The sequence below is a fragment of the Cordyceps javanica genome, chromosome 3, assembly GCF_051103115.1.
Source record: "Cordyceps javanica chromosome 3, complete sequence".
In the NCBI taxonomy this organism is placed as follows: Eukaryota; Fungi; Ascomycota; class Sordariomycetes; order Hypocreales; family Cordycipitaceae; genus Cordyceps; species Cordyceps javanica.
The window spans coordinates 2,811,041-3,082,320 of record NC_139297.1 but is presented as its reverse complement, the minus strand read 5'-3'; the positions used below and the strand labels follow the sequence as shown (position 1 = coordinate 3,082,320).

Below are 271,280 nucleotides of genomic sequence, written 5' to 3'. Positions count from 1 at the left end.
ATGGCTGCGCTACCCTTCAAGCGTCGCAGACTCCCGTCATGCTCGGAGTCGATCGCATTACAAACCACAGAGAGACCGCTCCGTCATCTTGCATTGGCTAGCCAAGTACTCTTAGTGGCCGTGGCCGTCGATATGAGGCTGGGCCACGGATGCACAAATACGAAGTCTGCGAGAACCAGACGTCATCTCGATTGCGCCCACTCCAGGTGCTTCATTAGTTACAGGCCAGCCCCGAGACCCAAACAGTAATAATGTATGTAGTATCCCGCTTTTCTGTGCCAGTCGTCGCCGTCCATCACACTTGGCATAAAATTGGAACCATCGGCAGATGCAGATATCCTTTCTCTCAAACAATGCACAAGTGCACATGTCAAAACCTGTGCCGACGTCGATCCCAATTGAGCACTGAGCCGGGGTGCAGTGCCTGTACTGTGATTACGCTAAAAAAAAGACCAAATACTGGGAAAACATCTACCAAGAAAAATACACTCCAGGCTAGCCGTTGCTGGCTTGGCTTGGCTTCTCACCATGGCACGCTTTTCTTGATGGGGTTCTCCATTCTGTATTCCTGCCGACGCCCAAAGCACGTACCCTCTCGCCTCTCTGCTCCAAGAATCTCGCACCCCCAAGAGCATGTTTCTCCTGTACTGGGCCAGGCAGTTTTACGCTCGCTACGCCGAAAAGCTGCCTTGCTGGTGACGGCACGGTGGGTCGGGGTAGCATCCCATCACGGGCTGCGCACACGTCGAGCAGCCATTCACAGCGCATCGCCCCGTTCTCTGCCCTACATCATTATGCTTCCTAGCCTGGCGATGCCACACTGCATGGAACTAACTGCCCCATTCGCCCAGCACCAGGAAAGAAACAACACAAATACTTTATCCTAATCCCGTAAGAGCAATAAGCAGGACCCAACTGCCCAGGAGAGAGAGGGAAAGAGAGAGAGAGAGAGCAGATAGACCGAGGCCAAAAAGAAAAAAGTCTCGGCGCAACTCCACGCCTGACCCATTGAATCCATCTTTGCTCGTCAACCTACGGATGCTCGACTTGCGCTTGTAAGTAGAATGATGGCCGAGTCAACAAGGTCAAGATGAGCAAAACTGGATACGCACCACGGCTCGCCACGTTCGCGGGTCTGCCGAGGAGGCAAAGTATCTGTCAGTCCTTCAGCGTCACAGACCCAGTTGGGCCGGTTTCACCATCTGAATCTGGGGCGCGAATCAGCGGCGCAAGCCCGGAGCAACGTCGTCCAAACCACGTCGAATGCCACTTTCTTCATCAGCCATGACCAAGTCAGATAGAGGAGGGGCAAAAGCACTGTCCATCGCCAGGTGCTCTCTGTCTGGCCACTATGATGTTCTTGCTTTCATCCTTTCGCTTTCAGTTTCCATTTTCGTTCCATTTTCAATATCACTTGGCTCAGCTTTTCGGGTGCTGACACACTGTTCGACCTTTTCTGTTCCCTCTCAAAAAATATTTCTTTCTTTTCTTTTTCGTTTTCCTTTTTTTTTTTTTTTTTTTTTTTGCTTTGTATGGCTACCTTGAAACGGTACCAATTATGGGGCAGTGGTGCATCTGTATCTGAAAGGTATCTCTCCACGTACTCCGTACATGTATATGTATGCAGGTCCAGGCCGCCGGTGCAGGCCTGTAACCGATAACACTGGCGCGCTGAGCACCAGGCGTGAGCAAAAGACCCTGGGTCAGGGCTATACTCAGTACTTCGTGGGACCAGCTGAATCTGCCATAACAGACAGGCCCGCTACTTATTGTGTTGCCACAATGTCACAGCCATGCCGCAACACAAAATGTTCCGGTCTGCATGGCAAAACCGGCATGCGAAATATTGTTCGCGAGTGGCTCCATCCTTGCACACTGGTGTGGTGCGCGGCGGCGGCTGAGGGAGCAACCATCAGCACCAAACTCACAACGGGCAACCTTCCCTTTTCGGACGCTGGCGTTCCGTTGCGCCACCGAGATTCTACTTGAGCTCTGGCTTGCTTCTCCCATACGAGAGGGAAGCTTCTGTGGCCGGGGTGGGGTAGTGTAGTGGCCGCGACCAGGCATCGCCGGGTGAATTCATCTCGTCCAGGAACAGGCTGGACTGCACGATGTAGACGGCGGGCCGTGCGACCCGACTCTCGAGCCATGTTCAGAGGGCCTGTCAATGAAAAGAGTATTCTTGACTATCATAATAGTCTCATCCTGTTATTTGTAGCCTATTTGCTTCCAAAACCACAAGCAGTTTGATAAAATACTCAGTATGCTCCTTTCTCAAGGTGACGTTGCGGCCTGAAGGATACCTAGTGACAATTGTCACCTACCCACCATGGAGAAATGACCCAAGTAGCGTCCCGGTATGCTGGATACCATGAGATACCTGCGGAACCGCAGGCTGCATGAAGCTTGCAGCTCACGCTGTGTGCCCTTGCAGCATACTTACCAGTACCAGTCCAGCGGGCTTCAGCCAGGTCCCAGAGAAAGAGGGTCCCATGGCTTGCACAGCGTAGCCTGTCAACCTGTTAGCATAGAAGATATGAAACACGAACGCTTAAATTTTGACCATGGCGTTGCCTTTTGTCATCAAATGCAGCTCGCTACGAGTAATGATAGTTGGGATGGCGTCTGTAGATCGGGGGCTTCGGCCGCCTGATCCGCATGAGTCGCTTCGCAATTTTTGAGTCGTGATATATGCACCCGCGGGCTTTGCCAACCGATGTGCGAGCTCTCAAGGCAACCCTCATGATATCCAGATAACCACTTGCAAATCGCGTGAGCCCCAAGGGCCGTTCCGTTGGTCGGGCTTGCCGGCGCTAGAATGGCCAGGAACAGGAACAGGGTCTAGGGACGAATCGGACAACCATTCTGCTAGTCAGCAATTGCCATTGGTAGCCAAGCAGCCTACAACTCGCCGACTCGACGCACAAGTGCCAATCGCGGGCCGTGGACGCGAAGGTGGTTGGTGAGCATGTATCCGTACCTACCACTCGGCCGATCAGGTTCCTGGATTCATTCACACCATCCTCACCACCACCGTCCGCCACCAAGTACAAACAAGTTCCTTGGTTCCTAAGCTCTTCTCCAGGTCCGTTAGTGCGAGTGGCAGGAGAAACAAAAAAGGTGGAAATATCAGCCCGGGATCAGTCCTATTGGTTGTAGCCACGAGGAATGAACCTGAAACCCTAGCGTGCATAAGTTGGTGGGTGCCTGTGAGGGTGATGTCTTGAAGTTGGGGTGACGTTTTTTTTTTCCACCGAGGCACTAATCTGTACACTTCGCTTCAACCTTGTCCGTCCAGGTCACTAGTGGTGATGGACCTCTGATACCCACAGAAGCTCTGGCCAGCGGCATTTTGAGTTGAGTGCTGCGTCCCAGCACAAGCCGAGCCCTTGGTCGGTTAGTCAGTCCCAGTGTACGGAGGAGTACTGGCAACGGACAGGGCACGGCCCTGAGAGCGATTGACAGGACGACTTCTATCATCGCCGATCTGCATTCTCAAAAGGTGTTTCCATAAGCTCTGTCATTGCAATTACGGCGTGCTCTATTCTCAGATTGCAGAGAAGCAAGCGATGCTTCAATGTGCTCGCTCGTAACCAAGTATTTTGCGACGGCGGACCTTCTTCGTCTGACCGAATTGTCGAGGATAGGCTACTGAGTAGTCTAGCCAGTCTCCAAAATACTTGGGTTACTGCCTATATCTTTCTCCATGCGGCAGCCCGGGCACTGGCTCGTGCGTAGTTCGAGGCGCAGGTAAACGTCGCCGCTTGTCTTAAAACCTAATACATGTTCGAGATGGAATTAAACGGCAGATGTTTCGTTGTGTCTACCGGCAATTCGTACAAAGTGCACAAAACTGCCACAGGCGGTCCCAATCACTCGGGAAAGCGCAAGAATGGAGCGCTGATTGTATCCGTATCTGGCCTTGGGCCTAGTCGTGCTAGACTGCTAGTGGTTACTAGCCTGATTGTGACGTCTATCGCAAACTCTGAGCCAGCAGGAAACGGTGGAGAGGAGAGTTTTGTTCAGGAAGCCGAGGGCGTGGAGCTACCAGTAGCTCACCATCTACTCAGTAACACCGGGTTCTTGCTCGACTACCCAGCGTTGCAATCGTGGCTACGTTGCCATTTGTGTCTGGATGGGGTTGAAAGCAATCTTGAAGATTTTCCGTGAGCTTCAAATAAACCATGCGGTGATTAACTCATGCAGGTTTCTTGGCTGCCCGCCTCTGAACCGGGGTAGAGTTTGTATGTAGTGATAGGCAAGCAGGGTATCCGTATCAGTACATGGCACAAAGTTTTGTAACTCGAGCCTCTTGCCTCTCAAAGCAGAGAAACACCTTGTCTTTTGCCGACAAGGTTTCGACGGACTCGAGGTAAACTGGACCGGTGAGGTTGCCATACCAGCAGGCAAAAAGCCACCGCTCGGCCCAGCCAACCTTGGGCAAAGGACCAAGCAGCGCCTCATTCGATATTAGCAGCAGCCACCACCACGGTGCGCAAGACAGCGAGGGAAAGGAAACAGGTTCCATGCATGTTGCGGGGTACCAAAGAAACACAACCTCAAGGCGTTAAATGGCTGATTCGGTTCGTCAGGCACTGCTGAGGGCGTGGAGAAGAAGGATGTGAGTGGCACAAAAGTGGCACAGCTAATCCGTAGTGGGACGAATGAAAAGGTGACGACCCTGCCTACATAGAATACTGTGCATTAATTAGTAGGCAGGCTTGCATGGGCTTGCATCGGCACAGTGCAAGTCGAGTGCGTTTTATGCTGTGCTCGCAGTGTTCCTGCATGGCCGGGTCGCACCGTGCCACAGTAACCCCAGCTGTCCTCGTGCTGTCCGCACTGTACTCGTATGCAGCAGCAATACTTGCGGACCGAGTTATTAGTTGTGCAATGCCAATCCCACGCCGAGTGGCCCCACTCATGCAGGTACCATGCGAATGAGTGTTGGAATATGCAGGTACCCAGGTACCGTCCAACCCAGGATGCCAGGGCAAGAACGCCGCCGCCACCACCAAAAATTCGCCTGCTTCTTGCCTGGGCTTGGCCAGCACGGAATCCGCGCATGCTCGTCACCAAACCGCTCACCAAAAGATCACCACCATACCACACCTCACCGCTAGCCGCATCCACACGGCACACGGGCGAACCCCGGAATGGTCCGCTGCTCCCCTTCCGATGACCGACTTGCCAGACGACCAGCTTGCCAGCCAGCCAGCCTGCGCACCACCCGCCGCCAACCTCAGTCGACCCCGTTCCGCTTGCTGCATCCTCATTACATTAAAGTACATATGGATTACGACCATCTATCCTCTCCTCAGGCCCACTATCACCCGTTGGGCCGCGTTACAACCAATGTTAATCTATTGTACAGATTATTTGTGCCATTTCTCCCCCAAAGGCCATTGTCGTTATTGGCAGCTTACCATTCCGCTCCTTCACCACAACCAAATCTCGACGTACTTATAACATCTCTGTACGGGGCAATCTCCCTAGCTCACGCCATGCGTCTGCCGGCACGTACGTCCGTCCTTAGCATGGGCAGGGTCTCTGTAAACCCGGCACTCTGGACGGGCAAGCCTGTCTGCTAGGCCGCTAGGCTATCAGTAGGGCCTCATGCGTTGCACCGGTCTGTGGTCGTATCAGTACTGTAGGCGACGTTGCTGGGGGAGGGGTGTGGTTGTGATTGCCTGCTGTCATCGACCTGTTAGCCGATGGCCATTATCCTTGATAGTTCATCTGGCACTATTGCGGCCCTACTGGAAACCAGGCTCCGGAGCTTTCTCTATGCATGTCTGGCTCGGCTGCAACCTCTGCCTTCGGGGTCTGGCCATCCCGGGCCTGGGTAGACCTGGCCAGACCCTGTCAATGGCTTCGCCAACATTGCCACCAATGCTACCATGCTCGAGAGTGGGATCACTCGAATGGGCGAATCCCTGCCCTACCACCTAAGTAGCGCCTGTTGGTCCTCGAGAAACTTCTCCCCTGTCAGCCACCGAACTGGCACAACGTCACAGTCACTTCTCAACGCGGCAAAGTCTTGAATTTGCCACTCCAGAATCTAAAAAAACGACAAGATTTACCTCTCCACGGTGCACTAAGAAAGAAACGATTTGCGGCCTGATACGCCACGTACACGGTCCAGTTCGCGGCAGCCATTCCCCCATTATCCGACAAACGGCGTTGCTATTAATCTGAATCATTCATTTTCAGAAAAAAGGGCCATGTGAAGAAAACGGTTCCAGGACCGCTATAATGAACTGTCTCGTCGTCACCGCCACAATTACCGTTCACATTGCCCTCTCTCAACATGTTCGCTCTGAACCTGGACAACTGGGAAGCAGATGAACGCCCCGCTGCCTAGGCTATTCGAGTCCACTCGGTATCCATGCACAGTTGATCCTGGCCTCCGTCCCCGGATTTTTTGCCTCTTTGCACATTGATACTGCGCCATGCTCGATTCGGAGATCTTCTACCAACACTGTGGTAGCGCTGGCAACACAGCAACAAACACAGTCTCGGTGCTTGCAGCGAGGCAATAGGTCAGAGGCACAAGGATGGCTCTGCAAAATGAGACCTTTGATAACGGACTATATGCTTGGCGCGACGGCTTCGCGGCTCCTTATGCAAATCCAGATTGCAGGACATTTGGCATTTGGGCATTTGGGCATTTGTAGGCTGACCAGGGCGACGAACGGGTATCCGACTCGCCTTGTCCCAACACCGCTTACTAGGCGAAATTATTCACGTTAGCAAAAGGGTCCTCAACCCCTGTTAGCTCTGTTCGAGCACCCTGGTTGAAGGTAATTACAGCCTTCTGGAAGGTTTCGCGGCCTTCACCACCCAACCCAGCGGGCCGGCAATTTGAGCCCATGTAACCGGCTGACAAGGGTGCGAGCACGCGGTTGATGCTACCCTGCTAGCACATTGGCACAGTCGACAAGGCCTCTTGGCAATGGTTCACTCTCATTCTGGCCATGCATGCCATGGTACACTACTGGGTCGCAGCAATTTGGGCCTGCTCCATCGTCTGCGAGGCACGAGCCATCTGTACTCTGTCTGGATCGCTTCACCAAAGGTAGGAAAAATTAGCAGGCCCCAATCTTGCCGCAATCGTCAGCCATTGAGTGCCAGTATCAACACGCACACCGCGGTGCTCCGTAAGTAGATTTGTTCCGGCACTGGGTATCGGACAAAAATATCGGGGTCACTCCCTGTACATTATAGTTCGTGGAAACGGATCACCGAGAAGCTCGTGCTCTCCGAGCTGATGTCGAGCTGTCGTCTCGCTTTGCACCAATGAAAGGCACACGGTAGCTTGTGTTTTGGAACGTCACTGCCCATCAATTTTTTACGTATTGTGAACCTGTACGGCGGAGCCCAGGTCCGTATCTTGGTCTCTCAAATTGATCTACTCCTAGGCCGATCGCAACTCCGAGCCTGGCACGGGAAATCCTGTGGGTATCGGGCACGCACAACGTGCACCATGATGTCCTCCAGTTATCCAACCGGAGATATCGTACGTATCAGTAGCAGGTTGGCAGGCAGGCATTCAGGGTCCAAGTAGCATGCATCCCCGATTCAACACAGCGCCGAAAAAGCAAAGTCTGCGTCGTTTTGTCACAGTGCCGCCACTGGTAATGTGGAGCCATATTTGCTTCTCTCAACCGAGTCAACTGCGTCAAGTATTTCTTTTTGCAGCTGCGTGTCTTATCCTTGACAAGAGACATACTGAGTACGTTGTTGTTTTTTTTCTTCTTCCTTAGCCGTACCGTTTCCTTGGTAAAGTGGTCCCGTCTTAGTTGAGCAGTCATGGGTGTCAACACTGGTATCCGTAGACTGGCATCGCTTTGACTTTTTGTCTAGTGTGCAGGGTCCTTCGTATCTGTGGCATGTCGAACTTACACGTCAAAAGTCGGCAGGTAGCTGGTCTGAGCGCTACCTGTCAGGCGAGTATCACGCGATGGCCAAGAGGTCATGGCAGAGTAGAACAGACTGAGATCTACGTGGTTTACCTGTCTGTCAAACTCACCGGAGATACCCAACCGCTTGAATGATAATGATACTGTATTGCATGTAACCAGCTGCTCTCAGCCGCGAATCCGGCATCCGCTTTGGATGCAGGTAAGTAGTTCTTTTGGGCTGCATTGACACCTGTTTTATTAGGCGGTGCTTGCTTTTGGCATCTCTTTCCACCACACTTCTTTTCCGCCTCCGACCAGATCGCGTTCATGCAAGCCACCCCTTCCTGTCACCCGTTTGGACCCTCTGCATCTTCCGGCATGGCGTTTACACACAGGACGCCGATTGAGATGGAGACGGCCTGTACAAAGCAGGAAATCTGTCCTCCCCTACAACATGATCAAATGGTGTGATGGATATGGTTGTGGAATAGTCCAAAGCGGGCTGGTTTTGTGTTTTCTTTGTTCCAATCGTTCTTTTTTCCCGCCTCTTTTTATTTGATTTTTAAAAAAAAATTTACTTTTGTACTTGGGCGAGACGCGATGTCTGTCGGGTTGGGCCTCTGAGACAAGGCCGATATATGCCCTTGCTGCTTTTTTATTTTTCTTTTTCTTTTTTTGTCCGTCTTCCTGCAAGCCTCTTTGCTCGCTTTTCAAAGCAAAAGAAAGGGTGGCGCAATGAAGGGGAGCGCTTTCCCGGCGCGACGCTCTCCATCGGGAGGTTGGCTGGAATGTGGATGGCCACCACTTCAGCTTCGCGGGCCGCAACTCGCGAAAAGCCTTCCATGTCTCGTTTTGCTCCGATTCTTGGCGAGTTCCCCGACTATGTGCCATTTTCACCCTCCGGCTGAATTCTCTTCTCGTCACTATTTCATGTTTCATGATGGCGTAGATGCTGGGCACTCAGGCATTTCGGCGACGCAATGGGGAGCCATTCTCAATTCCACGTCCAGTCGCATCTTGAAAGGAATGAATAATACACGATACTCAGCTCGGTTTCGTCATGTCTCCTTAAGACAAACAAAAAGCACAATACGCCTGAGCAGTGAGGGACGATAGAAAAAGAAAAGAGGCGGGGGATCTCAAGCAAAAATGACATCCACCTCAGCCACCCATCTCAGTGTCATGGTAAAAGGTGGCATCCGAATCATTGACTTATTTTCCGAAAGAAGAAAAACATTTACAAATTCATGCGATTTTTTCCTTTTCAGACTGGTCAGCGGTGGTCTGAATGCAGTGGATGGAGTGATCTTTTTTTCTTTTTCATTGCTGCCTTTTTCATCGCCTAGCCTCCACAGCTTTCTTTTGATGCACCATTTTCCTTTTGCGTTGCAGGTGAGCTATGACTTGTCCTTTGCCTATCGAACATGCGCTTGGTTGCGTATGCCTGCATCCTCCCTTGCGGTAAAAGCATGCGCATGGCCGCAAAGAAGGAAAAAGAAAGAAGAAGAAGAAGAAGAAAACAACCCAAAGCAGAAGATCTTGTATCTCGCGTTCGAAAATCATGCGTTTGTGCCTGGCTTTGCATCTGTCAGAGGGGAGGGTGCAGCTAGCAAGGTGCCATCTCAAGTTCGTGACAAGCAATCAGCTCATGTCCCGTGAATTAAGCTTCAGCATGTCGGCCCCGTTTCGCTTTGAGGTTTATACATCTCTTCGCGACCGGTGATGGACGTCTCACGATGCGCGTCAGCGAAGAAAAGGGCTTGAGCGTCGCCTTGCGCCGCTTCAGGTCGAACCACCACGCGAGAGTGGAATGCGTGATCCCGCCGATAGACAAGGGTTTTACCCCAGGCACTTGTGCTCGGGTGCAAACATCGCATCCTCTAGTGCGTACTGGCACATCTGTGGTCTACACTTTGGCACAATGTTTACCGTTCTGGCCTGGTGGTATTGCTCGTAAATTGGTCAGCCGGCTCCGAGTACGACACGTACGGCATCTAGCCTCTGGCTGGAGCTTGGATTCCCCGCCAAGACGAGAGAACGGGCGCGGTGGAGAGGTCGCTTGGGATTCCTATCGAAGGTGTTCGCAAGTGCAATACGAAGTTTAAAAACTGGCCCAATACGGGAGGGACGTCGACAAAGAGGCGAACTTATTAGAGTTTGGGGTGCTCGTCATGGCGCTTCAGGGTAGGGCCGGTTGTCGCAGCCGGGTTGAGGCCGCGGGGACCTCGGCCAGTCGCGGCACGCGGTAGCTATACGGTCATCAAAAGAGTACGTAGAAGCTATCAACCGGGTAGTGACGAATTGTTTCTGGTTCTGTGATGACCGCAAGGGTTATAACACGGCATCCTTCCGTGCGCCCTCTCGCGACGTCATGTGTCGGTGCCAATGATATTACCATGAAAGAATGAATAGGCTCTGGGTTGTCCTCCATACGAGTTTATTCGTGGGCGGAAAAGCCAAATAAGCAACCAATCGGATAGCAGCATACTTGAAAGTCAGAATAGAAAGTGATGACTCTACCAGTCAATGGTTTATTATGCTCAAATCAATGCTGGCCCACCGAACTTGACGTCGGCGCCCGATGACAGCAATGCCCAGCCCTTAATGCTATTCATTCACCTGCATCTTTTCCCACACCGTACTCATTCGCAGTCACGCATATATATTGTACGTATTGTAATATAACATGCCCCAGTCTCATTACCACATCAATTGTATCACTTCAGATTACATTGACGCCCTGGAAACGCAAGTAATCACGATGCCGGTTTGCCTGGCGCTCGCCTCTCGCACACAAGCAGGACAGTGCGTGGTGTCGACATGCAGTAGAGGTAGTTTACCATGGGCTACCATGAATTCGAAAAAACGGCAATGAGATCCTAACCAGTACAGAGCTACGTGTCGAGCCCAGCTTTACACCCTGTGCACATGGAAGCGTGATGGAAGAGTCATGCGTTTCCCACCGAAACCGAGTCTGGCTATTCAGGCATAAATCTCGCAACACGACAAAATAATAATAATCATACTCTCAGAGCGATCCAGTGGCTACTCATGCAGTTGTTCTACTGAGTATAGATGCCGGCATACCCCATTTCAGACTCGGAACCAGCGCAGCGAGGCTTCCGAGTCGGGAGTTCCCTGTAATGGAATACAAGGGCGGCGTGCGATCCCATCCGGTTCAAAGCCGCCCCTTCCTACCGTCCTCCGCAACCTTGAGCACGGGCCGCAGGTTGTTCACGCGCGTCCAGAGGTCCGGCAAGCCGAGCGCGGCGCTCCTGTCCTCCTCCTTCTGGAACCACTCGAGCGCCGACCGGACCCGGCCGGGGTGGATCTCGTCGAGCAGGGCCCAGTCGCGCCGGATGACGTGGCCGCCGCCCTCGCCGCCCTCGCCGCCCTCGCCGCCGCCGCCCGAGCGCCGCCACATGTTCCAGAAGCCGGTAAAGTTGTCGCGCATGGTCATGGTCGCGGCGTCGGCGGGGTCCGCGTTGTAGCCCGCGGCGGCGGTGCCCCGGCCGAGCGGACCGGCGCCGGCCCAGTAGTCGGCGAGGTCGGTGTCGACGTACCGCGCGGGGCGGCCCGTGACCTGCGTGAAGGCGCGCGCGAGCTCGTCGTAGCCGACCAGGTCGACGGCCACCTCGAGGTCCAGCCCGTCGGCGCGCGCCGGGTGGTCGAGCAGCCACCGGACGTAGTGCCCGCAGTCGTCGAGGTCGACGTGGGCGACGGCGCCCCGGCCGAGCGGCACGCGCCAGGTCACGACGCCGTCCTCCACGGTCGGCGACATAGGCGTGCCGGCTGCCACGGCCATGGACATGTACGGCCCTGTGGTGAAGAGCGCGGCGCCCATGCGGCGGCGCTTGTTCCCCGGCGGCGGTGGCGCCCGGGTCTGCTGCAGGATCCATTCCCCGACGCGGCCCTTGCCGTCGTAGTGGCCGCATCGCAGCGCGGGGTCGTAGCCGCTCTTCTTGTAGACAAAGTCGAGGTTTCCGTAGACGAAGAACTCGATGCCCTCTTCCAGGGCCAGCTCGTAGGAACGCATGGCCCAGAACGTCTCCGTCTTCTCGCCCGCGTTGAAGCCGTCAATGTTGATAAACGCATAGGTGGCGCCGCGCAGTCCTTGCCGCAGATCGTGCTCGCTCGCGAATGTGCCTTCGACGGCGGCCACGTTTGGGAGCTTGAGAAGCTCTTGGGAACGCCTGGATGTCGCATCGCGTGTCAGGAAGCGGACGGCGTATGCGCCATCCTCGACGAGACCGCGGATTACAGGCATGCCCTGTGCCCCGGTGCCACCAACGACGAATACAAGAGGAGGACTCGAGGATGTGTCCATGTCTTTCAAGTATGGCAGGCTCTTAGGCTGTTGCTGTTGCTGTTGCTTGTTGTGATGTAGTGGGAAGTTGACTTCAGAAGTCTGGAAGGGCGTCTTTATATAGACGACATTAAAATGCCTTCATTGCGTTGGCCTGAACAAACCTCGGCAATGTTGTGAAGAATGACGAATCCATGTATCACTAATCCGTGGCATCTATCGGGAGAGCAGCCAAGCTTTTGATTTGATAGCAGTGTATGGCCAGCTTTATTGATTGCTCTTCGTCCTAGCCCACCTCAGCTGAGAGCCGAGCCCATAGGTGTTGTCCCTGTTGCCTCATATTTGCCATTGTACTTGCAACCGTTAGAGTGGGGGATCAAGTGATAAGCAGGGCTGAATTGATCAGTAATGTTCAAAATATTGGCTGGGGCGGTGACATGGAAGAAGGGTTGCGGGAGTCTGGCCACGCGGAAGTGGACGTTGGCGGTACTAGTAAATGTCCGCATAACCCCGCACCAGTATGTAGTGTGGAGGCTGATCAAAGGCTGCGCTACTTTGCGGCCTTTGCACTCAATTTCGAGCTGACCTGCGTACGGAGGTTCGGGAAGGGATAGATGCACTATGCTCTGATATTCGATAAATGATCAAGAAAAATACGTTGGCGCCTCAGTTCCAGCCGGAACTCTTCATATGACAATGCGACGCTATGTAAATCGTTTCCGAAGCCAACATCTCTTCCTTTGGTCCCACGCTCTCGACAAATTCACATTCACTTTGGCAGAAATGCAGACTCTCGATTGTACATTGTTGTATTATTGAATTGTTCAAAAAGAAGAACTATCAGCTGCTAACTGCTCTAGTATTACATGCTGGTCCAAACACCAAATCCAATTCATTTCCGAAGCTTGACCGTTAATTCTCAGAGAACAGGAAGAATTTGGCCACCAGCTTAAGCAGCAGTCTCCTCCTTGGGGTCACGGCAACGGTCAGCAGCGCAGATCAAGCCCTCACAGCAGGGCTTGTCGGGCTGAGGACCGCCGGCGACGTAGCAGGTGGCATACTTGGCCAGGCAAGTTGGCTCAGGCGGTGCGAGCTTCTTGGGGTCACGGCAGCGGTCAGCGACGCAGATGAGGCCATCGCAGCAAGGCCGGGAAGGGTCGGGCTGGCCAGGGGCGTAGCAGACGCCGTACTCGGGCTCGCAGGTATCACGGGCCTCGATGGCGGCGGCAGAAGCAACGCCAGTGAAGGCGGCGACGGCGGCGAAGGCAGTGGTGAACTTCATTGTGACGACGTTTAAGACGGTGGCGACTTGGTGTGTAGTTGTAGAAAGGCTTTTGTTGGTAGAAGATTGTGATGGTTTGATGATGAGACGGCCTAGATAGACGAGGGGCTGCGGAGGCGTACTTATACCTCGAGATCCCAAGGAGAGAGAGAGAGGCGCGAGAACATGCCTACCTAGATGTCTACATAACTCTTCGTATTGGCGCAGTAAAGACAAAGGCACTACTGGCTGACATGCTTGAATTAGAACCAGGACTGTCGGCAACTCTCACCGGTAGCGATGACCCGCAACTTGTTCCACCGAGAGGACGTCATAAAGGAGATGTATGGGCCGGGAAATAAGACCATGCGGGCCTGGCTTTCCCACCTACCTCGATAACATAGCAGGGTCTTTTGCGAGGTTGACAGGTTTGGGTCAACAGGCCAAGACAGTACAACAAGAGTGATTGCTACAACAAAGTGTTTTGTATTCTCTACAAAAAGGAAGAGATGACTCTGGCCGCTCGCTGATAATCAGTCAACAGAGTATCGAGGAGGAGTGAAACGTTAGATCAACGATGTGTATCTGCCACGAAAAAGCAACAAGGCGATGTGGCAATGCCGTCCGGAACTGTGGTGGGCGGGTCTCGCTTTCAAACCCTGGATCGGGTTATCGCCCCCGGGGCAGCCGCAAGTCCCTCGAATTAAGCCAACCACTTTGGCACCACCACCGTAAATGACGTCTCGTACCGTCAGTCACTCCCCTGCAGCTCTGTGGCCGGCGGAGGAAGCTTGGTTTACAGCCCCGTGGGCGGTGATGCTGGAGCAAAGATTGGGTCACCGGTGGCTCCGTGCCGCTAATTTTAGGCATGTCGATCCAGAGGGCTGAAAAGAACTACGAAAAAATACGAGATGGAATCTCCATAGAGAGCCACAATAGACACCATGACGTCAAAGGCAGCTTGAGTTTTCCAGAGGGACAGAAACTCTCCTATACGGCTTTGCAACAGCATGACATCTGTCAAGTTGATATGAACCGCAACGAGCGGAATTTTTCCGTGTAAAAGCAAATCAATTGGCTCAAAATCAAATCGATTCCCGGGCATCACGAGTTGGGCAAGCGTGCAGTGTATCGCTGGCATCATATGAGAGACAGCCGGCGCTAGCCCCGAGATGCCGGCGCTAACGTTGATGGAGGCTCTAAGCTGAGAACAGACATCTATTGCGCGACGGATGCTTATGCGGGCAGAGAATACGAGCGAGACCGAGAGCGATAGCTCTGCGAGACCGGATATGTTTTCCTTGGTTCCGCAAGTTGCTACCAGAAGCTGTAGGACTTCAGTGGTGCTGCATATGTGGCGTTGTAGTCAGTGGCCGGACCGATGGCCCGTTTACTTCATACGCCGCCTCAGATAAGACTGCAGACCCTGGCCAGAGCTGCTGCAACCAGACACTTGCAGATGATATTCCCAAAAAGGCACCGACTCTTCAATTGAGAGACAATGGAGTGGCGCCCCGAGGGGGGGGGGGCATAAGCAACCTAGGTTCTCAGGCCCGGCCGCGTGCTTCTTGTCTTGACCTTGTCGGCTGAGTTTGACCCATGGTGGACGCTCGATGTAGTAATTGCCAGGCAACCTGCTTGCTGGCTGGGCACGCCCAACTCGTGTGGCCCCGACACCAGCCGCTCGTCCCCCCGGAGCCAAGCGAGAGCGCCTCTGCGGCTCGTGGCGGAGACGAGCTGGTGATGGTCAAACGACAACCTCGTGCGCCGCTCCTCGGACGCGGCGAGGAGAGCGTCGGGGAACGGGACGCCCTTCTTACATGGGCATCAGGCTTGATGAGCCTGATGAGAAGAGTCGAATACAGGGTCACTAACTCACTGCCACGTTATTTCCTTTGAAGGGCGTCTTTCTCTTGTAGCGCCTTGGTAGCGTAGTGGTTGTGCAGCGGAGCTCGACACATCTGCCACTGAGCCCATCCCACCTCCTGCTAGGAGACCAAAGGCTGTTACGCAGTATCCATTGGCATCCAGAGCTCTGGCATTATAAGTGGAATGAGGCATGGTCTCGTCGGTCATACACTAGGGATTGTAGCAAGCCTTCGTGCGTGTTCTGACCAACAGGATCTGATGTTTTTTCAGTCTCCCCAGCAAGCGACTAACTCCTTTGTGGTTCCAAGCTACTGTAAGGAAGCCAAGGGCATTGTTGGCGTCAAGCTGATTACCGAAGCCCTTGTGACGTACATGTCCTGGCTTCTTGTTGAATAGGGTAGCTAGTTCATTTACAAAAGTTGTACATTTAACGGCATCACATCTTGCTATTGTTGCATATTACAATCTGAGGGTTTCTAGCCGTCATCACATCTGTTCAAACATTTTGGCTCATTCTTCGTCGTAAAGAAGTATTATTTTGTGGCTTTATTTCTCGGTCTCGATATGTGGTAGACTGTATACAGTATTTGCAGGTCGCATCTGTCCAAAGTGCGCCCTTTTTACCAGGTATGCAAATTTCTCTTGCATTTTTTCTTTCAAAAAAACAACAACAAGAAAAAAAAAAAAAAGGGAAAACAGAAAACAAAGCTGAGGCGGAGAATTGGCAAAGATGCAAGGTTGTCACATAGAAAAGTGATCCTTCCGCCTCAAATATCAAAAAGTGGAGATTTGCCAGCGTGGGGGGGAATTTCCTGATGCGTGAGCTCCTTAACTTGGTCGTCACAAGCTCTGGTCAAAGGGGGCTTCACAAGGTCAGCCGATTTCCTTTTTTTTTTCTTCCTCTTTGAATCGTCATCCCCCCTCCGCCACCACACGCTTCCTTCTCCTCCGGGATCCTCGCAGCACAACAAGTCACAATGTCGATCCGCGTGCCTGTCGGTCGCTGGGCCGGCCGCCTGGCGCAGCAGCAGCCTCGTCCCGCTGCCGGTATTTCAACAGCTTCCCGCCCTGCTTCCCTCGCACGAAGCTTTCGCCAGCAGCAACGCCGCTCCTACTCGTCCGAACCCCCTCGCGCGAACAACCCGAACAAGGTCAAGTTCTGGCCCTTTTTCGCCATCATTGGTCTCGGCACGGCCGGCTACATTGCCCTAGCGAACCGCCGCAAGGGTGAGTCCTGAGAAGGCGCAAGTGGCTTGCGTTGATGAATTTTTATTTTGCCCGTGTCTTTTTTTATTTCGAAACGCCACACGTACAACGCGTAACCGATTCTTGCGGAAACGGAAAACCAATCCGGATGAAGCACCTTAGGTCGCTTCGTGGACGCTCTCAGCTTCTTAATTCGATCATGCTGAAGCTGTCAATTGGCCGTACAAAACAACCCGCAGCCCCCGCAGCTCCCATAACCCCGGGGCGCTTCAGCCGTTAATTCCCAAGCTTTCCCTGGCTAACAGGCTGCGTTGTCTGTAGGCACCGCTCCCGTTCCCGGCGGCTCGCAGCCGAACACGCCGGCGAGCGCCGAAGTGACCGGCCCCGTTTTCTCGCCCAAGGATGTGACCGTCGTCTTCGTGCTCGGCGGGCCCGGCGCGGGCAAGGGCACGCAGTGCGCCAAGCTCGTCGAGCAGCACGGCTTCACGCACCTATCAGCCGGCGACCTCCTCCGCGCGGAGCAGGACCGGCCCGGCTCGCAATTTGGTGACCTCATCCGGGACTACATCAAGAATGGACTGATTGTACCCATGGAGGTGACGGTCAAGCTGCTCGAGAACGCCATGACGGATGCGCTCCGCGCAAAGGGCACCGCGACGGGCCGCTTCCTCATCGACGGCTTCCCGCGTAAGCTGGACCAGGCCTACAAGTTCGAGGACACGGTATGCCCGGCCAAGCTGGTCCTTTTCTTCGACTGCCCCGAAAAGGTCATGGAGGAGCGCCTGCTCGAGCGCGGTAAGACGAGCGGCCGTGCCGACGACAATGCCGAGAGCATCCGCAAGCGCTTCCGAACCTTCATCGAGACGAGCATGCCTGTCGTCGACTACTACGAGAAGCAGGGCAAGGTGGTCAAGGTCGAGGCCATCACTACCCCCGACGTAGTCTTTGCGGAAACACAAACGCGCCTCCGTGAAAGGCTCGGCCCCGACTTTTAAAAAGAAGCGGTCGGACGTTTCTTCCTTTTCGCCGCAACATCATCGTTGCGATATGCGGCGGTGCAGCGATGGGTGCAAAATGCTGCTGTACAATGGGATGTCTCTTGTTGAGCGCTTTTGGGCTTGATAAAGTTGGGCATCTGTGTAAATCTACTTATCCACACATTCCTTAATTCTCTGTTTAGACCATTTTCTTTCTTGACTGTTTCCCGTCTCCATTTTACTCTGGGATTTCAAGCACGACTGGGCGTCTGAAATTCCGTAGAAGAGAGGAAGAAATTTGACGGGCTGTTGAAGACGGCGCCTTGTGCAGGCACGCATTTCTCATGTTGTTAGACACGCCGCGAGATAGAAAAAGCTACGCTGTACTTTGATAGCCGCCAGTTTCCTACGTAGGAGTGATTTGCCCCTTGTTGTTCAAAGGAGCCAAAGCTAGCACATCAACATGAAGGGATTACGGGGCAGTTGTTGTTTCTTGATCGGCTTCCTGGCGATCGAATGCGGGTTTAGGGACGGATAGGACGGCCCGCTGAGAGATGAAACGGCATGGGAAATGGAGAATGCACTTGTGAAGAGAATTGAAAGCGTGCGTCATCTATACCTACTTACGCGAGAAAACGCTGTTGAAGGATGAGGCTCAGCGGGTAGCAACGTCGAACCCCCAGCCACCGAGTTTATGTATTATTAGGCAAGCCCAGCCACCCGGGTCCGCTAAAAAAATCTAAAAAGACCTGTAGACAGCGAGTGCGTTGGCGCTGAGGGTCGCTAATAAAAGGCGCTGTAAAGACCCGCTAAACTGCGAAGTAAGGTAGAAACACCAGCCACTAGATTAGTGCTGCTACTACTCCGTACTACCGAGTAGTTGGATGACGATGCCGTTTAACCACATTGTCTTAGAGTATACTGTGTGATATCGGCAAATACCTAGACATGAAGAAACAAAATCAACACATCAACTCGTCTCTGACTCCGAGTTCAGTTTCTCGAATTTTTTATTTTCTTCTCGTATAGCAGTTTGCTTGTATAGGCCCCCTCTGCATAGGCCTTGCTGGTGACACTCTCTCGTACCACAACATTGAGTGGCTGGGAAGAGCATTCATAATCAAGGAACTAACAAGTCCGCAGGTTGGGCACCCTGGCTTCTGATCTTGGCGCGCCTGTGCCTGATATCGCAACGCCCAACGTTTCTTTTTTCTTCCTTTTTTTCTTTCCCTTTTCCTTTTCTGTCTTCCTTTCCTCCTCTTATTCTTGCATTCATCTCAACACTTCCTTGTCTTTGTCGCTCGTCCTTACCTCTCCTTCCATACACCCGCAGCAAACGAGAAAACAGAACTACATCCGACAGACGGCACTTGCAACCAGCAAACGACATCACCGGCCTGCACAAGGCAAACGACAACCCTGCAGTCGAATCCGCCGCCGGGTTGACAAACAGACCTAGACGCCTCACACAACAAACAAATTCACACATACCTAAACATGAGAATACCGTTCCGTATAGCAGCGGGAGCTTCGACCCTCGCCGTGACAGCTGCGCAAACCTGGAGCAAATGCAACCCACTACAGCAATGTACGATGCCCACATCCCTCCTCCCCTCCCGCCCAAAACACCTGCCTTGCTACACATACATAGAACTAACCACGCGCTACGCTTGCAGCTTCCTGCCCGCCCAACACAGCACTGGGCATGTCCATCGACGTCGACTTCACCAAGGGCTCCGTCAACTCGTTTGCGGCGCAGGGCGTCCCGACCTATGGCTCCGACGGCGCCTCCTTCACCGTGGCCGCCAGCGGCGACGCGCCGCAGCTCAACTCGCTCTTCTACATCATGTTCGGGCACGTCGAGATCACCATGAAAGCGGCGCCCGGGGCCGGCATCGTGTCGTCGGTCGTGCTCGAGTCCGACGACCTCGACGAGATCGACATGGAGTGGCTCGGCACCAACCCGGACGAGATGCAGTCCAACTACTTTGGCAAGGGCCGCACCACCGACTACAACCGCGGACAGTTTCACGCCGTCCAGGGCACGCAAGCCCGCTGGATCACCTACGCCGTCGACTGGACCCAGGACCGCATCGTCTGGACCGTTGACGGCAAGTCCGTCCGCGAGCTCAAGCAAGCCGACGCCGAGCGAGACCAGTACCCGCAGACCCCCATGCAGATCAAGGTCGGCGCGTGGGCCGGCGGCGACGCTTCCCGCAACCCGCCCGGCACCGTCGAGTGGGCGCGCGGGCCGACCGACTTCTCCAAGGGGCCCTTTGCCATGGCCGTCAAGTCGCTCCGCGTCACCGACTACTCCACCGGCAAGCAGTACCGCTACAAGGACACCTCGGGCTCCTGGCAGTCCATTGAGGCCGTTGGCGGCCAGGTCAACGGCAATGCTGGCGGCCACAAGAATGTGCCTGCCGTCACCGGCACCGCCCCGGCGCCGACCCGCGCAGCCGCCTCCGCCCCGGGCGTCCCCGTTGGCGGCATGGGCAAGGACGGCAGCCCCGCCACCAAAACGCAGACTGGCTGGCCCTGGGTCGGCACGAACCCGCCCACAGGCGGCAGCATCCCCAACGGCTGGTACATGACCTCCTCGGGCAAGATTATGCGCTCCGCCGCCGCCACCCTTGCCGGGCCCTCGCTGCTGCTGTCTGCTGCCTCGGCCGCTGTCGCCGTCGGCGCGGCCATCTTCATGGGCAGAGCCTTCTGAGACAAGATCGAGCGCCCCAACGTGATCGGGTGGACAGCCGACAAAAGATTGCATAATGATTGGCATTGATTTTTACGACCTACGTTCACGCATATATAGAAGTACATATTTTACAAGCATATATTATAGGGCTGGCTGAGCAATGAGCGATCCCTCAGACCGGGACGCCGGTTGCGCTTCGTCTTGATAACGCGCAAGGCATGGACGGACTGCATTTATAGATGGACATAGAATAGCCAAAACTCGCGACACAGCGCATAATTCACACAATGACTCGCTTTCAGACGAATAACAGTGGTTTATCAAGAGAGTTTTCAGTTTGGCAGCATTAGAACTAAAACTAAACGAAGCTATCGCAACCGAATTTTTACATGTTCCATATATAGCTTGCCTGTCCACCCTCTCCAGCAACAACGTAATGATTGCGCCAAGTAGAATACACCCATGCTTAGATAGCTGAATAGAAAGAGCTTGCAACCCCGCCTCCACTCATACGCTGTACTTGTATCGAAATGTTGTGAGCCATAGGTGGCCTTTTCTCGCCGTAAAACAAACGCCATTTTTGCTTCCCATTCCCCCGTGCAGCAAACTGTATCATCGTACAATCGCATTAGTCGCCGACTGGCGTCTAATATCCTTCTTCGTGCTCTTCCCGTGACTGTACTCCGCTCTGCACAAAGACGCCAAAACGAAAGAAAGAGAGATGAAACCCAAAAGACAACTCAGGGAAAAAAAAAATTGGGGGTAGGGAAAGGGGGATGAAAATAGACGAGAACAGAAATGCAAGAAAAATGAAAGAGGAATGAAAAATGCCAGTAGCAGTCCTGAGACTATACAGCTCAGTATTGTAGTGCAGATTCCTTCTTAAAATTCCCAGTCGTCAGTATCCTCAACAGACTTGATGGCCCACCGAAACTTGTCTCGTAGAGTCTTCGAGAAGAACTTCTCAATAGGAACGTCAAACTTCTTCGAAAAAACAACCGTGAGGCGAGGATCGATGTAGTTAATCTTGGAAGTACCCAAAGCGACTTCCTTGTTACCATCACGATCTTCAGCTTGCGTCTCCAACACCTTAACACGATCATCGAGTTTTTCCACGGCGGCGACCAATTTCTCAACAGTTGGGCCGCGTCCTTCAGCCTCAACCTTGTTCGTCTTGTTCTCTTTCTTGAACTTGGCCTCAAGGTCTTTGGCAGCCAGGAGACGCTCCTTGAGCTCCTTTTCTGGCAGTACCTTCTCCTTGTCCGCCTTACGCTTCTCGTTTTCCTTCTCGAACTTCTTCGTAATTTTAGTGCGCTGCTCTTCGACAAGGAATTGCTGGTGCTCCAGAATCCACTCCTTATCAATGTCCTCGTCAATTTGGAAGTAAGCAGCTCCCTTTTTCTTCTTCTGGCTCGGATCTATGTCGAGTATCATCATTTTCGTGCGCCACTGCTGATATCGCAGGCCCTTGATCCGGTCACCCAGCTTCTGCATCTGTTGCTCGTGGCCAGCACCAACTGAACGCTTGTGATTGCAAAGAATGGCAACCTCTCGGTTGCAATCGTTGTACAACTTGACCTTCTCCGCAATCGAGCCTTTGGAGCGAGGGTCTTTCTCCAGTTCTCGAAGAAGTCTGGACATGGTGAACGAAGCATTGTAGGTACGGAACACCTTGGCTGTGAGACCCTGCATGTAACTGTTCAAGTGCTTGTTCAGCTGAGAGGTGGTCAAGCGATCAAAAAGGTCATCTCCATCAGACTTTGGTGCCTTCTTGAACAGTTTCAGATTCTTGAAGACTTGGGCATCGACCTTGGCAGTCTCATTGTAGCGAATACTGTCCTTGCCCAGGAAATCAAAAGTCACGTTGTTTGGGGGCTCAAGCGTAATATGTTCGTACTTCAGCGAGCAGCAGCCTACGGTGTCGGCTTCATTCTCCGTATCCTTTTCGTTGCCTGCTCTCAGAGCTAGCTTGTCAATCAGGTACATGGCCGTGGCCCTTTGACGATCAGCCATGATTTCACTCTTGAGCTCCTTGGTGTAATCGCGGCGAATCTTGTCAATGTGCTTTTTCAATTCACGGGCCTTTTCGAACTTCTTGAAATCGCTCTGCCCCTTGACATCACTGGCGGCCCCCAGCATGACATACTTGTAGGCGCCATTGATGTTTTCTTGCCACATTGCAAGCCAGGTAGCCTTCTGGTCATGCTGGACTGCTTTCCACTTGTGGCCCTTGGGCGGTTCTGGAACTTTAGCCTGCTTGCCAATATTGATTGTAATCTGCTCGGGCCAGACTCGCGTCTTGACACGGCCAGTTTTGGGGTGCTCGCCTCGGCCACGGAACAAGCTCGGCGGTTCAACGCGAAAGTTGCCAACCTTCTGCTTTCTTCCGTCCCAAAGACAAGTTATGTATGGAGCCTCCAGCTTGTCCTTCTCAGCCTTGGCGGCTTCCTTCTCAGCCTTGGACAAGTTCTTGTTCTTTTTGGCCTCGGTCTTCGCTAGCCAGTGATCATAAAGTTTGGCAAAGTCGCATTTGTCCAAGCTCTTGATCGGTACCTTTTCACCAGCGGCGTTCTTCGCACCACCTGCCTTCTTGATGATTTCAGAGAAGTCATTGAAGAAGTTCTGTCGGAACGTAGGGTTCTCGAGATGGTGCGAGGACGCAGGCGTCATCATAGCAACCCAGAAGCTAGCCACCTCCTCGGCTTCAAGAGGCAGAGTGACCTCTTGACCATCATACTTAAGCTTGACGTGTTTCGGGAGAGGCTCATAGGGAGGAGCAAACAAAACACCGTTGTGCTCCAGTGTTTGCCACTTGATAGAGTCATCCTCAGGTTTGGGGGCATTCCACCACGCAAACTCCTCCTCGTCCTCCTCTTCTTCCTTAGCTGCCTTTTTCGTCTCTTTAGCGCCAGTAGATTTACGCTGCTTGGACGGCGCGGCAGCCTTGGCTTTCTTGGAAATTGGCACATCGGAATCAGACTCTTCCTTCTTTACCCCGTTCGACTTGCGCTTGGCGGCAACGCCATTCGATTGTCGCTTGTTCGCGGACGATCTTGCTAAAGGAGCATCATCGTCAGATTCGTCTTTGATGCTCTTCCTCGGCGTGGCCTTCTTCTTCGCATCTTTAGCACGAATAGCCTGAGCTTCCTTTGCCGCTGCATTCTCGATGGCTGCCTTCTTCTTAGCAAGGTTGCCAAGCGGAACATCATCATCGGAAGAGTCGATAACCGGCTTGCGGGGGGTGGACTTGTTGGGCTTTGATTTGCTAATAGGTGCGTCATCGGAATCAGACTGCACAACGTTCTTCGACTTCTGTCGCTTGGCCTGCGATACTCTTGTTAGAAAGGAAAATGGGGAGGAATCATCAGCTGGTAGGGTTCAACATACCAGTGGTGCACCGTCGCTATCTGAGTCATCCTTGTAGTCAATCTTTGTCATCGACGTGCGGGACTTGCGCTTGTTATTGAGCGGACCGTCGACCTCCATCGCGTCCGAGTTGTTACGACGGACGATGAGGCCTTCACCACCACGCGACGATTTGGGTACCGAGCGATCGAGTGCCTTATCCATCGACGCGGTGACCTTTGCGGCCGAAACTGTGCGAAAATTCTGATTAGTAGGCGCGTTCATAGCGACTGAGAAAGGGCAAGCGCAGGAGGGAGGCGAAAGAAGATTCTTCCGACGAGTCGCAAAGCGCAAAGGGCCCTAAAGAAAAGCACAAATTGCATCGAAATGAGGTTGAGAATTACACATACTGTTTCCATTTGGCCTAGAGAGAGGCATATCGTCGTCGGAGCTGCTGTACGCCATCTTTGTAGGAGCGCCTGGAGAGGAGGAAACTAGGGTGTGGTAATAGTTTGGCCTGGAGGACAGCTGCGAAACTGGTTGACAAGCGATTCTGTTGCAGGAAGCAAAAATTCCTTGAGTAAGACGGTGCAAGCCGACCCCTCCACGCCTAGTACAGGTGAAGAGGGAAGTATAATAAGCCACCTTTGACAGGAGTAGTGAAGAGTGTAAGGATTGAGTTTTGGTGAAGCCTGGAATCGAGTGAGATAGTGCTGCCAGGACCTGGCGCACCGGGCAGGCGCCGTTGGCAGAGTCAAGTCACGTGAGAAAGTAATCCCGCCAATTTGCCGGGAAAATAGCGACGTGAGCAAAACGAGCCCAGAGAATCCACCTCAACCACCCGAACCACGATTCTCCGTCCCCTTCGTCAATTGATCCGACAAGCGCGATCAATTGGGTCACCGCTCGTTTGAGATTTAATCCGACTTCTCGAACTTTGTCAAGATGCTGTCCAGAGCGGCCCGCCCTGCCGTCCGCGCCGCGGTCACCTCGACTCGGTAAGTTACGGAACTGCCTCAGTCAGGAAATTTGGGGGGATCAGAGCCCCGACGCAAGCTCCGACGAGCTCGGCCCAATGCAGCACTCGCGCCGCGAATAGCGCATGCCGCTCGAATACGAGCTCATTCAGAGCAGCTCGATCATACGAAAGCCCCGTCGACGAATGATTTTTATTTGCTGACGCGCTGCGAATAATGCAGAGTTGTCCCGGCCGGTCCCAGCAGCGCAGCTACCTATGCCACCCTCCGCGAAATCGAGGGCCGACTCAAGTCCATCAAGAACATCCAGAAGATCACCTCGACGATGAAGATTGTGGCTTCGACCAAGCTCACCCGCGCTACCCGCAGCATGAACGACTCCCGCACCTACGGTGAGACCTCCAACGAGGTCTTCAAGCAGGCCGAGACTGCTGCCCTTGAGGAGGGCGAGAAGAAGACTCTCGTCATCGTATGCTCCTCCGACAAGGGTCTTTGCGGTGGTATTCACTCCGGTATGAGCCGTTTCATCCGCCGACTTCAGGCCGAGGGTGAGAAGTTCGACCTGGCCATTGTTGGCGAGAAGTGCCGCGCACAGCTCTCCCGTACCAGCTCTGAGGATATCCAGCTGTCCTTTGCGGGTATCGGCAAGGATATTCCTACCTTTGCGGACGCGCAGGCCATCGCCGACCAGGTCATCATGCTGCCCAAGGAGTACACCGACGTCAAGATCCTGTACAACCGCTTTATCAACGCCACCAGCTACGAGCCTACCTTCATTGAGGCATTTTCCGAGGAGGCCATTCTCGCTTCCCGTATGTTTTTTTCTGTAGGACACGCTCATAATTGAATTTGAAAAGCTAATTTGATGGCAGCCAACATTTCTTCTTTCGAGGTGGACGAGGAGGTTCTCGAGAACCTTCGCGAGTACAGCCTTGCCAACTCCCTCTTCTGGGCTCTGGCTGAGGGTCACGCCTGCGAGCAGTCTGCCCGTCGCAATGCCATGGATGTAAGTTTGCTATCGACTCGCCATAAAAGGCATCACTCCATGTGCGCTATTTACTGACAATTGTACCCACAGAACGCTTCCAAGAACGCTGGTGAGATGATCGGCAAGTACCAGATTCTCTACAACCGCACCCGACAGGCCGTCATTACTGGCGAGCTTGTCGAAATTATTACTGGTGCTACTGCCTCGGAGGACATGTAAATGCTGGAGGTGCAATTATAACTTTGAAAAGATCCCCTTTGTACCAAACTTTAGAGGTCTCGCCCGCTATGGGGGTTCCCCGTGTATCAAAGCCTCAATAAATCCCTTAGTATATCACATTATCGCTTTTTCATCAGCTAGCAAAAAAATGCGACTTTTTCGATTGTAAAGACAGCAGGCGATTTGATGCTTGTTGACGATATAGACTATCATGGTGGAACGAGGAAGCTATCGCCTAACTAATTGTCGCCAATGTTAAAAAACAACGGGCACGCCAACCACGCTCTGAATGCGTAAAGAGATACAAGAACTTGAGCCTCTTCCGCTGACTCCAACTCCAAACAAACGCCGAGCCGTATATAGGTTATATGCACACTGCAATAGTGGGGGGAAAAGGGACGATAAAACATAGAAATACATGAATCAAACACAATGCATCCATAGCTGCCGCCTACAGCTCCGTGCTGCTGTCATTATCTTCCGCATAGCTCACGTTTCGAGCGCGACGACTCTTTGGCGTGAGCAGGTCGCGTCCCCCAGAACCGGTTGTGGCGTCGCCGATGTCCGGCGTAAAAGGGTTGCTCCTCTCGTACGCCGCCCGTATGTTAATAGCTTCCAGGTCCCATTTCTCGGCCGCGTGTGTGTATTTGGCCATGGCCTCGGCATATGCCTGCTTCTGCTCAGACGCCTGTGCCTCAAAGGGTGCACGAGTCTGCTCAGAGGCCTCCTTCCACATGCGCGAGGTCATGACACGAACTTCGTTGGGCATGGCCCGGGTCCGGCCTGATTTGCGGTTTTCTTCGCAGCGCCTACGTGCTTCGTCAAAGTACATCTTACTGAAGAGCAGGTACGCATTGCCAGCCACTTTGCCTGGCGGTACGGGCCGCTCCCCGATTCTTGACTGTACATAGCCCCAAGCGTCGATTTCATACGCATCTATGCGTGCTTGACGGGGATCTTTCGCGGCCTCTTTCCTTTTTTGTAGGAGTAAGGAGTCACGCGGCAGAATCAGCGGCGTGGGTACTTCGATCGGGCCCAGAATCTCTTGGAGGACCTCCGAGGCAGCTCGCAAGCCTGACAGGTAGGCGCCATGGACAGTTGCGGGGTGAGTTCCGATAGTATGCTCACCTGCGAAGAAGAGATTGCCTAGGGGTCTTGCCATGTTGTCGTAGTCCTCCGGCTGCATCTCCGGCGCTGCAGACGAATAGCTCCCTCTCGCAAAGGGGTCAGATCCCCAACGTGTCACTACGGCTTCCCGCGGATGCGGCACGTCCGGACCGAAGACGCTGCGTAAAGTTTCTGTGGCTTCACGGATCAAATCTTCGTTACTTGAGGATTCTGTGTCGAAGCCCGCATCCCCAGCCATCAAAGCAATAAGGCAAGGCATTCCCGTGGTGTTTGTAACGTTGAACCACTGAAAGAAACGTCCGCGGCTGCCGCGATATTCATGTTGCAACGTACTTTGCGGATCTGTGGCGTCTTTCAAAACTCCAAATATATGTCTATCCGAATCCCAAAACACCTGATCGTACACCATAACCACCTTGTTGAGTATGCCAAAGCCCAGCCTCTCTACCGCTTGAGACTTCCATTCAGGCAAAGGTGGATCAAATTCGATGTTGCCGTACTTCAAGACCCCAAGCGGAACGGTACATACAACGGAGTCGGCCTCTATCACTTTCCCGTCCTCACATTCAATATTCGCAGTTCCACAGAACGTGTCTGCTTGGTACCTAATGCGCCTCACGGGTGACTTGATTGTGATGTCCAAAGGGGTTGGACATCGGAGCAAGCCCCGCGCCACACTCTGATAGCCTCCAACAACCATTGTGTGGCTGCCTTCCCATTCATTCCCTGCGTCGATGTCCCATAGGCTAAGACTCAGATTATGCAGGTTTGTAGCATTGCTATATTCAAGATTGGCAATATGCCAATTGATAAGTCTGTGATCCAGTGCATTCAAATCGACAAACGACTTGTATTGAGAGATCGCGTCATCAAGCACGGATCCCAGAGTGGACTCAGGGTCACCCACTGCAGGACCTAGATCCAAGTCTTTTTCCATGTCAATACCTTGTTTTAGTGTCCATCCCATCGATGCCGCCTTTGCAGGGGCTTTAGAGGTGGAGGGCACGCCGGGTTCGGTATAGATCCGTCCTGTCAATTTGTCTGATGACAGTGGTACCATTGGGACAGCATCGCCCGCATTTCGTTGCAGTGACATTTTATCACTGCCTTGATTCGCAACCAACTCTTCGATTTGAGCGATGCTTTTAGACCCATCTATTGGGCTATCTTTGCCTTCATTCAGTAGATCACGATTGCCTTGTATCAACCCAGCCGCCACCATTTTGTATTTGTGCTCGCTGACACGGTCGAGGCAATCGTTGTACAGTTTTTCGATGAGCTGATCACGTTCAGCGTCGACCGGTCTTCCATCACTATCATAGATTGTGGTTTCTGCTTTGAGGGCATGATAAGGCAAACATAGCTGGCCACGTACTAGAACGTTGATGGGATTGCCGCGGTCGAACCCAGTGATGATCATTCCACCCATTTCCGCCGTGCATCGTTTGTTGTGAAACCCATCCATGGGCGGCTTGGGTTGACTCTTGAATTGCCGGGAATATACTCGACCTCCAACCCGGCCTCTCCCCTCGATGAGCAGGACTTTTGGTACGTCTTCACCGAGGTCGTGAAATCGATTCGCATATTGCTTGAACAATCCTTCTAATTGTCTAGCGCATGACAAGCCCGAGATTCCGGCCCCTACTACCGCAATTGTTCTCCTTTTCCAGGTCTGTCTTTGATGTTTCGCCTTTGCAGCAACCCGTCCCAGGTCGAGACATCCAAAGTTGATGTATCCGCGCCGGACAAGCCAATCATAGCAGACATTGGCTGCATCAAACCAACGCGCATTGGCGCATCCTACCGCTTCTTCCCTCGTGATCCCTTGCCAGGGCTTTTCCAGCCAGAGGCGTAGTATACTATTTCGCACATTCAGATACGTTGTTACCTGAGCTGGGGATATGTGATATCGCAGTAGAAGATATTCCTCTGGGTGGAGAGCATATGGGTTCAGCCGCGAATTTTCTGCCGCAATGATGCACTCAGTTGCATACTGCGACGAGGGCATATTTTTAGGAATGGATGATTTAGGCTGAACGATAAAGTCAAGCCGGTCGCCATCGTGTGAGTAGCTGCGCTGCAGTGTCGAGGGGATCGAAAGATCGGAGAACCGTTTTCTTGGGGTATCATTATCAGCCGGCGTCGTCGCTTTACTAGAGAAGGATGATTGGCGAGATGAGAGATCAGACATCTCAGAGGCGAAGGATTCCGTCGCGCCAATATTAAGGGACGCCATGGGTGTTTCGCAGTCCGGCTTTTCAAGTTTTATTTTACTATAGAACTGTCAGATCATCGACAGCCAATGCGAAACACCGTACGTCGAAAATGGCTTACCTGGACGCTTGGCTGTCTGAGGGTGGGCTGAAGGCATCTAGCTCCATTTTTCTATTTTCTATCCCCGTCGTAGTCTCAGCTAAAGAAACGGATCCATATGATATATTCTGAGTAGTTGTCGTTGGCTCTTGAATCTGCGAGCTGACAGCCGGCATGCTGTCTTGGGTCTGAGTTGATGTGGCAGCGTTGCTGAGCACTGGTAGTGAACTGAACGGTGAAGTTGCGCCGGCTCGCTGAAGAGAATCGAGTTCATTTCTCGCATTATACTGGGTATGAACATCTGCTTCCATTTTGGCGCCAGTAAGACATGATATCGGGCGAGCCAAGTAGGTGCAGATGCGGCTGATATATCAGCACACGCTTGTGGGCCAGCGATCCTGAGTGTTCGGATGTGAGAGTCGCCGAGCAGGGATACGATAGGGCGCTTGGTATGAACATGTAGCGAAAGACCTGGAGAACTTGATACTGATATTTTGCACACAGGTCAGCCACTATGCAGTCTCACTCTGGCTCATATGTAAGCCGATCTAATGTCACTCACTCGGTACGACCTTGCCAGATATAGTCGGATTCGAACACTAGCCTCTCGGGACAAGCGATTGTGCCATCGATCTAGAGCCCGCGGCCCGCTTGTGGGAAAATCTCATGTAAACGCCTCAAATCTCTTCTTTCAAGGACACATAGAGATGGGCTCCCGGAATTACAGCGTCCATGAAGCCCCTCAGGTCGCCGAAACTACTGTCAAGCGCCGAGTCACGTGCAGGGGTATCGTCAAATCATACCTGCCATGACTGTGGGGCGGCTCACCAATCTTGCCGTTTCGAGCTTTGTAGCATGAACGCAGCCTGGGTTAGAGCAACCATTAACAACTTTCTATCGAATTATTCCAGCGTCAGGTGGTATCAGTGAGCGTCAAGCAACGAGTCTACGGAGCCCAGAAGGCGATATTCTGCTGCGATATGTGACCAGCCCAGTGATGGCGATTCCAAGGCAGTCAGTCGGCGGGAACCCGTCTAAATCTCAACAATGTCAATGATGATTGGTATTTGATTGCTATGCTTACTATACATATTAATGGGCTTCAAGGCGAGGAAGCAGGTTGGTCTTCCTCCTTGGCGTATGATGCCTTCTCAATCGCGGCGTCCATCATCCGGTTGCCGCTAATTATTGAGGTCGTGCAAATGACAATATTTCGTCGCTCTGCCCACCCTTGTTAACATTGTTTCTCTTGTAGGAGTGTCATCATGGGGTTCTCACCTTCTTCTTGCTTGGCTATGAATCGCAGCGCAGCAATCTCAGTAAAAGTTATGCCTCCAATGAAAACCACAAACGTCGTCTGCTTATTTCCGCCCCCAGAGAGGAGAGCCCGTGCTTTCACAGCTTTATCTTCCCCTTTCTGAATCTCGTAAAAAGTCTCGCCTCGAGCGTGCTTTACAGCCTCATCGAAGCCGTGCCAGCCCTGAGAACCACCGGCTGGCAGCGCGTTACCAGCGTTGGGCGCGCTATTGCCTCTTGTAATGGATTGCAGATACGGCTTCTGCAGAATGCACTGCACGAGCCGTATAGATAGCGGGGCGTATCCGCTATACACATATGCAATATCGTTGGGGTCATCTTCCTTGACTTCATCAACTATTAAGCGGAGCTGCTTCCGCAGATAAGTGTAATTTGTTTTCGTGCCAGTAGTACCGGTGTTTGCTGTCATGGGTATCATTCCCGCTAAAGGAGATGAACGAGAAAGAAAGAGCTGCAGCTTTTCCAGGTTGTTGAGGGTGAGCATGTGTTGGTAGCCGTAACCTTGCAAGATAAGGCGCTTGAATTGATCAAAGTCTTTCGGTTTGATGCCACCTGATATGCAAGAGTATACGCAAAGCAGTCGCAACGTTTCACGAATGGGCGCCTCCCTGGCTATGAGCTCCTCAATACCATCGAGCTGAGAGGACGGGTCAGCTCCAGCAGCAAGATTTTGCTGTACCTCTAGTAAGCCGACGAACTGGTCGCTCTTGGTGTGTTTTATAATTTCCTCCGCAAGACCCGTGTGGAGCCGAACACTTTGATGCTCTTGCTGGTATCCAGGCAATTGAGTTACAAAATCCTTGAGCTCGGCAAGGGTCTTGGTCTTGTGCTTTGCTTCATAATCGCTCTGCACCTGCTGCAGCCGCCGAGCAACTTTATTTAGTTGATTTCCGACAACCGCAAAATTAGAATCGCGAAGCTCTCCATACAGCTTGTCGCTGCCGTCCAGCACGATGTTGCGCTTTCTGTTTTGAGAAGCATTGGATGACTGCGCTCCCGGTCCCACGATTGTGGTGTCTGCCTTGGTCTGATTATGTCGGATCTCGAACAGCTCATCGATCAAGCCTTCGTATGTTAACTGGGTCAGAAGCGGCGTGACGAAATCAACTTCGCGATCGATAAGAATGACACTATCGTTGGTCATGCTCGGTGTTAATCTGGCGCGTCTGGTATCATCGCCAACTTGACCCGCCAATGCTTCTTGGCGCATACGAATCAATAGATCAGCCACCTTCCTCGCGTTATCACCCTTGCCAGTGATTCTGGGGAAAAGACCGTGGACATGCTGAATGTCCATGAGCGCTTTGGCTAGCAGGTAATTTGGTGTGACGTCTTTGTGGAGGTAGAGGTCTCGGAAAGCATCTTCGAGCTCGAGGGACAAGATATCTTTGTCTAAGGGAAAGAATGAGAGGGGGATTTCGGAAACATTGACGTCGCCGAGGACGCCAGCTTCTTCAAATATTTGATCGGAAACCAAAGTGCGACGCGGAACCCAGCAGACGTGAAATTCATGAGTGCTTTGGCTTTCTCGTTGGACTCGTTTGATTTGCTCTGTTGAAATGATAGTCAGTTCAGACTTTCTAATAGAATATGCTCAATGGTCGGTCATACTAGCGATGGCATCAGCTTGCCGAGCGCATTCGCCTCGAGCGATGAAGACAACATTGTGCTGGCTGGCGTCGACGTTGTTGTTTTCCAAGATGAAGAATTTGTCGACCCCGTACTCCTGAAGCGTAGCGACCTTCACAATGAGACCGACAGGACCTACCAAGCTGCGATCGAAGACCAGATTTTTCTTGCCACGGACCTGCAACGCCGACGGTTAGCTATTCCAGTGACGGACTCAACATTGGCCAGAACAGTGCAGGGTCGGATCAGCCATACGCCTTCGAGAAGGTAGAGCAAATCCTTGCGAGCTTTGCCGCGAACTTGCTCAGTATTGAACTCGGGTCGGGGCGCCATGACAGCTCACCGCGATCGTTGGCGGCACTTTGAATGAGCTAGGCGGCAGTCTGGCTTGGTTGAAAGAAGGTCGGAGAGCCGCCCAGCTTCGCGATTAGCGGGCGGTGAGGCTTGGAGCTACGCGGGCTGGCGGGGTGGCTACCCCAGTAGGCACCTAGTAGAGAGTGAGAGGTCACCCCACCAGACGTCATTCTGAGTGGAAGAGGCATCTACATATTTGTCCAAGAATTACTTCGTATTTTCTCAGATTGAAATGAGATATGTACATTCAAAATTTTTGTGGATTTCTCATTAGTTTTCTAATGTATGATGTAATATACAGGCTGCGCTAATAGATCGCTGCCTGGTGGTGTTGGCCTGCCTCATCGGTGCGCGAACCATAGATGGCAAACGTTGTTCATCTAGGCGAAGCTACGGGCACCCGACGTTTGTATGCAAAATAATGGACCAAGATGCGATATTTGAATAGATAAAATGCTTCAAGTGCCTTTGGTAGTCATAAATCGTGGAAGGGGAATCAAACGGGAAATTTAGACGCGATAGCTTGCGGCGCTCCGGCTCAAACGCTGTTATCGTGGTAGACAAAATCAATGTCCCGAGGGCGTCGACGGTTGCCTATGACGAAATGATCGTTGTCTGGGGGTCTCTCGTCTTTCGAATTACTTGTCAACATGCTCTGGATGCTCATGCAGACACTCTCTGCGCTTTGAACCGGGCTCCAACCCTGGTTGCCCAGCAAGTCGAGGCAAATGATGCCGTTCGAGTATATGTGTGGGTGCATCGGGATGTTGCGGTCTGGTCCTAATTCAAAGGTGGCCTCGGGAGGCTCTGTGAAGAAACCATCAATTACTGTCGTAAATTTTCTTGGACTGCGCGTGCAAGTAGAGACCTACCGATGGGGTACGAGTCACTAAAGACAATCTTGAGTCTGAATGTCTGGTCACGATAGAGAGGGTTGCCGTCAAGCACACGGATATCAAATTGCCACTCTCGCATATCCTCGCCCGATATCAGATCGATGCCTGGCGGCAGTCCCTGCTTTGCGATCTTTCGTAGCGTGGTTAGCTGGAGCGCACGGGTCTAACGATGAAAATGTAGATATCAGGACGGATACCTTTTGGCGCTCCTTGGCCACTCGGTTTGCTCGCAGCGATGCCATGGCGATGAGCTATGAGAAGAGACCGATCCGGTATGTATGAAATGAGGTTGCTATGAGCGAGCGAAGAAAGGTGGGCGATGGCTGTGCAGTATGAGAGACCAACAGGCGGCAGCAGTGTGAAGTGGCCAAGAACGGCGGGTGGGCGGGTTTTATCATTCGCATGTCGCAGCGCGGTGGGTCACCACGGCCATACCGCAAATGGGTGCTACAGAAGGACTACAACAGGTAAGTAGAGTAGTTCAATGCGCAAAAGGTGCAAGATACAGAGTTGTATTCTTTCGGCCGTACACATCATCGTATTTCAAACGCAGAAGACGGGTAAGAAGCTTGGAGAGCGGCGGGGGCGGGGGCTCTGGGAGACGAAGTTGGGTGGTGCCGGTGACGGGAGATTACACCATTGAAAGACCGTTTTTAATCCCCTGCCTGCCTTGTTAAATCATGAGCGGGTAAGGTATCGTGATAGACGGATGCGTAAAACGCGGCATTGGGTCAGGTTATAGCGCCGCAGGACAGGACAACGATGCCTTGCTGTTCAGCCTCACTTTTGGCAATAGTTTGGCGCCGAGGCTGTGGCTGGGCAAACTCGTCCGCACCATGCTCTTCAGCTACTGACAACTAGCAAAACGGCATGGCGTAGGCGGAACAGAGATACATGGAGCAGGCACAACCACGGACAGTAAATTCCAACGATTAAAACTCTGTAGCTATCTAGGTACCTACTAATGGTGAGGCCGACTGTTGCTCAGCCACAGGCAAGGTCCGCGAGGCCGCCCTGTCCCGCTCCACACGAATAACCCAGCCGCCATACGGAGGCCCAGAGTTCAAGGGCCCTCTCGGAGGAATGACATTTGTTGGTTTGCTGAGCCACCACGGCTATGCCGGAGTAGTGGGATTAAAGTTGCAAGGTAAGTAGTTCTCGGGATGGCTGAGCCAAGTGGATGCTCAATCGCACGAGATGAATCAATGCCCAGCCGCAGAAGGTCCCTGTATTGGTTGCCGATGTTGAACATTTCTTGCGCATGTACCTGGCCACACATTTCTATGTACCACTCATCTATGTATTTGAGCCTCTAGAGACTGTGACGACCGCTCTCGAGCTTTCTATAATTTTCTTCGAGTAAAAACTAACAGAAGCTTGCCGACTTGGAGAGCTGGGCAACTGGGTACTTGACGCCTGTACCAACTCACTGAACCCGTCGAGCTGCAGCACATGTTTGCCCAAGAGGGGCTGGGCGGCTGAGCAGGCCAGTCCAAGGAGGGGCAATTCCCTGTGACACTCACCAGGAACCTTGTACTTACTTATCCTCTGACCCTCCCAACCCTTTTCAACTCTATCCTGGAAAGCTCTTTTTTTTGTTTCTTTGTACTTTGGCCTGTCTGTACACGAGAGAATCAGTCTGAAACACTGTCGCCCCCTCTTCGCTTCTACTGGTACACTCTACGAAAAAACCTCTTGCCAGCCGTACAACACCTACTAGTCAGCCTCCAGGCTGGACCTCGCAGTCGCAACCCCTCCTCAGCCGATTTCTTGATACCCCGCCACAACACCAAGTCAAACAACCACGAGAAAATGAGTTGTACGTTGCCCTCTATGCTGCTCACGCTGAAGATGCTATATCGCGCTTCCAAACAGGCCAAGGGCGCACTATGCGCTTGAATGCGCGCGCCGCCTACGTGCCCTGGCTTACCCTGAAACCGTCTGCTGACCAGACTGCAATGAATAGTCGCCGGCATGCTACACAAGCTGGGCGGCCAGCCCGAAAGCTACGAGAAAAAGTACATCCCTCGAAGCCCTCTCGAAATCTGGCAGCCAGTACTCTAACACGCATTCTTCAAGATCGAAATACAAGTTTGGCAAGACTCTCGGCGCCGGAACTTATGGCGTCGTCCGCGAGGCTACTGGCCCCAATGGCAAGGTCGCCATCAAGATTATTCTCAAGAAGAATGTCAAGGGCCACGAATTGATGGTCTATGATGAGCTGCACATGCTCAAGCTACTTAATCACCCCCACATTGTCAAGTTTATCGATTGGTTCGAGTCCAAGGTACGCCACCTCATCGACTTCGATCGAAAATGTACAATCTAACCCCGCCACAGGACAAGTTCTACATTGTCACCCAGCTTGCGATCGGCGGCGAGTTGTTCGACCGTATCTGCGACCATGGCAGATTCACAGAGAAGGATGCGTCCCAGACCATCAAACAAGTCCTTTCAGCGGTCGACTACATGCATAGTAACCAAGTCGTCCATCGAGGTATGTTGCAGGACGAGTCAAAACATGGCATGGCACTCCTCTTTGACGTACGGGCTAACAACTCCCTCCAGATCTGAAACCCGAGAACCTGTTGTATGTGACTAAAGATCCAGATTCCGACCTGGTGCTCGCCGATTTTGGTATCGCAAAGGAGCTCGACAACAAGCAGGAGAATCTTCAGACTATGGCTGGCTCGTTTGGCTATGCCGCCCCCGAGGTCATGAACAGAGAGGGACACGGCAAGCCCGTTGATATGTGGTCCCTGGGTGTCATCACATATACGCTTCTCTGCGGCTATTCGCCATTCCGCAGCGAGAACCTTACAGATTTGCTCGAGGAGTGCACCCAGAACCCTGTCATCTTCCATGACAGATACTGGAAGGATGTGAGCGAGGATGCCAAGGATTTTATTCGATGCCTCATTGTCCCCAACCCCGACGATCGGGCCACAAGCCAAGTAAGCTCTCTCTTTCCTCTTCGGCCGACTACGTCTCGTCGCTCGCCAGTTCTCTGCTCATCATTTACTGACCCGCCTTTTTCAGGAAGCCTTGAAGCACATTTGGCTGAGCGGCCAAAACGCTACCGAGCACGATTTGCTTCCCGAGCTGCGCCGCGCCAAGGAGGCGCGCGCCAAGCTCAGGAAGGCCATCCTCGCCATCCAGCTCCAGAAGCGCATCGCCCGCCTCCGCCACGAGGCCGACGAAGACGACGACAATGACCTGCAGGATGCCGCCCAGAATGTCGAGACAAGCGGCCTCGCCAAGGCCTTCTCGGGCGTCAGTGTGTCGAGCGGCAGCAGCAGTGGCGAGACCAAGAAGCCTTCCCTCAAGGACACCGTCAGGAGCGGGGCCGTCTTCCGCGAGGTCGTCCTCGCCAAGGTCCGCGAGGAAAAGGCAAAGAAGGAGGCTGCCCTGCAGACGGACGAGGATCTTGTCCAAGAGGCCCGCCGTCGCAGCTTCAACACGCAAAACTCCTGATCTGGCAGGTGGAGAGAGCGCGAGGGGTGAGCATCCAAACGCAAATGTTTGGGTCATTTACGTAACAAGGCAGAGTTTTATGAGATAGATCTTGTGAGCACTTGTCGATAACGTGTTTTGCATGGGCCGTTTTCAATTCTTCTTTGCTGTAGCTGTACATGGTGTCGAGACGAGTAGTGGCTCGTCCGTCGGGAATTTTTTCTACGTCTCGTCTCGCTTGCCTCCTTCTTTTTCGCCCAGCTTTATTCATTTTCACTACTGCATCCGTTGTTTGTGCAAATTGCAAATTTCAGATTCAGAGTCTTGGCTGCAGTATATATTTTGATAACAGCAGACAGAGCCTCAAGTCTCCATGTCTTGTTCTGTTTACCTAGGCCACCACGCTAGCTATCTGACAAATTACCCAAGTTGGCCCCTTGTATCGTCACAATTATTTCCAATTGACTCCGCTGCAAGTCATCCTGTTGTTTAAAGTATAAAACACGCTTTACATAAGTCATTACATCGTCGACGTGACACATTATCAGTACACGTTAGTCTTTTTCCCAAACAAAAACTATCATCGCCCGCGACGAGACCTGTTAAATGTTAAAAGACCAAGTCCGCCATTACTTGCTCGCAGAATTCCTCGTAGCGCTTGGCATCAAAACGCTTGCGTTTCCAGCCATTTGCGCGTAGCCTCTCGATCCGCGACCGAAGTTCAAGAGCCCGCATCTCCTCGTCGGCTGGCACAGATGGCTTAGCACTCAACGACGCAGTGATTTCCCTATCGATAGCAACAATGTGCGATGTAATTTGACGTTGGATACTGGACAAGATAGTACAGTATCTTTCTACCGATTCTCGCGATTCTGAGGTTGGCAACTCTTCATGAGACATATCCTGCGGGAACTCGTCTCCATCAACACTTGGTGTTGGTGAAAAGGCTGGGCAAGCGTCAGGTATGGTCTGCACGCAAGGAGGGAGGGGATCGAGCGGGATGTCTGGATATGGTGATGTGCATCCATTGCCCGGGTCTGAAAAGCCGAGGGTTGGTGAGTCGGGCCGAACTGGGGGATTGTATTCAATCTCATCCGCAAAAGCAACCCTCTTCTTCGTCTTTATGCGTGTGCCGTGGTTGGAGGTTGTAGAGGGCGTAGGAGACGACATTCTTGTAGAAGTGGATTCGTGCGAGAGACAAGATTCGATGGGCGAGGGCAGACTGGAAGAAGGTGAAGTCGGTCGCAGTGCGATTTGAAAGGAGTTTTTATCGGCTTCCTCGGACGTCTGAGAAGCCATAGCATAGTGCTCGCGGGCCTCCTCGAGAAGCTTGAGACGATAAGAAGAGCCGGCATGTAGGCTCCTGGCCTGCATCTCCAGGGATGTTGCCGCATAAAAATGCAGATATATCAAGTATGCAGGCTGGGTGTTGTCCTGATCTTATATTAGAATCATTGCTAGTTAAGGTTATTTTTGTGCCGGAGTTATAACTTACTGAAGTTTGGGCACTCTTGAGAAGTTCAATGCAGCGAGAGGAACAAGGACGGTATCTCCTATTGCTATAGTCTCGCTTCAACTCGGCCAGCGCCCTCTTCCAATCCAAAGCAGTGTACGGAGTATCTCTTAGTGGCGGCAGTGCTTTGGCGGCGAGGCGTCTGTTTGTTGATGAAGCGTGTTGTGCAGCAATCCAGCTTTGGAGAGGTGCCTGGTTTGCCTCCATGTAGTCACTGTAGCGCGGCACCATCGTTCTCTCAGTGGGAGCAAGTCTTGCTACCATGACCATTGGGAACAAAAGAGCAGAAGTAAAAAGAGGAGTGCTGGTAGTGTAGGAAGAAGGCGGAGAGGCGGGAGATGGCAGTGGGAGGCGGTCCTGTAAGTATGGACAGCTGGCAACGGTCAGGTATGAACGCGGCCGGCACGTTCTGCTTAAAGCTCCTTCTTGGAGCAAACAACAAAATGAGCGCGATATCAGCCGTAAACTTTCGAAAGCCAGAATCGATGAAGAGTTTAATTTTCGTCCGTCACGAGAACCAACTGATTCGAGTCGTCTCCAATGATACGCAAGGCGGCAGGGCACAAAGAATACAGTAAGATCTAGAGCCGCGATGTGTTAGACTCGGACCCTAGGAGCATGGGCAGCACAGTGCTTTGCTTTTACGAGAAGCACAGAGGCAAACAAGGTGCTTTCGTGTATCGAGATGTAATTGCGTGGCTAACCGCAACGCAGGGCACCGGAAGGACGCGGCACCTTTTAATAAGGAACGTGTTGATGAAACACGTCTTCCTGGTGCCGGGGGGCGAAGGACCAAGCAAGGTCCGGGGACGAAACCAGTTTGCCAGCCCCAATATACAATATGGAACACGCCCGATTTTGCTGGAGAAAGTGTGCCCACCTGGCGACTGGTGGTGTCACGCACGGCAACGACGAGGGCCTTGCCTAGAGCCGATCGGTCCTTGGCCGCGACCTGTTCTCCATCCTGGACGACGGCGCCGCCAAGTCGCTAATAACGCAGCCGGGGCCGCGACAAAAGCAAGCACTACCAAAGAATTTTCAAGGGCCACGGAATCAACTAAAGGGTACCGGTGCCATTTCCTCATTCAATCTACTACGGCTCAAAAAAGCGACCGAAAGCAGCAGAGAAAAAGCAAACAAGCATAGGGCGCACAGTACGGAATAGACTCATCTTATTAAGTGCCCCATCGCCACTTGAGCCATGACGGCCTGAGCAGTCAGCGTTCAGGCCTTGCGGCCAAAGTAGAGATTACAAGTGCCGAATTCTGGTATGATACGGGCCAACCGTACTGGATGCCATGGTTAAGAGTTCGAGCGTGCCAGAATGGTTTTCCATGCTATCTATCGCGTGCATATCTAGTCCATCACCTGGCTAAATCGATGCTCCTACAGGCTTTACTAGCATCCTTGCTATCAAAGCGCGCCCACGCTATTCTGCGCTGCATGTGGCTTGTTGAGTCTGCCAGCGAAAGCAAGCAGGGGGTTTACACAAGTACATGTCGTGGCTGCGAGGTCATATCCACAGATTGATGATTATCAGTTCTTCGTATTTTGGCTAACGATTGAGCAGGCATTTGCAACGGGGCATCAACCTCGAGCCTCGCCCTGTCCTGTCCTGTCCTGTGCAATACGAGCAACGATCTTTTACCTCGTGGTTATGTCATTGTCCCCAAATTCATGCGCGTACGCATGGATGCGGAAAGGAAATTTAGGGTAAAAACGTGGGAGAACACGGGCCGCTCACTCAGTGTGCTGAGTAGTTCATTGCATGAACACCCTCCCGCACTGTGAAGCCTAATATGGAACGTACTAGGCGCAGAGCAGCTACCGCGTTAGCTCTCTTTGACTAGGCCATGGCGCTCCCTGGCAACCTGGTAACAATGGTGGCCCTAGGACAACGTCATGGGATGAAATATGACACCCACGAACCGTTTGTCAACTAAACAAGGCCAAAGCCCGTTGCCACTTCCGTACATACATGATGGAATCGGCGTTTTAGTACCAGTACTCCGTACTGCAGAAAGGGCCGTCTCGACGCGCACAGATCCCTCCCCCCTTGCCCAATTGCACCGACCCTTGTCGCAATGCGACGCCAGGGTCCGTGTCCCCCTAGGCTCTGTCTGTCCTTTGTGGCCGGCCGTCCTTTGTAAGTAGTCGGCCTCTTCCATTTGAGAGGTTGGCAATGTGGCCGTCTGTTTCCTACTAATGTGAAATAAACACGTGCAGAGTGCCAAAACTGGGAGTTGTCCGCTTCTGGCGACTGACACTTTGACCTGGGCTAGTCGCATCGTTTGCTTGGCTTTCGCGTATCTCCCCAGATGCGCCAACGTATGTCTAGACGATCAAGGTGAAGAGGATGCTCATCAAACCGCGCTACGCTGATGGTCTAACACGAACGCCTGCAGTCGGTTTTAGCGCAGCCCTGCAACATGACTGTACCTACTTGTAGCAGCATGGCAGGCTTACGAGGAAGTACTCAGTAGAGGGTTCAAGCACGCGACTGTACATACCAGTAGTCGAAACATGCTGCACGACAGTGGCGCATGCAGAGCGATAATGATGCGCAGTCGAAGTGAAAAACAAAGCATTGTTTTAACCTGCACCTTTGTGGTTCTCCCAGTACTGGGTATGCTAGCCAGCTACTCGGGAATCCACACAGATGCAGGGATGACTTCTGGGGAATGAGTTCACTTTTCCGGGGCCTGATTATCTCTTGCCCAAACAGCAACCTGTTAGGCTGTTACTCATCCAAAAATATATACACAATGTGGGCTCGTTTTTGCTTTTGCTTATTGAATTACCCAACAAGATCAGACCAGTTCATGTTGGGCCAGAAAAGAAGAAAAAAACCAGCCTTGATTCAATACCGTTTCTGCATGGTTGCCAAATTCGAGTAATTGGGCAAGAGGGAGGGAAGGAAACCCATGACCCAGATTTCCATACTACTTAGTGATTTGCGATGTAATGGCACCGGCTACAACATCACGAAGAAGCAATCATGGACGCGTTTTGACTGCTGCCAAGCAATGTGGGCGGGATCTGGTCGTTGTTGTTGGTGTTGTTGTTTTTCCGCCGAGGCTAGTCAGATCGTTGACAACCTTTGAAAAGTACAAAGGCCTTGAGGGGAAGGTTATGCGGCCGGGACCTTGGCGTCCATCTCTTCGTTTGGTTTAGCGGCGTCGCATTGTTTGAGCGAGTAAAATCCCGATGCTGTCGATTCTCGCTCTTTGACTCGAGCGGCTGAACGAAGCAGACTCGAGATATGACGGATTGGGAGGGCCGGAAGCATGTCAAGCAGGGAACATGCCGGTTACGAATATGGAGGTCCGGGGGGGGAGGGGGGGCTGGCTCTGTGGAAACTGACAGAGCAAAACGCGGCCGTGGCGGTGTCCGATCGTCGACGAGGAGGTGACAGTTGTCCGGACCACTCAACACGGCGTGCAGCTTCCCCATGAGTGCTGAATAGAACATGATGTGCCGAGTCCGCTTGCGGGCCCCGATATTGGGCTTCTTCTGTACTGTAAAAGGTTCATGAATCATTGTACATATGCAGCATCACGAATCATTGCAAAGTGGGAATTGTTGCGAGAATTGTCGGCTAATGATAGCCATCCCCGCGTGTATCAGGTGTATATTGCCGGGAATGCTGAAAATTTTTCCTCCATGATCCCCCAATGCTTCTCCCTCTGTGTTGCGGCATTTCTAGTCTAATCACAGATGATTTTTGTCCTTACGCTTCTCTCTTTTTTTTTTTTTTCTCATTATTCGTTCTCCCCTGACATCTATTGTGTAGTGCTGGAAGGCGGATCGGCAGCGGCAGCAGCCTCTGTGGCAGTTGAGGCATCCTTCTTAATGCCGTCGACAACCCTGAGCCCCTCGGCCTGTTGTACGACGCTCTCGAGCTCCTTCTTCCTCTCCAGACGGACCTTGACCTCGTCGACCATCTTATCGAGGCTGACAAGGATACCCTCTTTCTCGGGGTGGCCATCGCGAAGTCCCATCTCCTTGATCTTGACGTTACCCTGGGCGACTTCGTCGTCGCCTAGAAAAATGGCAAAAGGTACGCCGTTAGCCTCAGCGGCCTTGAACTGCTGGGGCACCTTGGGCTTGACCTTGTACAAGAATTCAGCCTGGTAATGTCTGTTAGCGAGGTTGCTATGGTAGGGAGCAACAGCTTCAGTCCGTAGGTGAAATGGAGTGAAAGTAATGACTGGAGGGAGGTGGGAACCGCACTCACCTTAATGCCGCCCTCCCACAGCTTGGCGCAGACCGACAGGCGCTCATTGACAAAACCTTTGCCGCCGAATGCCATGACGTAAACGTCGACCTCATTGTTGCGCACCTGAGTAGCGGACTTGTCGGCCGCCATTCTGGCCTTTGTGATGGAAAAGATGCGATCGACACCAAACGAGATGCCGACGCATGGGATCTGGCTCTTGCCGGAAAACATGCCGACCAGGTTGTCGTAGCGGCCGCCAGCGGCAACACTGCCGACGCCAACAGTCGGGTCGTTGGAGCGGTCATCGTCCTCGCCACCTTTACCCTTTCTTTTAGGCGCCGGGGCAGCAGCCGCAGCGCCGGGCGTAGACTCGGGAGCCGAGCCTTCGGTTACAACCTCGTAGATCAGGCCAGTGTAGTAATCCAGGCCGCGGGCGAGGCCGAGGTCAAAGGAAACACGGTCGAGAACGTCGAATGACTCGAGGTATTCAAACAATAGCGACAAGTCGGCGATGCCAGCCTGCATCGAGGCGTTGGCGGAGAGTTTGGGGTCGTTGCGGAGCTTGTCAAGAAGCTCGTGCTTGCCTTTGTGCACCACCCACTCGCCAATGCGGTCGGCGACATCGGCATCTAGGCCCTTCTCCTCGGTCATCTCCTTGCGCACGTCAGCCCAGGGGAGCTTGTCCAGCTTGTCGACGGCCGAAGAGATGGTGCGGATCTTGTCCTCCGGAACGCCGCAGACCTGGAAGATGCCGTCGAGGATCTTGCGGTGGTTGAGCTTGATGGTATAGGCCCTATTCCAGCCGAGGCCTTCAAAGACCTCGCAGATGATGCGCAGGACCTCGGCGTCGGGTAGCATGGGATCGTAGACGCCGGCGATATCGAAATCGCACTGGTAAAACTCGCGCATACGGCCTTTGGTCATGGCGGGCTGGTCGCGGCGGTAGACCTTGGCAATGTGGTAGCGCTTAATGTTGGTGATGTCTTTGTTCATGGCAAGGAATCGGGCAAACGGCACCGTCAGGTCGTATCGCAAGGAGCAGATCTCGCCGCCCTGGTCGGCCAGGTCGTAGATGAGCTTGCTGTCCTCGCCATACTTGCCGGCGAGAATCTCTTTGAGCTCGAAGACGGGGGTATCGATGGTGACGCCGCCGTGACGCTTGAAGACTTGCGTGATGGTGCTGAAGATTTTGTCGCGGATAACCATGTCCTTTCCATCCCCTAAAGAAAAGATTTGATTATTAATGACGAGATCACTCGAAGAAAACCGAAACGCGGGGCGTGATTAGACGGAGGGGCAGCCTGTCGAGGCCGTTGGCCGTCGTCGTCGTCGTCGCAAAACAACATTGGTGATAGCGGGGGAGGGGTAGTCAAAAAGCGGCCTTACAATCCTTGGTGCCCTTTGGGGTCTTGAGCTCAAACTTGGATTTGCCGCCCATGTCGATGGTGTTTTCGTCGTCAGGGATCGGCGTCGAGTAGAAGCGGGCAGCAAAGGAATAGACTGCGATTGGGGGTCGGGTCCGCAGGGAGTGGGATAGCAGCCGTGCTGGTCGAGTAGACCGAAAAGTTGCCAAAACGGTCTTCATCCGCAGATGACGCCTCCGTTAAAAAACCTAAGCCCTGTGGTGGTTTTCTACCTCCTGCGAGGCCTGGTGTTGTGGAGCTTTGGGACGACGTGCAGAATTCATGGCCCGTCGGCCACACCCCGCTGACTTGGCGGGACGAACGCTGACTCACCCGCGCTGTCTCTGGCGATGACTTCCTGCCAACACTGTTTTGGCTTACCCTATACACTAAACAGAGAAGGAAAGTTTGATTTTCAAAGTCGCTCAAGGGTCTGAAGCTATAACGATACAGGGAGTGTAAGAAACAGTAGTGTCTCATCATCCGGCAGAGCTCTTGGAAATACATGTAACAATGACCTAGCCATATGATTGGGTCATTGTTACTTGATTGCAACCCGATGCACCAATTTAGGTAGTTTTCGAGATCGGTTTCGCCACTTGCTCGATATAGATCTATTTTGTTACAACTATGCTCTAATACACTAGACTCGCTCATTAGATTGCTTTCTACCAGCCCATATATATCCGTCTCTAAGAGAATTAAGTCAAGCAGTGCCAAACCCCGGCGAAGGCCCATCCCTGACACCGTGTAAATTATTTACCTGGAGACCCTAAACCCCAAAGATCCTCGATTTCTTTTGTGATAAGATCAGGTTGCGTCATGACAAAATCGTGAGTGCCTGGCAGCACCTTCCAATAAACATTTTCACGGCCCCCAAGCAAGGGAAGGCCGTCAATCTCATAATCCTCCAAGTTGATAATCTCGTCCTTCTCTGCGAGCAATACGGCGGTCGTTCCGGGCTTGCGTTGTGCGAGAACTTTCCAGCTTTCTTGCTGGTGCGTAAGCGGCGCATGGCGGACGCATGACATGAAAGCAGGGACGAATCCCAGGTGGTGTCTGACCATCCAGCGGACATAATGGGTGACGCGTTGCTCAATGGGGAGATCCGGGGAGTCCTCGGTGCCGAAAACGGTGCCCGGAACCTCAGCGGACGCAACCTTGGCAGCGGCCTCGACCTTGCCACTGACTGCGGGGTTGGGCTGTTTGGGAACTTTAGCGGATGAGGCGATGGGCTGTTGCAGACGACGGCTGGTAAGGCCGTGTAGGATACGCTCCGGAATGACCCCCGAAGAGAAGATGAACTTTGTAATGTGGCCGAAGCGCTCAGCGCGAATGAGGCCAGCTGGTGCGAGGAGCACCAACGACTTGACCATATGTGGGAAGGTGCCAGCGAAGTGAGCAGCGATGCCGCCGCCGAGGGAGTACCCGATAATATTGAGAGAATCGTTGCCAGTCCAGGGGAGGGGGCTGGATGCGAGTGCCAGGAGCATTTGCGTGACATAGAGACGAGCATCGTGGGGGATGTCACCAACGCCGTCAGAGTAACCGCGGCCAAACAGATCCTAGTTGACGTGTTAGTCGTGTTCGCGCCCAGAGAGGCGAGGAAAATACTAACAAAGAGCATCACTCGGCAGCCACGCCTGGCAAGATTATTTGCAATATAGGTCAGGGTGATACACGACGTGGTGATGCCGTGAACAAAAATGACCTTTTGGCCATCTTCGGGGCCGAACTCATAGACGCGAATGGAGCCATACTGCGAAAATGTTAGCTGTGATGTCGATCTGATGATTTGAAAGCATTTTCTTGCAAGAATGACACGTGACAACATACCGGCGTCTCGACGTCTCGTGCACCTGGGAACTGATCTGGCTGGTAGGCCAAGTCGCGCGTCTCTTCCCGGCTCAGGCGCGGAAGTGTCGTCTTGAGCGGGCTGCGGAGAACCTTGGCCCATCGTGGCCATAGGACCTCACGCGATAGGATGAGTATCGATGCCGTGACCACGGCGGCTGTGGTGGCAATGGCGGCTGTAGAAGTGGCCGTCTCGGAGGCTGACATGCTGACGTATGTGAGCTAGAGGGTACTATATGTCTATATGTCTATATCGATGCAGTTGCACGGAAAACCCGCCAATTTTGGGGTATTCTATGAAATGAATGCGTTTTGAGCAGAATCCCTCATCGTCGAGTGATAGGTGCCAAGGAAACCGAGCGGACAGTAACCGGCTCGAGAGTTATTGATCATGAAATGAGTGCCAACTGTCCTCTTCCGCGCAAGGGGCACGTATAGGCGAGATGTAGCTGCTGAAAGTGGAACAAAGCAAAGCGTATGGCAGAAAGAGGCAATTTACCGTATGCCTGCCACGATGCCAGTATGCAAAAAAAAAAAAAAGAGACGGATCCGCAGCGAGGAAAGAAGAGGACGACGTCAGTGAGGCGATTTTGAAAACGGGTTACTATTAGAGCCAGTTCTGCCGAAGGGGGAGGGGGAGACTTCTTAGCGGCAGCCAGGTGCCAACAGACTGGCACTGATGAGAGGCTGTGAGAGCCAGCTAGCCACAGCTACGCCATCGGGTACGAACGGGCCCAGCCAGGCTTGATAACTGGCTGACTGGTCAGCTTGTGGCTCTCACTAGTGGGGCCCATCTTGTAGCTGGCTGCGTGCACGTCTGTTGTTGACAGTAGCCACCGGACAACAAATGACGACAAGGACAAGGGTTGCTTCATTATCATTATAAACTATGAATGTTTACAAATCCTATTTAGAGCCTCACAACCCATGCCAGTAGCAGCTTGTGCTAGGCGGGAAGAGGTACAGAGTCTCGCGCCTGCGTATATATACCCTGCGTCGTAGTACAAGCGACTCGTTAACCCAAGCCGACAGCCCACGCTGCATCCCCAAGCTGTTGAATCAGATGACACAGGTTTTCGACGATCGGCGGCGTGGCCTCCTTTCCGTGAGCTACATTGGCACGCAGAATTTCCTGCGAAATCTCCATGCAAGCCTTTGTGTCCTGCAGAGATGCTTCCCGTCCTGCCCCGTGCAGTAATGGACCACGAATTAGTGGCCGGCCTTGGTCAAATCCGATGAATCTCTGCACGGACAACGAGTCCTGATCATCAAGGTATACGTTTCCGTACGCATATTGCGACGTCATTGTTTGTTGCCGGTTCGCCTTGTTGACCACACCGTACGTCCACAAAGCGAGAGCCGCATGATGCACAGCGACTGCGTAGAACCCGTTTAGATGGTCTGGCGGGAACATCTTGGCGCATCGCAGAATCTGGCCTGCGCCGAATACTGCAGTTCGCGCTGCGGTGCTGGCTGCCCACTGCTGCAGGACCGGGTAGATTCGGCGTGCCTGGTCCTCGCCTTCCTTGCCAGAGAATAGCTGCAAGTCATCGAGTGATACGTGAAGGTTCATCTGCAGGAGATGCAACACGACCTGCTCCTGCACCGACATATCTGGCCAATCTCCGGCAACTAGTTGAAAATTTTGCAGCTCCCTAACCAGTTCCTGATGGCGCGAGTTGAGGAGCACACTGGCTGCCGAGTTTGTGTTGGTCGTATATGATCGGGTTCGGTGTACCACGCACATCTGGCGATACTCCAAAATCAAGCTCCAGAACCCGTGAAGGTATATCGAAATCGAGAGCTGGAGATCTAAGCGGGATGCATTAGCCGGAAGCTTGTGCACTTCGCCAAACAGGTCTCCTAGTGATGGAGGCCGCTTCGTCTGCCCAGAATGACGCTCCATATATTTAGTTTTCCATTCCACCGCCGTCTGAGCAAACCACAATTCTCTAGACTCGGGTAATGGCAGCGTCAATTCTCCATATAACATGCAGGGGTTTGTGAAGGTTGTCATTGATGCCTGTGCTTCACGAAGGTAGCAGTGGAAAACCAGCCGTTTCCACTGTTCTCGCGATATCCACGCCTTCCATTTCTCTTCGAGTTCTTCCCCTTCATCCGACGCATCGACTTCAATTAAGGGATAGTTGGCGCGCTGAAACTTGCCACGATACCGCATCATGGTCACCGGAATGGCAAGGTGGCATTCTGCAATCTCCATTTTGCGTCGATTTCCACTCCAAAGGGCAATGTCTTCCCACAGAATCAGAGATTGGACAAGGCCAAGGTTTTGAATTGCAGTATTATTGGCCTCGAATCGTGAAGGGATCGTGATTCGAATAGCCTCCTGCACGGCGAAACCAAACTTTCGGAGCGTCGGTACCGGTGTTGACACCGCACCGGCAGCTGCGGCGGTCCCAATCCACTCAGGCCACTGCTCGTTCAGTTTGAAGGTCGGAAAATGAATCCAGCCCGAGACTTGGCACGCATGCGCTGCCAGGAAAATATGAATCATGCTGTCCATCAGCTCGACCGTCGGAAAAGATGCTGCAACCTGGTTCCTGCTGCTGTCGGTCTTGCAAGTGCTAAGCACCGCAGAGAGCAGCCTATCTCGACCAGACTGTTCCAGCTTCTCTCGCGAAACTCGAAAGGCTTGATTGTCGCCCCTCTTCAGGTGAATCTTGGCAGCTTGACTGCTGCTAACCGGCATGTAGCCTAGTTCTGTGTAACCTGTGTCGTGCTCCTTGGGCTGCCAGCGCCAAGGGGATTCCGTCCAGCCTCTGACAAGTGCATTGCGCATCTGCGCGACTTCACCCGCGGTTTCGGGGCGACTGATGCTACCCTCTCGCCTGGACTGCGGCACATTTCCTACGAGATCCAGATTCCAATGATCCAAGAGCCCAAAGTCCATTTCAGTCATTTCCAGGCTAGTATTGTCGCAAAAATCCAATACGGCGAGGCCATGGGGATCTGCAGTTCGCGACGGATTGAAAGGCTGATCGTAAAGTACGTCGCGTAAGAAGTCGAAAAAAGGAATTGTCGTAGGATCCATCAAATTTGAGGCAGGTTGCGTCAGCATATGCGGACCATTCATGTGTTCTGTGGTGCCCTGCGCATAGCTGTACACCATCTGGTTCGCATGGAAGCCATTGTGTTCTTGCGCACTTTCGGGTGTTGGTAGCTGGCTATCATCGAGAATGAGTTGAGTGGTTTGCGATCCGGGTGTTGTGCTTGTGTGTGCAGCTGGGACAGAGCCGGCAGTGTCGGGAAAGGAGGTTTGTGGTAGATGCGATGTTGGAGACGGCTCGCTAGATTCTGCAGATGTAGCCTGGAGGGCTGCTTCAGTTGGAAAGTTTGCGATGTTCTTTGAGTGCACGTGGCCGATCTCGGAAGATGCACACTCAAGCTTCCTGGAGATACAGCGCTTGCACGGCTTTGTTTCTTCACATTTTACCCTGGCAGTCGCGCAAGGGCGGCAAGCTTGAGAAACACGACCCGGTCCTGGTGAGGCTTGCTTACGACGACGCTTTGCAGGAGAATCGTTCGCGTGGTTCGCGACGTGCCGACGTAGTAGGTCCTTCCTGGCAAAAGACTTTTGACAGATGTCACAAATAAAGCGTCGGCCCAATGTATGTGTTTGGACGTGGCGGACAAGGTGTTCGGGCCGCGAGTACGAGCGGCCACAGTCTCGGCAGGCATATAGGTTGCTCCCTACATGGCCCTTGCGAGGCGTCGTTCCGGACGACTGATCCGGTTGAGAAGACTCTGTTGAGGCTGCGGCTGCCGGGCTGGCAGTGCCGGGTCCGGATGAGGGCTCATTGTATTGCGTGCCGCCGCCGGAGTAAGAAGCAGCCGCTGGAAGTTGATTATAAACCGGCTGCTCGGCGTGCTGCTGATTCAGATAAGGGAGTGGGGGGTCCAGGATTTTGGACAGAGAGGACGATCCGTTCATGATGGCCGTCTTGGCGGCGTCGAGAAGCCAAGCTGAACCTGTGTTACCGATTGGCGGTTACATGAGTACGGTCGCGTGCAAGATTGATGGAGTAGTGCAGACACAATGCTGTAGCCCCAGGATTTTGACCACAACCCGTTGCGCCAAGGAGCAAAAAAGGAGAGAGTCTAGGCGAACGCGGCCAGTGACGCGGCTGAAGTTCGAAAACGATCGCGGAGCTGTTTCCGTGGAGCAGGTGGGTGAGCTGGTGCTGACTATCTGTGCTATGCCACCAAGCCTGGGGCCCATTGGTTGGATAACGCCATCCTGGTGAGACAACACCGAGAGAGTAGACTACTCATGTACGCATAGGCTGTTCTTGGTAAGTAGAGTCTAGGTGCTCGCTGGTCGATCCTCTCTCCACACTCAGTGCGCAGTATTCATCGGCGACGTCTCGGCACTACTTTAGCGGCAATGTTAGCTTGGCAGCGACCTAGTTGCTGCCCAGGTGGCGAGGCTTGAGAACTCATGATGGGGACTCGGACGTAGTCAGTCCCTACCCAGACGCCAGAGTTTCGGCCAGGGTGAATGGACCTAAGTAGATGACGGGCCGCGCGAGACAACATGGCTGCATGGTACAATTGGGGCAGGATGGCGGGCGAAACAGCTGGGGTAAGTATGTGATGCACTAGAGGTACCGATGGATAATGACCAGGCCTATCTTGCGCTTTGATGGAGAGTACTTCTCGATGAATGTGCTATTTTTGCACGGACGTGAGTAGTTGAGTAAGTAGCTAGGTACTTGTGGCCCTGGCCATTAGCCGGACATAACTTGGAGCAAACGGGCTCCTACGGACGCGGGTAGATTCTGACTGCAACTTCATCATCTGTTGGTTATTGACATCGAACACTGGCCATTGCAGAGATTCAACTGCCCATTGTGCGCACCTATTGAGGAGTTCAATCATGCGACTACGACTCAAAGCTTCTGCGCATTGCACTGCCAAGAACATGTTTTAGAAAAGATCCGACACGCACCCTCCACCAAACTAGCACTAACTCAACACATTAGGTAAACGGCTAACGACTTGGACAACCCTGTCACCTTGCACCTCGAAAAGTGGCTTTGCCTTGCTTACGAAGGTCTGAGACTGGACGGATACTCCGTGCTATTATTACATTTTTGACAAGTCACCATGCCCAGGCGTCAGATCAGCGACAATAGACATCATACTGATGCAGTCAGTGAGCCGCCAAAAAAAACCCCCCCCGGCTCTCAAAATCCGAGACAAGACAGCAGCTCGGTTGCTTCGGTAGTCGCAGCACGGGACTGCAAAGGGCTGCAACTTGACTCTCCCCAGGGTCTAGGCCACGGAGCACTCCGTCAGGTCCGGCTAGATCCCCCCAACCAGCGAAACAACTCCAGTTTTCGGCAGCTGACCGAGAGCCTCAATAAATATCGTTTCCGTCGCGCCAATCTCGAAATTCGATCCCCGCTCGATTCGACCCTGGAGTATGCCTCTTTCATAATTAGTTGACCCTCACTGCTTCCACAGCCATAATTGCTGTCGCGCGTTACTCTCGCCCGCCATGGGTGCTACCGATGGCGTTGAAGTGATTACGCGCCGGCTGGAGAGAGGCCGCGACTCAGCCCCTCGCAAAGCGACCCTGGGCAACGTCCGCCTCAGAAATCAAGAAAATGATCAAATCATTTTGATTCCCACGCCGTCCTCGGATCCCAACGATCCATTGAACTGGTTTGTCTGCTCTGGTCTTCCGGTCCCTCTCTCACGTCTGACTTGCCGAGAAAAGGTCGCAATGGCGCAAAAAGTACACCGCGATTGTGCTGTGCGTGGCCATGGCCATGTGCAACTTTTTGGCCGCCGGCCCGTCAATTGCCATTGTTCGCACCGCTATAGACTTCTTTCCACAGACTGCGCAGAGTGAAAGTCTCATGGGTTATGCCATCCCCAGAGTCGCTTACTTCTTTACCTCAACATCGCTGCTCCAGGGCATGGGCAACCTCTTTTGGATCCCTGCAGCTAACAAATGGGGCCGCAGACCGGTGTATATCGCCAGCTACACAGTATACTTTGTGACCGCTGTTTGGCTCATATTTGAGAAGTCATACTCTGGTTTCCTAGTCGGCCGCATCCTGATGGGCTTTGGTGCCGGCGCGGCGGAAACTCTTGCACCAGTCACGATCACCGACATCTTCTTTCTGCATGAGCGGGGAGCTATCATGTCCATGTATACTTGCTTCCTCTCCATTGGAGTTGCCTTTGGTATGATTATCTCAGGAGGCATCACTGCCAACAGACACTGGCGAACAATCTATGAAGTGAGCGCTGCCTTGATCGGCTTTGTCCTCCTCCTCCTGTTCTTTACGCTGCCTGAGACGGCATACAAGCGAGTCGAACCCGGCAAGGATATTTCCTCAGGGTTCTCTGAAGCTCTGGGCAGTGACACAAGCCAACATAGCGATGTCGAGACTGGCCAGTCCACCGTTGCCATGAAGACTTACTTGCAATCGCTCAAAGTCTTTCGCCGTCAGCCGTTGACCGACGAGAGCGTACTGAAAATGGTTCTCCGACCCTTTGCTCTGATTCTATTGCCGTCGGTACTCTGGGCAGCTCTGGTCCAGTCTGTGACTATTGGCTTCCTTGTAGCTGTCACGTCAAACGTTGACCCTGCTTTTGAGGAAGCCTACCGCTTCCAACCATGGCAAGTTGGGTTATGCTTCTTTGCAGCCATTATAGGCTCACTGTTGGGCCTTCCAGCGGGAGGCAAGCTCGGGGACTTGTGTGCAGACCATTTGACCAGGAAAAATGGAGGCATTCGAGAGCCGGAGATGCGACTTCCCACCATAATGATTTCTGCGATTACAGCACCTCTGGCCCTTGTACTGTATGGGGTCGGGATTCAGAATCATTTGAACTTCATCTGTCCGACTATTGGCCTAGCGCTGTGTATGTGGAAGGAGCAATTCTATCTTGTGATGTTGAGTGTGCTAACACGGACTACAGTGAACTTTTCCATTACGCAAGCTACTACTGTATGCCTCGTCTATGTGATTGACTCGTATAGACCCATCGCGGGCGAGATTACTCTTGCCGTCATGGGATTCAAATGTGAGCCTGCCTATCGCTGTATATCAAAACGTATCCTGCTCACACACAACCCTCTGCAGCACTTTTTGGATTTTTCCTCTCTTTCGAGACAAATCCTTGGATCAACAAGTCTGGTTATCAAAACGCATATGGTGCCATGGCTGGCATCTCGGCGGGTGTCATTATTCTATGGATTCCATTATATTTTTGGGGCAAGACGCTTCGAACGAAGACGTGGCAATGGCGGATTATGTCACTGGTGCACTGGGCAAACGATCGTGAGGTTGGCGAATGATTTTCGGTTATTTGCGTTTGATTAAAGTGTGCACATAGCTGTCATTTGTTCTTTGTTGTACTTTTTAGTTGTTGTTTTGTTGGGCGAAATCATTGAGAGAACCCAGTAATTGAATACGTAGTGGACACGTTTGCGCGCTGGCCGATGAATACAAGCCATCTATGTATTATCTATCATATTCTGTGAGTGAGATATAAGGAGCGGAAAACTCAAGATACGGCACAATGAAGATATTTTATTAGTGATTCAGATTTCAAGTTTATATCCTCTGGGATATATGCTTGTCGGTCCTGGTCTTCCTGTAGAGTGGGGATGGCGCCGGCATCTGTCGCCACAGCAGGCCCCGATAGGCACAGGATGGCGTGTGACATGTCTCTTTAGTGGCGATGGCTGCTTTGCTAACAGCGCCCACTTCCTGACGCAAGGGTTGCTCGCGTGTCTGGACTCGCTCTCCAGACCCTAGGCCATCGAAACGCTCTTTGATTTGACGTGCTTGCATGGCCTTTGGCTCGATTTGATCCTTTGCTCTTCAGTTTCTTCCTTCTCTCCGTGCTCGTCGGACTAGCGCTCGGGTAACAGGTACTGAGAGCTGGCGTCTAGGTAGAAAGCAAGTGGCTGAGCGCCTGAACGAAACCTAGGCGGCGACATCTCGAGCCCGCAGCGGTTACAAATCAGAAGCCGTCCATCAAGATCCTACTCTTTTTTTCCGACTCTCCTTCTCGCTCCTCCTCGATACTATTCTACCTTGATACGTGATCTGGCTTTGGATAGACGCTACAATTTTTCGAAGGCTTTACGCTTCTTGCACTGATGTTATAGAGCATGGCGACCCCGCGAGACCGTACCGCGCCAACGACGCCGAGCGAGACGACAAATGATCTGACAGAGCCCAGCCCATCAACGAGTGCTGAGCGCCCCCGTTCTGCAGAAGGGGGTGCCAGTATGTCTGCAGACTGTGCCGTAACACCCAATATTCACCATGAGGAGGATCCTACGCAGGCTGGCGATGCCTTCTCGGGTCCAACAAGTGGTCCAACGGGGCAAACATCGGTGGCAACCAACGACGCGCCTTCAACTGCCGTGACTACAGAGAGAGAGCCGCAGAATACGCAAGGCGGGAATGGAGATGCAGAAATTGATGATATAAACTCGAACCAACCCCACCGAGAGATACACAGCGCCAGCGATGCTCAAAGCGCCAGCGCCACAAACACCACACTTCCTGTCCGGACCTCATCCAGGCGGGCTGTGTCGCGGACCACAACGGCCCAGACAGCGGCTAGCTCATCAACAAGGCCCTGGATCGAATCTCCGTCCAGCACCCGGTTTGTCGGTCCAGATGGACGAGTGGTGGACTTGTCATCCATCATGTACCCGCAGCGGTCTGGCAGCATGGCCGAGGGTGTGCCACGTCTATCTACAGGTCGCCGAAGCATCCTGCATCAGCAAGTTGGCTCTCCTGCAGAGCGCCCACACAGATATCGGCGAGAAACACCGGAGTTCTCCCTCCCTAGGTGGCAGCCAGATGCCGAGGTGACGCTCTGTCCAATCTGCAACACCCAGTTCAGCATCTGGGTGCGAAAGCACCACTGCAGGTGTGTGACCACCCGGCACAGCTGCATGGCATATGCGGGCTACTAACAAGGGCGACAGGAAATGCGGCAGAGTAGTCTGCAACTCATGCTCCCCGCATCGAATCACGATCCCGAATCAATACATTGTCCGGCCCCCCGACTCGGAAGTGTCGTTTGCCTCCAGCCTGTTTGCAGACCCGATGGGAGCCGGCTTCCTGGAGCATGACGGAATGCCAGGCGGCGAACGGGTCAGGCTCTGCAACCCATGCGTCCCCGACCCGAATATAGCGCCGCCGCAGAGCCCTACGCCACTTTCTCCGCGCTCACCGCACCACCGGTCTCGGAGCAGCTTGAGCAGCACATATGGTGGGATGCAATCAAGTGGCGGTTATGGAGGACTCGCAAGCGCGTTGCAAGCGATCAACGATCCAGCTCAATATAGTGGCTCTCGCACAAGGAGCATCACTCTCGTACGTTGTAGCCGTCTTCCGGTTTTCTTGCTTTCTTGCTTTCTTCCTTTCCCCATTCTCTTTTTTCTTGTTGCGTTTTGGCAAGGGTTAACTGACTGGATCATTAGAACCCTCCTGGAAGAAGCCATGATCCCGTACCGACATCAAGCCGCAGCGCCTCATATCAGACCTCTTTTGAACAATATTTGTCGATGCACTCTGGGCGTGCAGGCCCGTCGCAGTTCACTACCCGGCCAGGGCTGTTTGAGGACATGGCAACGTCGTCGCGGCACCGCGCGCTGCCTCCGACACCACAACTTGCAGAAGAAGACGAATGTCCTGTTTGCCACAGGGAGTTGCCAGCAGCAACGCTCCCAGACTTTGAAGTATTGCGAGAGCAACACATCACGGCATGCATTCAGTCGCACAGCACATACGGCAGTCCTGCTCCCGCCGGCGGGCCCACGGCCGCGCCGCCAGTCCCTCGGCGCAGCGGCATGTACACGTATGCAGCTACGGAGAAGGACTGCGTGGACGATGCCGAGTGCACAATCTGCCTCGAGGAGTTTGCAGTCGGTGTGCCCATGGCGCGGCTGGAGTGCCTCTGCCGCTTTCACCGGGCCTGCATTGCGGCTTGGTTTGTGAACCACCCTGGACGCTGCCCCGTACACCAGCACGACGGGTTCGGATTTTAGGAGTGATATTGACGATGACGTGCGCGTGAATGGGCACAATTAGAATTGGACGATTCAAACCGATGGTTGGAGTTATCGAAGGGTTTGCATTTTTTTTATGGGAGCAAGCGATCTGATTTTGTACATTTACATACCACTCATCCTCTCACCTGTTTCTATTTATATTCATTATAGCATCCTATCTATACTGTAACAAATTAGATTGATAGTCGACTGACCGAGGCATCTTGATGTGTCCATGTTATGATTTTGGGGGCTTTTGTTCCTCTTTAATATTTGTGGGCAAGCACGATGCATATGTGCTGGTTGAGAGATGGAGCGGCTTGTTAATTTTTCACACAGCATGGTCGAAAAATAATAATCACCCCATATACTCCGTACATGCACATGTGTATGCAGTTTTGCATCGCCCACCGTTTACGTCGTACGTCTGGATAACTAGCGGGGCAGGGCTACGCAGCCAACTGGCCGTTTCCAAAAAGCCCACTGGGAATTCGACTTGCAGTAGAGCAGCAAGCATGCATGCAGGCAAGCCTGACAAGACCCGGTTGGACTGACAAGGTACCTAGGCAGGACAACATTTGGAAATTGGCCATTGCGCAAAGCGATTAACGGACAAGCAAAAGGAAAACGGGGGTTTAAAAAAAAGGCGGCAAGTAGGCGGGATTGGCGAGACGAGAGTTTTGGCTATCGGCTGAAAGGCTGAGGGCAGCTGGAAGCTAACTAATTAGAGCCGGCGGCGGCCATACTCCGTACAAGTGTATTCAACCCTTGCAAGGTTTGGCTTCAAAGACCATGCCGAGCTGGAGAGCTGGCAACTGGGCAGCATACCAGGAACTTGGAATGACCTGGCCAGCTGGGGTAGCCGGATCACGGCTATTACTCAAGCCGATACCTTGGAAGGCGGTTGAGATATCAGTACGCAATACTGGCCGCTGGCCACGGATTACTTGCTGGTGGAAAGTAGAGCGCCACCGATACTCAGTACATTCGCAGAAATGCAGCTTCAGCTGGACCAGTGAACGGAGAGGGCGATGCCGATGCTAGCAGATGGGTGGGCACTATCAGCATGGCAATGTGCAGCGGGAGGGAGGGGGGGGGGGGGTGGTTCCACTTGGGCGAGGTCAGCGAGCATGTGGTGGTGTGTGGTAACCGCAACCGATCTGGGGTCGCTGTGCTCCGTAATCTGTACTTGCTCCCCAATCCGTACTTGGCAGGGTAGGGGATCCCGAGAGAGGCTCTATCAGTACGACGTGCATTGTGGATTTGAGCAAGAGGTGGGCGTGAGAAGCATTGTGGCATCGAGGAGAGATCGAGTAACAAGGATAAAATGAGGATGATGATGTAGTGCCGCAGTGTAGCGATGCGATGAGGAGAGGCATGACCGGCTGCCAGTCATGGCTTGGGGAATGTGTAAGTTTAGCCGTCCGGCCATGGAGAACCAGCCAAGCAGGCTGCAGAAGAATGCCATCGTCGTACAGAGTACTTACGGAGGGCTACCGATGAAATTAATAATGACGGGGGGAGGGGGTGTAGTTGTACTGGAAGCTGCGTGTCTTGGTCCAAAGAGGCCTCGCTCGTACAATAGAGTTGCAACGTGATCTGTATACCCAGTAGTTAGTTGCTTGTGTTATGAATCGCTCCAAGTACTCATTGGTAAGTACTTACTTAAGTACTGAAAGAGACGTTCTTGGACAAGTACTTGCAAGTCGCTGTCGCCCCCCAATCCACGTCTAACCACATCAAATCACACGCACATGCTTGTCTGGCTTATTCCGCTCCAACATTGGCCTACCATTTTTTTTTTTCAAAAAAAAAATCTCCTTTAGCCTCGTTTTTTTTATTCGCTTCTTTCCCCTGCCCTGCTCCAACCGGACGAGAAAAAAAAAAAAGGTTCCAGAGCAAGGCTCCTGCCGTGATTAGCGCTCTAGCGCAGCCCCCCATCAGGCCAGTTACGTAGCCGGAGAGACTGTAAAGCCCACCGAAAAGCTGGCCCCTCCTTCAGCAGAACCAGGATCAGACCAGAGAGCTGGGACTCGGCAGCTTTGGGCGGGGCGGAGACATGGCTGGGTCTGCGTAATTTGTACCTGTACTTGATCAGCGTGGAGACGTGGCCAAGTACTCAGTAGGGAACAGAAGAGACGAGCTGTGCGAGAACCTACAGAAGTACTGCTAAGCACCTAAGGGAGGAATCCGGATAGCATGGGAGGGAGACAGATAGACAGCAAGGATGAGACAGAGCGCGCCGCGTGTCCAGCTTGGCTGGCGAGGTGTGGCCGAGCTGCGATAAGTAAGTACCAGTAAGTAAATGAATAAGTAAGTAGATGCCTACTGGGTACCTAGGTCAGGCCAGAGCTGGCTCTGCAGTTTGGCTACTTGGCTACCTGCCACCTGCCTACTTACTGTGAGTCAATTGTGGTGGCTGCTGCTAAGTATTACTGCTGCAGCTGCAAGACATGGGAAAGCTGCTAAAGATGAACGGAATTACTTACTCTTTGTGCTAACAAGTACCTACTTACTGAGCAGGATGCCTCTCGTCATACCGTCATACGTTTGTCGTACCTTGAATAAAGAGCAGCCTACCTATCCAAGTATCTGTACATCCCAGCACCCAAACTATCAGGTACCCCAGGTCTGCCTTTCTATCCTTAGTAGGCACCTACGTCTCCACTGTAGCTACCTCTAGCCTCTACCAGTAGGTAGCCTTTCAATTGCTTGCTGGCTATCCGTACGTTGGTAGCTTATAGCTGTTGCGTGGTACCAGTAGCTGCGCAAAACCAGAGCTTATTAGCTTTGGCTGCACTTATGGCTTGCTGCTGCTGCTGCTCTCGCTCCTCTTCCTCTTCCTCTTTTTCGTCATCGTTGTCATCGTCAACTTGTTCAAGCCTGCTTTCCGACGAGCTAGCCAGCAAGCCACGCCCCTCATACTTCTTCAATCCATCCATCCTCTTTCTATAGCCGTTTTTACCCATCATTCCCCCCTCCCTTTGTCGTCTTGGCCACTTGTCCAACATACAGCTCCGCCATAGCTTTCTTTCTGCTTTCCGCCTTGCCCTACCTCTAGCTACCCTTGCACCTACACCTATCGTTGTCGGTGCTAGCATCACCCCATTATCATCTTGTTTTTCTCTCTCTCGTGTTTCTTTTTTTACATCTTTTACTCAGTATTTGCCTGCACTCGACTAATCCCAAGATACCCCCGCCGCCCTCTTCCCACCCCTGCAAGATCAGCGTCATTTTATGGTCTGGCCCCGGTGGGTTGTCGCAAAGAACCAGACAATCATCGAGTGGGCGCAGCTCCAGTCGTCGTCGCCCCATTGAGACATACATAGCTAGCAGCTAGCAGCTCCTCCTCACTCCTCCAAGCCCGTGCTGCTTGCGACAGCTCTCGCCAACCCTCTCTCCTGCAAACAACAACTGCTGCTGCTGCTGACCTGTTTCTGCATGTCGCCTCGCCGACTGGCGCGCGCCAATTGAGTTTCCTGTCCCTCGATATATCCCTCTAATCCAAGCCGCCCTGACCTGCCTCGCGCCACCCACATCGCGCATCGCGCATCACACCCGCCAACTCACTCACCATGGCTGCCAACGAGGCCCGCGATGCCAAGGTCAACGATGCCATTGCCGCTTCCCAGGATCCTGAAAGTACCGTCACCCCCGAAGATGCCCAGCGCCAGATGGTTGCCGAGTCTCGTAATGCTGGTGTCCCTGCCTTCACCTTTGATCCCGATGCCACCCCGGAGCAGAAGCGAGCCCAGGCCAGAGCTGTACGTCTGCCCCCAAATACACCTTCCTCTCATGCCTTGCTTGCTACCCTCTTCCGCTTCCCGTCTCCCCTTTGCTGACCTTGTTCTTCCAGGCCATCCCCCAAGAGCTCCGCCAAGGACGCCCCGAAAGATCCGTCGCCGTCGTCACTGACATGGACGACGGAACCCCCGTCGAAGATTTGCCTGAAGCGTCCAAAGCAGGCGTCCTCGACGTTGCCAGAGACGCCAGCGGCAAGCCAATCGGCGATGGTGCCGACCCAGGCGCCAAGGAGCCTCCCTATCTCCGCACCGGATGGGCTCCCAAGATGGGCTGGCCTTCGCAACAGACGTTCGAGTCTGAAAGCTTGCTAGACCACTCTACCTGGCTCGAAGCCAGACTCCCCGACTCGCTCTACGGAGGTAAGATCTCGCGCCACCCCAAAATTTGCCCTCCTACCACGTCCCTGCTGACCTTGAATCTCCTCAAGATTGGTACCACAACACCGCCATCGTCATTGTCGCCTGCATCACTTCCTGGCTTATCGCTGTGCTCGGTGGCGGCCTCGGATGGGTCCTCATCGTCATGGCTGCTTGCGCCACCTATTACAGGACCTCTCTGCGCCGCGTTCGCCGCAACTTCCGCGACGACATTAGCCGCGAAATGGCCCTCAAGAAGCTTGAGACCGACAACGAGTCCCTCGAGTGGATCAATTCCTTCATGGTCAAATTCTGGCCCATCTACCAGCCTGTCCTTGCCCAGACCATCATAAACTCCGTCGACCAGGTTCTGAGCTCCTCTACCCCGGCTTTCCTCGACAGCCTCAAGCTCAAGACCTTCACTCTCGGTTCCAAGCCCCCGCGCATGGAGCACGTCAAGACCTACCCCAAGACTGAGGACGACATCGTCCTCATGGACTGGAAATTCAGCTTCACCCCCAACGACACCGCCGATCTTACCGCCCGCCAGGTCAAGAATAAGATCAACCCCAAGGTTGTCCTCGAAATCCGCATCGGCAAGGCCATGATTAGCAAAGGCCTAGACGTCATTGTCGAGGACATGGCCTTTTCAGGCATCATGCGCCTCAAGATGAAGCTGCAGATTCCCTTTCCCCATATTGACCGCGTTGAGATGTGTTTCCTCGGGCGTCCCGAGATCGACTACGTTTGCAAGCCGCTTGGCGGTGAGACATTTGGTTTCGACATCAACTTCATTCCTGGTCTGGAAAGTTTCATCCTCGAACAGATTCACGGCACTCTCGGTCCCATGATGTACGAGCCCAAGGTCTTTCCCATCGAGATCGCCAAGATGCTCGCTGGTACTCCCGTCGACCAGGCTGTTGGTGTGTTGGCTGTCACTCTTCACGGCGCACAGGGCCTCAAGAACACGGACAAGCTCGGTGGCACCGTCGACCCCTACGCCGTCATCACCTTCAATCGTCGCCAGGAACTCGCCAGGACCAAACACATTCAGGACAACGCCAACCCACGCTGGAACGAAACGCATTACCTCATTGTAACATCCTTCTCTGACTCTCTCGACATCCAAGTCTTTGACAAGAATGAGTTCCGCAAATCCAAGGAACTCGGCGTCGCTACTTTTGCCATGGAGAATCTCGAGGAGCTCAACGTCCATGAGAACGAGCGCATCGAGGTCCTCGCCGACGGCAAAGCCCGCGGTGTCGTCAATTGTGACCTGCGATTCTTCCCTGTTCTCGCCGACAAGAAGCTCGAAGACGGGACCGTTGAGCCCGCTCCCGAGTCAAACCAGGGCATTCTCCGCTTCACCGTCGAACAGGCCAAAGATCTCGACGGCACCAAGAGTCTTGTCGGCAGCCTCAACCCGTACGCCGATCTCCTGCTCAACGGCAAGCCTGTCCACCAGACCAAGAAGCTCAAGCGCACCAACAACCCCATCTGGGACAATGGCTCTAAGGAAATTCTCATCACCGATCGCAAGTCCGCCAAGCTTGGTGTCATCGTCAAGGATGATCGCGATCTTGCCGGCGACCAAGTTGTCGGCAAGTACCAGATTAAGCTCGACGAAATGCTCGACTGCATGGAGCAGGGAAAGGAATGGTACAGCCTGGCTGGTGTTCCCACTGGTCGCGTCAAGATGATGGCCCAGTGGCGACCCGTCGCCATTTCTGGCGTTGCTGGAACCGGCGGCTACCAGACTCCCGTCGGTGTCATGCGCCTGCACTTCAAGCGCGCCACTGACCTGCGCAACTTTGAAGCTTTTGGCAAATCTGACCCATACGTGCGTGTTCTGCTCTCCGGAATCGACAAGGGTAAAACCGTCACCTTCCGCAACGATCTCAATCCTGAATGGGACGAGGTTCTGTACGTGCCTGTTCACTCTGAGCGTGAGAGACTTACTCTGGAAGTCATGGATATGGAAAAGGTTGGAAAGGATAGAAGCCTGGGTCTGACTGAACTGGCTGTCGGCGATTTCATGCAGCTGAACGAACTCGGCGAGCATCTCGTGCACGACAAGAAGGAAGACCGCCAGGGTGCCCTCCGTCTCCATGGCAAGGGCGTTCCCAAAGGAACGCTTCACTACACGGCCGCCTTCTACCCCTGCCTCAACATCGCGGACCCGGAAGAGGAAGAGGAAGAAAAGGAGGCTGCTGGAAAGACTAACGGCGATGCCACCAAGGAAACCGCCCACGACGTGGCCAAGGATACCACCAACAAAGCTACAGCAGCGCCTGGGCACACCAAAGCCAAGCCCAGTGTTGACACGACCAAATCAATCAAGTCGATCAAGTCGACCAAGGACCGCAACAGTCTGGAAGAAGGTGCCGACAAGGAGATCGGCCCGCCCAAGGTTCACATGAGCCCCGAACAGCTGCTCAAGGAAGAAAGCGGCCTGCTCATCTTCCGCCTTCTCGATGCGGAAATGCCTGATGCTCCTAGTCACCTAGAGGTCTGGGTTGATGACTACATGTATCCTTCGTACACTACAAACAGCACCTCGACCAAGAGCTACACCTTCGATGAGATTGGGGACTGCGTCATTCGCGAGCTGGACTTTTCTCGGCTTACTCTCAAGGCCAGGAAGAAGGGCGACGACAGCGACCACGTTCTGGCATCCTTGGCTGGCAACACGCTGGACACGCTGAAGCAGTGCCTCAACAACCCCACTATTCTCAAGCTCAAGTCGGACGATGGTAGGACCGGCTCTGTCAAGGTCAGCCTCAAGTACATCCCCATTAAGATGAAACTTGACCCCAGCGAGAGTATCAACAACATGGGTAACCTTCGCGTTGATATTTTGGATGGTGCCGACCTGCCTTCCGCTGACCGCAACGGCAAGAGTGATCCTTACTGTCGATTTGACCTAAATGGCCAGGATATCTTCAAGACCAAGATCATCAAGAAGACCCTCAACCCTACTTGGAACGAGTACTTTGAGGTCCCTGTTCCTTCACGAACCGCTGCCAAGTTCAAGTGCACTGTCTGGGATTATGACTTTGCCGACAAGCCTGATCTTCTCGGCGCCACGGACATTAGCCTAGCCCAGCTCGAGCCTTTCAAAGCCTACGAGTCTCAGTACCGTCTCGACGGCAAGTCTGGTACTGTGCGAATCCGCATGCTCTTCCGCCCGGACTATGTAACTCGTCAGCGACATGGTACTTCGACGTTTGCCGGTACCTTCGGTGCCCCCACCCGTATCGTTACTGGCGTTGCCGGAGCTCCCATCAAAGGCGGTGTCGCGGTTGCTGGGGCTGTTGGCCATGGTGTTGGCAAGGGGGCCTCCTTTGTGCGCCGTGGTCTATTTGGAAAGAAGGATAGCAACGGCACCGTCGTCGAGGTTGCCGAGCCTGTTGACGGCACCGACGCTACACCCGGGGCGCCTGGAGGCGGTCTCAGGAAGGCACCCACGCTCGATACGGCTGCCCGCAGGGACGTGACGCCTACTCCTGGCGGTAACCCGTCTATGGCTATCCCTTCGATTGAGACTCCTAGCCCTGCACACAGGCGCGCTCCTAGCATTGGTGCTTCCTCGATACAGAGCGGCCTCCCCGGTGCGCCAAGCGGCAGCGCCGTCTTCACAATCGTCAGCGCTTCTGGCTTTCCTAGCTCTACCGACCTTTACATCGCCATCTCACAGGTTTCGCCCAAGGAGAAGACTGTCGGCAAGACGAAGCACCACAAGTCCTCCACCGGCGAGTGGTCATTCGACGAAGATTTCAAGTTCAACTGTGCCGCCGATTCTCAGTTCAAAGTCGAAGTCAAAGGTAACCACACCTTTGGTAGCGATGATGCTCTGGGAGATCACCCCTACTTTGTGGATGAGACTGGAACTGGTTCCAAAGAGCTTACAATTGGTGGCGGCACCGTTGTGATCAAGAGCACTTTCCAGGCCGCCGACACTGCTAGCATCAGAGACAGCCCGCGTTCCTCCAGTATACGCAGAAGCATGCTGCTGAAGCGAGGCGAGTCGTCGCGCATTAGTCGGGAAACTACACCGAACCCGTGAACGGTTTGAGATGAAGACCTGTGAGAGCGGGGGTTGGCGCGAGCGTATTTCTTTCTGTCAGGATAAACATTACAAGGGAAAAGGGAAGGTCTTGGCGAGTGTGTTACTTTTTTAGTGTCAGCATATTGTTACTTTACATAATTTGCAAGAATTCTTTGGTCTATTCCTGAGCGCCGACAATGGGCATGTTGTAATAACTGGCTGGTATCAAGATGGGAGTTGCGGATAGCTCATCAATAGGGGTGGTGATGAGTCAAATTGAACCTGACTATTGGCGCGCCAAACTTGCGGCGCTCTGGAAACAGTCTACAGCTTCAAAGGTTTTCTTTCAGCAACAAAGGGTGAATGTGACATTGTTCTGTTCTGTCATCAGAATCACTGATGGGCTTACGGTGCGTCTATGATTGACCCACTTGACACTGCATCGAGATTCAGGCAGCAAGGCACCAACTTTGGCTCAAGCAGGCGCCCACAGTACGTACCACAGATTTGGTAAGCCGTTTTGCAGTAGAGCTCCCGGCCAGCCAGGTTGCAGCTTGGTGACGCGCGAGCCGAGAGCTGCCTGAGCCTTTCGACCCTCTCTCTCTTTCCCGTCATCCCCCACGCTGCAAGCTACCATCAATCGGAAGCAGCACCACATCTCTCGACGCTTTTCCTTGCGCTGCATTCAAGTACAGCTTCCATAGCGCAATTCTCGACTCTTGAGCCGTTCCTGGAGCGTTAGTATCCGTCAACGAGCCAGCACACGGGCACAGAGACTACGTGCTTTTGAACAAGCCTAGGACTGTTTGGGCATTATATTGCATGAAAATAAGAAAAGGCGACACAGACAAGATTCAGTAACTATGGATGCCCTCGTATCGAGATACAGCCGGCCTGCCCACGCGCAGAACGAGTCCTTTGAGGATGAGACGCAGGATCTCATGGCCATGGACCCTGCGGCCAACCTGTCGCTAAACTTTGCGATGCCGCCGGTGGCTCAGGTACGACCGCAATCGACTCCGCGGGAGACGATATGCTCCTCGCACTTGAACTGCTATGACTGACTTTTTTTTTCCCTCCCTAGCCCTCTGCCTGGCTCCGCGCTGCCACAGACGACCGATCAAACCCCAACTGCCCAATCAAGATTGCTCACGGTACCACAACGCTGGCGTTCCGCTTCCAGGGCGGCATCATCGTGGCGACGGATTCGCGCGCAACGGCCGGCAACTGGATCGCCTCGCAGACAGTCAAGAAGGTGATTGAGATCAACAACGTGCTGCTGGGCACCATGGCCGGCGGTGCGGCCGACTGCCAGTACTGGCTGGCGTGGCTGGGTATGCAGTGTCGCTTGCACGAACTCCGTCATAAGCGTCGCATCAGCGTCGCCGCCGCCAGCAAGATTCTCGCCAACCTCGTCTACAGCTACAAGGGCATGGGCCTCAGCATGGGCACCATGTGCGCGGGCGTCACCCCCGAGGAGGGCCCCGCGTTGTACTACGTTGACAACGACGGCACACGCCTCGCCGGCAATCTCTTCTGCGTCGGCTCCGGCCAGACATTTGCCTATGGCGTTCTCGACGCCGAGTACAACTACGACCTCAGCGACGAGGAAGCCCTCGAGCTCGGTCGCCGCAGCATCCTCGCCGCCACCCACCGCGACGCCTACTCGGGCGGCTCCATCAACCTCTACCACGTCAAGCAGGACGGATGGGTCAAGCACGGTTTCAACGACACGAACCCGATCTTCTGGAAGACCAAGCTGGAGAAGGGCGAGTTCTCCAACGTCACAAGCGAGCTGGAGTAGGAAGGGCATTGATCCAACGACAATTACAGTAAATGTACGATGCGAGGTGGTGGAGGGGAGGGAGAGATAGAATCAAGCACATTCTAACCAGGGAACCAAAGAGAAGCCGCGTACCCTCTGGGGTCCCGCTAGGAAGAAGCCTCTGGGGTCTCACTAGGAAGAGGCCGAAGCCAGCTTTCTCCTCCCTGTAACTTGTACAGTACAAGAAGAGACTTTTTTTTTGTTCGTGAACCGCGTGTGATCAAAGAAATATGTAGCGCAGCTGTGTATTATTGATGATGAAAAATTCATCTGAAAAATTGCCCACGTTTTTCCGATTCCAAGTTCCAAGTTGCGCCATTCTATGCTAATGCTACAGTGAAACATTCATACAAGATTATAATCGCTCGCCTCAAGGTGCCATACTATACATATCGTTACAAACCCCCACTCCAAGGGGCCATATCCAACTCCATTTGGTGACAACCGTGTGTTGATCCTCGCCGCTCACAGAACCTTGATCGGGGGCCTCAGCTGCGCCTCAACCACCCGCCAATCTCCATCAGACCACCGCCGTCGGCTTCCTTCTGCCCCGGCAGCCGCACGGCGGCATCGAGCGGCCACTTGGCCACGGGCGCGACGTCGAGGTCCGAGTGCCACCCGGCGGCGTACATTTCCATGCCGGCCCACGCGATCATGGCGGCGTTGTCGGTGCACAGCGCCACGGGCGGCGCGATGATCTCTCGGATCCCGCCAGCCGGAGCACCACCACCAGCGTGACTGTCACCAGCAGACGACGATGACGATAGCAGGCCCCGCGCTTCGAGCGTCGTCCGCAGCACGTGCATCAGGAACTTGTTGCACGCCACCCCGCCGGCCACGACCAGCGTGCGGGCGCGCCGCGCCAGCGCCGCCCCCTCGTAGTCGGCGCGGGGGTCGAGCGCGAGGCACAGCCGGCTCGCGAGGTGCTGGAAGGCGGCGCGCTGGGCGTGCCGCGCGAGCGCGCGCCGCTCGGCCGGGCCCATGAGGCCCGCGCGGTCCGCGGCGACGGCGTGCACGGCGCTGTGCACGGCGGAGAAGGAGTAGGCGAGGCGGCGCGTGGCGCGCATGGGCAGCGGCACGCGCCACGGGTACCCCGTGTCCACGTCGGCGAGTTCGTCGGCGCGGCCACGCGGCGGGTCGTAAAAGGCGTACGGGGAGGAGGGAAGGGACGACGACGACGACGACGACGACGACAACGACGATGATGATGATGATGATGGGTGGTGGTGGTGGTGATGATCGTCGTCGTCAAAGGCATAAGACTCGAGGAGTCGCCCGTACATGACGTCCGGGCTGGCGGCGAGCACCTCCTCCGGGAGGATGACGCGCGCCACCTGGTCGAGAACGTTGCCGACGGCGGCGTCGGCCGTGGTGGCGAGCACGCGGTGGTCGGTGAGGCCGGCGGAGAGGACGAGCTGCGAGTGCCCGCCGGAGACGAGGAGCGTGAGGAACGGAAACTCGGGGGTGTTGCCGGCGGACCCGGGCGCCGCGTCGCCGCCGGAGGACCGGGTGAGGGGATCGTCCTCGCTGGCCATGGGCATGCCCAGCGCGCGCACCAGCCGCGGCGTCAGCGCGTGCGCCTGCATGTGGTGCACGCCGACCAGCGGCACGCCCCACGCCAGCGCGAGGCCCTTGGCCGTGAAGAGCCCCGTCGAGAGGTTGCCGTGGATGCCGGGCCCGCGGGTCGCCGACACAAAGTCCGGGCGGGGTCCGCCGCCGCCGCCACCGCCACCACCGCCGTCACCGGGGACGGGAGAGTGAGGGAGATGCGCAATGGCCCGCTGCACGAGGCCCGCGAGCGTGCGCTGGTGACCCTCGAGGGCCGCGGCCGGGCGGATGCCGCGGTAGGCGCGCAGATCCGCGCTGATGCGCTCGTTGAAGAGCAGTCTCGTCCGGGGCAGGTCGTTACGAGGAGTTTCGCCGGTGGTGGTGGTGGTGGTGGTGGAGGTGGTCGTATTGTGCTCGAGGACCGCGACGGCCGTGTCGTCGCAGGATGTCTCGATGGCGAGGGTCACGAGCGGCCGGCGCTGCGTGAGCCGTACTCTGGGGCGCAGGCGCAGGCACGGCGCGGAAAGGAGCGCCGAGGGCACCCCCGGGTTGCGCATCGCACGAAGGGGGGAGGGGAGGGCGAAAAAAAAAAACAGAGTGATTGCTGGAAGATGGACAAGGAGAGAGAGACGTGAGGTTGCAACTTTTTAGTGGAGACATTGTTCGGGGAGGGGCGAGAGGCGGACCAACCAACTTACACGAGCAGCATCGACAGCAAAAAGAGTCAAGGAAGGAGTGCAGCATGGAACGGATCTTTTGTTCATATTTGTAGGTATTTCCCTGTCCATGCTGGGTACAAATATTATTCGAGAACGACCTTGTAAATGCGAAAAAAAAATCTGTCAGGCTAACTTGTAGGTGCCTGCAAGCAATAGTCATCCCAAGCTAATTACTTTCAACCCCCTTATCATCCAGTTACTCTACTTTTTACCCAATCCGCATGTCTATATATACATATATCTCAAACCTAGGTCCAGTTCACCCACTCGCACTTGCAGCCGCCCGTGCCGCCGTCGAAGCCGCCGTACTTGGCGTCGCCCGTGCCTCGTGGGTTGATCCAGGTGCCGGCGGCGTCCATCTTGTTGACCAGCAGCTTGGACTGACCCGTGACGAGACGGAGGCGGTCGTCGACGGGCGTCTCCCAGACCAGCTTCCTCTTGGGGTCGCCGCCGTGCGTGTCGAGCGTAATCGTCACCGGCCACGGCATGGTGCCGGGGCGGCGCAGCGCCAACTCGGCGCCCGCGCCCCCCGCGGAGGAACGGCCGTCCGGACGGACGAGGCTGGACGTGTTGGTCGCGAGGCGGCGGGTCCAGATACGCACCAGCATCCTGGTCTCGCCCCACGTTGCCAGGAACTTGGCCTCGGACTTGCGGCACCCGCCGTCCTCGTCCAGCGGCACGTTGGTGTCGTCGCTGCTGTTCGGTGTCGTGACCGACTTGAGGAAGATGGTGCGCTTAAAGTGCGTGTAGAAGCCGTAGTGCTCCGTGTCGAGGCCTCGGTCGTAGAGCCGCACCGGCTGCTGCACCGGGTTCGGGAGCATGACGGCGGCGGCGGGCGTGCCGTCGGGCGCCAAGTCGGGTCGGGGTAGCAGGTCGTCGAGGCTGACGTTTCCGACAGTAGTGGGGGGGCCGCCGCCGCCGTCACGTCTTTGAAGTGTCGGGCTTTCCACCGTCTCATTCATGGATTTCAGTATGCTAATGTAAAAGGGCGCAGGCTCTCCGGCCTTTTCATCCGAGACGATGCCGTCCGTCGTCTCCCCCATAAACCACATGTCCTTGAAGTTGGGTGCTGGCGGGTCCGGCTTGAAATCAGAACCGGCTCTGGCAAGAATAAGCGCGCGAGCTCTGGCGGCAAGGCCGGGGGTTCTTCTTCTCGAAACAGACGCGGGTGCGTCTCCATTGGGGACTTTCCATGACTTTCTTGTGCTGTTGTCCCACTGGATCTGCATAATCACGGTGGGCTGGTTAGGTTTGTACGGCGCGACCGAATTCTGGTCGTCCTTGGGCAGTGAGCAGCTCCACAGGGTCGTCGGCTCCGTGCAGACGCTCCTAGCTACAGTGTTGTCCCCTCCGGCCACGGTGAGAACGCCAGTCGGCATGGGTGGGAAGTCGGTCAGGTTGACCCAGATGGAGGGCATCTCGTGCTTGGTGCGGGGTCTTGTGAGCACCACCGCCAGCACGATGACGAGGATGAGCAGAGCGATGACTGCGGACCAGACGCACAGGCAGATGCGGCGCTTCTTTCGGCCCTCTCTTCCCGTGCGGCCGTAGCAGCCACCGGCTGGGATGCAGCCCCGGCCGCGCCAGAAGCCGCCAGCGCGGCGAGCAACCATGTCCTCCTTCTCGTGTCGGCGTCTGGTTCTCTCGACACGGTTCTGCGGTCCCGGCGCGTCAAACAGATGGGCGGGCGGCAGGTATGTTCCCACAGGGCGAGCAGGAAGTTGGGCGTGAGACGCCACGGGAGGGGGAGGTGTGCTTCTGAGCGCGTGCGTGGACCTCAACTCGTTCATCTGGGTGGCACCTTGCGAGGTCATCGTCGCTGCCAGACCTGGTGAGATGGGATTTGGGGACGGAGGGAACTGGGCGTGTAGCGGATGGCCCGGGGGGAACACGGCTCTATAACGGATCGGGCCCTGCTCTGACCGTTTCGGGGGCGAATATGGCGGGGGGTGGTCCGTTGTGGACTCTTGGTCATCCGTGATGGTGATTCTTGGCTTCTCATGACGCCGTGATTCAGACAAGTACTGTGCGACCCGAGACTCTGAAGTTTGTGACGGGCCGGCCGATGAGCTTGGCGACGGTGTTCGCCGCGGAGTGGGAATGCGAACGATGGGTGCCTTGGCTATGCTCGAAGGGCGGACAGGCTCTGCCTTGGGGAAGATGACGGGCGAGACCTGGACAGGAGACGATACGAATGGCACGTCTTTGGGAGATTCCACCTTGTGCTTGCGACTACTAAAAGTCATTCGCTTATCGACGAACGGCGAGAGATGATCCCACCAGCCGCGCGAGGGCGAGACGGCACTCTCCGGGGAGAGCGTCTTTTTCTTGCCCGCCACCAGGTTCCTCGGGCTGGTGCCGTCTTCCTCGAACAGCGTGCACGGCGTTTCGGCGCCGTCGTCATCTGCGCCGCCACCCTGAAGCTCCAGACTGATGAGTCTGCCATGCTTCTGGTATTGCTTGGGAAGAGACGGCACCGGAGGCATATCGGTCAACACGGGCGCACCAGACGGCGGCGCCTGGGAGTACACACTCGATGCGGGCCGGCCATGAGTAAATGAATGCATGGTGTCCGGCGTATCGGGCGACCAGAAAGACTGTGGTTCGGGGTCGTTATGGCGCACAATGCCGAGACCACCACTATCACTACCCTTGGCCATGCCGGCGGATGGCTGATTACGCTTATCCGGATGTGCCGTGCAAGGGGTCTGGTCATAGGAAGAAGCATCGCTCGGCGGCACTGCGATCCCAATCATGATGGGGCGGTCATCCGGGGAGAGGCCTTGGTTCGGCGATTGATCGTTTTGGGGAGAGGCAGAAGGGCCCTGCCCTCCCTTGTTTCTCTTCAGCCAGTTCCAGTTGCCGACGGAGGCCGAGTTGGGCGAGCCTTCAAGCGCACGAAGAGCAGCCGAGTCAGCAAACTTGGCGCCTGTTTGGCTGGGCGGTTTGACGTCGCGACCAAAAGTGGCCATGTCGGTGATGACGCTGATGCCAGCCTTGGCATTTTGGGCTTTTTGTCTCTGTCGCGATCTGAGACGCTTAATCCTGACGGTAGAGTGGCGAGAGACGCGCACCGTCGCATTCGCATTCTTCGAGGGCTTCAGATACTGCGAGGGCGGCTTGGGAGGCGGCTGGGCGTGCACAAGGGTCTGTTCGTCGTCTTCGCTGGGCGTGACGCTGGCATCCTCCCACTCTTCCCAGTCGTGGACGCTGGGCTGAGGGGATGGGTGAAGATGCCCGTCTCTTCGATATGGTACGGGGATCATTTGGAGCTGTATTGGATGATGGCGTCGAGCTTATAGGTTGGTCGTGATTGCTGGTCGTGATCGCTGGCCGTTGCCGATGTGTAAGTGAATGGCATGCACTCGTCGTGCGGAATGATGGTTCAGCTGCAATAAGGACGTTTTCTTCTGGTATAATTTTACCAGAAACGCAATGAGAATACAAAAGAAGGTAGAGCCGTCGGGAAACTTTGCGGCAGCTTTGGAGCAGTCGAATGTGTAGAGTGATCGAGGTCAAATGAGTGTGGCTTTGGAGCACAACGGCAGGTCAGAGACAGAGAGAGGGAGCGAGATCGATACGAGACCAGAAGGAAACGAGCAGCAAAACACAACAGTTGCACACAACGAGCGTACGCGTCTCAGCCACGGGCGTTGGAGAAGCTAGAAACCGATGAAACACCTCTGGTGATTAAAAAAGAGGAAGAAAAGTACGAACATCACACGACAAACGGGGTGAGCATCAAGTGGCAGCAAGCCCTCGGGGAGGCGTGGGGCAGCACCACCCATTTGAGCGGCGGCCCGGTTTCCACGACCGAACATGCAATCATTTGCTAAATAAAGGCACGGGAAGAGGCGGGGGAAAGGGGGGGGAGGACGTCTCTCCTGTGCCACCAGAAAGCATAGGAACGAACGATGAATGGGTGGCGAGGCGGCCGTGGGTGGGAAAATACGGAGAGATGGAGGGGAGTTTAAGCGCCGAGCTTTGTGGTGTAAGATGAAGCCCTCTGGGTGGTGTCGATGCGATTTCATTGGTCTCTGCTAGCCGCCCGGTTTTTCATATCACACCACGATTGGCTGTCGACGACCCGCTTGGCATGACAGCTACCCTGCAGGGAATTTTGGCATTCTGCACTCGACACTCTGCGGCCCACGGGATTTTTTTTTTTTTTTTGGTGGTGTGCTAATATTGTAGCCCGAAGAGGTGAATTACGCAAAGTTCTTTTCTCGATTAGAAGATATGAGCACGTGTAGTGCTGCTTAGCAAGTGTGGTGAAGCAGACCTCTGATTGCTCCAGATGTGTCCATCATGGTTTGGAGCTCATACTGAGACTGGCTTCCAAAAGTTGCGGTACCGCGAGTTACAATTAGGTTACACATAGCAGCGCCATCATGTGACGCAGCTCAAGTATTGCGAAACGAGACCCCAGGTATTCGGAGCAAATCTGTTGACAGTTTTGTGTGCTGTCATCCGACGACAGCTGTACACAGCAAAAATCAAGCCCGCGACAAGTTACTTACAGCCACGGCCAAACTAGGCACGTCTCTGCATCAAAGTACGGATACATAGCAGAGAAATACACACGCAGGAGACAACAGGGTCAGCGAGCCCATGTATTCCGGGTCCATGCGCCCGTGTTGACTCTTAATCGTCAATGCAACATCAGATTGACGGAAAGAACACCAGTATGTAGCTAGCCAGTCAGTCAACCAGTCAGTCTGCCAAGCCCCCCCCTCTTCCCAGATTTATTCGATCTGCGTCGAAAAAAAGGACAAGGATACAGCAACCATCAGTATGTCCGCAAGATTGGGGAAGCCAGCCAGAGAACAATTGGAGTCGTTGCCAAGGCGCGCCGAGGAATGCAGATAAAAATGAATTGGATTTTTTTCCTTTTTCGTTTTTCGCTATTTGTGGTAGTGTCATAACGAAAGCAGATATGGACGAGGGAGGAATGGGGGGCACAATTGTATAGAAACAGTAGGCATAATCGAGCACCACTAGGAAGGGTGTGCAGCAACTGAAACAAACAACAAGGGAGTGAGTCAATATCATACATAGAACGAGTGATATCGAGCCGTGGCGTGTGATAATTTTTTCAGCATGTACGGATATTCGGATAATGAACACTGGTAAGCTGTGACAGGGCCAGCCGTTGCGTAATGAGCTATAATGTAGTTAAGCCTTTGTTGAAATTCCAGAGCACAGGGCGCGTCGAGCGAACGTGCTACTTATCAGCCTGTCTGCAAGCAGACAAAAACCGGTCCAGGAACAAATTAAGCTTTTTGGATGGTGCCAGGTACTGCCCGGACCACGCCATCAGGTACCCGGTCGCCGATGTAGCGGAGGAGGAGCCCCTGAGGAGGCCTGGCACGCGATGGCAATGTCTGTGATGGAGGGAGGGCTGGATTTACAGAGAGAGAGAGCCTGTGGAATGAAGAAGCGTGGAGCACGAGCCTGCTTAACCAGCGGAAGCGAGTGCACATCCTCATACGCTGGAGATGAGACGATGTGTGCGGTTGTTATGGCTGATTCCGGGTCCTGCCAGAAAGGGGAATTGGGCATTTTAGCATTTGGCGGCCAGGTCGCCCGCAATGAGCACGTCTTGCGATGAGGCTAGTTGGCAAGATGGGCAAGCTCTTCTTTTTCAGGGTGAGATATTGCCTACTGGGTAGACACTTGTGTCTGGATATTTGCTTCTTTGGTTGACGCGAAACGCCACTACGAGAAACAGGCGCAGGCCTGGTGCCTGGCAATTTCTCATGTGTGCCAACGACGAGAGAGAGGAGGGGGCTTAGAAACAATGGCACCTTTGTATGCAGCGAACTGTCACGACTTGGCTGGCCAGAGTAAGGGGAGGTGTACTTACTGGTAAGCAAGCGAAGGGGTAACGGCACGTTTTTGTAAGTTGTCAAGACGCCATGCGCGCTATTTTCCAAGGGTTGACCTCGGACAGGCGTGGCCAGACCAATTGGGTGGGTTCGCCCAAGTACTCAGTACGATTTGTACTGAGTATGTGCAGGACAAGTATCCGTACTCGGTAGATAAGGGGGGGTCAATAAATCGAAATGAAGTAAGTAATCCATCCGTACGGATACTTGAAAGCCGTCCTCCATCTCGACGGACGGCAGGCTCGCAGTGCAGCGCAGATGGAGCCAAGGCGCGACCGAGGGTAATATCAATGCGGTTCGCTCACTGGCTGGCCTCGCGGCTGGGGTTCGTGCTAGCTGGGGCTGGTCGACGCAAGACTCAAGAGGCGGCACAACTCAGCGCCAGACGGGCCTTGCTTGAGGCACGTTGCGAAGCCTTGCTGGAGCGGATATCAGCAGCGAGACCATCTGCTGACAAGGAACAGGGGACATGCGACAAGGAAGGAACAAGGGAGCGAGCGCGGCCGTTTTTGCTGGCAAGGAAGCTGGCAAACATGTCCTCTCAACTCTGAACAATGCCAGCCCCCCGAGGGGAGACTGGCCGACTGGGGTCCCCGCCCCCTTGGCATTCATGCTCTGTGATGAGTTGCGGTTGCATCAGCTAGCTGGAGTCGGTGGGCCAGACAAGCAAGTAAGTACTCAGTCATTCAGTATTACGCCCGCTGTCGCCATGCTGAGCACGCATTGCAAAGATGCCGTGGCCCGTTACAGACACTGTCGCTCCCTCCTGTTGGTCTCCTTTGGGGGCCACGATACTTAAGTGCTCTGTACTATTGAAAGCGGGGTGGGTATCTGCGGCTCTCCTCTGCGGATAGCTATAGGGGAAGGGAGGCAAGTTGAAAGCGCATGCTGGTACGGAGTAGTTGATCGATGAGGAATAAAGGTGGGTGTAAGTATTGAGTACTGATAAGTTGGCTGTACAAGTGCAGATAACAAATTGCAGATTAGACGTGACAAGGACCATAAGCGAGCCCTCGCTTGGACCAACTTGCGATGCAATTGGCACAAGGGAGAAGGCGCCGCCCGTACTCGATTGTACTGAGTATCTGATGTTTGCCCCCTGAATCTACTTGTGCTGATATTTTTGACTTGGTGTGCCCGCCCAACCAAGTACCAGTAAGTAAGTATTCATTTAGTTTGGGTTGGTGGCGGGCTTGTGTTGCAAGTGGTGGCTTGAGAACGGTCGCAAGCCAAGAGATGGCTTTTTCTCTCTTTCTATTAGCTGACGGGTTTCTCGACTTGGCGCAACCGGTCAGGTCGGTGGCTCATTTCTTGATCATTGCTTTTTTTTTTTCGATTTATTTTCGCCTCTTTACTTTTGAATTTTTTCTCTTTGCCTTGTATTTTTACTCTTTACCTTGTAAGTATTTTTCATTCTCTTTTACCAGCAAAACTCCATTCCTGGTCGCCATCTTTTTCACTTTGTACCGCGCATTAGCGCAACTCTTGCAAGCCCATGCATTGTGTGGATTGATGAATGAACCCAGTCTAAAAAAAGAAAAAGCCACCAGCCAGGTGCGCAAACTCCCACTGCACTCAGTAACCATCGCCCGGCCCTTGGAGAAAAGGCGTCATTGCCCGCCACGTTGCACGTCGCATCTCGGCCCGCCTCTCATGCAGCATTCAGAGGATCGGCCATGGCTGACGAACGAACGGGTGTGGGCGGCCGGCCAGATATGGCAGCGCCAGGATAAGTAACTAGTCGGGCAAAGGCAAAAGAGTGCCATCGTGAGCATCGTCTGACCTCGTCTTGTATGGTAAGTAGTTCGGTGCACTAACAATCAAGTGGCTGCTTTGCCTGGGGCGCAATCGGCACCGGTTGGCGCAGTTGGCGCAGTTGGCGGCATTTATTACGAGGTTTTTGGCCGCCACCTACCTACCTCCAAAGGGAACACGAGCTTTTGACAGCGGGAGCGAGGCTGCTCGGTGGAGAGGGGCATTTTCCGGATGGGAGCGAGGTGAGTGCCAAAGGGATCTATAGTCTGGAGGCAAGTAGTATAACACTGTACGGATATGTATTCAAGATGGAGATAAGTAAGTACCTGGAGCATACTGATGGAGATGGAGATGGATGACCATGGTCATGGGGATTGTGGTGTGTACTTGCTACTTACCCAGATGCCAGTAAGATGCCAAAGTACTTTGAGTACCTTAGTAGGTAGGAGTTAGGTAGCTTTTTAAATGCCAAGTGTCGTCTTTTCCAAGCATCTTGCGTTGCAGATGCAGGGTACTCTGGCAGCTTTAGGTACCTGTGCTGCTTATCTGGGTACACGGGGGCATGGAGACAGGGACCCCTGGGGAGGTGAGTATTGCAGCTGACCTGGGTATAGATAGGTAACTGAATACTACCTATTATCAATAAGGGTGCTACCCAGGCAGGTACTTATCCGAGATGACCAGGTACATTCGTCCCTCCCTGGGCCATTTTGCTGCAGCCCACCCCTGTAGCCTCGGAGTAGCAGCAGCCGCATTTTGCAGATTTAGGGGATCCGCCCAGGGAACCACAAAAAAAAAAAAAAGCCGACCTACTGCCAAGTGCAGATTATTCCGCAAGCATTTGCCTGCCCCTATGCAAGTATCAAAGAAATCTCGTCTTGCTTCCTCTTCTGATCAGCACTGCTTTTACATAAATATATATTAATCAATTAATTTGCTACCGGCAAGTTATAGTAGGCAAGTAGGCAGGTGTAGATTTTACTGACGATGCTGTTCATTCTTGACCTACTATCCGTACTTCAAGTCACTCTCTCCCCTGCTCCCTTTCTCTTGACATGCCTTGGCGTCTCCAGCCATGTCTGGCCTCAGTGTCTCTCTGTGTATCTGGCTGGTCATGTCAGGATGGTCATGTCAAGATGGTCATGGCCAGTTGCATAATATATTGTTATTACCAACTCATCCATCTTCTCTGCAAAAATTGACCAGATTGTCATTTTCCCATAATTTCTTTTTCACGTCTTCTTTTTCAGAAATTAGTCCTTCACCACCACCCATCTTGTAGAAGAGCCGGCGGCTCCCCTAACTAGCCTGTTCCCACTGCCAACCACGCTACTCACTTACCGCACCCTTTTTTTTTCTCCCCTTTGCTCGACAGCTGCCAGCCTCTTTTCCTGTTCGCTTGTTCTTTATCTGGTCTTTTTTTTTTCTTTCTTTTTCTTTTTCCTCTTCTTCCTTCGCCTTGGCCCGCCGCCGCACCTTTCTCTCCAGATTTGCTTTCAACGACTACTGTTCCTTTTTCTTCTTCTTGCTTCTCATCAAGCCGTCAATCTGGCTCCTTCAAAGCTTTCCGCCGGCTCTTCGAGCTCCTACAGCGACCGGCCGGTTCACTCTCACCATCGGCGTCGCTCCTCCGCCGGCCCTTCTCCTGTAAACGACAATCGCTCCGCCAATCTGCTCGAGATACACCCGCGACAGGCAAACGAGGCTTCACTGCCCACCATAATCGGTATGTTGTTATCGTTGCTATACCACTTCCCCGCCCCTCTCCTGTCCAACTGCGACTGCATACCAGCCTGTCTTGCGTCCTGCGACAAGATGCATCACTGCGCATAGCTGGCCACCCCCCTCCCTCCCCCCGACCATCTCTAAATATTGCCTACCTACCTACCTGGGTACCTGCCTGCATACAGGTACCTATTACCTGCCTACAGACACCCACCTACCTACCGTCTACCTAGGTACCTTACCTACAAGGTAGTACCTGGTAGGTAGTTGCCATATCCGTGCCACTACCTGCGCCGCCCGCCGCGTTGCGCGCACCCTCTCCCCCGTCTTCCGCCTCGTTCAACCTCCTCTGCTTGTTCTTGTTTGTGATTGTCGCTGCGCTTGCTCTCGTGTCTTGTCTCGTTGCGTCGTGCTCTCCAGACATACAAAACAGCAAAGACAATTACCGCGACGCCCACCCTTGGCACTGTCCGACCACCTCTGTCCACCTGCCCGCCTGTCCACCCTTCCACCCGTCCACAGCGCCATGGCATGCCATGCATTTTCCTCATAAGAGTCTTGTTCGCTAATCTCGTCTCTCCTTCTCACAATGTAGGAACACCCTCCATTGCTACTCCAATGTCGCTCTCTCGCAGTCCCTCTCCTGTCCCCGGCGGTGGCTGGTCCAGCCCTGGGCTCAACATGAACAGTGGTCGCTCCAGTCCTGCCAGCAGCCACAGCGTCCGTCCCGTCGCATGGGAATCCTCCAAGTTGCGAAACGGCCACCCGTCCTTCTCAACACATAACCAAGGCTTCTTTAGCCGTCATATGCGCCGTATATCGAGCAGTCTACCCCGATTTGTACCCGACGAAAAGGAAAAGTTCGCGCGACCCAACTCGTACCTCGACAAGGTGCCCCTTGTCGGACGGATAAAGCTTATTTTCGGCCGCATGGGCCGTAAGCTAAAGTTGCGCCTGCTCATCGCTCTCTTTCTTCTATTTTGCGTCTTTGTCTTCTACCACTCGCGTACGTCCTTCATTCGTTGGGGTACACACTCCGAACAAGAAGAAATCCTCTCGCTAACTTGCTTGAAACCCTTGCAGCTCTCGTCTATTGGTACCGCAGAGCCACGTGGGGTGGCGGTGGCTCCAAGTTTGTCGTTGTCCTCGCCGCCAATGTTGGCGGCGGTGTCATGGAGTGGAAGGGAGCTCGCGAATGGGCCATTGAACGAGACAGCATAAGAAACAAGCGCAACTATGTCGCCCGCTGGGGCTATGACCTCGAGATTGTGGATATGAGCACTAAGAAGCGATATGCACACGAATGGAGAGAAAGCTGGGAAAAGGTTGATTTTTTGCGCAACGCCATGCGTAAATACCCTGATGCCGAGTGGTATGTCGAGAGTCGAGAGCCACGACTTGAACCTGGTCAATTGTAGCTGCTAACCCTTTGCTCGATAGGTTCTGGTGGCTCGACCTTAACACGATTGTCATGGAGCCTTCGTACTCGCTGCAAGACCACCTTTTCAACAGTCTCGGCAAGAATACCTACCGCGACATCAACGAGTACAACCCCCTCAACATTACACACCCTTTCAATGACCCGTATCTCGACGAAGAATCTCGCAGCCCCGCCGGTGACGGAAATCCGAACTCTGTCAACCTCGTCCTCTCGCAAGATTGCTCTGGCTTTAATTTGGGCTCCTTTTTTGTTCGCCGCAGCGCTTGGACTGAGCGTCTGTTGGATATTTGGTGGGATCCCGTCGCCTATGAGCAGAAGCACATGGCCTGGGAGCACAAGGAGCAGGACGCCCTCGAGTCCCTGTACGAAAGTCACCCGTGGGTTCGTCAGCACACTGGCTTCGTGCCCCAGCGCATGATCAACAGCTTTCCTCCCGCCGCCTGTGGCGATGGTACTGGTGCCAATCTCACGCGCTTCCACTACCACGAGAAAGACCGTGACTTCATGGTCAACATGGCTGGCTGCGAATGGGGCCGTGACTGCTGGGGTGAGATGTACCATTATCGCCAGTTTAGCTACTGGCTCAACCGCAACCCGTGGGAGCGTTTCAAGGAGGACTTTGTTGCTGTCATCTGGTATCATCTTACCGGACAACATGTTCGCCTGTAAAAGCGCGCCCTGGTCTTGCAAACATTGATGAGTCGATACCACGAGCAAAAAAAAGGAGCAGACTGCCTACGTGCAGCCCTGTATTGCGGTATTTGGACTGATTTCATTTCGATTCCACTGCACATATATATTACATTTACGTTTGCTTGGACTGCGAGGCATCTGGTTCCATGATGCGGGCCAGAACCAGATGCGACGTGCAGTGCTTTTAGGAGAGAGGGGCAAGGAGTCGGCGTTCTTTTTGGCGAATCGTCCGGGCCGAGTACGCTGGCGAACGGATGGGCGGTTTCGTGGCATGACAAACTTATTGGACAAGTTGCAATGAGATGGTATGGTCTGCCTCGGCTTGCTACAGAATCTGCTATTTTGAACACGAAGAGGCCCCGAAGCGACGGCTCCGAAGACTTGATTTACAAATGAAACTAGGCGACGACGCTGCGTGGAAGGTAGTGTACCAATACACAGCAAGGCGTTTTATTGCTACCAAGACAAAAAAGGTAGCCATTTCTTTAAGATGCGAAGGGAGGATCTTTACTTTTGCAAGAGGCTAAAATCATGATGCATGGAGGACGGCAACTGCTGTCTGTTTTTGACTTTTTTTTTCTTTCCCATGGTCGGGCGGGGGCAGAATTGGCCCCCTTCATACCGGCGTTGCGCATTTATCACCATTTGCCTCGTCTTATTTTATTTTATTTTTGCTTTCTTTTCTTCTTCTCATCTTCCCGACTTATCTTCTTTGCTTTCTGCTTTCTACTCTATACGCTTTTCTTCGTCTACGGATGGGTCCTGCGCCGTTTTACAGCCATGGAGGTAGGAAGCGCCAGGCCGGGGTTTTAAACCAACTCTTTATTTTCTTCTTCTCAGAGGTTTGGAGTCTTTTAGTTTCTTTCTGTTTTTTTTCTCCTGGTATGATTGGGTATATTTTATAGATGTGATGAAATGGGATCAGATGTATAAAAAAAAATTCAAGCAGAGATTACTCGCATATAATGACAAAGTATCATTTCCCCAATGACGGACGCTACTTGATAGTACCTCTGAAGATGAGAGAGATGCCAAGGAGAATGCGGCACTCTTCAAGTACTGCCAACGTAGGCATATGACAAAGTAAAAGGAGAGACGGTATCTTCTTTCTTTCTTGCACGAGGCCGATTATTCGGCGCTCAACCACCAAAGTGTTTACACGCCACCGAGGCTGGTATGCACGACCTTGGGCCTGTTTGGTGATGGAGAAGCCCATGGTCGGCTCGAGATGACGACAGAGCTTACAACTTATACTTAATACAGAAGACTGTTGGTTTTTTCTTGTCCGAGGCGCGTATGTTCATGTATGCGCGAACGTGTATGTATGCGTATGTATGTGGGTACATGTATGCGCAAGTCATTTGCCCAGATTGGGATGCACAGAGAGATATTCCTGTCAAGGATAAGCCGGCGTGGAGGGGGGCCCCGGCTTGGATTCGCCAGGGCGCCGGGCAGTCTTTGAAAGAATCTTGTCCAACTAATATATGAATATGAAATGACACCTTCATTGACATCCCTCGCCTCTCTCTTTGTTCTTGCTCTCATTCCCCGCCGTAGTGTGGGCAGTGTAACGGGCCGAGGCGTGGTCATGCTGGCGGGGGGATTAGAATGTGTCCTCGGGCTTTCATAGAACCCTGTAAGTACATGGAGATGCAGAATGCGGTCCACTACCTCATCTTATTTTCTATCTAGTCTTTGATGAGTCGGAGCGGGAGAGTGAGAGGGAGAGAGGGAGAGAGTGAGAGAAAGAGAAAGAGATGACGGGCATTGCAGTAAATGGGGCTGTGACAGCAGGCTTGGCATGTGGTGTACTTGGACCGAGTGGCGTGTCAAGGTGGAAGGACATGGTGCGAGGTAGCGTTTCTGACAACTGTCGGCGTTCTAATGGGAGACATGTTGGACGTTTCGAGGGATTTGATATCTTCTTGTTTGGTTTCGCATACAGGACGGATCAACTGCTTGGGGGTTAAACAATATGCGGGTAATGGGCCAGTGGGTTAGGAAGGGTAAAAGAAAGGCGAGATGGCACCACGAGACCCAGGCTCCTTGCTTGAGTTGGTAAGTAACTACTTGGCGTGTAGCAGAGGGGGAGGGGGAAAAAACGAAAAGTCGACAAAGAAGGAAAAGGAAGAGAAAAAAAAAAAAAAGGGCTCCGATGCGAAGACGCGCTTCGACCAGGGGGGCGAGCCGGTGCTGGGGTTGGCCGTGGTTGAAGCACATCGAGGGGGTTTGTAACGGTGCCGAAACAGGCAGAGGTTATTCGTTTTTGGTGATTTGCCCATTGACTTGCCCATCTACATAGAAGGCTCGTGCCGACCCAAGCCAAAGTTGTGGGTAGGTAGGTATGGGAGAAGGCCTCGTTTCTTTGTAGATGGAAGATTTGCTCTTACCGGTTGGTAGTACCTACAGTGACGCATCAGCAAGTACCTACCTTGGTACTAATCTACTACCAACGGATTCATCAGTACTGGTACACCAAGTAAAGAAAGATGCTCGGCACAGATCACCAGCTCCTTTGGCGCCGCCTCGGCCAGCGCCCCCCGTCTCCGCCGCCCGCCGCCCGCCCCGTCCCCTGCAGCATGTCGACAGATCTGCCAGCTGATGCGGCGCCCTCACTGGCCCGTGCCCAATGGCCCCGTCCCTTTTTGCAAACGCCCGACCAGCTGGCAGCTGCCGAGCAGACGGCGACGTCCAAGCAAACGGGAACCTGGATGATGGATCCATCACCACCGCATCTCAAATCTTCTTCTTCCTCTCCTCCTCTCCCCCTCTCCTCACCCTCCTTGACCCTTCTCACTGATCACATTTCGACTCCTCCCAACTCAAGCAACAGCCACCGCCTACACGGGCTCCCTCTCCCCCGCTCTTTTGTCCCCTTCCCGATACGACCTCGGACGACCCTGCAGCCTTCTCGGAAACAACCATGGTCCTAACTCTTGCTGGCTCTAGCTGGGCTGTTGCTATGTATGAGTTCGTGACACACGCGAGAATCAATCAATCGATGGCCCTCTCATCCTAGCAGCACCTAGCCAGCCAGTACCCATACCCTCCACCACCACAACACACACACATGTGCTCTTGTGCGCACGCGCCGGGATGCGCGCCGGTGTCGAGGGGAGCAAAGGAAAAAGAGAAAGAGAAGAGGTATTAGAATTTTTTTTTTTAAAACAATGGGCAGAAGAAACTAAACCGAAACAGAAGAAAAACTCTCTCTCTCTCTCTCTCTCTTCTCCTCCCGATTAGACAATGCGCGTTCCCGTCAACGGCCAGACTCTTTTGTCTCACCCCGAACCTTAGACTTCCTCCCGCCTCCCGCTGCATTGGTCCGAAGCACACGACAAGCCCGTCGTCTGTCTTTGGCCTGTCCCTCTCGCTTCTACCATCCTTCCTTTGGTGTTCTCTTCTTGTCCGTTGAAGCTGGTCTTCAACCCTCTCTTTCTTTCTTTCATACCTCCACGTCATTGCTATTCTTATATATAACACTCCTTTCCACCTCTCTCGGATTCCTTCTCTCCTGCCGCTGCACCGCCATTCCCTCGAGTCTCTTGAGTTGCTTCTCACCACTCACCACTCACTCCTCCCCGTTCCCAGAAGATCCGGTCCTTCCTCGCCAACAGCTCTTTGTCTTGTCAGCCACCTCGTTTCGTGCTCAACTTGACACTTGTGTGCTCGTCCCAACGCTTTCTGGCCATTCATTCATCCATTCTCTTATACGCATCAAGCAACCATTCTCTTTCTTTGCTTCGCGACAAACTCAACACTTTGCAAACATTCTTTTCTCGACAAACAGACTCAAGGCCAGCCAGTCTTTATAAGTGCTGGAAACGCTGCGCCTCCCAGATTTCTAGCCTTTCACAGCATCTGCATCGCCCCAAAGCATCCGCCCACTCATTTCCACCATCGTCATGCTTCGCTCAACGCTTCTCACGGCCATGGCCACCGCACTTCTCGCCCACGTCGCCCAAGCCACATACGGCCTCGACACGGTGTACGACGCCTCCAACTTTTTCCAGGAATTTGTCCACTTCAGCGAGCCCGACCCGACCCAGGGTTTCGTCGAGTATGTTGATCAGCCCACTGCACAGGCTTCCGGCCTGAGCGGCATTCGCAACGGCACCATCTACATGGGCGTCGACTCTACCACCTTTGGCACTCCCAAAGGTCGACGTTCCATTCGCGTCGAATCCCAAAAGACCTTCACCAAGGGCCTCTTTATCGCTGATATTGCCCACATGCCCTCCAACACCTGCGGTGTCTGGCCGGCTTTTTGGACGTTTGGCCCTAACTGGCCGACCTCGGGTGAAATTGACATCATCGAGGGTATCCACAAGCAATCCACGAACTCCATCTTTGTTCACACCTCCCAAAACCGTTGCGAAATGTCTGACTATGTCGCCGAAGACAGCACACCTGTCGTCAGCAAGCAATGCAACGCCCCGACTGGCTGTAGTCAGCAGACGGACAACCAAAATTACGGTGACGGTTTCAATGCCAATGGCGGCGGCGTCTATGCCATGGAGTGGACCGACTTGCGCATTTCCGTCTGGTTCTTCCCCCGTTGCAGGATTCCCAAGGACATTACCAGCGGCAGCCCCCAGCCCTCGAGTTGGGGCCAGCCCATCGGTAATTTCGCCTCTGGCCCGTCTTGCGACTTTGCCTCGGCCTTCAAGGATCACAAGATTGTTTTTGACACCACCTTTTGCGGCAACTGGGCCGGCGCGACCTGGCATTCAACCGATGAATGCTCCCCCCGCGCGCCTACGTGCGAGGACTATGTCTCTTCCTACCCGCGAGTCTTTGCCGATGCCTTTTGGAGCATCAACAGCGTCAAAGTCTACCAGGCCCAAATTCTCTAGGGGACTACTAGCTTGATACCTTTGATGCGGGAGCGCCTACTTGACGGACTACTGGTGATGTCATGATGTTTGGCAATTCTCGTTTTCATATTTTTCTTTATTCACTTTCTTGTATTTACTCAACACTAGACTATTTGAGTTGTAAACAGCCGATATCAATGCATATACAAACCCTTGTAAGACAGATGGCTTGTCGTTGTCTCCTGCTGTTGTAGACTCTTGAGTGTCTCTTTATGGTTCATGTGACGCTCAAGATAATATTCATTAACGTGGTATTTACATGGCTCATTTGATATGCTACCATTATACGTTGTCGTCCTTGGCCTCAACTTGGATTCCATGTCTCATTATGCACACATACCATTGGCTCTCAACTCTCCATCGCCATGTCGAGAAAAGACGAAAAAAAAAAACAAAAATAGAAATACTTGCCCGCAGTCCATGCTTATATGACAGCAACAAAACCAGCCAACCCGGCCAGCGCCGCCGCCGCCCACACCACGGCCAGGTTCTGCGCGGCACTGCCCCCCGGCGCGGCGGCGGCGGTGGCGGCGGCGCCCTTCTTGTCGTCGCCGGGCTTGGCGTCCTGGCCGCCGACGAACTTGCCGTACTGGGCGCTCCAGGCGCTGATGAACTCGGCGACGCGCTTCTTGTCGTCCCTGGGCATGTTGCCGTCGTACCAGGCGGCCGAGGTGAGGGCCTGCCACTCCCAGGTGGAGAGGGCGAGGGAGGGGACGACGCGCTCCGAGTCGGAGGCGCGGGCGGCGGCGGACCAGACGTGCGAGGCCACCGTCGCGTACCGGTCGTCGTTGTAGAAGCCGCGCTCGACCGAGTAGAGGGCGGACGCGAGCGACGTGTACCGCGCGCCCGTCACCGACGGCGGGAGGCCCGTCACGGTCCCGAGCACGGCCGACGCCGGCGTCGACGACGGGAGCTGCTGCTGGTCGGCGTCGCGGTTCAGGCCGGCGCAGGCCGCGGGGGGCGGCGCCAGCAGGAGCGCGGCGAAGGGGACGAGGACGGGGGAGATGGTCTTCATGGTGGGTTGAGTGGAGGCGGGGGGCGATTGTATTTGTGTGTGCCTTTGTGTGTGGTTGTGTGTGGTTGTAGATGATGGGATGGGGGTGTGTGGTTGGCTGAGCGTGTAAGTGGCCTGTGGCTGAACTCTTTTCGAATCAGAAATGGTGACGACGGACGTTTTATCCTGCGAGACGGAGAGAGACAGTGGAAGACAGAGACGGAAAATACAGAAAGAATAAAAAGAAGACTCAAGTCTCAAGGCAGGCTCCGAGGAAAAGGGGGAGGAGCTTCATCTAATTTATAGATGAGAAGGGAAAAGGGAACTACTGCCTTCATCTTCTTCAACACCTGTCCGGGTCCGACGGTCCATTGCCCACACAGCGAGCCTGCCAAGCCGTACAAGACGACTTTCAACCCAGGCAGACATATGCAACATGACGCTCCACCGCAAGGCTCGAGGCCAGGACAAGAAATCCGTGCCGCCCTCCTACCACAAGGAAAGCAGCCAGCCCTATTGACAAACCCGATTAGGCAGAAGAGGGACAAGGGCCCTGGCATCAAATTGAGCGCTGTGGTTGGCTGGCCCTGTCTTTGTGGGGATAGGAATAGGGAATAAACTGGGGAGGGGAAAGGCAAAAGAAGAAGAAGAAGAAAAAAAAGGCAAACCAAAAGCGGTTCGCAGTCCGCAGCATTGTCTCGACGGCACGGGAGATCGGCAAAGAGACCGGTTCGGGTAATATGAACCCCGTGGGGAGCCAACCCATGTTTGTCTTGTCTTCTATGTTGCTGGTTGTTTTTTTTTCCTTCTTTTTTTTCTAGAAAAAGGAATAAAAAACAACAGGCCGAAAAGAAGATGTCAAGGCAAACAAGACGGCCAAAAAGAAAGAAAAAAGAACAAAATGAGACCATCACTCATGCCCGGGATTCGCAAGGCAACTAAACTTCAACCCCCCCCCTCCCCCTCCCCTCCCCTCCTCCACTCCGGTAAGGCTGGGAGCAAACGCCCCCAATCAGAAGAGAACAAAACTTGACAATGTGCAAGAAGGAGAAGGAGGAGAGGGTCCAACGCAGCAGAGCCAAGATCCTAGGGCTACATCCTCGATGGGCCTCGGCGACTTTTTGGGGGGGGGAATCATCTGCGAAATCATAAGCAAACTTGCCATTCTCCATGCCTATCTTCCCTAGATGGAGCGAATCATCGTTTCAAATGCTTCCATATGTTCTACTTTTCCATGAAAATTTTTGCTCCCTTGTACATACATGTCAAAATCATGATCCTTTATACGCCGCTTTTCCCATCATGCGAAAAAGAAGAAAGAAAAAGAAAAACTAAACTTAAAACATCATGGTATCACATCACCTTAGGCGTGCTTCCGCCGCCTCTTCGTCTCCGCCGCCCACGCATCCTCAAACAGCGTGTCCCTCTGCCCCACGTCCGCCGCCGCGATGCCCAGCCGGCGGACCACCTGGAACGCGCCGGTGCCGACCGCCATGCCCTGGCCCATGATGATGCCCTCGCTGACGCCCTCAATCTTGTCCGTCTTCATGCCGGCCGCTGCCTCGAACAGGTGGTCCGGCGTCTTCTCAAACGACGCCAGGTGCAGCACGCTGTCCCGCATCTTGGACAACCCGAAGCGCGTGATGCCCAGGATCTCGCCCTTGAACGTCATGGCGTCGGCCAGCAGCTGCATGTGCCGGTGGTCAATCTCCATAAACTTCATCACCTGCTCAATCTCGTACGCAATCGTCGTCCGCGCCGCCTCAATCCCCAGCACGTCGTTGCACTCCATCACGCTGTTGGTCCGCACCTCCGTCCCGATGACGCCCTCCGTCGTCATGCACGCCTGGAACCCGTACCCTTCCACCAGCACCCGGTGCGTGCCGTCCTCGCACGTCTCAATCAGCGCTCGCGACGCGTCCGGGTATCCCGAGATGGGGAGCGCCGGAAGCATGCGCCGCAGCGCGTTGGCGCGCAGCAGCATGTCGCTCGTGTCCTCTGCGCTCTTGCCCCGCGTCGTGCGCTTCGCCACCACACTCGTGTTGTCGCGCACGCGGATGGAGATGCGGTCCCCGATGATGGCAATGTCGGTAGCCTGGATCTTCATCTTGCGGTCCTTGCAGATGGCCTGCGCAATGTCGTGGATGTCAACGCCCAGATGCATGTCTGCCAACGCCTGTCTGTCCACTTGCACCACCACGTTGCCCTCGTCAGGCCGCCACTCGTCCTCGACGTAGTGCAGCACATCCTGCAAAAAGATCTTTTCGATTCGCGCCTTGACCACCTTGGCAGCCTCAATCTGCTGGTTGTTCATCAGAGGACAACTAATGACGGGGGTACTGATGGTCTTGGATGCGTTGATGATTTCCTTGATACGCGGCACACCCTGCGTGATACTCATACCAGCAACACCAGCAAAATGGAAAGTCTTCAGAGTCATCTGGGTACCTGGTTCACCGATAGACTGCGCACCGACAGCACCGACCGCGTGGCCGGGTTCCACCTGGGCCTTTTTGTACTTGTGCAGACAAAGTTTGATGAAAAGTCGCAATGTTGTCGCCGTAATCTTGGCTGTCCGGTCAGCATGGTCCTGTGCTGCCCTTCGTGTCTTGTCGTTGCTGCCGAGGCCCGCCAAGGCACGGACTCTCTCCAGCTTGTTGGCCAAGCCTCCGACAAAGTCTTCCACCTCTGTGATAAACTTTCTGGCTCCTTCGTGCTCGTCAACGGCATAGTCGCTAACGTCCTCATAGTCGAGCGCCTCGCCGTGCAAAAGGCCTTTGCGAGGGAACCTTTTCCGCTCGCTGGCCAGCATGTTGCCGCAGAGCTCGCGTGCTTCGTTCGGAGTGAGCGCTGCCTCCTCATTATCCCAGGTCGTATTTTCGGCGTGGCGCCATGTACGAACAAACTGCACCGGTGCGCCAGAGCCTTCCATGTCCACAGGGTCAAGCCGGTCACCACCAAACTGGAACTGGACCACTGTGCCCCCAGAGGTACGAACTGTATCATCATACTGTGTGGAAAGATCTTCCAGCGACTTCATCAATCGACGCGACATGTAACCAGTTTCTGCAGTCTTGACGGCCGTATCGACCAGACCTTCACGTCCAGAAATGGCGTGAAACAGAAACTCTGTAGGGTAAAGCCCGGTGTAGAAACTGTTCTTGACGAAACCCTTGGACGGTGGCTGTCGGGCATTTTTGAAGAAGTGTGGCAAACTACGGTCCTGGAAACCATCAGGGACTCGCTGACCACCGATAATCTGCTGGCCGACCAGGGCCACCATCTGAGCGACGTTGATATCTGAGCCCTTGGAGCCAGATTTGGCCATGATGAGCGGAGCATTGTTGCGACTCAGCGTATCGATGCAGTAGTCACCAGCCTGCTGTCTGACCTTGGAAAGGATACCGGAAATGGAGTTTTCAAGCGTCTGCTCCAAGTTACAACCGGGTGACTTCTCCAACTTTCCTGCTTTGAAACTTTCAATGAGATCGTCACACTGTTGATAGGCAATCGACACGAGACGCTCCGTCTCTGCAGTGAGACTTCCCGTGGGGCAGACATCACCGACGCCGATAGAGAAGCCACGGTTCGTAAGTGTTCTGGCACAGAGTCGAGCCAGACGATTCATGGCAGTTGCAGCATGGTCCGCTCCAAAATCACGCAGCATAACGTAAAAGACGGAATCCTTCTTGCCTGTTCCTACTGTCGCCTTGTCCATGACACCGCACATGACCTCGGAATTGCGGACGACGAGCCATCCGTCGTTGGGGTCCATGTCCGGTATATTCTTGGACTTGCCAGAAAACGTCTTGCACTTGGACTCGAAATTGATTCTAATGTTAGATTCCTTGTTTGGCCGCATCATGACATTAAAAAGCTGCTTGCCCGTCCACAGCGCAACGGGAGCAATAATGGTCGGGGGAGGGAGGTCAAGACGTGTCTGGCTGTCAAGCATGTGCATGCACATGTACGTAAAGGTCTTGCGATCAAAGAACCTGTCTTTGCTGCTGAGCAAAAAGGCGGCTGTGATGAAATCCTGTGTGGCACCAATGATGGGAGCGCCGTCCTTGGGAGTCGTAAGGTTGTGTCTAACACCCATCAGGGTGATGGCCTCGGTACGAGCTTCTTCGGTTTGCGGAACGTGAAGGTTCATTTCGTCACCGTCGAAATCAGCATTGTAAGGATTGCAGACACATTCGTTGAGTCGAAAAGTTCTCCAAGGGCGCACCTTGACGAGATGGCTCATAATACTGAGCTTGTGCAGTGAGGGCTGACGGTTGAAGAGAACAATATCGCCGTCTTCAATGTGACGCTCAATCACATCACCAATTCGTAAATCTCGAGCCACCATATTCCTATTACCGAACTTGAGATTGATTTTGTAGCCACCTTCGTCCATCTTGATAACGCTCTGAGCTCCAGGCCAGACGTCTGGGCCGTTCTTGACACATTGCCGGAGCTTGGCCATATTTTGGCGTTGGACTCTTTCGGGATATGTGAGGTTCTTGGCAACAAGCTGGGGAATGGCAACTTCATCAATGCCCAGGTTGGGATCGGGGGAAATGACGGTTCGGCCGGAGAAATCGACACGTTTACCAGAAAGGTTACCACGAAATCGACCCTGCTTACCCTTGAGGCGCTGGCAGAATCCTCGCATCGCTTTGCCGAAGCCAGGCTGCTGCAAGCCAGGGACGTCACTGTTGACGTACATGGCAATCTGGGTCTGCAGATACTCCCATTGTTCCATAATGGTCTGGATGGCGGACCCTTTTTGCAATGCCGACCGAATCATGCCACTGACCCAAACGATATCGGCGAGCTTTGTCGTGATGTCGTCCTCGTTACTGGCATTGTCCTGCGCAACCGACGGCCGAATACAGACAGGTGGCGCGGGCAGAAACTGCCAGATGAACATTTCGGGTCGGCCCTCGGAGGCGTTGAGACCGAGCAGCTCGCAGTCGGTAGCAGTAATCAACTTGAAGAGGTTCAGGACCCGCAGAGGGTTGAGATCCTCCATGGCCTTGCGAAGATGCTTTTCGAGTTCGGGGTTCTCGCGCTTTGCTTCGGTAAAGGACGAGTCAAAAAGGACCTTGCTTTCGGGTGGAACCTTTTTGATGGCTGTGGACTTGTTGTAAGAGGAGAACTTGTCGTGGACCAGCTTCAAGACGCCGAACTTGCGGATCTGGCCGTTGACGGAGCCGCAGTAGGGGCAGTTCTTGGTCTTTCGGCATTGCTCGTTGATCCTCTTGCAAATCTGCGTGCGCCGCAGGTTATCTATGAAGGGCCGCCGGAGCTCGGAGAGGAATTGGCGGCGCAGCGGCTCCTCGAGCAGGACTCGGCCGCAGTCTTTGCAGATCTCTTGCAGGATGGAGATGATGAAGCGCAGATAGCCCACGTGGAAGACAGGCAGTGGAAGCCTTACGTAGCCAAAGTGCCCGTTGCAGTTTTGCAGGGATTCGTTGCAGGTGGCACATTTGCCTGTCTTGCTCGAGGTGCCGAGCTGGTAATCGAGGGGTCCATTCTGGTATGGAGCGCGGTTGTTTTCGATGTCATAGAGTAGTCGGTTGGAAATTTCGGTCACGGCCTGGTTGGAGATGTCCTGGTTGGATCTGAAGAGCGTTTGGTTAATACGGGTCGGTCATCAAAGCGGACGATGTACTCGTTGGAGGCCATACTGTATGCCAAACTTGATGCCGCGAAAGCGTTTGGGCACCTTGTCAACAAGCTGCTGCTTGACACCAACATCGTGAACGTGCGCCATGCCGCCAAGAGGAGCGAGCAGCAGTTTCCGGCTCTATCCCATGCGACGGCTAATTGGCACAATATTCGCAAGGGTGCAATACACAAACTGACTGCTGGTAGCTGGAAAATTATCGTCGCAAAGTTGGAGATCCAGAAAATTTGCGAGTTTGCGGCCAACGTCAGTGGAGTCATAGGTCGTACCCCACCATTCTAGGTGGTTTGGATCCTCCCCGCCCGCTGCCGTGTCAGGAAACGGTATGTCGGGAGACATGAGTAAGTGTAAGGTGACGACAAACGGTACTTACTAAATGGAAGTCGGGGGAATGTAATTTGACGGTGAATCTCCTGTTGTAACCTGGCCTTGCCCGCGAGATATTACCCCACTGCCGATTCTACACTGGCCTCTGACGTAGCCGGTACCTACGCATGTATCAAAATCCCACGCATGGAATTGAATACGCAGCACCCTCTAAAAATCAAAATCTGGAAAGATGACGAATAATCCAGCCAAAAATCTAGTGTGATTGTTTCAGAAACGACGGCCCATTTTTGCAATGACAGTATCCAAAGCAGCTCTCAAGCGTAAAAGTGCGGCGGTTCTGGGCAAAACGACCACTATCACGATATTTAAATTTCCCACTCACTGCGAAACACTAGAATTTAAGGATTTATGATGCTTCTCATTCCCAGTGTTCATAGCGACAAGCAAGGGGGGGCACTGTTTCCTCCATGGTCTCCTCGCAGTGTACGTGATCTATGTTACCCTGCATCACTCAGAAGTAAACAGACTGGCCATCAGCACAAATGACCAGTTTCGGGAGCTGATCATTTCCGCTATTTTTCCATAGCTACAATCAACCCGTTACGGTACGAAGAAGAGCCAGCGGTTGTCACGGCCGACGTCAGAGATTGCCGCCGCGGGACGATTTCCCCCCGATCACATCGCCTCGGCAAAGCACAACAATGTCGGCCAGCCAGAGCAGCTTTCACCACAAACAGATTCAGACACCCACTCTCCACTAGTACTGTTTACACTCAGTTTCCATGCTCTAGCAGCCTTGATCATGAAAAGACTTGCAGAGCGGCTTCGCAGCTAAACCTGCCGCATCCTCATCTGTCTCATCTCTCATGCCTCAAATCAGCAAAAACTCTCAACAAGGCCATGCATCGATTGCCCATGCCTGAGAGTTGCCTTTCCCCCTCCGCGTGTTTAAAAAAAAAACAACAACCATAGCCAGGGGACGACGGAGCCAGGCACCAGCCCAGTGACGGGGACAGCAGAACGGCCAGCCTTGCAGCCCGTCCCCGTCCAATGGCCAGCCGCCCCATCCCCCAGGTGCGCCGCGCTCATTGCCGGGTTGGCCGGGGACGGAGGACCGGAACGCTAATTTGGAATTAAAAAAAAAAAGTCCACTGAGCTAAAAACCATTGGGACGATTTGCCAGGCTTTTACTTTTCGCCGTCGCTGACCAACCCTGCCTTTTGGCCTGAGCTTGCGGCCTTGGAATGTTCAAGTACATAAGAGCTAGTCGCGGCGCTGTTGCTGGTTGCACTCTCTTACCTCGTGATCTTGTCTAGTTCGAAGCTGCTCAACCGTCTCGATTGGAAAAAATCATACTCTTTCTCGTTATCCTCTAAATATCAACATTATCGACAATCCCGCACACCGTTACAATGGCTTCCTTCATAGGCATCGACATCACCAAGAACCTCTCCTATTACACGGTAGGCTCATTCCCCAGAGCTCCGGAGCACAGGCTGGCAGCCTCGTTGGGGCGAATTGCCTTGTCCCTTCTCTAACCCTCCACAATGGGATCGATCCCTGGTGCTTTATTATTTTGCCGCCAGCTAATACAGCTGATGCTCAGGTTCCCGCTGCCTTGTTCGCCTGCCTGGTCCCCAACGTCCTCGCCACCGCCTCCGCAGGGGCCAATTATGACACCGCGAACCCCCGCACCCTAAAGGACAATCTCGAGAAGAGCGACTCTCTCGATAAGGAGGTGCGCCTCACCATCAATCCTCGGGGGCGATTGAGCCCGCCAACCAATGGCTCACCCTTTCTCCCCCGAGGACGAGCTTGTTTCCATTCTAACAGTGTCTTGTCCAGGCTAAACAGCGCATCGGCCGCGCCAAGGCTGCTTCTGACAACGGCTTCGAGACCATTGGCCTGTACGCCGCCGCCGTTGTCGCTGCCAACGTCGCCGGTGTCGACACTGTTCTCCTGAACCGTCTGACCATTGGATACATCGTCAGCCGTTTCGCTTACATTTTTACCTACGTTCAGCTCGGCGGCAACCGCAAGACCGCCCCTCTCCGCAGCCTTACTTGGGCCGCCGGCATCGGTGCCATCATCACCCTCTTCATCAAGGCCGGTAACAAGGTCGCCGCTTGAATTGTTCACAACCAAAAATGTACACTACGCTATGCAGGCCACGTAAAGACAATGAGAAGAGAAAATCCACGAGCGGTCGAGCTCAATGGCGATGGGAGGGAATAAGTTACTGGCCAATTTCCGTACCATCTTATACAACTCTTTCATAATATAAATGACGCGACTATACGAAAACATACAATAGGAATGAGATCACCCAATGAAATGCAAAGACGCCCTTGGGACGCTAGGCAATGTCAAGAGTATCCGGATCGAGCATCAAATGTGTCACTACAAGTTCATGCCCGGTCACTCGCTGGGAAGCACTGCATGCTCTTCATCCTCTCCAATGCTCCTTGGAGATGGGCTGTTCTCGTCCAGTCCCCGCACATAAAAGGCCGATGCCAAAACAAATAATCCACCGATGGCCAGCACAAATGCGATGCTCTTGTCACCTGGCGTGCCGCGCGGCTTCTGCCAAATCTTGAAAATAATGCTGGATCCCACATTGGCAAGGATTTGAGGTGCCGCAATCGCCATGTTGTGGATACCCATTATGACACCTGCTTCGTCCTGCTCTTCGTCTTCCACAATGGGGGCTGTTTCCCTGCTCGACAGTCTCTCTAGAGGCGCAAGTTCGGCCGGCTCCCGCGTCGACTGGTATTTCTGGGCGCGCTGCATCACATCGCGGCGGCTAATCTCGGCACTGATGATGGCGAACGGGGCCCATAGTGTCATGGCCCATGTGACTCCAGCAATACCGATCAGCGCAGTGGCAGCCTCAACGGAGCGTACAACTAGAGTGCATAGCATGGCTCCAGCAAAGAGGACCAGCGATCCGAACCAAGCTTTGTTCAGGGTGAATCCCGGAATGCGCAGACGATCGAGCGCAGTGCGTTTCTGATTTGATCGCTCGTGATAGGAAGAAGAAGGCTGGCTCAGAGCTGCTTGGCTGTCATAGGTTGGCGCAATGAAGAATGGCAGCAGCACATTCGTGAGCAGGCTAACTATAGAATTCACGAGCAGTGCAAAAGAACCGATGCGAGTCGCCTGCTCATAGAGCTCGTCAAGCTGTTCTGGCGTCATGTGAGGATTCTTTTCAAGATGCGGCTGAACGTATATCTCGCCAATGTACGACGACGAGTAGAAGAGTAGAGGGAAGAAACCGACCCAGCCACAGAACTGTACCTGACAAACACGCTTGATCTGGGGGGGCAGCCGCTTAATAGACTTGAATAGCTTGACAAAGAAGACGAAGACACCTGGGTTCTTGGGAGCTGCTTCACCGTGCTGGCGCGGGTCCCTTTCGTGGACAAAGACGCAGCTGATGGCGACGGTGATGGTCAAGGAGATACATGCGATGGCACAGAGGATCTGAAACTGAGTGTGGCCAAAGAACCAAAGCGGCTTGGTCAGGTTGACGTAACCGGCGATGAAGCCGAGGATGTTGCCGACACCGATGAGTCGGCTTGCCATTGCGTTGGCAGCTTCTTGCTGATGGGCTGGACCGCAGTCTACGATGAAGGCGCGGATGGCGGCCTGGAGGGCATTAATGGCAAAATCAAGGACATAGATGCCAATGACAGCAGCGACGATGATTGTTGTCTTGGCAAAGTGCGAGTCCTCTTGGATGCCGAACAGCGACACGAGGCCGCCGATAAGCTCCTTGACCCAAGACAGGAACAAGAGCGAGAGTATAGTGCCAATTGTGCCGCCGACCATGAAAGGCTTGCGCTTACCCCATGAAATGCGGCAGTTGTCGCTCAGGATGCCAATGTAGGGTTGCACGAGGGTGCCCGTCAGCGGACCTGCAATCCAGACGAGGGCCATAAGCGACTTGCTCAAGCCGAGCGAGAGTAGGTAGGGTGAGCCATTCGAGAGCTCGACCGACCAAGCGATTTGCAAACCGCCGATGCCGAGAGTCAAAAGTGTGAGATACCAGACACTCTTGGTGGCCTGGCTGGGGTCGTCGGCCGCTGGCCGACCGTCAGATGCGCCACCGTTTCCTTCAGCGTCGCTGGCCGCTAGCAGAGGAGAGTCTTCGCGTATCGTTTCCAGCTCCTGCTCAGGCTCCGGCTCTAGAATATGGAGACCACTCTCTTGGGCTGCCTCGCTCAAGGGCTCATCCGGCGAGGCGGCGCCGTGTGGCCTCGAGTTTCCGGAGCTCATTGCTGCTTGCCGGAGGCTGCCGTCCTTTTAACGTCTGGCCGCCTTGGTGCCGCGATGGGGGGCAGCGCAACGCGGTCTTGTGGGCCGTCGCAACGATGACGATACCTGCCCGGAGCTACTTTGGGTGTTGGGCGTCGCCGAGCTTAGTTGGCCCGCATTCGCAGAAGTGTGCGTCACTGGTCGGAGCGGAGGAGTAGAGACTAGGCGAACAAAACGAAACACAGCCAAGGCAAGGTTCAGAGTGACGACGACTACGAACGCGCGATGTCCAGAGGCGGGACCATCGATGCTTTGTTGTGACGGCACTATGCCTTTGCCAGGCGTGTCGGGTGCACAAACAAGTACGGATAAGTCAGCCGGGCTGATATGTGTAGTCATCACCTGGTCCTGACCAGTCACGAGTTGAGCTCCTACACAGGCCTAGGCCAGGGTGACCAGCCGAACCGTAGCCATGAGACCTTGCTTGGCTCAATACGGCAGCAGCCGGGGAACAAAAAGAGAAGGGAAATGGAACAAGCCTCTGCCATTACTAGCCAAGAATGCGTCACTGGCAAAATGGGCATAATTGTAGATCATCGAAGTGAGCATCCTGTAATGCCAAAAGCGACAAGCATTGGGGAGTACTGCCAGCTGCCAGCTGCCAGCTGCCAACTGCCAACTGCCAGCCAGCGGTCGCAAGTTGGCCGAGTGGAGCGCACTGCCACATGTGCCACCTGTGGCGACTGCCAGCGCTCTTCAGCTCCACTGTCTGTCTGCCACAGACTGCCAGAATCTCAGCCTCAGTCTTGAAACAGGCCCCAATTGCGTTTCAGTACACTGGCTAATACGCACGAATTAATGCCGCTGTCAGCATGGATCATTTGTGCCATGTATACTCGCGCGTCTTGTCTTGATGCCAGAAGCACTTACTTAGCTGTCTCTCGCTTCGAATCAGTGGGTGGGAGGTGGGCTCGTGGCGGACGATTTGTTTCGTAATGACATTCATAAATTCCCGCCAGATGGGTGGCGGTGGGAAAAAAAAAAGGGAGAAAGAAGAAACAAAAAGAAAAAAAAGAAGAAAGGGAAAAATGCAAGTAGAAGTCATCCGACGGCCTTATGCACGGAAACGTGTGAGCCGCTTTGTTCCCCTCGACCAGTCGACGACATGAGTACCTGCGCCGACGCAAGACACCCTCCTGCGGAGACAAGAATGGAATGTACAATTCAGGCGACGTCTTCCAATATTGGGAGGGGTTGCGCTGGTGATTGTCCCCCCCCCTGCCTCAGCTCTTCCAGGCACAATTTTTGCTTTTTCCCTTTTTCGTGGCAACATGCGTCTTCAAGCTGGCTGGTGCTAGAGGGAAAGCAAGTCATGCTGTGCTTGAGTGAGTGGGTGGCTGGATACATAGCAAGTTCAGATTCGAGGGCAACTCAAGGATAATCCGAAGAACATCTTATGAGACGCTTAGCGGAGACGCCGGCCGGCGGCGCCAAATCTTGACCTCAGAGATAAAAAGAAAGATGCAATGCCCCGTAGAGAAAAGCCATACATACTGAGTAAGCAGAGTGAGGTGAGTAGCCACCAGCCTTTGCCGGTTTCTCAAAGCACGATGATGGCTGACCGAGGGTCGGCATTTGCATCAATCCAGTGGTGGGGGCCAAAGGCCTGCCAAGTGGTGGCAATGGATCCTGGATGCATTGCTTTGCTATGTACTGGCCATGTACGGATTGCACACACGAATGTGTATTCGTATGGAATCAATACATAGGACGACAGAATCGCTATCATGGCACCAGACCCGTTTGCCTGCCACATTCGTGCCTAGCACGGCTCGAGCTGATTCGAGCCCTCCCCCTCACCATAAGTAATTGCCTCTAGTCAGCGCTGTGCACCACAATAGCAAGTCTGGACCGTGGTTTGTATGCAGAGGCATTACAACCCCAGGCGAAATGCCTTTCCTATTTCGTCAAGTAGACGACCGTTCGTCAGTCCACGGCCCACGCCACGATGCACGATACCCGCAGACATGGAGAGATGGAAGGCGGTTAATACGCCACTGAATAAGCTCGTGACTATACTTATATGTACCGACAGCCCGAAGATGGAGTCGCCGACCCGAGCTGCTTCATTTTCAACTTCAGCTCGAAAGCCTCAACCCAGTATACTGCATAAAACCTCCATTGCCATGCATGGAAATAAAGTAGCGCCAGTTCGTTTCTGCAGTGGCGTACCCACGAGGCGCCGACAAAAAGAACGGCTGACTTTTACTGTAGAAAAAGAGAGGGAGATAGAGTGAGGGTAGGAGATGATGGTCCGGGTTTGCTCAGTATAAATAGTCTTGATGATTCCGAGTATATTTCAATTTTTGGTGCATCAATCCAGACAACCACCTGAGTCTTTCTCCTTTCTCTCGACCGATAGCAATATACACTCAGCTCTCTCCTCAAGCATGAAGTTCACCACCGTCCTTGTCGCCACCTTTGCCGGCCTTGCCGCGGCCAGCCCCGTGGCCAGCGAGGAGAGCCTTGACAAGCGATACACCGACTGGCCCGGGTGTATGACGACGTGCAACACGCCTAGTTGCGCTATAAAAGATTGCTATAATTGGTGCAAGAAAATCTGCTGCAGGACATACCCTTCGTACCCGTCTTGTTAAAAAATCCTCGGAGAGCTCCTTTTGCACTCATCATGCTGTTGTATTTGATGGGTAAGTTTAGCATCCATAGCGTGTCTCTGGCTCCTGCTAATTCTAACAAGCTAGGCCCTTTGCAGGCGGACGCTGCCAAATACGGACTAGCTCTAGAAAATGACAGCTTGTGTCGAACGAATGGGTGCAAAATTTGGTCTCGCACGCGGTACGAATGAAGGACAAAACCGAACTGGACGTCTTTGTTACTCATGGCAGCCTCTGGCCGAGTTTCAACCTTGCCAACCAGACGTGGAATATACCAAGGCTTATGACTACGAAGTGTACATTATTATCAGGTCAAGGGGCCGCATAAAGAGAATGCAAATCATCCTTCCAAGTCATGTGTGTTTTGCGCGGTATATCGTATGTGTTATTACTGAGTATTGTATGCGAGTGGCTCCGGCACTGCCCCATAAGTATATCGTCCTCGGCAGGCAGGGTCCTGGATGACCGGTGTGCAAGGTAACGGTCTGATATACCCCTTGCCGTCATCTGCATTCCGGTGCTTCCAAGCCTGGCGGGGGGCCTTGGCCACTGCGTGCATGCTGGAGAGGGGAATGTGGCGAGCAAGAGGAGGCTTTGTTGCTGACGAAGGCGGGATGCCGCGATGGCTGCTGCCGAAGCCTGTTGCCGAAGCCTGTGGCCAAGTCGGGGCCTTGTTGCCGTGTTTACAAAAGAATGTTGGCCATTGTTGCCCAGCCCATTCTGGGTCCTTTTGATGGGTACAATGATGACGAATAGTAGCACGAGTGGTGATTGGTACAGGTATGAGGTATGAGTACGCAAATATCAGGACCAGAAACTCAGGCATTGTACTGAGTACAGCGAGTAATCCGTACTGAGTAAGTAAGTAGCAGCAGTACGACCAATTGGGGAGCAGTTACTCGGTGACATGATGTTGCATACTTACAAATAGGCACCAAGTACGGACGGGCTTTGGAGATCTCTCCTCCTCAACTCGTCTAGGCTACTTAAGTAAGTAGCTCTCTGCCCAAACGAGTGTTAAAGAGAGGAGTGGATGGCCCGAATTCGACACGCGACGTGGTGGCGGGCGCTCAAAGAGCAACAGAAGCGGCCCGCTCTTGCCCCACGGGAGAATGGCCCCACTCTGCCGTCCTGTTTAGGATCTAGGCCGTCTCGGCCATGTCGTCGCTCGCTTTTCTGGCGGCCCGGGCATGCCGGGTAATGGGCGCCGCTCAAGGTGCAAAGAGACAAGCTCCCTACTTACGCGGCAAATCGAGGTGAGAAAAGAGAAAGAAACAAAAATAGGAGTCGCATACTTAGGGGTTTTTGTCGCAGAAAGGAACCCAGAGCGTACTGGTACAGAGTTTCTAGTTGTTACTCAGTAAATAAATGGTCAAGGCTAAAAAGAACCCGCCCGCCCACGCTAAAAGCTCATGGCGCGCCAACCATCCAGCTCTCAGGATTGTTGTTTATTTCCTTATTGCGCGCGAGACAAGCCAAAAAGAAGGAAAAAGAAAAAGCAAAGAAGAGAACTCTAGAAATAGACAAGAAAAAAAAACAACGCAGAAAATACGTGGCTGGGCTGAAAACAAAGCACGATTTCTCGCCCCTCCCCCTCCATGGGAGCTGGGGCTGGCTGGCTGGCTGGCTGGCTGGCTGGCTGGCCGCCTGGCTCAGGGCACCAAGCTCCTGGTACAGTGGGTGTACCTACCTACCTCTCTACTTACTAATCTACCTGGGTAGGCACGTAAAAAAGTACTTACTTAAGTATCCGTACTTAACTTACTGGTAAGTTCTCGGGTACCCGCTTCTGGCACAGGCACGCCCTGGCATGCATCGCTACTAGTCACTGGTACCTGGCGGCCCAACTCTGCGGCGACGGGTGGCTTCCGCGGCTCGCAGCGAGCCCCGTTGAGTACCCAAGCCACTGCTGCGGTGACTGCCTGAAACCAAAGTACCTCCCTGCACCAGCCAGACTGGCCAAGAGGGGCCCGCCATCAGGCACGCTGTAGTGGTACCTGAAGACTGCCTGGGCTGCCCCTGACTGAACCCACAGAACTGGTCGCTACCTACTTACCAGTACTTACTTAAGTACTTACTTACTTACGGTAAGTCAGTTGGTTAAGTAGGTAAGTAGGTACTTACTTTTGGTCAGCTACTCACGGAGTGAGTAAAAGTAAGTACTTAGGTCATCCGTACTTACGTAGGACCGTCGTAAGTAAGTACTTAGGGAGGTGTCCTTCACAGAGTACAAGTCTCGTGTGTCCTGGCACCTCGCTCCGTCGTACGACCAAGCCCTGCGTGTCATGTACCTTTTTACCCCGACACACGTCTTCTTTGGTACTTAGGTGCTTTCGCGGTTGCTTTCTGACGCCTCTGTGACAAGAAGAATTCTCCCGCTTATTATTACAGATTACTCAGTACCAAAGTCCTGCTCTCGACGCCCACCTCCCCCCTACCCCTCCCCTATTTGCCCCAGGTACTACCCCGTGTACAGATGTTGGCTCCTGTACCAACTCATCACACTGGTTCGCTGTGAAAACCTATGTAATCCGTTGGTAATTGCTACTCAGCTCTTGCCTTGTCGATACTTACTTTGGGCTACCAGGAACCAGGCCCTGTGAACGTTCGAGGCCTGGTCGGTTTAAGTACAGAGTGAGAGACGACTGTACTTACTTAAAACAAGGAAAAAAAGAAAAAGAAGAGGCAAAAAAAAAAAAAAAGACCCTGAGAGCTCGGGCCGGCACGCGTCCCTCCAATAAACTGGTCACCGCTCAGGTTGCACATTCCAGTACTTAGCTGGCCGTAAGTCGGGAGTATGCCGCAGTACTGAGTAATAAGGTCTGGCTACTCAGTACCTACCTGCAAATAGGTATCGCAGGGACTGCTAAGTTCTTAAGTAGTAGGTCGCTTGTATTGGTAAACTCCGTGCTGGCCCTCGCTCTCGGCAAGACGCCTCGATCAACTCTCCCCATCTGTTCGTACTTTTAGGTTGCTCTTCTCGCTGCCTCATCTCTTTGTTGGTGGTTGTTCCCTCGTCCCCCTTGTAAATTCCCCACGCCTGTCGACCCTCGTCGTTCATTCTTGATTCGCCCAACAACAGCCCACAACCCCGTGCTTGTCTCTGAATTCCCGGCGCTCCCCTCAGTGACTGCAACCACTACGATTCAGCATATCCCCCTAAACCCATAGTGGGCCAAAAGTACTTGGTAGCAAACCACCGCCCAATTGTCCATACATTGCTTGCGCCGAGTTACCTGCAAGCACTCAACGGTGCCTACCAACAAGTCCTCTACTGGGTACCAACCTACGCCCGCTCCCTCCCTCTCCGTCCTTCCCACCCCCCCCTTTCTTCTTCGTCTCACTTGGGCCATTCTCACTGTTGCCTCTTACTCGCTTGCAAACACACACACACACGCGCACATCATCATCACCGTCATCTGTCACCATTTCTCATACCCAAGAGGCCCTGCTTTACGCGCTCCTTTATCGACGCCAGGTAAAGGCTTCCTTGGCTCGGCCCCTGCGCATCGGTCAAGGAATCCTCGCGCACTAATATCAGCTGCTTTCCCGGAGCTTCCAAGTATTATTACTGGGTATCCGAGGGCGGCACGCACACTCACACCACACACCCTGGCCGCGACGCCAACGATCTCCTTTTCTCCCCTAATATCAACCCTATCCACTCTGCAATTACACTCACTCCAGTCGCTCCTTTCTTCGCCTGAGCCGTGCTCTGCGTCCAATTTCCATCTCGCATTGTGTGTCCTGCATACAGATTCTGCCTTTTGTCCTTCTGCAACGTCCCGTCCCAGACACGCTGCTTCGAAGTGACACCGCCCGCCACGCCTCATCTTCAACTCGACTCGACGCGACTCTCTTCTATCTGGCCTCGCCCGCAGCTTCACCGCGCTTCTTTTTGCATGCAATTCCAGTAGATCACAGGCTCTTCCGCTGAGCCCACTCACGGCCCTCCTTCAGGCTCACCCGTTCGCCTCGCTCGAATTGGTCTGACCTGATAGGACCCCTATCCCTAGCCATCTCAGCTGCAGATACATTCTGCAGAGCAACGACGACACCCGACACAACGCCGCAAACATGACTGTATCAGGCGAACTCACTCACCGTGGCCAGCCCCACGACTCGTTGGCTCTCGAAGATCGCTTCGAGATCCTCAAGGAGATCGGCGACGGCTCCTTTGGCAGTGTCGTCCTCGCCCGAGTACGCACTGCTGGTGCCAATGTTGCCCGCCGCGGCTCAGTTGTATGTTTACCCGTGTTGGCCCTCCCGCGGCGACCTGCATCATGACGCTAACTGTTGCTCACCAGGTCGCTATCAAGTCTATGAAGAAGACATTTGACTCGCTGCAGCCCTGCCTTGAGCTCCGTGAAGTCGTCTTCCTTCGGACTATTCCTCCCCATCCTCACCTGGTACCAGCCTTGGACATTTTCCTCGACCCGTACAGCAAGAAGCTGCACATTTGCATGGAATACATGGAGGGCAACTTGTATCAGCTCATGAAGGCTCGCGACCACAAATGTCTTGACAACGCCAGCGTCAAGAGCATACTGCTGCAGATCATGCACGGTCTCGAGCACATCCATGCCCATCAGTTCTTCCACCGAGACATTAAGCCAGAAAACATCCTCGTCTCTACCTCGTCACATCAAGAATCCTCAAACTCCTTCAGACGCTACTCTGCTCTCGTCACGCCGCCCTCAACGCCGCCTGCATATACCGTCAAACTTGCAGATTTTGGTCTTGCTCGCGAGACCCACTCCAAATTGCCGTACACGACCTACGTCTCCACGAGATGGTACCGCGCTCCCGAAGTTCTCCTCCGCGCTGGCGAGTACTCTGCACCCGTCGATATATGGGCCGTTGGAGCCATGGCTGTCGAGATTGCCACCCTCAAGCCGCTCTTTCCTGGAGGCAATGAAGTGGACCAGGTCTGGCGAGTCTGTGAGATTATGGGCAGCCCTGGCAACTGGCACAACAAGTCTGGTCAGCGCGTTGGTGGCGGTGAGTGGAGAGAAGGTAACAGACTAGCCAGTAAGCTTGGCTTCTCATTCCCCAAGATGGCACCTCATGCTATCGACACAATTTTGCAAGCTCCTCAATGGCCTGCCTCGCTAGCCCACTTCGTTACCTGGTGTCTAATGTGGGATCCCAAGGCTCGTCCTACATCTACACAAGCTCTGGCACATGAGTACTTTGCTGACGGCGTTGACCCTCTTCGTCCGAGGTCGGCCGCTTCCAAGATTCTTGGTCGCAAGCAGTCTGACCTTGCACGCCCAGCCAAAGAGGCATCATCAGGAATCACCTCGTCAAGGTCATCCTGGTTCCGCAAGTCACTTATTGGCAGAAGTGAGGCCCCCGAACCGGTCGTCGTCAAGGACCCTGCCCCACGACCCGTTGTGCACGCTGCATCTTCCAACGACCTCAAGTCGTCGCGCACAAGCAAGCGTAGCACCTGGACTAATGGTCTATCCAATGTGGCTCCGATGCCAATCCTTCCCAGTATCCGGCCTATCTCTCCCCTATCTGATGCTGTCACGGCTCGGGGCAACAATGGACCAGCCGATGCACCACCACCCGTTGGCATTACTCAAGAGAAGAAGAAGCTTGGCAGACAACTGTCTGTAGCCTCTAGCACAAACAACTACAACACTGAAATGCACCGCCAGCAGGCTGAGCGTGCGCTCAATGGCCAGACTGGCCTTGCCTCGCCTCCGAGTGGCCAAAAGGAAAGCTTCTTCTCGCACCTCCGCAAACGCGCACGTCGATTCTCTGGGCGCCACCAGACTCCTGTCTCACCTGCCTTTGAAGAGATTGAGCCGCCGGTCGGCTGCGGTCCCTGGAACAGCAACAGGTCATCTTTGGTGGTGGATCAATCCGGAGTTCCCAAACCGGAAGTGTATGAGTCTTTGGATCGTGCTCTCCAGAATCCACAGAACGGTGTTGCCCCGGCTCCTCCAATGCACAATGCTTCATCGGCAAGCAAGCTTAAGCGACACCACTCCCTCCCTCAACAGCAGCCCCGCTCCGTCGATAACCTCATTGGCGCCGCACGTGGTGGCCCAATCTCAAGCCGCACGCGTCGCTCACAGGCAACTTACGGCGTGCATCAGTATGAGGCACCCGCAGAAGAGGACGAGCTACTGGACGAGGTGCTTAATTCTACTCAGCATGCCATGAACCGCCTAGATGGGACCAGCCGCAAGCCCCTCCGCCAGTCAATAAGCAACATCGGCCTCACATCTCAGCCGTACCCTAGCCCGTCACCATCCGCTAGCGGTAGTCAGATTCTCTTTGCTGACGGGAGCGAGACAATGACCCCGCGACCTCTGGACCTTGGCAGGAAGAACAACAGCCAGTACAAGTGGCCCACACCCCCATACGAGGGCGGTGAATGGAACTCATCTAGTTCAAACAACCTTTGGGCTACCAGCAACCGAATCTAAGCCCGCGGATCACTCTTTGTGCATTCAGAGCTCAAGCTCTTTTGCAGGGGCAAGGCACCTTGAAGCTACCTCATCTCTATCTACACGGCGTTCACACAGAACCAACTGAACTCTTGTTGTACCACCTTGACATTTATCATTCTCGGCCATTTCTGGATCTCCAACCAACGGCTGCACACTCATTAAATATCGTTACTTCCTAATATTTCCCATTTCTGCGACACAGTCTGTTATTATTCAACACGCGAGCTCTGGATTTACTTCGTCACATTGGCAGCGACCTGCATACAACATCGTTTTTTTTTTCAGAATACCCCCCTTATAGATTATACCGGTCGAGACTCTGGGATGACCTGTACAACACTTGGCTCCAAAACAGAAGCTCTCACCACTGCTGTTTCCTTTGTTAGATTCTTGACCAACCACTCCCTGATTCAAGGGCTTTTTTTTCTCGGGGGTGTCATGGCGTTTTATTTTCTGGGTCGCGGCGAGTAGCGAAAGACGGCTACACATGCCAACAAAAAAAGAAGATGGGATTTCGGAGTTTGAGTCTTGCCGTACTTGCCCCAATGTGGCGGCAAAGTTATCTATTTGATACATGTGGCCATTTTCCTGACTATCAGTTCTTAAGGTTGTTTCTGTCATTTCTTTTTTTTTCAACCTGTATGAAGGACTATTTGGATCGCAGATGCAAGCTGGACAAAGGATTGGCATGCCTGTACCGGGAAGAAACTGTATACACTTATATTATACCTGTATTTAATACGCGCTGTTTGAAAGAGGAGGGGATATGCAGACGGGTTTTGCATAGCAAGCAAAAAGATGAATCGATGGTGTTGAAGGCGATTTCCGCTCCAATACATTAGTGATTCCAAAGGCCACCCTTGCTCGTCATGCATGTTGCATGTCGCATTGCAAATTGCATTTAATCGCGAAGTTGATGTTGATAGGTGATTGTACGTCACGTGCAACCGCGAAGAGGCAACCAGGCTACGAGCGCAGCACAAGCTTGGCGGAGCTGAAGTGCCTCCATGTTCCATGGTGGGGTTGCACCTTGCGGCCACCAAGGCCTGCCTGGTTTGCTGCTTCGTCCTGGTTAGCAACAGGCAGCAGAATAACATGCCCGGATCGACAAGCGCTGAAGCGGCCAGGTATCCTCGAAGCGATTTTCTGTCTGCCTGGACAGTTTAAAAGGGGACCTGTACTTTCTCTGAGCTTCGCTGCGCTCCTCCGACTCTTCTTCTTATGGTCTCGGTCAGCCTTACGATTCCCTCAGTGTGCGCGACTCGTCATCACCCCGCCGTCTGAGCCGACGGGCACGACAGGTCGGACTCGACAATTGCATGCTGCGCTCGCGTAAACCCCGCGTAACAATCAATTCCGACAGAGACCTTACTTCTATCTGACTTTCCGCACGAGTTGGTCTGACGCCTTTTGGGTGACCCAACGGCGGACAAGGCGACTCAGGGTGGTCACACTCTCGGAGCGTAAACTGGAGTAAGCTCCAACGAATTGCTCACCGGCCCGGCCTAGACAAGTCTACACTACAACTGGCAAGCGGACAGAAATTAATCGGCGCCAAGCCGTCTTCTTGAAAGAAAGGCACTCTGCCTCGAGCATGGCATTGTGCTTGTTCATTATCCCCTTCAAGTGACGTCGACGCAAATTGCCAAGTTACGTCACATGCCTACAATTGATAGCCAGCACGTCGCATTTCTCTCAAAAGACTCGGAATCCTTTCACACAAGATGCAGAACCATAGCCCCTCAAGCAGAAGTATTGGTGCCAACATTGCACTGCCGCTGCGACCCAATGTCAGCCAGCGCAACCAGGACAGCCGCAACTTCTTTACTAACACCACCACGGCCAGCTCGACTGAGGCCATCAATGGTCCTGTCCGCGAGCCAACGCGAGAGCAACCGCCGATAAGCGACCGCTTGATTGTTGGGGTTGATTTTGGCACCACATTTTCTGGGTGAGCCTCACATGTATCCTTCCCTGTCCAGATCGCAAGCTAACCGCCTGCAAAGCGTGGCGGCCGTATATACATCAAATCCCGACGATATCGACATCATCAAAACATGGCCTGGAAGCAACGGCATTACGTCGGACAAGGTGCCGACTGAGATCTCGTACGATTTTCCAGCCAACGCCACGTCCGATACTGACCCCAATGTGAAATGGGGATTCCAATTCAAGCCAGAGGAGTCCCGACTGCGCTGCATCAAGCTGTTCCTCGACCGCTCGCAGAAGCTGCCGTTTTATGTTAGCCCGCTCGACACAGCCGCACAGCTCAAGCGCTTTAACAAAAACGTTGTTGATGCGGTTAGCGACTTCCTCACGCAAATATATAAGCACACCATGGACACGCTGACGCGGCGCTACGGCGAGTCGTTCATGGCGTCGACAAAGGTTGAGTTTGTGCTGACTTGCCCGGCGGTGTGGAGCGACGCCGCGAAAAACACGACGCTGCAGGCCGCCGAGCGCGCAGGCATGGGCAGCCGGTCTGAGATTCAAATGATAAGCGAGCCTGAAGCCGCAGCTGTATACACACTCAAGGCCATTCAGCCAAATCATCTGAATGTGGGTGATAATTTCATCGTTTGCGATGCTGGCGGTGGTACTGTCGAGTAAGTTCAGTCTCTGGTCGTTGATAGCAAAAGTGTTGCTGACGATGCCGAAGTCTTATTGCATACGAAATCAAATCATTGAAACCCCTGCGAGTCGAAGAATCAGCCGTGGGAACAGGTGGCCTATGTGGTAGCGCCTTTCTCAACTACAGGTTCGAGGAGCATGTGCGCGGCAGGCTGGGCCAGGCGCGGTTTGACGAGATGAAGACGAAAAAGGGAAGGACGTGGCAGATGGGCCTCAAGTATTTTGAAGAGTTTGTGAAGCGGAATTTCAACGAGGAAGAGCACCAAGAGTTCAACGTTCCGTGAGTATCCCGGCCTTAAGAAACTGCTGTTGCCCGATCCCTAACATGGTTAGTTTCCCTGGCCTGGCCGACGACGAAGAGGCTGGCCTTGACTCTGGATTTCTGGTCATGACAGCCGAGCAAGTGAAAGACATCTTTGAGCCTGTCGTCAAGGAGGTATGCGATCTTGTGCAAGGCCAGGTTGACAATCTCCGCGCCAAAGGCGCCATCGTGTCCGGTATCGTTCTGGTCGGCGGCTTCGGTCAGAGCGACTACTTGTACCGCCGTCTAAAGAACCACTTCTCCAGCGCCGCGCCACCACCCTACAGCGAGCGGCCCACGCACGCGACGGCCACCGCGCCGCAGGAGAACAGTTCGATCGAGGTGATGCAGCCAGTGTACGCGTGGACGGCCGTAGTACGGGGCGCAGTGCTCCGGGGCCTCGAGGGCAACATGGTCATCTCGCGCAAATCGCGGATGCACTATGGCACGTCGTACGCCACCGTCTACGATGAGGATCGGCACTCAGTCAGCGAGCGATACTGGTCGCCGCTGTGGGAGCGTTGGATGGTCTCGGACCGCATGCAGTGGCACATTGCCAAGAGCGAGTCCCTTTCCCCGCTTGCGCCCATCGCCTTTCACTACACGCGCAACTTCCGCCCGGGCCAGTCTCTCATTGTCACCGATGACCTGATTGCCTGCGATGCCGACGAGCCCCCCGCCGCCTTTACCCGCGACCTCATCAACGTCTGCACCTTGACCACGGACCTCAACGCGGTCCCGCGCAGTCTGTTCACGAGGCTGACAACGACACGCGGGGTCGAGTTCGACAACTTGGACTTTACACTCGAGATGATTGTCGACAGCGCCGGCCTGGGTTTTGAGCTCAAGGTGGATGGTGTGCGCTATGGTCGTGTCGAAGCCGAATTCCACTAAAAAATATACGAGATAGATGAGCATGTTGGCCGAGGCATTAGGTAAATATGAGTGGCAAAGTGTAGTTTTCGCAACCAAATCAAGCATATACATCAAAAACTATGTTTAAGAACTGCGTTTGTAAGCTAGGTTTGGTGGCCGTGTAAAAAATGTTGTGGCGGCGATGAGTAACTGCTGACTGGTGTTGTTAAAGTAGCCACTGGTGTTGTTAAAGTAGCCAGGTTCACGCAACTACAGCGTTATTATGATCAATCTTCCTCATTCATCGCTTCCATAGCGGCGGCCAGCGTCTGGTCGCTATTGATGCTTTCCAGGGTTCTCTCCAGCACCTCCCGACAGCGATCCCTGTAGTCCAGCGCGAGCGCCTGGCATGGCGTCAGCCGCGCCCGGTCCGCCTCGCTCACCTCGACGTCGGTCTCCTGGAGGCGTTCAAGCTCCTGCAGCGCTTTATTCTGGATGACGGCCGCCGTCTGCGCAAAATACCGGAGGCATGCGCCCGAGACGAGACCCTTTAGGAACAGCAACCGACGCAGCTGGTCGTCAGCGTTCTCGTCGCCATCGCCTTCGCCTTCGACGGGAATCAGTCGCCTGAAGGTGGTGCCCGCCGCGATGGCCCTGAAAATGTCCCATGCCATGTCGGGCGGCACGTGCTGGAAGGCGGGGGTGATGGCCTGGACGAGCGCATCGTCGAACTGTCCCGCGACCGTGGGCAGCTTGTCGCGGGCGAGGACGGAGCTGGCATCGTGCAAGGGCCGCGCCGAGATGAGATACTCTTCCGACGTCGGGGCATCAACGCCGCCGCCGCCGCCGCGCTTACGCACGTGGACATAGTCATTGTGCAGGGTCTCCGTGGCAGGGATCATGAAGCCGTAGCCGAGAAGAAGCTCCGCGTTGGTCTTGAGGCTGTAGTTGTTGAAGACCTGCTCGCCAGGCTGATACGCCCGCCCGGTGTGCAGCGCGCAGCCACCGCCGCTGCCGCTTTCATCGGCGTAGCGCTCCCAGCGCACCGGCGCCGTCATGTCGTGGTTGCCAATGTCAAAGAGCGGAAGCAGCACGGAGAAGTCGTCGGTGCTGACGCCGGGCGGGAGCGACCGGCGCTGCGCGTCGGACAGCACGAGGCTGGGGCGAAAGCTCCGGCTGGAGAAGATGGCGTAGGCCCAGTGGTAGAGCACGGGGCGGAACTGGTCCGCGAGGCGCTGGTTTGTCTCCGACGGCGCCTCCTCGTTCTCCTCGCCCCGTTGCGTGTCGAGGCCAGCGCTGAGGGCGGCCTGGACGGCGGTCACCTCGCCGCGCAGGTCGGCGCGGATCCGGGCCAGGCCGACCTCGAGGTTGGTGCCGTCGAGCAGCTCGGCGTCGTCGTCGTCCCAGAAGGGCGGCAGCAGCCACGCGGCGGCGTCGCCGGGCTGCGGGAGCGCCTGGATGTACGGGTGCCAAAAGGACGACGCGCCGGCGAGGTACTCCCGGACGAGGAGCAGGCGGCCGAGGACGTGCGGCGGCAGGCCCGCGCGGAGGAGGGCCCCGGCCAGCGGCGGGGGCGGGGGCGGCGCGCCAGGGTCGCGGCCGGAGTCGGTGTGGTGGACGGCATTGAGATAGGAGAGGGACAGGCTGGCTGGGGTGCGTACAATGGCCGCCGAGGTGTACTGGCCGGCAAGCGGCGCGGCGGCCGTGGGCTTGACCCGGAAGGAGAGGCCGGTGGTGGCGTCTTGGTAGATCTGGACGTCGGGGTGGAGGGTGGCACCGTGGGACTCGGCCCAACTGACAAGCGCATCTATTTGAGCGGAGGAGGCCATGGGGACGGTATCATACTGTAGATATTCGTCAAGAGGGGAACTTATGACAGTCACGCCAGTCTGTTCCTTCTTTTATAGCCGTGTTTGTGATATCATCGCCGTGGTTTTTCACTTGGCGGGGTGTTTTTTTTTTTGGGGCGGAGCCCCCTCCGACTGGGTGCGCATAAATGCATACCTTTGAATGAACAATCTAGGAGGAAGAGAACTTCCTAAAGTGTATATATGAAATTTGAAATCTTTTCGAATACGGGAGGAGATGGTGAAATGTATTATGAGCGTGTTTTTTACTGGTCGAGAAGCAGTAGGTCAATCTGGACTGTAGCGGCGCTGTACTGATTTGTACAACTGAGAAGACCTGTGCCAATGCTGGCAAACGTGCAAGTAAGTGTCTTTGCAGAGGCTTAATGAAGCTTAGTTGAGTGAGCTTTACGATAGGCTGGGAGATAAACAGCTAGATTCACTTTTTGATAGAGTCTGCGGGATATAAGCCAAGGAGTTTATCTCGGGGTTTTGGTCGGGAGGTTCGGGGCGTAGCCAGACGGGCGGATAGTCTTGGCGAAGCCATTCGCGAGGGTCTGATGGAGCAGGGGAAAGAAAGCATTAGCGGGGTGAAAGACACGAGAGAAAAGCATATGGGAATAAGTAGTTATCCAAGCAACTTTACGTGAATTGACATGGTAAATGACCCAATCGTCAAAATTGTGACTGCATGCTTCTTATTGGTGCTAAAACACCGTAAACAGCACTGGTTAGGGAGCAAAGACCCCGTCAGCATCAGCACGCCAAGCAGCAGATGGGGTTAGTCTGGAGCCTCTAGAGAAGAAAAAAGGACAAGCCCCCTGGCATTGATTGGGCCAAAGGCAGATAATTTCCCAAAACTCCGGTCCTAAAATATATAATTTTTTTAATACGGGTGATCCCGGGCGACTTGGATCGGGTTTCCCGTCTGCAGCGCTCAGAACGCCCTCTGCTACAGAAATAAAAAGAAGGACCCTGGTAAAGTGGCGCCAGTGGGATCTCGGCAGCTCCGCTCCACATCAGCGACCCAAACGCTGGTAAATCTTGGGATCGTTCGATAAAAAAAAGCATACAGTTGCAAGATTCAACTACTTACTTCTCGCATTGGCTTTATCGGCTGTAACCGTTTGACCGTTGCCCGCTTCGCCAATTGAGTCCTTCTTGGCCCTGTCCATTCTCTGCTGCCGCCGCACTGGCAAACGACTTGGGTAGCGTTCGCTCCCTGATGCATCCGCTCGTTTGAGTAAACAAAAAAACCCCAATAAAAACAAAGCCACTACACCTTCCGACGAAGGCATCGCGCACATCGCATCGACTCGCTACTTAGGTTACCCGGCCATTCTTTACGGTGCCGAACCTCTGACACACACGCAAGTGTGCACCACGCTCCAAGTGGCAGCAAACTCGCCATGGAGAAGGACGCGCCGCCGCGCTCCTCCGGCGAAAGCCCCGACGCCAAGGGAGGAAGCAAGATGGAGGATGAACAGCCTCAACGACAGACCAAGAATGCGCCGGAGGCATCGCAGGACGCGGCGTCCGCTCCCACTCCTGCGCCTGCGCCTCCTCTGCCTCAGACCCGGAGCCTCCCGCAATGGCTCGACCACTTCAACCGCCGGGACCTGACCACGACGCTCCGCTGCACCATTGCCGTCTGGGTCGCCTCGCTCCTCATGATCATCAACCCCAGCCTCGCGCGCTTCGGCCAGTCCACTTTTCTTGCATCCATTGTCATCTACATCATCCCGCCCGCCGGCAACCTCATCGTCGCCGTCGTCGGATACCTGTCCCTGCTCCTGGGCATGTGCCTGGCCTGGGCCTGGGGGCTCGCCACCATGAGGGCCGCCCAGGCCGTCCGCTCCCCGGCCGAGCTCAACGCCCGCCTCCAGGCTTTCCAGCAGCAGGTCGGCGCTACGGCTCAGGCCACCGGTAACAACAACACGGCCGCCATCGCCACGGTCCTCGTCCACGACGGCTTCATGCTCGACACCCGCGTCACCGTCGTCTACTTCGTCATGGGCTGCGTCTTCGTCTACTTTGTCAGCCGCCTCCGCTATGCCTTCAACCTGACCGTGCTCACCCAGCTCTTTGGCATCATCGCCACCGACATCTTCCTCGTCATCGGCCCTACCCTCACCCGCTGGACCCCTCGCCTGCCCGAGGTCGTCGTCCTGCCTGCGGCTTGTGGCTGCGCCATCGGCATTGCCTGCGCTCTCTTCATCTTTCCTCAATCGACCAGTCAGGTCGCCGTCGGCCAGATCGAAGATTTGCTCATCATGCTTAACCACCCTATCCAGACTGGTCGGCAATTTGTAGCTGGCTCTCTCGACTTTGACATCAATATGCTGCAAAGGACAAGGCGGCGCGCCATCACTCTCTACGCCCAGCTCCAGCCCAACATGGCTTTTCTCCCTATGGATGTGTCGCGTGGACAGTGGAGCGCCGACGATGTAAAGTCAGTCTACACAAAGTTTCAAGATGTCTTGGCCACCACTTTTGCCTTGCTTGACTTTCAAGTCGCCCGGGTCACCAGCCGAGACAAAATCGACAAGCTTCGCGAGATGCTCAACCCACCCCAGACTGCCCCATCCGACGACCAAGAGACAAAACCGCGCGATCCTCGTCGGGGCAAGATTCTCCAAAACCCCGACTTGATCAACGCTCTCATCGCCCCCGGAACTGTTGTCGGCTCTGACGATATGCGTGATGCCTTGCACGTCAGCTCCGAGGCCGTCTTGGATGCCACTGCCGACGCCATCAGCCACGTTGTTGAAGCCCTTAACCTGGTCAATATGAACCGTTGGTTCGTTTCCAAGACTGCTCGTGCTAGACTTCCCCAAGCTGCCATCGCTATCAGGCAGATTGGTGCCAGGCTCGCACAAGCCCGCGAAGCTTGCATTGCCGACACTACCAAGGCTGCTATTGACATTCACGGCAACTTGTTTGACGACGATGGGCTCCTCAAGACCGAAATGAAAGACGAATCTAATAGGATTGCTGGTCTCGTTATTGCTTTTGTCATCGAAGAGCACATTATTGCCACAGCCGCCGCCTATGAAAAACTGACTGCGGAGGTAGCCCATCTGCTCGAAACACGCACCACGAATCAGTTTTGGGGCCCCTTAAGACGTCGTTTGACGTCTAATGCCAGCGAAGAAGCCGACGCCCCGGCTCTGTCTGGCCAGACCGTCACCGACCCGGACAGGATCCAAAGGCAGACCAGGGAAGCCGAGCGACGCATCAAAGTCGTGTCCAAGGGGCAAGGCATCCCAAAGAAACGCGGGAACCCGATTGCGAGGACCATTGCCGCCATCTCTAGTTGGTTGACTGCCCCTGGCAGCCTCTATGCCCTGCGTGTTGTTGCCGTCACTGTTGCTACTGGCATTCCGGCTGTCATTCCCCACACAGCGGGCTTCTACTACCGCGAGAAGGGCATATGGACTCTTGTCACTGCGCAAACCTGCATTCTCATGTACATGTCTGACTTCACCTTTTCCATCATCACTCGCGCTGTCGCAACAATTTTCGGTGGGCTTACAGGCCTAGTCATTTGGTACATCTCTGCGGGTACCGGTGCTGGCAACCCATACGGCCTAGCCGCAGCGTTGCCCTTTGGCATTGTTCTCTTTGTTTGGGCGAGGCTATGGCTTCCACAAGCCTATCTGCAGGGAACAGGACTGGGCGCGTCCACATTTGCTATGATTATTGGCTATAGCTGGGATATGCATCACCTTGGAATTTACGGCTTGCCTGGTCTTGGTTACCAGACGTTCTGGAGACGCTTGGTTACAGTTCTCATCGGCTTTGCGGCTGCTTTGATTGTGCAGATGCTGCCCAAGCCTCCTTCGGGGACGCACCACGTCGCAAAGACGCTCGCCAACACTCTACACAAGCTGAGCGACCACTATGCGCTGCTCATCTCCCACTGGGGGAGCGGTTCTGCTGTGGGTGATGATTTTAGCGGCGTCAGAAATGTCATCACCTCGACCGCACTTGGCGTTGGGCAGTCACTCTCTGCGCTCAATGACCCTATTGCTATGCTCAAATTTGAGACAACCATGTCGCCTTTTGACAAGACTAGCCTTCGCAGAGCCCAGGAAATTCTGATGCATATGAACCAGTCCCTCACAAAGGTGATGCTGGCTGCGACCACCCTCCCAATCGAGTACCAGCAGCGCCTCATCAAGACTTCTGGCATTGCTGATGAAACATCCATCAGCAACATCATGTCCGTCCTTGTGCTCGCGAAACAGTCGCTGCGCAGTGGAGGCCCCCTCCCGGAACGCCTTCCCACGCCGCTCATCGCCACGTGCTACGGCGACTTTTGCGCCAAACACAGCTTCGTGGAGCTGCGGCGCGAGTACATGGAGAGCGAGGATTTCCGCGCGTACTGTGTCGCGCTATCTGCTTACCTAACATTCCTCCACTGCGCAGATGAACTCGTCATTTTGCTCAAAGAGACTGTTGGTGAAAGCCACATTGTGCATGACTGGAGCGAGCTTTCAGCGACAGTCTGAAGCGACTGCAGCACTTAATACCAGCATAGAAAATACCCTTCATAAAACACCCAGCCATATATACCTTTTATTTTTGTTTTGAATACACAGATAATACATCTTTTTTCCTTTTTCTCACCTTTTCAAAATGTTGCAGAAGTAATATAGCCTTGACAGACGTTGTGCCAAGGACAGCCTCCCGATGACAGTGGCACAAGACGCGATCCAGTTTGCTTGGTCTCGGCAGTTGACTCGCCACGCACCGCCACGCAGCATGGATATTCAATCAAGACACTCCGGCTCAAAAAAATTGGCGTTGGGAGCTCGTCACATCGGAAAGCGACGAATCAACTCGCTCCCTGCGCCAGAGCCGCCAGAGGCCCTGTTTTCCAGCTGAAGCCCCCCCCACTCCGCATTCTCGTGAGGAAGCGAAACGAGGACGGACCACCGAAGGGCAAAAGGCAAAAAGGCAAAAAAAAGACAGATACCAGGGCAGGGGTTCAGAGAAACGATAGGCGAGCATGAACAGTGGACGCCACAACCAGCGAGGCGGTGTCATGCGCGATTCAGCCCTGCCTGAGCTGAACGGTCCAGGCCCGGGTGACGCCCACATCCCAGGAGTCGGCTGCGCAGTTCGGAAAGTCCCCGGGAAGGGGTCGCATGCCGCCTCGATGAAACCAAAGCACGGCAAGGCCCGTACCATGGGGTTAGCCTCGGCGGTGGCTGAGTGGAGAGGGCGAAGATGACCAAATATTGAAATGTTGGTTTTCCCTTGTTTCCTACTTTGGCTGCTTGGAGGTGGGTGAGCTGAAACCGCCTCGTCGTTCGGCGTAGCTGAGGCCAGAGCTGAGAGGAAAGAGGAACAGAAGAAATAGAAGCGTCTCCCCAGATTTTGTACACGCAGTTTTGTCGCACTTGCACGAATTCTAATATCAGAAAGCAAAGAATAACAGGCCCTTACTACAACAATTGATCTATTCACTTTGACTCTGAACCTGGCTGTACAAGTCAATTTCTGGTACAAGCAGCTCACACAAACTAGCAAGACACTGTCGAGCAGAACAAAGGCGAAAATCGAGACCACGTGAATAAGACGAACCGAGAAAAAGATACAATGGCCGAAGTCGTCCACATTGTCGACGGCTTCAGCCTGACTAACCGCTGGCTGTTGTACACGTCCTTTATGCTCGCCCCGGCGCAATTCATCGGCGGCATCGCCAACAACTGCCCCTCCAACCTCGGCTTCCTCGCGTACAACTGGTACACGCAGATCCAGTGGTACCAGGCCTGCCGGGCGCGGGAGCTGCACGCGCTGTCGCTGCTCCCGGTGCACTTCAACTTCATCTACGCCTTCAGCTACCTCGGGGGCATCACGTCGGGCAACATCTTCATGGGCCTCCTCCTGGGCCTCGGGACCGCGGGCGTCATGATCCTCAACACCGTCTCGGCGTGGGTGGCCTGGTCGACCAACATGACCGAGGGCTTCGGCGTGTACGAGTTCTTCTTCTTCGGGTGGCGCAAGCTGAGCCCCGGCTGGCACAAGTTCCTCATGGTGTGGATGATTGGCGACTCGCTGACGGCGCTGCTGTGCGTCATCCTCGCCGTCGCCGTGTCCGTCTACGTGTCCCAGCTCGACGAGGAGGAGGACCTGCCCGAGGTGCTCGACGACCTCGGCTACATGTCCCCGGCCGCGCAGGTGCAGGCCCTGCGCTACCCGGCCATCATCCTCGGCGCCGCGCTGATGCTGCTCTTTGGCTGGCCCGTCGTCATGTGGACGGAGCTGATTGTCGCGCGCAACCACATCCACTCGGACACGGACTGGGTCGCCGTGTGGCTGTTTGTCGCGCAGGTGGTCACCATGGTGGTGCCTAGCTGCGGCACGACCCTGGGCTGCTTCCGGGCGGTGGCGCGGGCGGCGTAAAGGCGGATGGATATAGGTCCTTGAGGACGGATGGTGTGTTCTTCTTCTTTTTTGTTTTCTTGTTAATTATAAGCGGAGCGCATAATGTAGACAGTCATATGTTCAAAATAGCGTGACGGGTAACATTCGGTTGACGCAAAGTGCCCGTCGGCTTCAATATCATTCTTTTGCACAAACTGTCCACACCGAAAGCTCCCACAGAGACGCCAAAGTCTCATGCTAACGAAACGTTTGAAAGCTGCGTCCTTATGGAATTCTTCTTGGCAAGATCACCATGTGCGATTGTGGCTGCGAAATCGGCTGCATGATTTGGTTGACAAGCGTCAGTTGCAAGATGGCGGGCTGCATGGGAAGTGACAGGGTCAGGATCGATATACTCCTTGAGAAAAATGTAATAGTGCTCTTCTCGCTTCGTTGTCGCGCCCCTTCTGCCCATGCCTTTTTCATCCTCCAGGAGAGGCGGAGTCTCCAGGTACCTCGGCATGTTACCGTGATCGGGCTGTCGTCCTTGGATATCTCGTAGCGAAAGACCACCTGAGCTGTCACGAAGCAAGCCAACACCGTCGACGAGGGGTACCAGGACGTTCAGGCACATATCAAGCGTACGTTTTGGGGATAGAATTGCGGTAGTGAACTTTGTGGTTCAATGTTGAAGCGCAGCTATATAGGCTGAAAAAATGGCACATGATGGTTATTATTCATAGTGTACATAAATGGCGAAGAGAGAGGTGTTGCTCGCGCTGAAATCATCACGATAGACTCATGCAGCCTTTGATGATGCAGTATTGAAGGCAACCGCGGCATCCAGGAACTGCTTCCAAACTTGGAATTCGCCTTCGTCACGAGGGGCATAAACTAATACATAGTTGAAGGGGAGCATAATGCCGCTGAGCATGTGTCTTTCAGCCCACCCTCTAGCTGTTGCTATCTCAGCGTCGGCAAGACTTAGGATGAGGTGAGAACTCCCATCAGGGTGAACATGGGCAAATTCGCCCTTTGTAGATTTAGCAAGATATGCGGGCTTCTCGGCAGCCTCGCCAATCCAGAGAGCTTGATGTTTGGGGCCCTCAAGTTGCGAAGGTGCGATGGCCAAGAGCTCCACATGCTGAGCGACACGGCTAGCAAGTTCAAGCTTCATCTCGTCCAGCCGCGACGCGTCAGCATGATCGGTCATTTGTCTCTGCGGTGCCACGTATGTGGGCACATGCGGACGCTCGCCGTGGCGGGCAGGCACTTCACCTAGGAAGCTGGTGCGGCCATGAGGTGCGTAGTGACCAAAGATACGAGGGTCGGAAAAGGGCTTGGACTCTCTAACATCGTGTCGCGCAAACGGCTGTGCGATGGCTTGGAGAGACCAGCCGAGAAAGTTGTAGGAAAGGCCGCCGGGACCGAGGGCGAGGAAACCACGGTATGAGCGGATGATGTGGGAAATGACCGGGATGGCTGCGAGGCCGAGGCCGAGGGCAGAGCTAGCGACCAGAGGCCGCTGCTGAAAGAACTGAGCGATGATTCGCTGAAGACTGGCAAGCAGCCGCGAGGAAGAAAGGTCCGCCATCGTGTGTTTGGGGGCGTGAGCCGTGAAACAGAAGAACGAGTTTGCAAAGCTGGTGGCCAGGCGGTTGCGCCGGAACAGCCCAGTATATATATTGCTACGAAAAAAACATGCCAGTGGCGCGATCGTCGTACGTCAGCAAGCGCACAGTTGAACGCATACTACCATACATTACGTGTCGGACAATATAGTCACTTGCAGCTACAATTTATGAGATCGGCGCAGCAAAGATGCAGTTGACAGAAATATCCGACAAGTGATCGGATATACGGTCGTGGTTGAGCTAATGCGTTTCTGGAGTCTTGTCGCGCGCCGCTCGAGCTGTGTGACGCGATAGGGTGCAGAGCGAGTGACAGGAAGTAGACCTCAAGTAGATTGACATAATGGAAAATGCTAAGAAACAAAAGTCTGGCTTTTACCTTTTTGTACTTTGGCTGCGTATTTATTATCTTTCCAGAGTGGCTTGATTTGGCGGATGCCGACGTCAACTGGTTCCGGCGGGCATGAGAATGCACGTGACTTGGTGGCAGAAGCTATGACCAGTACATTGAACGGCGGGCATCGGGCGATCGGTGAGGAGCTTTGGTGGTTAAAAAAAGAAGGGGGAAAATAAGGAAGAAGCTCGAGGATTCAAGGCGAGTTAAAAAGAACCGCCGAGTGAACAATTAATTTAAAAAAACTCGATTCGCTCTCAAATGCAGAGCTACAGAAAGTGAAGCCGACACGGGGTAATTGGACATGGGGTACTGGTATTAGTAGTTCCCTGTGGACACTGAGCACTACTAGGTAGGTAGGTGCTGGAACCTTTATCACATGCAGAAGCGTCAAGGAGAGCAGTGGCTGTATGAAAAGGTGATGGAAATATGAAAAACCGAAAAAAAAATGAGAATAAAAAATGTAGTAGTAGATAATATGATTCTATTCTATACTTGGCGATTGAATTCAATGCCAACTCAACTTAGACGGTCGGGCTGGCGGAAAAGAGGCCGAGCGAGAGAGAATTGCACCAGCTACATGATCCGGATTCGTTATTGCGCGCTCTGAATTTCATGTATACCTTGTAAAATACCCGAATATTGCTGTCAAAGAATTGAATTCTCCTGCAGGTATAAGCATGCCTTGACCGAGCTACAGACTGCTGCAGGGGAGTGTTGCAGTAGATGCAGCTCTGCTCTCGGGGCCAGTATAGTGATGACAGCTGCCAACCGCCATATTGATATTGAATGCACTCACGGCCTGCCTCGTCTATCTGAATTGACAGTCTTGAATAAGAAATGTGAAGTCTCCTCCGTACGTATCAGTATGTTCTTCTGTTATTCGGCTTCTTGGCACAGCCCGGGAATGGTCGGCCACTCAAGCTCCCAGGTGTCCACTGCTTACCATCAACTTGTTCTGATTGGCCGAGACGGCCGGGAGCGCTCGGTACGTCCCCCAGTCAGCGCCGGCCGCGGTTTTTCTCACCAAATTACTCCATAATTCTTCCCATCACGAACTGGCTTCCTGAACCCGACCACACGTGCAACCCTCATCGCCTGCCGACACATCTCCCCTCTACCGTCTACATCCTCATCCTCCGGTAGCGTATGCAGTCGGGCCATTGATTCTTGCGACAACAAATGGCTTCTTTACTGAGGAGATTGGCCTCGCGGCCCTCTGCGGTGCGTTTTGCTCTCTTGCCTCCCTCACCATAACCTCGGCTAGGTGGCCTCGCCACCGCCGCGAGCGCAGCGCTGTCTCGAGCCATTGCGGTTCGTAGCGCTGCGCATCCGATTCGTTTCCATGATTGTTGTGTTTTCCCGACCGGCCAATGCCTTTGTACTGATTTGCTTTCCGCTTCTAGTTCTCGCAGGCGCAAGCCAGAGCCTTTTCCACCACACGCCCGGCCGGTGAGTAGCTGTCCTGACAGCGGCCCCGACAATCACAAAGGAGAAATCCCTGCTGACGACTCAATGCTGCAGCTCGCGTCATTGCCAACGGCCCTCTGCGCGCCAAGGAGGCTTCTCCTTTCGTTAGCAACAAGTACCCCGTCATCGTGCGTATACCCGACACCAAACCAATAAGGTTTCGCGCCCGGATGGATGATTAACTTGCCCAATTAGGACCACGAGTACGATGCCATCGTTGTCGGCGCTGGCGGCGCCGGTCTCCGTGCTGCCTTTGGCCTTGCCGAGGCTGGTTTCAACACTGCTTGCATCTCCAAGCTGTTCCCTACTCGTTCCCACACCGTCGCTGCTCAGGGTGGTATCAACGCCGCTCTTGGCAACATGCACGAGGACGACTGGAGATGGCACATGTACGACACTGTCAAGGGCTCCGACTGGCTCGGCGACCAGGACGCCATTCACTACATGACCCGTGAGGCTCCGGCCTCCATCATCGAGCTTGAGCACTACGGCTGCCCCTTCTCCCGTACCGAGGAGGGCAAGATGTGAGTTCTTCTGGCACCCGATCGCGCTCCTGCTCAAGCTCTCAAACTAACAAAACTCTCACTACAGCTACCAGCGTGCTTTCGGTGGTCAGTCTCAGAAGTTTGGCAAGGGTGGTCAGGCCTACCGATGCTGCGCTGCTGCTGACCGTACCGGCCACGCTCTTCTCCACACTCTCTACGGCCAGTCCCTCGCCCACAACACCAACTACTTCATCGAATACTTTGCTCTCGACCTGATCATGCAGGATGGCGAATGCCGCGGTATTCTTGCCTACAACCAAGAGGATGGTACTCTCCACCGATTCCTTGCCAACAACACTGTTCTTGCCACCGGCGGTTACGGACGTGCCTACTTCAGCTGCACTTCTGCCCACACTTGCACTGGTGACGGTATGGCTATGGCTGCTCGCGCTGGTCTTCCCAACCAGGATCTCGAATTCGTCCAGTTCCATCCTACCGGTATCTACGGTGCCGGCTGCCTGATCACCGAGGGTGCTCGTGGTGAAGGTGGCTACCTCCTCAACTCTGAGGGTGAGCGTTTCATGGAGCGTTATGCCCCTACTGCCAAGGATCTTGCCTCTCGTGACGTCGTCTCTCGCTCCATGACCATGGAAATCCGTGATGGCCGTGGTGTCGGCGCTGAGAAGGACCACATCTACCTCCAGCTCAGCCACCTGCCCGCCGAGATTCTTGCTGAGCGTCTGCCCGGTATCTCTGAGACTGCTGGTATCTTTGCTGGTGTCGATGTTACCAAGCAGCCCATCCCCGTTCTTCCTACCGTTCACTACAACATGGGCGGCATTCCCACTCGCTACACTGGTGAGGTTCTCACCGTCGACGAGAAGGGCCAGGACAAGGTTGTTCCTGGTCTGTTCGCCTGCGGTGAAGCCGCTTCCGTCTCTGTCCACGGTGCTAACCGTCTTGGTGCCAACTCTCTTCTCGATCTTGTCGTCTTTGGCCGTGCTGTCTCGCACACCATCCGTGACAACTTCAAGCCTGGCGAGAAGCTCAAGCCCCTGGCTGCTGATGCTGGTGCTGAGCACATTGAGGTCCTCGATCAGGTCCGCAATGCTGACGGCCCCAAGTCTACCGCCGAGATTCGTCTTGCTATGCAAAAGGCTATGCAGACTGAGGTCTCTGTCTTCCGTACCCAGGAGTCCCTGGATGAGGGTGTGCGCAAGATGAATGAGATTGACGCCACCTACAAGGATGTCGGTATCAAGGACCGCAGCATGATCTGGAACTCGGATCTGGTTGAGACTCTTGAGCTCCGCAACCTGCTTACTTGCGCGTATGTTGCCCTCTTCCGTCCCTAAAACGTTTTATTTGATCTTTGTGACATGGCTAACACTATCATCATATAGTATCCAAACCGCCACCGCCGCCGCCGCCCGCAAGGAGTCCCGTGGTGCCCACGCCCGCGAGGACTACCCCGACCGTGACGACAAGGAATGGATGAAGCACACCCTGTCCTTCCAGAAGACCCCCCACGGCAAGGTCGACCTGAGTTACCGTGGCGTCATCTCGACGACGCTGGACGAGGCCGAGTGCAAGCCCGTCCCTCCCTTCAAGCGTGTATACTAAAGAAGAAGAAAAAAAAAGTACATCTGGCAGCGCTGGGTTGGGAGCTTTGGTTTGGAACCGTGAGGCTGTGGCGGGCGGCCACGCTTTGCTTCCCGTATTTTCGCTTGTTGTAGTTATAGGTTGATTAGACGGAGTTACTACTCTTATTATGCGTTTTTATGCTCCAAATGGATATTTACTTTGTTCTTAGACAGTTTACTGTCCCTTCATTGTACTCAACTATCCATCTGACCTTGTAGGCAATGTACAGAGCACCACTACACGCCCCCTTTTTAAGACCATACCTTGTAGAGGTAGGGTCTGCCTGTACTACATGCGGCAGCGGATTGTGGCGCCACCAGCCAGCCGACCCCGATTTGGGAATGCAGCCCATCCCCCGCAATCCCCCCGCACATGCATGGCGCTTTTAGTGTTGCAGCAGCGACTCAAGTTGTGTAAGTTGTTTGCAAAGCTGTACATGGTGGATGGTGAAAAGAGCGAGAGAGTCCATGACGGTGGAGATGCCGTGCTTCTCGAAGATGTGCTCGCCGGCAGCAAGACGGATGAGTTTCGGCGCGCCGCTTACATGCGCAATGGGGGAAGTGCCGTCCCGGTCGGACGTCGGGGCCAACAAGTCAATGCAATCCGGACGGGCCGTTATGGTTCTAGAGCTGAGAAAGTATACTTCGTATTCTGTAGACCCTCTTTGATGGTCATGTTTAGTACCGGATATTGCAGACAAGTTCTAAGAAATTTGAGACTGATGAGACATCTATGTACATGTAAACTCTATGACAATGGTATATACTGAAAATAAATGATCGAGGTAAGAAAAAAACGATAAAGAAAGACACGTTTACTAGTCTTACTTTTTATAACAGATCTTTATGGGCACTGAGTCGCTGGTGTCCCAGTCATTGCCGTTGGCGACATCTCCATATATCCGCAGAGCCTTGATACGCACCTTGTACGTACCCTCACCGGCGTAGGTGCCGTTGCTTAGTTTGCCATACCAATAGATTCCAAACCCAGAGTTTCGAGTAATCTTGCGATACGGCACATCTGCCATATCGGCTAGTACAGTGCCAGTACCGGCGTCGATAATCTGGGCCGTGAGTGTAGTCGTGCCAAGAGTGAGATTGGCGGAGATGAGAGGGACGACATCATCGGATGAAGAAGTTCCGGGCTTTGGAAGCATGAACTCGGTGTTTGCAGAGACGGGCGTGCGTTTCTCATCGTTGGAGCGCGCCACAGACGTGCCGTCTGGTGGCAGTGTCGTCGCGTTGCGGAGTGCTCCCGCGAGCCCCTGATATGGGATTGACGCAACAGAGGAATCGTTGCCGTGAATGGATAGGAATCCTGACCAAAGCGCAAGTCGTTTGGTATCAACTGCAGCGGGAGGGCTGGCAGAGACATGCAGGATCTGGGTTTGACCAGCAGTCAGAGTAAACTTGATCACAGTCGCGTTCAGACTGCCCGAGCCGGGGGTTTGGTCGTTGGGGAAAGCGGAAGGAGCAGGGCTGCCATTGGCAAGAATATATACCGTTACCGCAGGGCGCACGAGGAGCTGGTATTCAACGGTTTGATTCCCGGAGTTCTTGACAGAAACCTCCATGTTGGAGTTCATGTGCTCAGTGTCGTTGAAAGACAGGCTGGTGGGGGAGACGAGCGTCTTGGTGTGGAGGGCATTCAGCGCCTGCACAAGGCCAGCTCCCTGCTGGGCGGCGGGCGCCAACACGCCGTACGTCTTGGAACCGTCGCTGAAGTTGAGAGGTTTGGAGCTGACGGTCAGGAGCTGGTGCATGCGTTCCGGGGTGACTGGTCCCATGGCCTGGTTCAGGAGAGCAATGACGCCGGCGACCATGGGCGTCGACATGGACGTCCCGGAGGCCTTGCCGTACTTGTTGTCCGGCAGCGTAGACAGGATGTCGCCGCCGGGGCCGGTAAACTGGGGCTTCAGGTCCATCTCCATGGTCGGGCCCCAGGAGGAGAAGGCGCTGGGCGTGCCGCCGGTGCCGTTCTTCTCGGGGAGGTCGGCTGAGGCGATGGAGTTGACGGCGGCGCTGTTGGCCGAGCCGGACGAGTACAAGGCGCCGCGGCTCCCGTCGTTGCCGGCGGCGACCACGGGGGTGATGCCCTTTTCCCGGGCGAGCTTGCTCAGGAGGTGGGAGAAGCCGTCGTCGGACCAGCCGTACGCGCCGCCCACGGAGCAGCTGATGATTTGCGCGCCGTCCTCGGCGGCCCGGGCGGCGGCGGCCATGAGGACGTCGGTGCCGGTGCCGCCGCTGCAGCCAAAGACCCTGTACATGCCAAACGTGACGCCGGGGGCGACGCCTGTGAAACCGGCCGCGTTGGGCTCGGCGGTAACGATGCCGGACACGTGGGTCCCGTGCGATCCGCAGTCCATGGGGTCGCTGTCCGGCTGGGGCTTGTTGCCGCCGTTGTAGTCGTCCCCGACGAGGTCGTAACCGAAAGAGACTCTGCAGCCGGGACCGAAGCAGCCGCCAAGGGCAGGGTGCTTGTAGTCGACCTGGAAAGGAAAAAGTTAGCGAGCAACGCAGGCAGGCAGGCAGGGCAGGCCGTCTTTGGGGGGGGCATGACTTACACCAGAGTCGATGACGGCCAGCTTGACGCCCTTGCCGTCGAAACCCTGGGCGCGTAGCTGGTCAACCTGCATCATGACGTGAGGGCTGTATGTGTCGTCGCGAGCGTTGAGGCCGGACGGTGTGACTTCAGTGGCGTCAAGGATCGGTCTGTCATAGACGTACACGGGCCAGACGTTCTTGGCGGCTGGGGACCGGCTCCTGTACAAGGCGTACGTCGCATTCGTCGCTACCTGGCTGTCATTGACCTGGATCGAGGCGCCCTTGAAGTGCTCAAAGTCAAAGTGTACGCGGACATGGTCCAGATGATGGCCCATGGCCGAGGCGACACTCTTGGCATCCTATGACCAACTGGTAAGCAACGATTCTTGTTGAACGGACAAGGGGAGAGGGCTCGGAGTACTTGCATGACCATCTTCGTATTCGATAATGTAGGCACCCGGGATCGCTCTCCGGACGGGCTGAGACGGTGCAAGAGAGGTCGCAACAACGCATACGCTGGCGAGAAGCGACAGGACTGACCTGCCTGCCATACCGGCTCACTAGTAGTAGCTCAAGCACAAGATCCAGTAAGAGAGTACATGGAAGCCAGCAGAAAAGAAGAAGCAGAAAGAAGAAAAGAAGGGATTCAAAAGAACAAAAAAACAGAAAAAAGAGCAATTGCTTTTATCGTATCATGTTATATATGTTCAAAAAGACTGAGTACCGACTTGACCATCCACACACACTTTCATTGAGCATTCTGGTGAGACTGGGCGCCTACCGCATGTCACGCTTTATATATCGGCGGCCCGTCCATTTGCTGAAACAAAGGGACCATGTGCCCCAAAGAAAAAAGAAGACGGGCACAAACGCAGAAATGCCATATTGTAGAACCACCGAGCCGGTTGGGACCGACCGAGTATGCATGGCCTCAAGGATGTCTGGCGGGGGCTGGGTGACGTGCACATGGTACTGACTCCTGAGTATTGGCCTGTCGTAGTGGCATCGCTGGTTAGCGCTCGCTCACACGAGCACATGCCACAAAACCTGCAACCAACTGACAATGAAAGAAAAGAATGGCCCTTTTATTTTTTTTATTTTTTCTTCTTCTTCTTCTTTTTTTTCTCTTTTCCAAAATATCATGTTTGTATCACGCCATGATTGATTGCACTGCGGTTTGTCCCCGGACAAAAAAAAATGAGCCAGATGTGGTAGCATCAAAGAGCTAGTTGAAGCCATGCACATTCCTTCAGCCTGAGCTGCTGCTTTGTCTCAGACACGGATCTTCATCAGCCTCCTTGACGCCAATTGTCACATTTTTACCAACCCATAGTTCCTGCGGACAAAAAAAAAGACTGCGGTTCTTGGCCGCAGATGACGGAGGCTCAAAACTGCCCTAGCTTCGATCATCACTTCGATCCCAACCTCGTCTGCAGAGAGCATAGGTGCTCAGTACGGAGTAGGTAGTGTATTCGTAATTACCGAGACTTGCCACCTAGTGCTCAAGGGAAAAGCTGCTCTTTGAGTACATCATTCAAGACGCCACATTCTTGTCGCCGTCGATGCCATGCGCTGCCTCATCGAGATCGACGAGACCGCGCTTGAATAGCATGCATGGGCGTGAGCCGAGTATACCACCAGCGGGCGCTGCCCAGTGAGCAATCAGTTGCCGTTGAACTGGATGGCCGTGTTGGGCCCTGCCAAGCCAGTCTTTTCTTTTGGCCGGGGCTTCTACTCTGTAGTTTCGTTCGCAATATTTTACGCGCTCAAAAACCGAACAAAGACTGTTTGTCGGCTGCGTCTCCGTCCGGGTTAGGGCGTGATGCGCAGCCTGCTGGATACCCCTTCCAGCTTGTGCCTGCAAAAGATCATCGGTACTTGGCATTCAACAAGCGTGACATTGCTGATCAGTCATGGATCACGGCGCTCCTTGTTGCAGGCCAAGCGGCCTTTTCTTTTCTCTTCTCTGCTCCCAAGTCATCTGCTTATAGGGTAGGCATGTTGAGTGAGGTTTCGACCAAAAGAAAGCAAAGAAAGTCACCATTCTAAACCTGGAAAAATGTGTGTCGATATTTTTTTTTTAAAAAAAAAAAAAACCGTCGCTATTATCGCCATTGTCTCAATTATCGCTGTTTGTACTTTTTTGAGGATTTTATGCGGCGTTGGTTGATGATGAGTGAGGTGGAACCCCTCCAAAACCACCAGACATTGCTCATAAACGTCCACATCTACTCCAACCACATCCCCCACCATTGGATCGTGACATTTTCCCATATTCTACTCATTTGCATTTCTATTGACTATACGTCTACTCATTTATACACATCACATACCATGGCGGCATCTGCAGAGCGGCAGTCTCTGCCGTCACTCCTCGATCTCATCACACAAGTTGACAAGTGAGTTGTGAGCCTGACCATTTCTTTCTCTCCCTGCTCCTCTCCAGCTTCCACCCCCCCCGCAAATCGTCACAAGAGCTGACAGCAGCAGCCTCCCCCTCGACTTTGCCACCAACAGCAGCCCCTACTACAAGTTCCTCCTGTCGTCGGACCCCCGCCCGCACGGCTTCATCCACCCCAGCACCGTCGAGCGGCTGCCCTGGCCGGCCCTCTTCGCCGTCGACCGCGCCGCCGCCACCGTGACGCTCGCCGCGCCGACGGCCGAGCGGGCCAACGCCGCGCTGCAGGACGCCGTCGACGCCGCCATCGCCTGCGGCCGCTTCCCGACGCTCAACGGCCTGCACAGCGAGCCCTTTGTCGTGCCCGGCGTCGCGCCCGACACCTGGCCGGACCTGCCCGCCGCGGGGCCCATCCGCGTCGAGCGCTTCGCGGCGACGCTGTTTGGCATCAACACGCGCGGCGCGCACCTGACGGCCTATGTGCGCGACGACCCCTCCTCGGGCGGTGACGGTGACGGTGACGGTGGTGGTGGCATCGCCGGCATCTGGGTCGCCCGTCGCAGCGCCTCGCTCTACACGTACCCGGGGATGCTGGACAGCGCCGTCGCCGGCGGCGTCAAGGCCGGCGACTCCCCGCTCCAGTGCATCCTCGCCGAGTCGGACGAGGAGGCCCGCCTGGCGCCCGAGGTGGTGCGCCCGCGGCTCCGGCCGGCCGGCGTCGTCACGCTCGCCAACCGCAACCCCCGCACCGAGCTGGTTCACGGCGAGATCCTGTACGTCTACGACCTGGACCTCTCGCCGCCGCCGCCACCGCCGGGTCGCGCGGGCGTCGACCACCCCCGCGACCTGGGCCTGGTCCCGCTGCCCGGCGACGACGGCGAAGTCGACGAGTTCATCCTCATGGGCTGGCACGAGGTGGCCCGGCGGATGCGCGCGGGCGAGTTCAAGCCCAACGTCTGCGCCGTCATGATTGACTTTTTCATCCGTCACGGCTTGGTGACGCCCGAAAACGAAGACCAGTATGTAGAGATATGCAACAGGCTCCGCAGAAAGCTGCCCATGCCCACCAATGGCTTCGAGACTTGACCATGGATATATGGCTACGACTTCTAAATGTTGTCCGAGTTAAGAAAAAAAAAAAAAGTCACCGGGCGAAAGCAATGTCGTCTGCATCATGTGGCTGCCATCTTCAAAGCGTAGAATTTTTATCCGCGCAACCCAACGGGGGGGTTGACGGCAAACATTGCTATCAGCAACGCATTAGAATCGTGCTACTGGAGAAATCACACTCGCTCCACTCCTCGTTTCAATCCAAACGAAAATCAAACGTGTCAAGATGCCAAAAAAAACTCCAATGCGCCCATGAGAGGCAAGCATGCCTTTCCCTGGCTCCTTTGAAGCAAAAGATCCCTCGCGGGAATCCAGTGACGCCCAGCGACCGTCATTCTAGAGGCCTCACCAACTTTCCACGTCTAACCTTGAACCGGATTGCTGCCCGTCCCGTCTTTGCGTGCCGCAAACCGGCGAAAGGGGGGAAAACATAAGATAAGCAGAAAAAAAAAAAAGAAAAAGAAAAAGAAAAAGAAAAAAGAATAAAAAACAAAAACAAATGTGCATTTCGTTGTCTGTACAGCCGCAAAAAATACGAGGCAAAAAAGAAAAAAAGATGGCCCAAACTTTTCTTCTTCACCACTGAAACTCGTATGCAAATCACATCCCTCATAAAGTAGTCTTCTTACTCATACAATGTGAAAACGCTTGAGCGCTCACTCAATTGTCACTGCATCATTCTTCTTCCGAGTCTGAGTCGTCGCTTGAGTCTGCAGGTGGCGGCGACTGCGCAGATCCAGCGGGAGCAGCAGGATCAGATCCCTCGCCACCATCCTTGTACATCTGCCGCAGAGCTGTGAGCTGAGCAATCCTTGCTTCTTGCTCTTGTGCGCTCATGGGCTTGTTCTTTTTGGGTTTCCCAGCAGTCGTCTTGGGCTTTGACGGACGGACGGGCTCAGCCACAGGCGCCGAATTTCCAGAGTCCTTGGCGAAACCCGGCAGAACCTTTTTGCAGAGCTCCCAAAGCTTTAGAAGGGCATCGTTGCTGAGCTGGTCGATATCCAGCTCAAGCTCGCCATCAGTGTTCTCGTTCTGGCCAGTGTCCTTCTTAATGATATCAATCGCACGTTCTAGGTGGGGGTATTCCAGGTCGTTGATAGCGTTGGCAATGTGATCCTTATCCGCGGCCGTTAGGCTCTTCTTGGCCGCGCCCTTTTTACCGCCGCCCGCCTTCTTGCCTGGTGCCGGGCCCGTAGACTTTCGTCCACCAGCACCCTTGGCTTTAGTTCCTTTGGCCTTCTTAGCACCTTTGTCATTCTTGGGCTGCGTTTCGCCAGCGCTAGCGACGGCCTTGATAAGAGCCTGCTGCACCATGTCGACAATACCCTTCTGAATGTCAATCAGGGACTGATTTGCACCAGGAACAAACATGGCATGTAGCTTCTTGGTTTCCTCATCCAATTTAGCCTGCAGTTCCTGGATCTCTTTGGAATTGTCCTCAGCAGAGGCACCATCATCAGCATCATCGTCCTCTTCTTCTTCGTCGCTTACGTCGGCTGAGGTAGGCGCATTCGCCTTAGCGAACTTGGCCAGCCAAGCGTCTTTGGTCTTCATCTGCGAAGCGTATATCCTTTCCAGCTCGGCCGCCGTCTCTGAGACAGGGTTTTGGCTGGGAGGGCCATTGAAGTTGTAGCAATTCTCGAACACGAGTCGTACATGCTTGTCAAAGTCCTTCAAGTTGGTAAAGTCACCTGCAGAAAGCATTGTTGAAACTTTGCCTAGGTCCATGGGCTTCTTGATGATGGAGTAGTATTGGGGGATGTTCAAGCCCTCGGCGTCTACCGGTTCGAGGAACCACTTGTTGAGCTGCTGATACTTGGGGTGCATCACTTCGTTAAGTACCTCCACGGCGAACTGAAGCTCAGGCTTGAGCTTCTTGCGCGAAGGCTTTGTCGTGTAATCAATGTCCTTCGGCTTCGGCGCCCGAACTGTGCGCTTTGGACGATCGCCTTCGGTAGCAGTGGAACCGCGTCGGTCACCAATGACCGACTTGGCGTCCGCGTCAGTCGAAGGACTACCACGAGGTCCGGTGGACGTGCGACGAGAGACGGGAGCTTCGGCAATCGCAACGGTGCGAGATTCACGGACAGGCTTGGTCTTGGGAATAGCCTTGGGCTTGGGGGGTTCTTCGGCGGGTGCAGCGAGCAGTTCTTCCCACAGAGCCTTGACAACATTGAAAGCCGCAAATGTGACATCGTGCGTCGGGCCATTGAAGTTGAGTGCATTGAGATAGATGAGGGATGCATTATCTTTGAACTCGCCAAAAGTGGCGTAGGCGGCCTCTCCCTCGCGTACGTTGCGATCGACTTCGGAGAGATCCATAGGCTTATCAATCTTGGCCAGGTAGGCTTCGCGCAGCTGCGGCCAAAGCTTGATGACCGCGTCGCGGAAGTGGGCCCCTCCCTTAGTCTTCTTTAGTCTGCCGATCGTTTTGCGAACCTCGCGGCGCTGATAGGTGCTGAACGGCCTACCGTTGGCTTCAGAATCGTTCCAGTTCGGCAGCGTTTCCAGGCTGGGGACATGCTCAGCAGAAGCAGCCTCATCAGGAGCAGTAGCAGGCTCGGCTGTTGAGGTATCTTGGTTGGAGAGGTCAGCCATGGGCTTGTCCTCCTCGGGCTCAGTTCTGGCACGCTTGGCAGCAGGCTCATCGGCTGTACTGTCTTCTTCACGCTCACGAGCAACCTTTGCGACGGGTGCATCAGTCATAGAAACCTCGACCGACTCAACGACAGGAGAGGTGTCAGGTTGGGTTTCAATGTTGAGCTGCGACATACTGGCAGGTTGAAGATCAACCTCAGATGTGGGCAAAGCAGCGCTGTCCTGTGTTTGAAGAGATGGAGGTTGCTCAGGAGCCTGGGTAGCAACGGTAGAGTCCTGCGATACATCTTCCATCTTGGTATCGTCTGGCTCTGTTGTCCGGGTAGGCTCGGCGGCAGGGGGCTCTTTTGGGGCGGTAGAAGAGGAGACCGGCTCAGCCGATGGCTTTTCAGCTTGAGTAGTAGACTCCCCAGTAATGTTATCTTTGGGCTCGGGCTTTGAATCCAACTCGGACGCCGGCTCTGGTTCCTCCTGGTCTTTCCCCTTGACCTCTCCCTCTCCCTCCTTGGCTTTTCCCTCCTTAGCCTCTTCCTTAGGGGTCTCCTTGGTAGCTTCCAAGGCGGCTTCTGGCACGCTCTCCTCAGCAGTAGGCTTAGAGGATGCTGTCCCGGCGGGCTGATCGATTGGCTCCCGTGCGGGGGCTGACGATGTTGCTATTGACGACGAGACGACAGGTTTATCTTCGGCCTGTTGCGCGGGCAGCGCGGCAGGAGTGGCCTCCTTCGAGACAGATTTCCCAGGCGACGACTCGGGGGCATGAGAAATGCCGTTGGTGCCGTTGTGTTCGGAAGAAGAACCACTTCCGTTAACAACGGGTGCGGGTGTAGAGGACGCAGGCTCGACTGGAGCGGTGGTGGTTGTTGTGACGGAAGGCTCAGAGGGTGTGGGCTCGGGAGGCTTTACCGCGGCAGCGAGGCTGTGCGCGTGGTATCGTATGAGTAAAATAAACAACGGAGAGCTTGGCGCATCACGAGCGCAATCTATATTCAGAACAGGTGCACTTACCCATTGGTATCGGGCTTTTGCTCAGCCTGCGACGTAGACGGCGGCGGCTTGGTCTCTGAAACAGACACGCTAGCTGGCGCGGGCGCGTCAGACTTGGGCCACTCCATGACGAGTATGTGCGACGAGTGCGCCTTGCGATTGATGCGCTATGTGTAGATGCAGCTTAAAATTGTGAGCGCAGCATTAAATATGTGCGCGCGGCGAAGGTGACGAAGTGCAGCTTCGTATGAGGTGTTCTGAACACTGATGCGCGCCGCGCACAAGGCGGTGTTGATGGGAGGCGGTGGCGCAAACGGAGTGCGAAAGTGAGGGAGCTGCAGGCAGCAACGCAACCTCAGGCAGCCTAGTGAACCGAAGAACCGAATCCCGACTCACAGAGGCGATGAAGTGTAAAAGGCGTAGTTCAACTGCGAAGCGGCGCGCAAAGCAGCGATGATATGATGCGACTTGTCGAATGCGACCGCGAGGAGGAGAGACGCTTGGGCGCCAATGGACGAAAACCGGGTCGTGTGAGTCGTGTGGTTGGTTTCGAGGAACGAGCTCGGAGCGTAGAGGAGAAATAAGAAATAAAAAAAAGCGATCCGACGGGAGAGATGGATGCTATACAGGTTCAGGGAGCAGAATGCGCCGGGTCGCAAAGGCGAAGAGGTACCTGGAGGGAGGGGCGCTGAGGGCCGAGTCGGGGGAGGGTCTGGAAGGAAAAGCGCGTGCACGTCGGTCTTTTTTTGCCAGCCGGAGGCGCGGTGGTATTTATGAGAGAACCAGACCTTTGGTGGGACGGGCAGGTTATGCCTATACCGGGGGTCTGTGGAAGCGGCTGGTAAATGCTGGGGGAGTGCGCGAGACGTGAAGGCGTGAAGGCGTGGAGGAAGCAAAAAAATTTACTTGTCCGAGTAGCCCGAAGGGGTTAGGTGTGGCTAGATGTGGCTATGTATGTGTGGCTAGGTGTGGCCCAGGCCTGGATGAGAAGTTGAGAACAGCCGGGGTCCCAGCCGCGCCACCAACCTGCTGTGGCTGGGAGGGGGGGGAGCTCCAAGATGGACTGATGGGGCTCCAGGGGCGGTCCCGGGGCTCAAGCTCTCGAAATTAGCTAAATGATGCAACCAACTGCTCCTGCTCCGCGGGCCATCTGGGAACTGTGACGATTATCAGTACTCCAGTTAGGTCAGACATAATAACTACTTATTTATCTAGCCCTTCCATCCATCTTCTTCCCGTCGACACCATCTTTGCCCGCGACAAACTTCTTCAACGCAAGCTATCGCGGCTTCGCCAGGCAATGACGCTGCCGGTGCCCCCCTTGGTTGCCTGCGTCTGCAGCCATCCCGACTGGCAGCAGCTCACCCTCTCTTCTCCTGTCGCCCGCAGCTACCGGCAATTGCGCCCTGGCCGTGCCACCACATCCGCCACCTGCTGCTGGCGTTTGCCGATTGCCTACCAGTACCACCATCTCATTCTCAACCCGCCTGCTCTACTCCGTTCTCCGTTCTCTGTGCAGAAAGCGCGGGTCGCGTAGTCAGGTCCGACGCGTCGTGCGGGTAGGCGACCGACACAGAGATGGGCCTACGACGTGAGACCTCAATCCTTCGAGAATCACTTCGTCATTGTGCGACATTGCCACAATCGCCGGTCTTGATACTCACAACCTTTGCCCCGTTCGACATCCACCAAATGCGCCGGCCCTCATACCGCCTCCACCCGCTGCCGCCTCGCACCACGATCCCGTCCCCAAACATGGTGTGCATGGCAATCCGCCGGCCGAGTGCACGAGCGTCAACCAGACAGATACCAATGATACCCTCTCATAAAGACAAGGAAGACCTGGAACGGGGTCGCAGACGGATGCCGGCCAGGGTGGTGGACCGTGGACCGCGTCGTATTGTGGACCGCGTCTCGTTCCCTTGTACCAGTAGCTTGTTGCTTGTATGCTTGTGCTTGGTCGTCCTGAGTCCTGACCATTTTTAAGTGGCCATATCGCTCAAACGGGGTCCAGGCTAGGGGTGTCATGAAATTACCGCACGCCACCCTTGTAAACCAGCAGCTGTGGCGCAAACAGCCAGACGCCGTATCAGGTGACTCAGATGAAAACGGACAGCTGCCAGACTGCAAGCAGTACGTACAACACGGTGACGTGTATCCATCTGGGTGGTAAGAATCGTCCTAATCAAGGATCTTTCAAGAGAACAACTGTAATTTCGAGGTCAATTTATAGGTCGTGCCCTGGAATTGGCTTTCGCGGCCGGTCTTTCTGGTCAATGCTGTATCATCACGTGACTCTCTGACTGCCAACTCCCAAGCCCGGACCACCCGATAAGATAAGATAAACTGCCAGCTTAGGTAAGCCAATTTTTTTTGGCCTCTGCAGGCTTCGGCGGCATCTTTGGCCGGGCCGCCAAAAAAAAAAAGTTCACCAGACGGCAAGGAAAATTTCCCAACTCCGAGCGACTCGACATCGCGGCCCGGAAATCACCTGTCTCACGATATACCTAATCATAATTCGATATTTTGACCACCGCAAGCCCTTTATACTGGTCCATTGCGGTGGACGTATTATTGCCCTCTTGATATTCTTAAAGGCGCTCAGCTTTTCCCATCGCCGCGTGCCTCATGCCCATGTCGAGCAAACGCAAAGCTCCAGCGAAGCTGGCAGCGCCTGTCGCCAAAAAGAGCGCCACTATACCTTCCAAGAACACAATTGACGAGTCACACACTTCCGTCGCTAATACAGATGCCCTGCACGGCTCAAATCCTGAGACAATAGAGATCTCTTCCGACGCCGAGAGCGAATACAACTCAGGCCAGGAAGATGTCACAGAGCCAGTCAACGGCACCAGAGAGGTCGCCCAACCTCGCAGCGACAACAAAAGCAAGACCATCTCTACGACCGCTGCCGATGACAGCAACGACGCCGGGTCAGATGCTGAAGGGGGTTCTCCGACTTTTGGCGAGCTGCTGCGCGGCAACGAGACCATTGACGTGTCCAGCCTGCTTCAACAAGCCGTGACCAGCACTACCGTGCAGCCTTCGCGCACCGCTATTGCGCCGCCCTCCCTCCAGTCCCTCACTACCGTCCTGACACAAGCGCTCAAGACCGATGACACGGAGCTTCTCGAATCGTGCCTGCATACGACCGACCTGACCACCATCCGAAACACGATAGAACGCATTGATAGCAGCCTTGCCGGTATACTACTAAACAAGCTGGCCGCGCGCCTGTACCGGCGACCCGGCCGTGCGGGCAACTTGATGATATGGGTAAAGTGGACAATCATCGCCCACGGCGGCGCTCTGTCATCACAACCCAAGGTCATTCAGAGCCTGAACGGTCTGCAAAAGGTGCTTGCCGAGCGCGCCAAGGGTCTGAACAGTCTGCTCGCTCTCAAGGGCAAGCTCGATTTGCTCGAGGGGCAGATGGAGCTCCGTCGCAAGATGAAACGCGGCGCCTCGTCAGGAAAGAATGGCAACGAGAGTGACGACGAGGACGAAGTGGACGACAACGTCATCTGGGTTGAGGGTGAGACGCAGGACAGCAGGCTGGCCAATGGTCTGGCCGATGATGAAGACGCGCACATGGCCAACGGCCTCATTCCCGACTCCGATGGTGAGGATGACGATTCCGATGCTGAAGAGGACGAGGACGAGGACGGCGCGGAGGAGTCGGTGGACGAGGACGAGGTGGAGCACGATGATGTCGACGAGTCCATGGGCGAGGATGAGGAGAGCGATGCGGAGCCCGCGCCACCTTCCAAGCTACAAAAAGTCGCCGGCTTCTTCTCAAAGCGCAAGTAAAAAAGTTTTTGAAAAAAGAATGAAACAGGAAAAAAGAAACTGCAACTCAACAAAGAGAGAAGAAAGCGGCCGTTAAAAAAAGGCTTCAGACCTCATTGGAAGAGCAGAGTAAAAACGGCTATCATGAACTCAGACGAAAGTACGCGGGAAGGGCGAATCATTGGCCAAGACGGCTGGCTTCAGGAAGACGGCAAGGAGAAGAAAGCAAAAGGGTCCTTTTTTTGGTGTATGTATCGGCAAAGCATCCGTCTTATTGTATCATGTCGGGGCGGAAGTGTGAGATTTATATACTGCCACCAGAATTTTTCCCACACATTTAACTGGCGTTGGGTAGAAAAAGAAATACATTTTGATTGCATGGTGACTCGAGGTGGTTAATCATTATAATCATTTGGGCTTTTGACCGAGCGCGCGTGCAAGAAACCGATCAAAATGAATTGAGCATCGAGCATCTAAATGATGGGTGCCAAGTAAATATCAACAAAGGAAAAGAAAAAACAGACAACGCCATTTGTATAAAAAGAGATTATATAGATGTATATAATACGCGCTCTAGAAAACGAAAAGAAGAAGAAAAGAAAATTGACAAAAGAACGACTCCGGATCCGGAAACAGAAGGGTCTTTCCAAGCGCCTGAAACCTGGCACGTCTCTGCGCCAATCCCATGCAATGAAATGATAATAGATAATGTGCGCTGATGAAGCTGATTGATGAAGCTGATGAAGCCAATGAAGACTGTAGAAATATATATACGTATATATTTGTGGGGGAACAAAGTTGCAGAACAGTCAATGGCAAAAGATGTAAGAGAATGAAGAGAGGAATATCGTCCCATGTCCTTTGCTCTGCAGAATTTGTAGGTGAGCACATCGTGTTAGATGGCCCAGCTGCCTCGTCGTTCGTGCACGCCCCATGCTAGAGGATTCAAGTTGTCGAGGTCCGGGTGCTGTCGCGCCCACTCGACAATGTACACGCGCAGCGCCTTCCAGCGCGGGCAGCGCTCCTCCTCGGGGGTGTCATCGAGGCTCATCTCGAGCATGTGGCCCTTGGCGAGCTGCTTGTCGTCGTCGCGGCACAGCTCCTCGACGCTAATGCGGCTAATCTTGGCGAGCTCCTCGTCAAAGGAGCGCGCCATGGCTGGGTAGCCGAGCGAGAGGTAGTTGTAGACTTGGGTAACGAAGTCATCACCAAACTCGAGCGCAATCCTGTCGTCGCGCTCGGCGCGGACCTTTTCCTGCTGCAGGCGCTCGTCGAGGCCGTGGAGCATGTGTAGGCCCTTGGGCGCGCCACTGCGGAGCCGGTGCTCGGCCGTCCCCGGGCAGGATCCGGGCAGGGCGCCGGGCGACTCCGGGGCGGCCGCGTCCCACAGCGACGCGGGCTCGTCGCTGACCGCCAGGACGCAGTCGACCTCGTGCGCGAACAATTCTTTGGGGGTGCCTGGTGTTCGGGGCGTCGCCATCATGGCTGGCGGGTGCAGCTCCGCGGGGACCAGGTAGCCGCCGGTGGATTCCGACCTGCAGCAGTAGCCCCTCCACAGGCCACCTTTGCCCGACAAGTCCCGATTCTGTTTCGCATTTTGAGAGAGCACAAATGAATGGTCCGTCTCGAGCTTAGTTTGCTTGGGCGAAGGGCACTTGCGAAAGTTGAGCTCCTTTCCCAGCATTGGAGGCGACACAAACTTGCGGATGCGCTGTAGCTGCGCGGCGTCGGGCCGGATGCCAAGAGCAGCAAAAGGGCGGCCGAAGGGATCGTGCTGGTTTCGGATGCCAGACTCATTGGCCGGTTGCTGCTGCTGCGGCGGCTGTTTTTGTAGTGGTTGATGTTGCAAGTGTTGTTGTGCAGGAGGTTGAGATCTGTCGGGGGTTATCGATTCCGGGGCGGGGCCCCGTAATACGTGTAGGGCTTCACTCTGTTTAGCGGCCGCCCATTTCCTTGCCTCGGCCTGCTCACTTGCAGAATCTCGTCTGTCCCCCAACGACGCACGCCGACTTGTGGTCCACATTGCGTCGGGTGGTACCGTTAGGTCCATCTTGTCCAGTTCCGAATCGGATGTCATGTCCAGATCATGGAACCTCCTGCTTGCCTCCTCAGCATCCTCCTTCTCATGAGCCAACTTTTCTGCATGCTCTTGCATGTGCCTCTGCCACCAAGTAAGATCAAGACTCGACGTCTTCCTTCGCAACCGTCGCCTGCCACGGCCGTCCTCAGCGGGGCTTTCGCCCGGGGACTCCTCGCTGCTCGAACCGTCGCGAAAATAAAAATGGGCGACGCCGCCCTCACGAGCGTGACTGTTGGGAAAGGCAGCCAGGGCATCTTCCTGGATCTGCCTCTCGGCTTCTTTTGCTGCAAGTTCGAGCAAGTATTCTTTGACCTCTTCCTCCTCGGTTTCTCTCCGAGTCGGCTGCTTCCGGTGCAGAGTGGCAGTCTCGTCCTCAGCTATGACACCGTCATGCCGCTTTTTTGACTTGGCCTTTGCGGTATAAATGTGATTTGTGTAGGGCGTGATGTCAGTCTTGTCGGTAGGGCGTGTTGCCGGCCCGGGATCTCCCACGCGGCGACTTCTTCGTGATGTTTCGATCAGCTGGGGGGCGAAGCGCCGCCTGATGCGGGGATATGTTGACTCTGGGGAAAGAGAACGCGGCGAAGGCTCCGGGGTCAACTCTGGGTTGGGTCCGACGTGAACACCGAGGGGCGGCAAAGGTGCTGTGCGGTGAGATTTGTATGTCGTCTCGATCGGCTCGGGCGCAAATCGCCGCCGTGGCATGTCAGGATTCATTGCTACTGGCATCTGCGTGGTACAAATGAGGGATCAAGGTCAAACAGGTATCGGGCTATTCTCGAGCGAGGGTCCGGTGATAGAAGTGTCAGGTCCGTCGAGTCACTTTGGCAGCATTGCCTGCGCTGCCGTCCGCAGGGTTCGAATCGCAGAAGGAAGGAGACGACCACACCAGGCCAATGGTCGTGCGCTGCCAGTTGCCACCAGCTGCAGCGTGCGGGGAGCGAGATAAGGACCGCAAGGCAGTGGCACAAAGGCTGGTAGATGGCGGTGACGCTGGTGCGAGACACGTCCGATGTGAGTATGCAGGCAGCGATGGGATCGCCTGCAAAAACGGCCTGCCCGTCCTTGATTTTGGCTAGACCTGCCAGTGAGTGAGAGATGGTGGGGCGCGCAAATGTGCTTCGAGGTAGGTAGGTAGGAGGTGGGGGTTGCTAATAGGTACCGGTACAGTGTCGGAAACCATCGTGAAGCAGACGCCAACTCTGGGCCATGTTCCACCTTGTGAGTCAACGTACAGTCCTGATAAATTGACCACACTGTGTAGATACCTGACTGCCAGTCGCCGGCTTCGGTCGCAAATTGCTGCTTAGCGTCATCTTCAGCACGAACCGCCAAGGGACTTGATGAGAGCGGCACAAGGCGAGAGCTAGAGCCGAAGCGAACAAGTTGTCTCTACGCGTCTTGTCTCTGTGCTGCTGGCTTCTACGCCCGCCAGAATGTGCCAGAATCACCACCGCCGCAAAACAACCTGTAATGCTTTCCACCATCTCTTCATTCTGCTTCCAGTAAATTATAACGTCGGGCCGACGACGCTGCCGGTTGTATCCGGACAAGAAGCCATGCCCTTACCCAGGACCTGCATTCAACGACTAGCCCGGTTGACGGTAGCCAGGCCCGGCTAGCTGTAGTACGACGCTGCTTCGTTCGCTTCTTATATTCTCAGCTTCTTTATTAAGCACCTTTGGTATTCCCCCAGAAATGGCACAGGGTGTTTTCTACGTAACGTAATGTCCATCAAATCGTGAGGTGAGCTAGTGCGGACCAGGGGCCCGGGTTTGGCCAGTCGGAAAGAATGTAATTTGGGGAAATAAGGGGTTGCAAGGCACTAAAACGATTTGAAGATGATTCGAAGGTGAAATGAACCCTCTCTATCCCGGCATTCACGTGCTACGTAGGCTCGCGGCGGCAGGGTCTTGCGAAAATAGCACCGGTCCCCAGCCCGCGCCCTCGTATCGCAGGGTCACTGAGGCTCGTTTCTTTACCCAAAAGAATAAATGAATAAAGGCAAATGGTCTGCCTTGGTTGACCGGCTACTTACTGGTAGTTTACGAGAACCCCTCTCTAATACAACAAAAAAAGTACAAGGGGATGCTGCAAGAACTAGAGCAATACTCTACTTCTGGCCATTACAGTTTTCCAACAGCATAGAAATCATGGGACACGTCTTGTTCGGCTTTTGGACGTGTCAAGCATGAGATCTTCATACCGGCAATGTACCGAAGCCATTTATTTAGCATCATCAGGTGCAGATTAGACCATCGCGGCAATGACCCATGGTCAATGTTGCCGTAATCTGTATTGTATAAGACAAAGGGCAGCCTGTAACCACTGTGGGTTCGCTCTGCGGTCTACCAGACTAGCCACAGAGCTTGCAAACAAATACTGCCTTGTTGATGCACTTGCATTCACGCGAATGCGTAGTGAGAATGGAGCTGGATATCCATGTACAAGTGTTGAGCTCCCCGAGGAAAAGTACCCTGGCGATGCGATGTGAGCCTATCAGTTAATATTTACCGTGTTGATATGTAATAAATACTTATTGTTTTGATAGCGTTTTGACACAGTTTTGATATGAACGGGGAGGGATCGTTCGTAAAATAGCGGTATCCATAGACGGCATTGATGGCCGTTTCAAGCCACCGCAATTTAAAGCGGCGCCGGGAAGGCCTGAGGCCGTAAGTAGTAGGGTCGTCTTTCTGCAAGGTACCAACGGCGCAACAATTACGGGCAAAAGTCTCGGGCTCCTGCGGTGTTTTACTACTTACAAATTAACAAGGCAGTGGCACGTAGGACGATGATGCTGTTCCTAAAGTAGAGCTGATTCTGGCCTCCAGCTGGTGTATTTTTGATAGTGTTACCCAGTTGGCAATGCTTTTCTCTGGCTATGCCATAGTTAGCGGCAGGCAAGGACGGCAATCGCGCGGGTTGCCGGCAGTTTTTGATACAAGGAGCGGCAAAAAGGTACGTATGTGCCTTGATTGCGTCTGGAACTGGCGTCTGCAGAGTCAACTGCATGAAGCAAGCTTGCAAGCTTGGCAAGAAAGAGGACGATCAGTGTGGTGGAGTGCGGTGCGGCCAGGGCCCGTGGGAACGATTGGCTGCTCGTCGGAGGCCCAGAGGGTTCGTACATTAATTTGTACGGATTATCCGTAGACTTGATGGTATTAGCAGAGGGCGAGAAAGCAATGAAAGAGCCACCGTCTCTGTAGGGAGCAATGGCGGCCCATTATTGGGTATCGAGGTAATAATAACAACTGAGTAATACCAGTAAGTACCCAGTAGAGGCCGCGGCGAGGGAGAGACAGACGGCCCAATACGCAGTGTGGGCCGCGGATACGGGACAGACTTTTCCAGGACAGGCCGACAGGCTACTTATGGTATTATTAGTAGGCTCTAGACTCACCAATGAGGTGTGGCGACTGGCCCCCGCCTCGTACTGGTAGCCTGTACGGAGTAGGGAACTTTGAGATATCATGCAGAGAGCCACATGTGGAAGCATGGTTGGTGTTGCGCTAGTGGCTACTAAGGACGGCTCGGGCGTTTTGGTGCATATCGATGACGGGGACATGGATGGATGAGTGAGGGAGGAGATAAAGGAGGCGGGTGGTGTTGTGTTAACAGTACTGGCGGTGGCGAGTAATGGCGGTTTGAATACTGGCGGTAGTGGTAAGTACCTGTGTTGATGACGAGGCGTATTTTGCTGATACAATAGTGGTTGCTAAAGAGGCCATCTCAAATGCTGCTGTTGGGCCAGAAGGGAGGGAGGGACAGAGGCAAAGAGGCAAAGAGGCAAACGATCAAACGGGGTGGCAAACAGACAATGGGCCAGCGAGTGTGGTGCTCGCAGAATGGCAGAATGAATTATGAATGAATCAATGAATGGAAGTGGCTGCTTGGGTAACTATTTTGGGCACGTAATGGCACTGGCAAGTTATCCGTACTTATTGCGTTGTGTGGTGCTCTCGGGTGTTCCTGGCGGCCTGCGAGTGGACGAGGCCTCGTAATCTGCAGCCCACTCACTCACAGGCTGCACAACCACCAAGCAGGTACTTAGGCAATTAGGCAGGTAGGCCGGCACGTAGTATCGACCAAGGTCGGCTTGGTGGGCCTTTGGGGCATCCCGTGCCCTGGCAGTCTGTGCAGTTTCCAGGGGAAAAAAGGCCACATTCGAGACACGTCTAGAGCCTGAAGGCCTGAATAGTGCCGGCCCACTGTGCTACAGGATCGCAAGATGAGACTTTTTCTTTTTATCAAGAAAAAATAGAGTAAGAGAGGGGGAGAAATAGAGTAGTAGAATAATACAGACAATGTCAGGTAACACAACAAAAGCGAGAAAAACAGCAAATCTTCATTCAGAGGATAAGATGTCTGCCTACCTAGCTGCCTAGCTACCTTGGTAGGCACTACCTACCTAGGTACTTAGGTGGCTAGGTACTTCAGGTAACTAATAAATTCCAAGGAGACACAGCCGAGAACCACCTTGGTTTGTCCCAACCAGGTAAATCCTCCTCCCCCCCCTCCCATTCATTCTTCCCTGCCCCAGGCCACTCAACGGCCGGTCCTCTTTGTTTGGGAAAAAAAAAAGGACCGCCCAAGCGAATCACAAGCTGTTGCTCTTGCTACTTAGTACTACATTGTGTTGCCAGCCGCCACAGATATTCTGCCAGCCTCCGTCCCCCCCCCCAGCCAACCTGGCACAGCCCATTTGGTAGTCCATCCTGGCACCTGGCACACCTGGCACCTGGCACTTGGCACCTGGCAACTTTTCTTCGAGGTCCTTGTTTTCTGTTACCCAACTCCCATCGTCACCGCTCAACACCACCTTTTCTTCCTTGCTCTCCCAATGAGATAGAGCCAGCTACGGCCTGCTCAGTTTTGCCATTGCCGGGCTTTGCCGTTGTCTGTCTTTATTCACCTTTTCCGACTCAAGTATCCCTCAGCAATCGCCCATTCATCCATCGCCGTTTCCCGGAAAAGTTTAGCGTCTTCCACACCCAGCAACACTCTCGTCACACGGCCCCAACACACGAGCATCTTGTCAGACTCTGCCTATTGCGCTTCTTCGTCGCTATTTTCTACCTTGCTTCTCCTTTCGCCGACTTGGTCCCTTCCTCTCTTGTCATCCTTGTGCCATTTCGCCCTTGCTACTCTCCGATCTTTGCGACCTCTTGGACCTCTTCCATCTCGCCACCTTTCCCGTCTCTGCTTATACGCAGCATCGTCTTTCGTTTTGCTTTTTGCTCGCCGCTATCAGAACTCGCGACCAACGCAGCCTCGTTTACCGAATCGCCCAACGCAGGGTCCCGTCCGGTCCTTCCTTTTGAGACATACTAGGCACTCGCCCCCTCGCGCCATTCACTTTGAATCGTGAATGTCTCGGCGCTTCTGTCATTTTTTCGAAACCCACGTCCTAGCCTTCGCTCCCGCTCTGCGTCACAACAACAATAATTATACTATTTTTGTTTCCCATTGTTGCTATAGCCGCGTGCCCCTCCCCAGCGCCTCGACAGCTTCCCGACTCGAAGCAATCCTATAGCTGAGTGCCCCGTTCCACTTGCGGCTTCGTGGTGACCGCCGACGGTCATCCTCTGCCAGCCATGGCCGAGATGCCGCAAAGTCGCCGCCCGAGCGATCCCGGCGACACGACTACCGACGCTGATATGTCTGCTATCTCACCCACCCAACGCTGTCAGTCTCCGGACCTGCAGTCCAAAACTATTAGCCCTATTGCCAACAGAGCATGCACTCCTCTCGGGCTTTTTGTCCACCCTGCCGAAAGGCGCGCCCCGATCAACATGCCTCATACTCTGACTCCCGAGTCTACACCGACCTCTCCCACACGACTTGCGAGGGGCGCGACGTCGACATCGCCAATCCGACAAACCGGAGCCAGTCCGACTCGATCGCAAATGGCCGTCTCTGACTGTATGCGAAAGCGAACCGACTCAATCAGCGATGCCATCCGGGCTGCCGCTGCTAATACTCGGCCCAGGCCGGATGATGCTCCTTCGCCGCTAGTACCCGTGGGAGAATTACAGCCCCTCCACACTGGCACGGTCCTTGCCAACACCAAAATGGTCCATCCCAAACCCATCAATAGAGTGGCTCCTGCCGACGTGACCAGCCGGCCTGGCACCGCAAGCAGTGTTGCTCAACTCGAGATAACTGCTCAGCAACTGTCAATGACTAGCTCCATTGACGACGCGATCCGAGATCTACACGGTGAATTGAAACGCAGTGACTCTAGACGATCTTCAATCCTGGCTGCCAGTATCAAGACTGGCGACGACAGCGGACTCGCAGCTCCGAGCCAGCTAAAAAGACATCTCTCGACCTCGTCCTCTATTGTATCGACAAATATTGCTGCACGGCAGGGGGGCTACTCGCCTGCTGCATTTGTCAAGTCGCCCAGTGCCTCTGGAAGTGCTCGCTTGATGCCCGGTTCGCTGACGGCTGCCTCGCTTCCCGAAGCCGAGGCTGCCACTATTCTCTCTAGGCATGGCCCTGGCAAGAGCTCTGTTCGCAGTGTGCGCTCAGCAAAAATGTCGTTGGCTGACATTTCCGAGTCGGAGCCCATTTCGCTCACACAAACTGTTCTTGATGAGGCCGACAAAGCGCCGCCACTCGAGCTAGAGCCCGTCATCCACGAAGCAGCAGCCGCCCACCAAGAGGAGAACGATCACAACTCTGCCGCCGAGACTCTGCCCGCAATGATTCAGAGTGCCTCGATGCCACAGCAGCCTGCTTTTAGCTACCCTACCGAGCACAACGGAGATGCTGTTACTGTACTGGACCACGACAATCGTCCTGCCTCCTCTCATTCGCAAGATACTTTTCATCAAGCTCAAAATGCTTTCTTCGATTTTGATGGAGTTCACTGTCCTGACAACGGAACCAATATCGAGGATCATGACCATCACGATGGACCCGTATCTGCTGAAAGGGGTTATATTGCCGTTGATTCGCACCTGCCGGAGCTGGATAATGATGGTTTTGACCTTCCCCCGTTGCAACTTCCACAGGTTTCCCCTCAGCGTCCGGCTTTCTCGTACGGGGACAATTCCCTTCCTCCACCTCCGCCGCCTGTTGGTCTTATTCGTCCCCAGTCATTTTTTGATCCGTCCTCGGGCGTTCAGATGAACTATTATCCGGCACGTGTTCCTGCCACCTTGAACATCCCCCAGAAGCTGTCGAATAAGCCCAAAGCCCACCAAAGAAATTCTAGGCAATCCAAAGTACTTAGTGTCATGATGACTGGCTCGCATCAGCCTGACAGCGGCGACGCCACTCGCCGAGCCTCCGCCCTACCGGTGTTGGGTAGCACGGTTGAGCTCGCAGAAGAACCCCGCCTTACAGAGGAGCACCACCGCGACCGTCACCACGAACGTCGACCATCCTTCCTCCCATTGTCGACCGAGGACATGCAAAGAATCAACGAACCTCTTCATGACCCCGTTGCGCCTGCCGCACCTGCCGCTGCCGCCCAAGAGAGCTGCGATAATCTTGCTTCAACACTTCGAATCCCGAAGCGCATTTCTGAGTCCAAGACTGCTGAAAAGCGCAAGAGTCGAATGTCCATGATAAATCTCCCTGCCCAACTTCGCGCAAGCGCATTCTTTGATGCGCCAGCTATTACCGCTGACATAGAAGTCAAAGATGGTTCTGCAATGAATGCTCTTGATGATATACTGGATGCCGGGGCTAGCGCTCCGGTCGGAGCGTTTACTGATCATCTTTTTGCTGGAAAGCTTGGTTCTGAAGTATACGGGGCGGCTAAGAAACCGTCTCACTCTTCATCACCATCTTTTCCGCCGCCTCCATCCAGCGAGAATGGTGGCAAAAAGCGTTCCTCGTGGATGGCCCTTGGCAGGCGCAGCCACAGTCACAACAGCCAAGACAGCCCCAAACTGCACAACTATGCAAACTCCCCCCATCTGACGGGCGACGGCGACAGTGACCATGTCATACATGTGCCCACTAGCGCGGCAGAGCATAATGGGCCAGAGCATATTGACGAGGAAGAGCCAACAGAAGATATGATGGAAGACTATGTCGGAGCGCCGAGCACCTTGCTTGCGGAACTGCAATTGCGTAAACGACAGCAGAAGGATCGCATCCAGAACAAAGTCTTGGATGCACATGGCACGCAAGCTACACTTTTGGAACTTGATGCCGTCGCCGAGACACAGAGACTCGATCGCAAGAGTAAGCGTGTCAATTTGCTTTGGGAGGATCCCGAAGCACACCTCGACCAGAATGGCTCCGATGACGAAGATGTTCCTCTTGCCATCATTGCGGCTAGACAACAAGGCGCGAAGAATATGGCAGATCTCGAGCGTCCGATCGGCCTCATTGAAAAGAGAGAGATTGAGGAAAATGAGCCGCTGAGCAAACGTCGCGCGCGTCTGCAAGGCTTGGACAAATCGTTCGCCACACCTCGACCTCAAACAATGCTGATGGCGCCAGCTCGATTAGGTGATACCCGACCGCGACAATCGATGATCTCTCTGAATTTGCTCGCCCCGGAAGATGTTGAAGGCGAGACCTTGGCCGACAGAAGAAAGCGCCTGGCATCAGACACCGAGAAAGAAAAGGGTCCCTCTCTGCCTTCGGCGAGACCTGTCAGCGCAGCGTTCTCCGCTGAGCTTTTGAGCCAATTTGACCCCACGGAAGCGGAAAGACTAGATGGCGCATCCGATGGACAAGGCGCCAAAGGGGTTAACGGCGCTCCAGAGGAGGAAGAGACACTTGGCCAGCGCCGTCGCCGCTTGCAAGCCGAGAAGGCGGCTCGCCAAGAGGAAATGGCACACGGCATCGCGCCTGCCTCCACGGGACACAGCAAGGACCGTCGCATGAGCCTCGCCAGTGTGCTTTCAGTGCACCCGAGGAAGAGCCAAGACTTGCGAGCCCAGGAGCAAATGCAGCGGCGGAGCGAGGACGAGCGCATCACGCGCGAGAATGAGGCGAAGATGGCAGCAATGCGTCTTCAAATGCCTTCTACCTTGTCTGTGCCGGGAGCTGCACAGAAGCGAGGATTCCTCAACGGAGCATACAACAATGGGCATGGAGGTCATGCGGGTACTCAGCGTCCTGTGTCTGCCCAATTTCTCGGGAATGGAAATCAGTTCAATCAAGCCAACTCCATGACGTTCAACAACGGGCACCAACAAGGCGGCTACACGAATCGCTACACGGGAGGTGGCGCACACACATTCAACGCTATGAACATGTACAACAACGGCGTAAAGGGCGTTTATGGTGGCATGCAACCCGGGAACCCGATGCAGATGCCACACAGCGGTGCGTCGATGGATCGAGTAGAGGTTTGGCGACAGGGTGTCTTTCCTTAATGGACTGGGCCGCTGAATAGTCACTCGTAAAGACTGGGTTGCTCTGCGACAACCTACTCGACGCACCACGAGGCACTGCTTCTCTTTTTTTGTCTGTTTTGTATCCATACTTGTTTTGAGCGCTCGGTGGAAGCAACAACAAAAAAAGCTAGCATCCACCAGCCTAGCATTGCGAGGCGTTTTGATTTCAGAGTCCTTTCTTTGGCTTCTTGGCCATTTATCCACATTCGCATCTCATGCAATACTCTCATATTAATTGAATTAATACATTAGCGAAAGCGACGGCACATTTTGGGCCACGATAGATAGATGGCTTTTTTTAAATAGCATAGTTGGATAACTACAATTATCATGACCAAACAAAATGTTATAACTTGTGACAGTGCAGTTGTAGATGCTCCGCGATGAAGTAAAGTTCATGTCATGCTACCTCTAGCACTGGCCGAACTACATGGCCGGGTATACAAAGAAATCAAATGCAAACGCTTTATGCAAAATGCAAATACGCTTTGCTCCTTTGAACCTCGAAACGAGATTCACGCGTCCATGATCATGCGTCTTCCTCGTCATGTACGTCCTTTTGCTCCGCCTGCTCGAGCGCGGCGCGGAGCGGTATCTCGGAGAGCTTCACCATCTTGGTCTTTTTAACCAGCTTCCAGATGAGAAACGCGGCCGCGACGAGAGGGATGTCGAGGTACGAGGAGACAAAGGCCTCGGGGCTCCAGTTGCCGGCGGTGAAGACGCGGAAGCCGGCGGTGAGGAGGATGACGACGCACATGCCGAGCGCCCAGACGGAGGCGTAGGGCGTCCAGGCGTTGTGCCAGGGCAGGCGCTGGGCGGGGATACCCTGGGCGCGCAGGGCCATGCGCAGGCGGATATGGTTGATGAGGATGGCGATCCACGAGACGAGGACGCCGGCGGCGGTGAGGCTGACGAGCCAGTAGAAGGCCGTCAGCGCGCCGCTGGACAGGCTCATGAAGCTGAGGAGCATGAAGACGGCGAAGAGGGCGACGCAGGCGTAGGGCACGCCCCAGGAGGTGGTGCGGAGGAAGACGGCGGGCGCCTGGCCCTTGAGGGCGAGCGCGTAGAGCACGCGCGTGCCGGACAGCAGCGCCTGGTTGGAGGACGACCAGGCCGAGGTGATGAGCACGGCGTTGACGACGGACGGGATGGCGGGCAGGTGGGCGGCCTGGGCGGCAATGACAAAGGGGCTCTGCGTGACGGCGTCGCCGCCGCTGCCCTCGAGGCGCTCGTCGTCGCTGGCGACGAGCATGCCGACGATGAGGATGGCGAGCATGTAGAAGAGCACGATGCGGATGAAGACGTTCTTGCAGGCGGCGGGGATGGCCTTGCGCGGGTTGCGCGTCTCGGCGCCGGCCATGGCGATGGACTCGACGCCGGCAAAGGAGAAGACGGCCGACGTCATGACGCTCCAGTAGCCGAGGAAGCGGCCCCAGCGGCCGGTGGCGATGTACTCGACAAAGGGGCCCGGCTTGCTCCAGTACTTGAAGTAGAGGGCGGGCGTGCCGGGGACGTCGCCGAGGTCGATGACGAGCCCCAGGATGACGAGGAAGACGACGAGGGCAATCTTGAGCAGGGCGAAGAAGAACTCGACCTCGCCAAAGACGCGCACAAAGGACATGCCGACGGCGACGGTGAGCAGGATGAAGGTGACGATCCACACGGACGGGTTGACGCGGGTCCAGAACTCAAAGAGCACGCAGATGGCCGTGATCTCGGACGGGATGGACAGCAGGTTCCCGTAGACGAGGTTCCAGCCGACGGCGAAGCCCCAGGCCGGGTCGACGAGGAACTCGGCGTGCCGCACAAAGGAGCCCGTGACGGGCAGCAGCGCGCAGACCTCGCCGAGCGCGAACTGCACCGCGCACACGACCAGGCCGACGGTCGCGTACCCGAGGAGCGCCCCGAGCGGGCCGCCCGTCTGCACCGCCGAGCCCAGCCCCAGGAACAGGCCCGTTCCGATGGCGCCCGCGATGCCAATCATGGACAGGTGCCGCTCCGCGAGCCCGCGCTTGAGGTCGCGCTGTTCCGTCGCCGTCACGAGGTCCGACGCCGCGGCACCGCCACCGCCGCCGCTAGCCGAGGGGATGCTGCCGTACATCATGCTGTTACCGACGCCGTCGCCGCCGCCGTCGGTGGCGTGCGCTGAGAGTAACAAGGGCCGCCCGTGACTGCTGGCCGGGGCGGGGTCGGCGGCATCGCCGCTGCGCGCCGACTTGGTGTCGGCCATGACGTCGACGACGGCGGCGGCCTTTGGGGGGGAGGAGGAGGAGGAGGTAGAAGACGAGAACGTCTCCTCGTCGACCGGCGATTTCTTCGGCATGCGATGCGAGGGTTTCTCTCGTCCCGAAAAAAAAAAAAAAAAAAAAAAAAGGTCAGTCCCGGAGCGTTTCCAGAGGCGGAGGGGAGAATAAATGCGACGGGAGCGCAGTTGGGTGCGAGCGCGCTCGCGCACGGGAACAGAACGTCGCTTCGATTCGCTTCCTCCGGGTGTTGTGTTTTCTTAGTACTGCATGGCTGCTGAGACCGAAGAGAGAGGGGGGCAGGGCAGGGCAGATGCTGGTCGAATTTGTCAATGTCGTCTGGTGCATCAAATGTCTTATTTTCTTTCTCACTGTGACGCTGTCGCAATTCAGTGGCTGTCTTTGAGAAAAAAAAAATCAAGACAGAAAGAATGAGAGAGACGGGGGAGGGGCGTGCAAAAAATCCAGGGTCCCTTGCCCACCTCAAAAAAAAAAAAATACAGAAATTTAGTTAAAAGACGAGATGAGATAAGAGAAAGAAAAAAAAATCACCATGCCGAGTTCGGATGGCGCAATTACAGGGTGTAGGCCACCGCCGCCGCCGCCGACCCCACGTTGCAAATACTGGGTAGGTCCCCGAGAGTCTTGCCCTTGTTGGCCCCAATTGGGCTCATTTTGTGCGCAATTTCGTCCATTTGTAGGGGCATGTACGGAGTATGGAGTATGGACTACCTACTCACTCTACATGATAGCAATAACAGAACTCGGTAGACGACAATCTTTCGGGCCAAAACCCATCTAAATGGCCCTGGTCCACGACGTACTGGGAACCGCAAGTCCTGGCAAGTGAGCAGAGTCGCTCGCCGCTTGAGGCCAAGACGTGTGGACAAGCCTACAGTTGCGCTGGTAGGGAGGAAAATTCATGCGATGCAGCTCTATTAAGTCTGTTCTAAATGATGCAGGTAAATATAAACTTCTAAACTCAAAAGGTGTAAATAAAGACAATGAGAATCATGAAATGTGCGCCCCGTAATACATACATGACCAAGGACGTGTGAAATGGGCCAAAAGAAAACGCCAATCCGTAAACAATCATGCAATTTGTTCATTTTTTTTTTCTTCACTTCTTTTCTTCGTTTGTCAATTCTTCATGCGCACCACATTCTATGCGGTTTTCTCCTCGCTCCAGACACCTTGGATTCTGCTCTTGCGCAGAATCTGCGAAGCAAGATCAGCCATAGTTCCGCTGGTCAGTAGCTCCAACACCTGCAAATGTGCCTGTAGCTCCTTTCCTATCCAGTTTCGTAGCTCAATGGCGTTGAGCGAGTCTAAGCCAAAGGCGGTGATAGTCGTGGTGGCCTGTCTGGCGGCCATGACATCGGGGTGTAGCATCAGAATGGCACCCAGCTTCTCGCGCAGCCCATCCGTCACAAGCTCGACCGCTTCATCCACTGCACTAAGCTTCGCAAGCTTCTTGCCAATGGGAATGTTGGCCGCACCATCTGCGCCTCCAGCAGCGGCGCTTGCGGCGAGCGCAGCGTCACGCAACGGCTTGAACTTGGCATCCGCAGCATAGTAGGGAAAGTTGCTGGCATCGCTGAGGTCAAGGCCGGTGATTGCCTGATCGTTGCTAAAGGTGCTGACCTTGCCTTCTATGGATGCCTCGACCAGGGCAAGCACTTCGCTCTCTCCCATGGTGCTGCCTGACAGGTTCTTGAGCACCTCGGACTGTTTAGCCGAGTTTTCAGCCAAGTACCCAACACCCTCAACCGCAGTCAGGTTGAGAGATGTAGAAGCAAGACCAAGCTGGCGCCGGTGAACGGTCAGGGCGTCAAGGAATGTGTTGGCGGCGGCATACGCGGCCTGACCACGGTTGCCGACAATGCCCGCAACCGACGAGAGAACAATGAAGAAGTCAACAGGGGCACCGATAAGAGCATTGTGGAAGTTCCAGCCTCCCGAGACCTTGGATCGGATGACGGCGTCGTAATCCTCAAAAGACATGTTCTCAAATAGCGTGTCACGCAGCACCATCGCAGCATGGATAACACCAAGGATGGGAGGCAGCGAGCTGTGCAGTTGAGTAATCAGTTCATTGACCTTGACCTGGTCTGCGACATCGCATGCCATGACATGGATCTTTGCGCCAAAAGGTTCGCAGTCTGCACTCAATTTTTCCAGCTCTGGCGTCATGCTGCCACTGCGAGAAAGCAGAACGATGTTTCTCGCGCCTCGATGCACCATCCTCTTGGACATAGATCGGCCAAGACCGCCGGTACCACCGATAATAACGTATGTGGCATCAGCCTTGAGCAGACCAGTATTCGGCTCCGGATGGGTAGCATTGACCTTTCCGTCAAGCTCATGGTTGACCACAACCTTGCCAGTCGTCTTGCCGCTCTGAAGTTTGCGTAGAGCAGACTCGACCTCGCTGATACTGACAGTTGTAATGGGACCAATAGGCTTGATGGTCTTCTTGCCCAAAAGCTCCATGACGCTGCGGAAGACGCGTCCCATTATCTTGGGTCTGAAGTCACCGACCTTGGTCAAGTCAACAGAGCTGAATGTGCAGTTCCACTCAAACTTGGCCATCTCCAGTCTCGTGTTGGAGTTAATGTCTCGTTTCCCGATCTCGATGAAGCGACCAAAGGGTGCAATGCAAGACCAAGTCTCTCGCAGAAGATCGCCAGCAAGAGAGTTGATGACAACGTCCACTCCTTTGCCGCCAGTGGCATCTCGCAGAGCCGGGGCGAAAGAAGTATCCCTGCTATAGAAGATGTGGTCCTCAGCAATGCCGTATTCCTCGATAAGATGTTGCTTCTTGTCAAGGCTGCCGACTGTTGCAAAGATTTCTGCGCCAATCATTTGTGCAAACTGAATGGCAGCCTGTCCAACGCCGCCAGATGCGGCATGGATGAGAATCTTCTCGCCGGGCTCCAGGCGAGCCAAATCAACAAGACCGTAGTAAGCAGTGCAGTAGACTACGGGAATAGAAGCAGAGGTCACGAAGTCGATGCCTTCAGGAATGAGACCTGCGCTGGTTGCAGGACAGCGAGCGTAGGTTCCGTATGCACCATGGGTCATGGCACAAACACGGTCACCAATCTTGAGCGAGGTAACGTTGGAGCCAATGCGCGAGATGGTACCCGCACACTCAACTCCAAGGTAAGGGCTCGCCAGCTGGCCCATGGCAATGACAACATCCTTGAAGTTCATACCAGTGGCTGCCACCTTGATCTCGATTTCATCCTCGCCGAGCACGTACTCTTCCTCATCTTTCCAGTACAAAGAATCAAGTGCACCGTAAGTGCCAACAGCGAGCTTGAGACGGCGTCCAGGTTGAGAAAAATCCTGAGCATAAGGACGGGATGGCTGAGTGGCACGGAAGAGCTCGAGGTCAACTTCATTCTGGTTATAGACACGAGGCACAAAGAGTTTGCCATCCTTCTCCGCAAACTCAAAGTCGATGGGGGCGTCATCTTCTGGCGTCTCCAGCGTTGTTTTCATGGCAGTGATGATCAGCTGAGCTTGATCAACTGGCTGAAGGGTTGATCTCGGGTGAAGATCCAAAGTTCCGGCAATCTTGCTAGATTCAGAGCGAATAGTACGCATCATTCCTTGCGCCAGATTGTTCAGCGGAGTCGTGGCAGTGTGGTACGCACCACGGCCAACCCAGAGCATGGAAGAGCAGTTCAGCAGCAGTTTTTGAACATGAGCGAACGTAGCACCATCCATGTTGTGGAGAACAGGCTGCTGAACTTCGTTCAGGCAGATATATCTCGTGGAAGAGGATATCTCTACATCAGCAAGAGTGGTGATATTGGGCATCTGACCGCCAGTCTGGACATCGATGAGGTCAGCCAGTGCCGAAGCTAGTGGCGTCGCTCCAGCATCGCAGATAATTGTAATAGGGGTTTCGCTCAAGTCAACTCTGTTGGGAAATGCGTGGCCATTTACATGTCCATTTGTGTGCCCATTGACGTAACCGTTAGTGTGCCCATTCGCATGTCCGTTGGTGTGACCATTGGTGTGACCATTGGTGTGTCCATTGGTGTGTCCATTGGTGTGTCCATCGGTGTGTCCATTGGTGTGTCCATTGGTGTGTCCATTGGCGTATCCATTGGCGTGTCCATTGGTGTGCCCGTTGGCATAACCGTCACCTTGGCCATTAGTATGACCACTAGTATGACCATTGGTATAACCATTAGCATCACCGTTCGCGTGGCCATTGGCGTGGCCGTTCGAAGTGCCGTTGGTATGACCCTTAGTAATACCATTGTCATGACCGTTGGTGTGGGTATTGGTCTCGGCCTTTACTTGGCCGTTCGTAATCCCGTTGGCATGACCATTGGTCTCATTAGCGGCGTGACCGTTGGTGTGGCCATTGGCATGGCCGTTGGTGTGCCCGTTGACATGACCGTTAGCTTGGCCATTAGTATGGCCATTAGTATGGCCATTAGCATCACCCTTCGCGTAGCCATTGGCGTGGCCGTTTGTGTGTACCTCGGCATGGCCATTCGAAGTGCCGTTGGCATGTCCCTTAGCAACACCATTGCCATTACCGTTGATATGGGCGTTGGCCTTAACCTCAGAGTGGCCGTTCGTATGCCCATTTGCATGACCATTGGTGTGAACATCAGTGTGGCCATTCGCATGGCCGTTTGCAACCGTCGCTGGCGCCTTACTCTTTGCCTTCAGCTCAGTAAGCGATTCCCACTTCACATCATAGCATAGTGAACGAGGCTCTTGACCCTCAAACACGTCGCCATATAGAGGATTCATCATGAATCCACGAACCGAAATGACGGGAGCAGTGGGGCTCTTCTGCCAGACGTCAATGTCAAAGTCCACAGCACCTGCTGGCATAGTTTCGGGGCATCGGGTAACCACTTGGACGACCTCTCCAACTGCGCTGGGAGACTCGGGGGTGATCTCAAGCTCATTAACTGCAGCAGGCATGAACAAATGAGGCATATCTCCCTGTCCAGCACCGAGATTAAGGAAGACAGATTGGAACACTGTATCCAAAAAGGCGCTTGGCACAATGGTTTTGGTTTCGTATTGGTAGGGCATGCATTGCGCTGTGTCTTTGATAGCAAGAGAGCAGCTTGACATGTTCTTGAAGACGCGGAGGCTTCCATTCTCCTTGCTGTCAAAGCTGCCAGTATAACCAGCACCCTTGACTTCCAATTCGGTGTAGAAACGATCAACGTCTATATTGGTAGCATCACTGCCATCTATCAACGCGCGGCGGCTGACAGCAGAATCGTAGGTAACAGGTCGGATGAGGTTAGCGGAGCTCTTCTTCCTGATGCCAACAAGGCCGCGGCAGTGCTCGAGCCATCCACGCGACTGGGTCCACGAAGAGATGTGGAATGAATCCCACTCATCGGAATACGATCCCAGACCCTCGGCATACGCTTTCAAGCTGAAGCGTAAATCGTAGCTGCTATTCTCATCCAGGATCAATGCCTTGGTAACTTTGATGTCGCGCATACGGAACGCAGCGACATCCTCTACTGGAAGGCCGCGGAGCTGAGCGCGCTGCGAAGCTGCCTCAGTTGCCATTGTGATGTAACCGGAGAGTGGGAATGTGGGCAGTCCCTGCATCTTGTGGTCTTTTGTCCAAGGAATGTCATCCGTAGTAATAACACTCTTCCATGTGGGCTCGTCTTCATTGCAGAAGTCATCCAAGATGCCGAGCAAATCGTGACGTGGGAACGGCTTGAGTCGACGGCTCTTTCCAGCCCGTGACTCTGCCCAGTATTGATGTTGCGACCACGAATAAGGGGCCATATCTGAGATCAGGGACGGCTTCTCCTGACCAGGCAGGGTCAAGTTGACTCCCGAAAAGTCAATGGGATAGCCTCGGCTCCAAAGGTTTCCTGCCAGCTTGACAGCGGTGGTTGTAGCTTCTTGGTTGCGCATCAAAGCAGAGAAGTATTTGGCGCTGGCGGCCGCCTGTGGGCTGATTCCTTTTAGAATCTGTTTGATCGGTCCCTCCAAAGCCGCATGTGGACCGAGCTCGACGATGATGTCTGGTTTTCCGCTTTGGTAAAGCTCGGCAAAGGCGGATGAAAAACGGACAGGGTTTGTCAAGTTGTCAACCCAGTACTGGCCACCAAGTGCGGCAGTATTGTCAAGCTTTGCACCTAAAAGCGAAGAGTAAAACTCGACGCCTTCGGTGGGAATCGGCGCCATGGTGCGGATGGCAGACATATAGTCATCAGCGACAAGTTTCATGTGCGGCGAATGGTATGCCATCTCGACGCGAAGCTTGCGATTGAACATGCTGCGCTTTTCAAGCTCGGCAGCGAGCTGATCAACATCAGCCTCGTCTCCAGACGCAGTAATGGAATTTGGGGAGTTTTCGCAGGCGACGGTGACTCCGACAAGCCCCATTGACTTGATAATACCCTTGACTTCTGCCGGACCAGCGCCTACAGCGAGCATTGCACCGCGCAGGTCTGGATTGCGCTGCTTCATCTGTGCGGCATAATGGCCGCGGTAGTACGCAGCCGCCATGGCTTCCTGCAGTGTGATGGCACCGGCTGCGTAGGCAGCGCCCATTTCACCAGATGAGTGGCCGATCACCATGGAAGGTTTCACGTTCCAAGTCTTCAGCAGTTCGACAAGGCCAAGCTGGACAGCAGTGCAAATTGGTTGCGAAATATGGGCGAGCCCAACGATGGATTCACCTTTGTCTCGCACCAACTCTTCTAGGAGAGAGAATTCCGCACCAATACTTTCCAAGTAGTCCGAAGCAGTCTTGACAGTCTCGGCGAAGATTGGGTGAGTATTTAGAAGCTGCTTGCCCATCTGTGGCCACTGAGCACCCTGTCCGGTGAAAACAAACGCCAACTTCAAGGGATCGGTAGTGGCGACCGTGGGGATCATCGCTTCAGAATTGAGAGTGGACACAAGTTCATCAAAGCTGCCGCAGGTGAATGCCAGTCTATAGCTATGGTGTGTTCTGCGTTCGCCCAATGTGTACGCCATATCGCGAATAATACGCTTCTGGAAGACCTCAGGGTGCTGCTCTGTGTAGATACCAATGGCTGTAGCGTTGCGCTTGGCCGCCCCCTCGTCATTGCCCGACATGACAAATAGTCTGGGCACGATTTGGTTATCGTTTGCTTCAATAGCAAGATCTTTGGCGACCTGTGAGAGGGGTGCCTTCTCAAGAACGACATGGGCATTGGAGCCACCGAAGCCAAAGTTGTTGATGCTGATGAAGCGCTTGCCTTTGGGCCAAGGACGAATAGTAGTAGGGACCTTGATGTTCCACTCGTCCAGGGGGATGGCAGGGTTTGCTTTTTCGAAGTTGGTGTTGGGTAGGATGAAGTTGCGTTCCAACATCAGAGTGGACTTGATGACGGAGAGCAGGCCACTGGCATTTTCCAAATGTCCGATATTGGTCTTCACTGAACCGAGATATAAGGGGGAGCGTTTGGTTCGGCCTTCTCCGAAAAAGTTGTGAATTGCGGTGGCCTCGAGAGGATCGCCAACTTTTGTACCCGTGCCGTGAGCTTCGACGAATCCAACGTCATTTGGGCTGATATTTGCGCGAGCGTAAACTTCACGCATGAGATTCTCCTGCTGTTTAGCGCTCGGCGAAGTCAAACCGACGGTCTTGCCATCCTGGTTAATTCCCGAGTTGACGATTATAGAGCGAATTTTATCATTGTCGCGGATAGCCTGTTCGAGAGGCTTGATGACGACACAACCGACACCTTCACCACACGCAAATCCAGATTTGCCTCTGTGATCGAAGGCGTAGGTTTTGCCCGTCGGTGTGAAGAGACCCAGCATGGACATCTGGATCAGATCGTCCGGGTTCATGTATAAATTGCTAGCAGCAACAATGGCAGAGCTACAGTCACCACTCCGGATGCTTTGCACAGCGGCATGCATAGCGTGCAAGCTCGAGGAGCAGGCCGTATCCACGGAAAAGGATGGGCCATTGAGATTGAAGTAGTATGAGATGCGACCAGCCTGGATGGAGCTATGGCCACTCGTCGCCTCGAACATTTCGACTTGGTTGAGATCTTGCAAACTTCCGGTACGATAATCGGCTCGTTTAGTTCCGATAAAGACACCCATCTTCTCTCCGGATATCTTGCCTTTGGGTAGGCCGGCATTCTCTAGGGCTTCGTATGTGCATTCAAGAAGTTGTCTCTGGTTGATGTCTGCGGATTCGTGGTCAGCAGGGGCAATGATGATCCGGAGAGGCGGTACGACTTACCCATAGAACTGGCTTCTTGCTTGGTGATGTTGAAGAAGGGAGCATCAAAAACAGAGAAATCCCTGTCGATAAAATATCCTCCAACCTGGTTGAAGGTGCCCCTCTTCTGAGGATTTGGGTGATAATAGGCGTCAGCGTTGTATCTGTTCTTGGGAATAGGGCCTGAGCCTTGTCGGGAGCGGGACAACATTGTCCAAAACTCATCGACAGTTTTCACATCGCCTGATGTGCGGCATGCCATGCCGACAATGGCAAGGGGTGTGGGCGTGTCCATAATGTTCAGTAGATGGCAAGTTGGCGTGTATAATGAGGTTAATGATAATGATGTGTGTATGTGCAATAGAATTGAGTCGCAATAAATGTACTTGTTCGACTCTTGGGTATAATGAATTAGGGATATGATGACAATGCAAGCAACATGAATAGAGAGCTGTTGCCGCTCATGGGAGAATGCGGACGAAGAATAAAGTAGAACAAGAGAGGATGGAATGAGCGAGTGAATCAGGAAGGGCAGCTATATATGAAGAGACAGCGGAAAGACAGAGACCGGGATGGGTCAGCGAGAATCGAAAAAGCACGTCGAGCAAGGGACGTGTAGGAACAGCTTTGGGTGTACGGCAAGTATCTGGCCTTGCCTGGGTCGAGGGGGTGTGGGACGAGTATGAAAACGACGAGCATACTGGTACTGTCGAAGGGCATGGTGTGTGGGAAACATTCAGAGACTGCCTAAGTCAAAAAGCTGATCACAGGCCAAAAATTCCCCATGAACCTGCCGAAGGAGTAGACGAGAGGCTTACTTACAGGCGAGACCAGGAATTGCCAACAGCTTGGGCGAAGCGCGCCAAGGAGGGGGGTGTACTTTGAATATCTCAGCCATGGCATCTCTTGGTGGAGGTAACGCGGGGCGCGGTGGAGGGGGGGTGAGCCGATCAGTCGAGAGGGCAAAAGATGTGGCGCCATACGAACACTGGAGAAGAAAGTTAAGAGGCTTTCGGATCTTTTTGCCGGCGTCGCATTGTTTCGCCAAGGGGGACGGCCTCGACCTGAAGGAACCGGAAGAACTCAAAGGTTTTTGCTTGTTTGCCTTGTCCCGTAGTCATCTCGGGTAATTATTAAAGTTGCATAATGCAGAGGTTGTAAGGCTGATGATTCCCAAGAAAACGCAGGACAAGCGGCCGCTCAAATGATAAGGGCAAACTGGGGGGGGGGGGGACAACCAGAGGCAGGGAGCCACCTAGCCATGTGCAGCACGGAACAATGTATCAGGTACTGTACTTATCGAAGGGTGCCAACGAGAGTAACATGCTATGCATACTTAGTAAGGGAAATAATAGCCAGGGACAGGCAAAGAGAAAAATGACACATGAGACACTGTGGCCAAGGGACCATTCCAGGATGAACTAAAGTGAGACGGCGCGCGCTCCTTGTTTTTTCAAGCTGCACTATTTTCAACACTATGCAGAGTGGCATTCGCTGGCAAGAGGAGACTGTTGACTAGGTAGGTATATGTCAAGTGCGGACATATGTATGCAATCGTGAGGCTTGGCACTCAAATAAGGCACATATTTTAGCAACGGATATACCGAGTCAAGCCGCAAGCTGGAAGAGGCCAGAGAGCACTTCTAGCTTGGGCCGAGCGTGTGCGTGTGGGGGTGGATGGCGGCAGTAGTAGCAGCTGGGGGCACGACGCTGTGTCAAGCATCTGCTGAAGTGGCATGGCCTGTTCCGTTCGTTGACGGGACAGAATGACTGCTGAACTTGTCAACGGTAGGCCAATTGTGCGGGGAGATGGGATGGAGGTGGGTAGCATAAGTAGTCGAGCCGTCCGTCTGTGGGCCGCAGCACGTACGGACCGTGCTTCAGGAGCGCGGACGAAAGCAGGTACGCAATGTTGGCGGTCGGACATGTATTGTATGGACTAGTACGCTGCTGATTGGTACTTGGCTGAGCTGGAGACGCCAACAGGCGGGTGGTGGCTTCTGCACGCACATTGCAGAGCGCCTGATGCGAAACAGGCCTAGCAGACCGGCGAGCGCGATGCGCTGGTAGTAAAGAGGCGCGAGGCGATGCCAGGAACGTATGTAGGCAGATAGGTAGGTTTGGTAGGCAGATAGGCAGACACTACCTAACTACCTAGTGGTCGGCCAAGTTTCGGATTGGGCCAATGGCTGGCGCCGGGCCACTGCAGGCACAAGTTATTAGTGGAAGGACTACACTAGGCAGGGCGGAGAAAAAGGGAACAGACAAAAAGAAATTAGACCAGGCACTCAGCTGTGCAGAGTCCGGCCTCAGAAAGTGCCTGTTTGTCAGTCGCTTTCTTGCTTTCCTTCTTTTTTGGGGGGGGATTTTTCTTCTTCTTGACCTTCCTTGCCTGGTTGCTACCCGTTCGTTTTGGTATCAACGCCAGGGTCTCGGCCCCTCCCCCAGGCCATTTGCATGATGGTATCAGGAACCGCTTTTTGGGCCTCGGCCGCGGGTCTAGTCCCAGGCATCTGACTCGGCTGATGTGAAGAAATTGGGTGGAGGGTCGGTAGAGCAGAAGTTTGTATTGACGGGATCGACAGTACGGAGTACATATGTGCAGTAATGGTAGTGGTCGTTTGTCGCGATGCGCACTGGGTAGATGGGAGGAGGGAGTGGAGGAGTGGCAGGCAAGTGGGAAGTGGTTTGATAGGGTTGGGTCAGACTAGTCCGGAAGAAGTAGACTGGACCAGGTTGTGGAGCACGGGCCATGAGCTGCCAGGGGGATCGCTCTCCAGGATTCTTAGCTACTGACAGATGGCAGACAGTGGCAGACAGTGGCAGACGGCGAGGTGGCTGATGCGCCGACACTGTCCCGTAGTTACGGAGCAATTGGCACTGACCCGGACGTACTGGTAGGCGAGTTTCGAGTTCCGGTAATGCTGGTAATCGGATGTCATGTTGCCACGATCCCATAATTCCTAGCACTGATACTTGCGCGTCCTGTGCGCCGCACCGAACCGTACCTTCATCGTGCCGCCATCGTACCGCCATCGTACCGCGCAACAAACCGCCCAACGCAGAGAGAATCTGGAATCTGGAATCCGTGCCGAGTACACGTGGGCCGTTTGCTTGTTTGCTCCTTGGCCGGCCGGCACCAGTAGCTGCCTTGTGCATGGCGGGCGGCGGCCGTTGGCTAGGTTAGATGGTTAGATGGTTAGATGGTTGGGTGGTTAGATGGTTAGATGGTTAGGTAGGTAGTTAGGTATGGTAGGTAGAGTAAGTAGTTTAGGTACGTACTGACTTGGTCTGTCTGCGCCTGCTTGCCTGCCTGCCAGCTCCCTGCCGCTGCCAGCTGCCCGTTTGGTGGCGCCCATGCAACTTGTTTGGTGGCGCCATCTGGCGCTGCCAGAAGCCAGGGACTCCCTAACTACAGGCCGCCCGTTAATCAGGTACCCAGGCAAGTAAGTATCTGTCCATCAACTTTCTTATCATCTGTATCCAGTATCCGGACTTACTTCTTGTTCCCTTCTACCTACTTTGGGCAGGTATCATCGATTTTTTTTGTGTGATTTTCAATACCTACCGATTGCTACCCTACGGATATTGGCGCACCCGGTTGGGCAGACTTCCTTGATGCGGACAACGCACCGAGGCCATCACAGATACCATCTGTTGAATCGTCCTTTGGGGAAATAGCACGAGAATCAGAATCACCCGCCCCTCCTCTCTTACTCACTACCTGCAGGACTGTGACCCGATACCCTAGCGCAAAGCTAACCTGCCCATCAGGTCGGTTCTCTTGAATAAGGTCGGTTAGCGCTACTACTTACGCGAGGACTAAGGCCTATTGTGCCTACCACCCTATGTAGTTCATGTATTGGTCACCACAGTCTATTGCCGATTCAGTGAGAAGTTGCTCAGATTTACATGAGACCCACTGCCACCAGGTACTAGAGCACTCTTTGAATGCCAGCTAAAGTACACACGGTCCTCCCTCTGTTGGCTCTCGACAATTAAGTTAGTACTGATAGCCATACCCTACATACACAGCATTTTATCTTAATTAGGCTCATGAGTAATGCCAACTCCCCAAGCGACCTTCTGGCTCCAGACCTTTTTAAGTTTCCATCAGATACACTAATGCCCCATCCAAGCCCTCGGGATCGATGAGTAAACGACACCGCAAATGTCACGATCACTCTCTCAAAACCCCATCCCATCCACTCAACATTTCCCGAATACTACCCCCAGTCGGAACGTGTAAGCCGTTCCAGCTTGGCACAGAAATCAGACCAGCCATCACTTCGATTCCAAATATCACAACAGGCCCATTCATCTATGTAGCCATCCACGAATCCTGTCATATTCTACTGCTCCATTCCTCCAACCCTCAATGGTTCTCACGGCGTTGACCGTTCACCCCCCCCCTCGCCTCGATTCTCTTCCCTCGGGTTACCTCCGAACCATTGCATCCTTGCACCTCATGCTTGCAATACCATTGCAACCTCGGCGGGTGTAGAGTCCTTCTATGGAGTACCGTTACAGTTTCTCATGGATGCTAAACCAGCCTCATAATGGTCGTATTATGAGCAGGGTATCTTCGGTAGCCGTACTGGGAGTTGCGACGCTCTGCTTACGACCACACTCACCAGATACTGAATTGTTCCTATCAAGGCCACTGGAAATGCTTGACTGGGTAACCAATGTATGACCGGCAAACTAACAGTTCCTCTGCACGTGTTCAGGGATGCATGCGCTGGCAGGCTGTACTAATATTGACCAACTGTCACTGTGAGACATCCGGAAACGAGACCGAGCCCATATTTGCACTGCACAGCAAAACATGCCGTGCAACTTGTATGAATCGTGGCTGGTTCCGCTGGAACTTCCAACAAGAGAATAAAGAGAGAACAAGAACGTGTCACAAGTAGTTGTCGCAGCCACGAGCCCAAACAGGTAGGTCCGAACAAAATAATGCATGCGCTGCAACATGTTGATGAAACAACCGAGGCTTGGTGACTGTCTTCATCACTCTCAACACCTATACTTTGACCAAATATTGTTCAATGGCAGTATACTATATTGTGACCCGCCCCCCACGCCACATGTGCTCCGGATGTGTGTTGAACATGTCGGCAATATGTCCGATGTTTGATCGCTGAAGAAAACTGCCGTTCAACGCTAGTGATAATGCAGTGGAGCGAGGCTTTACCCTGATTGTAGCTCCTGCTGCCATCTCGCCAACGCGAAGTCGTTATCAGTTTCCGATCAACCCTGGCACTCGAGGACTGCTCGTCTATAGACTCGTAGCATCACCGTCACCGCTACCGTTGCCATCGTCGCCGTCACCCGGTGCTTACACTATTCGAGAAGCGACCTTACCATGCAGGCTGTTGCTGGGTCTTGAGAGAATTTTCACTGACCGAACTGCTGTCGAGGTTCGAAACTACAGGGATGATGGCCAATCGAGCATCGCGTGGTAGCTTTGTCCAGTCTTATGCGCTGGGTATTTGATCTTGACCCGTATCTATATTACTCATTGTTCTCAATTCCTGTATACCCTCATCAGAAACGTGGATGGTGCTGGCTTAGAAGAACTCAGAGCTCCCCATTCATCGTAACCCAAGAGCGCAACCAACGCTGCCTCCCATTAGTTAACTAGTGGCTGGCCCACCTCTGATACGCCCGTGTCTCAACCACGCCCACCCACCACCCCTCCCCCGTCGTTTTTGCGAGTTGACTTGTTATCACAGAGAAAGTTGCTCCAGCAGCTAGTCTGGATAGAAGCTAGGCAGATCAGCGGCTGCCGCGCTGGGAACGTGCTTGTGCCTCTCCTGGGCCACATCACTGGCATGCTTGCCCTTCACACGCCCACAGAAGAACCGATCACAGCGGGGCACCCCGAGACACTGCAGCCACCCCGACCGACGCTTGCCATTGAAGGGGTTAGTTAATTATTGATTCTCGCCAAGATGTTTGCTCTCCCTCTGTTGTTACGGGATTTCCAGTCCAGCCGCTAATAGTCCTGGCACGTGCCCAGACACCTGGGAGCGATGACGGCTATTTCCCTGACGTTGGGCTCTTTCCATGCATCACGATGTATAGGTTCGAATCGCAACAATAAACGAAAGGAAAAAAAAGAAGAAAAAGCGAGAAAATCACAGAGTGCAAAATTGTTAAGCCAAGCACACAGCTTCGAGAAAATGAGGATTCTCTGCCTCCATGGCGCCTACGGCAGCGCAAAAGTAGGGTCAACGAATACTCGTCCAGCACAATAGACCAGTTGTCGCAATTCTAACAGTTCCCGCTTCTCACAGGCATTCCGCACGCAACTTGACCCTTTTGTCTCCAAGCTCGAAAAGGCGGGGGACGTGAGCTTCAAATTTGTCGATGGCCAATTCCCAGTCAACCCTCCCGAGGGGTTTGGGGATTATTTTGGCCCTCCGCCATACTATCGCAACATTGACTTTGACGGCGTTGACGGGCTCGCCAAGCTAGTCAACAACCTGCGCGCAAATACAGAGGGAGAGTCATACGAGGACACGCTCAGGTCTCTTCTCAAAGGCGACGGTGCCATACCTGGCAAGGAGACGATTGGCAAGACTTTTGACCGGATCAAGCAGTACCTCGATGAAGACCCAGAGATTGACGTAAGTGTCGGCAATGACTGGAGGCGCATGTTCCGCCCAGAAAAATGACCAACCTTTTTTCTCTCCGTACAGGGCATTCTCGGCTACTCCGAGGGAGCGACAGCCGCGGCCTCATACATCTTTCACGAGACGCAACAAGAGGAAGAACATGGCGCGCCGCGCAGAATAAAGGTGAGTCCCAGCTGCTGGGCTGCGTCTTGGCAAATCATCACCAGGCCCGGCCCCCGCCTTGGGGTTGCACCACCTGGACAAGAGGCTGACTGGATGCGATGATTCAAGTACGGCATCTTCTTCGCCGGTTGGCCGCCTAGCAAAGTTGAGGAGGACAAGGTCAAGGCCGTCTTGGCTGACGAATGCGAAGACATGATTGAGGTGCCGACATGCCACATTGTTGGCAGTCAGGATCCCTACCTGTACGGCGCAATGTCTCTCTACGGGGTCTGCAATGAGGACAATGCGACGCTGTTTGATCACGGCAAGGGTCATACCGTTCCCCGCGATAACACAACCATTGACGAACTGGTTGCGTCCATTCGCAAGACAATAGCTGACGCAGGTCTGTGAATTTCTTCTTGCTGAACAGCCATACTTGGAGCTTGAAGGAGAATCATGACGGGCGCCTCGTGGCTTGTGCTCGTGGCTTGCTATGCAGCAGATGTGCAGGGAAGAGGTTGCGTGAGTTTCGCACCCCTGACCCTGTCCCGTACCTACGACGCCGTTACCAGTAGTGATCCCGGCACAGAATAAGTACCCTAGTACTTGTTATGAAAGGAAGATGATGACTTGTATATAGAGAGCTATAAATTCATATCTTAGGAGAAAAAACCCGAAAATATGAATTAGATTACAAAGAATAGCATGGTTTATTTTATCATTGACTGGCTAGCATTGAAGCCGTGGAGGGGTCTATTTTACGGTAGTTGTGTTACTTGCCCACCTTGGTTCTATCCTGGCCGAGACATGTTATGTCGTGGGGACAGAAAAACTTCCGCATCTACAAACCAGTTAACGTTTTGCTGCACCTTGCAACTCTCAGCGCGGGACAGCGGAAGAAAGCCGCTGGGCTAGGGCTGGGAGAAAGCCATCGCGTCATATCCGATGAAAGCGCTCATCTTGCCCTGCCAGAGCTGAATGTTTTTGCCACAAATCTCATCCTTTGAATGAAAAGAGCAAGCGTAGGAGTATTGACTCACTTCTCAGCAAACGGCCAACAAAGCAAAGACAAGCTGATGGCTGCTTGCACTTTGAAAAAGGGTGTCGTGCGCATCCTCATCTGCCCAGCAGTCATCTGTTTCTGGTGACTGGCGCGTGGCGCAACGAGCCCCTTGTTAGCACCATGACCTAGTGGGTAGCCAGGGCCGTCGATCGTAAAGATGGGAAGATGGGAAAAATAAACAAGAGATTAAATGAAAGAAGAGGATGGTTAGGGCAAAAAAAAAAGAAGCTTTCTTAGCGTCCCAAGTTGCCCATTGGGGTCTAGTAGAAGAGTGATAGCAACACCAAGTGCTCTCATGACTTGTAAGCAGGCAAGTTGGTGCCACCATGTATGTACCAATAGAAAAAGACACATGGGAAGCTTGCCGCGTGTGCCTTGCCTAGCCTCGGTTCGTTGCAATACACAACTGCGCGCGACTCAGCGAGACCTTTTGTGAAGGCGCACGCGCTGGAATGAACCACACGGAACTAGGACCCAGCACAGCAGATCAGAGGCGGACGGTTTGTTACGACGGGACTATGCTTACACCTACTAGGTACTAGTAGTACCTAGATACTAAATTACCATGGTACTTATATATGTGGTTATATCTTATAGCCCATATAGTACGGATAGAGTAATTACCCATATACTCACCTACTTTGTATCCGCTTGAAGCTTAACCTCTAATAGCTTACTTTTTACTACTTTTATTAAAGGAATATCTCGATAGCTTCTTTTTCTATTTACTAGCGAGCTCCTAGCGACCTGGCTGGCTGGTTGGCTGGTTGGCTGGTAGGCTGGCTGGCTGGTTGGCGACCTAGCTGGCTTCCAGCGACCTGGCTGGCTGGCTAGCTGGCTGGCTGGGATGACTAATCGTTTTGGCACAATGACATATGACCTACTACATAGTAACAACGCATCGCGTCTTGGGGCAGCCGCAAAAGGACCAAACTTGGGACGGAAATGACCTGCAAAGATTTGCTCTTTTTTTTTTTTTCCCTTGTTCTCATTTCACAGATGAGAAGAGTACCAGGGGGCGATGAGGCAACGACTGTGCACAATAGTCGCCCTAATGACGACATTTGAAAGAAATGAACAAGAAAGAAGAAAAAAAAAAGCAAAAGAAAGTAACAAGTCTCCTACTACCACTGACCAGTACGTATCAGTAGAGTTAGTCAAGATTAACGGGCACATAGCGCGAAATGGCTTTAGTCGTAAATCAATTCCTGGGGCTGTTTCGGAAACATGAGCAGGGAGTTGATCAAAAGAGGCACCAGGAACCTGATACACATTTTCATAACCGCACCCCTCCTCCCCCCCCTTCAGCTCAACCCTCCTCCTCCCTTTCGCTGCTCCCTCGGGTGGCGTCGTCGCTGGGGCACCTAATCTACATTCGGGGAGCATGGGAGATACTTTGACGTGTGGGCGCATGAATATGGCTTGTTCCAGGTGCCTCTGCTAGGCGCACGGCGCCCGGTGATGCTTGTGCGTTGAGAGAGGAGGAGGGGGGGGGGGGGGGGACGTCCCTCCGACTTGCGGCTCTGGAGAGCTTATTTACAGTCGTTCAACAAGTCAATATTCAGCCGTCCAAGCCCACGTTGACCATTTAAATCCCATCCAGAGTTACGCTACGCTCATTGAGGATGCGCCATTATTGATAAAGGGACTAAAAACTTTTCCCTCAGAGGCCTGTAAAGTCGTGGTGGACTTGTAATAAAAAACTCTGAATGGATGTAACCCATATGCCTGAGACTAGCAGATCCCGAGCTTCGGTGGCTCGAATTGCCAGCCCAGTCTCGCTGATTTTTTCTTTTTCCTCCGAGTCTAGTGCTCAGTTGGGAAACAATACCCCTCCCCGACGTAATGTCCGTCATCTTGACTGATATCCTTGGGACCTGCGACCGCCGTTTCTCTGTATCATCAGTACCCAGTAGGCACCCGTTTCCTTCTTGGCAGTTTTGCAAAATCATCTTTTCTCCTCCGCTCAATGTCCCCTTAGCCTTTGCCTTTTTTTCTTTTTTCTTTTCTCTTTTCTTTCTTTGTGGCCCCTGGGGTATCTGAACTATTCCCGTTCTCAGTCAGAACTGCTAAAAATAAAAACTTGGCCGCAGAAAACAAACCATGCCAGCAGCACCGGCCACCGGCCCTCGAATCTTGTTTGCTACCAACGTCGAGCGCGGGCAGTGTGGAGTGTTCCTCGCCGCCGCCGACGCTCTGCTGCGCTCCGAGCCCCGGGTCGAGCTGCACTTTGCCTCCTTCCCGGCTCTCGAGAAGGAGGTGCGAGACATATCAGATGAGGCTATCCGGCTCGACCCGGCCACCAGGCCCATCACGTTCCACGCCCTGCAGGGTCAGACACACGCAGAGGCCGTCCTCGCCAGGAACGCTGAAAAGTATGGCGAGGGCAGTTCCGTTCCCCCGCCTGCATTCTCCCGGCCTCTGGACGCTGCCACCACCATGGCGACGATTCGAGATTTGTGCGCGTATCTGCTGGGTTGGGATGGGTCCGGTTTCATGGACGTGTACCGCTCCTTCACCGACATCATCAAGGCGGTCGCGCCAGATCTCATCACCGTAGACGTATTGCTGTCCCCTGGAATCACCGCTGCCTGGAACTCTGGAGTCAAGTTTTCCTACCTTAGCCCCAACTCCATCAAGGAATTTGCGGCCAGTTATCAACCACTCACCATGTTCTGGAAATGGCCAGCGTGAGTCAAACTGCGCCTTCTTCTTCAGTCTTTCTCAGTCTCGACTATACTAACGACATGCAGCCTCATGAGCGGATATACTTACCCTGTGCCTTGGCACCTGAAGCCGCTCAATGTCTTTCATTACTTCTACATGATCTATCAGATCCTCAAGGAGCCCGGTCTGGCAGAGACGAAACGTTATGTAGAAGAAAAGACTGGAAAGCCCATGAGGTCCTTGATGAACACGGGCAAGAGTCTGCCAGACAATGTCAAGATTTTTGTCGGCACCCTTCCCGAGCTAGATTTTCCTCTCACAAGCCACCCTCGCATCGTAACCTGCGGCCCGATTATCAGCGAGGCGTCGCCAATTTCCGTGTCGGATCCCAAACTCGCGGCCTGGCTCGCCAACGGGCCTACAATTTACGTCAATCTGGGTTCCCTGTTTAAACTCAAGGAGGATCGCGCCGTAGAGCTCGCAAAGGGTCTCAACATGGCCATGGACAAGCTCGAAAGCAAATCCGCCTACGGCCCGCACGTGCAGGTTCTCTGGAAGCTGAAAAAGGACGGCGAGTATGACGCGGTAGGTCCCGACGCCGCTATCCGCGCCGCTTTCTGCGGAAAGATGGACAGCGATCGGGTCCGCATTGTAGACTGGCTCGTGTCGCCCCCCCTTGCGGTCCTGCAGAGCGGCAGCATTGCCTGCTCGATCCATCACGGCGGCGCCAGCTCGTACAACGAAGCTATCCTGTGAGTCGTTTGCTCTACTGCTGTCAAATATAGCTTGATCGCTGACATGTTCCTGCTTTTGCAGGGCCGGGGTGCCGCACGTGGTTCTTCCGTTTTGGACAGACTGCTACGAGTACGCCAACAGGGTCGAGTTCCTGGGCATCGGCCGCAAGGGAGCTCGGAAGCAGCAGCCAGTCTTTGAAGCCACGGAGATCTCAGAGACTGTTTGGGAAGTGATCAAGGGCAGACACTCCGAGAGCATGAAAACGAGAGCACTGGAGCTCGCGGTAATCTGCAAGCGAAACGGAAGTGGTCCCAAGATTGCAGCACAAGGTATTCTGAAGCTCGCTACCGAGGCAGCTGCCACGGCGAGCAAAGAAACATTCGAGTGATGTCTTTGTCGCGACTTTTCTTTCTGAAGTATTTTTTTCTTACTATATTGTATATGTTTCCTTTGACTATATTGAACAGACTGTATTTATTGGCCAAATTCAAAGCATGAACATATTACACCCGCGCATAGAAAAGACCTACACAGCATCGGATATCGCTAGGACTAAAAGAACGGCTGTCCAATTGCGTACGGTTCATCCTTTTCGAAGATGATGCCCGGCTTGCGCTCGGCCAAGTCTAGTAGCATTTCTGCAAAGTAGCTGTTGGCCCAGGCGAACCACGGGCGAGTGTAGTCGCTCGCGTTGTAAATGCTGATGCTCTCGTGAATGAGACCCAGGCCGGACGTGCTCTCTAGAATCAGTGCCAAGCGCTCCGCGATTTCGTCGTCGTCATCGGTACCAAAAATGGCCGACACTTGCGACATGGGCCATGGGTAGGTTGCGCTGATGTGAGGTCCTCTGCAGTACAATCCAAAAATCAGCCGAGACGTGACCACTGATGGATGCTGTCCGTAATCACAACAACTGCTTACTCACCCGACGCCTTTAAACTTTTGCCCTTCGGCATAGTATGGATTCCTCCGCGACAGCATGGCATCCTTGGTCTTGATGTACGTCGAGTCATTGCGCGACAAGAAACCGAGATAGGGGAGCGACAACAGGCTGGGCACGTTTGCGTCGTCCATGACGTACATTCCGCCGTACCCGTTCGTCTCGTAGGCAAAGATGCCGTTGCCGGTCCGGGTATTGGCCCAGACGGCCTTTTCAATGATGCCGGAGAAGCGCCGCGCGTTGGACGCCATCTTCTTCTCGGTGCCGATCCTGTCCAGCACGTCCGCCACGCGGGCGAGCTCGACCGAGATCATGGCGTTGTCCGACGTGATGAAGTTGAAGACGCAGAGGTCGTCCGACGGGCGGTGGCTCGAGGCGACCAGGCCGTTGGCGAGCTTCGGCTCGCCGTTGCCCCCGTTGGGCACGGGCGGCGACAGCGACCCGGACGTGCCGGTCCAGTTGTAGTAGCTGACAAACTCCCAGCCGTCCGACCAGGAACTTTGGGACTGGTCACGGAGCAGCTCCAGGATCGTCTGCATTGCCTTCTTCCCTGCGGCGCACGTGTTAGCAGTTGACTGTTCCCGGTGTGGTCTTCAGCTGACTTGCAGTTCTCATTCACAAACGAGGCGTCCCGTGTATTCTCGTAGTAGGAGCGGCTGATCTTCAGGAAGCCTGCGAGCGAATCCAATTCGTACTATATCTAGGTTAGGGCTTGGCACGTCTGGTATCAACTTATTGACCTACTTTACACTCGAATACGGTTTGGTTGTCAACCGGGCTGCAATCACGCTTAGTAATGGAAGGTCAAGCAAAGTTGTGCCAACATACGGGTTGACCCGAACATTGTCGGCATAGTCCTACTCATGTATATTAGCGGCGTCTGCGGTAATGTAGCGCTGTAGAACTTGATAATTGCGCACATTATGACTCGGCGGCAGGCCGCTCTCAGGTGGAGGTTGAAAGGCGCCTGTTGGAAAACTGTTATCGACTGCGTTGCAGTTGACAGTAGGACCATTCCTGCGTACCGCAATAGGGAAATTGGTAAATGTACCGTGCTTCCGTGTTGATTACGGCCTTGACAAGGTTCTTCAGGTTTTCATCATGCGGCAGTAGTCTGTACAGATGAGCAAACTGGTTGCCAGTGTCTCGCAGCCATTGTGCCCTGTGACAAGGTTAGTCCATCGTTGCAACAATTCATGTGTATGGTGCGTACGTGATGTCCTATTTTTTTGGTGGACCTGTTAGCTTTCACTCATACCGACATGTCAGAGACTGTATATGTTTCACGTACACCAGTGATGATGAAGGCCAAGTTCACGCTTGGGTCAAAGTATTTGACCGTGGTGTCAAGGGTTGAAGGGAATGCATTCTCAAAAAGGCGCGCCAGATCTGGGTTCTTGATACGCGACTTCATATCCTCAATCACTTTCTAGAATCGGCGTCAAAGTCAAGTCCGAAGATGGCGAAATAAAAGTACCCCAATTAGAAAAAAAACATGCTTACCTCGACAGCTGGGCTCTTGAAAGTGCGGCACTCTTCACTCGGTCTCATGTAAGGGAGCTTCAAGGAGCCATTCGAGTATGGCGCGTGCGGCTGCTGCGCATACTTGTTGTAGTCGGGGCATTCCGCTGCGGTACGACCGCGCGGTTGAACGTCCTGCGAGGCCGGTGAGGCGCTCACGGTGGCGTCGGCGAGGCTTGCGATGAGGCCTAGCGCGAGGCACACGACGCGTCGCGGAGATGGGACGGCCATGGCTAGGGAGCGAGCGAAACCGTAATGGCCAAATCGCTTCGAATATTCGCCAGAAAGCTCAGCAGACAAGGTCGCGAATGCGTTTCCTCGTGAGCAAGGCAGAGTATTTGCGAGAGCAAACCGCGTCGGGCTGACGATGAGTCGCCCCTCGTGTTTTCATCTCGTCATTTATTTAATTTCCCCGCAAGCCAGTCGGAGATGCGACGACTAATTGGGCGCGGGGAAGCGGGGAAGCTGCCGTTATGCATAATGACGACAAGGATCACCAAGATTAAATGAACTCGGCAGATAACAGCATGCATGAAATAACCCGACCGCCTCTACGAATTACGAATCCTGTGCTGAAGCAGAACGCAACTGGTGATGCCGCTGAGCCAGCGATGCTCCACTGAACCTCTGTCCCTGGTTTCTCCTCGAAGCGGCTTTGTCCCTGGGGAGACAGACCGAGGGCAATCAGCTATGCGCTGGTTGGTCAATGGAAATACCACCACTTAAAAACCCCATTCAACAAAACTCTCTGGGTAGTATTTAGATTGAAATCTGTCATCTGCCGACTGCCGCCGCCATTCAGCAGTAGGGGGTGTCCCTATCTCAACTACCCTAGATACACATAAACTTTCAAACAAGGACCGGGCTCGATGAAACGTCAAGTAGCATTCAAGGGATAAATACAAGGAACTTGATCTTCTCATTGTCATCCAACCTTATTATTTGTTCCGCACGTCAAAAATTTTGACTTCCGTGTCTGCATCTGGCATAATGCTCAGGCCGTGCGCCCCGCGAGGACAGAGCGTATGCCATCGACTACAGGCCCAAAGTTTATCCAAAAGTCTGCAAGTCTTGTTGCTTCAATGCAACAGTCTTTTACGGTTCTCAACACCTATCGCGCGGAGTCTCGTTCCATACTTGTAGATCTAGTAGCAACCATGAGAACCTGTGCGGTGCGGCAGCGGAGGGTGTTTAGTATAACCGGCATGACATACTAGAGGAAGAAACGGACCACCGAGGCCCAGAGTTAGAAAAGCCAACATGCCGATACCCCAATCCGTCCCCAAAGCTTCAAACAATCTTGCGCCAAACAGGGGAAAGACTGTCTGCGAGTCATTTATTGTGTCATGCCGAGTGCTTTTACCAGGGGGCACGTACCTCCAGCAAAAAGACAGCGAAGTATGGATACTATCATGTGTGAGCATTTCATACCAGTGTTGGAGGATCCTCAAACATACTGCTAGCCAGGGCCGACGCTGGGTAATCGAAGCTATCAATTACATAGAGCTGAATTGCCATCTGTCCTTGTCAATGCCCCGTCCTCGTTGATGTTCTTCAACGACGTACGTATGTGTTCGTTGACCCAAGGCTGAAGAGAGCAACTCCGATAATAGGCTGTCATTCATTAGCAATATTTCCAATACGTGCATAGTGGACTTGGCCGCAACTTGCCACGAGAAAATGAGTTTCGCCCGCGGAAAATCCGTACAGGAAGAGCCCAGCCGTGACACAAAATGCGCCAGGGAAGGCGCAAATCAACCTGAGATGAGGTAGAGATAGTTAGAATGATCCAAATATCCAGTTTTCCGGCAGCTTCTCACCTGGTCTCGGACTTGTAGGAGTCTTGACTCCTCGCCGTGTGCCGCTTATATACCAGCTCCAATAGCCATGTAGAAAGCGCCATGCCAATGAGAGCACCGATGCCTTCAGATAAAAAGTCAATCCCAACTATGCCAGGTGAGTGGCCATATAGACCCCCAAATACACCTTGAAACTGAGTGTGTGTCAACAATCAGTAATGAACATACACCGGTTCTGGATCAGCTTACTGTGACAATAACGAGGTACAAGACACCAAACACGAATGCGTAGTAGATTGCGAGCAGGGCTGCGGCTGGGTCAAGGAAGAGGTATGCTACTGTCAAATAATTAGCCACTCATGTTTTTTTTAAAAACTTTTACTGAACCTGACGAGACCGGGGAAATGTAGAAAGGGGTCATGAAACAACAGGCTTGTGTCTGTCGTCCCAGTTGCGACCTGTATTCGGCACATGGTCGGTTCCAAAGGAGACTCACACGGTCGGCCAATGGTCTCGAGCGTTTTGGTAACGGGCTTGGAATTTCTTGTGCCATTGGACATGAATTCCAGAACAGTATAGTAGCTTGCTTCTGGGGCTTTGCACATCAGGCGACGTCTTTTCTGTCGCAAGAGGGTCGGAACATGGGACTCTGAGTAGGTAAAAGAGGCAATTACCTCAAAGACTGTTGCCGCAATAGCCTTTTCAAGTCAGTCTCATAGTACAGCGTTCTATGCTTTGGCACATACAGGCACCCAGCAAGTCCAGCGCCATGAAACAAGTTCGGAGATCCAACCACCACAAACTGGCCCGAGAACTGGCCCCAAGAGACTTGATTCTGTTAGGAACATTTGCAGCAAAGTTCTATCACCGTTGCGAGACAACATACAGTGTGCCACCAACAGCAGCTGATGCCCTTGGGCGATCTTTGAGGCCCCAGAGATCTGCCAGCACGCCTCCGTACGCGGACAGGGACGAAGATCCTCCTACCCCAGAGAAGAAACGACAGACTGCAAGCTGGCCCGTCTTTTTGGCCCTCACAAATCAGCCACGGTATCATGTGTCAACTTACACAAGTAAAACCTACCGATCTTGCAAACCCGCCACCGAGACAAAAGACAATAAAGATGATGTTGCCGCAAGTTATCACCACTCGCCGTCCGTATCGCTCAGTCAAGGGCGCCAGGAAGATGGGGGCTAGCGCAAACGCAATGAGAAAGATGCCAATCTGCAAGGCACCTCGTACAGGGCTAGTCTCGCCCAGGTCTTCCATGACTGATTCAAGGGAGGGTGCAAAGATGGTACCTTAGCAAGCTGGTCAGTCGCACAGAGTTCAGCAACTCTCCATTATGATGATAGGGAAGGCCCTGACTGGCAAATGGCGCAAAGAAAGCATAGGCTCCTAGAACAACAGTGACCCTCCACTTCTTGGCTTTGGTCCAGTGCTGCAGCATTTAGGTTAGTGTCTTTCGTGACAGTACGGATAGAGTAACTGCGCACGCGTGGGTTTTCTTTATCGACTGTGGACAGAGTAACAAGCACTTTTGGCTGTGAGCGTCGACCTCCTTTGACTTCGTGTATGAGCTTACTTGGATCCAGGCCTTGCAAATCCTCACCGTCGTAGAAGACACGATCTGGGTTAGAGTGTTGTTCTTCGAGACTCTTTGCATACTGGCGGGCCACTATGAGCCGTACAGATGCATTGGCCGTGGCCGGTGTTTTGTCGGACGTGGCAGCAAGGCCATTGGCGGACGATCTTGAATCCATTTTCAACAGAGTATGTTGCGTTTAGAAGAAGATTTAACTTTTTGTGTGTCAACGAGGCACATTCCTGGTTGACAGCAATGATGCAGCTGCTTTATATGTGTAACCAAGGAGATCGACCGAGGAGAGCCTTTCGCATCATGGCCACATATCCGATAATCCGAGAGAATTTCCCTTGGACGCTGGAAATTACACCGTATTACTTTCGACCCTCATACACACGATGCGCCCATAACGCTTCGATGAATACCCTTTTGAGCACCGGAGTCGGACTTAAGCCCCAGTATACAGTCGGCCGATGATGGGAGGGGCTACCATTGGTGTAGGCGAGCCGGCAACTCATACACAGAGAACAGGGCTAAATGATCCGTGGCAGATGCGAAGCTCCATATGCGGAAGGGGATCTACGAGCTGAGAAACATAGAATTAGGTTATCTAATCAGATCATCTATTTATGGCACTCTGTTTGCCGTGTACTTCTGCCCATCTCAGCATAGCCGGAGGTACTTTGGATCGGAGACTGGTCCCACAGTGGCAGGTTCGTTATGTATGTATGAGATTGCTTGCGCCAGGCCGCCAGCCTGGAAAGAGCATTTCGATATTTGTTTCTCACTTTGTACGCAGAAGATGCTCCTTTGATTCTTATGAAAAGAACTCTGCTTAGATGTCGTGGTGATCGGCCACCCTGGACGGCCGACATTGCAATCATCTTTGCTCCAACACGGCAGTGACTGTCATGGGTGCGGATATTGAAAATCGGGCGGCTGTGTATACCAGTGTACTGGTTCACTCCATCCCTGCACCAGACATATCCGGCCTTGTCGAAATCAAGTTGCGCATGCAGAGCGCCGCAGGCCTGGGGCACGGAATAAGGCCGCCCCGAAACAGTCGGCCGATCCGATCAGCCACAACATTCCTCCAACCCCATTCCACCTCAGGGAACCGTGGGTTTTGCGACCGAGAAATCCTGCAAGACGAAAGTCTTTAGAATAAAGGTCGGGGCATAAAGCGATTCCTTGCACCCTTGGCGGGCTATTTTAACCCACCTATTATGCCGGCGAGCGCTTCTACGACAGCACGGCCGATTCAGGCCTGCCAACGTTGTCGCAAGTACAAGGTTGGCTGTGACCGGGGACGTCCAACCTGTCGCCGGTGCGTTAAAAGCCGATCCGAATGCATGTATGCCTCCTCCGATGTCGCCAATCCGCCCCAATCTACTGGGAGGACGCGGGGACTGCCTCTCCAGCAATCGCCCAGCGCGCTGACGCCCCCGGTCACGGAGCCGTCGCACAAGGATCTATCCTCGCGATCAGCATCACCACCTGAAAAGTCGTCAACAACAACAGCAGCAGCACCGGAGCGGACATTTCCCTGTAGCTCTGCCGACTTCAGGAGCGCGCAGCTCATTCCGGCAAAGGCCCACTCTCGCCAATCCGCCAAGCGAGATAGGGCCATTCTGTCCTGCATCCGGTGTAGGAAGCAAAAGGTTCGCTGCGATAGGCGGACACCGTGTGGAAGATGCATGAAGAATAACAAGGAGTCAGAGTGTGTATACACAGAGGTTCCTGTACTAGATGCATCTGCGCCGTCCGAGAAGCCCTATAAAAGCTTGCACGGTATCGCGACGACGTTCATCGACCACCGGTGGGACAACAGGTTTCGAAATGTAACGCATTGGACAGCTTTACTGCGGGAGGTGCGCACTTATGCTACAAGTATAGAAAGAATATGCATGTAACAGGTTCGGCTAACGATGGTGGCAGATCCGCTTGCATCTTCCCCAACACATCAAGCCAGTCGAGATGGAGGACGAATGCGCAACCCCCATCAATGCCATGTCACTTTCCATCAACTTTCCACTTGGAAATGTAAATGACCCCACAATTACGGTTGAGGAGCTACTATCCCAATTGCCCCGACGCTCAGTGCAGAGACTCTTCATCTCGTGCTTCATGGAGACCATTGAAAAGACCTTCTACATTGTGGACGAAACAGCTTACGAGGAGGAGCTGCGAGCGTTCTGGGCACCAGGATCACTCGTCCAGGAGGATTGGCTTGGCGTACATTTTCTCGTCCTGTCGCTCGGTTGCCAAGCGTACAATCATCACGCCTATAAGAAGGGTCAGGACGTCTATCGGTCGCTGCCGGTGCGGCTCCTCAGCGGCGCGGAGATGTGCCTCAAAAGAACGCCGTTCTTGTTTCGGCCAAGCCTCAACGTCATCAAGATGCTCGGCCTGATGGTCATTGCAAAGCAGGTGTACGCCATGTCGTGCCACCAAGCCGACACGTGCTGGCACTTGACGGGCATGCTTGTGCGGCTGGCGGCCAGCATGGGGCTGCACACAGACCTGGCTGTTAGCGACGAGCCCACAGTGTACGAGGAGAAGATGAAGCGCCGGATATGGACCCTGGCCGTGTACATGGAGATGAAGCAGTCGTTGGTGTGCGGGATGCCACTCCTCCTCCGGTCTTCCGACATTGCCGCGCTGCTCAGGAAGGAAGCGTTTGTCGATGACAGCGCAGGCACTTTAGGCAGCGAGTTTGCCGGAAAAGCCCGCGCTAGCCTGCTGGAAGAGACGTTTGCCAGCTCTGGTAAGCTGATCGCCAAGGCCATGGAGCTGGCGACATGCGTGCAAGACACCGTCACCTACGACGAGGTGGTGGAGCTGGACGCCTCGTTGCGCGAGCAGCTGAAGCGTCCCAAGACGGGCCTTGCACGCCTCCAGTTCTCGACGGGGAGCATCATCAGCGTCCCTGATCTGGAAACGTGCATGGTGGACATTTTCTGCCGGCAGACCATCATGGCGCTGCACGCCCGGTTCGCGCTGCAGGATCAGTCGTCGGCGCGGTACCCCATCTCGTACCTGTCGTCGCTGGAGAGCGCCCTCTCCATCCTGTCGCAGCAGCGGAAGCTGTGCGAGGGACAGCCCGCAGCCCCGAGCGCGTGGCTTGCCGGCCTCTTCCGGCACGAGTTCTTCACGGCGGCCATGACGGTCTGCTTCCACCTCGTGCGCGGCAACGACATGATGAGCATGCCCGACGGCTCCGGCCAACCGCAGGAGATCATGCTCGACGCGCTGCAGTCGTGCCGGGATGTGTGGAGTCTGGAGAGGAACCATTCGGTCTGCAACGCGAATGCGTACAACATTGTCAATAGACTGGTGAATTCGTTGCGAGAGGCGCACGAGACCTAGAAGGACAGCAATTCGGCCTCTGCGAACAAACCCGCCTCTTCGGTCCTGGGACATGTACAGACTGTGAACAGATGAGCCATAATTATGGCGCTATACTGGATGTAACTGTCACTCAAGAGAACTGACATATCATCCATACTCCCCCTTCTGTCACCTGTTCATCTCTGGCGGGACTATCAATGTGGACTATCCCTCAAGTATCGATTTCTTCTACAGAAATCCGGCACTTTGACAGTTCATGACTGGGATACCGGCCAATGAGTACATGGTTTCTGTTGAATTAGGCTATAAGAATAGGATGATTACATGTGTCAATGCTGTTGTCAATGCTGTTGTCAATGCTGTTGTTCTGCTCGGTTGATTATTGTTTGCTGAGCAGAGCCCTGCCTCCATCGCTGGCTAGGCTCAATACAGCTTCCTTTATTGTGTCAGCTCAATTTGGCCGAAGAATCCACAGAAAGCAATTTCGATAGTTTCGTGCTGCCCCGCCTCCCGCAATACACGGCATATAAATTTGTCTGGAGACGACGGACGCCACCTCCAACTCGGTCGAACTTGGCAGCGAAATGAGTTGTAGCTGCGGTGGTGGTACCTCGATTAAAAGCCACTGCCGAACTTTTGAGACGGCAACGTCGATTCGTACCATGCACAGCACCGGCCGCCAGGACCTGCGACGGCAACCAGAACGCCGCACACTTGTTCGAAACTCGAGGACCCTCTTGTTTGAATCCCAGGTATGAATGCGCTGGGATCTTGATAGCGCCGCCCAAATTCGTCTTGGCCCATAGTTCAGTGGCCAGCTGATAGCTCATAGTAAGATGGTCCATTAGTGAGAGTGGAGGCTACACGGCTCATGGTTCCGCAGCTGAGTCGGATCCCGACTTATCTTCGACGTTATTATTCATTTTCTCCGGACATCGTTATGAGTTGCAAAGCTTTGTGGCTTGATAGTTGCCGAGAATTGAGCCATTTTCGCTATTTGACAAGTGATGCCTGCTTGCTTGCTGGCGTCACTGCCGAGCACCATGAACCACTCCATGACCTGCCGCACAACTATAAAATAGAACTGAGAACCGCGTGTTTTATTCTGAAAGACTCCAAAAGAACCATTTGATACAAAAGCCATGATACCCATCAACATCTATGCTCTTTCTGCGACTGCCGCATATATCGCGACTGCCATCGCGAAAGGCCATGGCTACATCACCATTGACAGCTCAAATGGCCCAATCACCGGGCACATAGCCCCTGGGACGGACAGTGTAGTTGAGTATCTCGGCATCCCATTCGCAAAGCCTCCAACGGGTGCCCTTCGGTTCGCTCCACCTCTGCGTCTCTCAGGGAAAAGGCCGTATACGGCCGCGAAATACGGATATGATTGCCCCTTTACGCTGCCACCTCCGATACACTATCCCAACATGACATCGCAAGCACAGAAGATTCTCGATGCATTCGCTGGTGGTGACAACATGCAAAATGAGGATTGCTTAACATTGAATATATGGGCGAAGCCAACTGAGCGTTCGATAAAAATGGACAAACCCACCATCGTGTTCTTCCACGGGGGCGGTGAGTGGTACAGACTGCCAGCCCTGAATGAACGCTTGCTGAAATCGATTTAGAATTCACTACGGGAAGTACACACACCAACTTCTACAACGGGAGGTTCTTTGCGGATGAGGAGGATGTCATCATTGTCACGGTCAACTACAGGATCAACATTTTCGGCTTTCCAGGCGCGCCAGGACAAGCTCAAAATCTCGGACTGAGGGATCAGAGAGCCGCAGTTGAGTGGCTGAAGGAGAATATCGAGCAATTTGGCGGCAGCCCCAGTAAAATCACAATCGCAGGACAATCTGCCGGTGGCGCGTCTGTCGACTATTGGGCCTTCGCCTACGAAAAAGACCCCCTCGTGGGCGGTATGATTGCACTCTCAGGCAACGTGCTAACCTTCCCGACCACCACCCACGCAGCCGCGGGGAGCAACTGGGACAAAGCAGCATCACTGGTCGGATGCGCCGATGCGGACGACACCATGGCATGCATGCGGCGGGTGGACTGGAGGGACCTCAAGAAAGCCGCCGCATCGATTGCGCCAGCGCACACTTCAAGTGTGCTTCGAGATATCCAGCCATTCTACCCGGTGCCTGATGGCAAAGTTGTATTCGAAGACTACGCTCGCTTGACAGCGAAAGGGCGGTTCGCCAAAGTCCCGGTTCTGTTGAGCAACGGCAACAATGAAGCTGGATTTTACCGCGTCGCAGCCTACGGCCGCGGAATCATGCCAACGGACGAACAGATAGCCTCTTTCAACCTCGGATTCTTCACATGCCCCGTGGCCATCCAGGCCAGGGCGCGTCACAGCTACGGGGTGCCTTCTTGGGCTTACCGGTACATGGCCGACTGGGACAACACGCGTCTGCATCCGAGCAGCGGCGGGTATCATGGCTCAGACCTGCACATGATTTTTGGAGAGTCGGGAGCAATCACCGGAATCCCTGCCACGGACGATCAGAGAAGACTCACCCGGCTGATGCGGCGTGCTTGGTTCCTGTTCAGTGACGACCCCGCGGATGGTCTGAGTCAGCTGGGATGGCCAAAGTTTGCTACCGAGGAGAGGTCATTGATCCTCATTGGGGATGGCAACACCCCGACTGCCAAATTTGTCGATTCCAAACCATTCGAGGCACCATGCTCGACCGCCATCATTGGGGGGCTAGGAACAACAATGCCCACGTCTTCCCAGTAGCTGGGTGGCTGAACAGCGATTGCGGGCGAGAAATTTGTGCGCTTCCATCCGGATGGAGTACGAGCAATAAATGCGAAAGAGTGCATAAAAGAAATGAAGTTGGTGGATGGGCATCCTCAAATGCTAGATGCATATGCACATGCCTAAGCCACAAGCCGCCTCACTCCTTGGCAGTTTTCCGGAACCAACAGATTGTTGGTTGTCCGGGTGAAAGGGTATTTCAAAGGCTGTTGAAAGGTGACAGAGATCCAAAAAGTGCCACATTTTGTAAGCTAGGGCTGTAATCAGGCAGCGGATCAGTGGACATTGCGGATACAAGTTGTCGCCTTCTGTTGTGACACACACACCCGGACACGGGTAGAAGTTTACCGAGTAGAGTCCGAGAGTAGGGGGCATTGGTAGTGTCACCAACATCATTGTCAATATTACTGCTGGGTTTTTTTTTCAATTGTCTACCCAGCACGACTTAAACCATCGCCGGCGCGGCTGGCGTTGGCGGTGTTGTCCGGCTCTCCTAGACACAATTTGTAGTCAATCTCTCATGAACAGGCTCCCGGCGTCGTCGCCCAGTGAGCCCGTTTTCAAACCCAAACTCTTGTCTGGCGGTCGAGACGAGACCACTAGCCGAGACTGGGAATAAATGAGTCTTCAAGTGCCCAGACCAGATTCCAGTCCGACACCTCATTTTGGCAGGGCCGACGGGCAACCCATTCAGGTAACCTCCCCCGCATTATTGGAACGCCTCCCAGAGTCGAGGCGTCTTGGCTCTCTCCTCAACGGATTCCCCTCCCCAGGGTAGAGGTCAAAACCGGCCAAGCGTCTGCTAAAGAAACAAACGAGGCTCCGATACAACCTTCTTACTCAGTGGGCCGCTTCATACCAATAAAGTAATGTAAAACGGGGTTTCTCATTGTGGCGCCCAATCGCGGGATCAATAAAGTTGTCGATAAGCTTTCACCCGCTAAAAGTCGGCGGGCAGGCAACCCCCCCCCCCCCCCCCCCCCTTCCCCCCACCTTCCCCGGACCCCCAGAGTCTCTTCGCGGTACGTTTTCTTGGATGCCTGTCGTGATTTCAATATCCACGTATTGGAGAACAGGGTTCGAATTACGCCACAGCGCGCGGCGAGACGGCCCCAGCAGCTGCAGTCCATCTCAAGTTCTTGCGCGGCGCGGCGCGGCGCAGCCCACAGGCCCGGCCAAACGGAAGCAAGCCACATTTTTTGGCTCCGCTGGTACGTAAAGTTAGGTTTCGGTTTGGAATGCTGTTCGAGGAGTAAAACGATTGCGCAATCTGCCGGTTCCCTCTGCCGTAGGTTCAGACCCGTACCTGGAGCTTGCGGCTGAAGTGGTGCGGGATGATGGGCGTAGAACTCGTCACTTCACTTGACAAAAGTTCTCCTCTTGCTCTTCCTTGTTACCTTGAGGCTGACCTTGACCTACACAAATGACTACCGCTTCCGGATGATGCAATGTAACGGTACTACATAGGAGACAAACCCGCTTCCCCATGTGAAGCATGCGGCCAAGCTTGCAAGGCTCTCGCGGACCGGCATCAAGTTCAGCCTTCAGCCTCAGCGGCTTGCACGAACTTACAATATTCCGCCAATTGTTCGCTTCTGCTGACCTTCAAGAAAATCAAAAGCGCATTTGACCGTGATCAATGATCGTAGAAGCACAGCGAGGTGGCGGGATGTCCTCTGGTGTTTGGTGGCTGGTCTAGCATGGACCTTGAGATCTTGGCGCCTCGCCACGCCACGCCACACGGCAATCAGCCAAGTCTAGGCTTTTCACTGCAGTGTCTTAGCTGCAACAAGAATTCACAGGGGATACTCCGTGTACCGAAGGATCTGATTCCGCGGGGAGCGCTGCCCGTGCTATGAGACAATTGGGCAGCCGCACTCCCCTGCATCGTCTTTATTAGCAGGTATAAGTATTCATGCCTCACCACTTTCTCAGTTGTCGCCTTCTTTGTTGTTTGGGCTCTCTTCTGGCGTCTTTGAGTCGAACACGTTAACCCAAACAATTCTTACGACAAAGAACTTGGTAAACAGCCATGGCAAAGGCGGAAGCTACCCAGATAGAGGTTGCCTCTTCGTTAGATGATAGCAACGTGGTCAAGGACTTTAGCGATGAAGACAATGAAGTCGGCTTCTCCAAGCCAGAAACCAGCAGGCTACTGCGCAAGCTGGATCGCACGCTTTTGCCGTTTCTCTCCTTACTGTATCTCTTGTCCTTCCTTGACAGGTCAAACATAGGAAACGCCAAGCTTGCCGGCCTCGAAAAGGATCTCAAAATGGAGGGGTACGACTACAGCGTAAGTCTGACAACCACTCGAACCTCCCCTTCGGCTCTTCATTATCTTCGTCAACTCACCTTTTGGACTGTCTAGATTGCTGTTGCCATCTTCTTCCCTTTTTACGTCATCGCCGAGATCCCCTCCAACATGGCTATGAAGCGCTTCCGGCCGTCCATCTGGATCCCCAGTATCATGGTTGTCTGGGGCTTCATGACCATCATGCTCGGTGTCGTCAAGTCCTTTGGAGGGCTCCTCGCCGTCCGCAGTCTGCTGGGCCTGGCCGAGGGCGGCCTCTTTCCCGGCATCACGTACTACATCACCATGTGGTACCGCCGCCACGAATGCGGCCTGCGCATGGCCATCTTCTTCTCGGCAGCCACGGCGGCGGGCGCGTTCGGTGGGCTCTTGGCGCGCGGCATCATGGAGATGCGCGGCGTTGGCGGCCTCAACGGCTGGAATTGGATCTTCATCCTCGAAGGTCTGGCGACGTTCATTGTTGGTATGGATGTTTCTCCCCTTCTGACAGAGACTTGACGCCTTTGTTTCTTGTTTCCTCTTGTAAGCTGACTCGAACGCAAGCACTCATTGCCTACCGCGCCATGCACGATTACCCCGAATCCGTCAAGTTTCTCAACCCAGAGGAAAGAAAAGAAGTTGTCCGGCGCCTCAAGCAAGATCGATCGGCCCTGTCCAACGAATTTAAGCTTTCTTTTGCCAAGGATGCCCTCAGAGATTGGAAAATTTGGGTGCACATGTTCATCACCATTGGCATTTATATCCCACTTTACTCCATCTCTGTGTTCCTCCCCACCATTGTCAAAGGTCTGGGCTACACAAACGAGGTTGCCCAGCTGATGTCCGTGCCTCCGTATGCCGTTGCATGTCTCTTCACCGTTGGTGGCGGGTTTCTCGCGGATCGTCATGGCCAGCGAGGCATCTACATGATTGGTTTTAATGCTGTTGCGTATGTCAAAGGGCCACTTCACGAGCAACGGATCAAGGTTTGCTAACACGGTTGATTGATGTAGGATTCTAGGCTTTGCGCTGCTTGCTGGCGTCCAGCACAATGGCGTCAAGTACTTTGCGTGCTTCCTTGTGACGGTGGGCGTGTACCCGAATGTGCCGCAAGGCGTCGCCTGGAACGGCAACAATATTGGCGGATCTCTCAAGCGAGCGGTAGGAATTGCTATGCATGTGGGCTTTGTAAGAATCCTGAACCTAGGCGACTTCCTCCTATTGGCCTAGACACGTGCTAATCATTTACCGCAATAGGGCAATCTGGGAGGTGCGGTGTCGGGTTTCGTGTTTCGGCAGGCTGACGCCCCACGATACCTATCAGGCCATTTGGCGTTAGTCGGGACATTGTCTATGAGTCTAGTGCTCTCGGTCGGGATGACGATCTATCTCCGGCGGGAGAACGCGCGGAGGGACGCCATGCACAAGCCACTGGCGGAGTACACATATGAGGAGAAGACGAGGGAGAGCGAGATGGGCGATAACGCCACATTCTTCCGCTACACAGTATAAATTGCAACTTACTCAATACAATACAGTGATTATTAGGAGCATGATTGGCGTTCTACCAGAACGGTGCTCATGTTTAACAGATAACGGGCCTTTTCGACTTGCACGCGGGCTGCAAGCAATACGTGATTACGGGTATACTCGTAAGGGCATGAGGTCGTAGTGAAATCGAAAATCTTCTTAAATCGCAAACGCACGGGCTTCTTGAATGGCAGGACGGTCATCATTCTCTGTTCTTTTCGATCGATTCTTAAAGTAGGTAGAGCAAAACGGCAACGCCCGCGCCGGACACAGCTCCAAGTGCGTTGTACTTGGCTGCGACGGCACCGGATTTTTTCGAGTCGTTGCCCGATTTGCTGTCATTACCCGACTTTTTGTCATCTCCCGACTTTGTCGTGTTTTTTCCTGCAAAAATGTTTATCAAGTCTTAGTTTTTCGTTCCACGCAATTTGGTCTCTTCCTGTTATGTTCTTGTTTGTGCATGTACATGTATGCGAATATATATACTCGGGAAACCCGCCCCGTTCGCATGAAAAGAAAAAATGTAACAAACGAAGAAGATGAATTTCATGACATGCCGAAAAGAGCATTGGTAGCTTGTTTAAGACGTGCCTTCGCAACCGACAAAGTTGTTACCACTGGCGCCGCGGTGGGTGATGACACCAGCCTCATCGCACTGGCGGTTGATGATGACACGGTCGGCACCGGGGGAGCCTGTAGACATGTAAGAGATTGGTTGAGGAACATCGCTGGCGCACAAGGAAGGGGTTTAACAAACCGCCAGTGTAGACACCGCCAGACTTGATGGGGAACTCGTAGTAAGGACCATCGACTGGGAAGTTGAAGCCCTCGTAGTTGTTGTACTTGTGAGGGTACGTGGAGCCGCCAGCAGTACCGCCGTTCTGGACGTACTTGCAAGCAGCCTGGGAAGCAGAGTCAACCTGGCCGGCAGAGTAGTGGACGTTGCCGCAGGTGGTGGCGTCACGGCTGACGAGCTCAGCAGGCGCAGCGCTGGCGACGGCGACGAGGGAGAGGAAGAGGGCGGTGAATTGCATCTTGAAGGGAGCGGTCTAACAAAGAAGTGACGATGGGCAGACTCAATCGAGCATGAACAAGAACGAAAGGGGGGATGCGGACGTCGAGTAGGAGGGCAGGTATCTCCTCTTAAGCTCGGCCATGTTGGGCAGCGTGGTTTGGCTTTAGCTCGAACTTAGTCAGACAGACCGACAGGCTTTCCACACAGCTTGCACGGGCGGCCGCTCTGAATGGGGAGGCCTTAAGCACTAGCAAACTTGGCAGTGTACCAGAGTCCAGCCGCTGTCCGGTCTGATTGATCGAACAACAAGAGAAGAGTTGCACCAATGACGACGCTGCATTCTGAACCCATCACTTGTGTAATAACCAATCCAAGCGGGCAAGCCCAGCTGCCTCCGTGCGCAGGCGAGACTCCGGGTCAGCCTATAACGACACCGAGTCGAAAATCAAACGAAGCAAAAGGGTCGATCCCTAAGTAATGACCACCGAAAAAGTGTCAGTCGACGGGCGTCTCCGATACCTCTCGTGTAGCCCATGTGGTGTGCAACCCCGTCCCAACGAGGAATCTGAGAAACATCTCGGCTCAATGCATCGATTTGGGCAGGTCGTGGTGCAGGATCGACACCTAAGTGGTGGGATGCAGGCTCAGCGCCAACCCCGTGCTTGTTCGGATCGGCGCTGATAACCAAGCGGCTTCCTCGCCATTAGACTCTCTCAAGCCCACAAAGTAGCTTCTCAGCTGCGGCATATCGGCATGCACGGCGCGCCAGGACCCAGAATACTAATACAATGCGGAGTCGTACTTTTGCATGTTTCGCGTGCACCAAGCATTACCTTGCCCTGACCGTGTCTCCAGCTACTCATCGACTGCGCCCGTGAGGGCAGGCAGTTACATCAAGTACGGGGGCCTCGTCGCCTCGTTGCCTCGATTCGCGACCGAACCAGGGCAAGCCTCCACCAGGAATCGGACGGTGCTGACAACAACTGCGGAAACCCTCAAACTCTCTGATCTGCTTTTCAATGAGTCCGGTTCCAAACTGGCTGCTGAATGCCGGACGCCCCCCCTTTTCTCGTGGTTGTTTTGTTAATGTGGCCTTGTTTTGATGGCCGATCGGTCTGTTTGACCAACATCGCCGACGGATAATCAGCAAATACTGAGTAGATAAACTAATTTGGCAAGCACCAATTACTTACCTAGGCAAGGTCAGGAAGGTACATGAGGTACGCACTCGCCCCATTGCCCCAGAGCATCACCCGCGCCGTCTGTAAAAAGAGGTGCTATATTGTAGGTATTATATCACATGCTGCATAAAGTCTCCATACTCTCCATACCGGCATAATATGCATCTTATTTCGGTGTCTCCCACTCCATTTCTGGCCCGTGGTACTTGGCAGTAGAGCACTACAGGCAACCCCACACGATTGACCGTGATGGCCAACAGCCCCAACCCGAGCCCACGGTTTTGTCTTCGGGGTGCGCCCAAGCGTCCTGCACTATACAAGATAAAAACGAGAACAACTATTTCACAAGATGCTACAGAAGCGTAATTCCCAGATGGCTTACATACCAAATCATCAGGCCTCTTCGTCTGGGACATCCAAAGGTCTACAAAAATATATAAATAGGTAACGAGGCATTGCGTTAATTTACATTCGCCATCTGCCTTTCGTGGCGGTAATGGGCTGCAAAGCCATTCCGCTCTTCTGTCATCGTGTAATGAGGCAGCAAGCGCCGGCATGGCTGCTTTAGTTCGGAAAGCTCGACGTAGTCAATTGGTGGCAGGCCCCGGCAAAAGATCGAAATAGGCTTTGGATCCTTGCCGTATTCTTCCTCTTCAGTCATGTCTCGTAGCCATTTTTCGGCGCTCAAAGCTGAAATTCCACACCTCGGCGAGTCGAGTGCCTTCTGAGGACTGTTTCAGGCCTACATGCTGCATGACGCTGGGTTCCAGGGCCCATTTGGCCAGTTTGTTTTGGTCGGCGTGGCCCTCCAGCATCATATCGCCGGGAAAATCGAAAGGAGGGTCACGAAGTAGCGAGTGGAAAGTGGGCAGGTGCCGCTTGGGAATTACTAGCCCTTGCGAGCAGCAGCCGTAGCGTGGCATCTCGCGAATCCCAGACTGCGGCACGGGACTTAATCGCTTCATGGATATGCGTCCGCTGAGAAAGACGAGGGCAATGACCGCCGGCAGCCAAAGCCCAATGATCAACGCAGACAACTGGTTGAACTTTTGAAGGTGTCGTTGTGACTGAACCGGCTTCGCCGCACGCTCCTCCTTGCTCATGAGTGGCGAGTATCCAGACGGTGAGGCATAGCGCCGCCGCTGTCGCCGTCGAAGAACAAGGAAGCCCAAGATAAAGGCAGCGTAGATTAAGAATATGACCTCGGCGTAGGTGGCCCATTCCTCAGAGTTCCATCCCATGAAGATCTCAGAGTAGAATAAACGAAGGTATACCCAGTCCTTGTTAGAATGCTTAGTCTTGAGCTCGAGCCGTGCAATGCCTTCGAGGAACTTGCGGTACCAGTCGGGCGAAGTTACAATGTCATCTTCGATAAATGCAAAATACGGCGCGCCGCGATTCCAGCATGTATCGACCAAGACGGAGTGATCAAGGCGCATGTTCTCGACGCGTCCATCGCCACGGGGCTGTCCATCTGGGCGGATGTTGAAGGGTATGGTGCGGTATCCCGGTAGTTCCGAGTGGTTCTTGCCGGCCTGCTCGTAGACGAGGACCTCGTCCACGATTCCAGTTAACCACGATTGGCTATAGGCAAAGTGAGAGGAGGGCGTCTTGTCGGCAAGCAGGACGACGATGTGGATCGAGGAGCGCTCGGCGGGTGTGAGGCTGTCGACGAGGCCACCGACGGTGCGGGCGAGGAACCCTTCGGAGGTGCGATTAATGCTTGGGATGCCGATGCAGAGGATCTCATCGTCGTGGTCGGGCGGGCGGGCGGCGGCGACGCGGGTATTGTTGGCGAGAAAGGCGTCGATCTCGAGGCCGCGCTGCGCCGAGTAGCGCTGCGAGTAGGCGGCAGCCTGATTGTAAAAGATGGAGGACGGGTCGTCGAACGAGTTTTGGCTGCACCAAAGGAGTGCGGCGAGCCAGAGCAGCCAGAAGGCGCCATTGGCCCGGGTAACGAAGGCCATTGTCGCGAGGCACGCGGGGTACTATACGTAGGTAAGGAGGCAGCCAGTACCTACAGCAGTGGCGAGACTGGGAGTCGAGGCGGGATGCCGCTCATAGCGAGGATGGATGGAGGGAGGGGGCACGAGGCAGAGGAGAGATTGAGAGCGCGGCGCGTTGGTCAACTTTTTTTAGGCTCCTGCTAAGCGGATGGCATAAGTAAAGCCTACGACCAAAGGGGTCTGGCGGGTACTGGCGCCTGGAGTAGTATGTAGAGTGCTGCTCAGCGGTATTGTAGCCGCGAGTCATCCGTAGTTAGACAGGCAGCAGACGCGTGTACGGAGTAATTGGCAGTGATGAGAAGAAGATTTTCGGAATTGCCATTTTTCGAGCAGGCTATCGCTTTATTATTTGACTTCAAGTGGTTCTTTGCAATACCACATGCCACCATCCGCTCGGTGGCGTAATGGATTGGATAAGCTCGCTCTCACCTGCCACTCTGCAGCGTTCTCGTTTGTACTCTTTCCTGCTTCGCTCTCTTGGGCTCTCCATCGACATTCAACTTTGCCGCCATCCCACAACCCGACGGCTACGATTCTCACAGCTTCATACAATTGCCGCAGTTTTTTTTTTCTCTTTTTGCCTTCTTATCTATCCCACTCTCATCTATAAAGCAAACAGCCCACGCCAAGTAAGCGCCCAGCCATTGACAGTTCTGTACGTACCGAACTGAGGGACTGACACAGCAAAGAGCTCAAGATCCTAGCTTTCACGAAATCATCTATCAAGCAACTCTTCCTGATGAAGGGCCACCTTTCCAGCTCACCATAAAATAAGACGGTATCATGCTCGGACAATGCTTGAGTACCTGTTGTCCCTCCACAAAGTGTCTGATTAGTTAGATTTCCCCCAAGCACACGCCTCGCCTCGCCTCGCCAAGACCCTTGGCGACTGGATCGCTGATGAACGGCAGCCACAATTGCTCCGAACTGCTATCCAGAAACATATAGACCAGACCTTACCACGCAGACGAGTGCGAAGACGACAAGGCCGTTGTTCCTCCTGCTGACGCCCCCTTTTCTCTTTGAACTCTGGTTCTTATTAGCCCTGGCCATTTTGCGACCACGAATGTACCGCGGCCAACCCCAATCCAAACGAGGATTGTATTGTCTCGGGTACAGAAGTTTTTTGTAGCTACAGCTCTCGACGTGTCCTGAGCGGGGCATATATTTCGGCCTCCGCGTCGGGCTGTCGTCAGAAGTGTCTACAATATTTTGTCCAACCAACCTCGCAAAATTATCATCGGCCCAAAAATACATCCGTTTCGCCCGCTCTTTGGCCGACCATATTGGGGTTAGAAAGCGTACCGAGAATGGTATTATCTGTATGATGTACTATCATACTTCGGCTGGGCCGGCCACGGAAACGAACGAACTCGGTCCCCCGGTAACAAAGGTGGTTCCATTGTCCCTGGTTCTTCTTGAAGGATTCACATGGCGTGAAATTTTACCGACCGTTATGCATTCTCTTTCAACTTCTCTGCCTAAACTAGTTGCCTCCGAGGCTTGATTCGGTCCGCTGTCAGCACAATTTAGGCAGTGGCTTGCATACTCTGATCAACGTCAAAAGTATCAAAATCAGAGTTTCCGAGGCCATAGTCGTCCAGGAGCGGCTTCAATTGGACTACTCTGAGAATTGTAGCATATTTTTGTCTCTCATTTAGTCAATTGTTGGGCTGTTGGCCCATTCGTAGACAGGCTTCCGGAATCACACCCGACAGCCTGGTTGGCCATTTTTTTTCCGCAAAGCGCCGGCCAATCCTTCGCCCACTGCGGCCTTTTTTATCAGTTCCAGACAGCGCAATCGGATTTAGGATTGAGCGATCCTTACAGGTAAGGACACTTGAAGTCGTAGGTTCGAGACCCATCTCTTGCGCTCCTACGGGCCAGAGCTAGGCCAGCCTGGTAAAGGGCCTTCCTTCTTGGTGAACGAACGGCGGGCCAATTTTGAGACTTCTTTGCTGACAACGCCCACATATTAGCTTCGGTTGAGTATGAATCGAGCAACATCATTTCCCGTGCAGAACTCCATCGTCGTTGTTCTGGCACCGTTATTGGTCTGTACTTGTGGAAGGAGCAGGATGCTGCGAGTCAGCCTGCACGGATGAATGCATCCAACATGTCACAAAAATGAGCTCATCAGGTGGCACCTCAATAACCGGTTGGGTAGAATCAGTCTGAAGAATGATGCGCAAAAGGTTGCGCTCAAAGGATTGCTCTCATTTCCGACGACAAGTATATAAACCAGCCGCTTCATCTCGTCAATCAGAGTTTCTCGACACACTCAACAAGTCATTGAAGCCTCTTTCCGACACGAACGTTCTCAACTTACAAAGAACCATGTTCTCCGTTACCAAGACAGTCGCCGCCACCCTGGCCCTGGCCCTCTCCGTCGCCGCCAACTCGGGCGACATCACCTACTTCAACCCTGGGCTCGGCGCATGTGGCCACAATAATGGCAACGGTGACTTCATCGTCGCCGTCGGCCACGGTCTCTACGACCGCCAGCACCCTTGCGGTCGCCGCATCCGCGCCCACTACGGTGGCCGCCACGTCGATGTGACCGTCGTCGACCGCTGCGCCGGCTGCGGTGACGGCGACCTCGACCTCTCCCCGTCTGCTTTTACCGCCCTCGTCGGCAGCCTCGGACCCGGCCGTGTCCATGGCACCTGGGAGTGGATCTAAACAGGAGAGCAGATTGCGCTTCTACTACTTGGATTGAAACCTGGCCTGGCTGCTGCTGCCCTTCTGGCTCCCCAAGCGAGGTTGAAGACGGGTCCGTCTCAATCGCGTTCATGGGTTCGAATGTACATTTCGCATATTACGTATATAGTGAACAGTGGCGTGAATAAACACATGTATCTATCACAGATATGAATCGATACTTTCTCTTCGCTCAATATGGCATAGTAGACGATCTCGTGGCGACGGAAGATGATTCCGAGAAGCTTTTGGAATTTCGGCAATAAGATGGTACAAACTGGGAAACGAAATACGACAAGACTATTGAAAAATTAATGTGTCCTGTTCCTTGGATAAGAGTGGCGCGAAAATAATAAATAAATGAAGAACCTGCTCAATAAAAACTGTTCCGATCCGAATTGTCTCGCTAGTGATGATGCGGCGAAAAAACAGCCCTTTCACGGTACTGTTGCAGCTAAATGCTAAATGCTGAAAATAAAAGAGGACGCTAATGATATTCTTGCTTGCCGAATGCTCGGATAAAGAGGTATGGATAACAAAACTGATGCTTGTGAAAGCGCTATACGTGTAATTGGATTGTATGATTGCTTGCTTCTTCTTTTTAGATTTACGTCTTGTTGCGCGAGAAGCCGGGGAGCCATTTCCGCCGCGTTCCTGTCGTTGATTGCGAGTGGGGGATGCTGTGTTGGGACATGGCATCTGCCGCCGGGAGTGACTGGGCATCCGGCGCGGTGGCAGCCGCGCCATCGTGCGACGCGGCTGCGACGGAACTGCGCCGAGCCGCTTGTCGCGGGTTATTGAGCATGATGGGCGGAGGCGTGGCGCCAGTGCGGTCGCAGTCTTGCACGGCAGCACTGCTACGCGAGGCCCATCCCGATGCCGCTGTCTCCGTCTCATGCGCGCTGGTGCCCCCGTCGGGTTTGACGGGCGACGATGCAGCCGGTAGCCCCCCGCTGCCGGGCAGAGAGCGTCGGAAGAGTCCCTTAAGGCCGGCGCGGGGGCCTTGCTGCCATGAATTGGGCGGGTGCTGGCTGTTGGCGGTAGTAGTGCTATTACCACGTCTGTGCTCGCTTTGAACAGGTGTCCGCGTGTCGGAGCGGAGGTCGGCCGCATCGCTTTTGCGGCGATTCTGTGCCGCGCCAGGCTCCGCAGTTGGTGGTTGCCATGTGCCCTCGGCTGCCAGGGGTTTCTCAGCCGTGGGCATGGCTGAGACGGATCGCCCCTGGCCGTGCAGGCTGGAGCGCCTGTCGGGCGGCGGCGGTGGTGGCAGGTTAGGCGACAACAGGGCCTCTCGCAATGACAGCAGGTCGTGCATATAGTCCGTGCTAGGCATTGCACCGAGCCTCTGCTTAGGGTCAAATAGAGAGCTGGCTGCCCAGCCACCGTTGGCCATACTGGTCGGGAAGCCAAAGAGGTCGGGCGAGGCGCGGTCGATCTTTCTTGATGGCTTGGCACTTTCGCGCATCCAAATATCCAGGCTGGACTGGAGTGACTTAGTGTCCGAGTCGTCGCTGTCCCACGAATTGTTGCGTTTGTGAGAGACTGTTGTGTCGCCCGCTGAGCGAGGTCGCGGAATGTTCTTTGCGCCATACGGGTCGTAGCTGGGCATCGCGCCGGCTTCAGGCCGTGAGCTGCGTACGTTGCGGAGGGCTTCTTTTTGAAGTAGAGAGACACCGCCGCTTTGTTCTGTGCTTTGAAGTCCCCGCGTCTGTCTTGACTCACTTGATGGTATTCTTTGTTTCTCATTTGAAGTCTGATGGCGTACCGAAAGGTTATCGTTGGAGTTCTTGTACCTTTGCAACGTCGACGACGAGATGGTATCTGGCGTCGGAGGCATCGCTTGGTCATGTAGACGAACACCACCACTGTCCGTGACTACCTTTCTCAGCGCAGCTCTCTTTTCATCCTTGACAGATCGGCGGGCAGGCGAGCCCTGCACGCTGTTGCGATGTTGGGTTTGAGAAGCAGCATCGCCGCGGACAATGTTATGAGATGGAGTATCTAGCCCGAAAGGACGAGGCCCCGAGTCCCGTCTCTGCAGCTGGTGCAGCGATGAGTCGTGGCGCAGCGCATCCTTCACGGGCTGCACCGTGGCGGGTCTATTATCTTGTTGATACTTGAGTGATTGCAGATGGCTCGCGTTGCCATCTCGGGGTTTGGAGTCAGGTGCGGGGCCAGGTGCGTCTTGAATCACGAGCGGAGAGCTCCCGTCGAAACCACTTAGAGCGATGGGCTCGTCGAAGTCAGGGACAACAGTGGTGTCGCCATCCTTCTGGCCATATATACTGACAAAGGAACTCTCGCTGAGAACACTCAATGTGGGGCTGGCTAATCCGCTTATAACGGCATTGTCCGCTTCTGAGTGAGCGCCGGATACGCATCGCAGGCTCATGATACTGGCACGGTTGCCGATGTAGACGTTTCTCAAATTTTCGGTTGTTTCGTTGTGATCCGAGAGGAAGCTTGGCATGCGAACGACGGTGGGCGTCTTGGAGCGGTCCTGAAGCTGTGCTAGATCCGCAGCAGACGAGTTGGCTATTGAATCGTCATAGTCCTCAAAGCCGTCGGTTGACGCGTAGAATCCTTGGCTCTCGACGTGCTGGACCATGGTGCGCTCGTTGAGCAGCTGGTCGACCTTGGCTTCGAGCTCAACGATCATGCTGACAGCCTCTTCAATGGCCTTGTCACGCTTGTCCAGGTCGGCCAGCAGCTTATCAGTGAGTTTTTGGGCGTCCTGTTTTTGGACTTCAAGCGCGTCGAGGCGCTCTTCCATCTTTGATTGTCTTTCGCGGCGATGATACAGTTCGAGCTTCAGGTCAAAATTTTGCTTGTGGAGGGATGAGACGACCTGTTCCATTTCTTTTAGACCAAGGCCCTTTTTCTTTGCCGACTCCATGCCGGCGCTAGACTGTGGCCGTTGTGCCTCATAATCGGAGGATCTGAAGGATCTATCGTTGGCGGCGACACGACCGAGGTCGATGGAAGCGCTTAGGTCTAGATTGTGACGTGACGAGGTGGAGGATCCGAGCTTATCGCTCTCGGCTCTGCGTTCCCTTTGTAGCTTCTCTTGCAGAAAGCTCGACATGGTCGGAGGTCGTGCGAGGTCGCCGCTGGCCTCACGGGACAGCTGGGGCGTGGCTCGGCAGGTGGATCGGGGCGAAGCTGGAGTTGCGGTGGTGTGGAATCGTTGAGGTTGAGAGAAGGACTGTGCGGGCGACGCGGGTTGCATGTGCGAAGTGTTGGAGCTGCTCACGCTGCGGGCGTTGCTCGCGATTGTAGAGGCGCGAGATGGAGCGCGCGCATACGGTGGCCGTGGACGCTGGCCAGACTGGGATAGGAACGGGTCCATTATGGAAGGCTGTGTCCGTTTGGGGGACAAACAGGAGCGAACAGTTTGAAAGAAGCAGCGAAGAGCAGGCAAGGCAGTGGATCGGTAGGGGTAGAAAGCAACAAAGACTGGCTAGAACATGGAATGCAGGAGTGCCGTCGAGCAGGATGCAGATGGGTCAGACAGGGCTTGCAGAAGAGTCGGGGCGCATGTCGGACGCTGCAGGGCGGTTGACCGTCTTGGCAGGAAGAGATTGCAGATCTCTGCGCCAGCGCAGAGACAAACGCATGCGACAAGGAAGATTGGTTGGTGTTGTATTTGTTATTTCGAAGTGCTTGGGTTTCGTGACTAGAGAAGGGTGCTGCTGGGCACGCGATTGTTGACCGCGGGCTGTGAAGTTTTGTGTTGGAAGCGAGGATAATAAGTGCCGACTATAATGTCGTGCGGATACGAGTCGAAAGAGGAGAAGAGAATTGGCGCGGTGCTGGAAAGTTGACGAGCGGCGAGGGCGAGGATCGAGCAAAGAGGCGAATGAGGGAGGAATCGCAGCGTGAGACAGGGGAGAAGTTTTGGATCTGAGCAAGGGAGACAGGCGACTCCGTGTCTCGTTTGGAGGGCGAGCTGTAGTTGGACCAGGGACGGGATGGAAAGAACCAAAAATAAAAATAAAGGATCAAAATAAAAACAAATACAAATACAAATAAAGCAAGAAAGCAAGAAATCAGGAGGAATGCGGAAACAGGGCGACGTTGTGGCGTTGGTGGGTGGTATGTTTTGTTGCGGCAGAGATGAAGGCTGCTCGGGCGTTTGGGCGTTTGTGTGGGCAGAATGCCTGGTCGGTTGGTTGGTGGCGCACCGTTGGGCTACTGCCGGTTGGTGGCAGGTGCGTGCCTGCAACGCGACGATTGTACGTGCGTGCGTGTGTGCGTGCCTGTCAACGACTGCCGGCGTTGCTAAGCCCAACGAGCAGACAAGGGAACAAGTTTGGTGGGTATGGAATAAATCAGGAACCAGGTATGTCGTGGTTCATGATTTCAGCGAAAGAGAGGGAAAAAAAGAAGAGAAGAAAAAAAAGAAAAAAAAAAGAAAAGGATTAGAGGGAGAAAGAGGGGAGACGAGCAGGGTAAATAATGGAAATGTGTAATGTGTGGTGTGCGTGCGCATGAAAGAGCAAGGGCCATGAACAGGAAAAGGAAAAACTACCCAGTACTTAGACTAGAAACTAAAAATAAGATGGAATAAAGTAAAAAAGCGGATGGCTGGAAGATTTCGGTAGGGATGGCCCAGGTGTGGATGGACTGGTATAATTGGTAACAACTAAGGCAGATGGGTAGCTGGCACGGCTGGTAGGCAAAAAAGGTACCAAGAAGTTGGGCGGCGGCCAGAGAGGACTGAACTTCCAGGCGACTGGGCTGCTGGATGGGCTGCTGGATGGGCTGTTCACAGGCTAAACAGGGCCAAGATGGAGATGCTTGTGGGGCGGCGCACCGGCCCGTCCACTGTCTCTACTTATCAGTACCTCTCTGTCCCTTACTAATCTACTGCTAGCAATGAAGCCTTGGCCCGCCTGCATCACAAACCGGCCCTCGGCTTCTGCAACCACTCTAAATCTGCCGCGCTACCTAACCATGGCGTCCTGCACAAGCAAACCCCATCTACATAATCTGGCGGTCAACCATGCACATTACTCGATTCCAACGAGAAGAATATTGGCGAGGGGGGAAATCCTGCCAAGATATATCTTTCTTTCTTTTCGTGCATCTTGTAAATTGATATCTTGATTTCATTCGTTCGCTTCTAACAAACCACGCACTCACTCTCTCTGCCTCTCTCTCTCTCCCTCTTTGACTCCATCTCGCCGTCCCTCAGCATGGCATGGTGCCATTTCTCTCACTTTTCGTCCACCTTGTTTCAAGAGAGAGAAAAATTCTACGCCAGCAAATCTTTTATTTCCTTTTTCCTAGTTCCAGCTATCAGTGTCGAGTACGCCCATCACTCTTTCCCCCACGCTGTTTCTCGCTGAAACCCCCATCTCACTCGTTTTTTTTGCTTTTCAACACAATCTTCTCCAGAAGCTTGTCCAAAATGTTGCGCAAAGAGAAATGGTCTCAGAGAGGAAAGCCCCTCAAACATGTTGCATACTGATATAACTACCTCTTCTCTCCCCCTGCTCTTTCGAGGCTTGATTCCTCTGCGCAGCCCTCTCTCTCCTTACCCAGTCAGTACACAACATGACTGCGTCCCCCCTCCGCCCCTGCATCCCGGCCTGTCAAAGCGTACTCCTGCTCATGTCCCACTCCGAGCTAGTGCTTTGCCAGTCTTTATGCACTCGTGGGCAACTACGGATACTCATACTGGTACTTGCAGCCTTTCCGTAATCCGTACCTATGCGCAAACCTCAACCTTTGGCGCCTCAGCATCTCGCAACACCTCGATGTTTCCTCATCTCACTTCCATCTCCCTCCCTCTCTCTCCCTCTCTCTCCCTCTCTCCGTCATCTTCACTCCTTTCCGTCTTGAGAAAAAAAAAGAGCAAATACGAACAAAGCCAAAAAAAAAATGCCGTCCATTTCTCCACCCGCACCGCCTACACGGGACCCAATCACGGCCCGTTTCATCCTTTTCCGGGGAAAGAAGCCGCCCCGCCGCCTTTTCTATTTTATTTCAAACTAGGAGGCCAGTCCCGGTCGTCGCCCTCCTCCTCTCTCCCTCCGCCCCCTCCGCCCCCGTCCAGCACCGCCGCCACCAAATTCTCCATGCACAGCTCTGTTCTGGACCATTTTCTCATTGACGCTTTGCAAATGCACGCCAGCTTTTTTTTTTTTTTAAGAGCGCTTGAATTACATCATGTGCAAGGAAAGTTCTACACTGCTGAATACGTGCACCCTCTTCTCTGCTACCATTACAATGAATCAGAATTAGAATCAGTGCCCTCTCATAATCATAGCAGTGCCGCCAAGCATATCCCCTCCAACACCATCATCTAGACCAACGCTCGAATAGCCCAGATCAACGCAACAGTAGGAAGAGAAACCATTAATCCGAAGAGTGCGCCCTGCCAGATGGGCTCGACAAGTTCCTATAGCTCGTCTTTGTAGAATTCCTCCTGGCTCCCCTCTTCCTCCTCAAAACCTCCCTCGCGAGTGGCATCTGCCGCTGCCTCCTCCTCCTCCTCCGTCTTCTTCCTCTCCTTATTGCCATTCGTCTTGGTAGTCTGCTTGGTCTTATCCTTGCCCACCCGCTTCGGTTTCGCCTTGGTATTGACCATTTTCTCCGCCTCGTCGTCTTCGTCCTCGTCCTCGTCTATGTAGCCCTTGAGCTCGCGCACGCCTGCGAGCCCGGAATCCGACACCTCCAAGCGCCACCCGCTGCCCCCGGCCAGCTTTTGAACCTGCGCCGCCATTTCCTTAACCGTATCCGGGTCAATGTCCAGCTTCTTAAGCTCGTCGCGCGACAGCGATTCCACCCCGCCGCCGTCTTCCAGGCTGGCGCCCTGCGCGACAACCACCTGCAGCCTGGCCTCCTGCGCGAGACCTGTCGACATGAAGCTTCGCGGCGGCGTCAGCTTGAATGGCGCCCGGCCTGCCTCGTCTCCGAATGACAAGATGCTGCGCGATCCAACATTGATGTCACCCACCATGGCTCGCTTTCCCTTGACCCCACCCTCCACGTTTCGAAGCAGCTCCTTCAGTGCAGTGGCGGCTGCCGCCGCCGCAGCTGCCGCAGCTCCTTCGACAGTCTCGCCATTGTCGGCTTCGTCCTGTGCTTCATTCAGCCCCTGGGCCTCCTTTTTCGAGTCCAAAAGCAGCGACGGTTCGTCAGATATGAAGTTGCAGGTGATCGGGTTGGCTCGCGTGGGCTCGGGGGGCAAAAACGCAGCATCGTTACATAGTCGTGGTGTATCAATTACCATGACGTAGGCGCAAATCGTGACTTCCTTGATCCAGCTAATTTTATCGGCCGACAGCCCCGGCACGCAGTGGTACTGAACCTCGATTGTGCGTTCTCGCTCCGTCAGGTCGCATATCGTGCCGCCTCCGAGCTTTTGCACCAGGTGCCTCTGCTTGCCCTTTTCTTGAATCTCGGCCGGGATGGGGTCCAGTTCATGCTCGTCCACGGTACTCGAGTCTGCACTTCGTGGCTGCGACGGCATCGTGGGCACCCTCCCGAGCACGTACTCTGGAGAGTGAAAGTCGCGCTTCGGCGGCTGGCCCTTGGGACTGCTCGCCAGAGCGTGGTACTGCACAATCTCGGTGTTCCTGCAAAAGGAGTAGCTCCACCATCCTGATACATAGTATAGGCACGTATCCTCTAGAGCGGCGATGAGCTCCCATCCGCTGGCTACGGCACGGCTCTCCTCGCGTGCCTCCTCCGCCTTGGCCAGCTCCGTTGCCGTCTTGTTCTCTGCTGGCGCGGGCTCGATAACGGGTATTGAGCAGAGCGCTCGGTAGTCTCCCATGTTGACCATTTCGTATGTGTATTGTGGAATCTCGCCATTGTCTTTGCCGCGGCCGTCGGCGGCCTCGGTCGGTCGTGCGTTGCCTGCTGCTTGGGCCGAGTGCTGAGCAAGCAATTTTGCTTCTTTTTCAGAGATGATACTATTCCCGAATACGACTTCAAACTATTTGATCGCAGCAGAGCTCTGTTAGCGCCGCCGCCCGCTTGTTCCGCTTGGCCGCAATTGGCTGTGAGCTGTCCTGCCTGCCATACGTACCTCTGGGTGCGCCAAGACATCTTCGTGGATGCTGAAGCTGTGAGGTTTGGCTGCGCAGAGGCGGGACGCCGCCAATAATAGTAGTGTCGCTCGGCGCATCGTGCCGCAATGTTATGAATGGCGTCACATAGAGCCACGATGGGCAATGGGGGTATAAAAGTTGATGCAAGGCGGATCTAGGGCTGGCAAGCACATGTGTCATCCTAGGCCGGTGTTGGAGGGCTACTGCCGCCAAGGTGGCATCTACGCAATCGTCACTGCGGGGCCCGATGTTTTGCCGCGCTAACACGACACCTTCCATGGCAAACCTTTTAGGCCAAGAGACGAAATCAAATGGAACGTAGATAAAAGTCGTACGTATTTGAGACGAGATGGTTTACTTTTGAGCCCATGCGTTTACGATTTCTGGCGGAGTCCGTTGTCGTGACGTGTTGGGCGCTCACACACGACAAGGATGTTACAGACAGTCTCAAACAGCAGGCATTTCGATGTAGACTCGCTTAACTCGAAGCGCAAGTCTATAATTTGCAGTCAATGAATTCAATCATCAAACCCGTCCCAGTCGCCTTTATCCTCATCGTCACTGTACTGTTCGCCATCATCTTTCTCTTCTTCTTCTTCTTCCTCTTCATCATCATCATCATCATCATCGACGTCGTCGTCACTATCTTGACTCTCCTCGTCCTCGTCCTCATCCTCCCCCTCGCCTTCCTGCACTGGCTTCAGGTCTCCGGGCCGGCTCTTCCTTTTCAAGAAAGGCATACCGTCGTCATCCCGGATGATACGGCCCGCCTTGTCCCTCACATACGGCCCGTCTGGGTCGTCCATTTCCTCCTCCTCGTCATCAGAGTCCTCGTCTTCTGCTTCGCTCTCGTCTCGCGGCAGCAGCTCCACCGGCCTGCCCGTCGTTTTCAGGTACGGCATCCCGCTCACGTCGCGCACAATCATGCCGCTCTCGTCCCTCATGTAGGGACCGTCCGGGTCGGCCGCCTCGTCCCTGCTGCCGTCCCGCACGAAGCCGGCCACGAAGAAGCCCATGACGCCGTGCCCGTCGCCCTTGTAGGAGCGGATGCAGGCATCCGCCACTTGGGCATCACCGTTGCAGCTCTCCTCGAGTCCGCGCACCGGCCAGTCGCGCATGCCTCGGACCTGCTCTGAGCGCTTCATGATGCGCCAACCGCGTCTCTGGGCGATCTCGGATTCGAGCACCTTCATCACGACGTCTTCGTTTTCTTGCGAGTGTATTGAGCATGTCGAGTATGTTACTTTCTTTGCTGCTGGGAATGTGAGAGCGTGTAAGAGAATCTTGAGTTGGAACCCAGCGAGAGCCTGCAGTCGTGCCTCGAGATCCTTTTCCGAGTTGACAACGGTTTCGTTGCCTTCGTCGTCAATCATGACGCTGCTCTGGGCCTCTTCTCTGTCGCACATTTTTCTCTTTTTATTGTTCGCTTCCTTCTTCTCGGGCGCCGGCGGCTTGCCCCGCCCAGTGTCCAGCTTCTTGCCAGATGTCACAGTGGGTGAAGCCTCCGGAACGTGCAGCTCCGGCATTGTATCGCGGCCCACGATGCCGCTGCCCGAGCAGCTCGGATCTAGTAAAAGAGCGCCCACTTTGGCAAACTGCTGGCTCGCCGGGTCGACCTGGCAAAAGTCCTGCCCGAAGCCAACCCTCGTCCACCCCTGCGAGCCTGCAATCTTGACCATTTTCGTCAAGGTCTGCGAGCGACGCTTGTCCTTTTCAAAGGCAAAAATCTTTTGCGAGTCCGGCGTCTCAAAATCGGGCCTCCTGGCGTGGCAAATTGCCGCCAAGTGCGTCGTCTTGTTACCCGGCGCCGCGCAGCCGTCGACGACGTCGCCATCCTCGGGTAGCGGGTCGAGCAGGTAGGCAGGAAAGCACGAGGCCTTGTCTTGGAATATGATTTTCCCGGAGCTGTACGCCTCCGTCTTGGACAAGTCGATGCCTTGTGTGACAGCGACGAGGTTTGGGATGTGCGGGTCAATGAGAATCCTGCGCTGCCTGCCGCCCGTTGACGTCGTAGACGGTGCCAAAACCTCCTGGATAGTAGTCACCTGGTCGTACCCTTTGAAGGTCGTATCGAGTTGCTCCTCTACCGTGGTCTTGATTGTGTTGATGCGGACCCAGCGCGGAATCTGCGCCTCCTCACCAGCCGACTCACGATCAACCTGCTCCTTGAGTGCCTCGATGGTTGGTGCTTTGCGACGCAATCGCGCCCGCGTGAGTTCCGACGTCAGTCGCGCCTTGTGCTTCTCAATGGTTACTCTCAGTCCATGACTTTTGGGGAGAGCAACGCCACCCTTTGCTAATAACAAGTCATGCGTCAACAGGAGCGCAAGTATGGGCGTGAGCTGAGAGAAGATTAGTCGACAGGCTCCTGGCTTGGGCCCCGCGAGTGACCCGACACTGCTCTATTCGTTGACGGCCCTTACCTTCTTCTCTATTGATAAAATTTCGGAAGCTTCAATGACCTCTTTCAGCACCAAACTCCATTTGCACGTCTCAAATACAAGGGCGTAGAGTTGGCCTGGTGCTGACTTGATGTTGCGACGGCCAAAAATTCGGGACTTTAGGCTGCCGCCCTCGGTGGAGGAGGCGACCAGCACCTCGGCACCTTCGTGGTATAGAGACATTGTAGAAAAAATTGCCTTTTTCTGCCGTAAAGAGAGAAGGAAAAAAATGGCAAAAAAGCAATGGTCCAAATAGTGGGAGAATGCAAGCAGTTGCGCGGACAAGGATTGATGAAAATGGGTAGCGCCAGGCACTGAAAACTTGCAGTGGATGCAATTAGCCGTGGTTGACCCACAACCAGCAAAGGCCGTGTAAGTCGCGATTTCGACTTTTACTGACATGCGTTAAAAATCCAATAAATGCGGGGAAAGCTTTAATTGCAAAATCTTATATATAGCCCGCCAATGGCTCCTACACGATGCCATACTGAAAATATCTGGATCCAAAATGCCCGCTGGGGGCTCGTCCTCGACGGGGCTTGATGCCCCAACAGGCGCAGAAGAAGAAGTCATAACTGTCATAGTACAAACGGGGAGTTTTCGGGAAAAGAACTCGAACCTCTCAAATTGTACGTGTCTTTGCTCCAATGAGTAGTCGCCAATCCATCTCGTGTACATATTTTCCAGGCCCGAGCAAAACAACTTTCAAGAAAAGGAGCAACCAAGGGGACACAACGAACCATAGACGAACCACAACACCATACGGCTACACAGGAGGGTGATGCCAGCCACTTAGAAGCGTCGACCAGAGTGGCGTTTCACATGTTCGTGCATGTGACGGCGGCTGATGGCGTTCTTCATGCTAACCTCTCCAGTCTCGCTATACACAGACAAGGCCCAGCTACCGCCACACTTTGACGAGGCATTATCCTCGCAAGCAAGGTTGCAGGCAGAGTCATCGAGGCGCTCTGAGCCCTGTAGCTCGTTACCGCAGTAGCACTGACCACCATACTCGGTGCCGGCGACAGAGAAGCCGAGCTTGTTGCAGTGGGCGACACACTTTTCGTTGCTCATTTTACCAAGGTCCGGGCGTACCTTACCGGACAGGGCGCGAGTAGCAGAATCTCTGAAGCAGCCAGCATACTTGAAACCAGCAACCTCGCCGCCAGCGCCAGCGTTGTCGGTGTTTTTCGGGGCGCCGGCGGTAACAGTGACTGTCCTGTAGATTGTGTGGACAGTGGCAGGGGTGCACTTGTCGGAGGGGCCTGCTGGAGGAACAGAGAGAGTGGGCGAGGCCTCGACGTCGGTCTGGGTCTGTGAAGAGGGAGGTAGCTCTCTTGGGGAGCCAGACTCTGAGGGAGAGGTAGGCTGACCGGCTTCCCCAGAAGAGGTGGCAGTATGGGTATCAGAAGGTGCCGAGGCCGAAGAGGGAGGGGCTGGAATCTGAGACGAGGCGCTGCTACTAGGAGCGGGAGCGGCGCTGGAGGGTTCGCCTTGGCTAGGTTGAGGGGAAGGGCTGGTATCGTTGCCGGCGCCGTAGGACCATCCGGTGAGAGGGTTGTTTCCGGGCAACTTGGGCAAGATGCCTTGGGCCTGTTCGTTGACAGGCGACTCAATAGTGCACTCGTCCTTGTTCTGGCCATAGAAGAGGCCAGCGCAGTTCTCCATACCAGAGGTTCCCGTGTCGCAGGTGTCGATGATGTGCTGGAGAAGACGTTCATCCCAGCCAGACATAAAGTCGGCGTGCAGGCTGTAGCCGGTCACGTCACCGTTGGCAAGAACGAATGGCTGCTGGCCCTTGCCCTGCTCCCAGCGGTCAGAGAAGGCGGGTGTATTCCAATAGGCTTCGAAGAACAGGTGAGGGACATGGATCCAGCCTTGGGGACAATCGGCCTTGCCATTGTTGTCTTGGGGCCAGGCCATGTTGTTTTTGTAGTCGTTCAGGCCGGCCTTGGGATTGTAGCAGGAAGGGAAATGAACATCGGCACGGAGGGGCGAGGCATAGCCGTCGCAGTTGACATGGGGGAAGCCGACTCCCTCTCCCTTGTTGTTGGGATCCTGGATACCGGCCGTGTAGCCTTTGGAGTTGGCGGGCCAGCCGGGGTTATTGAGGTCTTTGCGGGGGCAAGTCCACTTGATAGGATTGACGGGGCCCTTGGAGGGATCGAGGTTGGTCTTGGCGCCGCCGGCTGGGGGCGTGCGGGCATTGGGATCACCGATGAACATTTGCAGGCCCATGGGGAATGCTTTGATATCGTCGTTGGTGGGCTCGAAGAAGTAGTAGACGTTGGCGTAGAAGAGCTCCACAGACTCGAGGTTGCCGGACTTGGGGTCCTTGAAGTAGAGCGAGGGGAACCAGTAGTTGGAGTTGTCCCCCTTTACCCTTGCGGTGCTGCATTTTGAGTTTTTGAGGTCCTCGGCCGTCGAAGCAAGACCGAAACCGCTTCCACCGAGAACATGGTGGACGTGGGTTGAGGGTTGGCCGGGCGTGACGATTGGGTCCGCGCGAGCGACGGTGAGCTGCTTGTTGGTGAAGTGCAGGACAGCAAAGGTGCGCTTATCCTTGGCAGCAGCCGCGACGGCAAGGAGGGACGCCAAAGCGGTAGCGGTAGCGAACTTCATGGCTTGTAAGATTTTTTTTGTTTCTCTTTTTTGTTGCAGGTTTGGTGAAAGTGGTTGAGTTGCAGGCCGGAGAGAGTGAATGACGAGACGAGCTTTGAGTAGATAAGCTTGGTGTTACTAGAGCACCAGAAACAAGACAAAGAAATAGATGGCAGACGGTAAGCCTATCAAAGAGAAGGTGAAGAAGAAGAAGAAGAAGAAGAAGCTGGGCGGGACAAATCACACGAACTTGCGCGTGAGGGGTGACGCAGAAAGGAGAGTAACAAACAGCTGGTGGGCTGTCTGGAAAGAGTTCTTATATAAGAGGGAGCAGAAAGGAGAGTAAGTGTCCAGCAACTTTTGACGGAAAGGAAGGTGGATAGAAAATGAAGAAAAGAATGAAGCAACGAAGCAACGAAGAGCAACGAGTAATGGTTAAAGCATAAAAACAAAGCAAAAGACTTGGACTGGAGGGGGAGGGGGGGAAGAGATGGTTTAAAAAAGGAAACGACTGATGGTGGGGGAAGTTGATGCGGCTCAGGGTGGGTGGGATGGGTGTGTGAATGGGGGATGCAGGTGCAAAGACTTGGCGCGAGGAGCTAGCAGGGGTAAGTGAGTGAGTGTATGTATCCGTAGCTGAAGACGTGCAGATAACGCTGGTTTGGTTTTTATTCTCAATTTTTGACAATTTTTTGAACACGACATCTCAAGGCGTGCGGGCTGCGTGCGGGCTGCGTGCGGTCTTCCGACATTGCAGTACTGGGCCAAGTTGCGCGTCCGGGTGCCGGCCGCCCCTGTCCCTACATGGACGAGGAGGATTTCCAACGCCGGGCGCTGCATACGACTTTTCTCTCAAGTCCCCCTGTCCATCACTCTCTAATCCGATTTTTTTTAATTTTCCGCCTGGCAAGGATAGGGTTGCCGCTGTGGCTGTAAACGGCAATCGTTGATGTTGGATGGTGAGGAAATCTATTCGAGACAAGCCCATGTTTTTTTTTTGTTTCCTTTCTATTCATAAATGTAGTTTGATGAAATCAATCAAATCCGCATCGGGGACTCATCCCCGGCTCTCGTCCCCGGCTCCTTGTCATCTGTTTCGTCTTCTCTCCGTTTCTACGGACGAATTATGGATGGGCGCACAATGTCACCAACGCCCCTGTGCGGGCGGTACCTTGCACCACATCATTGGCAAGATGCACGGGCTCCTATATCTCAGTATCAGTACTCACAACCTGCGCCCGGCTTCTTTCGTCCATTCGTTTTCCTCCTCTCAGGTTCAGCAGTGCCCTGATTGGTCAACCAGCGCACGCACTACATTGACATGAGTGGTTGAGCTTGGGGCCCCCCTGGAGACTGGCCGGCCATGGTGCGACGATGCTGACTTGCAGAGTTGGGGACTAGTCAGCATCCATCTAGCCTATCTATCTATCAAGTAGCTTCATCGTGGCCAGATGGTACCTGAACGTCGCCCGGCCGCCAGGGTGGGTTTTGCGCCATGAACCTTGTGCTGATGTCGCATGTTCGTTGTCAGTTAGTCCCAAAGTCATGTTAATGCCGCGTTTGGCCACATTTTGCGTCCTGTTATCGATTCAGTCATGGCCCAACGGCGGATGAACCAGAACCAGTGCGGAATAATGAGCATCACATTACTGAGTAATAATTCCTTATTTTCCCCCACCTCCTAGTTACGCGAAGAGGGAGGAAAGGAAAAAAAAAAAAAGAGGGCAAAAAAGAGGGCGATCTGAAACAAGGGTTGCCGCCCACAGCTGGCCCACTGATGCGGCCCAGCGCCAAAAAACAAGCAGGGGGAGCACACAAGTTGCCCGACCTGTACAGACTACTCCGTACAACACCAAACAAAATATAATTATTTTATAATAAATAAAGTAGGCAAGCCCAAAAAAATATGCGGGCTGAAAAGCATTGGCTTGCATAGTAGCAATTTGCGACGCCGACAACAATGATTCATATCAAAAGACGGCTGGAAACATGCGAGGCGAGGCAGAACCGGCTTGCTTGATTGATTGATTTTCTCTGCTTGTCGTGCGAATCATGAATTATATGCATCAACAATGCGTTTCCTGGGTCACTGCATAATAAGCAAACACGAATCGACATATTGGCCAGGGATGGAGCTTTTACTTTGGCTCTCCAAGCTTGAAGGGGGGGCATTCAACCGCTGATCCGCGCTCTCTGCTCTTTTAGCGAGCCACCTCATCCACTGTATGAAACGCGCTAAAGTGAAGCCCGCTTGGTGGCTTTTTTTTTTTTTTTTTTCTCTCCATCTCTCTTTTTTTTTTTTAGACGGTTTGCGCCCAGGGGCCTGATTATGCAGGACGCTTTTCATTGTTCATCTTGCCTGTTCATTGTTTGTTCTGGACCCCCAAGGGGAGGGGTGAGGAGACTGAGGAGAGCGGGGATCGCCAATCATCACTCCTGGGCACCAACCAGCATCATCTTGGCTCTCGTTGGCCTGTCCATGCTCATGGGCAGCCATGAACCCCCCTGCAAGCTCCAAAAGACGCCAACACCATCTCCATTTACAAGTCGTCTTGCTGCTACCAGTACGGAGTAGTCTCGCTTTTTTTCGGCCGCAGTGGCCCGGATCCTCGCTCATCATCTCCGCCATCCGACCCCTCTGGGCCTCCTTGTGTTACTCTGTCATCACCACCACCACCACCACCACCACCACCACCACCATCAGCCTCTCTTTTATTTATTTAGTTTTTTTCTTTGTTCCTGCAACAAGCCAATATGAAACGCTGTGACGCCTCATAATTCATCTCCCAGCTCGCGCATTGCTTCTGTGCCCAATTTCTGGTCTCGCCCCCCCCCCCCTCCCTCTCTCCTTCTTGCGGCCGGCTCGGTCCCGAGTAATAATGTGGTGGTGGTAATGAGCTGCCCTCAACTCAGCCCACGCTTCTTGCGCCATCTCAACAAAAAAACACAACAGTACAATTGAAAAGAAGAAGAAGCAAAATGTTGAAATGAGTCCATCTTTGGCGCGAGATGAGCTAAAAGGCAAAGCATATACCCTCTTCCGTCCACACATCCGCAGAAGCCCCGACCTTCAAAATGTACGCATCACCCGTCAGAAAAGGCCGGTACCGCGCTCTGTTTGAAATAAAACAGGGTTTCCTTCGCTTGAATACTTGTCAAATTAGAAGAGTCCTTCTACTGTTATTATTATGATCATCATCAACAACTTTTCCGCCCACACATGCGATCAACACGGAACAACGGCGATATCCCCTTGTGCCAGGTATCTCGTAAATCCCCCGTCACCATTTGCAATATGTCGTGATTGGAAATGACTCTGCTCTTTAGGCTGGTGCACCTAAAAGTACAAAGAGGCTCCCCTTCAATTGTCCTCCAATCAGAAAACTGGCTCAGGGTGCAGAGAGCTGCATGAGCTGCATGAGCACCTACATCCCAACATCACGCGATTCCATCAGTTTCCCCAGCTTTGACCAAATTAGAAGCGAAATATAACATGTCATCATAACATGTCATCACAGTAAATTATGCTTCTGACATGTTCGTGTCGGGAATGTCCGTTCCTGCTATCGTCAGCTAGCATGGTGTTCCGCGCCTTGCCGCGAAGAAAACCACGCAGACATGTCATTTCCAACATCCCATTGCGAATTCCAATCATGTGAACAGCAATGTGCATCTGCTTGCTTGCCGATACAAAGGACAATTTTCTGCCATCAATAGTATGTTGACGCGAAGTATCTGGTGGCAGTCTGTCCGCATGGTCGTCTGTAGTTTCACCTCTACTTGCTCGTCATCCACGTCTTGATTCGACTTTGGCTAAGGGAGTATTAGATTATGATATAGATCATCGAATACCCAGTGAAAACTTTGTCAAGAGTCACATCATTGAGAGATGGAAAGCAAAATGCTACCGGGCAGTTTGCACGAAACAGTGCATGTATGCCGCTCAAGCATGGCAGCGGCGCAATGGACAGCCACCCTCTGCAACTGCTGCCGCCAGGTTGGCATGTAGGGTACAGATCTGAATACCTAGGTAGCAGGGGTTTTCTTTCTCAGATGCGGTAAGTAGCATTCTATTTAACTATGATTTTAAGCATGCTGTGAGAATTAGAAGCTCGTGGGGCACATGTCAGAATTGTTTTCAAGTATTTTCAAGGGTAGCCCCTATGAACAACGAGCTTCAAAACATGTCAGAACATGTCAACATGTCAGAGGCCGTGTCACAAAATATCCCCCTTCCGCTTGAGGTAGCTTAGTAAAGGCTTTGCTCCCACCACTCAGTCCTTCACCATAACCAGACCTCAGCCGCGCTCCCAAACTCATGCCTCGCAACCCTCGCCCACCAAGAGTGGCGCTCGGCTGGTTAGCATTCGCATCCAGGTAATATCTTGAATTGATTGTATATTTTGAATAAAATCCGGTCCCAAGCATAGGGACCAGAGATGCTGAGCAGTGATGCTTCTCTGATCTTTGACAAACAGCGCCTGCAATGGGGTATATAGATAAAGTAGAAAGAAAGAAGAAGAAAAATTTCAACTGCCCACAATCATCGCAAGCCATCCTCCATCCAGAATCCTGCCGACCTTTCTTTTACACCATTCCCGTTTCCTCTGCCCCTTTTGACACCGAAAAAAAAAATTCACACTCGAACTTGAACCGCCAAATCCCGTCTTGTCCTGGGCGCATCATTGGCCCGCTGCTTCCGTTCAATCCTCTTCGTCGTCAGATCTACCATCTCCCCCTCGTGGTCTTGCTCTTTCGTTTCCTTTCTTGATCGATATGATGCAGCCTTGCTCCTTGAGCTTCTTCGCGAGAGGGCTGCTAGCAACCATTCCGGGGAATTCTTTTGCGCTGAATACCTGGAATATGTCCGTCTTGATTTCGGTCAGGGTCGGAAAATGCCGAACAATGGCGGCGCGAGCGGGATCAATCATGAGGAGCGTAAACTTTAATCGAAAAGCTCCGGGTGTCCGGCACGAGAGATCAGAGAAGCAGAAGAAACAGCCCTCTTGGCCGCGGTCATCCTCGCCGACGAATGGTGTTCCCACCAACGAACCCATGAGTCGGCGCTGATGATTGTACTCGTCCGGCATGTACGAGGCATCTCGGGTTCCCGACTCGTCCCAGATGGAGCAGTTCATCACATAGTTTGGGTATCTCAGATACGCTCTCTTTTCCTCCTCGGACAGATTAGACCCGTCAACCCTGAGCTGCACAATCGGCGGGGGATCAATGACCCGCCTGTCCCGGTCTCCGAAACCGCATGCTCTAGCCGCTCGTGGCTGCTGGCGTACTTCGAGGCTGAACACCATGGCATCTATGTGTGGCTCACGATTTGGCCCGAGGAGGTTTGGGATCCATGACGACCTCGTTTTGTGCGCCGGATGCTGTGGCATATGAGCTTGGTGCTCGGGGGGCCTGGGCTGTGGCATATGGGTCTGGTGCCCAGGAGGAGCCCTGGGAAAGTTCTGCTGGCCATGAGGCTCCTGCGTGGCGAAGCCGGAATGACTGTCGGCGTGAAGCGGCTGCGATGCATACGGTTGGCGGAAATGGTCCTGGCCGTGACCTAAATGCTGGGCATGATATGATGGTCCAGCAGCCGGCGGTGGCATGTGATGCGTCACCCCGCGACCACCGTAGTAGCGCTCATCTTGCGGCGGGCGATGAGCGGCCGCAGAATAGCTTGGTGCGCCTGCCAGGAGACTATCTGGGGATGGCAGCACCGGGTGCTGTTGACTGGAGGGAGTTGAAGGTGGTTGAAAATGGGGGGGCTGCCGTCGGTCGTGTGGCCGGTCATTGTGCGAATGAGGCTGCATTGCTTCCCAGACGCATAATTCCGCGCGAGTTCAACTGTGGGCAGCCTACAGCATACGGTGATGGGATTATCCCTATGACCGATGTAGAGGGAAATAGATTGGCCGACTACTTGTCAGAGAGGTTTGCGAGTGCCCGCTGGAAGCCAGCAGTGACGCTGTGTGGGCTTTGCTGAGGGTGTCCAGGCGGAGCGGATGAAGGGTGCCTCGAGAGAGTTTGCAGACATGTGGTTGACACGCAATTTGCAATGCAGATACGATATATGGCAGGATGACAGTGACGAGGGCTCGGTGCAATTATATGCAAAGCTCAGCAGTGTGAATCAATCAAGTTGTTGGAAGCGAGGATTGCGGTGGAAGCTTCCGAGTAGTACTGGTAAGGAAGGGTAGGGTAGTGCGGGGAGTTGGTCTGGGTTCAGTGAGTAACGGGCGTTGAGGTGGTGCCCCAGTTCGACAGCAAAAGCAAATTTGAGCCTGCAACAACAAGCAAAAAAGCCCCCCCGGTGGACCAGTTGACCAGCCGCCCAGTGCGGGAAAAAAACCGAATGTGCCAGTGTGCAGGCAGTAGGTGGATTCCTGATGCGCACAGCAAAGACATACATGAAGGGGAAGAACGGCACAAGGCAGCGGGCCACTCGCTCAGAGAAGACGAGTGAGGCGTCACCAAGTGTGCGAATCGGGGCGGGCAATGGCTGAGACGGTGACGAGCCACAAGAGAGAGACAGGGTTTAAAGGCCGTTGTCTAGCGTGCGTCTCACAGAGTTTGGGGGAATTAGGTGTCTCTCTGGGGGCAGACAGACGTACTCGGTAAGTTGGAGGCAGCCCAGCCAGACAAGTCCAGAGTTTGTGTGTAGAGAGAGCAACGTGCTGCTGGTCCACACAAGAGGAGGCAGGCAGTTAGTTTTGCGTACGGGCTCGGGCAACAACAACAAGAGGTCGTTGGAGGTGTCGTAGTTTTGTGAGACAGGTGGACGGCCGTGGTGGCAGGATGGGCGGAAATGGTGGGAAAAGGGTGTCTTCCCCCAAGGAAGCAACATGTGCTCAGGAAAAAGGTGAGAGAGAGCGGCCAGCAAAAGGGCTGACTTGTCAGGTCAACACTTGCACATGCACCAGGGACCAGCTGCGTCGATGGTTTTTGGTGTGTCGTAAAGAGCGGCCCAAGTAGGTAGATGTTTGCCCAAAGACGACGGAGGAATGACGACGGAGCCTGACGATCGGGACTCGGGTGCGGATGGACAAGTTGTCTGGCGGCAAGGGCAGGCGATGGGAGTCGACGGGAGGTGATGGGAGTCGACCGGAGTTGTCGATGCGAGTCGACCGGAGTCGATGCGAGTCGTGCTCCGTAGCCAGCCGCGTGGTCCATGGCGAAAAAGGAAACCGGTGTTGGCACAGTCATTACGCCGTCGTCGTTGCAATTTACGGAGTATACAAGAAGCAAGCAATCGCTTGAGCCTCGAGCGGGTTGCATTGGCAGATTTGCCGGGGCAAGAGTCCGTCCGGCCCAACAAGCCAGCGCCTCGCAGGGCACTGCGGCACAAGAGAAGTGACAGATCTCATTTGTGGCGAGGCATCCAACAAGCACACATCCCATCCATGTATCATCCTTGTCAGGAAAGCAACCCAGCCAGCCAGCCCCCAGCTCCGCACTCAGATTGGTAAAGGCAAGGATGCCAGACCCGCCTAGAAAACGGGCCACCCGCTGCCATCCGGGAATGCTGGGTTTGCAACTCTACCCAGTAATTGCTGTGAGAGAGAGCCTGATAGCTGGTGCGTTTTAAAGGCATGTGAACGGTTCTACAGAGGCAAGTAGCCTGACTCTCTTTGGGGTCGAATGGCTGGCAGACATACATATGTCGATCGAGATGTGCGGTGCAAGTCCTTCTCACCAACCAACCCTCTCTGCCTGCCTGCCTTTTGTCCTTTCTTGTCAATTGAGGTGATTTTGACGACGGCTGCCCCAGACAGGCTTGATCTCGCCAGGGCACGATTCAGGCCCCCCCCCCCCCCTCCTCCTCTCCAAGCATGTAAACAGGCGAGAAAGCCCAATCTGGCTGGATAAATCCTCCGCCCCAGCGCCCCGTTGGAACAAATTAGCGCATCACCGACTGGTGAAACTGCCCCCGGGGTGACGTCAACGCACCATGCGCTTCGCAGCGTTGGATCTGCCAGGCCCGCAGACGACTCAGATTCGCCGTGGCCGATTTTGGGCACAAGGGAATGGCGGGAGTTTCCACGTCTGGAAGTGCAGTGTGAGGGCAGCGTCCCAATTGGGAGGCAGCGCGAACAAGGCTTGCAACGCCGCTCGTGGCTTATGAAACAAAGTTCAGGACGAGTGCGCTTCCTCCCCCCCCCCCCTCTCTTAGACAGCAAAAGTGGTTTTGGGTGCGTACTTTTGTCCAGACATCATCCAGAGTATTTCCAAGCTCGCAACAGCCAGACTTGCGCTAGCGATGGCGTGCCAACGTTGCATGCTGGGGTTCGGTCTTGGGCTGCTGGCAGAGCCGGGGAGTCGAAATCGGTGAGGAGTGCGCCTCTCTGTGGTGAGACAAGGGCTCAGGACGAGCTTCGCTCGGACAGGGAAAGCAAGGCGTAAGTAACCCGGCACACTAGTAGGGGCGGCGTCAGGCGGAGGGCGGCAGTCGAGCCCGCAGGGGAACTGAGATGGCAGGTCGGTGGTTAATCTGGCATAAGCGACCGCGCCTAGCGAGCTGTCGGATGCAAGACCCCAGGGCAGGGGGACCAAGTATGCCCAGATTGGACGCTGGACTGGCCAAACGTTTGTTCTCGTGCCGTCCTGCTTACACCATGGATGCTTCGGTACGGGCTGGCCTGCCCAGTTTATTAGCCCGGGACTCGCCGCGGTGAAGAGCAAAGCCGGCTCGATGTGGCAACGCCATCTCCGGCAACGCGTCCCACTCGAAATATAGAACCCCGGTAAAGTGGCCACTCAGCAAATCGTTTGTCCAGGGCTTTTTTTTGGGGGGGGCAGGGCTTGCAAACGGTTCCGCCGGAGGAGTCAGTTTCTGGAGCCCTACCTATACCGAGTAACTTGCCTTTTGAGCGGTCCGATCCGCGAGCTAGCTTACACACTGCCAGTATCGTCTCGCGATTTTCGACGCAAGCTTGGCCAAAGGCATCGTGCGGCTGTACGCTGGGACGGGCAGTTTCGGTACCGAGACACGAAAGAGCGGCATTTTGGCTTCAGGAGAGTGAGTTTTTTTTTTTTTTTTTTTTTTTTTCGTGAGGATGCTTCAAGAAGACCCCAAGTCTCGCAGGCTACGCCGTTGTCTTGGCCCGGAAGGGCGGGGTCCCGGTGAAGCTAGAGCTAACTCACCGGCCTTGGAGCTGGTGAGGGGGAGAAGGGGAACTCAAGTCTTCGCTCGAGCTTATACGTGGGCTAGGCGACACGCCAACACATGGCGAACAACACATAGCTTGCTTTGCGAAGGCGCTCCATTACGTACGTGTTTGCTCGTCGCCAACTCAAATCATAGCCCAACACGTACTGCGTAGATGCCAATGATGGATCAGATAAGAGCCAATAAAGGTACCTCCTTACACCACCCCCGGCCCGGTCTTTTTAACCAACTAAAAGTAAGCTTGAGTCCTGTGGAGGTTAGCCAGAAGGGCAAGGCTCTGGACAAATTTGACAACTGGCAGACCCCGTTGGGCTCGTTGGCTGCTAACCTTGTTCGGCAACGTCTTGCTACCTTCCTACATTGGCACAATTCGTATTTGGGGGGGGGCTGATGTGATTACTTCCATGGTAGAAGCAGCCGTGGGGGGTTCACTCAATGCCACTCAATGCCCGAGCTCGCGATCAATACCTCTTGTGTGCGGATAGCGCCCGCCGTTTTCCCCAATGCGGGCAGACTATTCAGCTGGTTGACTTTTGTGCTCAACGGCCCGGCTCGGCTGGTTCCTCGACGCCTCTTTGGCCAAGTAAACTGAAAGCCTTCCCACGCACCAAGTCGTTAGCGTATTGTGATGCCAACGCTTACGAGATGCACATCAAAGGGGCCTGTCCTGCTGAGCCTTCAAGGTCCCACCCTCGCGCCAAGCCGTCACATCATCGTTTATTAACCCAGGGTGTATGTAAGTGCATGTCCAGTTATATGTATGTATGTGTGCGTGTCTGTGTGTCTGTGTGTGCCTGATTCTCTTGGTGTGCTCCGCTTCGACAACCGACTGACCGCTGAGGATATCTCATCAAACCCGACTCTTCGATTGGCCTGCATACGACTGTTGTCGGTGGGCTGGCAAGTAGGCCGATGGCTTTGCTCGCTGCTACATCACCGCAAACCTCTCTCATAATGGTGGGTTCGTTCAATGGGCGAGGCAAAGCTTGCTGTTCGGGAAGAGGGCTGCCAAACCTGGGCTTGCGACAACAATCCAATCTGATACCCCCCCCCCCCCCCCCCCCCCCCCCCCCGGGCGGCAGCGATCCCCGACAAGCATTGATGCGGCCCGGCGCACTCTTTCTCAAGGGACAGAACAAGGCCACCTTTATTGCCGACTTAGATCTCCCTACAGCCTACAGGGCTCTTCATCTCACGCGCACGGCTAACTATGAGCTAGACATGCAGGTGTGTGGTGGTCAAGCTCTTGTTCCTTTTTGCCTGCCCTTCTCGGCTGCATCCCAGCAAGTAGCAAGTCATGGCGCGTCAATGTCACAATTTCTCCGACGGGATCGGCCCGCCACTCGCCCGTTGCAGTCCTATACATGCATGGCATTTTCATCATTTCATGCAGCCAGGCCTATTATCAGTAACAGCCCCAGCAGCCACATTGGTCACACTGACATGCCACATCGCCCAGCATTCAAAGTTGCTTCGTTTCTATAAGTAAACATTTACCCAGAAACGCATGGTTGGAGTGTCAACGCATTGGTTCTGGCGGAATATGCATGTCTTGCGTAACACGTATGCAGCCCCCCTCCCTCCCCGGCGCCGCACTCCCACCACCTACTCCCACTCTACCACTCAAGCCCACCATCACATTCGGCCTGCCTCTCGAGCTGACAAACTTGCTTTTGTCTGCAGCCAGCTCGTGGAACTCAGACATGACTTGCGTGATAGCCTGATAGGGTCCTCACATATCCACTTGCTATACTGGTACAGCATCACGCCGTCCATTACCATGTCAAAGGTGGCTTGAGGCTGCCACTTGTGTCACAGCTGCGCCGCTTAGCGGAGGCCTCTGCGCGGAATGAAGAGCACAATTAACTCGGCGTTTTACCTCAATGGCAGCTTGACGCTCCCAATTTACAAGGCACGTGGTTTGGGTGATCTACATCCCCACGGCCTAGAAAAATAACAGTTCAATGTGATTTATGCTCTACATCAGAAGACCTGTATCGTTTATTCGCAATCAATGATCTGAACCATTTGCACAACGTGATTCAAGGATCAAAGTCCAGCTCACTGGCAGTTTCTATCGTCAACGGCTCTCCAATTAGGCCTAGACGAGCTGTAATTGGGCATGATCATACAAGCATCGCATCCTTTGAGCTTACAAAGATACAGGAGGCGGTTCGGTCTGGGAAGAAACGGCGAACCCCCCCCTTCCCCCCCTCCTTTCGGTCAAACCAAGACACACTCTTTTCAGAGTACCCCAGTTTCGTCAGTAAACGAGCTACATAATTCCCGATGAGACATGAGAAACAAAGGTGGATGACCCATGCCGCGTTGTCTCTGCGCCGCGGGATGAATTACTACTGTGTGTCTACCCGTCGGCAGCGCAATGCACCGCGCCAGTGACGCTGCTTTGGGGTCACACAAAGAAAAGACCGATGCGAAATCGAGCACAGGCACAGGGAGGATCGACAACCAACTGACGGGCATGGGGGGATGGGGGGGGAAGGAGGTGCAAGGCACGGTCAGGGGGGACCATGAAAGAAGAAAAAGGTACGGATACCGTGGACAACTCTTGTGTCCACCGTGCTACCGTATACAACTTTCTGCCATGGTTACCCAGTAGCAGCAACCGTAGCTGCTACTCCGATGAGTTGGCCTAGACGCACTCGGCTGTTCATTTCCTATGGCTTTTGTCTTTTCAGTGAATGATTGTTTCCTTCCCGCGCCTAATAACATGACGATGGGACATGAAAACGGCGAGTAGAGCCTTGTTTGAAATTTCCGCATCCGTTGTTGGCCGAGTCCTTCTCGGCCAGTGTATACGATCACGAGACAAGGGAGGCTCCGAGTAAGGTGATTGATTACTGATGGGTGAAACATTTATACGAGCTCGGGGCATTACGGTCCATACGTGAATACGAAAAAACTAAAACAAAAAACGACCAAGAGAAGTCAAGGAAATGAAAATGGACAAGGCGAACAAAGCGTTGCAATGATTTGATTGTTTTTTTTTTGTTCTTCAGTTGCCGGCTTTCTACTCTTGAGACAGAAAGAAGGGAAGAAGAATTGAAAAAAGAGATATCCAATGTGTATAAAAGTATGTGCGGGACTGGGTTTGCCCTGATTGTGTAAAACTCGGCCTATTCCCCAAACAGTGCCAAATCAAATGTTCAAGTAGAAGCTACATTTGACGGCAAAGGATGAAATAAGTTGACCGAAAAGGAAAAAAAAAGCAAGCAAGGACTTGATGTATGTATCCCATGACGAGTTTCCAAAAGAAACAATAAAGTAGAGAGAAAATAAGAAATATTATGTCGTCTTGATCGCCGTCGGTGCGGTAAGAAAGGATGTTGGAAAAGCAGACGAAAATGACGAGGCCTTTGAAGAATCTGCAGAGTCGAGATACTCGTCGCAAATATCAAAAAAAAAAAATAAAGATGAAAATAAGAAAAGGCAACCGGCATAGGTGAGACAGAAAAGATGACCGAAATCCAACACCAATTAATAAATAAATGAATTATACTTTGCGTGTATGCAGTTTGCAGGTGGCAACACCACTGCTAGGAGAGAGGGAGAAGGGGGGGTATATAGAATCGCGATAGGGGAGTTGCAACCACAAGCTCTCCATTAAAAGGGTGTTTATGTGCTTGCGAGGCAGCCCAGACCTCGTAGGGTGGTGAGTGGAAAGATGATTTGCTCTTCTTTTCATTCATTCATTTTTCTTTTCTTTTCCCTTTGCACTTGTTTTCTGTCTTTTTCTTCTTCTTCTCTTACCAGGCCATGGAGACAAAGCCGAGGAGGGTAACAAACAGGACCGTGGCCAGGGTCGTGAGGGCGTCCGGGGCGGGGACGGCGCGGCGGGCGGCCGAGGTGGCCGTGTCGTTGACGAAGCCCGGGCCGCAGATGGTGTTGACCTGGCGGGCGGCGTCGCGGTAGGTGGCGGCAATCTTCTGGGAGCGGTCGCCGGTAGCGGCGTGGAAGATGGCCATGGTCTGGGCGGTGCAGGTCCCGCACGAGGGCGCGGCGCCGCCGGGCAGGGGCAGGCCGAGGGGCATGGCGTAGAAGAAGATGTCGGACGGGTTGGTGACGTTTGTGACGGCGCCGGCGAAGCAGTAGTTCTGGGCGGCCGGGTCCTGGAGGCAGGTGGCGGCGCGGAGGACGCGGTAGGCGCGCAGGCCGAGGAAGGCGTCCGTCACCTTGCCCTGGTTGGCGTCGTACTCCTTCTTGCAGTTGGCGGCGTCGAGCATGTTCTTGGCCGCCTGCGTCATGAAGTCGGCGCACCGGTCGGCGTCGGGCGCGCAGGTCGCGTCCAGCACCCGCACGATGCTCACGAGCTGCTTCTCAGCCTGGAAGAAGCCCGTCGACGTCCGCAGCATCATGGACAGCGGGTAGCACTGCCGAAAGGTCGGGTCCGCCAGCAGCTTCCGCATGAAGTCGGGGCAGGCGTCGCTCGTGCTGCTCGAGCTCTTGAAGATGGAGGCGGGCGAGTCGTCAAAGGGCGACGGCAGAGGTGATGAGGTGGCCTCGGCGGTAGAGGAGGAGGAGGAGGAGGAGGGGGATGAGGTTGAGGATGCTGATGACGAGTCGGAGGACGAGGACGAGGAATCGCTAGAACCCTTTGCGGGCTCTGCGGCGACAGCATCGCCCGAGCCGGCCCGGACGACCACAGTGCCTCTGACCTCGACCAGGGCGTTTGGATCTCGCTTGACGAGGTCCAGCTGTCGGGTAAAGTGCGTCACCGTCATCGGGGCTGCGGCGTGCAGATCATCGGCCACTTGGTGCAGGTCCTGCTCCACCTCGGCCGCCGTCGTCCAGGGGGGTAATGTCGGCGAGGACGCCGGCGCAGCGACGCCGGCAGGTAGCTGCTGTGATTGTTGTTGTTGTTGTTGTTGTTGTTGTTGAGCGACGGCTGCTCCGGCAAAGAGCATGGTCATGATGCCGGCGCGACGAAGCGACAATACGGCGGCGGCGGCGGCTGTTGTCGACGAGCGGCTGTGCGACGCGGACGGCGACGGCGACCAGGTCGAGGGGACGGCGGCGGCGGCAGATCTGGATCGACTGCTACGACGACGACCGCGGCGACGGCGGCGGCAGCAGCAGGGCGCTGTGCGCGTCGAACATTGGCAGTCGTTGAACGTCGTTGTGCTACCGGTGGTTGCGGAGGAATGTGAGACACGGCTCGCCATGGCTGTGCCCGAGTCGATGTTGCTCGATTTTTTCCCTTTTTTTCTTCTTCTTCTTTTTCCCTTCTTTTCTCTAGCGTAATTATTTTCCTCTCCTTCTCTCTGGTCGTTGTTGCGCTCTCGGCCAAAACAATGAAGCGGTTCGAGTCCCTCGCGCGCGCGCGCTCCTCCTCCTGAATCCAAATGCGGCCCACCGACAGCTCTAGTCGTCGATTTTCGTCTGGTTTGTCGCAAATGGCCTCGAGACAAACACCGTTGGGAGGGGTGTGCTTTTTTTGTTTCTTCTTATTCTAGTCGGGGAGTCGATCCTGTCAATTAGCCAGCTAGCCAGCCAGCCAGCCAGCAAAAGAAGAGAAAATAACCACTCGTGTAACTTGTCTGGCCGCAGACTCTGTACCTTTTGTTTTCTCTCTCCCTCTCTCTCGCTCGCTCGCTCTCCGTTCTTCTCCCGTCTTTGGCCTGTATGTGCACAGAGAAAGGGGAAAAAAAAACAGAGCTTGCGACGACACAGCTGGCCTCTCTACGCTAGAGGAGAGGGGAAAGGGGGGAAAAGAGAGTGAGAGAGTTGAGAGGGGTTCGCGGGTATTAGCTCCAGACGGGCGTACAGTTGAGGCGGTCGCAGCAGGGCGTCAATGCATCGATCGGTGTAAATAAAGCAAGCTATCCACCCTCAGAAATAATCGTAACTCGGAAGAAGCGGTATGTCGTTGCGAAAAGAAAATTCGAGTAAAGAGTGTTCGATGTAAGAAAGAAAGAATGACGATAGTTGGGAAAAGTGTAATTTGGTGGCGTATAGAAATCAACGAGTTGTGGTTATAGTTTGGTGTTGATGGTTGTCAGCCGAGCGTAACGGCTGGACAGAAGAAAAGTTTCAACAGCAACGCGCGCCGTGTGTCTGTCTGTCTGTGTGTGCCTTTCTCTTTTTCTCTCTTTTTTCTTTTTCTTCTTTTTTTTTGTTATTTTTCGCCCTTTCTAATTCAATGGCTGGAGCCTCAAAGTAGTTCCCAAATAACTAGCCGCCGCAACGGGGGGTCACTAGAGGGCCCTGACAGGGATGCCGGGGGTTGAGCATACAGGCGGGCGGGCGCTGACGGTAATTAGAACGGCCAGCCTGGCGGAGATGGGTTGTGAGCAGGGATGTGAGTTGTGTGTGTGTGATTCCGCAGGTACGCCTTTTGTTTTGTTTTTTTCTGTCAGCTTTTGGATGCAGATCAGACGGGAACAAGCACGACAAGATTTTTGAAACGCCAGGTGATGCCGAGCTGTCTCGTCGTGGCCGGTAGCAGGGAGGGAAAGGAGACAGAGACAGAGAGACGACGAGAACAAGAAGCAGATGAGAGGGGGAAAAGGCCATGTCGCAGCTCCAGCAACTCTACTCTTAGCGGCCGTCCAGCGTTACTTTTAAGCACAGGTCCAGTTAGTCTTGTGCCTGACGAGCATCAATTTGGCCGGGGGGGGGGCACCTTAGCATCTTAGCAACTTGGTCGGTAACTACTGGTAGCATGTCGAGGGACCCCAGTCGAGGCCGTCCCCTTCTGTAATAAATGATGGCTCGCCTACAGATTACTTTTACCGTCTGTCAGACTGTCACTCGGCATTGTGGTCTTGGCAACTCAATCTACTTCATCAGTACGGATACTTACTTGGCCCATGCATGAGCCTCTCAGCCGGCCCTGTGTAAAAGAGCCCACCCACCCCCAGCGCGGTCCACGAGGCGATGAAAGCCAAGGGCAGCCACCACCGTCGCCTCGCCGCCGCCGCCGCCTCACCACTGCAGAGCCTGCTGCCTGCTTGCTGCCTTGCTTCAATCAAGTCTCTCCATTATTGGCGCGAGGCTGTCCAGCAACCCAGGTACCAGCCTTCTCTCCCCTGCTTCATCCCCCCCCCCCCCCCTTGCTTCTGGTGTGTTTGTGTGTGTGTGCGGGTGTGTGCACTGGGAAAACCCGTCTGGCGCTGGGTTAAGGTGATACACGGCCAAGACGCTATAAATAAACTCTTCTCTTTCTCTTTTCTCTCTCTCTGTGTCTCGAAAGTAGAAATCATTCATGACCCAAATTTGACAAAACAACAAAAAAAGGCACAAAGCAGCAAGCATCGTGCGGATTCATCTGTGCTTGGTTTCTCCATGCCAGGTGGACCAAGAGAGCTGAACAGGGGGGGGGCGGCGCCCATGCAGCTACTCAGTACGTCTTTTTACATCAAGCCCGCAGCTCCAATATTGGGACAACGGGTCATGGACAAAAAAAAAGAGAGAGAGAGAGAGAGAGACCAGAAAAGCCTTGATACCAAGGATACAAAAACGTGGGCAGCAAAGACAGGGACCGGGGATGACAAAGATGTCATGACTGATCCGTCAAGGAGTAAAGTACAGAGTACAGAGTACAGAGTACAGAGTACAGAGTACAGAGTACAGAGTACAGAGTACAGAGTACTGATACTCGGTAGCACGCCCAACGCACGTTGATGAGGAGACAGTCATGGGCTCTTTTCCTTTTATCCCCAGTGAGAGATGATCCGGCTCCATGACTCTGTCTCTTTGCCTCCTTGCCTTTTTCTCACCTCTGTACCGAGTAATGAGCTCCCGCCCTTGTCTTGCATCCTCTGTAAGGGCAGAGTAATAATAATCCGTACAGAGCTTGGGTCCCTATAATCTGCATGGCGTATTCACCAGAATCCAAATCCTCGCCCGTCCAAGTACACACACACACATACACCCTTGCTTGTAAACTTGCATTGTTCGCGCAATGCCGAGCACAGGGGGGGGCCTGCTTGCAATCTATCCCCCCCCCCCCTTTCACTCCCCAGCAAGCCGCAAGCCGGTCCCAAAATAAAATAAAAGGCTATTGACTTTTCCTGCACCGGCGCTGTCCCCGACTTGAGAAGAATTAATATATTTAATAAAAAAAAAGGAAAAGCGGAAAAGAAGAGCCTTCAAGAGTTCTAGACCCCGGCGCTAGAGTCTTTGGTGAGCAGCTAAACTGAGTATCACGTATCAGTGCTCCGTAAATGCGAGTGGGCTTGGTTTTCTTCGTCTTCTCGCATCGGCCGCCTCCGTTTCATCTCGCGTTTGCGGAAAGGGACATCCAATCAGTATTCAACTGACATGAGCTCGCTAATTGCTCAGCTGTATGTAGGGCCACGACGACTCCCTTGTTCTACTCGGTCCGTACTCCAAACCAGAAGCAGAAAGCACTCGGTGAGTAGAGCGACTAGTTACTCAGTATAGTATTTGATTGTACAGATCAAGTAGGTACTCCCTACGAGTACCTACTTACCCAGGTACTTGGCGAGTAAAATCTCTCCGTTTTCCTGCTCCAAACGTTGTTAGACTTTTCCGACTTTGTGAGCCCATCTCTATCAACGTCCAAGCTACAAAACTGGGTCATGGGCGCATTTCTTTTTTTGCACAGAGCACGGTTTCTCTCTCGCTCTCCCATTCTACTCACCATTCTTCCTCTCTCTCTCTCTCTCTCTCTCTTCGTACCGAGTACCAGTATCCGTATTGTTCGCTCATTTCCTTATTCTGGATCCCCCCCTTTTTTTTCCGGGGCTGGCGTCCTCGCTTGGCCAGGTGGTGGTGCGATCGATGAGGCGCCTTCTTATTTATTATTTCTTTATTATTTCTTTTTTTACGACCTTCATTTCCCGCCCGTGCTTTCCCCTTCCTTGACCAACTGCTAGTCAATAAGTATCCGTACTTACTGGTAGGCACCCGTCGCCGAACAACTGAGCTTTGATGCCCCGACGAATACTTGGCTTCGAGGGATCAAGACAGAGAATGACGACTCGGTCTATCAACCCGGCCATTCCGACATTGTAACCCATTTCCCTTTTTCTGCAGCATTATTCAACATCTTCAAATCCCCCCACCCACTATCCGTACACGCTGTTTGTACCTGCATCGGTAAACCCACACGCGCATCCGCACCCGCAATTGCGTTCAATAACACTCTAATACTTATACTTTTTCGTATCTTCCCGCACGGCAGATCCCCCCTTTGGTTCCTTTGTCCGCTATTGCATATTGTCGAGCGTATAGTTCACCGAAAAAAAATAAGTTCCAACTCATCTATTGCCCGGAACGCCTCCGCCACGTGACGACCACACACGTACGCCCGCTGCGTACTGAGTACAATATATCCCGTCTTGCGCAACGCAATGCGCTCTTATTTTTCGTTTTCTTTTTTTCACTCTTCATTCTTCTCTTTTTTTTTAAAAATATGAGAGAGACTCTTGCAATCATACAATGACACAATGATAAAACGATGCAATAATAGTCTTGCTTTTCAAACTCCCTGCCAACGTCATACACACCGAACCCACAGTCCTCACAAGTCATTCTCCCCTATGGCGGCTTCGAGAAGCCTCATAGTAAACCCCCAATATTCCCTCTCCGTATCCTTCTCTAAATTGTCTCCCTTGACTACCCAGTAGACACTTTCTTTTACTACTTCTCTCTTGAAGGAGAATAAAGAACCACTTCGAATCATGTGATCTCTTTTTCTCTCTGCGTGCTTCCCACCCCTTGCCTCGTATACTATCCATCCCATCCCTTTTTTTTTGGCTTTCTTGTCTCCGTCTCAGGTGGAAACCATACGGGTGCACACACAGAACAAGTACGAATTATCGCAAAAAAAAAAATGTGATTTCAAATCATGGTTAGTGCTATTACTATTATCATCATCTCGAATTAAAACACGAATCGCGCAGAAAAAAAACGGTCAAGAAAAGGGAGAGAGAGAGAGAGAGAAAAGCAGTTTTACTCTGCTTTGTCAGTATTATCTTTATAATTATTATTATTATTATTAAGTATGATCATTATTGTTATTCCAAATTTTCATCAGCTTGTCCGCAATGCCGCATCCTTTCCTCATCCCTTCGGCTTTTCATTGTCGTCTTGCTCCCGTCGCGCGCGCCGCCGCACAGCCCAGCGAGCCGCCTGTTTCACCCCAACTCAACTCATCGTACACGTCTCTGTTCAAGCGAGAAACCAAAACAAAGCAAAAAAAAAATGACAGTGCCTCGTCGACCTTCCCTTGCCAGTTGTCTCAACTTACAAATCCGGCCATCCGGCTTCACTCTTGTCTATGTGATGCGCGGGAATCCCACCTGTTAGCGCCCATGGATACATGTCAAAACGCTGCCAGTAACACGCAATCATGTTCCCAACATTACATCAAGTTTGACATATTAAGCGGAATTAAAATATAGAATTGGCAAGTGTGCATCAAATGCCAAATATAAAGACCAATCAAAAGGTAAGACGCTCTATATACATTGTTTTTTTTATTCCGAGACCCAGAATAACACCAACTTGGCCATATTGTACTACATGTGAATCCCAAATGATAAAACGCCGGAAATATATGCAATATGAGCATTTAGTCTGTTGCAAGCACTGAATCCAATCCAAGCAGCAGCACTTTAGCCGTGCTTGGCAAGACTTTGCAGATTGACGAGCTCGGCGTAACGACCATTTTTACGCATCAATTCCGAGTGCGTGCCTTGTTCGACAATGCGGCCCTGGTCAAACACGTAAATAATGTCTGCCTTTTGGATCGTGCTCAGACGGTGTGCAACAGCGACAGTGGTGCGCCCCTTGGCAGCCTTGTCCAGCGCAGCCTGCACGACCTTTTCAGACTCCGAGTCGAGGGCCGATGTGGCCTCGTCCAGGAGTAGAATCTTTGGGTCGCGGATCAGAGCACGCGCAATAGCGATGCGCTGCTTCTGGCCACCGGATAGCAGAGCACCCTTGCTTCCCACCGTCGTGTTGAAGCCTTCGGGCAGTGAAACAATAAAGTCGTAAATGTTGGCTTCCCGGCACGCATGCTCCAGCTCCGCGTCGGTGACGTCCTCACGGCTTGTGCCCAACAGGATGTTTTCCTTGATACTACCCTGGTACAGAGTAGGTTCCTGGCTGACGAGAGCGATAAACGATCTGTAGTCGTTGATGTTGAGGGTGCTGATTTCTTTGCCGTCGACGTAAACACCGCCGGAAAGCGGATCATAGAACCGCTCAAGTAGCGAAATGGTAGTACTCTTGCCACAGCCAGAGGCGCCGACCAGAGCAATGTACTGACCAGGGCGGACAGTCAGGTTAAGGCCGCGCAGGACGGGCTGCTCAGGTCGGGTGGGGTAGCGGAAATGCACGTCACGGAACTCCAGTGTGCCTTCAACCTCGGTGACCGGTTCGCCCTCCTCGGACCAGGTATCGATAGTAGGCTTGCGGTCAAACAGGATCTTGAGCTCCTGCGCCGCACCGTGGGCCTTGCCCATATCCGGGGCGAATGAAAAGACGGTGCCGGCAGACTGCGCGCCAAAGATGATGGACATGAAGCACAGGAAGAACTGGAACATGCTGTACTCGCGCTTGCCGATGAGAGTGCCTCCATACCAGAAGCCAAGGGCGAGGCAAAGGAAGACGAGCGACTGCGAGGCAGCGTAAAGAGCACTAGACTTGGCAACTGAAATGAGACTGCGGCGCTGCTGCGCGGCCAGAGACTCTTGGTAGATGGCCAGGACGTCCTTCTCACGAGTGAGGGACGCGACAGTGCGAATAGCCGAGATGGCTTCCGACGCATAGGACGCGGATGAAGAGTAGGCAGCCTTGGATCGGCGTTGAAAGTGAGCAAGAAGCCAGAACCGGAAGAAACCACATCCGAGAAGGACAGGGATGGTCGAGATGCAGACAAGCGAGAGCTTCCATCCAATCGCCAAGGAGACGGCACAGGCAGCAATCAGGGTGGTGGCGGTCAGCAGAAGCGTACCCAGCGTCACTCCGCTGATGCCGGCAACGTGTGTCGTTTCGGTAGAGAGGAACGAGGTCAGGGCACCGGCCGTGTTCTCCTCCTTGTCGAAGAAAGAGACATCCTGGCGAAGCATGGCGCGGAATGCGCGGTCACGAACACGATGAACGAGGCGCTCGGAGCACATGGCGAAAGCAATCCCTTGGACACTAAAGGCGATGAATTGAGCAAAGGCAAGCATGACGAACATGGCGCTCCAAAAGTCCGAGTCGTGCTTGACCTTGTCGTGGTTGACGGGGGTGATGGGCACAGAGAGCGTCGTGATCTGCTTGGCGAAGAAGACGGCCGAGGTCGGGTTACCACCACCGCATATGACACAAAAGACGCAGCCAAAGAGCATGCGCTTCCATTCGGGGCGGTTGAATTTGGCGATGAGCATGATGAGGGTGCCGAGGCCATCCTTTTGCTCACGATCGGGGGCCGCCTTGGTCTGCAAAACCATGCTGGAGACGGACTTTCGGGTAGAGCTACGCCTCAGCTTGTCGGCAATGTTGTCATCAGGGTCGGCATCATAGACAGAGGCACGGTTGGCGGATTTCTCGCGGATGAGCTCCATTTCTTCCTCTTCCAGCTGAGCCTGCTCCTCGGCGGTAAGCTCCTCGGCGGCGGCAATGTTCTGGGCGGAGACGAGGTTGAAGTAGGCACCTCGCTTCTCGATGAGATCGTCATGGTTGCCTTGCTCAATGATTTTGCCTTCAGACATGACAACGATGTTGTGGGCATCCTTGATAGTGGAGAGACGGTGAGCGATGGTGATGGTGGTTCGGCCAGCGGCGGCTTTCTCGAGAGCGGCCTGGACGACACCTTCGGACTTCGTATCGAGAGCCGAGGTAGCCTCGTCGAGCAGGAGAATCTTGGGGTCAGAGACGACGGCGCGGGCAATGGCAATACGCTGTTTCTGACCACCGGAGAGGAGGAAACCGCGCTCACCAACGTTTGTCTCGTAACCCTCGGGCAGGCTGGAAATGAAGTCATGGGCATTGGCCATCTTGGCGGCCTCGATGATGAGCTCGCGTCGTTTTTCTTCCGTCTCGTGCTCGGCGGCCGTTCCGATCAGGCCGTGACCAATGTTTTTGTAGATGGTTGTTCCGAAGAGAGTGGGTTCCTGGCTGACGAGAGCCATCTGATGACGAAGCCACTTGAGGTTGAGAGTAGATATGTCGATGCCGTCGAGGTAAATGGTACCCTGGACGGGAGAATAGAAACGTTCAACGAGACCAACAATGGTGCTCTTTCCGGAGCCTGAGGCGCCAACCAGAGCAGTCGTCTTGCCGGCAGGAATGCTGAGACTGACGTTGGACATGACGCGGACCTCAGGACGGGAGGGGTAGATGTGAGAGATGTTGTCGAGGCGAATGTTGCCCATGATGTTGTCAATTTTTGCGCCGTCGTCGCTGGAAGGGTCGAGAGGCGAGGGACGGTCAATCGTGTTGAAGATCTTGGCGGCGGCAGCGACGGCGGTGGTGAAGGCCTGGAGGTTGGGGGCGACATTGCCGAGCTGAAAGGCACCAATCATGACGGACATCATGATTGTGAGAATCTTGTTGATGGGGATGACGTTGTCGACGATGAACTTGCTGCCCTGCCAAAAGGCCAGGCCGTAGTTGAGGAAAAGGATGAGCATCATGCCACCGACCATGACGGCCATGGCGCTCTTGACGCGGAAACCAAAGTACTCAGCCTGGGCCAAATACTTGTCGTATTTTCTGGCAAGGCGTTCCTGGGTGCCAAAGGCAATGGCGTTGCGAATGGAGCTGAAGACTTCTTCGGCAATGGAGCCACCCTCGGCGTAGGATTCGAGGGAGGCCTTGTTGTGCTTGAGCATGACGCTGGAGCCGATGGCAATGTTGAGGACGAGGGCGAAGACGGTGGCGGAGAGGATGAGCGTAAGCTTCCAATAGTTGATGAATGCAATGACAAAGGCAGTGACAAAGGTGGCGAGGGCGGCAATGGTGAGGGAGACTTTTTCGGAAAGGCCGTCCTGGATCAAGTTGGTGTCTGCGGTGATGCGGGTGGTGACCTCGCCGGCGCCAAGCTTGTCAAAGTAGCCAATGTTTTGTCGCATACAGGCCTCGAGGTAGTGCTCGCGAATCTTGGCGGCGATGTGCTCACCGGTGTAGATGAAGCCGACGGTGCAAATGTACGTGACGACGAACTCGCCGATGCCGAGGTAGACAAAGTAGAGGACATATGTGGTGAGTTGGTCAACGAAGCCGTCGTAGGTCATTGAGCCTCCAAAGAAGAATTCGCGAAAGACGCGCTGGAGGTTTCCAAAGATGACAGTCATGAGGGGCAGAGCGGCACCAGAGGCGATGGCGCAAACGGTGGAAACGAAGATGATGATCTTGTCGTTGCGCGAGGCGTAGCGGTAGAGGACGCCAGCGCCCTTGGCGAGGGTGGGCACATCGACCTGCTTCTTGAGGATTTCGGCCTCGTCTTGCGGGAGGTGAGCGTAGATGTCGTCGGAACTGGCCGTCTTGGGAGGAGTGGCGAGTTTGGTGTCTGCCTTTTCGAGGTTGCGAATTTCGGGTTCGGAGGAGTCGCCATAGCTGGAATCAGGATGGGAGACGGACCGCAAAGTAGGCTGGGCAGTTTGGCGAAGCTTTCCAGACTTCTCGGGAGGTTGAGACGCCATGAGGGGCGAGATGAGAGGCAGGTCAGACCTGCGAGGCGAGTAGGCGAAGCTGGATGCGAGTTGAGGATGGCAGCTTCAAGCCACGAGCGGGCGTTGATGGAGCAAGTTGGGCTCAGCAATGTCAAAATCCGGGGGTGACTAGTGCCGGTGCGGGCGCGGGCGCAGGAAATGATGGCTTGGAGCTGGAGCAAGTCAATGTCGTAATGGTCAGCCTACGATGGCGAAGAAGGGAGGGTAGAAGCGCAGGACAGGTAGGGGTAGCAATGGGGTGGATTGAAATGGGGCGAATTGGAGAAAAAAAAGAAAAATTAAAGAGAGAGAAAAAAAAAAAAAGGAAAAAAGGAAGCTATTGACAGATCTTGGCAAGAATGGACAAAGTTGCGGGAGAAATAATACTAACAGAGAATCGAGCGAGTTGCAGGTGAAGCGAAGCCGCGGTTGTGGCAGGCGAATCACAACAGAAGGACGGGCGTGGGACACTGGCACGCAGGGCGGACAAGGTAACCAGGAGAGGGAAGTTGTGAAGCGCGCCGAATTGCCTAATCTGGGCTACCTAGGGAGGGCAAGAGGTGCAAGAGGGATAGCTAGAAAATGCGCAAGGCGATGCAGCGGTACGGCGGTAGGATGTGGGTAATGTGTGCCGTTGTTGTGAGACAAGACAGACAGACCTGGAGGGATGGGGAGGGAAGAGGGAGAGCGAGGCCAACCAAGGGCGTTTGTTCTTTTTTTGGTCGTCTGGGTATGGAGAGGTGTGTGTGGTGGTGTTGGCCGAAATGTTGTCCAACCAGATGACAAGAGTGAAGAGAGAGAGAGGATCGAAACAGCTGAAGGAATTGAAGCAAGAAAAGCGAAATAGTAGCAGATTGGAAAGGAAAAGAGGGATAAAATGGGGGGGGTTGAGAAGAAAGGGAGATGAGATGGTTGAGCAAAGAGAAGCGAGAAGCGAGAAGCAAAAGAAGGAGCAGAAGCCGAGGGAGCGAGGTTGCGAGGCGATTGATGGGAAACGTTTAATGTATTATTATACTGGGCCGTGCGAAGTGTAGCAGGTGGCGGCGAGAAGAGTCATGGCTGGCCCTTGACGGCTGACCGTGACGGGATTAAGGTGCGGACGTGCGCGCTTTCGGGTCAGAGGTCTGAGGCAAGGGCCCGAGGAGCAGTCCGGGACCCGACAAACAACAGGAGGGGAGGAGGAGGAGGGGCCGTGATGGAAAGCCAAGGAACCTGGGGGGGGCCAGTAGGAGGAGGAGGGGAGCCCGGGAGGTAGCCTGGTCTGGCGTAATAAAGTTGGGGTTTGGATTGACTCGAATGGTTTAAATTATAAATGTGTCCCGTTTGCCTCGTTGACAAAGGCCGCTAGTGAGGCAGAGAGTCGGGTCAGACGGTCAGGGCGGAGGAGGGGGGGATAAATGAGAATAAAGAAAGGAAAAGAAAAGAAACAGGCGTGGTGGTGGTGATGAGGATGATGAGGATGAGGATGACGACGCTGCCTAGATGTGATGGTGGTGATTGTGTGGTTGTGTGGTTGCCTCGTTCCCAGAGCCCAAGTTGCAAGGGGAAAAAAAGACCATGGATATTCAGTAGGGAAACCCTGCCTCCCACCACTTCTAGATGAGATGATGGAGGGGCGCCGAGAGATGGTGAAGATGGGGGGTGGGTAGGTGGGTGGGTGTGTGCGGAGTTTTTTTTTTTTTTGTTCTGATATAGATGCTGAATGCTGAATGCTGAATACTGAATACATAATGCCTCAAGTATTGAGAAACTACTTACCTACCTACCTAGATGGAATATGTCGTGCAATCATCCCCAAACGGTAGCTACCTGTAGGCGGATTCACAAACGGGCTGAAGCCAGTGGCGGGTGAGACGAATCTGGTCGCAAAAAAATATAAAAATAAAAATTAGTTACCAATGGCATGACCAACGTTGTCAATACGCATAATACGATGCGGGTCTAGGTACAACTTGGCAGGATAAGTACTGAGTAAGTCGGGTGCTAACAACTACCTTAACTTACCAGGTAAGTACCTACCTAGGAGGTAGGTATACTGGGTACCGGTGAATATAGAGGGTAGCGCCCCTGTCACCGGCCTATACTGAGAGAAAATCCGCTCCAAACCCGCTGAAAACCCGCCGAAAGGATGATGCCCAAGTCCGCCTCCTGCAGCCACATTCTTCCGCCTCCCTGTCAGTTGTAACCGACTTGCCTGCCTGGGCACCCTCGTAGCGACGTTACCCAACTCTTTCAGCCCGTCATTACTTATACCTACACAGGTGCTCGTTTATGTATGCAGGTACTTGCTCTGGTAGGTAATCAAGCATCATACCACCAGTGACCACCACACACACACAAGACACACCAACTACTTAGTATACACGCAATACTGAGTACACACCAGACCATACACACCATGTCGCCAAACTCATCGTATCGGAGAGTTCTTCTTCAGCCTCCCAAGCCTGTTCTCAACAGTGTCCCATTCTTGAGAATGTATCCACACTTTCCCTCCCAGGTTCCAATTTCATATCCAAATTCCCATAACCAGCCAGCCTGCCAGCCTGCCAGCCAAGGCGGGCGGCGCGTGCGCGCCACCTCGGACTGCCACAAACCACACACACCATCGCACTCTAACCATCTTTGATCTGCTTTTGTACTTACTTAACCGCTCACTACGGGGTTAAAAGGGCAAACTTGCCAAAGCTAATTAAACGTATTCTTTTTACCCAATGGCGCTGAACCAGTCCGCTCTCCTCCAAAAGATCTTCAGGGCCGCCTGAACATGAATCCCTGGTCACAAATCTCTGCCCTTCCGATATAGAATTTGAAAGGAAGGATTCCTGATCTTAAAAAAAAAAAGGCGAAAAGGGGATTTCGACTCGGACAAATGTCCTCCCATCCACTGCCCCGTTGTGGAGTCTGTTGTCGTCTTAAACGACGCCTCTGGGATCTGTACCCAGTACCAAGATAAGCCTCATTTCGTCAACGGGTACTCAGTATTGTCCGTTGTAGGGTCTACAGACCGCTCTCGTCGTTTCTTCTCGCGTCAGTGAGACGATTGTCAGGGTTAGAGTCTTGGCCCATGGGGGGGGGCAGCGAATAACAAGATGCCATGCATGGCGTTTACACCAAGTGGTCTATTCTATATACTATATACCAACAGGGTAGAGAGAGAGAGCGAGAGAGAGAGATAGAAGACTTGCAAAATTGTAAATTCCTCTCCCTCACGCTACAAAGTCTTTTTTTTTTTTTTGGAAATTAGAAACGCAGCCACTTTACCGGGTAGCCTTGTCCCTATGACCTACCAATTCGGCCATCAACGCCGACATGGCCTGGTCCGCCTCTTCAACGTCGGACGTCGGGCTAATAATAATACAGCAAACGTTTTTTTCTTTCTTTTTCAGAGCAAGGATCAATGTCCACCGGCCCGTTGTTTGTATCATGATTTATCATTCCCATCATCATTCTTCTTTTTTCATGGTCAGACCACCCGTCATGTTTGCCCTGTTTTCCACGGCTAAAGATTGCCGGCTTTGACCGTGCTTGTCGCTTCCCGTCATATTAGTTGACCCTGGGCCGGCAAGACATGCATTGGCCAGCATCCTCAGCTCGCTTCACAGTCCGTCTCATTGCCACGAGTACTCTGTACACTCTACTACGTTTTAATTTTTATTTTCTTTATTTTTTACACCGAATGCGTCACACACACATATGCTCTCGCACGCCACACCACACACCCCCCTTTCACATAGACGCTTGGCCGGCCGACTGCCGAATCGAAGTTTTGCTTTGGGAAGCGAATACGCCACTGTCACCCACCAGAATCCCACGTTGCCACCAAAGCGTCCAGACTTGTATCTTTTCATGATATCATTTAAAAGAGCAGTAATGGGGAAAATAAACCAAACAAAAATTAGTGACATCATCACAATCTTCATCACACGTGCTTCTCATCGAATATTATTAATAAAATAAAGAAGGTTTTTTTTTTATCAAACACGACCCTGACGTCTCTTCCCAAACGCCCCCGCTCGCTCCAGGGCTGACCCAATTTTCCCGGGTTCGGGTCCGTCCAAGTGTCCGAGCCGACGCACGCCCCCGTCAGAGAGCAGCCTGCGCTCTAGGCTTCAGCCGCCCTTTGGTTACCCTGTAGGCTATCCTCTTTGCCTCTACCCTCTCCATCCTGTCCAACTCCTGTCAGTCCCGTCAAGAATCGCCTCTGCTTGTAGAATCCAGCGTGCCTCTGGCTCCCATTTTTTTTACGCCGCGTTTGCATCGGAAGCCTTCAATCCTAGCATCTTCCCTTCAGCACCACTCCCATCGCCTTTTGCGCGCGCCTGCCGCTCACCCTTGACGCGCTCACAGCAGATATCTCTCTCCCGGCCGCGACAGCCATCAAGGGTTAGCCCACCTATGCCGATAATAGAATAAATGAAACAAGGCTATCCAATAATTCTCCTCGTCTTTTTATGTCCTGTCGCAGATTGGTTGAGACTGTTTTACGCCCAACTCGCTTATCAGGGACACTCTCTCCTGCCTCTCCTCCCTCGCATCTCGGCATCGTGTTGCATCAAGACAACCCACCCCGCCGCCGCCGACCAGCTCCCCATTTTCATACCTGCAGCATCTCATGCCGCTGAATCAGGTCACACCGTCTCGTCGCAGCCATGCCCCCTCCTGCTTCGTCGTACATCTTTGTGTGCGCATGCCGTGACCCGGGCCACTGGTTCTCTCCTTGTATACATTCCCTGCTCTCTGGTTCGGTGCCACCAACTGGGGTCGCCGAGACTTGCTCTCGACAGCATTGAATGCATATGCTAGTAACACCCGAGACGTTTAAATCTAGTATGGTGGTCATACTTTTATCCTAAAGGTGATGCATTGTGTCTCATTTGCTCATACGGCTACTTTGGCACATTCCTTGTTCACATCACCAGCCTTGGTCTCTAGGGTAGCCCAACCCTCTCATGGCCGAGTACTGGGCAAAGCAGCTCGCCCTTGGCATACCTTGCGGTCATCGAGTCCGGTGCAATCTCACTTTGAGATGAATGTCTGACAGGGATCCGTAACTATCGTGTCTAAATAATGACGATAATACGGTAGCAGGGTAGCACACTGTACCCGTTCGTACGATGGTGCACGTCGTGCAGCCCGTGCAACTGTGGCCCTACAAGTCAATCCATTCCCGGATTGATGATAGAGTTCACTGCCCCTCGAAAGATGTCCAATGAGACAACATGCCTCTGTGGTGTGATTGTAATAGAGGGAACATCCCCGCGATAGATTTCTAAACATAATCTCGTCAAGGTTGACCGGTAGGCAGAAACAGCCGAATGTGTGACGCGGATGACCTTTGAGTTGTCAAACAGGAATAAGTCCAAGAGGCTCGCATCGTTTCCAGGCCATGGTATTACATTGACGAGCGTACCCTTCATCTAACAGCGTATTCTACCTTGAGCAAGCATTCGTAGAGTCGCACGCCGGACTTGGGTCATTGCTGAAGTCGTTGGTTGCCCAGCAAAAGACTTTTTTTTTTCCCATGAGCGTACTCGAGATTTCTGACTACGATGAACACTTTCTTAAAAAGAGAACGACGGAATTAACTTGGACTACACGATACGCAGCTCCTCCGGAAGGATTTACCGATAGCGCGATGGCTGCAGGCTGTGTTTTCACTGACTCTGCTACCAAAACTTACTCACCGCCAGGCAATAGACAAAAGAACCAAAGGTGGAATCGTTTTCTTTTTCTTCCTTTGCAAGTCACTAAACATCACTTGAAACTTGCGGCACTCATTTACTGCACAAATGCGGGACTTGAAGTGTTGATCATATAAAGAATGTAAAGGTTTCTAGCGCGCAAAGTTGGCCAAAATGAAAGGATATATAATAAGCCGAGCACTATTTTCGATATGCCTGACAACACTCGAAACTAAATGCCACCTGCTTAGACAAGCAGCTTGTTGACATCGTCGGTGATATCAATGAACGGGAAAGCGGTTCTGTTGAGGCCAGTCGCGGCGTCTCCAAACCACTCGATGACGGCGTAGATTCTGTCGGCAATCTGTACCGTGGCCACGGTGAAGCCGTTCTGATCTTTCAGGGGGTTGGCAAGCGCGCCCAGCACCTCGGCCTCCTTCCACTGGCCGTCCTTGGAGCGGAGCACGATGTTGCCGGCGTCGTTGCTCGAGATGATCAAGACCTTGTCCTCGAAGAGGGGGGGCAGGTAGGCGCCGTCAAAGCCGCGGGTGAGGAGCTCCTTGTCGCCCGAGACGGGCACGGGGACGGGCTCGCCCTTGGCGGCCGACAGGTCGAAGCTGACAATCTGGCTGCCCTCGTTGTCGGTCACCAGCACGTTGCGGGCGCCGTTGTACGCCGCGATGCCGGTGAAGCCCGAGACGGACGAGTTGGCCGAGCCGCGGAACCACTCGGTGGCCGTCTTGCCGTCGGCGGTGATCTTGATGATGCTGCTGGAGTAGGTGCCGATGACGAAGCTGTTGCCCTCGGGGTCGTGCTCCATGTCCTGGAAGCCGCCGTACGCACCCTTGGTGGTCTCGGTGAGGTTCTTGGTCCACTCGACCTCGCCCTTGACGAGGTCGTACTGGATGACAACGTTGGAGCCGGAGATGTCCTGGCCCTCGGTGTCAAAGGCCGCGCCGGCGTTGGCGCTGATGGTGAGCTTGTCGTGTTTCGCGTCGCGCTGGACGCCCGACACATGGAACTCGGGGACGCCGCTGATGTTGTCAAAGGTGATTACCTTTTCGACGCGGTCCTCGGCGGCGTTGTAGGTGGTGACGGTGCTCTTGTACAGGTTGCTGCGGCACAGGGGGGGGGGCGTGTTAGCTCATACTCCCATCGGCACCGGTTCGATATTCTCGCTCATGTACGTACCCGATGTAAGTGACGCATCGCGAAGGGTCGAAATCGGCGTTCTCGGGGTACAGGCCCGCCTCGTTGACGGTGAAGTTGCCCTTGGGAGCCGAGCAGGTGGTCGGCTTGCGCGAGGCACAGGCCAGCGGGCCCGCGGCAACGGCCGGGATCAGGGCAAGCAGGGCAGAGGAGGCGACCATGATGACGGGAAATATTGTGTATATGAAAATTTATCAAGTAGAACTGGGAAAGTTGATTGAAAAGCGAGTGAAATCCCTTGATGAACTCCGAAACTGGATAGTCCTTTGACGAGCGGAGGCCATAGGTCTTATACTAAGTCGGCACTTGCATCGCCAATAAAGAAAAAAACAAGCTTTGAATATACCCTATCGATGGAGCAAATTGTCAATCTAGTCCTTGTCGATCATGAGTCGGAAATTTCCCCCCTGGTTCCGCTGCATTGTTATTTTGGCGAGGTTTGTCAGGGAAGGTGGGATTGGAACGCGGGATGTTGGTGGGATAGCCGTTTGGCGAGTTACTCCGTTGATCAAGTTCGTTATTCATCATACACTACTCAATACTCGGTACAGAAAGTTCATTCATGGCTCAGGAGACTAGAGACACCCTTATGGTTCTGTCAAAACGACGGAAAAACACATGCTAACTTTTCTTCTCGCACCCAGTGATAAATTGACCCTTTTTTTGAGTTTGCCGACCGTAGGCGTGCTCGGGACCGTCCACCATACACACACGCGCGTAACATCTGCCATTTATTTCATTTATCAGCGCAAGGTGGGATATCATGTAAGTCTACGCAATCTTGGCGACCCGAGTCAAGAAGCGGCTGCTAGCGGCCTCCTTAGTGCACAGACTATGGAGTACCAGTACCGAGAAGCATGATCAGTGAGTGCTGCGACCTGCCGCATGGCATAATGCTAGTGAAACATGGATGGCAGCAGTGGGCCGTCAAGACTCAAGACACTGAATGAATGGCCTCATGCTGCGTGGCGTCGTGGCTGGGCAGAGGGCCCTTGCTGGGTCTGGTGGTTGTGGCGCGTTCATCTCCACGGACTGCCCGTCGACGATCAAGCCCGCTGAGCTTTATACTTGGTATGCTGCAGCAGATCACGATGGTGCATCTTACACTTTGCCACATTACTCCGGGACATGGCGCAGGTCCTTGCCGGCTGACGCATCCGATCCGGTGGTGGCCTCCAGGCTCCCTCACCAACAAGTTAACAACCGACTCACGCTCAGCAAAGGAACTTGGAAGCCGAGTCTATTTCCTCCTTGGCAACGATACTCGTCGCAATAGTAATGGCTAGGATCACGAGCGCATTGATATTTAGGGGGTAGACTGCAATGAACCTGGACGATGCGGCTATGCCAAAAGACTGGGTAATACAGTTTTGTCACGACGTGGTCACCTTCGGACCTATTATTAGGCCCGACGGTCGGCCTGGTCCTCCTTCGTCAGCAAGTCCTACTTACTTCATCAGTACAGACAAATGAGTCTGTATGAAAACTCCAGAGAAAACCCCGACTCGGCTTTATTACTCAGGGACACCACCTCATGCGTGCTGCCATCTGCCTGTTGTCACCCTGCACGCATCCCCGCGGCTGTCAAGACGTAGCTTTCAACGTGCGTTTATGCGGATGAAAAAAGGGTCTCGCTGCATATGGCAAGATGCATCAGTAGGTCCTTTCCCCAGGACCTCTTACTCAGTACTTAAGACCCCTTCCCAAAGTTATGAGCAGTTATTATAGACGTACCTGATCGCCTGAGAGGTCAATAGGCGTATGATAATACCAAGAACGAGAATATTAATAATAATAACAATAACAATGCAAAAAAGGGGGTCGCAGACTGCCCCCAGTATTCCTATATAGAAGCCGCATGGTGTGCGGTGGTGGTCCAGCATGCATAAAAGGGCAGCCATTGTTCCAATTGACATCTGGCATTTTTGTCGACTAGTAACGCAGAATCAATAAAGAGAGGATCAGTTTCTTGAAGCTCAAGTGCAAAATGAGAGAGAGAGAGAGGTAGAGAGACAAAGAGAGAGAGAAAGAGGGAGAGATAGAGAGAGAAAGAGAGAGAGAAAGAGGGAGAGATAGAGAGACAAAGAGAGAGAGAGAGAGAGAGAGAGAGAGAAAGAGACAAAGAGAGGGAGAGAAAGAAAGAGAAAGAGAAAGCAAAGAACAAATCCAACCTCTCGCCTGATTCGCGCCTCTCAATGTTGGCGTGGCGGCTGACGACTGTATTCGTCATGGCGTCTCCATCATGCTGCCTTTTGGGCAATAATGGACATCGTGTCCTCTAGATCTCTGTCGCTTCATTGCATATCCAACACCAACTGCACCTCCCCATGACACTTTTTATTCACAGTCATTTTACGAGAAAAAAAAATCCTGATCAAACGGATACATCAGCTCTGCTCGTTTTTGGTCCCGAGTTCCGACGCCGGCTTTCATCCCTTGCGTCGTTTTGTGCTCCGACAGGCGAGTCCACCCAGCGTTGCGCAACGGCCTTCTCACCAGCGGACTTACCAACTGACGCACTCCTCTTCTGCCAAGACCCTGCATGTCAACGACCCTCGCCAAAAAAAGGCCACCCTCTCTCTCTCCACGGCGCTCTCCCACACGCCCTATAGCGCGCACACCACCACCAGAGTCATGCACCTCACCCGCGCGCTGCTCCTCTCCCTCGGCCTCGCCGCCTCCACGGCGTCGGCGAAGCGCGCCTCGCCGGCGGCTCCCAGGAACGCCGTCCTGCTCTCGGACGTGCAGTCGCTGACGCTGCGCGGCGGCGGCGCCAAGACGACGCATCGCCGCGTCGCCGCCGCGCCGCAGCTGAGATGCGTCTCGCCCAAGGCCCTGTGCCGTCTGCACAGCGTCGACGTCATGCGCTGCACCAACCAGGGCGCCTCGTACGGCGACGAGGACGTCGAGTGGAGCTGCGCCGCCTCGCTGCCCCCGGAGCTCAAGCTCGGCGCGACCGACGTCATCTGCGAGGGCTACGCCTCGTCCGACGACCCCTACGTGCTCAAGGGCAGCTGCGGCGTCGAGTACACGCTCGCCCTCACCGCGCAGGGCGAGCGCCGGTATCCCGAGCTGGCCAGGGGGGATCGCTGGTTCGGCAACGGCGACGGCGACGACGGCCGCGGCGGCACCGACCCCTCGGCGTGGCTGTTTGCCGTCATCTTCGTGGCCGTCTTTGCCTGGATCGCCTACTCGGCATGTGTGGCCGGGTCGGACAATAACCGGAGACAGGGACATGCCAGACGATTCGGTGCTGGTGGTGGTGGTTGGGGAGGCGGCGGCGGCGGCGGCGGCGGTGATGGCCCTGGGGGCGGCGGTTGGGGTCCTCGCAATGATCCCCCACCTCCCTACCCAGGATCAAACAACAGCTACAAGTCATCCTCAAACGGCGCCGGCGGCGGCGGCGCCCAACAGCAACAGGGCTGGCGTCCTGGCTTCTGGACGGGACTCGCGAGCGGAGCCGCCGCTACCTACCTCGCCGGCGGCCACGGCCGCGACAACAGGAATAACTACGGCTACACACCATGGGGCGCGAGTAACTACGGCTCCGGTTCGCGATGGGGCGGCGGCGATTCGCGGGCAGGTCCCTCGTCGTCGAGCCGCAACGGTGGCAGTGCTTCCGGCGAGAGGCACGAAAGTACCGGCTTCGGTTCGACGAGGCGCAGATGATCATCGCCCTTGCGTATTCAAACATCATCCGGCATTGGCGAATGGGGACTACAGGAATTAAGAAAATCGTACGACGTTTCGTCAAAATTGTACAACACCACAACACCATCTCACAAGTAGTAGTGATGATCAATAATTAATATTTATTTCTTTATCCAAATCATCCAGACACCTCCATTTGTCCAGTGATTGAAGCGCCGCATCCTTTATGCCATAGAAAAAAAAAAGCCCGTCGTCGCCTTTATACACCTCGTACACCAGCCAGAAAAAAACGCATCATCCTTTCCTCCGCTCTCGCCTGAAATCCGTTGTACAGAATCACGTACACAAGTAGTATACATCTCATTTCCTCCCGAGGAAAAATATTTGGGAAAACACCGAATGCCAAAAAGATATACAAAGCAAGAAAATAACAATAAAAAAAACTCCATTGTTTGATTTGCCGTAAAACGCCGGTTTGCAGTGCGAGGCGGACCAGAATAGCTCATCCGACCTGTTATACTTTCTTCCCATGCCCTTCTCAAGGACACCGAATACCATTGTCGCTAAGCAAGCCCTTATTCCTTGAAAGGGGCGGACGGACCCTCCTCCATCATTCAACTCGCCCATTCGAAGACAATATTAGTGGTGCACAGGCATGACATCCATCTTGTCAAAGGCGCGCGAGCAGCTGGGACACTTTCGCATGCGATTGCTAATGCGGTCTTCGACACACTTGCTGCAGAAGAGATGACCGCAAGTCTTGAGCGCTGTGTTTTTGAAGTTATTTCGGCAGATGGTGCAAAGAGCAAATGTTCGCAGCATCTCCTCTTCTTCTGACGAGTTGCTCAGGGCCTTGCTTCTCCAATTGTCCCGGTCCTTTTGCGCATGCTCGATTCGCACCTTGAGCTTCTCCACCTCGGCTTCTTGTAGCGTGTTCCTCTCCTTGATGGTCGCTGATGCTGAGTCCCTGTTCTTGACCAAGGTTGACAAGTCGGCAATCTGCTTGTTCAACGACTCGACACGGCGCGTTCCTTCTACGGTGGCAGACTCCATCTTCTTGTTCTCCACGACCAGACTCGCGTTTGTTAGGCGCAAGTCGCCCATTTGCTTTTCCAGGTTGCCAAGCAATGTGCGATTTTGCGTTTCTAGATCCTTTAACTGGGCAATAATCTCGGCGCTCTTGCTGTTTTGATGGCGCAAAGATCGAATCTCGTTGTTCCTCGTATCGGCATCCTTGCGTGCCGCAAAGTATTTCTGATCTGCCTTGTTCTTTTCGGCAATCAGTAGTTGTATCTTCTCCTCGAGGCCTTGAAAGTCCATGACCCTCTTCTGTGCCAGGTCTCTCATCTTCTTAAACGCCTTTTCTATCGACGGTAATTCGAAATTAATGGCCTGGAAATCCTTCTCCAATTTCTTAAATTTCTGGCGAAGTTCATCCTCAGTCATATTGGCAAGCTCCGTCGTAGATTGCTCGTCGACAGATGGTTTCAATCTGGCGATTTCCGACTCTAGAGCAGAAATACGGTCTTCCTTGGCAGACACGAGATCCTTCATGTGTGCAAGAGAGGCCCTTTCTTGCTCCATGCTGGCTTTTCGCTGCGTATTCTCGGCGAGAATCTCATCACGCGCAGATCGGACACGAGCGAGATCCTGATCTCTTGCAGTGATATCTGCCTCCAGTTCTGAAGTGACCTGGCTGGCATCAGCTTCAAGTTGTGTTCGGAATGCCGTTCGTTCAGACTGTAGCTTCTCGGCCTCTTCTCTTAGCTGCTTATTCGTCGCCTCCAAGTGGTTGATACGTTTGATTAGCTCTTCATTTTGGCCCTTAAATTGCTTGAAAACGTCTGTCCTGATAAAGTCCTCGTCTGAACAGGATTCGCGTTTGGCCTTTATTGCCGAGTTCTCTTCTTGCAGAGTTCGTATCTCCCCCAGCAGATTATCCAGTTGTTCCTTCTGCTTGGAGGCGGCGGCAGTAGTCTCTTCATATTTCAATTGTAGCTCTGCGCCAGATCCATTTGACGGCGTAGGCTCTTCTGAGCCTTCTTTGGTGGCGGAGGGTGGTCGCGTGGCATTTGCGAACGCTTGCTGTTCCAGCTTTTGCACCTGCGAACTCTTCGCGCGGTCTAGCTTTTTCTCTGCCTTGAAATATCGTAGTGTAGCTGTGTTAAGTTGCTCCGATAGGGTGTCCTTTTCGCTGTTGAGTCGGTCCAATTTGAGGAGATATTCTTTTTGCGCGGCGAGGAGCCCCGTTATTCTGCCTTCAAGAGCTGTGGTCTCGGGTTTGACTTCCCCTCGAAGCGCAGCTACTCGCTGTAGGAGATCTTCTGTCTTGCTTTTGATGGCTTTCCCCTTGTCCTGCAGGTGGCTTTGGAAATGTTGTAAATCTTTGAAAGAAACGCTACTCAGGAAGGGTGGACCTGTAAAAATCTTTAGTCACCCCATCAAATTGTTTGACAAGTATGCCATCTTACCATCGAGTTTCTTTGTTGGAAGAGAAGCCTCAGCTAGTAGCTCAATCTCGTCGAGAACCTGAAGCATTTGTTAGACCACCACCATCGGTAGCTCATTGGTAATCACATACTTGCTGCCACCAGGCGTCAATTATCCTTATATGGTCGTCATGGTGTATGGCCCGTTTGTGTACTTCTTCCAAGCGCGATTCCGCCGTTGCAGCTCTGCGACTATATTCTTGCATTTGGCGATAGATGGCGCCTTTTGTATATACCTAAAGCAAATGCAAGTTAGCATGTTGAACAAATTCAACAAACTCTGTTTCGCCTCTGATGATATTGCCGCAATCGGGTCGCTGTGCGAGGGTGATGCAGGCAGGTGGCGCGGGACGGGCGCGCCGCGCACGCATGCCGATTGCCCCCTCATCGCAAACCCGATAAAACACGGGCGGAAACGCAAGAATAGGAATATTTACGGTGTCGCTTTTCCTTGAACGAGTGTTTCCAAGCCGAAGAGAACGTAAACACATCGGTTTGGGGCCGCAGAAAGGTGTCGCGCGACACTTACTTCAATCCAACTCTCCTCCTTCATCTCAGGGGCGTCGTCCTTGGGCTTGGATCCATTGACAGCAACCCTCTTGCTCGGCGGCGCGAGATCGTCGGCGCTGCCAACGGCAGGCCTTTTCCTGTCCTCCATCTTTGGAATCGTGGAGGAGCGAGGCGACGTCGAGGGGGTTGTCACTGCAGGCATCAGAAGAGCGCCAAAAGAGGAGCCTTTTTGGTCGCGCCGGGAAACTGTAGAGCGAGACCTTGGGATGAAAATGCGATACGCAACCAAGTCTCGTTCCGTAGCTGGCCTTGCAGGCGATCATGCACAAGATCGCGAGGGCGTGGATGCTGAAGAGGCAGAGTGATGACAACCAGGAGTTTGAAATTTCCGAGTTGGCTGGCAAATTGAAAGTTGCACGGCCGACCCACTGACAAAGCACTAGCCACACCGATGCGTGGCTCTTATCGCCTCCCTGCCCTGCCGCGGCTAAACTACGTTTAAACCTTGCGATGGGTAGGCCGCTCACTAATTTCTACTGGGAGTGAACGCCATCTGAATTCAGCAGATGGCGAGAAGTTAAGCCAACCAAAACCCGCCCGATATGCAACACGCGACTTCATTCCACAATACAAGAATACCGACAGCCGCTGTTCGATAATCTCTCACCATGAGTTCCATGTTCAAGAAAAAGGGGGCGCCCGCCTTCAAACCCAAGATCCCATCGGCAAGGGCACGCCCATCTGCGCCTGCGCCAGCACCTGCCCCGGCCGTGAAGCCTGTAGAGCCACCAACAGCGATAGATGATGTCGTCGAGGAGACGCCTACCGAGGCCTCGGAAGTCCAGCGTCCGTCTGGCTCGGCCTCCGAATCCCAGCCCTCCAACGAACCCATCACGCCCGAGGGTTCACAAGCAAAGCGCCGTCGGTCAAGCGCGGCCTCGACAAACAAAACCATACAAGATGCGACCACGCGCAAAGCGTTGATTGAATCTGCCAACACCAATGTCGAGGTAATAGTGGAGGATATACCCGCAGAGACTCATCGTCAGGCTGCAACAGACGTTGACAATGTGCCTGCCACGCGACGTCAGACGAGACAAAGACGAGCCTCACAAGCCGTACAGGAGAAGCCGACGGCTGGGACACTGCAAGTGGAAACGCCGCCATCGACAGAACAACAAGTTTCAGCGTCTACCTCGGAGCCACAATCAGAGGCACAAGCCGAGGCTTCGATCGAGGTCCCCGCCGAGGCCACGCCCAACGCCACGAGGACGAGACGCCGAGCATCTGCGACTGGCGGGGCGGATGGCAACGACGGCGAGACAAACACTGCACGCCCGAGGAAACGAACCAGAAAAAGTAATGCTGCTGATGGTGGAGCCGAACCTGCCACGGCGAAGCCCAGGAAGCAAAGAAGCAAGGCAGCTGTGGGCGAAAAGGCTTCGACTCGAACGCGCCGGGCTCGATCAACAACACCAGACGACTCCGAGAACAAAATGGTTGATCTGCAAACACTAAAGATGTCTGACCTCACTCGCGACCTACACATTGGCAAAAAGTTTAGTCGCCACGACGAGCTGCGCGAGCGCGAGCGCAAGGCCCGGCTACAAGCCAAGCTGAATAAGGAAGGCTTGGCCGTGAACGGCGGTGACGGCTCGCGCTCCGCAACGCCTCTTGGCGAGCAAGCTCAGGGTGTCAAAGCCGGCACGCCCGGCGAGTCTGCGGCGCCCGGCGGCGGCGGTGGCGGCGAGGGGGGCCCCGCACCCGCCGGCCCGCAGTTCCGCATCGTCGACGGGCAGATCGTCGTCGACCAGAGCTCGCTGGTCATGGACCGGCACGCGCGCGCCGCGGCAGCGCACGCCGGCGAGGACATGGAGACGATTGAGGAGAACGACTTTACGCGGCTCATCACGAGCAGCTCCTTCATGACCACGTCCAAGCTGCGAGGCCCCAACATCTGGACCGACGACGAGACGGAGCTCTTTTACCGCGGCCTCGGCATGTTCGGCACCGAGTTCCAGATGATCTCGCACATGTTTCCCGGCAAGCAGCGCCGCCACGTCAAGCTCAAGTTCAACCGCGAGGAGCGCTGCAACCCGGCCCGCGTCGACGCCGCCCTCGTCGGCGAGAAGACGACCAAGATGGACCTCGACGAGTACAAGGTCCTCACCGGCGCCCAGTTTGAGCCCGTCGAGTCCATCATGGCCGAGCAGCGCAAGATTGAGGAGGGCTACGAGGCCGAGCGCCAGCGCATCGCCGACGAGCAGGCCGAGGTGATGCGCAAGAAGCGCGAGGAGCTTTTTGCCGACGACGACGCCGCTGCCGCGGCCAAGAAGAAGAAGAAGGGCAAGAGGGTCAGGCAGACGGTCGAGTATGGCCTCAATGGCGAGCCCATCATCAACGACGCGTGAGAGAGAGAGAGAGAGAGAGAGGGACAAAGAGAAAGAAAATAAGAGAGAGAGCGAAAGAGAGAGCAGAGAGGAGTTTTGAAGAAATCGAGCACGGCTTTGTATCTGTTTGGCTATATTGGTGTTTTGGTGCATTGGACAGGACGTTGCAACGACGACAAAAAAGTTCGGTTGGATGGTATGAACTTGCATAGGAATTGGCGCAATTGGAGGGAGGTTTATTTTTTTTTTTGCACGCACAGGTCTGCTTCCGCCATCGTTGCTCGTACTGGAATCGATACCCTGATAGCTCTTATTGGGTGTTTTCTACTGATTGTATTTCCTTTTTCTTCTTCGTACAGGGGCTACTACCCATTCTATTGGTGTGACATTTTAGCGTCTTCGGGATCATTCAGATAGACGAGTCTACGAGCAATGTGCCACACAGCTCTAGCTTCCCGGTACCAATATCGTTTATTTTTGGACCGAGTTCCAAGCCACCACTCTCAGCCGGGCCCCCTTCGCCCTCATCAGCAGACCTGCCTGTATTCTCGTCGCATTCAGGAGGAGGATTGGTGGTCAAGCCTTATACTAGCAATTGATAAAATCTTTGATTGTTTTTTTTAATGTAATAGAAGTTTTCTTTTTCATTATCGTAAAACTACAACCACATGACTTTCCATCCCTCCTCTCTCCTTTATTGGCTCGCGGGTGGCTGATCGTCTTCGGGCTGGTCGAATAAGAAGTTGGCGGCGAGTTCCTCGTTCTTGTCGCAGGCAAAGTAAGCCTGGATAGCCTGGTCTCTGTCGAAGCCTAGGCGGCACAGCTACATGACGAGTTAGCAACGCAAAAAAAAAAACATCGAAATGTGGTACGGGGTTCAAAACGTACACGCTCAATAGCGTCGCGTTCCTCCTCGGTAACAGAGATGGCCTGGGCCCCCGGGGGTAGAGGAACGTCGTCCTCGGCGTCCTCGCCGAGGAGGTGGAGGAAAGCATCCGGGTTGGAGGCGATGAGCTGAGCAAGCTGAGGGTTGCCAGCACCGAGCTGTTGCAAGATAGGCTCAAGCATCTGAGGCTGCTGTTGTACAACTTGGCGAAGCTGTTGGAACTGAGGGTTGGTGCGTAGGAAATCCAGATTTCCAAGGTCCGCGGACGCACCGCCGGCATCGCCACTGGCGCCTCGAGATCCGCCTGAGCCACCGTGCTGGGCGGCGAGATCAAACAAATTAACGCTTCCGCCCTCCTCGTCACCGCCAGCCGGCGTCTGTGTCGGCTGGGTGGCAGCCGGGGTAGCAGAGGCGGCGGCGGCGGCGGCCTGACGAGCCTGCTGCTCTTGCTGGATGTTGTCAGGGATTCCCTAGTGTATACGTCAGTTACACCACATGGTGTTTGGGGAGGGGGGTACGATGCGCCTTACTGTCAAAAGGTACTCGACGGCTCTGTCAGGGTTGTTGAAGGCAGCGCGCATGGCGGCCTCAATTTGGCTTCTTTCAAAACCCATGGCTTCCATGCTCGTGATGGCGGCAGCGCGCTCAGCGCCCATGGTGAGGCCGGCCGAGTCCCCGCCCGCAGGAGCTTCAGCATCGGCGCCGCGGTTGGGGGTCGGTGTGGCGGGAGGTGCGTTACTTTGGCCGGCAGCAGAGGACTGGTTAGGAGCAGCTGGGGCGGAGGGACTGAAACGGAATGGGTTGTGTGGCGTGGCGGGAGGAGCGGCCGAGGGTGCAGCAGCAGCAGCAGCAGCAGGCGCGGCGGCGGCGGCGGCGGCTGGCTTCTCCTTGGGCTATTGAGGTTGAATTAGAAGCTTGCGTAGGGAAAATAATGAACAGTGAGTAGAAGCCTCACCTTGTTCACCATGCAGACAACGAAGCCCTTCTCTTCAATGTTGTACGAGGCGACTGTCTCTTCATCTTTGAGAATCTTGCCTAAAGAGGTGGTTAGGAATGGCGGGGCATTTGACGCGGGGTTCGACGGTCCGCACCGGAGTAGATGAGCTTCTGATGCTTGGGGTCCCATCCCTTTTCGGAAGAAATCTTTTCCTTGACAGCGGAAATCTGGGACAGAACTGTTTTAGTATCGGAGCGAGCTACAGTGGTGGCAGTCGGGCAGCGAGGGGCCACAAGGCAGGAGATGCCTTGTGGCGGGTTGCGCGGCGGCAGCTTACCAGGTCGGTGGGTTCGACTTCGAGGGTGAACTTTTGCTGCTTGAGATCCTGCGCGAGAGCGTGGTCAGCTTTCCGAAAGTCGCACCGTCTCAATCTGCGTCGGCGGCCCGGGGCCGGCTGCGGCACGCAGTGCCTGCATCGCCGCCCGGGGTGGGCGGTTCGTTCGATCCTCAAGGTGGCAAAAAAAAAAACATACTCTGAAGGTGACCTTCATGACGGGCGGCTATCGGAAGGGGGCAGCTGGACGGCTGCGGCAGCGAGTAGTAAAGAGGGCAGAGAGGGTACGAGGAAGGAAAAAAACAGGGCGGTCGAAGGGGATGCCGGACAAATAGGCACGGTAGGTTAAGCGAGGAAAGCGGGCGCGGAGGAGACAGATGCGTCGGCGTTGGTGTATGCAAAAGAGAGGTTACTGACGGGCTGGCGCTTGACGGTGGTGCAGGTTGGCTTGGCCGCGTTTTTTTGATGTGGAGGCGTTCGATTGCCTGGGTGCCGTTGGCCTGCCGCCTTGTGTCCTTGTGTGCGGTGGGGAAGGCCTCGAGGGCGGCTGCCTTGCTGCTGGCTGACACCTTGACATTTGGACATCGGTGGGCCTTAGGGAGCTTTCAAGGTAGGTTGGTAAGCAGATCAACCACACCAAATCGCCAAACTGTTTTTTTTTTCACTGCTCCGTTTTACTCATTAGAGGTAAAAAGTATTCCCCTTTTGCCCTGCGTGCCGTGATTAGTCGGCGTGCTGCCACTTTGCAAAGGTAGGTAAGGGCCTAGGTCTTGCGCCACAGTTTCGGCTCCCGCTCACTGTGCTTGTCTGTGGCTGGTGGAAGGCCAGGCACCCACCTGAATGACGACGAAGTCGCCATACATTGCTGATAGCTCTAGTGGGGCAGCCTTGCTAGATAGGTAGCTGTTATTTATCACGACCAGGCAGCAAACACCATGGAGCTTTGCACAATTGCGACTATATATCTGCGAGCATTTCAGGATATCATAATCCGTACACAATGGGCTCTTGACATATTCTATCAACATGGACAAGGCGGATCCCTCATCACGCGCACTCTCGCGCATCCCAATGCTTGCACACTTCTGTATGTAGCATCCTCTGCTCACCCCCCAGTGTAAAAGCTACGAGCGACTTCGTCCTGTCTTATACGACAATGTGCAAGTAAAGAAAATTCATTCAAAAATAGATAGATCGCTCGCAAAATCCACCCAATACGCCAAAGCCAGAAAACTGGAATAAAAGTAAAGCTCTCCTCCAACGCCTTGCTCGTCAAAATCATGTGCGCGTCTGCTCATAAAAATTCCCAACCCTTCATTATACAAGTACAATCCAAGTGCGACCTAACGCATTAGAGAGAAAGAAAAAATTATAACCCGAAAATTGAACGGGTCAAAAGATGAAACAAAAAAAAAAGAAAATGATTGGAGCAAGGGAAGCAACTCTCCCAAGTTATCCCTAGCCGGCTCAGCACGTGGATATCCGTAGACTCATGCGGCTCGCGGATTTTCTCGGAATCGGGGGCACTTTACTGTTCAATACCCATTCGGGTACCGGAGGCGTCATCTTCCTTTCATGCTCTGGCACGTCTTCATTGCTAGGCACGCTGTCTCGGGCGGCAGTGTCAGAGTTCATGTGCTGAACAAACGGGCTGCGCAGCATGGTCGGCAGGCTCCCGCTACGGACGCGAGGGAGTGGCCTTGTGGGAGGATGCTGGTAGAGGATCTGGCCAGCGTCGGGCGCGGCCACGACTCTTGTGCCTGGTGACAGGATAGGTGGTGTGCTGGGAGAATCCGACCGGAACAACGGGTGAATGTGTAGTTCGTTGGGTTGGGCCGGCGCCCTCCCCCGCGGTGCCGGACGCGCAGTCATTGGGCTGTGGCTGCGGCTGCGTTTCAGCACTGGTCGTGGCGGCGCAAAGTACAACATATCCTCGGGGTTGATACTAGCCCGAGGGCTGGCAGGGATCGTTTCCAGAGCATAAGGGCTGATGGGTGATGTGCAGACTTCCATCACGACCTGGCGATTGTGAGCGTCCACGGAGGATGTGTCCCAGGTATCAAAACTTTCTTGAGTTGCATTCGGATGCGTGCTCGTGTCAACTGTCAAACTTTGCGTGCTATCCTTGGCGTGCAGCAGTCTTGTTCGCGAGGGGGTAGGACGAACGGCCTGCGGGAAGGCGAGCTTGAGGGGGCTGGCCTGCACGAGCTTGTTGCGCAGAGATGGCGGGGTATCACTTAAACCAAAAGATTCCGACTCCTCGGAATCGCTTTTCCTCGGTAGCGTCTGGCTGTAACGGATGGACTTGACATGGGCGGCTGGCGACCACGGCGAAGTTTCCCGCGCGGCAAAGGGGTGCTGTGCACCGGGGTTTCTTTGGCGTGATTGCGCAAAGCGGATGGCCATGAATGCAACCTGACTGGTAACAGCGAGGGCCAGCATCACTGAAACAATCACGACCTTGAATGTCCAGTTGGAGCGGACCTGGTCGTCGTAGCTGGTGGACGCCTCCGTCCGTGTCAATGCAAAAGCAGCCGCGGCGAGCGAGATGAGGCTCGCCAGCACTCCCAAGCCGAGAGCAACACCAGTGTATGGCTGCGAGATTTGACGTATCTTGGGCAGTGCTTGCGCGGAAATGAACCAAGATAGCACAATCAAAAGGCCGCCCTGAAGAACCGCGGCGGCAATGGCGGTGGCCCTGACAGAGGGGAGAGCCGATAAGCTGGAGGAGAGCACGGCCAAGCCTGCTATTGCGCCAGCAGTGGTGCAGATGGCCACTCCGGCGAGAACGGCAAGCAATATTCGTCCCATTGTGAGCCATTGTTGCGGTGAAGAAGAGTAAGAAACGTTGGGGCAGACCATGGAAGTGGCCATTGTGGAAGAGGTTTCCTCACGGCAGGAAAAGCGCCGTGAGATGAATGACCTTGACCGGCAGAGTAAAGTAGTAGTAGAGGATTTCTGGCGAGTATGAGCAACTTTTCTGCGGGGGGCGCGACGACCCTTGATGTTGTTGTCGTCGAATGTTTGCTGTTTATTGCTGGTACGACAGTGGGACCGCACAGCAGTCAATGTGTAAGTGGCGAGTTGGCGGCGTCTGATGATACGAAAGCCCGGCCGGCTGCAGATGGGTGCGCAAAGCAGGATACAAATGTCCAAGTCGTGCAAGTTTCGATCAATGCAGAGGGGAGGAGTCAGGAGGCTGTTCGTTTCCGCAGAACGAAGCGAGGAAAGTGTGGGCGTGAACGCCGATCCTGGTTATGGTGATTACTCCGAGACGACAACGCGAGCCTCAATTGCGGGGGTTGTTGTGGTTCTGTCGCAGCAGTTACGGTTCGAGAAAGTTGAATGCACATCAGCAGAGTTTGGCTTGGTTGGAAACAACAATTGGTCTTTTCTCGCACAATTGGAATGCAGCGTGGTCGTCGAGTGGTGTAGGTGTGGCGCTACCCCAACTTTTCTGCGGAATGGAGATTCTTTTTTTTTCCCTTTCCAACCTGAGGGGAGGTCGATGGCGCGCAGCAAACAATTACAGACAGGCAAGGCGGTACGCCTGAAGCTTGAGCGGCAATGACGAATGACAAGGCCAGGAACCTGACAGACGGGGGAGTTGACAATGCTGGAAGAGAAGGAAGAGTTGACGAAGCATCGCGGGGTGCGACGAGGGGTAGACAGACGTCTTAAGTCCAAACGGAGGAGGGTAAGAGGGACGCGTCGCGCTAAAAGGCGGCACGGCACAGGAGAATCAAGAGGGTGTGAAAAAAAAAAAAAAAGAAAAAAAAAGAAAAAAAAAAAAAAGAAAGAAGGGTTGTGCCTGAGATGAGCACCGCCCACTTGCACAGCTGGAACAAAAAGAAAGGTAGGCAACGGCTGCGCGCGCGGAGCTGAGCTCTCAAACATGATGGTGGTGTAGCGTGCTGGGCTCTGCTTCGTCGGCTCCAGCATGATTGCTTTTATGCAAGGATGTGCTAGGTCGGCGCCATCTGCAGGTAATTATGGCGCTGGCCCCAGCGGCCCCATTGAATCAGATGCAGGGAATATTACCGATCGTAAGGTCAGGGGTGTCAGAAGGCTCTGACCAGCCGTGCTGTCTCATTGCAATCACGGATTTTTTTTTTTATCTCTATTTTTTTTTTTGGCATTCAAGCGTCGATGGGGAAAGTCAAGGGAAGCTCAAAACTCCAGCCAGCCAGCCCAGCGGGACCTAGTTGCTAGACTATGATGGCAGCCAGCTTGTTGGCTTGTCGCTCCGACAGAGTCACGCCCCGAAAGAGAGACAAGCTGCATTCCAAAGCATCGCGGCCGAGGGCTGCCAGATACGTCACCCAGGCGTGCCATGAGTCGCCAGTTCTTTTCAATGGTACCGTGCGCTTGGCCGATTGGGTGCTGCGAGAGAGACGCTTCACCTCTGGCCCAGCGAAACGGTGGGCCCAACGTTGCAATGGTTTGCAGGCTAAAACGAGCGAGCATTGACGAGCAGCCTCGTAACTAATGCCTACCTTGACGAGTGGGAAAGCTGGACGTGACCGGGTGTTTTGGTCTCTGATCCTCTCAAAGCCTTGGGAAAGCTCGTGTGTCTGAGCGAGCCATCTCCAACTCGCAGTTGTAGTGGCCAAAGGCAGCCGAGTCGAACCATTGGCATACCTAGCTATTGATGTCGCAGAGGTCTCAGTGACGAGTCAACTGCTCTGTAAACTGGGGTGTATCTAGAGATGGCAAAGCCGATTGTTTTCGATCATGGGGAGACATGGAGTCGAACCACCTAGGTAGCCAGTAGTATCAGTCTCCGAGTACTGATCAGTGATAGCCTGATAGGTAGACCAAGTACCTAGGCTGTCCCCTCCTCCACGGAGCCGGACACGAGAGCAATTTCCCTTGGGCCAGCCACCATCTCGGACTCTGTAGGGACTTGAAGTGATTGGCGGCGCGGCGCGTGTGGGCAAAGTTTATTTATGAATGCGCGTCGTGAACGCGTCGCGGCTACCGAGGATGAGGAGACGGCTACTGTTTGCTTGGTAGGCGGGCTGGTCAGCATCACGAAGACAATGGTCCAAGGCAGTCAAGTACTTGGTGATGGTGGCAAAAGGCAAGAGAGCAAGGAATATACAAACTAGTTGAGACCAATAAGTGAATTGGCTCGATGGGTAGGTACAGTAAAGTGGCCGTTTTTTGTGGCCAAGATGATGTTAATCGAGCACCCACCTCCCTGCTGCCAAAAAAAAATCCACTATAATTACCAGTGGTAAAAGAAGCTATTGCCACCTGCTAGCTACTCAGTACTAAGGCAGCTAGGTACCTTCGGGGGGGTTCGCGGGGTTTGTCTCGTCCCATCCAGCCGGCCGGGGTGCCACCTGGTCAACCGTTCTAGCAACTCAAAACAACAATCAAAATAATCATAATAAATAATAATTGCCCTTTGTTGAATCGGAAATGTCGTTCATCACAAGGAACCTCCCTTGTTGCATGTATAAAAAAAAACATATCGTGTCTTGCTGCAATTTCATCTTGCCCCATCCGCCTTGGCCATCATCATAGACATGCAGGCGGCCCCAGTGCTGAATACTACAGGTAGTAAATAGTACCAGTAGCAGCAAACACAACTCCCTCCCTGGTAAATAAACAAAATGGTCATGATATCACCAGGAACCAGTAGATGGTTGGCACCCCCCCAGATCATTCACAAATAACGGACACGTTCAAGTCTTTGTCCCTTGAGATGAATCTTTCGGTTGAGCAAACAGATTTCTGTTTATTTATTTTTTTCTCTTGCTTTCTTTTTTTGTAACCCAAATTTGCCATGCTCTCCTGACACGCCGCAACAGCACCGCCACCACAAGACGCCTTCATATAATGTCACTCGACAAAGGAAATATCCAGAGCACTGATCACATTGAGGTGTATTTTCATGCACGCTTCGGCTCCGTGGCCCCTGTTCATGTTATTTCATTTGCTCTTCTTTTCTTTTTCTTTCTTTCTTTCTTTTTTTCTTCCCTCTTCTTCTTCTTCTTCTTTCCTTTTTTTGACACAGCTACTTTACCTTTGCTTTTTGTCAATGCAGAATCATAATACCTCTCTAATATCATACACATTTCGCCACACCCCTTATTTATTAGTCACTCATACGGCTACCCGACCTCTGGTTGGACGTCACTCGCCAATCGTAAAATAGAGCCTTGATCCAATGGTAGCATGAAAAAAGTCCCTCCCCGGATCGGACACCCGCTACATAGCATAGCTCTAGCCGCGAGATCTGAGTTTCCGCGCTGACATCATGGACCGGCCATGTAATGAACGGCTGCTAAAACCAAGGCAGCCTTTTGCCATGTTGCCTTTACCAACCCATTCTCTCAACAACTAAACACCGACGTCCAAAATTGTACACTCCAATTCTACTCAAAATAGCAATGGCAAGACCAAGAGTCATCTATTGGTTCCGTACAGACCTGCGATTGCATGATTCTCCAGCCCTCAAGGCTGCTCTCGACCTCGACCCCGAAGTACTGTGGCCCATCTTCACTTGGGATCCTCACTACGTGTATCGCACACGAGGCGGACTCAATAGATGGCAATTCCTGTTAGTAGAGAGAACCCGAGAAAAAGAAAGAATTCTGCGAGTTATGGAATCCTAATTGGCATTTATTCCCTCTTTCCGACAGCCTTGACTGTCAGAATGATCTATCGGCATCCATCACCAAGCTAAACGCCAAGTCCAAGCTGTTCCTGCTCCGTGAAGCCCCGCAGACACTGCTGCCCAAAATCTTCAAAGCCTGGGATGTAACGCACCTAGTATTCGAAAAGGACACTGATGCCTACCCCCGTGAGAGAGATGCAGCAGTCGAAGCGGCGGCCAAAACGGCCGGGGTGCAAGTCATCGCTTGCTCCGGCCGAACGCTGTGGGACAGCGACGAAATCGTGGCCAAGAACAATGGCAAGCCTACAATGTCCACCACGCAGCTACAGAACGCGGGCAAGAAGCTGGGGCCCGTGGACAGGCCCATCCCGGCACCGTCAAGCCTGCCCGACCCGGGAGCGACGCCGCTCGACTTTGAACACGAGCAGCCCTCGGGCAAGCCAGACGTCAACTCGGAGCGCCGCACCAAAAAGGACACCGAATACAAGAGCATAGCTGGCCCCAAAGGAGACTTTGGCATCGAGACCATGGAGGAGCTCGGCTTTCCCTCGGCGACCACCCCTCACAAAGGCGGAGAAACGCGGGCCCTCAAACTCCTAGACGACATTTGCAAGGACAAAGAGTACACGGCCACATTCGAGAAGCCAAAGACGAGCCCTGCGCAGTTTGAACCGCAGTCCACCACTCTTCTGTCGCCGTTTCTCCATTTCGGAGCCCTCTCCGTTCGGGAGCTGTACTGGCGCGTGCAAGATATCGTCGACGAGTACGGCAAAGGCGCCTCCTCGCCGCCCGCCAGCCTCACTGGACAGCTGTTCTTTCGCGACATGTACTTTGCCGCGCAGGCCGCCATAGGTCCCAAGTTTACGCAGACCGTCGGCAACGGTCACTGCAAGTTCATCCCCTGGCACCTGCCCTCCAAGGTGGACCCCGGAACGGGCCTCGCCACCGGCGAGTACCACGTCGACTCCCCCGAGGCGGAGCGCTGGTTCCGGCGCTGGAAGGCCGGCGTGACGGGGTTCCCGTGGATCGACGCCCTCATGCGCCAGCTGCGGCAGGAAGGCTGGATCCACCACCTCGGCCGGCACTCGCTGGCGTGCTTCCTCACCCGCGGCGGCTGCTACGTCCACTGGGAGCGCGGCGCCGAGGTCTTCGAGGAGTACCTGCTGGACCACGAGCCCGCCTGCAACGCGGGCAACTGGCAGTGGCTCTCGTGCACCGCCTTCTTCACGCAGTACTTTCGCATGTACAGCCCCGTCTCGTTCCCGCAGAAGTGGGACAAGAACGGCGACTTTGTCCGCCGCTGGGTACCGGAGCTCGCGGACCTCCCGGCCAAGTACATCTACGAGCCCTGGAAGGCGCCGCTGCCCGACCAGAAGCAGGCCGGAGTGCGCGTCACGGGCGACGGCCTGACGGAGGCGGAGGCGGAGGCGGAGGGCGGCAAAGGCGGCAAGGGCGGCAAAACGTACCCCAAGCCCATGTTTGATTTCAACGAGCGGCGCGACGTGTGCCTCGCCGCCATGAAGACGGCCTACAAGGCGGACCTCCACGGCGACGACGAGCGCGTGGCGGACGGCAGCTGGGCGGATCTGTTTCCCGCCGCCGGCGAGCACGCCACCGTTCGAGACGTCGATTACGAAAGTGACGATGGCGAAAAAGCCGACGAGGGCGACGAGTCGGACGATGCAAATCCTGGACAGAAGAGGGCTGCCAAGTCACAGCAGGCATTAACAGCAAAAAAACACAAAACGTGAAGCCATCGGCCGCAGCTGCGTCTTCCATAGTTTAGCTTTCAAATGAAAAAAAAAAATGATGGTTCCATATTTCCAAATATCATGTGCATCGAAAGCGTTTATATAGACAAGCCCTGGCAAAAGCCTTGGCTAGAACTCTGCCTTGCTATCCGCAAGACGTGCAAGTTCCGCCGCCCAGAGTCGACAGTCGGCCTCGTCGCTCGAGTGCTCCGCCTTGGCCGCTTTGTCCAGCTCAATGGCGGCCATTTCCTCGAAGCAGCCGAGGGCCCCGGTGCAGCCTGCCTTGAAAAGGTACTGCAGCGCTTCCTCCGGGTCGCTGCCCCGCAGCAGCCGACCGAGCTCCGGGTCGGCCTCGATGTAGCCCTCGTCGGACAGCCCGCGAAGGATGGCCACGGCCTGGTCCGTCTTACCTCGCCGGCCAAGTGTCTTGCCTAGCGTCAGCCGGAAGTTGGGCTCCCAGTTCCCCAGCGCGCCGGCACCAGCCTCGCCCTTGCGCGTGACCTTGCCGAGCACCGCCTCAGCCTCAGCGTACTTGCCCTGTTGGTAGAGGATCTCGCCCTGAATTGCCGTGGCCACGGGGTCGTTGCCCTGGACAAGCGCGCGGAAGCGCCTTTCCACCGGCGCAGTCACCGCCTCCTTGCCGTACTGGCCGGAGCGTGCCAGCACCGCGACCAGGCTGCACGTAGACGCGGCGTACCCCCAATTTGCAGCGGTGAACCAGAGCACCGACGCGAGACCCCTCCTAGAACCTCGGGACGCTTCTGTCACGATGCAACCAAGATCATGGAGGACTGCAGCACCTGGCAGTTTTTCTTTTGTGTTTTGTACACGTCAGCAAGCCGATCATCCACGACGTCGCGGCAGCCTTTGGGGACATACTGGAAGGCGAAAACAGCTGAAAGGGGCTGTCGTGTTCGCGCACATAAAGTATGAATGCTGCTAGACTTTCGTAATACTCGGTTGGGGAGAGGAGATTAAACTCGTCTCTCTTTTCGCGAATGAGGGATTCCACAACGGATGGAGGTAGGCTTGTGAGATCCAGCATACCTTCCACAGAAGCTCGCTTCCTGCTGGCCGCTTCTTGAGATCCCCTCGTCGGATTCAGCGGGGTTCGTGGCGCTTGTGATGAAACGGTGCGTCTGCACTGGCACCGAGAGGCAGGTTGAGGATGGATTCTCGGCCGCTGTAGAATCAGACGTCGACTGAGTATGGACAGTGCCGACTTGGCGCTGTGCCTGGCTGCCATGTTTCACGCGCTGGCAGCCGCTGGCAACGAGACCCCGGCGTTTCTGTATGGTCAATCTGCAAATATATTCTCAAAGAAAGCCCCTTAGAACGAGAAGAATGTTGATCCGGTATCGCGCAAACACAGAACAATATGAGCTTAGAGCAGGTGTAGAACTTGACTTTGCTCAAGGGATCAGGTCACTAGTATTGTCGATTGTCCAATCAGCGTCGCGTGCTTCTGTTAGGTCGGCCTCACGGCGCCTGTAGGGGCCGAACGCCTTGGGGCCCACCTAAATTTTTTGATATCGCAACCTCGAGACCGACTTTGCGCCACTCATCTTGACTACGGACAAGTTATAAATTTTTCAACCGTAACTCTGTCGCCGGCCTGTGCCTTTGCTTATTATTGTTATTAATCCCTGTGATACCATCAAATTGGCCATTCTCGCTCAACGTCCGGTTGTCCGCCACCTCGTCATCAAATTGCGCCAGCGCTTGGCTTGACTTCTTTTTTTCCAAGTTTTGTCGGTGGCTTGTATACAATCAGGAGGCAGAGTAGAACAAAATCGTCATGGCACCCATCACGCGCAGGAAGCAAGCAGAGATTGAAGCCAATTCATCAGCGGTAGAAGGGTCCTCGCCCGCGCCTAAGGATGCTGCGGCCAAGCGCGGCCGGAAGCTGGCCCTCCGGGGCAGAGAAGGAGAGAGCGACGGCTCGCCTAAGGCGGCAGCCAAAACAAGTACGGTTATTGTGTTTGATGATGAGGAGATGAGCAAGCCAGTTGCCGCCAAGGATACGGCCGCACAGCCTGTCGCACCAGCAGAAGATGACGAGGAAGAAGACGAGGAAGACGATGAGAGCGATGACGAGGCACCTGAAGCCGTCTCAACAACCAAGGCCGCATCTGAGATCAAATCCGCCGCCAAAGCTACGCAAAAAGCTGCTCAAGAGTACGTCTACTACTAGAATCATCGTTGGCGAAGTAAAAGAGACTGCGACCTCTAACTGCAAGCACAGGCAAGCTACTGCACAGAAGCGAAAGCGCCAAGAGCGCGATGCCTTGCTCAAGAAGCAAGCCGAAGAGCGCAAAAAGCTGGAAGATGCACAGTCGAGTCCCGCCGCCGACGAGGCCAAGAGCCTCGTCGCTCCACGTCCGTCAGCGTCTCGTAGGCGTGGTGGTCAAGTCGAGTTGCCCACTCTCCTTCCCGCCGAGTTCCTGACCGACTCGTCCGGCGAGAGTGACAACGACGATGACGCAGGTGCTCGCGGAGCCGCTCGTCGCCCCAATCTCAAGCGCAGAAAGGTGGCAGTCGTTGAGCGCAGCCTCACCCGGCTGGATAAAGGTCCCCAAGATGCGACAATTGGATCCACGGTGTACCAGGTGGCCAAGAAGACGGACGGGCGCATGGCTCCCAAGGTCAAACAGTACTCCAAGAGTACCAAGGAGCTTCTTCTTAGAAGAAACCGCGTACCCGCGAAACCTCGAGGCGGGTTCTTTGCTAAGAGATGAGCTGCGTGGGAGTGCAGATAGAGCTCTAGGCGGTTGGTCTATCCCAAAACGTTTCGTCGTAGCCGGCGGAATCCGAGAAAGAATCTACCGTCGGCGGTCCTGGACAAGGCGATGTTGGCTTCCACATCGTTCATGCGCATCTTCGTATACTCAGGCCACATGGCTGCGGCATTGACTACGCTTTGAGTGGCATGATCATTCGGCGAAGCGATGATATGACTCGACTTGTACGTTGATCTGTGCAATTAGTGGCTACTCCCATTATGCACCAGGCAAGTACGGCCAAGGTCCTGGCATAATGAATGTTGGTCTACGTTAAAAGCAAAAACAAAGAAGGCATCTCATGTCTCGGGGGGGTTGTGGAAAGTACCAATTATACATATACAGTAGGAAGCTGGCGTTCGGATCTTGTCTGATTGTCGGACGAGTATTTTGTCTTTCATATCTACAATTCACCTCTTTGCTTTTCTTCTTTCTCTTCTTCTCTTTTTTTTTTTCTTTTTCTTTTTCTTCTCCTTCATCTTCTTCCATATGATGAGGATCGTTTCAAAAAATGCACGCAGGCGTGTCAGTTCGTCTCGGTGTTGCACGAATCAATAAGAGGTCAAAGCAGCATCGGTCATGTTTCATACACGCCACTAGGCTTTCTTTACCTCCAATGCGAAAATGAGGACACCTAGCCAACAGTCATGTTCCGTATATTCCGCCGCACTAAACTCCTTGGCGAAAGAAAAGAAAAAACAAGGGTAGTTGCAACCCTCTCACGACAACTACACCCCCCCCCCCCCCCCCTTACCCCTCCTCCGGACTCTCAATGCCACTGCCGAGTGTTGTTGCCCAGTACAACGGCAGTGGTGGGATGGGAAGCAACATCCAGCAACATTTCTCGCAACAAGAGGACCGTGCATGAGGGCAAGAGCATTGCCGAAAGATCGGAAAGCCTGTCCCGGGCGCCGACACATCATTGAACCCCCTCGTCTTGCGAGCCGGCCACTCGAGCTCTATACACCGGTGATACATCCGGAAGTCGGCCGGGAAGTGGAGGAAAAGAGTGTCGCATCCGAATTTCTCGCGATGTTGCACTGTAGCACTGGCGTTTCTCCAGTAGGCCACTTGGCTTGCAAGTCTTTTCCCTTTTGCCTGCAACTAGTGCCTCATGACCGAGTATGCAGTTTCGCAAGCCCCCTCACTTGGTTGGGAACGGAAAAGGACGCTTTCGATTGAGACGTACGCTATCCCCGCAATCTCGGCGACGGGTGTCGGATCATCGGATGCAATCCATCGTTCAAGATGGTGTGATCGGAAGTGGCAATACTAGGCAGCGATGTTGGTGGTGGTAGGAAAAGGCGAGATGGCAGACGTCCAACAAGGTTTTGTGTGAAACTTGTTGTCTAAACTGCAGGGTGATTTCTTCTGGCGCTGATACTCTACTTTTTTTCACGGTCGGGTTGTTCATCTCGTGTCATGACTGTGATGGAGCTTGTCTAGGCGCCTTGCCAGGCAGCAGCCCGCTACCAGTAACGCTGGTTGGCTGAGGCATGTGATACATGCTTGATGGAGGAGCTCTTTTCTGCAAACGCCCGCTGCGGACTGCCAACTGGCAATGAGTCTCGCGAACGGGTGATGGGAATGATACAAATAGAGTAGCTTGCGTCTACTGAAGCTGAAAAAAGAAGAAGGAACAACAAACACAACAAAAGACCTCGAATCTCTTGCCCGCTTCCTTCCATCAGGCTTTCTTATACAGAACCATTTCTTGGCGAGAGCTGCTGCCAGACCCTCATCATTTTACCATCCACGTGATTCAGACTCTTCATCATGGGCACCCGTCACCTTATCGTCGTCGTCCTCAACGGCCGCTGGTACATTGCTCAGTACGGGCAGTGGGACGGCTACCCGTCCGTGGTGGGCATGCACTTGGTGCGTCTGCTCAGCTCGCCGGAGCTGGTGCACGATCTCCGCGCGGGTCTACCACACACGTACGAGCCCGACGAGACGGAGCTGCAGCGGTTGTGGGAGGACGCACAGGAGCCGCGCCAAATCCTCGACCACGAGCCGACCCTCAACGCCCCCGGCAACGAGTTGCAGTACTCCGAGTTCAGCCTCTTCCGCAAGGACCCGCTGGCGCACTACACGCCCGAACTGCTCGACATGCTGCCCTCGCTGCATCGCGACACGAGCGCCGCCATCCTCGTCCTTGCCGCGCGCGCCACTGCCGAGCGCCGCCTGCCCGTCCGCCTCGAGCCCGAGTTCGCAAACGAGGGCCTCTTTTGCGAGTGGGCATACGTCGTCGACCTCGACTCAGACGTCCTTGAGGTCTACGAGGGCGCCGGCCGCAAGTCGCCCGGCCACCGCTTCGCCCATGTCGGTCCAGAGACAGCCTCGGTCCCCAACTTTATCGTCTCGGTCCCCTTTTCCGCGCTTGACGGCTACAAAGATGACCGCGACGGCTTCGTTGCCCTAATCGACAATGAGATTGACGCCATCAACCAGCGCACCGCAGCTGCTCGCCAAGAGCTGGATGAGTAAAAAGAAGATCAAAAAGGAAGTTGTCCGCCGGAGGAGGAGGGGGGGTGACGGAGCAAGGTATGAGGTCGAACACGACTCAACGGGTCCAAATTGTGTCATGTAACTGGGGTCACGAAGAAGAAAACAAGTTTATCGAAAGGGCTGCGTCTTGGCTGTTTACACGAGCAAACAAAGCACATGAATCAAACATCGTATAAGTGGAATCATTGTGCCGTCTCGCATAGACTCTCATTTTACGGATTACAATTACTAAGTACTGTAGCAGAAAGGCGTCGGGCTTATTCATTCACCTTGGACTGCCTCTTTGCCAGCTTGTCCTTGTCATGTAACCATGCAAATGAACTCTAAACTCGTGCCGTAACAGGGATATGGCTGCGAGTCACACACCCCCGTCTGCCTCCGTGGAGGGAAAGGGGATGGGGGGATTCACGAACTCAAATCGCATCGGCAATCGTCCGTCGTCCGAGCTGACCAACAACTATTACTACCAGTAACCTTGGAGCCGGTTTTCTTTTCTTCCTTCTTTTTTCCTTCCTTCTTCTCTTTTTTGAGTCTCGCATTGCATGATAAGGCGGCCCTCTTTCTTTCATTCTTTTTACAAGTTAGGAACAGCGTACATAATGAGTACTGATAGTTCGCGCAAAAACTTGTGAGCGCAGCAACGAACAAGCAAAAAATATACTTGCGACAGCTTCTGCATAAGTTCCAACTACCACCCCCCCCCCTTGCCTCCATACCCTTTATTTAAACCCGCCAAGTTTATTTTTATTTTCATCTTGTCAGGAACCAGATACAACAATGCAAGCACTTGATTCGACTCGTGCGGCAGTCAGGTTCCCCCTCTTCTGAAGTCCCTGTGTATATGTGTGTGTGTGGATGTCTGTATCTATCTATATATGTACTCCGTATTGTGTATGGCATAATAAACCACAACGGCCATTCGCTGCCATCTACGTCTTGGTCTCTCCGCTCGCCCGATAGGAAGGACCACATTCGACATGCTTTTCTGCCCTTTCCCCATCCCCAAAGAGGTTCCTGTGAGCGGCGCAGCAGCGAGAGAGTGAGTGTGTGTGTGTGTGTGTGTGTGTGTGTGTGTGTGTGTGTGTGCGTGTGTGCGTGAGCCCCCATTTGTCTCGCATTGTGTTGGCCCTCTCCGAATGATACCTTTTGCTGTCTCCTAACCAACCAACTTGCGCTCAGATATAGTGGTTGCAGATTTGACTGACATGCCTCTAGCTCCATCACCGCTTGAACTATCTCGTTCGAGGTCAAAGAGACCATGCCAGGGTTTTGAAAGCAAGAGATTGTCATCATGTAGTTTCAGCTCGCTCTTGAAGGAGAGACTCGAGAGGAGAGCCTGTTTCGCCGCTCTGCGGTTACCATTCCGACCTTTTTTTTTTCTGGCCCTTGTCTTTGCCTGCCTGTCTACGGATGCTTACCTGCCTGCTATCAGTAGGACGGGGTGTCCCTTGTTTCCCCCGCCCCCACGTTCTATCGTTCACCAGGTATTTCAATTTCTAGGAACATGGCATTCGTGCACCCTTGGATTACACCAGGGTGAGGGGGACAGGGGAGGGGGGGGGGCCTCGGGCTGAGAGATGATGCCTTCGACCCCAAAATTTGGTTCGCGGAATCTCTAAGCGATAGAACTCGCTCAGGTAATTACGGTAATAATACACTAATTGAAGACACTCCCCAGAATATTCCGGTAGCACCTGCCTTGGTGTGTACGAATACCTTGATGGAGTGAGACATGTCTGTTTCGATGTCTTGATTCAAAATGACCAGACATGATAAAGCAAGTGCTAGCGTTCTGAGCAGCAAATCGCGAGAAATTTGGCTGTCAATCTCTCCGCTCAGTTGATTGATTAATTAATTTATCTGCGAATCAATATGCCATCTTATTATTGAGGCTTGTGACATATCCTTGGACAAGGAAACTGTCAAGTGCGCCCGCATGTGACTGCCTCGGGTTTTGTCAACCGATTTTCTGTCGGCAGACTGCGCCACAGCATCCTGATACGAGAATTGCTGGCAAGTAAAGAGACAATTTGAGGGGTCAGAAGAAGAAGAGGAGGAGAAGGAAAAAATTTTCTCTCATCACTACCTTAGCTGTTTGCTTGAGCTTGAGCCTGCGCCGGTGGCTGTTGCGACAAGATTCACGCCAAAAAGACCCTTGTCGAAAAGAAGGAAGAAAAAAAACAGGTTGGCAGGGCTGCATTCTGAGCCTGCCTTGCTGTCTTCTCTTCTTTCGTCTCTCCACTCCGAAACGGGGGCTTCGCAAGTTAGTGCGCGCGTTGGCTGCGCATACTCCGGGCAATTTTGCACCACGAGCCATGTGATATTTGCGTCGAGCACGAAGCAGCGAACACTCTGCTCAGTACTGAATCATGCCCAAAAAAAAAAAGAGGAGGAAAACGTAGCCTTCCCGATTGGAGACGGCTCGCTAAATACGAGTGTAGTGTCTAGGAGGCGAGCGTCCATCGGCTAGGGTCCCTTCAGTCATCTGGTGAAGCAGGCAGCTGAAGCAGCCAAGCTTCCGGAACAACTGTTCGGGCATCTCGTAACGTGCTTCGTCCCGCTGCTTCTAGAGTAATATTCCGTAATTTCCACTTCTTTGGCGAGATTCCACAATGCACAAACAAGGCACTGACCAGAAAAACGTGGGCGCACGGTGACGGGGTCTAGTGCTTTCCAAGAGACTTTAACTTCCGCATGGCGTGGACAATGAACCAAGATGCTACCGTACGCAAAAAGCCATGTATAAATCAGGCCCTTTGGGTTCGCGGGTGCAGACTATGTCCGCCAGCCCTGATGGGAATCCCCACAGCTCGTGATTGCGCCGTGGAATCTATTGCCGCCAGTAAAGTTTACCAGTTTTCTTGTTCATGCGTTCGTCGAATGGGTCCTACAATGTTTCGGGTCAAGGGGCACTGCTGAGAGCAAGAGTCCGTTTTGTATGATATGCCGAGGAATAGGACTTCGTAAGGTCATGCTGTGTTTGACGCAATGACGTTGTCTTTGCCATACGCACCACGCGATTCAGACTAGCCCGCAAAGATTCGGAATGCGACGAGTCTGAAAGTCTGAAAGTGGAAGCCCCAGTTCCTGATAGAGAAAGAAGAAGACGCAACGAAAATTAGCTTGGCAGCTGTTGTCGCCTAGCCTATCAGCGGAAGAGCCCGATTGGAACCGTTGGTAGAACAACTGCCAGCCACAGACCCAAAAATAAAATAGACAACGTCAAATATTATGGCGCAGATAGCCACATGGCATGGCATGGCTGGGTGGCAAGTGGTTAGGCTAGCAGCCAAAACTGTCTGTGCCATCAGACTAACAACGACGCCACCTCCGCCTTTTTCGCCAGTATTGTGCACCGTCTCGTTCCTCAACGCCTGCTGCGTCTTGTTTGTCGCTGCCGAACGAACGTCAGTACAATATGGGCAGCCATGTGGCCAGTGCTGCCCATGTATGTCAAGCCATCCCCGGGCATGCCGGGCTCCTTGCAGGGCATTAATGGGCACCGATAATCTTGCAATCTTTCAAGGTATGCCGTTTCAACCATTGAGCCGTCAGTACGGATCACGGCTGCCATCGTAACCGAGATTCTGTTTGATTCGCTATCCATCTTTCTCAAAGACACGGCAATTATAGCTTGGCTGGTATTATTACTAAGTATGAACAAGGCAAGGCTCTTAGGCGATGGGGCATCTGAAACGCTGGCCATAGGCAGGGTGGGTGGGGCTCCTTTATTCCAGAAGTGTTCGGAACAAGGATCCGCACCGAGCTGCAGCTTCCGGTCGTCTGCGAGTCGGACTGCGACAAGCGGTAAGTATCCGTACGGAGTACTCTGTACTTAGAGAGGCAGGAAATTGGCAGCACCTCGGCTCTTTTCTCGTCGATGAATTGTGGCTGGCTGGACACGCTCTGCTTCCATCATGCGAGCTACTTGGCGCTACTGTATCCATCAACATCAACCTGGGCCGTATTGTTACTGATAGTGGACGGTGATCGCAAGGAACCTGGGTCCGGATATCCGGAGGGAACGCTCCCTGTACTTTCCGGGAAGAAAAGGCTCTGTCCTCTGCCGGTGCGGGTAAAATGAGACATGCATACATGCCTGTTCACCGTCACGGGAAATCCTGTCTTGGAATTGCCTTGCACCAGTTGATCGGCAAGTAAGCAAGGAGAACAACGAAGATCTGGCAGGCACTGGTTGATTGGTTCTGAGCAAAGCATCCCGACCCGCCCGCCACAAAGCCTGCGATGCGGGTTTGCGGGTCTAGCTTGACGACTTGGTGGCACGAATCAACCAATACATTTGAAAATCAGCAAGCTCGGCAGACTGCCATGGCTAAAGAGGCGCGCGCCGGTCTGCAATCTCGGGCTCGAGACCATCATCGTTGGCCAAGCTTGACAGGGTAGACTGTTCCGCGGGACAATGAATGGTCATGTTAGCTCTCATCCAAGATTTCGCCGAAACAATTGGTCGACCTCACGACGTGAAAATGTTTTGACAAAGCCAGAGAATGGAGCGTTTCGCGACAGCTCCGCGCCTATAACCATCGTTGGCCGGAAATGGGCGTAATCTGTGTTATAGCAAGAAGCAGCTCCTTGCTACTGACAACTAGTATGTTCTAGGCCAGAATTAAAAAGATCCGCTAGACTCCATCACTTCCGCATTAGCCAATACAACATTGGCGTTGTACTAATAGCGTCACGGGCCGCGCCTGCGAAGCACAAAACTTAGTACTTGCCAGACCAGAGCCAAGGCGCAAGCGGTAGACTTCCTTTCATCGTGCTGCGTTCGTAGTGCTGCTGAAGAGAGATCTTGAGTACAGGGGTGTACACGCGTGTCATGGCCCTGGCAAGCATCCGGAGCATTAGCTAGTCCAGGCTAGCACTCAAATTTTGTCGGGGAGCTTTCGCAGTCTCTACTGAGGCGGTTTCGCCTACAAGGCACGACTGGCCGGCGATCGCAACAGGGGAAGGGTACGCAGAGGAAGATGAACGTGGCTGGACAAGCGGGTAGCTCGCCGAGAAGTTGAATTTTCACGGAACTTTGGACAGGCTGAAAACCCCACAGAGTCGTTGCGTATTAGTGGTGGTATGAATTCCCAGCATTTGCCGAATTTGAAAATGGATGCATACTTAGTGCACAGGCTCGCTACCAATGATATTGTCAGACTGGCGATGCAACATGGTATGTGCTGCCTCTCGATCGTGCATTTGCAGCTCCTCAGCTCCAGGTAGGGTTTACGAATCAGGCCATCGCGGTCTCGAAAAAAGTAGCAGATGAAGGCGAGTGGTTCAATGACGATGGAAAAGCTTTGCGATGTGGGGAGGTACGAGACGAATGTCTCCAGATTCAATCCCACGCGCCAATCAGTGGTCGTTGCCAGGAGGGCAATGGTGATGGAGGCGCGCCTCCTGCGAAAGAGGGCAGTGCCACAGCGAGCCAGCATAGTAAACGAGGAGGCTGCCTGGTTAGGGGCTGGCATGCAGGGTATTGCCGTGAGAGCCGATGCCTCGTGTACTCGTGTACTGTTTCTACTTACCTTGGTAGCCATCATTTGGTAGATCGATGGGCTGCCCTTGTCGTCCTGCGTATCATCTCACACGGGAGACAGTTATTTCGAAGCGCGCAGCCGTGATTTCCCACTAGGATGAACATTGACACGCATCGAGTTTGGCGCGCAGATGGAGGCGCATAAAGCAGGGCGAAAGACAGATTAATGGGGAAAATGACGTTGGGACAAATAGAACCCCGAGAACAATGCGACCGAGATCAGGGTGAACCTGGGTGATGATACAAAATGCTTCTTTCGAAGTTCTTACCAGGGCTTGGCTTCTCATTCAGGACCGAATCACAACCCGAGTCGCAGTGAATCAGGCCAGCTCCCCCCCACATTTCCCCACGAGAGGGCCTGAGACTACTTAGTACGGAGTATGAAATGGACGGTGATGTCCGTTTGATAGGTTTGAGTGGTTTGCAGCTCACTTGGAGGTGGCGGCAGGGGACCAGAAACAAATAGTAGCGAGGCCAGGAGGGGGGTTATTGTATTCGCAGCCAGTGTTGTGACGCGACTGGACGGTGATTTGGGCCGACGACAGAAAGCTAGCGGAACAACGATTCGGCATATGGAGTGGTTGGCGGATATCGAACTACTAGCAGGCCTGTATCGCACGGACGACAACGACCAGCATGAGTGAGGCGCATTTACCCTCCTTGTCTCTTGTGTGAGCAGTCGCGAAAAAATGCCGAGATCAGCACGTCGTTCAGATACGAGGTAACGGAGGTGATCTAGACATAGTGAGCGGCGTGCTATTGGTAGAAGGAACCGTGCGTGTTGGATGAGTTGGTGGTGAATTATGAAATATGGCAACGAAGACTGGTCAAGCGCGGGCTAACGCAGCATCATTGCTGGTCCCGGTAGAAGAAGTCCTTGTGCATAGGGATGGCGCCTAGCCCCAAACAAAGGTGTTGTTGCCGTAAGAAATATATTGATGCAAAGTGGTCGTGTCGAGCTGAGGCGCCGCTGAGAGAGCACCAGTGAGAGCCTAGGCAGGCTTGATGGGTGGCTGGGGTGGGCGGCCGATGTGCCAGCATAGCGACGCTGAAGCTCCGTACTCGGTAGGTACTACGCATGGACCAGTATCCATTTGCATTTTGACAGTGAGGATGATTTTTTTTGGTAGGGGGGCTTGTGAGATTCGTTGTCATAATCGTGCCAGGCCTGATCGGTTAAGCAAGGTCCTGGTCAGCTTGCAGAGGTAGTGAGCGCGATCCGTTTGCTGCCCATCTTGGCTGATCTGCGTTTGGTTGGTCATGATGAAGAGAACCTGCTGCCGGGTAGCAGCTGCTAAGAAGGTGGAAGGGCTCGCTTTTCTTTGCCTTTTCTTCTTTTTTTTTCCCTCTCTTCGTGTTCTCCTTTACTGGTATAGTCGAAGGTTTAGAAGATGTGTGTGCTGCTTCGTGTTAGGGACGGGAGACACCCGAGCAGGTTCCGACAGTGGCAAGACGGAATTGATTGCGCAGTGTCCAGTAAGAAGAGCATTTCGGCCATGATACTGGTAGCAGGATGGTGTCAGTATATGGATACCAGGAGCTACTGAGTACTTAGTGATGGCGCTGGGCGGCGAAGGGTGGGATACTGGTCGTTGCTGATGGTCTTGGCTTGCTCTGGGGATGTATTATTAGTACGGATTACTTAGTAGATGGCAAGCCAGGGCGTCATTGGCAACTGGGTAACAACGTGGGTTGTGGATAAAGGGCGGCATGGGTTGCGAGGCAGAATCGACGCAGGTACCCAAGCATACTGGTAAGTTGGTACCAAAGGTGGGCAGGTAAGTAGAGAAGTGCTAGAAAGTACTACTAGGAAGGCAGGTATTCCGTACCTACCTACTCCGTACCTAGGTTGGAGGTAATCCGTAAGTACTTACAAGCAGAGGCGTCAGCATCGGCATCGCCATCAGCATTAGCATCAACATCTATGACGGTGGCCGAGAGGTAAAGTCTAGCGGCAGAAAACGGTTGATTGACAATTGAGTATGTTTTACGATGGAACTGTCTTTTGCCGGTCATAGGTTTAATTAATTAATGACGTGATGCTAATGCAAGAATAAATAAAGATGTGCAGAGCTGCAGCTGCAAGGCATTGCCGGAAGCCTAATAAAGTACGGAGTACCAGCTCAGTGGGCAGCTATTACTTACTGATAAGGTAGTAGCGTAGCCAACCAAGGTAGCCCAAGGTGGGCAAGCGACGGCGAAAAACACAGAGAAGGGTAAGTGCTGATTGTGCAGATGATATCACGTCAACCGATGCAGGGAGTGCTGAACAGGGGAGGTTCGTGTTTGCACAGCAAAGTTTCTTTCTTTCTTTCTTTCTCTCTTTTCTTCTTTCTTTCTTTTTGGGCTCAACCTGTACGGAGTAGCTTGACGAAAGAGAAAGATAGATACTAGGAAATAATGGATCAACAATGAAAGAAAAAAACCCTATGATTTGACATGGTGCGCGTCCTCCGTCGAGATACGATAAGTAAGTATACTGGTAGATGAGCAATAAGGGATTTCAGGCGGTCTGTTTGTAGCGTGGAGCTGGTGGGCCAGGTGCTTGCATGTAGCCACGAAGACCGTTGTCTACTTAGTAGGTAGGTTACTGATTAGGTTAGTAAGTTCCTGGTAGTACTCTAGGGCAATATGTTGACAGGTACCTATACTAAGACATACGAAAATTGACCCCCTAATTTTGGTGAGGAGCTCGGGTACTCATTAAGTAGGTTCTTCGGTACCTGCCCACTACTAAAGTACCCAAGTAATCCCTGGAGACATGCGACGTGCTAAACGGACCAACACTACACTGCATGGCCAAGTGCGTTCTTAGCTAGGTAGGCTAGTAGTAGGTACCTAGATGCATGACTTGCAGCATTTCCCCCGGTTCACGACAATCTTTCGGCTTCGTGTTTCGGGCACGTCGAGCACGGCAGACGAGGTATTGGTAGCATACGGGTGTCTTTGGGCAGGGAAACTAAAGATCAGTACGACGACGACGACGACGACGAAGACGACGGGGACAACAACAGCAATGTCGCAAGGTCTCTGGTGTGCGCGGCGGCGCGCCATCATCCCCACCGTCCCATCCCCACTGGGATGCTGTCTGTTGTGCTTCTTTCTTTCTTTCTTTTTTCTTTTTTTTTTCTCGGTGGTGGTGGTGGTGGAGGAGGAGACTCCTGGCCTACCTCAACCTCCCGGGCGGGCTTCGACGTTGAACGGGCTGCAGACTTCAGCCCAGTTTGACAGCTCAGATTTGTCACGTTTTTCTTGTCACGATGCACGTAATACTTGCCTGGCTGCAAAGAAGGAAACTGTCAGACACGGGCGAGACTTTTTTTTTTATAGCAAATTACAGCGACAGACTTGCCCCTCCCTTCTTTCTCTCCCTCTGTCCATTCATTAAGTACCTACCTAGCACTTGGCCAAGGTAATCTGTACTTACCTACCCAAGTACTAGCTTACGAAGTAGGTAAGCTCCTAAGTAGGTAGAAACCCCCAAACGCCCGCCCCTCTCTCTCTTCCTCTCCTCTCCTCCCCGTCCCCTCCCCTCAAAGTCAAGGGCCCCTCACTCCAAGCGTGAAACTAAAATAATAGTGGCTGCTATATACCGACCCAACAGGCGGGACAGGCACCTCTGGCCGGTCATTGGCAAGTCGTTGGCTGCAATAGCGGGTGCTGCCCTCAGCGTTATTACTTGGCAAGAATACTTAAACAATGTGCGTTGTGAGGCCCGCCCCTTGTGCCCCTCCCCTCACCTCCTGCAGCAAAACTCGGGGGCCGTTTGGCAAGGTACCTGTTGACTGGCTGTGGTTGTATAGAGCTTGCATGTACTCGGTAGCGCGTGATTCTCTTCTTCTTTTCTTCTTCCTCGACTCTTCTCTATCAGTACTATTCTTTCTGTCGCCTAATATAGGCTTTTTTACAGGGTGAGCGACAATCTCTCTCTTTTCTCTCTCTCTCTCGCCGCCTTGGTCGTTCAGCACACTATTCAACAAGCCACACCTACACGTCCACGCACAATGTCATTTGTATACGCTTCTTGCCGCTCCCTCTACTCCGTTCCCTGACGAGCATCATCACCTTGCGCGCTCACTCGCTCGCTCGCTTTCCCAATGCCAGTCTCCGCTGTTCGGCTCTCGTTGGACAGACGGGACTCCATCCTGGGATCAGAAATTCAAAATCCGACCTTGCCATTCTCTTAGCGTCCCACGTCCCATCCACGCCCCAGCAGGACCCTGGACAACAGCCGGGCTGTAGCCTGTAGGCCCTTGGGCAGCTGGGTTGCTGGGTTTGTCAGGGGTGGCTTGTCGATTGCTCCATTCCGCCATGCCCGTCCATGATCCCAAAGGTATCCATCTGCCATCCATCCAATCCATGCTATCCGTCCTCTATGCGTTATCCATTCCCCATTCCTCGTCTGGTGCCTCCCCCCCTTGGTCCTCCTATTAGCCTATGCCAACGAGGCTTTTGCTCCCGCGAGCATCCATCTACCTGCCGCAAGCCCGCAGCGGACCAAACGACGGATGGCCCCCTGGTCTGCGCTGGCTGCACCGTACTCCGTAACCCGTATTGATACTCATTACCTAGTTACGGGGTACTTATTTAAGTATTAGTGCTGGTCGTTATTACTGAGTATTTTACTTAGTACGTATCCGTTGTTTTGCTTGGTAAATAAGTACTGAGTGCTTCGCACTAGTGGTCTAGGTACTTGGTACTAATACCTACTGAGTAGACTAGTGAAGGTCGGTAGCCACTTGTCTGGCCCATCACCCATCATCACCCATCCATCCACCGTCGACCATCCCATCCATCCGCGGCCGCTGAACCCCTTTTGTCTTCTTTCTCTTGGCCTCGTCTGGCCCTGCAGATTTCCACGTCCCGCTATCCAAACTACACGCGGCTCCGTTTGCCTTTGTTCTGCTATTGTTCTCCTAGTCCGTCTTTTCTTTTTTATTACTTCCTGCTCTTGCTGTCCCAGACGTTTCCTTTTTTCTTCTTCGTTTCCTTCTCCCGTCAATCCGTTTGGCAAAACGCCTCTCTCTGCAGAGAAAAATAACAGAAGAAAGAAAGGAAGGCATAGCAGAAAAAACAAAGCAACGAGACCCTTCTTTTTTTTCTTTTTTTTGTGGCAATCAGATCAATTTGTTTCTGTTTTGTTGGCTTACGGTTTGGGAGACCTCCTGGACAAGGC

General features: G+C 53.8%; 68 protein-coding genes across 68 annotated transcripts; 31 read left to right on the top strand and 37 right to left on the bottom strand.

Moving 5' to 3' along the window:
* Window positions 1–11,082: 11,082 nt before the first annotated feature.
* Window positions 11,083–12,231, bottom strand: V2A60_005129 (uncharacterized protein; the record flags this gene model as incomplete). Its single annotated transcript, XM_083256442.1, has 1 exon — window positions 11,083–12,231. The coding sequence occupies one exon, from the start codon at window positions 12,229–12,231 to the stop codon at window positions 11,083–11,085; it is 1,149 nt and encodes a 382-aa protein (XP_083112568.1).
* A 928-nt stretch (window positions 12,232–13,159) lies between these two features.
* Window positions 13,160–13,492, bottom strand: V2A60_005128 (uncharacterized protein; the record flags this gene model as incomplete). The annotated part of the gene is made up of 1 exon (XM_083256441.1): window positions 13,160–13,492. One exon carries the CDS (start codon window positions 13,490–13,492, stop codon window positions 13,160–13,162), a length of 333 nt encoding a protein of 110 aa, XP_083112567.1.
* A 2,825-nt stretch (window positions 13,493–16,317) lies between these two features.
* V2A60_005127 (bifunctional uridylate/adenylate kinase) lies at window positions 16,318–17,541 on the top strand (the record flags this gene model as incomplete). The annotated part of the gene is made up of 2 exons (XM_083256440.1): window positions 16,318–16,567; window positions 16,868–17,541. The coding sequence occupies 2 exons, from the start codon at window positions 16,318–16,320 to the stop codon at window positions 17,539–17,541; spliced, it is 924 nt and encodes a 307-aa protein (XP_083112566.1).
* A 1,479-nt stretch (window positions 17,542–19,020) lies between these two features.
* V2A60_005126 (concanavalin A-like lectin/glucanase domain-containing protein) lies at window positions 19,021–20,239 on the top strand (the record flags this gene model as incomplete). The annotated part of the gene is made up of 2 exons (XM_083256439.1): window positions 19,021–19,111; window positions 19,200–20,239. The coding sequence occupies 2 exons, from the start codon at window positions 19,021–19,023 to the stop codon at window positions 20,237–20,239; spliced, it is 1,131 nt and encodes a 376-aa protein (XP_083112565.1).
* Window positions 20,240–21,103: 864 nt separating this feature from the next.
* V2A60_005125 (DNA topoisomerase 1) lies at window positions 21,104–24,031 on the bottom strand (the record flags this gene model as incomplete). Its single annotated transcript, XM_083256438.1, has 3 exons — window positions 21,104–23,545; window positions 23,609–23,817; window positions 23,977–24,031. The coding sequence occupies 3 exons, from the start codon at window positions 24,029–24,031 to the stop codon at window positions 21,104–21,106; spliced, it is 2,706 nt and encodes a 901-aa protein (XP_083112564.1).
* Window positions 24,032–24,511: 480 nt separating this feature from the next.
* V2A60_005124 (F1F0 ATP synthase subunit gamma) lies at window positions 24,512–25,750 on the top strand (the record flags this gene model as incomplete). The annotated part of the gene is made up of 4 exons (XM_083256437.1): window positions 24,512–24,564; window positions 24,766–25,355; window positions 25,416–25,549; window positions 25,622–25,750. 4 exons carry the CDS (start codon window positions 24,512–24,514, stop codon window positions 25,748–25,750), a joined length of 906 nt encoding a protein of 301 aa, XP_083112563.1.
* Window positions 25,751–26,201: 451 nt separating this feature from the next.
* V2A60_005123 (HMG-box domain-containing protein) lies at window positions 26,202–28,307 on the bottom strand (the record flags this gene model as incomplete). The annotated part of the gene is made up of 1 exon (XM_083256436.1): window positions 26,202–28,307. One exon carries the CDS (start codon window positions 28,305–28,307, stop codon window positions 26,202–26,204), a length of 2,106 nt encoding a protein of 701 aa, XP_083112562.1.
* Window positions 28,308–30,293: 1,986 nt separating this feature from the next.
* V2A60_005122 (Sec1-like protein) lies at window positions 30,294–32,470 on the bottom strand (the record flags this gene model as incomplete). The annotated part of the gene is made up of 4 exons (XM_083256435.1): window positions 30,294–30,412; window positions 30,470–32,059; window positions 32,120–32,315; window positions 32,393–32,470. 4 exons carry the CDS (start codon window positions 32,468–32,470, stop codon window positions 30,294–30,296), a joined length of 1,983 nt encoding a protein of 660 aa, XP_083112561.1.
* Window positions 32,471–33,029: 559 nt separating this feature from the next.
* On the bottom strand, window positions 33,030–33,629 carry V2A60_005121 (ubiquitin-conjugating enzyme/RWD-like protein; the record flags this gene model as incomplete). Its single annotated transcript, XM_083256434.1, has 3 exons — window positions 33,030–33,298; window positions 33,364–33,517; window positions 33,585–33,629. 3 exons carry the CDS (start codon window positions 33,627–33,629, stop codon window positions 33,030–33,032), a joined length of 468 nt encoding a protein of 155 aa, XP_083112560.1.
* A 1,570-nt stretch (window positions 33,630–35,199) lies between these two features.
* V2A60_005120 (calmodulin-dependent protein kinase CMK2) lies at window positions 35,200–36,861 on the top strand (the record flags this gene model as incomplete). The annotated part of the gene is made up of 6 exons (XM_083256433.1): window positions 35,200–35,206; window positions 35,354–35,405; window positions 35,467–35,674; window positions 35,728–35,884; window positions 35,956–36,341; window positions 36,427–36,861. 6 exons carry the CDS (start codon window positions 35,200–35,202, stop codon window positions 36,859–36,861), a joined length of 1,245 nt encoding a protein of 414 aa, XP_083112559.1.
* Window positions 36,862–37,449: 588 nt separating this feature from the next.
* Window positions 37,450–38,584, bottom strand: V2A60_005119 (uncharacterized protein; the record flags this gene model as incomplete). The annotated part of the gene is made up of 2 exons (XM_083256432.1): window positions 37,450–38,274; window positions 38,336–38,584. 2 exons carry the CDS (start codon window positions 38,582–38,584, stop codon window positions 37,450–37,452), a joined length of 1,074 nt encoding a protein of 357 aa, XP_083112558.1.
* Window positions 38,585–42,135: 3,551 nt separating this feature from the next.
* V2A60_005118 (histidine--tRNA ligase) lies at window positions 42,136–46,036 on the bottom strand (the record flags this gene model as incomplete). The annotated part of the gene is made up of 6 exons (XM_083256431.1): window positions 42,136–42,483; window positions 42,591–43,792; window positions 43,959–44,072; window positions 44,739–45,540; window positions 45,594–45,734; window positions 45,812–46,036. The coding sequence occupies 6 exons, from the start codon at window positions 46,034–46,036 to the stop codon at window positions 42,136–42,138; spliced, it is 2,832 nt and encodes a 943-aa protein (XP_083112557.1).
* An 808-nt stretch (window positions 46,037–46,844) lies between these two features.
* V2A60_005117 (uncharacterized protein) lies at window positions 46,845–49,781 on the bottom strand (the record flags this gene model as incomplete). The annotated part of the gene is made up of 1 exon (XM_083256430.1): window positions 46,845–49,781. One exon carries the CDS (start codon window positions 49,779–49,781, stop codon window positions 46,845–46,847), a length of 2,937 nt encoding a protein of 978 aa, XP_083112556.1.
* A 1,569-nt stretch (window positions 49,782–51,350) lies between these two features.
* V2A60_005116 (uncharacterized protein) lies at window positions 51,351–53,165 on the top strand (the record flags this gene model as incomplete). The annotated part of the gene is made up of 4 exons (XM_083256429.1): window positions 51,351–51,517; window positions 51,573–52,729; window positions 52,787–52,891; window positions 52,951–53,165. 4 exons carry the CDS (start codon window positions 51,351–51,353, stop codon window positions 53,163–53,165), a joined length of 1,644 nt encoding a protein of 547 aa, XP_083112555.1.
* Window positions 53,166–54,533: 1,368 nt separating this feature from the next.
* V2A60_005115 (FYVE zinc finger-domain-containing protein) lies at window positions 54,534–55,883 on the top strand (the record flags this gene model as incomplete). Its single annotated transcript, XM_083256428.1, has 3 exons — window positions 54,534–54,760; window positions 54,819–55,209; window positions 55,317–55,883. The coding sequence occupies 3 exons, from the start codon at window positions 54,534–54,536 to the stop codon at window positions 55,881–55,883; spliced, it is 1,185 nt and encodes a 394-aa protein (XP_083112554.1).
* A 3,578-nt stretch (window positions 55,884–59,461) lies between these two features.
* On the top strand, window positions 59,462–64,112 carry V2A60_005114 (uncharacterized protein; the record flags this gene model as incomplete). The annotated part of the gene is made up of 3 exons (XM_083256427.1): window positions 59,462–59,650; window positions 59,743–60,049; window positions 60,118–64,112. 3 exons carry the CDS (start codon window positions 59,462–59,464, stop codon window positions 64,110–64,112), a joined length of 4,491 nt encoding a protein of 1,496 aa, XP_083112553.1.
* Window positions 64,113–64,957: 845 nt separating this feature from the next.
* Window positions 64,958–65,898, top strand: V2A60_005113 (proteasome subunit beta; the record flags this gene model as incomplete). Its single annotated transcript, XM_083256426.1, has 2 exons — window positions 64,958–65,095; window positions 65,179–65,898. 2 exons carry the CDS (start codon window positions 64,958–64,960, stop codon window positions 65,896–65,898), a joined length of 858 nt encoding a protein of 285 aa, XP_083112552.1.
* Window positions 65,899–66,407: 509 nt separating this feature from the next.
* On the bottom strand, window positions 66,408–68,024 carry V2A60_005112 (uncharacterized protein; the record flags this gene model as incomplete). Its single annotated transcript, XM_083256425.1, has 1 exon — window positions 66,408–68,024. One exon carries the CDS (start codon window positions 68,022–68,024, stop codon window positions 66,408–66,410), a length of 1,617 nt encoding a protein of 538 aa, XP_083112551.1.
* A 410-nt stretch (window positions 68,025–68,434) lies between these two features.
* Window positions 68,435–71,452, bottom strand: V2A60_005111 (glycoprotease family-domain-containing protein; the record flags this gene model as incomplete). Its single annotated transcript, XM_083256424.1, has 1 exon — window positions 68,435–71,452. One exon carries the CDS (start codon window positions 71,450–71,452, stop codon window positions 68,435–68,437), a length of 3,018 nt encoding a protein of 1,005 aa, XP_083112550.1.
* Window positions 71,453–78,172: 6,720 nt separating this feature from the next.
* On the top strand, window positions 78,173–79,664 carry V2A60_005110 (galactosyl transferase GMA12/MNN10 family-domain-containing protein; the record flags this gene model as incomplete). The annotated part of the gene is made up of 3 exons (XM_083256423.1): window positions 78,173–78,560; window positions 78,638–78,926; window positions 78,995–79,664. 3 exons carry the CDS (start codon window positions 78,173–78,175, stop codon window positions 79,662–79,664), a joined length of 1,347 nt encoding a protein of 448 aa, XP_083112549.1.
* A 3,929-nt stretch (window positions 79,665–83,593) lies between these two features.
* V2A60_005109 (concanavalin A-like lectin/glucanase domain-containing protein) lies at window positions 83,594–84,544 on the top strand (the record flags this gene model as incomplete). The annotated part of the gene is made up of 1 exon (XM_083256422.1): window positions 83,594–84,544. The coding sequence occupies one exon, from the start codon at window positions 83,594–83,596 to the stop codon at window positions 84,542–84,544; it is 951 nt and encodes a 316-aa protein (XP_083112548.1).
* Window positions 84,545–84,989: 445 nt separating this feature from the next.
* Window positions 84,990–85,580, bottom strand: V2A60_005108 (uncharacterized protein; the record flags this gene model as incomplete). Its single annotated transcript, XM_083256421.1, has 1 exon — window positions 84,990–85,580. One exon carries the CDS (start codon window positions 85,578–85,580, stop codon window positions 84,990–84,992), a length of 591 nt encoding a protein of 196 aa, XP_083112547.1.
* Window positions 85,581–86,922: 1,342 nt separating this feature from the next.
* Window positions 86,923–91,320, bottom strand: V2A60_005107 (DNA-directed RNA polymerase III subunit RPC1; the record flags this gene model as incomplete). Its single annotated transcript, XM_083256420.1, has 2 exons — window positions 86,923–91,168; window positions 91,235–91,320. 2 exons carry the CDS (start codon window positions 91,318–91,320, stop codon window positions 86,923–86,925), a joined length of 4,332 nt encoding a protein of 1,443 aa, XP_083112546.1.
* Window positions 91,321–92,975: 1,655 nt separating this feature from the next.
* On the top strand, window positions 92,976–93,693 carry V2A60_005106 (uncharacterized protein; the record flags this gene model as incomplete). Its single annotated transcript, XM_083256419.1, has 3 exons — window positions 92,976–93,026; window positions 93,170–93,301; window positions 93,409–93,693. 3 exons carry the CDS (start codon window positions 92,976–92,978, stop codon window positions 93,691–93,693), a joined length of 468 nt encoding a protein of 155 aa, XP_083112545.1.
* A 288-nt stretch (window positions 93,694–93,981) lies between these two features.
* Window positions 93,982–95,841, bottom strand: V2A60_005105 (major facilitator superfamily domain-containing protein; the record flags this gene model as incomplete). Its single annotated transcript, XM_083256418.1, has 1 exon — window positions 93,982–95,841. One exon carries the CDS (start codon window positions 95,839–95,841, stop codon window positions 93,982–93,984), a length of 1,860 nt encoding a protein of 619 aa, XP_083112544.1.
* Window positions 95,842–98,270: 2,429 nt separating this feature from the next.
* On the top strand, window positions 98,271–98,686 carry V2A60_005104 (uncharacterized protein; the record flags this gene model as incomplete). The annotated part of the gene is made up of 2 exons (XM_083256417.1): window positions 98,271–98,376; window positions 98,583–98,686. The coding sequence occupies 2 exons, from the start codon at window positions 98,271–98,273 to the stop codon at window positions 98,684–98,686; spliced, it is 210 nt and encodes a 69-aa protein (XP_083112543.1).
* Window positions 98,687–102,572: 3,886 nt separating this feature from the next.
* Window positions 102,573–104,938, top strand: V2A60_005103 (kinase-like domain-containing protein; the record flags this gene model as incomplete). The annotated part of the gene is made up of 2 exons (XM_083256416.1): window positions 102,573–102,737; window positions 102,803–104,938. The coding sequence occupies 2 exons, from the start codon at window positions 102,573–102,575 to the stop codon at window positions 104,936–104,938; spliced, it is 2,301 nt and encodes a 766-aa protein (XP_083112542.1).
* A 1,748-nt stretch (window positions 104,939–106,686) lies between these two features.
* On the top strand, window positions 106,687–108,788 carry V2A60_005102 (Hsp70 family protein; the record flags this gene model as incomplete). Its single annotated transcript, XM_083256415.1, has 4 exons — window positions 106,687–106,913; window positions 106,969–107,568; window positions 107,622–107,873; window positions 107,927–108,788. 4 exons carry the CDS (start codon window positions 106,687–106,689, stop codon window positions 108,786–108,788), a joined length of 1,941 nt encoding a protein of 646 aa, XP_083112541.1.
* Window positions 108,789–109,036: 248 nt separating this feature from the next.
* V2A60_005101 (uncharacterized protein) lies at window positions 109,037–110,578 on the bottom strand (the record flags this gene model as incomplete). Its single annotated transcript, XM_083256414.1, has 1 exon — window positions 109,037–110,578. The coding sequence occupies one exon, from the start codon at window positions 110,576–110,578 to the stop codon at window positions 109,037–109,039; it is 1,542 nt and encodes a 513-aa protein (XP_083112540.1).
* A 1,427-nt stretch (window positions 110,579–112,005) lies between these two features.
* V2A60_005100 (aromatic acid exporter family protein) lies at window positions 112,006–115,110 on the top strand (the record flags this gene model as incomplete). Its single annotated transcript, XM_083256413.1, has 1 exon — window positions 112,006–115,110. One exon carries the CDS (start codon window positions 112,006–112,008, stop codon window positions 115,108–115,110), a length of 3,105 nt encoding a protein of 1,034 aa, XP_083112539.1.
* A 1,093-nt stretch (window positions 115,111–116,203) lies between these two features.
* V2A60_005099 (uncharacterized protein) lies at window positions 116,204–117,010 on the top strand (the record flags this gene model as incomplete). Its single annotated transcript, XM_083256412.1, has 1 exon — window positions 116,204–117,010. One exon carries the CDS (start codon window positions 116,204–116,206, stop codon window positions 117,008–117,010), a length of 807 nt encoding a protein of 268 aa, XP_083112538.1.
* A 760-nt stretch (window positions 117,011–117,770) lies between these two features.
* Window positions 117,771–118,565, bottom strand: V2A60_005098 (uncharacterized protein; the record flags this gene model as incomplete). Its single annotated transcript, XM_083256411.1, has 1 exon — window positions 117,771–118,565. One exon carries the CDS (start codon window positions 118,563–118,565, stop codon window positions 117,771–117,773), a length of 795 nt encoding a protein of 264 aa, XP_083112537.1.
* Window positions 118,566–119,903: 1,338 nt separating this feature from the next.
* Window positions 119,904–122,574, top strand: V2A60_005097 (FAD binding domain-containing protein; the record flags this gene model as incomplete). Its single annotated transcript, XM_083256410.1, has 6 exons — window positions 119,904–119,984; window positions 120,403–120,448; window positions 120,521–120,594; window positions 120,662–120,990; window positions 121,058–122,281; window positions 122,355–122,574. The coding sequence occupies 6 exons, from the start codon at window positions 119,904–119,906 to the stop codon at window positions 122,572–122,574; spliced, it is 1,974 nt and encodes a 657-aa protein (XP_083112536.1).
* Window positions 122,575–122,980: 406 nt separating this feature from the next.
* Window positions 122,981–125,689, bottom strand: V2A60_005096 (S8 family peptidase; the record flags this gene model as incomplete). Its single annotated transcript, XM_083256409.1, has 4 exons — window positions 122,981–123,257; window positions 123,423–125,083; window positions 125,159–125,497; window positions 125,564–125,689. 4 exons carry the CDS (start codon window positions 125,687–125,689, stop codon window positions 122,981–122,983), a joined length of 2,403 nt encoding a protein of 800 aa, XP_083112535.1.
* A 1,783-nt stretch (window positions 125,690–127,472) lies between these two features.
* V2A60_005095 (NUDIX hydrolase) lies at window positions 127,473–128,622 on the top strand (the record flags this gene model as incomplete). The annotated part of the gene is made up of 2 exons (XM_083256408.1): window positions 127,473–127,537; window positions 127,629–128,622. 2 exons carry the CDS (start codon window positions 127,473–127,475, stop codon window positions 128,620–128,622), a joined length of 1,059 nt encoding a protein of 352 aa, XP_083112534.1.
* A 699-nt stretch (window positions 128,623–129,321) lies between these two features.
* V2A60_005094 (uncharacterized protein) lies at window positions 129,322–132,356 on the bottom strand (the record flags this gene model as incomplete). Its single annotated transcript, XM_083256407.1, has 2 exons — window positions 129,322–132,160; window positions 132,250–132,356. 2 exons carry the CDS (start codon window positions 132,354–132,356, stop codon window positions 129,322–129,324), a joined length of 2,946 nt encoding a protein of 981 aa, XP_083112533.1.
* A 2,506-nt stretch (window positions 132,357–134,862) lies between these two features.
* Window positions 134,863–136,038, top strand: V2A60_005093 (Dip2/Utp12 family-domain-containing protein; the record flags this gene model as incomplete). Its single annotated transcript, XM_083256406.1, has 1 exon — window positions 134,863–136,038. One exon carries the CDS (start codon window positions 134,863–134,865, stop codon window positions 136,036–136,038), a length of 1,176 nt encoding a protein of 391 aa, XP_083112532.1.
* Window positions 136,039–136,912: 874 nt separating this feature from the next.
* On the bottom strand, window positions 136,913–138,814 carry V2A60_005092 (uncharacterized protein; the record flags this gene model as incomplete). The annotated part of the gene is made up of 1 exon (XM_083256405.1): window positions 136,913–138,814. One exon carries the CDS (start codon window positions 138,812–138,814, stop codon window positions 136,913–136,915), a length of 1,902 nt encoding a protein of 633 aa, XP_083112531.1.
* A 4,880-nt stretch (window positions 138,815–143,694) lies between these two features.
* Window positions 143,695–147,447, top strand: V2A60_005091 (uncharacterized protein; the record flags this gene model as incomplete). Its single annotated transcript, XM_083256404.1, has 1 exon — window positions 143,695–147,447. The coding sequence occupies one exon, from the start codon at window positions 143,695–143,697 to the stop codon at window positions 147,445–147,447; it is 3,753 nt and encodes a 1,250-aa protein (XP_083112530.1).
* A 550-nt stretch (window positions 147,448–147,997) lies between these two features.
* Window positions 147,998–149,791, bottom strand: V2A60_005090 (amino acid permease/ SLC12A domain-containing protein; the record flags this gene model as incomplete). The annotated part of the gene is made up of 1 exon (XM_083256403.1): window positions 147,998–149,791. One exon carries the CDS (start codon window positions 149,789–149,791, stop codon window positions 147,998–148,000), a length of 1,794 nt encoding a protein of 597 aa, XP_083112529.1.
* A 1,084-nt stretch (window positions 149,792–150,875) lies between these two features.
* V2A60_005089 (type I polyketide synthase) lies at window positions 150,876–158,230 on the bottom strand (the record flags this gene model as incomplete). Its single annotated transcript, XM_083256402.1, has 2 exons — window positions 150,876–157,900; window positions 157,957–158,230. The coding sequence occupies 2 exons, from the start codon at window positions 158,228–158,230 to the stop codon at window positions 150,876–150,878; spliced, it is 7,299 nt and encodes a 2,432-aa protein (XP_083112528.1).
* Window positions 158,231–164,123: 5,893 nt separating this feature from the next.
* V2A60_005088 (uncharacterized protein) lies at window positions 164,124–165,134 on the top strand (the record flags this gene model as incomplete). Its single annotated transcript, XM_083256401.1, has 4 exons — window positions 164,124–164,165; window positions 164,238–164,570; window positions 164,643–164,741; window positions 164,850–165,134. 4 exons carry the CDS (start codon window positions 164,124–164,126, stop codon window positions 165,132–165,134), a joined length of 759 nt encoding a protein of 252 aa, XP_083112527.1.
* Window positions 165,135–167,889: 2,755 nt separating this feature from the next.
* On the top strand, window positions 167,890–169,576 carry V2A60_005087 (glycosyltransferase; the record flags this gene model as incomplete). Its single annotated transcript, XM_083256400.1, has 3 exons — window positions 167,890–168,476; window positions 168,540–169,205; window positions 169,270–169,576. 3 exons carry the CDS (start codon window positions 167,890–167,892, stop codon window positions 169,574–169,576), a joined length of 1,560 nt encoding a protein of 519 aa, XP_083112526.1.
* A 164-nt stretch (window positions 169,577–169,740) lies between these two features.
* On the bottom strand, window positions 169,741–171,880 carry V2A60_005086 (Six-hairpin glycosidase-like protein; the record flags this gene model as incomplete). Its single annotated transcript, XM_083256399.1, has 10 exons — window positions 169,741–170,035; window positions 170,114–170,678; window positions 170,735–170,822; window positions 170,873–170,906; window positions 170,957–170,985; window positions 171,049–171,095; window positions 171,154–171,290; window positions 171,342–171,349; window positions 171,420–171,557; window positions 171,632–171,880. 10 exons carry the CDS (start codon window positions 171,878–171,880, stop codon window positions 169,741–169,743), a joined length of 1,590 nt encoding a protein of 529 aa, XP_083112525.1.
* A 1,585-nt stretch (window positions 171,881–173,465) lies between these two features.
* On the bottom strand, window positions 173,466–175,212 carry V2A60_005085 (uncharacterized protein; the record flags this gene model as incomplete). The annotated part of the gene is made up of 9 exons (XM_083256398.1): window positions 173,466–173,642; window positions 173,698–173,786; window positions 173,945–174,146; window positions 174,195–174,276; window positions 174,335–174,471; window positions 174,533–174,750; window positions 174,818–174,890; window positions 174,946–174,986; window positions 175,035–175,212. 9 exons carry the CDS (start codon window positions 175,210–175,212, stop codon window positions 173,466–173,468), a joined length of 1,197 nt encoding a protein of 398 aa, XP_083112524.1.
* A 1,174-nt stretch (window positions 175,213–176,386) lies between these two features.
* Window positions 176,387–178,403, top strand: V2A60_005084 (uncharacterized protein; the record flags this gene model as incomplete). Its single annotated transcript, XM_083256397.1, has 2 exons — window positions 176,387–176,905; window positions 176,973–178,403. 2 exons carry the CDS (start codon window positions 176,387–176,389, stop codon window positions 178,401–178,403), a joined length of 1,950 nt encoding a protein of 649 aa, XP_083112523.1.
* Window positions 178,404–179,527: 1,124 nt separating this feature from the next.
* Window positions 179,528–181,152, top strand: V2A60_005083 (uncharacterized protein; the record flags this gene model as incomplete). The annotated part of the gene is made up of 2 exons (XM_083256396.1): window positions 179,528–179,972; window positions 180,026–181,152. The coding sequence occupies 2 exons, from the start codon at window positions 179,528–179,530 to the stop codon at window positions 181,150–181,152; spliced, it is 1,572 nt and encodes a 523-aa protein (XP_083112522.1).
* Window positions 181,153–183,205: 2,053 nt separating this feature from the next.
* On the top strand, window positions 183,206–184,975 carry V2A60_005082 (major facilitator superfamily domain-containing protein; the record flags this gene model as incomplete). Its single annotated transcript, XM_083256395.1, has 5 exons — window positions 183,206–183,466; window positions 183,542–183,947; window positions 184,028–184,412; window positions 184,477–184,651; window positions 184,721–184,975. The coding sequence occupies 5 exons, from the start codon at window positions 183,206–183,208 to the stop codon at window positions 184,973–184,975; spliced, it is 1,482 nt and encodes a 493-aa protein (XP_083112521.1).
* A 598-nt stretch (window positions 184,976–185,573) lies between these two features.
* V2A60_005081 (Ribonuclease/ribotoxin) lies at window positions 185,574–186,027 on the bottom strand (the record flags this gene model as incomplete). The annotated part of the gene is made up of 2 exons (XM_083256394.1): window positions 185,574–185,686; window positions 185,751–186,027. The coding sequence occupies 2 exons, from the start codon at window positions 186,025–186,027 to the stop codon at window positions 185,574–185,576; spliced, it is 390 nt and encodes a 129-aa protein (XP_083112520.1).
* Window positions 186,028–187,842: 1,815 nt separating this feature from the next.
* Window positions 187,843–189,156, bottom strand: V2A60_005080 (uncharacterized protein; the record flags this gene model as incomplete). The annotated part of the gene is made up of 1 exon (XM_083256393.1): window positions 187,843–189,156. One exon carries the CDS (start codon window positions 189,154–189,156, stop codon window positions 187,843–187,845), a length of 1,314 nt encoding a protein of 437 aa, XP_083112519.1.
* Window positions 189,157–191,532: 2,376 nt separating this feature from the next.
* Window positions 191,533–191,877, top strand: V2A60_005079 (RlpA-like double-psi beta-barrel-protein domain-containing protein-containing protein; the record flags this gene model as incomplete). Its single annotated transcript, XM_083256392.1, has 1 exon — window positions 191,533–191,877. One exon carries the CDS (start codon window positions 191,533–191,535, stop codon window positions 191,875–191,877), a length of 345 nt encoding a protein of 114 aa, XP_083112518.1.
* A 625-nt stretch (window positions 191,878–192,502) lies between these two features.
* On the bottom strand, window positions 192,503–195,244 carry V2A60_005078 (uncharacterized protein; the record flags this gene model as incomplete). The annotated part of the gene is made up of 1 exon (XM_083256391.1): window positions 192,503–195,244. One exon carries the CDS (start codon window positions 195,242–195,244, stop codon window positions 192,503–192,505), a length of 2,742 nt encoding a protein of 913 aa, XP_083112517.1.
* Window positions 195,245–198,301: 3,057 nt separating this feature from the next.
* On the bottom strand, window positions 198,302–200,035 carry V2A60_005077 (glucosidase II beta subunit-like protein-domain-containing protein; the record flags this gene model as incomplete). Its single annotated transcript, XM_083256390.1, has 2 exons — window positions 198,302–199,843; window positions 199,937–200,035. The coding sequence occupies 2 exons, from the start codon at window positions 200,033–200,035 to the stop codon at window positions 198,302–198,304; spliced, it is 1,641 nt and encodes a 546-aa protein (XP_083112516.1).
* Window positions 200,036–200,476: 441 nt separating this feature from the next.
* On the bottom strand, window positions 200,477–202,582 carry V2A60_005076 (rRNA (cytosine-C5-)-methyltransferase RCM1; the record flags this gene model as incomplete). The annotated part of the gene is made up of 2 exons (XM_083256389.1): window positions 200,477–202,300; window positions 202,382–202,582. The coding sequence occupies 2 exons, from the start codon at window positions 202,580–202,582 to the stop codon at window positions 200,477–200,479; spliced, it is 2,025 nt and encodes a 674-aa protein (XP_083112515.1).
* Window positions 202,583–203,191: 609 nt separating this feature from the next.
* On the bottom strand, window positions 203,192–205,021 carry V2A60_005075 (DUF1996 and WSC domain-containing protein; the record flags this gene model as incomplete). The annotated part of the gene is made up of 1 exon (XM_083256388.1): window positions 203,192–205,021. The coding sequence occupies one exon, from the start codon at window positions 205,019–205,021 to the stop codon at window positions 203,192–203,194; it is 1,830 nt and encodes a 609-aa protein (XP_083112514.1).
* A 4,682-nt stretch (window positions 205,022–209,703) lies between these two features.
* Window positions 209,704–210,813, bottom strand: V2A60_005074 (velvet factor-domain-containing protein; the record flags this gene model as incomplete). Its single annotated transcript, XM_083256387.1, has 1 exon — window positions 209,704–210,813. The coding sequence occupies one exon, from the start codon at window positions 210,811–210,813 to the stop codon at window positions 209,704–209,706; it is 1,110 nt and encodes a 369-aa protein (XP_083112513.1).
* Window positions 210,814–217,936: 7,123 nt separating this feature from the next.
* V2A60_005073 (uncharacterized protein) lies at window positions 217,937–219,352 on the bottom strand (the record flags this gene model as incomplete). Its single annotated transcript, XM_083256386.1, has 1 exon — window positions 217,937–219,352. The coding sequence occupies one exon, from the start codon at window positions 219,350–219,352 to the stop codon at window positions 217,937–217,939; it is 1,416 nt and encodes a 471-aa protein (XP_083112512.1).
* A 5,421-nt stretch (window positions 219,353–224,773) lies between these two features.
* V2A60_005072 (P-loop containing nucleoside triphosphate hydrolase protein) lies at window positions 224,774–228,790 on the bottom strand (the record flags this gene model as incomplete). Its single annotated transcript, XM_083256385.1, has 1 exon — window positions 224,774–228,790. One exon carries the CDS (start codon window positions 228,788–228,790, stop codon window positions 224,774–224,776), a length of 4,017 nt encoding a protein of 1,338 aa, XP_083112511.1.
* Window positions 228,791–234,730: 5,940 nt separating this feature from the next.
* Window positions 234,731–235,853, bottom strand: V2A60_005071 (uncharacterized protein; the record flags this gene model as incomplete). Its single annotated transcript, XM_083256384.1, has 2 exons — window positions 234,731–235,598; window positions 235,675–235,853. The coding sequence occupies 2 exons, from the start codon at window positions 235,851–235,853 to the stop codon at window positions 234,731–234,733; spliced, it is 1,047 nt and encodes a 348-aa protein (XP_083112510.1).
* A 2,473-nt stretch (window positions 235,854–238,326) lies between these two features.
* Window positions 238,327–239,361, top strand: V2A60_005070 (uncharacterized protein; the record flags this gene model as incomplete). Its single annotated transcript, XM_083256383.1, has 1 exon — window positions 238,327–239,361. One exon carries the CDS (start codon window positions 238,327–238,329, stop codon window positions 239,359–239,361), a length of 1,035 nt encoding a protein of 344 aa, XP_083112509.1.
* A 621-nt stretch (window positions 239,362–239,982) lies between these two features.
* On the bottom strand, window positions 239,983–242,490 carry V2A60_005069 (BRE1 E3 ubiquitin ligase-domain-containing protein; the record flags this gene model as incomplete). Its single annotated transcript, XM_083256382.1, has 4 exons — window positions 239,983–241,760; window positions 241,815–241,872; window positions 241,925–242,068; window positions 242,362–242,490. The coding sequence occupies 4 exons, from the start codon at window positions 242,488–242,490 to the stop codon at window positions 239,983–239,985; spliced, it is 2,109 nt and encodes a 702-aa protein (XP_083112508.1).
* Window positions 242,491–243,010: 520 nt separating this feature from the next.
* Window positions 243,011–244,753, top strand: V2A60_005068 (transcription factor TFIIIB subunit BDP1; the record flags this gene model as incomplete). Its single annotated transcript, XM_083256381.1, has 1 exon — window positions 243,011–244,753. One exon carries the CDS (start codon window positions 243,011–243,013, stop codon window positions 244,751–244,753), a length of 1,743 nt encoding a protein of 580 aa, XP_083112507.1.
* Window positions 244,754–245,426: 673 nt separating this feature from the next.
* V2A60_005067 (XPC-binding domain-containing protein) lies at window positions 245,427–247,106 on the bottom strand (the record flags this gene model as incomplete). The annotated part of the gene is made up of 7 exons (XM_083256380.1): window positions 245,427–245,555; window positions 245,621–246,088; window positions 246,149–246,511; window positions 246,574–246,653; window positions 246,710–246,782; window positions 246,893–246,940; window positions 247,089–247,106. The coding sequence occupies 7 exons, from the start codon at window positions 247,104–247,106 to the stop codon at window positions 245,427–245,429; spliced, it is 1,179 nt and encodes a 392-aa protein (XP_083112506.1).
* Window positions 247,107–248,356: 1,250 nt separating this feature from the next.
* On the bottom strand, window positions 248,357–249,763 carry V2A60_005066 (uncharacterized protein; the record flags this gene model as incomplete). The annotated part of the gene is made up of 1 exon (XM_083256379.1): window positions 248,357–249,763. One exon carries the CDS (start codon window positions 249,761–249,763, stop codon window positions 248,357–248,359), a length of 1,407 nt encoding a protein of 468 aa, XP_083112505.1.
* A 3,527-nt stretch (window positions 249,764–253,290) lies between these two features.
* Window positions 253,291–255,268, top strand: V2A60_005065 (FAD binding domain of DNA photolyase-domain-containing protein; the record flags this gene model as incomplete). Its single annotated transcript, XM_083256378.1, has 2 exons — window positions 253,291–253,460; window positions 253,543–255,268. 2 exons carry the CDS (start codon window positions 253,291–253,293, stop codon window positions 255,266–255,268), a joined length of 1,896 nt encoding a protein of 631 aa, XP_083112504.1.
* Window positions 255,269–255,397: 129 nt separating this feature from the next.
* Window positions 255,398–256,313, bottom strand: V2A60_005064 (uncharacterized protein; the record flags this gene model as incomplete). The annotated part of the gene is made up of 2 exons (XM_083256377.1): window positions 255,398–256,068; window positions 256,148–256,313. 2 exons carry the CDS (start codon window positions 256,311–256,313, stop codon window positions 255,398–255,400), a joined length of 837 nt encoding a protein of 278 aa, XP_083112503.1.
* Window positions 256,314–257,066: 753 nt separating this feature from the next.
* Window positions 257,067–258,006, top strand: V2A60_005063 (uncharacterized protein; the record flags this gene model as incomplete). Its single annotated transcript, XM_083256376.1, has 2 exons — window positions 257,067–257,446; window positions 257,514–258,006. 2 exons carry the CDS (start codon window positions 257,067–257,069, stop codon window positions 258,004–258,006), a joined length of 873 nt encoding a protein of 290 aa, XP_083112502.1.
* A 1,818-nt stretch (window positions 258,007–259,824) lies between these two features.
* V2A60_005062 (uncharacterized protein) lies at window positions 259,825–260,535 on the top strand (the record flags this gene model as incomplete). The annotated part of the gene is made up of 1 exon (XM_083256375.1): window positions 259,825–260,535. The coding sequence occupies one exon, from the start codon at window positions 259,825–259,827 to the stop codon at window positions 260,533–260,535; it is 711 nt and encodes a 236-aa protein (XP_083112501.1).
* Between the last annotated feature and the right edge of the window lie 10,745 nt (window positions 260,536–271,280).